Genomic DNA, 288,358 nt, shown 5'->3' with positions numbered 1-288,358 from the left:
CGCATAAAAAGATCCACTAGAATTGAGAACGTGGTCTTTTTGTTATGTTGGCTAATAATATAGGAACACAAGTTGTATGGGCATTTCAACATATCGACATAAAATATTGTAACTTATGTACAAATTATGTAGATATTTTATTTAGATTTTTTTTATATACTGAAATCTTCAGAATTCAATCATAAATACAGCTCTTTTCAGATAGATTGGGTAACAATAAATTAGTGGTCGTCATCACCTGTGCTCATGGTATTGGCGATGTTCATGAGCATCAGTGACTTACAACGGTGACTTACAATTAGCTGGGCCTGTCTGCAGTCTGCTGATTGAGGCAACAAAAGTTTTATGTTATTGTGACGAAATAATAAAATGTCGATTAAGCCCTATAAAGCATATGGTGATTTCTCATGAAAGTGTGGGATGTGTGTAGGCGCCTCCCTCCTACGAATTTCAGGATTGAGTTACGACTAATACTAAGCTTTCATTTTGTATTAGTCCTATCAATGAAACTAATTTTACTGTGTTTACTTATCCACTTTTCATTTGCTTAAAAAGTTGTTCACTCATTTTCTATCGAATCATTAAGATAAATTTGTTAAAATATGCATAAAGTCTGTCTGTATATTTTTGAAATCAAATCAAATAAAATCAAAAATTGTTTTGCGTGCTGTATGTAACTCAGGTTGAAATTGATTGAAAACCCTCTATACCATAGCGAGGTGGAACTACAAAACTGTCGCTAAGAGACCTCAAGAGTCAAGAAAAAGAGTAATATTTTTTTTATGAGAATTTGTGTGCTAAATTTAATTGTTAAATTAGTATATAACGTACGCAGTTCATCATGAGTTTAGCTTTAGATCTAGTTTTAGTCAAGCACGGACGTTGTGCGGAAACTGATCTCTCCAATATGAATACGAGTTTAGTGTTAATTATTTTTGTGTTCATTTTAAATATATGTATCTGCCGTAATGTGAGTACATATTTGTTTTTATTGTTTTTCTTCTTTATACTTAATTTCGTTTTTCGATTTCAGAAACTTATAAACTTTAGAGACTTTTAATTATTATTATTGTCATTGGGAATTTCCGTTGAAAATGTCCGTTTATTTGTATCTTAATATATACATTTTTTTATCGTGATTTATTACATGTAAGATGTTTTAACCTCACAGAAAAATAACTTTTAATAAATTATAAGAGCTAGGTTCACAGTTCGCGGTATCTATTGAATTGTACAATTTGTCTATCGCTTATTGCCTATCGATTTTAAGTAGATAATGTATTTAAATATTGTTTTAAAATAAAATTCATTTGTGAAGCTGACATTTTTTTTGGTAAATTTAATCACTAAACCAAATAAATGATCCGAGGCCCGTTATAAGGAAATCTGTAAAGTATCCGAAATGTCGGAAATAATATAATTACAATAAAAAAAAACTAAATTAAACCGATAAAGTAGTTTTATTAATATTAACATAAGCCTGTTACTATGACTATTATTTTACGCAATTTTTGTGTATAAAATTGCTCAAATCGAATTATCGACTTATGCGTTTAAATTTAACATTTCAAAAACTTAATTGAGCTTGAGATTTCCTTGCATTTCCACTAATGTCTAGTTTTTAAAGTAGGAGCTTCGCTGTGATTCGAATAAAACGGGCGAATGATCAATATCGTTATGTTTGGAATTAAATTTTTTTGTTGACCTTTATCATGCATTTAAACGGATTTTGACAGGCTAGAAACAGTAAGCATACGTCAGCAAACGTATTGTTGCGTAAAACCGAAACAGCTTTATGTTTAGGACACGGTCTTTTGAATGAGTAGCAGTAGACTTATTTGAACGCGACGGGGCAACGCAGCCGCCGTCGCGTCGCCCGAAACATGTCTTGTCGGATCCCCCGGATTCCTTCTCGGTGCTTTTAGGCCTCTCAAGCGCTGATTACCGTTCTCGTCGAACTGGTCGATTACAACGAAGAGTTCGACGAGCGACCTAACACATAGACACAGCCCACTGAGTTCTCGTCGGATGTTCTCAGTGGGTCGCGATTCCGATCCGGTGGTAGATTCTGCGAAGCACTGCTCTTGCTAGGGCTAGTCTTAGCAAATTCTCTCAGGTGGAGCCCGTGAGCTCAACTAGTCGTCCGGGCGCAGCTGGAATAGCCTCTTAGGCTACCAGCGAATAGGTAGGGAAAAAAAATGCATTAGACGTTCGCCGGTGGTAAGACCGTAATAAATATCTAATGAAATCGTCTATTTTTTTTTTTAAGTTTATGAAAATTATTACATCATGTCCAATATTTTGTCAGCATCAGAATTTAAAAAAATATATATCTAAAGAGAATTGTAGAAATAGATCACTCGATACGGAAATATAATGAGAAAACTAACCCTTTGCGGCATGTGTGAGCGTCACGCGACGTTTTTGCGATAACATTGAAGTAGGTTAAGAGGTTGTGACTCGCAATTTTCTGAATATTACACTTTTTTTATTCAATGTATGTACAAAACTTACAACATTCAGATCAGATCGTATTGCCAAAGCGTAATTATTATCAAATGGTTTCGTAAAATTTCTTAGTAATAAAGTTGATGTAATTCAGTAGGTACGTGGGCGTGCGAATTATTATGAAAAATAGTATTGTAAATGAATGTATTATTTTATATAGGTAGGTACTAGATCTTAATCATTTGGACTCAAACTAGGATTCCTTGTACAACGGGACCAAACTGATATACATAACGTTTTTTTATTTCAACAAATAAATATATATACAGACAGAGAAAACAAACCTGTCTCATGAATTTTTGCTTGAAATGGGAATCAAGTTTTCAACTTTGAATAATAAGGATTTACACATTTTTACTCTCGGATTTCAGTTCAGCCTTTGCATCTTACGCGAGAAATTAATAAAGAAGATTCGTTTTCGAAAATCTTAAAGTCCGTTTAAGCACGTAGCCCTATTTCTATCTATATGAATCGATTCTGTTTTTTGTACCCACAGTAATGAAAATGATTCGGTATTGTGTTTAAGCAAACGTAAAACGAAATAGTTCATTTCTTGGTTCCTTTATTTCATCTTTATTCGTCTTAAGCAAAGCATGTCCACTCCAAACGCAGCATTGGTGGCGCAAACTGTCTCTTATGTTAAATTTAGAAATTCACTTACTTCTAGCTGAGAATCAATCTATGCCCTATCTTACGTTAGTTAAATTCAAAACTGAATTTTAATAATTGTTACTAGAAATGTTGTACAATTAAAGAACATTTTGTAATTATAATGTAATGTTCTGGATGCGCTGTGTAGATTTTGTGGAAAAATATATTTTAAAGCATGAATCTTTTGCAATGTTGATTTATTTTGAATCAAATTGGACATTACTTTGGAACGTAGAGTGAATCGCTATGAGATATTAATATATTAGAGTAGTAGTAGTAGTAGTAGTGCCGAGTAGGGAGTAGACCCGATCTTATTTTCAACCAACAGCTTTGACGCCTTTAACATGTAGCTCTACAGACTGCTAGTATATTATGTGCTTAATAGCATATTTTATATGGCGACTGATCTGAAGAATTATCTTCATATGTCTACTACTCGTTCTCGCCGGATCTTCTCAGTGGGTCGTGTTTCCGATCCGGTGGTAGATTCTGCGAAGCACTGCTCTTGCTAGGGCTAGTGTTAGCAGCACTCCGGTTTGAGCCCGGGAGCTCACCTACTAGCTCGGTGAATCTAGAATAACTCCTCGAGGTTACTAGAATAGGTAGGAAATAAAAACCGGAGTAGGGCCCATATCTACGACTGGGCGACGCTGCTATCCACTTAAAGCGTCACCAAAGATAATTTTTGCCACGTACCATCCGGCCTCGGAATAGGCTCTTCTACCATTTACTTGATCCTTAAAGACCTGAGAACGAATGCTTTATTGCATCCGAATAACGGTTATTCTGTTCAAATATGATTACTTCACGGCATTAAATAGACAGAATGATGGTGCTGAAGCGCTTAGGCTCTATACCCTAACCACTGGTGACTGAATCTACCGAGTCTGGGTATCGAATTGAATTTATAAAGAGACAAGCTAAGGGTTCAGCTAAACTCAATCGAACTTGTAGATGTAGAGAAATAAATGGATAGGACATTTTTTCTCTTCGCCTTTTTCTCAATCACGCCAGTAACAGAGGGGTTGGAATTTTGTTTTATTGCTCTAGTAGGCAGACGAGCGTACGGCCCACCTGATGGTGAGTGGTTACCGTCACCCATGGACTTCAGCAATGCCAATGGGGCAGAGGCAAGCCGCTGCCTACCGTTAAGCCGTGATCGAATTGACGCTTCTCACGATGTCCCGCCATCTCTGCCTGCTTGAAGCCATCCTACTGGACTACATTTAGGGAATCCCCCCTGCAGTTTTAATTTGGTCGATCCACCGTATTGGCGACCTCCCGTGCGGTCATGTACCGTCTACCCTTTGTGTCATGTCCAGTTAATTTGATCATGGATTTAGAAGCTGCCTTTATAGTCTTCCGAAACTTTTTATTAGGTAAATTGAATTGTGAATTGGTTATTTCGTTTTCATTATAGGTAAAAACTTCGAGATTTGATCGAACCACGATTTATGATAAATATCTTTGTACATTATGTCATAGGCGTAAATACATAGTGTCATAAATGATAATACATCGATACATTGAAAATAGTTCTTACATCTCTTGAATAGAGTAGAAATTCTTCATGCGCACAGCCAATGGTCTTGTAACAGCCGTGACAATGTATAATTTATATTGTTCTCTCAATTCCACGTAAATCAATTCACATTAAACATGATGTAATGGAATTCTTCGATATGGTCATACTATGACAAAATTCAATGGTAGGTCAAGGTACACATTAGACACGCTTTTGGTTTGCCATTTTAATGTTTTACATATCTATATAGTAAAAAATGAAAACCACCTTTTGTTTATGATTATCTATAGATGTACGTGACGAATACCAAAGTGTGAAAAAATACGGCTGATTGTTAATAATACTACAAAATAAAGGAGATTATTCAATATAAAATGGTCTGTCTACATTCCCGCGAGAGTAAATCTGACTCGAGTCCTCACTTAAATTCAGTGGTTTCTGTTTTTGTATCGAAATGAACCTAAATTATAATCTGAATTAAAAAAATACGGTCATGTCGAAAACGGAAGTGTGATACTAGAATATTTTTAAACATTTATTTAGGCGAAACCTAATGATATTTGTATTATGACGCGTTTTAGCTGAACCCAGATAACATCGGGCGGTGTAAGTAGGTACGATTTAAAAAAAAGAAACTGTTCGAAAAAAGTGTGTGTGTCCGCTCCGACGCACGACTGGAGTTTACTGGATATAAAAAATTAAACGAAACAATACGAGAAATAGTTCTATATTACGACAACACGATACACTACAGATTATTAACAAATTAACGAGACACAAAACAAACGACTAACAAATATATGAAAATACAATAATGAGAGAAACGCGCGATCAGTACGAGGCTTTGTGGCGGACTGCCGGCGCATGTACTAGCATGTCACACGAAATGCGCATAACGCATTTCGTGTGACATGCTAGTACGATTTTGGTCCCCATAATTTTCATACCCCGGGCCTATATATGTAAATCGATTCTAAAGGAGTAAACTCCAATAATCTATATTGTATACATAAAAGTATTTAAAATTAGAACTGTTTGATTTTATTATCTATGTTTTTTTCTTTTTCACATAATCGCTGAAGACCAAAGACGTTAAAGGGTATTTCATATACTTAGGGCCATTATTTGAAGGTTATACTTTTAGCGCAGCATCGCCCGAAATTATGACCACGACCACTCTGCCAAGAGTGCAAACGACTGAGAAGAAGAATACCTTTACGTCATGACGGTCAGGGGTATCGTGGATTCGGCACGGTAGCAACTAATTAACTATAATAAGCTGGTCTGCTTGCCTAGGCTACTGAAAATGATAGCTAAAAGTTCCATTATGGTCCTGAGCAAATACTAAGTGTATAATATATGGTCCTGAGCTAGGTCAGACACTAGGTTATTCACTCGATCACTGAATTAAAGAAAAAAAAATGTGACGTGTACCAGAAATACATAGGCGACAAGGAATTAAGAACCAAAATAGGAACATATTTAACGATCATAATGACTTCGAATTCGATTACATCAGAAACCACTATAAATGCAAAGCGATTTAATAACGTAAATAAAATCTTAATGACATCTAAATATATAATAATAAGAATGATTTTCTTTTTGTATGTTTTCTGTGCGTTCCTAAAGTATTCATGATGTTGGCAACCGCGGGAAGATTAATAACATGGCGCCATCAACGTATTGATTTTTGCTTTTGGAAGCGGATCTCTAACATTTAGCAATAGATCAACTTAGTTACTTTACTTTGAATTTAAGTGATAGATGGGTTACGAATATTGAATAATTTAATGATTTTTTACGGCTTACATTCGCGTTTTTTTATTATCTATATCTATATCTATACTAATATTATAAAGAGGAAAGATTTGTTTGTTTGTTTGTTTCGAATAGACTCCGAAACTACTGGACCGATTTGAAAAATTCTTTTTCCATTAGAAGCCGACATTGTCCCTGATGAACATAGGCTACTTTTTTTTTACTTTTTTTTTATTTTATTTTTTTGGTTTCATGTGTGTTTTAATGTTTCCGAAGCGAAGCGAGGGCGGGTCGCTAGTCTTTATATATTGTTTTCGACGTCTAAGAATACTTAACAATTTTCGTAGTTACCACGGGCGACATTCGGAGGTTTGATTGATTTCATGAATGTTACAAGTTTTAATTATGGGTTATAAATGGTACCACCACCCAGCCTATTTCCGCCGTGAAGCAGTAATGCGTTTCGGTTCGAAGGGTGGGGTAGCCGTTGTAACTTGTAACTGTACTGAGACCTTAGAACTTATATCTCGAGGTGGGTGGCGCATTTACGTTGTAGATGTCTATGGGCTCCAGTAACCACTTAACACCAGGTGGGCTGTGAGCTCGTCCATCCATCTAAGCAATAAATAAAAAATATCAGTGCATAATTTTATTTTATTTATGGGTAACCAAAAAAAGATACTTAACGTAGCTAGACCTCTCACAAGGAGGACCAACTCCTTGTTGAAGGTTCCGTGGATACAGGCAGCGCAGAACCAGTCATTACGGTGGCCCTTGAGAGAGGCCTATGTCGAGCAATGGACGACTATGAGCAGATGATGATGGGCAAAGCTTCCGGCGCAAACCGGTCACAAAAACAAAAAACAAAAAAAAAAGCCAAACATTTTTGAAACGTGCTCCAATTTTTGTCTTAAAAATATATTATATATAAACATGTTACTAATATAAAATATATACGTAACTTATAAAATAAATTCTCACATTGTTCTTTTAATGTGTATGTGCTATAATTCTCATGTTGTATTTGTTATTTTAGTTATGTGTTATTTGTTCTACACACACTTATCACTTTTTATTATTATTCTCATTATCCTCTCGCAGGTCTGCTGGAAGAGATTTCTCAAAGAAATAAGCAGTGCCTTTGTACATAATTTTCCTATTACTCTGTACTGTGTCTTGTTTTCTGTGTGTACATAAATAAATAAATAAATAAATAAGTTTTTGTTTTATATTTTTATCAACAACTAAGACTTTAAGCATTGTAAAAAATATATATTAATATTTCAGCATAATGACGTTAGTGAGTCACCTTCGTTAAAATTGTGGTCTAAGGATTCAATAGAATACTATACGAAGCCCAAAAACGGTATCACAGTCCCGATCATGATTCATTTAGACAAGAATCTCTCTTCGAAGCTTCCGGTAAAAAACAAAATGAGAACGCAAAAATTCAAAATGGCCGCCCGAAGAGTACTCAGAGACGTCGAAGATATATTCGAACATTCTAGTCTGAATCTAACCATTTCTTTCCAATTGTTAGACGTTAAAATATTGAAAAATAAAATAGCTAAGATCGCAATGGACGGGGACGTCGTGAAATACTTGAAGACTTATTGTCGCTGGCAAGGGGAACAGAAGTTGAAACACGAGAATTGGTGGTTCTCGATTCTTTTTACGGGATTGGATTTGTTTTACTTCGATGATATGGGACATGCCGCTAAGCGAGTCACCAGTAAGTTTTAGTAGTCCTCTAATTACCTGTATAGATAGTTTCCGGAGTGAAGTTGATACTCTCTTGCGCGGTTTCGTTTCTTCTTCCACAAAATTTTGTCCATGGCCCGATCAAAGTTGAAGGATGACTATATATTACTTTTAAAAGTGAAGGAGCTCACGGTCTACTCGATATTAGCTGGTGACCGGAGCCCATGGACATCAGCTGCTCCGCTCTTCAAACCGAAACGTATTATTACTTCGTGGCATAAATAGGTCAGGTTCTGGTATCTACCCGTGGGGACTCACCGCCAGTATATTGTGTAAATGTTCATCTGACTTACAAAGCATTTAATTATACCTACATGTATCTACCTATGAGAACCTACATTGTAGGTATTCAGATGTCAATTTCACAAGTAAGTTCTTGCCTACCCTAGTCATTAAATGTAGTTTACATAATAAAGAGTTTAGACATTTCACTTATTACTTTCAGGTCGAAGCTACATGAAGGGCATGTGCAGTATAAACAACAGCTGCACTTTGACCGAATGGGGGAACAAGAATACAGCGTTTATGTTGGCACACGAAATCGCGCACAGGTTAATCTTTAATACACTGGTAATACTGGTGGTATGACTTCTTGTGAGTCCGCACGGGTAGGTACCACCGCCCCGCCTATTTCTGCCGTGAAGCAGTAATGCGTTTCGGCTTGAAGGGTGGGACAGCCGTTGTAACTATACTTGAGACCTTAGAGCTTATATCTCATGTGGCGCATTAACGTTGTAGATGTCTACGGGCTTCAGTAATCACTTAATACCAGGTGGGCTGTGAGCTCGTCCATCCATCTTAAGCAATAAAAAAATTATAATTAATTATCTCAGTTAAGGTTGTGATAAAAGTCTAGAGAGAACTGATTCGTCTGTAATTATTTTGATTTTTCTGGTCATTGACTGTGTAATATTTAGGTAAATTATATTAAAAAAATGAATGTTATCCCAGTAATAGTCATAAAGAATTGACAACTAATTATTTTAGATTTAAAATCATAGATGTTGGAGCTTATGCCTCTAATGTCTTTTTTCTACCTATATATTTCTTAGTTGCCTTGAGGTATTTTAAGACTTCACAGGGTGTCTAAGTGAGTCCACGGGGCCTAGCCTGAAAGAATTTGCTAACATCTGCTCTAGCCAGAGCAGTGCTTCGCCCAATTTTCTGCTAGTTTGGAATCGCGATCCACTGAGAAGATCCGGATAGAAACTCAGTTGGTTCTAATGTCTGTCAAACGTAACAAACACCATATACAGTTTATAATTGGGAGAAGGTGATGGGAGAAATGTGCTCCGCACTAAACGCTCCACTTTCCCCCCTTTACCTTTTCATGAGTTCTGTCTCATGCGAGGTTTGGATGCTGTTTGTTGAGCGACAGGAGGTTTTAGTCGGTTCGACTCCGACACGGAAGACCGGCGATTTCCTCCTGATCAAAAAAAAAATACAATTTACAATGAAATTAGGTTCTAAGTGTATTATATTTTAAGTAACTTTTCAGTTTGGGTGTTCCTCACGACGGCTATCCCAACAACGAGTGTCGCGGGCGGCACGTAATGAGCGCTGTGTTTAGTCCGTTATCGCACAATCAAGCTAAGAGCTGGTCTCCGTGCAGCAGACGAGCATTGAAACATTATCTATCGTAAGTTCATAAGGAATATCACAAATAAAATAAATAATAGTTTTAAAAAAAATACGCCTTTGCTCGTCCACCTGTCCTGATGGAACTGAAAGGGCCTCCGGTAAACCAAAAATCATAAAAAAATCAAAATATTTTTCTAATAATGGCCTCCTATGTAATGTATTAATGAGTAATATTTTCAGTATTAATAAGGAAAAATGCAGTTGGTGAAATTAAAATTTTCAATTTGATTTCAATTTTTCATTTCAGATTTCACTTGTTTATTCGACTTATTTGATAATGCTTTTTTTTCAGGAGCAAGCGAGCGTGGTGTTTGAAGCCGGAAGAAAATAACAAATATATTTTAGTGTAGGATTTATTTTAAGTAGTAAATTAAATTGTCTTATTAAATGTTTTATTTAATACGTGGTTTTCATTTACTGAATAGATCTTTATGATGACCTATCTACTACCTACCCATCGATGAATCTTAATATAAAGCGTTGGAAGCCTCCTTATAAAAAGCGACGCGGCACTTTCTCTCTCTTATCGTGGCCGCTGCAAATTACATATCCAGACGACCAAACGATAAAAAGTAGTCGTCGCCTTAAGCATGTAATTTCAGATACCTCCGATCCACTCTTGGTGCTTTTATGCATTCCAGGCACTGGTCATTGTCAACTGCAACTTAACTCACAGATATAACCCATTGAGTTTCTCGCCAAATCTTCTCAGAGGGTTACGATTCCCATCCGGTGGTAGATTCAGCGAAGCACTGCTCTTGGTAGGATAGAGGGGTAAAATTCCCTAAGTCGAGACCCGTGAGCTCGTTTACACTCGATGAAGATGGTATAACCCTTCGAGGCTAGCAGTAGGTAGGAATAAATAAATAAAATTGAGTAATAATAAAATCCATGGATCAGCCTAAACACATGTGTGTTGCTATTATAAAAATCCAGGCGTCTAAAATTGCTCTCGCCTTCCCTGTCGAGCTGCAATATTAAGAAGGGCCCTAAATAAAGTTTATTTTTATTTAGCTAACATAGACACAATAGTTATAAACACACCATGTCTTATTTTACCACTTTTCAAATCGAAACGTATTAATGACGTGAATTATATATGCAGTCCAATGTTCCACTTACCAAGAACTTTCAGTAAAAATAAATGTGTCTAAAACCAAAGGTTTTCGAACTAACTTCGCTTGCCTAACTACGAGGGCGGCACTGAAAATTTCGGGAATTAACGAAGTGACACAACATTACTATTTAAAAATGTATTTATTGCTTTTCGAAGTATTCTCCGCGAAATTTGACACATTTTTCCATACGATGGAACCAATCATTGAAGCAACCATTCCATTCGGAAGTTGGGGTCTCCAAAATGGCCGTTTTGTAAGCGTCCACAGCTTCTTCAGGTGATGAAAATCTCTGTCCACGCAATTTATTCTTTATTTTAGGGAAAGTATAGAAATCATTAGGGCTTAGGTCGGGGCTGTACGGCGGATGGTCTAATAGTTCTATGTTTTCTTACTCTAAAAACTCTTTTGTTCTGTGCGCGGTGTGAGAACTCGCATTCTCGTGATGGAGGATGATGCGGCGGTTGCAGTTCTCTTTACGGAGTTCAGAAACGACCTGTGGCAAACAAATGCTAGCATACCATTCTGCATTAACCGTTCTTTGTCCCTCAAGAGGAATAGTCGTAACATGTTTTGGAAACAAACGTGGCCACCATTTTTTTTGCAACACTCCGTGAACGAACAATTTTTGTTGGCTTTAACTCATTTTCGAACACCCAAACTCGTGACTGGTTTTTTGTTTCGGGTTCGTACGCGTATATTCAGGATTCGTCACCTGATACAATGTTGTATACAGCATTTGAGGATCCTGCGTGGAATCTTTCGAGAGTTCTGACGCACCAAGTAACGCGAGCCGCTTTTTGCTCTTCACAGAGCGAATGCGGTATCCATCGGGAAAACAACTTTTTTACACCTAATTGTTAATGCAAGATTATTTGTATTTGACTCATGCCAATGTCTAAAGTTGCCTGAATTTCGCGGTATGTCACATGTCGATCTTCCTCAATCAGCTTACGCACAGCATCAACGTTTTCTTGGGTGACTGCAGTTTTTGGACGACCTTGACGGGGATCATCACTGAGCTTGACACGTCCACGTTGAAATTCAGCAAACCAGCGATAAATTGTGGTTTTGGATGGGGCTTCATCACCAAATGCAGAAATCATCCGGTCAATACACTGTTTTGGTGTTAAACCACTTCGAAAGTCATAATAAATCATCGCTCTTGAATTTTCTCGAGTCAATTCCATTTTCTCAACGACTAAACAAGTTTGACAAAACCTCGTGACAAGACCGAGAATCTTTTTTTAATTATATAAATGGTATTCGATTTTTAAAACCAAGGAGTTTTCAATTAAAAAGATTTTAATATGACAGGAACAGTGGAAATATTCCATTCCGGATACTTTTAGTGCAGCCTAGTACAAATGCTATAGCTTTCCATATTTTGAGCGTTTGGAAAAGAACTAGGCAAAGTAAGTAAAAATTAAAAAGTAACCCACAAAATTATAATTTGCGTAATTACTGGTGGTAGGACCTCTTGTGAGTCCGCACGGGTAGGTACCACCGCCCCGCTTATTTCTGCCGTGAAGCAGTAATGCGTTTTGGTTTGAAGGATGGGGCAGCCGTTGTAATTAAACTGAGACCTTAGAACTTATATCTCAAGGTGTGTGGCGCATTTACGTTGTAGATGTCTATGGGTTCCAGTAACCACTTAACACCAGGTGGGCTGTGAGTTCCTCCACACATCTAGGCAATTAAAAAAAAAGTAAAAAAGTTTGGTACAGCACTACAAGTTGGTAATAAACATAAACTAACTGTTCTTAGTGAACTTCACATGGTGCCAAGATAAAGCGCACATCATTAACAAATTTTCCCATCATAATACAAACCGTCAATAATTCGGACTACCATTAAAGTTTAAACAATAGCAAATTAAATGAACTAAAGCACAGGAATCTGCTTTCGGTTAACAAAAGAAATACAGCATTAAATAGTAATTATTGTTATCTTGTTTTGGGCTATACGAAGAATTTTTGGAGTTTACTCCTTTAGAATCGATTTACATATATAGGCCCGGGGTATGAAAATTATGGGGACCAAAATCGTACTAGCATGTCACACGAAATGCGTTATGCGCCTAGCATGTCACACGAAATGCTTTATGCGCCTGATTGGCTCCTGATTGCGTGATGCGTGCGCGCGCCAATCAGGAGCCAACGCGCGGCCGCGTTATCGCAGGTGACGCCGGGCTGCTGCGCCGGCAGTCCGCCACAAAGCCTCGTACTGATCGCGCGTTTCTCTCATTATTGTATTTTCATATATTTGTTAGTCGTTTGTTTTGTGTCTCGTTAATTTGTTAATAATCTGTTGTGTATCGTGTTGTCGTAATATAGAACTATTTCTCGTATTGTTTCGTTTAATTTTTTATATCCAGTAAACTCCAGTCGTGCGTCGGAGCGGACACACACACTTTTTTTTATGATTTTAATTGTTAGTTATTTTGGTAACAATCACATATGTAAGCCACATTAGAAGCTAACAATATTCTTTGAGGGAGCTTTGAATTACAGAGACCGCACACAGTGAAGGATTTTTTCGATTACAAGATTGATATCGGATTGATAGTAATGCAAGATTAAGCTGTATTTTTATTTTTAATAAAGCTTTTATGTAAAACATTGCTTACATTTGTCGTATAATTTTTGAATTTTGCAGTGTATGATCCACGGTGGCTCCATTACCTACTTTTTATCGCTGTATTTTCTGCTATTTACATAGAGTCAGTAACGTAGCTGGAATAGTCCTTAGGCTACCAGCAAATAGGTAGGGAAAAAAAGGAGACTCAGCCAGATTTCATTATTCTTCACATATTTAATACATTATATTAATAATTTAATAATGCTGATAAGTTATAAAGGCGAAAATGGTATTTAATTATTATCGATACACCATTGTGATCACACACGTGATGCACAACCCAAAAAAACATACCACGTGATTTAAGTTCTAAATATGCAACCATACATACTAACATACCGATCCATAAAATCTACATTTAACAAGAGGAATGCAATAAACAACAATCACGCACGCAAGTCTCACGAGAAATTCTGTGCCTAGATATAAAGCCCTTTTTTATTTCCAACAATTATTATTTACTAATGATTTAATATCGGCTGATTATTTTGGGTACACAATTCAGCTTTCTTTAAGTGGTGTTCTGATTCACGTAAAACGAACTAAGATTAGTTATATTGTTTTGATTTGTTTCCTAAAATTTAACTATTCATGATATTAAAACGGTAGATTTGAAAAATTCCACCCATGAGCTAACGGCACGACTCGTGTTAAATGATTACCGTATTTTTTTCTTTGTCTACCTCTCTGCTAGGAACTACGAGGGCTTATATTGGTTTCAGTATGACGGACGGGCGAGCCCGCGGGACTCGAGGTGGACTGAGAGGATCTGAAAGGACATATCTAGAGCGAAGGCGGTTGTTCGTTGTCCCGTAATCTGTCCCGTAATCTGAGGATCTAATTCACGATGGCTACAATAAGAGGGCTATTGTGCCGCGCCGCTTATCCGAAGAAACGTTCTAATGCTCGCTTTAGATACTTATGGATCTATTCAAAATCCATGTCGTCGCCAATCCAAAAATTAGCCGCAGCCCACACAATCACTCCTGATTCCACGTGAATCCTGAAACCGATACTAATACTAATTTATAATTACGTGGGTTCATTATTTTTAGTACACGATATTGTTTTACCATCGTGAAGGTGTTAAGTACTCTTTTTTATAAAAAGAAGACAAAAAAATTAATAATATATGACAATGATGCTTAAGTGGGAGATTCGATCCTTGGGATAGTCGCATCGGATACTAAGCGTCTTAACTTTTAGGCCATGGACATTCCAAGTAAAGTTTAACCGGTGTAACGGCAATTCGTGAAATAAAATATAGTCGACTAGGAAATTATCGAACATCACACGTTATTAATTTAAAAAAGAAATACCTTCCAGTTGTACCACGTACATTCTGAATTTGTTTTCATGCATTACAAAATATATGAAATAATCTCAATAGCTTTAAGTGTTTGTATCATATTTACGATTTGTTAGACGCTGTAGGAAATATCTCAAATGCAATTTCAATTTCTTTAATTGTAATATTTGTTTAATTACTGCTACTTAATCTGATTTTATCTGAGTCGGTGAATTTATTTGGTTGTTTCGTACGGAACACAAAAAAAAAACGTAAATGAACATAAGAATGAATAAAAAACACTTTCACCCAAAACAATACTCTAAATCCATATAATGATATGTAAAGAGGCACGCGTGTCTCTACGTGCTTCATAAAATATTTTGCGGTAGTCGAGTCGCGCAAAGCGCAGGTTTTGTTCAGTTTAGTTTTTATGTTAATTAAAATCAATTAAAAAAGTTTATATATGTGTAACCCAAAATTTGGGATACATATGTATTATTATATCACGAGCTAGTGTTTAGTGGTTACTGGCGCCAATAGACGCTACAACAAAAAATAATTCAGGTCTTAGACGCCCAATTTAAAAAAAAAAATCTTGACACTTATATTTCGTGTCATCCAGAAAGTATTAACAGTATTATATGATTTTAAGGAACCTAAAGATTAAACTGCAAAATTAGTTTAAGCCGACGTCTCAGGAATATCGACGAAAAAACTACATAAAGAACTATTTGCAAAAATATACACTGAAAATGCGGACGGTAGAAGATTCAGAGGAAACCCAGGCCTTGTTGGGAATACTTGTGTAAAAGCTTAACTGTATTGTCGGTCGATCTTACTTCAGGGATTTTTTTAACAGACAATTAGTCGAGACCCTCGTCGGAGCTTCTCAGTGGGTTGCGATTCCAATCCGGTGGTATATTCTGCAAATGACTACTCTTGCTAGGGCTAGTGTTAGTAAATTCTCTCAGGTTGAACCAGTAAGCTCACCTAGCCGTTTGGGCGTAGCTAGAATGGCCCCTTAGGCTACCAGCGAATAGGTAGGAAAAAAGCCCTTATAATTCTATTAGTACTAATGTGTTGCTAGTATAAGAGTCTAGGTGAATTCTAAATACTAATAAATTCGTTCGTCGAACGTTCCAGAACAACAAATCAGGCAAGACGCAAAAGAACTATATCTAAATATTGCCTGCGACACACGAATAACAAATTCAAGTAACGCCAATCGGTATCTCTCGACGAAAACACCCATATTAGTATTCGGTTTGTTACACAAAACTGAAAGTCACTTACGGTTTTACAGTGAAAGTGTAATTTATTAAGAGAGATTTCGCAATGAAAGCTACCTCTGGTGATGTGTCGCGAAATTGTATTTTGATGTAACGTTAATTGGATTAGGTGTATATTGATGGTAGGACGTCTTGTGAGACCGCACAGGTAGGTACCGCCGCCATGCCTATTTCTGCCCTGAAGCAGTAATGGCTTTCGGTTTGAAGTGTGGGGTAGCTCTCGTACTGTAAAACTGAGACCTTAGAACTGAAGTTGGGTTGTGGCATTTACGTTGTAGATGTCTATGGGCTCCGGTAACCACTTAAGACCAGGTGGGTTTGTGAGCCCGTTCACACAAGAAAGCAATAAAAAAAAACCAGCTGTGTTTAACTAACCAAGCATGTTTGGAGTAGCAGAAGAATTCATTTTAGGAATTCTTTAATGCGGTTTGATTTGATCTCACAAAGAAAAAGGTAATTCTGATGTTGATAATTATCTCACGTATTTGGCTGCTCTGGATTTACAGAGATACTCGGATGCTCTCTGTTATGCGCCGTTGTTACAGGGGCTGTGCTTTGAGGGGTTGTTTGAGATGATTCCATCTTCATCGTATCGTCATCTTCTTTTTACCATCGCGCCACCCTCCATCAGGGACTACCTGGGACCATCATCTTCATCGACATTGCGCTTTAGAGTAACTTTTTTTATCACGTACGATTAGACGCAAAGTTAATAAGTATAAATATATGTATAAACTTGTGACTTCAATCACATATCTCAAAGAATCCAAGCATTTGCTTCAATATTCTATAACCCAGTTTTATTATACAGAAAGAATTCTAACAATCACATTAAAAAAAATCATTTTAAAAAAACTTAGCATCTTCACACTACTGACCCAGATACGCAAACAAAGGAGTGCTATATTTCTTGGTAATGAACTCTAGTTCTCTATGAACGATAATTTAATCATTAGACAGTCATTGTTGACATTATCAAGAACTATATAAAAAAAAAAGTGTGTGTGTCCGCTCCGACGCACGACTGGAGTTTACTGGATATAAAAAATTAAACGAAACAATACGAGAAATAGTTCTATATTACGACAACACGATACACAACAGATTATTAACAAATTAACGAGACACAAAACAAACGACTAACAAATATATGAAAATACAATAATGAGAGAAACGCGCGATCAGTACGAGGCTTTGTGGCGGACTGCCGGCGCAGCAGCCCGGCGTCACCTGCGATAACGCGGCCGCGCGTTGGCTCCTGATTGGCGCGCGCACGCATCACGCAATCAGGAGCCAATCAGGCGCATAAAGCATTTCGTGTGACATGCTAGGCGCATAACGCATTTCGTGTGACATGCTAGTACGATTTTGGTCCCCATAATTTTCATACCCCGGGCCTATATATGTAAATCGATTCTAAAGGAGTAAACTCCAATTAAACGAATATCAAGGTTATGGGTCAGGGGAATTTGAACCTTTTTGGTAAGATTTAGTTCGATAGGATTTGTTAGTTGATCCAGAAGTTTCCAGTTTTCGATTGCAATGTTATTTTTTTTGAAACTTTTGAAATTGCAGCGACGGTTTTGACTTTAATTTAATTTTTCCACCTAAAATGTGTTTGATAATTGATATTAAAAGCCAAATAATACGATTGAGGTTTCAAACTTATATTTAAAGTTGTAATATTTAAAGATTCCGTAGTCTTCAACTACACAGTGATCCATTGCAGATTATTGGGAATTATAAACCAAATTTTTGTGATAGTAGATTGGTATTTTTAACATTTTTATTGCTCAGTCAGCATCCCTTTGTATTTAATTTTCCACAAATTATTAATGTTTATACAATTATATTTTATATGTAAAAAGAAGTCTGTATGTCTTTAGTCGCGTCTAAACAAATGCAATAATAATATAACAAGTGCAATCGTTCCAATTATAGCTATCTTTTTTATTCACGCGCTTATCCCATCTTTTGTACTTTTCATTAATGCTACTTGTCAACATGTGTGTGCACTATATCGGTAGGTATATATGGCGCGATCAGATTTGAAGAGTCAGTTACTATGAAGATAACATATCTGTTGTATAAAAAATCATTGTGTTTATAGATATTTCAAATTCTTTCAGTACCTATGCAAGGGGGGAAGTGAAAATATAAAAAAAAAAACTAATTAAAACACTTGCATTACCACATCCAGTTTCAGTTTAACGAATACGGTTCAGTAAGCAGTTTTCCACACATCCCTTTCTCTTTTAGTTTCCGCGTGCGAGAGAACAATGCTTTGGTCCGACAGCGATATATCTTACAAGGAGAAAGGCTCCCTCAACAATGGCGGAGCGCGGCTGATGTGTCGTATCGAACGCTATCTTGCATTGATCGAACAGGGAATGTGTGGATGCGATTGTTACAAAATAAAAAGTTTTTTTTTTTAATTGGAACGAAGGATTAGTGGTCGACCGAAGGCCTTTCCAGTAAGGTGGGCGAAGATAATTAAATACTATTATTATTACTGGTAATATGGATTTTAGTAGTTATCTTAATTTTTTTAAATACGATTTTATGATCTTTTTAATTATATGTTTGATTCATAATTATAATAACAATAACAAAGTAATGTTGTTATTTTGGATCGTTAGTAAAGTTTAGTCTAACTGTTTTTATATTTTAATATAAAAAAAGTGTGTGTGTCCGCTCCGACGCACGACTGGAGTTTACTGGATATAAAAAATTAAACGAAACAATACGAGAAATAGTTCTATATTACGACAACACGATACACTACAGATTATTAACAAATTAACGAGACACAAAACAAACGACTAACAAATATATGAAAATACAATAATGAGAGAAACGCGCGATCAGTACGAGGCTTTGTGGCGGACTGCCGGCGCATGTACTAGCATGTCACACGAAATGCGCATAACGCATTTCGTGTGACATGCTAGTACGATTTTGGTCCCCATAATTTTCATACCCCGGGCCTATATATGTAAATCGATTCTAATGGAGTAAACTCCAAAAAAATATATTTAATATAATAATTTATATGTTCCCGGAAAAGAATACTACGAGGAACAATTGAAGTTTTTTTTACTGTCTAGATTCAGAGATACTTTTAAAGAACGAACATGGGATAAAATTAAATGAATTATGTACTTAGCGTGTGCAACGGTGCGCTCAAGGTCCGAATATAATTTTTAAATCACTCAACGCGCCTTCAAGATTACCTTTTGAAAATTCAAGGAAATATTCGTGTGTTTTATTGTTTGTTCAGGTTTCGTAATCACTATCGTAAGCTCGTAGTAAAACTGGTTTGCTTTGACTTTGTTCTCAACGTTTATTGTATCCCATTTCGTATTAAATTAGTTTCCTAAAAATTCAAAATGCAAGATAACAAGTGAATTTTAAGAAGTCAAAGAATGTTTAGTACCGAAACAAATTTCTTTTAGCCGTAAAAAACTTAGTAATGTGTCCGATCTAAGAAGTCCCTGTTCCGATAGGATGCATGCATCACGCCGAGCGGAAAGTAACGAACACAATGCTAGACGCATAATTTTTCTCCGAACGTTTTTCTTAAGATTCATAGGTGTTAAAGAGAAATGATTAAGGTTTGTGATACTGAACTGGATCAAATAAAGACCAGTGTATTTTATGGAATCACTATTGTTTACGTTTTTGCGAAATATCTTGTTTTTCTTCAAAATGTATTGTGATTAGAATCACAATACATTTTGTACATACATACACAATTCATTCGGTGGGTATTAGGTGAGGAGGCTTAATGCGAAACACCTTTTATTGAAAAAAAAAATTCCGAGAAAAATCCTTTGCAAAGGCATCACAACTATAACTTACCAAGCTTGCCTTACATTATATTAACGGGTCAGACGGACGATGACTTGTCTAAAAAACCTTAAATAAGTTTGTAGCGCCACCTACAGAATTCCATTTTAATTCATCAAGACAAATTCTCCTTTTATTTTAGTTCTTGGTTAATCTGAATCTAATCTGATTTTGATCCGGCACATTTTTCGACCCCGTAAAATTCACTAGATAATACGTAATACTTAACCATTATTATAATTAATGTGAACGAAAGTAAAATCGTACTCCGTGAACAGCTGACACAGTTTAGAGAATGGTTTTTTACGAGTTCGAATTGCAAAAGTAGAGGTGCGAATTACATGGAATCGACACTATTTATTTTTCTTTACCACGTAAATGTTTTTTTAATTAATACTAGAGATAAACGAATCAGTTCCCGGTCCCTTCGATTCTAGGTTTGATACGAATAAACTGAGCGTCTTATCCTTAAGGTACAATTGCAGAAGTTGGGGTCACTAACCTCTTGAGCAACGAGGCGATCAAGATATATTATAAAATAGTTGTTAGTATGCTGATATTATCAGCATACTAACAACTATTTTACCACAGAATTTCCCTTCGATTCAGATTCATTGGACATGAAACATCGAAATTAATCGTATGTTTATTTAATGTATGTATTTAATTAAAAGTCACAATTTACAGAAACAACTAGTTTTTTCTAAAAATATAGGTTAGGAATTTAGGAACTACGGTTGCAACTTGTCGATAGAGTCGCAACTCTAACCTTTCTATCAATTGTACCAAAACAGCTGCATCAAACCGCGCAGTCGCTATCCGCGATTGTAAACGTGCGAACCACGATACGTATGCCGCTGGCTCCAATAATTCAGTTACGACAATTTGAAAAAAAAAGTGGCCGAATCAATCAGTTACCGGCACCGTAAAGAAAACACAAAAATAAATGGCGCGAAGTATAAACGTCACTTTTAGAACTTTTTATTGTTTGCATTTAATTACATAGTTTAATTTATAGTTTTGTGAAATGTGACTTGATTGTTTTTAATTAATTGTAAATATGTTGCGGTGCTGGAGGACTGTGATTTTGGCAGTTGTATTGTTTTGGTGTTTTAAAACAAATGCAGAGCAGTTTGGGGATGATGTAAGTTTAAAAGCAATAGTTTTATGTACAATGCTATGAATCTGTTTTAATGTTGCCGTTGAGAATAAAAAAAAAATACATACTATTTATTTACATTCATTTTTGATTGCTAGGAGATAACCTAGATACGAGTTAATCGCGAATTTGTATAAAATACACTCATTGTCACAATTTTGGCTATGCGCATTTCCAATTAATAACAAAATTAAATAAATATTACAATTATATTATTTATGAATACAGAAATTTTCTTGGCGCGAAAAATCAGACGACCGGTGTACACTTGTAGACTATGTGATTATATTATTTTATTGTGGGTCGATCCTGGCGAGCGTCGAATATTTTACAAAATAATTGTAATTTGTAAACCTAACGAACGACATAAAGAATGAATTAACAGCATCCTGTATTAAAATTGAAACCAAAACAATATATTATGTAATATTTAAAAACATATATACATAATTCGTCTACTACAAACAGCACTATTTCTGCAATTAACAAAAATATATATATAAATGTTACGTTAAAGCTAAAAAAATCAGCAGGCTTCAGTTTAGGACAGTTTATACGATAAACAAAAATATAATTTTCATTTAATACTTATTTTATTTTCGATTTCGAACATTTGATAGGGCACAAATAGTAGTAAGAAGCCGTTATTACAATACAATTGAGATTATAACCGTATGTGTCAAGATGGTTGATAGCGATATAGTATCTACATAACACCAGTGTGCTTAGTTAGAATTTTTTAACGTTCTCGATAACGTAAAAGTTAACTCAAATTTGTATGCATTTGGAACAGCGCCCCTAGCGGCAAACGCAGGTAAACGTTCCAACTTCATACAAATTTGAGTTAACGTTTACGCTATCGATAACGTTAAAAAACTCGCACTAAGCCCACAGATGACTTACTGGTTACTCTAACTAAAGCTATAAAAATAAACATTGGTTTATACAATCCGTTTGCTTGTGGCACCAACCGTCTGCTCGTTAAAAAGTAATCGTGGTATTCATTTAAAAAAAGTTATAGACCTAGTTGGGTGACGTAATATGTGGGTTTTGGCGGATGTCCTCAAATATTAACCGAATTTCCGTCAAGGTTACAATGATCCAACGGCTATGTTGGGTTTGATTTAATAAATTCCTTTCATTGTTCAATTTACTTCGGGACCTTGACCCCGGCGGAATGAGCCAATTTATTCTACATATCTTATTTAAATATTTTGCAGCCTACATTAATTTAATGTGCAGAACAATACAGGATACATATGCTAAGCTTAAGATCCGAGGATCTTCCAAGAGAAACACCAATCAGACAAAAGATCTACGTCCCTAGCCATCTATTTAGCTGCTACTGCTATTTTGCCGACATCTTTTATAAGTTTCATTCCTAATAATCTTTAGTGCGTCCCCTGATTCCACTTTTGACCAACGCGTGTAAAATGTATTATAGTAAGCTCCACAGCTCCACGAGTGTTAAGATCGTCCGGTCACAAGGGCTTATAATCCGCAATGTTATTGACACTTTGTTTCCTTGTGACAAAGTCTCGAGTCTCACACATTAGGAAGGTTTACTGAAGGAAGGAATACGATTATTTTCATCCACTTTGTGACAGTCTCCATTGGTTTAGGAAAATGATTGTAGTTCATTTTCCAGCAAACACAAATAGATGGAACTATTGCGAATTGTTGGTACGGAACAGATTTTTTGTGATGACAATCAAAATTCGATGATACCTCTGATTTCGATCGTTTTTTCGTTGTTGAAAATTGTGTATTGCTCAACAACGCAGTTCTGTTTCTGCGCCTATCTAATCCTAGTTACAATATGTCTTATTCTTTTTACCAGTTTGTAATATGTATTATAGTTAATTATTTTTAATCATACATGATAATCATATATTTTATTCTATTTATTATCGTTAGTTACATTTATTTTCAATAAACGTTTAGATATTAGTAGGATTCATTTCGTCGAATCGTTGTCATTATATCGTCGTCATTATATTACTTTAGACATGTTAAATACTTTACAGTTTTACAGCTTGGTATTTTGTTATTACTTAAATGGGTGAACAAGCTCACGGCCCTGGTGTTAAGCGGTTACCGGAGACCATAGAAATCAGCAACGTAAATGCCGCCACCCATCTTGAGTTATAAGTTCTAAGTCTCATTTTGTTTACAATACAACGGCTGCCTCACCCTTCAAACCGAGATGCATTACTGCTTCACGGCAGAAATAGGCAGGGTGATGGTATCTACCCGTGCGGGCTCATAATACATCCATACCATTAAAATAGAAGCAGTTTTAATTAAGTTTACGACTTGCAAAAATTGAAGAAAATAATTGAATTGTACACGCATACAGGAATCTGTAGTTTTTGCCCAGACGCTGCGTTCCTAGAATATGTACTTGAAAACATCAAATAACAACTTTATTACAGGATGTAAGGTGAACTACTCTTACGATATAAGACTGGTTTAGTTGGATTTTATCTGATTTTTACAAAGTTTTTGTTGGGCTCCGGCGAGCTGTCCGGTTATGGAAAATCGTGTACTGAAGTTTTATTATTGTCATTTTATTCTTAAATGCAAAATTACAATGAACATATTACGAACGTTTATGTTAGCAATCTCATAGTTTTTTAATAATCAAAATTACAGCTGCCGAAAATCTCCCTCGTTATGTTTACGATGGTTATTTATGTAGAAGAATTTGAATGCTTTTGATTATTTCTATCGATGGTATAGATAATGCTATAGCCATAGTTAGGGAATCCATGACAAAAATATCACTCGGAACCTCTTAATCGTGTATTTTTTTTGAGCCTTTTAATTATTTGCAACTAAATTGCTGACGTCCATGAGCGACGGTGACCACTTTCCATCAGGTGGGCCGTATGCTCGTCCGCCTACAAAGGCAATAAAAAAAAACTAAACTGAAATGAAACATATTATGGATTAGATACTTACGTACATAATTGCTGACTATGATTTTACTAACTCATTCTCATCCTATGAAGGCTCTTGCAAAACTGCAATCTACTATTGCACAGAGATGCGTTTTCCCATCAAACCTACAGACGTGGAACAATGTTGAAAACATTATTACGTAAACAATTCAACCAGATATCAAATCTAAACCGCAAACTGATTAAGGTTCGCCAAGAATAATAATTTTTTTGATTGTTCAATCAAATTTCTCTTATTTATAGACATTGAAATGTCATTAAGCAATCATAGATCGGTAGCTCGTAAATTGTTTTTTTTTTTTTCATTTAAATTATCTCATTTACGTTGTGACCAAGTTAGTAATCAAAAGGTAAGTGATTGTGCAAAAGTGTGCTAAGGCTTTCAAGATAAAGACATAGAGATGATTTTCAGACAGCTTAGATATCGAAAACAGGTTTAAAGTAACTAACTAGGCTTGACGTGTTTTGTAGGAATTTGTCCGACTTTTGATATAATTTCGATCGAATTTAAAAACAAAATATTATGTCAAAGCGTTTTCGTGCATTACAACGAACATACATATGTATGTATATTTTTGTCTGGCTGTCTGTTCAAGAAAATATAGCTATTGTAGTTCCCGCTTTTATTTTAAATTTCTACGTGAAGATTGACGGTTATTACCCTTTAAATTTTTTAAAGAATTCAAGTCATTAATAAATTTGAATTATTTGAACTGATAGAGAACCGAGATACTGTTTATGTTAATACTTTACTGAGTTTTAACGAAATCTATCTATATATATATAAAAATGAATTGCTGTTCGTTAGTCTCGCTAAAACTCGAGAACGGCGGGACCGTTTTGGCTAATTTTGGTCTTGAATTATTTGTGGAAGTCCAGAGAAGGTTTAAAAGTTAGATAAATATGAAAATGCTTTGATGTGTCTCCCGTCGGACGGATTACTTTTGATTGTTTTATGTTTATTTTATACAAAAGTATACAAAAGGTCTTTTGTTTATCAATTGAGGCACTACGAAATCTGCCAGGTCAGCTAGTTTGAGATAAATGTCAATTGTTTCCTTCAATGTGTTTGTTCATTTAACCAGTTCACTGACGATTGAAGGAAATCGCTACGATAAATTAATAATGCTTCAATGCTATGTAAAAGGAGTTGCATTCCTATCGGTAAACAAAACACGATCATTTAGATTTATGCCGACTGTCATCGTCACTGAATGTAGGACAATTGTTTTATAGTTCATAGTTGAAGGATATTTGGAGTCTAGCTTTCGTTGTAAATATGATTTTGGACACTAAATCCATAATGTTGCACGTGCTAGGTGATTTATCGCTATTCTGCTGCGAAGCCGTCAAGAATACCATTTAATGGATTTGAAACTAACTCCTACTTGAATAAAAATAATATGTAGTAGCTACAAAACCGCACTTTCTGTTTTGGGGACTATTGATTTGATTATTGTAGGTATTTTCGCAAATTTCAACCTCTTTTGCTTGACGCGTGAACGAGCTCACTGCTCATCTGATGTTAAGTTTGCCGTAACCAATAGACATGGTAACGTGCATGCGGCCACCCGTCTGATAGACTTGAGGTCTATGAGACGAATATTTAAGCAATCTATGGATTCACTATGCAGGTGCAGGATTCATCGTATTGCTGAGAGAGAAATTGAAGAATGCCAGTGGACTTACAACCCTAGCGTAGGTACCCCTCTTTATAAATGCGCATTACGCTCGCTTCCATTCTCATACCCGATCCTGTAGACCGAATGGTAAACAGTCGACGTCGCCCAAAGCACGTCATTATAGATCCTCCCGATCCATTAACGGTGCTTTTAGGCACCACAAGCACCGGTCACCGTCCTCGTCGAACCCGTCGCTGCGACGAAGGGCTCGACGAGCGCATTAACCCATAGACACAACCCACTGAGTTTCTCGCCGGATCTTCTCAGTGGGTCGCGTTTCCGATCCGGTGGTAGATTCTGCGAAGCACTGCTCTTGTTAGGGTCAGTGTTAGCAACACTCCGGTTTGAGCCCCGTAAGCTCACTTACACACGTTAGGGTGAAGCTGAAATAGCCTCTCAAGGCTATCAGCATAGGTAGGGAAAAAAAAAGAAAAAAAACTCCATTCTTCGCATTCCTCTCCCTGCCTAGTAAAATTCGATAAGAACCTACTAGTGTAAATTTAGATGTTCTTTAAAGTATAGAATTTACGTTATTTCTTGACAGGCCAAGGACATTTAGTAGCTTATAGAGCGGTTTCGCTGGTATAACTCAATACTCTTAATTGAATAGTAATTACGAAAATTTCGATTTTTACGGGTTTCATTTTTACTCTCGATATTATTCCTATTGTACGTAAGATTTTCGTATCTAAATAACGTTTTTTATGTTGTATTATTACTTAAATATAAGAGTTCAATATTAAGTAAAATTAACATGGTGTGTCTAATTAATTACGGTCTATGTTCATTTAATGTGGCGTTAAAATTATGTAAATACAATTTTTATGTTAATTGAAGTAATCTTTTATATAGTTTTATAACTATAAATATCAGGGTATATCATTTCGCCAAGTTGTCGGGGCCGAATAAGGTGGAAGAGTCTATTTTCGGTTTTAATAATTCCTCTGCGATGCTTACTGTATTATTTTAAGGCGTTACCTGTTGTTCTCGCTGTGTAGTGATTATTTATTAGTATCTAAACAGAAAACAGTGTTTTGTTTACCAACTATTGCCAAAGCTGTTAGTTATAAAGGCTGTGAGCCCGTACGCGCCAGTACAATCCTTCTTTCTATCACAAAGGAATCAAAGATGTCGATTTCAAATGTAGGAAAAAGGCTTAATCAGAGCCCCACAGTCAATCTGCTGCCTACTAAGTATAAGGCAAAAAGGCGTCCTTCAGCGCTCCCGCAGTTCTTAGCAAATCTTTTCCGGACTCACCCATGCATTTTGTTGAAGTTATTAGTGATCGAAATAATTCTGTATACCAAAAAAAGCGTGCACTTGTTTCCTCACAGTCATCAATACTAAACAGTCGCGTGGGGTAAATATCCCACCGATCCACCATCATGGGCACAGTGATCAAATTTTAATGTAGTATTTAGGCTATGTTGTCAAAAAATATGCTTACACTAGGCTGTGTTGCCTAACAAGAAAGCGATTGTATTGAGCAATTTATCTATGCTGTTGGGAACTTCGTTTGGACTGATGACTTCTTTAGAACGGGCGGTTAATGGAAATTAAGAAATTAATTTTTAAATAGCAGGTAAATTCTTTCACTTCAAAAAGTGCGGCAATATCGGTAGCACGACCCATAGAAAATAGCTTGAGCAGAAGAAAATTTTGAAAGCTGTCAAAACCAACTTTTTAATCCATTATGAAGTTGCTACCTACCACATGCGTTTAAAAGTGAGTTCTTGGCCGTGTAAGAATTACGTATGAATAATATTGCAGGGCGCAAAGTAAGTTATCAATTCTGAACTTATTTTTTTTTTTTGGTAACGGTAACTCTTCTATTGTTCGCAGCAGTTCTAATTTACTGTTATTCGTAGTGAAATCAACTTTTCTTGTCACATTGAAACTCAAAGAAATTACAGAACGGTACATAAATGATGAGCACCGTTCAAAATTAATTCTCTCCGAGCCGTCTCGTCGCGGTGGAACCACGATGATTATGTGACAAAGGAATTATCCAAAATTGCTGTTTCTTGACGAAAAGATGGCAAGATAAAGTTGTTAAGTGTAATTGTAGAAACAGTTTGAAAGCAACGATTCGTATAAGTTTGCTTTGGAGATTTTTTAGCTTCATTGTTTTCCTCCAAATCAGTTTTTTTTTAATTCCTACCTAAGCTGATGGTCTTGAGAGACCATATCAGCGTCACCGGTGAGTAGATGAGTCCCCGGGGCTCAAACCTGACGTTGTTGCTAACACGAATCCTAGCAAGGGCCGTGCTTCGCAGAATTTTCCACCGAATCGGACATGCGACCGATTGAGAAGATCTGGCGAGAAACTCAGTGGGCTGTATCTGTGGATTAATTTACTCGCGGAGCCCTTCGTCGCAAGCGACGGATTCGACGAGAACGATGACCGGTGCTTGGCGTACCTACTTAAAAGCACCGTTAGCGGATCGGTAGGATCCGAAATTACGTGTTTTGGGCGACGTCGACTGTTTACCATTCGGTCCGCAGGATCGGGAATGTAGTTATCAGCGACCGCGATAAGATAGTTCTCGTATCGTGCCGCTTTATCGAAATGGTGCATTGATGCCGTCTATTTACTTACTGATGGACTCTAGGTCTAGGTCGTCGTGGAGGTTGATGTTCCTGACGAACCACGTGGCATAAATCAGTAAAATCTAGCCTCACTGTTAATTTCACGAAAAGAAGAATAATTTGAAAACATTCATTCGTTTAATAAAAATGTCATAATTACAAATGAATCTGAGGCGATGAGATAGATTTTTTATTTATTAATAAAGATAAAAAAAAGGTGTTCGTGATAGTTCGTTTGAAAATTCCTCCAACAGAAGAAATATGTAAAACAGACCCGAATTTACAGACACTGTTTTGTTGGTAATTTCGTTTTGTTTCACCCACATGCCTAGTAGGGCATTGTAACGTACAAATTGTCGCGTTGAATACGAACAATGGCTAGATTTAGCACCTGATATATCTCAACATATTGACATATTTGTTTGTGTGAACGCGGCCAGTACAGTTAAACTATACTTTCATTTATGGTTTCTTATATTAATTCTTACAATTATATCACCGCTCAATTAGAAACATAAGGGATAACCCCTTTTTTTGTATTTGGGCGCGCAGGGTTTGTGGGACTTGACAAACTGCAAATGTTGGGAGCAGACCGCGGGCCCTAGGGTATTTTTAGGGCCCTACCGCACCAAACGACTCCCCTGCACTCTTACACCCGACGTCCAATCTCTGTCCGGGGTTAGGACCCGGTCAGAGTAGGGGGGTTCCCGCGATCAACCCTACAACCATACTATATGGGATAACGGCTGTCCTAACAATCTAATATATATATTTTTCGGTGGGTAGACCGTATTCTGAACGGGTAGGAACCACCGCACTGCTTATTATTGCCGCGAAGCAGTCATACGTTTGAATCATTGAGCCAGCCGTTATACACACTTGAGTGACAAACCTCATCTCTTATGGTGCGTGGCTACATAGGCATTTTAATCTGTACTGTTTCCTGTAACAATTCACCATTAAGTGGGCCATGAGTTTATGTCATAACAAAATCTAAATATCAGTTAGGTCACCTTTAAAACTTCGAGTATTTTAATCATCAGTGACAACAACTTTAATATTATATAACCCAAGAACTAAAATATAGAAAAACGGTTTCAAATGACGATTTTCGTTAAATAAATTGCTCAAGGATTTTTCCAAAATCCTCTTTCATTTACTGTTTTCAAACGTCGAAGTATAATTTATCACAATTATTAGTGGAACATTATTTTTATTACATTTCTCTTTCGCTTTGTGTGTCTTAAATCTTAAAGGTGAATTCATGTGTCTTCTATATATAACTTATTAAAAGACTTACTCATTGTGAATTTGTTCTACCCATCTAAAGCCACAAAAAGGAATACGAGCACCGATTTTGCATATAAATTAATGAAAAACAAAACTCATTATATTTTTGAGTCACGTATGCATTATTGTACAAACAGTCGAAAAAAAGGCAAATTTTACATGAAATAGTCATCGTTTAGTTTCGTAGAGAGTTGAGCCGTTACTAATGGCGTTTCAAAGGTCGCATGGTGCGGGTGTCAACGCACGCTATGTACCAATTGGGCCCATTATTATGTTCCCATGTTCTAATACTGTGATTACCGGATCGAAGCAATACAATTACAACGTGTTAGCATTATTTTAAGCGCGCTGTGAAGTAACACAAGCAGAGCCGAGCTAATAACGTGTTTTGTTAAAACTCATTGCCAAACTTCACTTCTTAAGATCCAATTGATCTGTAAGGGTTATTTTAGTATATAGCTATCAAAAACAATGTTTTCAGTTTCACAAATCATACGGTCGTTACTATGGCTTTCTGATTTCAAAGACGTTTTCGGGGTACATAAAAACACTTTAATAATTATTACATATTATGTGCGTTAATAAATTGAAATCGTTCTGAGGTTAACCTATTAAGAGCTCTTCAAAAATAATTGAAGTTCAGAAAATACAAAATTACATTTGTGTATTTCTTTCATGAACTGCAAATAAGACGCTACAAGACACGTTCACATTTAAGTACAATGCAAATATTTAAAACGATGTATCATAATAGAAAGTCTACAAATAAATCTAACCGCAACTCAAACTTTTCGACACTAATATTCTAAGAACAGACATCATCACAAAAATAACAATGTAGATCTAATTAAAAAACATACTTCTGTTAACAATAAGAAAGTGCATTTTACGTGTGGAAAATGCATTACTTTCAACGAAACGCAACGACTGAGATGTGAATGTAAGATTAAATACATTTAGTTTGGTTCCTTGTTTATATGTGTAGAAAGTCGCGTTATCACGGATTTATGGTGTTGAGAGGGAAAGTTTAATCGAGACAGGCTAGCTTCGCCTTATAAAATGTAACATGCATCGATGAAAATGTGGAAATTCCACATTTCAAATTGGAAGTGAAGCATGAAAGCTAATCTGTATTGTTGGAATACTATACAAACGAACTTCAACATTCAAAAGAAATCGTTGCCAATGATAAAAATATTAAGATGGCGTTGAAAATTTTAAATAAGGTTTTCGAAGAGTAATTAAATTTGGGTAGTCTTAGCTATCCATATCTATGACACTGACGTTTTTCATAAACGATGTAAATCACAGCTTTACATTCATACATAAAAAATATTTTATTTGGTTTATAGAAAAATGAAAACAATTGTTTTGTATTCTCTGAATAATTTGCGCTAGCCAAGATAGTTTATCTGTGTCTGTGCACAAGTTTATATGTATGTACATACAGTATGGCTCGTCTACTTATAAGATTATAAAATCCAAATTGCTAATTCTAAAAATAAGAAACCTAAACCTTATTTATTTAATATACGATCTGTAAATATGACCACGAAATTATAGAACTTAAACCTCTAAATTGTTATTTGCTTTGAAATTTACAGAAGGCTTGTTGACCGCGTCGCTCTGAATAATTAAAATCTCTTACTCTTTCCCTCGGTGGAAATCCGAACAGTTTGAAATAGACTTCATCGATGCTTAATGGATGGAGACCGAGTTTTAAAGTATATCGTAATCGTTTTAAATAGGTAATGATTTACGAATTTCGAATGATTTGCTTTCACAATTAGCGTACTGAGGCCTCAAGCCTTTTTAACCGACTGCAAAAAAGGAGGAGGTTCTCAATTCGACTGTAAGTTTTTTTTTATGTTTGTTACCTCATAACTTTTGATTTGATGTTTTTTTTATTTATTATAAAGCTGATATGACACTTACCGTGTGGTCCCATTTCAATCTAGTCCAGTTCTGATAATGGTGTCCATGAGGAAACCATATAAGTCTTAAATTTGCATTAAGTACGTGCGCGACATATACATGAATAACTCAATAACTGAATATCACGCCAACCGATTTTGATGATTATTGTTATTAGTGTATATAAATTTTTTTTGGAATATCTTTTTTTTCTATTTGAAGTCGGTTTTTGTTAAAGCATGTCTATTTACAATTATTGAGTCATATCGTTTGTCGCGCCATGCTTGTGCGTGTGGATACGTAGTTTCAGAAAGTATTATATTCGAACCAACAAATCGAAATTTAAAAAAAAGTACAAAATTTCGCAATACAGAAATTTAAAGATAACTTACAAAAGCGCAAAAAGCATTTTTAACAACCAAATAAAAATAGCTGGGGAAAAAAAGACGTAAAATCGCATTGACGTGTTTTTTGAGCGCTACTGCGTTTTAAATACATATAAATGAGTTTTTGCAGTACTACTTGCAGTTGACCGCTTCCGAAGTGTTTTTATTTTATTTTATTTCAAACAAAGTTTATTGAACTCTTCAATACTAGTTAGTGCTAGTTTTTTAACACGTTTTTATTAGCTTGACCTATATGTATCTATTTACGATTTATGCTACGAAATTTGTAACGTAATCTAAATCAAGCTTAAGACGTCCGATTAACGTGTAAAATTTGCACATGCATCAAGGACTGTTCATAATGCAATATTTCTAAAACTTTGACCTCATTAATTTCGACAATAAATTTATAATTACTATTTTTTTTGTTCGCTTTGTTATCGCATTTTTTTAAACAAAAGTGTGGTTTATTATTAGTTTTTAAAGTATAAGGGTCGACCACGGGAGAGTAAAGGCGCAACAAAGTTAATGCCTTATTAAGTTATTGTCTTGTTGAAGTCGATCAAAATCTCTGTAGGTTTAATAATTGAATTATTTCTTAATGCCGTTTCGTTTTTAAGGCTGTGTTGACAAACATAATTTTAACGGTAGCCATCTGGCTGTGAAAATAGCTCTTTTATATAATTATTAATTATACACGCAGAGAAAGCAAAATTTAAATAAAAAATTTAAATTGTAAACAAAATATTTATGTGGAATAAAATAACTGTTTAGATATATTTATGTCTTATTTTACACTAAAATTGAATATAAGTAGATATGAATAATTATAAAGTTAATCTTCTTTAAAAATTAGTCCCTAGTTGGATTCTTGGAGTTATTTGATATTTACATATACATCATATTTCAACTCATCGTGTATATATATTTAATAAAGAATATAAATAAAAATTAGTTTACTAAATGTACGATAAGTTGCTAGTCTTGAACGCATGACCTGAAATCAAAGGCCTATGATTACTAGTTTGCTAATTAACGACTAGTTTGAAATTTATTTACGCAGGCGTGCTTTCAATTGTTCTTCTATTCTCTCAAATTAAACCAAGCTTAGGATCATTGCATAACTATACAAACCAAGAAACAAGTTCCTAGCGATCAGCAATGTTATGTAAATGTGCTCTCGTTACGGATAATGGTAATGGGTGTAATACATCTTGCTATACCTAAGTGCGGTGAACTTGTGACTCGTAAATAAAAGTAACATTAACTAACCATGTGATTATGTGGAGTTTGTCAAGCATGGAAAATTTTATAATATATTTATTTAAATTGATATAAAAATTAATTTCAAGTTTTCCAGAATCTTGGGACACTCTTATCGTCAAATTGAAAACACAAGTTAAACAACCCTGACCACAAAATGTGGTCAGTATTATGTGCTCTGTGTGGTATGAAATGTAATTGTCAATAAATACTTTTTAAGCTATTGTATGTTAGTAGGTTAACACGATATCCAAGTGTTAACGAATAAAAATATTAGTCGTCATGTCTCGGTGGAGAGTAGGTAATTATTATATTATATTTTGGTGGTCCATGAATGGTCCGTGAATCTATGGAGATAATAAATACGCTTAATGTTTAAATATGATAGTACATAAATCGTAAAAAATATTTTGGAAAATTCGAGAAATAATAATTTTTTTTAAATTAAACACTGGATTGAACAGCAGCGGTTTTCTGATAATGTGACTTAGGATTCCATTAATTTAATTTTTATTTCTGTCACTTAAAATTATTAATTTGTTTAAATTTTTATTATGAAAATAACCGGAATTTTCAAGTTCGAATATCACAAATATGTTCAGTAAAATACAATAAAGTTTACGAATAAAAGTGATAAAATAGAGAGCAAGCAAAAAAAAACAAATAGATGACTAACTCACTAAGTGAGTTGATTGAAAAAAAAGTTTTCCACGCTCGTGACATTGCGTGCCATGTCCAGTTAAAGATGGCATGTCGCGTCTCCGAAGCGTGTCCACTGATCTCGTGGGGGAGTGCGGAACTTGGAGGAAACGTGGCATTACTGGTATTCAGAAACCCGTTACCGAGGGCGTTCAACTTGGGAAAACTGTTTATACAGATATTAAGGGAACGGTACTTACGTAATCGAAAATTGATGCATCTTATCAAAATTAATATAGATGATTTTTATTGATTCCTACCAAACAGACATTCAAATGAGTGAGAAATAGATAAATTGTTGTGCACTTGAATTTACTTCATATTAAATGATATATATTAAAATAATAGCTAGTCAAATACGGTATATACATTAATGTGGAAATAATGCAATTAGGCGACTATTTTCATTTTTTTCATTGAAATTTCCACAAACAATTTAAAAAAAAATCACCGTTTTTTCCCCTTCCTTTTCGCCGATAGCCTAAGGGGCTGTTCCACCTTTGCGCAGACGATTTGGTCAGCCCTAGCAAGAGCAGTGCTTCGCAAAGTCTACCACACAATCGGTGTAAGGTGCAGTGTGAGATTGTTATTAAAGGGTCTGTTGTTTAAAAAGGTTTATTGTTAAGATATTTATCTTAAATAATTAATTAAATCAATGAAATGCTAATGCTATGAATGAACCCGGGTGAGGTGCATTCATAATATTAGCATAACATTCATAGCATAGAGGGGGAAGAGGTCGACCGAAGAATACATGGATGGAGTGTGTGAATGACGATCTGAGGGAGAGAGGAGTGAGTATTGAAATGACGGCTAATAGAAGAGAATGGAATAGAAGAAAACGCTATGCCGACCCCATCTAGTGAAATAAGGTGGAGAAAAAGAAGAAGATGACTGTACCACGGTAGGACCACTTGTGAGTCCGCGCGGGTAGGCACCACCACCCCGCCTATTTCTGCCGTGAAGCAGCAATGAGTTTCGGTTTGAAGGGTGGGGCAGCCGTTGTAACTATACTTGAGACCTTAGAACTTATATCTCAAGGTGGGTGGCGCATTTAAGTTGTAGATGTCTATGGGCTCCAGTAACCACTTAACACCAGGTGGGCTGTGAACTCGTCCACCCATCAAAGCAAAAAAAAGAAAAAAAAAGATGAATTCACTCGGGTGACGCGGCTGTTGATCGTGCACTAACGATTTGTGGAAATAAAGTTAATGCGTCACGAGAATTATGCTGATAAAGGTGTTTGGTAATATATCACCGAACAATCGGAATCACGACCCACTGAGAAGATCCAGCGAGAAACTCATTCGTTTGTGTCGATGGATTACTTAAGGTACAGTAATAACGCGATGTCCTGGCGAAGTTAACTCAACATATTTGTCTTTAAAGTCTTTACTCACTAAGTTCTATCAAGTTTCGTACAAAACTGAACAATAGATTCCATTCGAAATTATTTTTCCGCAATATCCTCGATCTGCACACGGTATTATTTCAATCTGTCACACCTACTCTGTACGGCATTAGGTATTGCATAGACAAAGCGCAAGATCACAAAACCGGTTCGAAAATAATAAATGTCATAATATTACTATCGATATCGTGACTGAGTCTGCATGCCTCATGAATCCACCGACATTCTTGATAGGTCTACACTTGGCACCGCGTTGCTCTGTGCCTCTTATTAAAGAACTTAAATTTTGTTGTGGAGGTCGTTTTTTTCACGTTTAGGTATATGAAAATCGGTTTGAAGTCTCTTCCTTGTTACTTGACTTTATAGTAGGAAAATGTATTAATTTTATATGAATTTTTACAATAAAAATCGTTTTGAAATATAATTAAATTTATTATGTAAGTTATTTTATTTCTTCGTGTTCAAGTTTTGGACAAATTTGAGCTCCTTAAATTACGCTTTTCAATTCGAAGCAAGAAGTCAAGGAATCGAAAAAGCGTGAGGTGCTTTTCAAGATATTATCAAAATAACCCTTCTAACCATATCTGTTCATAAAATATTATGAACATATTTATAACTACTGATACCATACACCTCACGCTTCTTTTTGCAATAAAATCATTTTTTCTTACACCATTTTTAATTCAAATTTATTAAAAAACAAATTCTATTTTTTAGTTGGGTTTTCTATAAAAGCGTATTTTGTTAGTTTTTTTTTAAACTATTATTAATTTTTTATTTTTTAGAAGTATTTAAATTTTTTCAGTTTTTTTCATTTTTTTTTATATTGAATTTTTATCGGTCCTTAACATACCAAAGTATACCAAAGGACAATGCCCATTTTCTTAGGGCGTTTGGGCCCCTAAAAAAAGTTGTCGGGTCATGATGGTTTTAACTTAATTTGATAGACAAAGAAATATCGTTTCATATTCAGAAAACGATTTTCATATTCTCACCCAGGTTTAAGAGAAATCTGTTTGTTTCTGCAGCCAAAATTAAGTTGTTAATTGTTTTCTTCGAAATCAATATTTGCTCTCATCATTATTTATAGTATTAAATAAGTTAATTGTGGTTAATGTTGCTAGAAATAAGCCCTTGTGTACATTTTATTATTATTATATCCTCATAATAATAATAAAATTATTATTATTATATCCTCATAATAATAATAAAATTAAATGAAAATCCGGAAGCCGGCAACGATATTGTTGTTGTTGTTTTTAAATTCGCCAATAAGCAGGCAAAGAGCGTAGCTTATACAGCGTAGTCTGTCGTAGTAAAATTTTTTTTTTTCAATAAAAAGCTGTTGTATCTCTTTTTATTGCTTTTTGGGAGTTTTGACGTCAACTCGATGAAATAGCACATTGAGTGAGCGTGAATTTCCGCAGACCTTTTATCTTGGATAAAAAAAAAAGTCACTGCTATGTTAGCCACAGTTTTATTCCACTGCCTCAATAATCGTGAACAACGATTATTGACGTTTAATACACAAAACAACACCCAAGTTATATATTATACATCACAATAAACTATTAAAAAAAACATTAAAATAAAACTTGAAGTGACGCTTCACTCGGGTTGCTGCCAAAACTCTCTGATCATATATAATAAGAATAGAGTAATGGTTTTTTTTTTTTTTTTTGGTCAGGAGGAAATCGCCGGACTTCCGCCCTTTTCTGGGGATACTGGGCGGGGTATGTCAGAGTCGAACTGACTAAAACCTCCTGTCGCTCAACAACCAACGTCCAAACCTCGCATGAGACAGAACTCATGACAAGGCAAAGGGGGGAAAGTGAAGCGTTTAGTGCGGAGCACATCTCTCCCATCACCCTCCCCCTCGGGACGCCGGAATGGCGGTCGTCGGCGCCACGACCACCAGCCCTCTCGGTTGGCAGACTGTCCGAAGCCCGCCTAGATGGCGCCGGTTAGAGTGAGTTACCCTACGGAATACCCCGCTGGGCCAGAACCAGCGTGGGTCGAGGATAGCCGGCCTTCCATCACCCGGATGCTCTTGCGTAAAACGCGCGCAGAGCAGCTTGCACGTCGTCTTCTTAGGCCCCCCTCGCCGGTCCCCAGACCGACATGTGAGGGGGACCCGAAACACTTAGAGGGCCAGGGCTTGGGCGAGATCCGCCTCCCTGGCCCCCGCTCGACGGCGGCGGGATTGTGCGTCTCTCACGCGCCCCGCCGCCTCCTTCTGCGAGTCGAGCATCGCCTTCCACGACTCGTCGTCGCCGAGCATCGATGCCACAACACTCGGCAACGACAAGTCGGTTCCTATTTTTGCGACGAGGACACGGCGCCACCCCTCCCATGCGGGGCAGGCGACGAGCGTATGCTCTGCCGTGTCCAAGTCGCAACCACAATGGTGGCACTCTGCCGTCGGCTCGGCTGTGATCCGGTGCAGGAACTCACCGAAACAACCATGCCCAGTGAGCACCTGCGTGAGCCGGAAAGTGAGGCGTCCTCTGTCACGATTCACCCAATCCACAAGGACCGGGCGAATCGCCTCGACGGTCCTACGACCAGCCGAAGGATCAGCCAGCCGTCTGGACCATGACTCCAGAGGCCATTGAGATTTTTACTAATGGAATCAATAATGTCTAAAAATATTAAATACTTCATGGTTTTAAGTAATAATTATTATTACAATATTACAATATACAATTGAACAAAAATAAACTAAAAAGTCTGTGAATTATAACCATTAGCTTTTTTTTTTGTTCTTCAAGTCACAGACAACTCTTTCGTTTGGCAGCTTAAAGGTTTACTATAAGGCTTTATAGGCTAAGAAGCCCTTTGCCTATTGGCGAATTTAAAAACGATGGCACTCAGTTTTGGGATGTTATCAAATAAGTTTTTTTTTTTTTGTAAAACAATTCCAGGTTGAAAGAAATGTTGATACATAAACTAAACAACGTGAAAAAATAAGGCATAGTTTTTCAAGTACAAATAGTTTTGACATAAAGTTGGCCCACTTTTGGGCATTGTCCTTTCGAATTCATCCGACGTTTTGAAGGAGGTCAAAATCATGTTCAAAGATTCCGTTACAAACATACATACATACGTCTGAAGCTAATAAAAGCGTATTAATAAGAATATAACCCATTTATTTTTATAGCACGAATGAAATAGTGACCTAACTACACTGCTCGCGTGCAAATTATTTATCATAAATATTAAAACGGAGCGTCGTTTTTCGTGTGTAACGAGCTATTTTATCTTCAATCGTACACTGCCATCTTCAATTATACTTAACCAAGCGATGGAAGTGCGTATGTCGCAACGTATTTCTACATAGTTTGAGCATAACGTATTTTAATTGTTAAATGCACTTAATTACGGCCGATATGAGTGAAATGCGGGTTGAGTTCGACCTCCTTTTAAGGTCGGCTTGCCGTTGAAGCTTTGATTTGTTTAAAAATTTACTACTTGTAATGGTTTCTAATTGCTAAACAACAATTAGTATTTGCGTTCATTACTATCACTTAAAAACGGATTGAATTCTAAAATATCAGGTACCGATAATTCTAATTGAGACAGTTTAGCAATTGTTTCGACTCGATCTGAAAAAAATCAAATTTGAACAGCTTATTATTAACTTCGCCGATTATGGCTTGTATGAGTCATATTTTCGTTTGTGGTCTAGTCCTAGCTTTAGCGAGAAAGTGGTCACTAGTCAGATTAAGGACGTCAACATTAGTATTATAATTTCAGTGTATTTTCATCAATTTGATGTTGTGCTTAACGGAGTAGACAGACTTAACGCGATTATTGTTGTATTATGTCTAATGATGTCTATTGTACCTGTGCATGACCTCTTAGAATTTAAATTAGGTAAATTATGATTTGTGGCTTTCACTCTTACTAGACGATGCTCTTCCTTCATTATTGAAAACGTTTCTAAACCTGAAGATAAAAGAAAAGACAACAGCATTTGAAAAGCGGTATACCAATTAGCTTATTGACGCTTCGAATGCTAATAAAAATCAGTTGAAAACACAAATCTGCTTTAATACTTGTATGTGTTATAAATACATGTCTAAATACGGGAGCTAATTACGAATAGACCATTGAACTGTTTATTGCACAGAGTGTCGGAAATAATGGTATCTTAGATGTCTAGTTAAAACTTTTAATATCCATGTGACCATGGCGAAGTGAACGTGTGATATGAATATATAATTTACAATGATTGATGTAGATTCATGTGGCGTACGTAAGTCTTACAAATAAAAGTTTTATTTTTGAAAAGGCTGCTTATCTAAAAGTGTAGCAATTATTATATTATGTGGTACTTAATAATAAATTAAGTATATATATATACTGAAAAACATAGCTAAAGTCTTAAATTCTTGAACGTATATATAAGTTTTACGTTATACTTTTTAGTAACAAATAGACAAGCATATTCTGAAATCAGGTTAATAAAGGAAAGTATAGTCTTCGTTACGTTACAAATAACATTAGAGTGGCATTCACAGCGTGTAACTAACTATGGGTTGAACGTAATAAAACCTGTTCATTATGCATGATTCTCTAGATCCTCGAGGCATGTCTTCTGTTTGCATGATAAGCTGCGACAATGGCTAAGATACCGTGTGATCTACACCGCTTTATTTTGCCTAATATAATGAAACTTCAATCGCCAATCGAACAAGATTTTTTATTTAATCCTATAATTATTGGTACTGATAAAGTGATCACTAATTTAGAGCGTTTGTGAATAGTATAGTTTTATAAGCATCTTCAATTGGAAAACTTAAAGCGTACTTAATAAATCTCAACCAGACATCCTTTCTGAATGGAATTATAATAGTATAAAATTGAATCTTTTTCTATTGTCTGTTTTTGTTATCAAACCGTAAATTAGGAACATAAGAGGCGATTTTTCTAGATCTAAATTTTTTTTTTTTTTATTGCCCTTGTAGGCGACGATCATGGTGAGTGGTTACCGTCGCCCATGGACTTCAGCAATGCGAGGGGCAGAGCCAAGCCGCTGCCTATTTGCACGGAAACGCAAGACTCTAAGTAGCCAATTAAAATTAACTATAAAAATCAACAATTAAAAAGCATACGTACGTGTAAAAATGTCGAAAAACACAAAAATAACAAACTAATAACATAGCGTGTCAGGTGCAACCAACGTTGAACTGGTTTCGATTTGGCAACGTTTTAATTTTGCTACAGGAAATTGGCAAAATGTTGTTTGGGCTCGTGATCCAGTGTAGCCGTTAGATCTAGAGCACTTTAGCAAGTGCATGCTTTTGTATTCTTAATGTGTTACAGGTTAATTTCGCGTGGCCGGTTTGATTTTGCCTTTATAAGATGTTAAGAAGAACGATGTAGAAAGGCATTCTTTACAGAATTTGTCGTCTTCCTAAAATTTCGGGGTTCGATCATCAATATTACCCAAGGCAAGTCGCATCGCCCACCGTTCGGTTAGGTTTTTTTTAAAGTTTTATAAATATCTACCCCGATTATTTTCTATTATATGTATATACATCATCACTAGGAAAAAAGTCTTGATTTAATACTAAATTCCATTTCATACCTTGTAGCATTGTCCCAGTGCTGCTAACACAGAAAGCTAATTATGTTTATTTAGATTTCTGCTAGGCTTATTCGCCGGATATCATAATAAGGATCATTATCTTGTTTATCCATTGCTACTAGTACTCGCACACGTTTTTTATATATTTTAGATTAAAAAAATAATTATACAGTATGAACTGGTGGTAGGACCTCTTGTGAGTCCGCACGGGTAGGTACCTATTTCTGCCGTGAAGCAGTAATGCGTTTCGGTTTGAAGGGTGCGGCAGCCGTTGTAAATATACTGAGACTTTAGAACTTATATCTCAAGATGAGGGCGCATTTACGTTGTAGATGTCTATGGGCTCCAGTAACCACTTAACACCAGGTGGGCTGTGAGCTCGTCCACCCATCTAAGCAATAAATAAAAAAAGAACAGCGGGAATAGGTTTGTATTTTTATAGCATTTACTGTGGTATATGAAATGAATTCTTACGAAATTGCTTCAAAGCTTTACTTCAATTAAATTGGTATTTCGCGTAATGTTTTAAAATATAGTTTCGAGACAGCAACAGATTTAGAGCCTAATATATACTATGAGAACGGGCTTGGTTTGACCCAAATACTTACATGTCTGAAGCATAGGTTGAAATAACGTTCAATAAAAGACCATTTTAGGCTTCACCATTGTAGTAACTTTTAATATATCTTTTCAATCAGACGCTTAGTGTTTCTGAGCTTGTTTAATATTGAAACCAATTAATGTAAGACGTGAGCAAAATTTTAGATTTTTATAATTGTAAAATCGATTTATTGTATAGCAAATGAACTAAGCTTAATTGAGATACACCATATTTGTGTAGGATTGTCTGAAGACCTCCAACAAAATTTTATTTCGCTATCAATGATCTCACTTTTTTCAACTTCCTTCGTTTACCATCGTTATGAAGACAATACGTTACCCGGAATCGACAAAAATTATGTATGCATTATCTAAATGTCGTAAAAAATATAATAATTTTAATTGTGTGTAGAGTTCACGGCCCGTCCGTGTTGAGATTTATTGTTTGTGCCGTGTTTACAACATTACTTTCATTGAATAACTCTAATTGAATTTAACATAAAGAAGCGGTTTTATGCGAGTTATAATATATAGTTACTAAAATAGTATGTATTTACACATAGCTACAGCAGTACGCTTTAGATATTTCATTAATATTTTTGTTTAAGTGTATTCTTAAGTTTAGTTATGTTTAGCTGCGGAAAGTTTCACTTCAGTTCGTTTGCAAATGAGTGTTTGTACTTTTTTTTTCGGACAGGGGGCCGTACCTCCTGGGCTCAGAGAGTATGTGGGAATTGACAGTCTGCAGATGTTGGGAGCAGAACGCGGGCCCAAGGATGTTTTTAGAACTCTAACCGCCCAACGACTCTCTTAGCGCTCTCTCACCCAACATCTGATCCCAGCTCAGGGTCAGACTAGGTGGGTTCTCGCAGTCAACAGAAGACTGTTTATATTATACCTGACATGTTTCGGTTGCACATTGATTGCCGTTGTATTTACCGCACGCTGTATAGAGTGGTAATAAAGGGTGTCTATCGGAATATAAGGAGCTATTATAATAATAATTATTGATGACATCAAATAGGCATCACTCTCATGTGTGCATTCTTCTTAGTCGTGTAGGTAGTCATCATTCTAGCAAGCATACATTCTCTGCATTACCCTGAGTTGATACAAAAAATAAAATGATTTAAAACGGATTAGTTATATCTATCTTGCATAGTATTGTTCGTTGTTTCAATTCAAGTCTGTTCAAATAATGATCTTTACTACTGCACTACGGAATACCGCTTGCATTCTCGGAGTCCAGGTTATTGGTAAACGACACTGGCGTTTCTATATTCTACTCTAACACATAGCATATACATATGTTTGAAGTTGGATCCAAATAAAATAATTGTACTAACATTATAAATGCCAAAGTTTGCTAGCATGGATTGATATTTATTTCCCTTTAATGTGAAAAATACCGGATGGATTTTGATGGAGCTTTGAACAAAAATAGATTATAAATTGTATTGGCATAGGATAATTTTTATCATGGCAAATGACATGTCCTATCGTATGTAATATATTAGCTATCTGTTATCGACCAGAGAGTTACATTAGCAACTATTTACTATAACCGGAAAATTCTCTGAATGTGACTTACAAAAAAATAAAGCGCGTGAATCCGCAGATCATGTCTAGTTTATAATCTCAGGATATTTTTTTTTGCGAGTTCTTTTGTATTCGTTTCCTAAAGGCGATAAAGATGTTGCATTTTTCGTTTCGCATCGTCTCCCTGATGTTTTAATTGTTGTAAACACATCGAACAAAGGCTGGGTATTAAGATCGGTTATCTCAATACTAGTATACTGCGTTTTGTTCACGAATCTTAAGTCTTTAGTTAGTCTTGAACGTAATTTTCTTTATGATTTTTATGTGTTTGTACAGTAATCGAAATTCGACCACTCCTTACGGACACTTCAAGATTCAAATCACTTTTTAATGTTAACATGACACGTCCTTACGAATCCATCAGATCCAATAACTCTAATGCAAGATACCTTCAGCTCTAACACTAGGAGCAGGTTGAGGAACCCCGGTAAGTGTACTCGTCGAACTCGACAAAGAGGTCGACGTGTAACCTAACCCATGCATCAGCCCGCTGAGTTTCTCGCCGGATCTTGTCAGTGGGTTGCGATTCCGATCCGGTAGTAGATTCGTTCGCGAAGCAATTGCTCTTGAGTTGCTAGGTCTCCTTCGGAGGCGCTCGGGCAGTTGTTAGCATATCCCACCCCTCCTGGCTGAGCCTTTGCTCGCCCACCTGTCCTAGTGAAACTGGAAAGGCCTCCGGGCCAACAGTAATCTTTCAATCACAAAAAAAGTGTTAACATTACGTTATTGTTTTTTATATTATGACAATGAAGTTCATTAATAGCAAGTAAATATAAAAAAAAAAAAAATTCTAAGAGAAATCGAGAAAGATTTCGAATCTGAGATTTATTCTTCCCGACGAAATGCTTTTCTAAAGGAAAGCTTACAATGGCCTTGAATATATCCGAATGAAACTATTGTTTTTGTCCGTCATTGGATTATGAGAAGCGACCTCGGCATTAATTTGACAATAGCTTGTTTTCGCACGAACCTCTGATTAATCGAAAGTAATATAAACAACAATCCCAGGAAGTACTCGTTTAGTGCTGATGGTGACGTATGGCTTATGGCGTATTGATTAGACAGTCTTCAATTTTGGTGGTCTGCTCGACTTGATTTTTGTAATGCGGAAGTATTTCGTGAATACGTCTAAGCTGTTAACGATGTTTCCCGAGCCCTATAACATTTCCTTCTTCAAACGAGGCTTGTGGAGAGTACTTAACGGTAGGCAGCAGCCGCCCGGTTACGCTGACATAGCCTCTCAAGGCTATCAGCTTAGCTAGGAAGTGGCTTGGCTCTGCCCCTGGGACTGCTGAAGTCCATGGGCGACGGTAACCATTCACCATCAGGTGGGCCGTACGTTCGTCTGTCTACAAGAGCAATAAAAAAAAAAGGAAAAAAAAGGCAGCAGTTTGGCTCTGCTCCTGGCATTGCTGAAGTCTATGAGCGACGGTGACTAGTCACCATCAGGTTGGTCATATGATTATCTGCCTACAAGGGCAATAACTATGTATTTATTTGCTATAATAAATTTGTAACTACAAGCTTCAAGAACTGAAACTAACAGTTGAGTCTCATCGGAGATATTTCTGTATTCATTAAACTAGTGTAGCTAGTTTGTGTCTAATGCCATAATCTCAAATCATTAAATGGTAAATTTGTGTTAAATTCACCAAATTCCTAACTAAGTTTCTCTACTATACTTTTATTACGAGGTTGCACTAATCAAGATCGATTTGGCTTATCGGTTACAGATAATCTAGATTTGAATTGGGAAAGGTTCGTTGGCAACGTTTGCGCTTATTATAATAACGTAATAAACAGTCCACCCGTGACGACTCCTATTGTGTATTCGGAGATCCTAGCGTTCCGACGACTTCTTGCACTTTCGCTTTAAAATTACGCAATTAGAAAAATATTTATCATCAGCTATTTTACTGGTGATACGGGGTTGTTGGATGGTTGTTGGATGATGGATTTTTATGTTGCGAACAAGTTAGCTTGGCCCGGCGAATAATAAAAGTGTAATGGTGTAGGTAAACATAAATAAAAATGTTAACATTGCTCATTAGAATTTATTAGGCGTTAACAGGGGTCTTGGGAGTGCAGACACTATTACTGCCCTGAATCAATAATGCGTTTCAGTTTGAAGGGCTTGGAAGCCGTGAATTATAAAACTGAGATTTAGAACTCGTCCCGGTCTAATGACTCCATTAATGGTGTTGATGGTTATGGGCGCTAGTAACCACTTAACACCAGCTGGGCCGTGAAGCTCGTCCGTTGATCTAAGCAGTAAAAAATGTTCAATGCAAATCATTAATCAAATTGATCGAAGGTTCTTCTTTCGTTTCAGATCTATTCAAAAGAACTCTTAAAATATTTGACAGAAGCCGAGAAGACCTTTTTACTAGGAAGTCGACCACATGGTAATTATGATTGTTTATTAGCTATAAAATCTTTTTTTTTTTAAATTACGCTCACTAGAGTTTTTAAAGTATTTTCTTCGGGTTACACGATTCACCAGACATAATTAAAACTTCTTTTACGGTTTCGGCCGTCTGGTGTAGTGGTAAGTGACATGGTCACTACACAAGGGGGTCGCGGGTTCGAATCCCGCCAAGGGAAGATATTTGTATGATAAATATAAAATGTCTTTTTCAGGGCTATGGATGTATATTATATATATGTAAGTGTATAATAAAAATCTTACATTGATTTCCGTTATCTGGTACCTGTAACACAAGTTCTTTACGAACTTAGCACGGGACCAGTTAACGTGGCGTGATCGTTAGTAAATATATATTTATTTATTATAACTTATTTATTTTATATATAAAAATCTAAAATAAAAAAGTTTTTTTTTAATTAATTAGATCCTTTAAACTGATTTTATACTATTATTTGATTTAATTTCGATATCAATGGTGATAACATCTAAAATAATTGTTATAGCTTCACTTGCAATTATTTTAAGAATTTAATTTTAATCGAATTACCATTACACAATAACTTATTTGAAGTCGCATAACGCACTAATTATGTAATGGCTTTAATTTAATTCAGCGTACGCAATAATAACGGTCAGGCTTATAACGATACCTTAGTTGCAATTAATTTCATGATAGTCTTCCATATAGCTAATGGGTCAATGAAACACGAAATATAAACAGATTTTTTTTTAATGCTTAGATGGATGGATGAGCTCATAGCACGCTTAGTGTTAAGCGGTTGCTGGAGCCCATAGACATCTACAAAGTAAATACGCCAGCCTACCTTGAGATATAAGTTCTAAGGTCTCAGTATAATTACAACGGCTGCCCCACCCTTCAAACCGAAACGCATTACTGCTTCACGGCAGAAATAGGCGGGGTGGTAGTACCTACTCGTGCGAACTCACAAGAGGTCCTACCAGTAGTAATTCTTTATAGTACCGCTTTTGAACTATAGGTACCTATTATTTTTGGAGCCGTTATACCATACTCAAGGTAGCAATCAGATTGCAATATCTTCTATAGACTCCAGTATTCATGTAATTACTAGTTAAGCTGTGAGCTTTTTCATGTGCCTATGCAAATTATTACAGTATTAAACGGTAGGCAGCGGCTTGGCTCTGCCCCTGGCATTGATGACGTCCATGAGCGACGGTAACCACTCACCATCAGGTGGGCCGTATGCTCGTCTGCCTATACAGCAATAAAAAAAATTGAAATCATTATTTGTTTTTTTACAGAAGCACATTTCGAAGTTGCGCATTTAAACCGACCACGTCGATACAAAAGGTCACTCGGTAATAACGACAATAGCATTGCCGAACTGAAAGGGCATTTAGATATTAAGCTTAAGCTCAGAAACAGTTTCCTAGACCCGCACTTCCTCATGCTGCGAAGATGGTCGAACAATACTGATCTAGTCGTTGACGCGCATGCTGACGATGAGTTGGACATGTGTTACTACGGTAGCGATAACGCTGCTTTGTTTATTTGTGAAAATATTGTGAGTTTTTACATGTACTTTTATATTTAAATAGCTTACGCTAAAGGTAGGTTTGTTAACAAACGAGCTAAATGCTTCAATAATGCAAAAGAGATGGGCGTCGATATTGCGCGGAGTGCGTGAAAGTGACAACAGTCTTCTGAACATCATATCGAGCAAGATCGAGGAACTGCTAATTAATAGCCATTCCAGTAGGCATTTGGGAAAAAAATATGTAATGAATAGTCAAATAGTTATGTGTTAGGTTTTTAAGGTACTAACATAGATATGGATATAGATAATAAGTAATATTTACTAACAAAAGTATGGTTCCTTTATTGAAATAAAGATACATAATAATAAATCGTTGTTATTTAGTTAGTAGCCCAGAGCATTCGTGAATACAATATGTAGTACGTACATATGATCATCAGAACAAATCCTAAGCAGAGCGTTATACGGCCAGTCTCCGATTGCTATGAGTTTGATTTATTGGCAGTAATAAGAATAAATAAATACTAATTTTTCAGAGAGGCGTAGTCAAATCTAATGATAGTTACTATTTAATACATCCGTTACCAGAAAGGTTCCACACGGATGATACAAAAGCACATATTATAATCAAAAGACGTATGGTCGATACCAATAACCACCTAGAAGAAAACGTTTCATGCGTAGAGAAAGATAAAATAAATACAACTTTGGTAGATCAAAAATTATGGACCAAGCACAGAAGAAAAAGGAATATTATAACTGAAAATAAACCGGATAATACAAGATTAAAAGAATTCAAGCTGAATTTAGCTCACAGAAATAGGACAATAGGAAAGTTTATTGAGAAACTAGCGACCCAACCTATAAGAGAGAAACGGGCAATTCAACCAGCGATTTTCGTCGAAACAGCCGTCTTTGTAGATAGGGACTTATACAAACATATGACATTGAATTTTCCTAAAGACACAGAAAGAGAATTAGTTAGATTTGTATTAGCTATGATAAATGCAGTCCAATTGTTATACCATGACCCATCTCTAGGAAGGCCGGTCAATTTTATACTGAAAAGACTTGAAATATTACATGAAGATCCTGCGAATTTGAAAAGACCACACGATATAGATAGGTTTTTAAGTAATTTCTGCACATGGCAACGATTGGAAAACCCACCTGGAGACAACGATCCGCTGCATTGGGACCATGCTTTGATACTGACCGGTCTGGATTTGTATGTTGTGAATAAAAATGGCAAAGTTAGCAGTCAAGTCGTTGGTGAGTAAAAAACATTATCTAATGATCTTGAATAAATCGTTTTAAAAAAATATGCCGAAACGCATGTTTCAAACATTAAGGTTCAAACAAGAGAATATTGAAACCGCGTAGTGTAAAAAAAAATTGATTCATTCTGCAACCATAAGGCACCTAGAGGTGGTACTTTGGATCCAAAGCTCACAGAGAGACAGTACTGCACTCAAAGCTGGCCTCTATAATGTAACTGGGTGAGCTCACGGAGTTCAGCCTGAGAGGACTTGCTAATATCTGCTCTAGCAAGAGCAGTGGTTCGCTCAATACACCACCAGATAAGAATACAGAGAAGATCCAGTAATAATTTTAGTGGTTTAAACTTAATACCACACTGTACGAAAGTAATTATGGGCTATGAGAATTGGTGAATTAGGCAAGTTTCCTCAGATTAATCTCCTTTTTTTCAGGCTTAGCTCCAGTGGCTGGTATGTGTACTGTAACAAGCAGTTGCACCGTGAACGAAGGAAGGCATTTCGAAAGCGTTTATGTCGTGGCACATGAAATTGGACACAAGTTCGTATTTTCAATCTCAACGCGGAGTCTAGATCATTTGTAGCTAGAGTTTTAAAGGAAGTAGTTAGTTATACAATAAACGTCGCCCAAAATACGTCATTTCGGATCCTCAAGATCCACTAACGGTATTTTTAGGTACCCCAAGCGTACGTCGTTCTCGTCGAACCTTTCGCTTGCGACGAAGGACTTGGCGAATAAATTAATCCACAGAAACAGTCCACTGAGTTTCTCGCCAGATCTTCTCAGTCGATCGCGTTTCCGATCCGGTGATAGATCCTGCGAAGCACGGCTCTTGCTAGGTTTCGTGATAGCAAAACGTCAGGTTTGAACCCCGCAAGCACACCTACTAGTTCGATGAATCTAGAATAACCCCTCGAAGTTACTAGAATTGTTAGGGAAAAAAAAGTAAACCATCATTGTCACTTTTAAAACCGAAACGCATTATTGCTTCACAGCAGAAATTTCTAGCTAAGATAGCCCTGTGGACTGACAAGACTGACGTCATACCACCATTAATTACGAAAATTACATTTTTTGTGTGTTTGATTTTTATTACACGATGTTATTCCTTCGCCGTGGAAATCAATAGTAAACATTTGTCCAGAGCGTATTTCATTAGAAAAATTAGTACTTGCCAGCGGGATTCGAACATCGATACAGTCGCATCACTTGATACAAATGCACCGGGCGTCTTATCTTTTAGGCCCCTACGATCACTACTTATCCAAGCATAGTCAAATTTTATTAAAGATCAGTTGAAATTTTGTTTTGCTTTTGCTCATTTATCGAGGGGTGGAGAGCTATTTAAGCTCCATTTCGCTTTTTAATTAAAGGTGCGTTTAATTTGGTATTAGTATCAACGATTCAATGTTTTTAATTGAACTTCAATTAAGTTTACTCCATTCGAATAACTGAAGAAATTTTTTTTTATACATATTTTTCCAATTTTTGAACTTTTGAACTTTAAATAGGTCTCCTGTGAAGTTGCAAAAATGTTGTTCTACCAAATATCCTTTCACCCCACACCACAGATTCAGTTAAAATAAAAATAAAAGAAATTATGCCCCCATTTCTATTTTGAACTTCTATATTGGTTTTCAGTTTGGGCATGAGGCACGATGGACCGTCTGCCGACAATGGGTGTGATCCCAGCGCGTTCCTCATGAGCCCGACTCTTGGGAGCGGGAAGATTACCTGGTCGCAGTGCAGCAAGAACTACCTACAGAAGTTTCTGGAGTGAGTCTTATCACGATGTTACGCGGTGAGCGGTTTTGTAGTTTTAAAAAAAAAACTTTATTTTAATATACACTGAATTTATTTATCCTTTACAAAAATCTGATGTTACACGGACAGAGTTACGATGTTATGAGCTTGAAGATTGATGACGAACTTCTTAGTTTCAAGGAGAAAGAGAATTTATACATGAATAGTATTTACTAAACAATTAGTAAATGAGTCATTTAGACTATGAACCTTATTGGTAAACATATTTAGAATCCGTAAGGACACAATTAGTAAATGACGGAATTTTACCGATGTGAAAGGAATACAATATTAAATAATGTTCTAATTCCAACTGAAGATCTGATGTAAAGTAAACAATATACATATGATTTAGTAACATGAGGAAATAAGTATGTTATATAGTAACATGATTTAGAACTTAAGAACTAAGAGTTAGAGTACATTATGTGTTTATGAGAATTGATATATGACTTAGGTACTAGTGTGAGGGGCATAACATAACACCTCCCCCCTTAAAACAAAGGTTGAGCGTTGGTGCTCGAACTTTGAGAATTTTCTGGATTTTCGATGTCATCTTCGTCGTCGGAGATGCATGATGCAGGATGACCTATATTGGCCATTGGAATTGAAATTTGTGTATTTCTTCTTCTTGAAGAATTATCAAAGCAATTGTTGAAAATCTGGATACATCCACTATTTGACTTTCTTCGGGTCGCAAATGAACATGGAAAATTCTTGAAGACTTTGTATAAGATGTATGTAAGCATTGTGATTCCGATCGAGAAATAGATCCATGAAAAACTTGATTCATGTTTCTTCATGAAATTTTGTGTTTTGATTTTCTTAATTTCCTCTGAATATTTGTCAATATGGTGCTTGATTTGTTGTAATGAGTCCAACGGGATCTCATTGATTGGAATTGGAATTAGATGTGGTATTTCAACATTTTTTAATTCTTGGAAACAATCGTCAGTTGTTATATCCGGTGTGACGATTGGATATGTGATGTTTTCATTTGATGATTTAAATGCTGTGAGCGTGCTGTAGCCAGTATGGAGCTTGCAAGATGCTGGCAGCGTTATGATTCCTGATCCATAGAGTTTGTGGTTCGACACTTCACCATTACATTGAAGTACACATTGAGTTTCCGTGCTTAATACGTAGAGCCATTTATCACTTTCTAACTGCTGAAACGTTGCTATTTCCGCAGGAAATGATGTGACAGTGCATGATTTAGGAATTGATTTTGATTTTGTTAGCAGAACTTCAAGTTCACATATTGGTCTTGAGGTAGACTCATAGACGACCATATTTTTGCATAATCGTTGTCTCGATGCGAAATTGTTGCAGTTTTCCAACGAACTTGTAGAAATATACTTTTCCTGATTTTGATTAGTGGCTAAGAATATATGCTCTGGTAGGATGGTGGAGTGATATGAGGAATTAGGATGTTGTACAGGGATTGAATAAATATGATATAATTTAAAATTATCGATTGTAACTAAGGGAAATTCTAAGATGTATACGAGGCGATTTGAGTAAACATAAGCTGATAAGGTAGAAGAATCTAATAAGGTATGAATATTATCTAATGTTACGGATGTGACTAAGCGTTTATTTGTTCTAACATGATTTGACAATAGAAGCTCTTCGTAGAGACGCCTGAGAGAAATTATCGATGGGTGAACAGTATTTGATTTAGCAAAAAGAATACTAGTTAGACAATCGTTTATATCGTTTTCTAAGTTAGTTACTAATTCTAGAATTTGCAGGGAAATTGTGGAAATTTCTTCACTTATTTTAATATCGAATACAGTATTCTTTGTAGTGTTAATATATTCGTTTAGACGATTAATATTTTCATTGATAATTTGTTCGTCGTATGTGATTTTGAATATAGATTCATTAAAGTTTTTAATTGTAGAAGATGTAATTTGTAATTGTTTTTGCATTAGATTCATTACATCTAATTCTCGTTTTTCTAAAGAATTGATGCATTCATTATAATGTTCAGCATCCTGTGCATCAGGTGTACCGATTAACCATTTCAGAACAGAGCTAAGGCCATCAAACAATTCTCGTTTGATTCGTGAATTTTTGCCTAAGTAAAGGTTTAATTCCGAAAGTCGGTTTTCGATTATAACGATTTTGTATAGAATGTTGAATAAATTTGTAAATTTTGTAAATGTGTAGGTATATAAACATTTTAAAAATCGAACTAATAATAAAACTAATATAAGGATTTGGTAGGGATTGTATAAAATAATTTGTATTTTGGATGGCTGTAAATTGGCCTATCCTGTAAAGAAATATTTCTAACTTAAAAAAAGAATATGAAATATAGTAGATTATAATTTTAACGTAAATTTTTAATTTTTAAAATATTAGAATTTAGGATGAATTATCGTTTATTAGAATAAGGTCTAAGACGATTTGAGTGAACTAATTGGGTTTTTCCACCCTTTTTAATTAGGAAATTTTCATTGAAGCCAACGCGAACTATTTCGTATGGGCCTTCCCATTTAGGATCTACATTGTTAGGATTAGGAACTTTTAGCATAACTTTATAACCTATTTTATATTCTACAGAATTCTTAATTTGATTGTCATAGCGTTCTTTCGCTTTTTCTTTCATCTTTTCTAAATTTTGTAAAGCAGTTTCTCTAGAGACCTTTAAACGTTCATTTAAATCTTTTAAATAATCGCAAGCTGTGTAATCAGAGATTGGTTTTAGCGAGTAGAACGGACGAGGCTTAAAACCAAATAAGAGTTCGTGAGGAGTATAACCCGTGGAAGAGTTAACTGAGGTATTATGACATAAAATAGCGAGAGGGATGATTTGGTCCCAATTTTTATGACGACGATTGCAATACATGCGTATATGATCTCGAAGAGTCGCATGGAATCGTTCGAGAGCGCCATTTGTTTGAGGATGATATGCTGTGTTGAATGTATGATTACATCCGAGAAATTTTGTTAATTGCTTAAGAATGTTATTGGTAAATTCGGTACCTTGATCCGAATGAAAACGCTTTGGAACACCGAAGTGTTGGCAAAAATGTAAGATTTGTTTAGCAATAGTGACTGCTTCTTTGTCAGGAATAGGATATGCTTGAACAAATCTTGTGAGATCGTCTTGCAACGTTATGACATATTTGTTATTATTGTCACTAATTTCTGAATATGATACTAAATCCATTGATATACGTTCAAATGGTTCAGTAGATTGAGAGGTTATGACCATAGGTGCTTTAAAGGATTTACGTTGAATTTTATTTCTTTGGCAAACGACGCATGATTCTATGTATTCTTTAATGTCGTTTGTCATTCCTTTCCAGAAATATTCATCACGAATTTTTCTAGTTGTTTCTGAGACTCCACGATGTCCTGATAGAGGTTCATCGTGATAGGTTTTTAGAATATTAGGAATTTCTTCGGGCTTAGGATAACATATTTTATTTTCACAAATTATAATTTTACAATTGTATGATTCAGCGATGTATGAAGATATATAAAATTGTTCGTTGATTTCTAGTTTACACGTATTATCATTTTTAAGATCTGGAACGTACAATGTATCGATTTCATGTTTTTGGAGACATGAGAGAAGAGATTTAAAATAACTTTCAGAATCCCAAGGATCGAAGTGTCTGGGTCTAGTGCATGTAAAGAATAAATTTTGATTATGATTTGAATTTAACAAATATACTTCGTATAGAGATTTTTGATTTTCTAAAAATGATTCAGTTTGTGAACATAAACTGATAGCTTCATGAAATAGATTATTTTGTGAAGGAGGTTCACATGACATAGGAATAAATATATTTTTGTGCTTAACATCTAACAATTGATCTGGAGACATTTTAGTAAAAGAAGTATTTATATTGGTACGATCTAAGGATTTGTAATGTTCAAAATTTATTTGTAGATAATCGTCTTGATCATCTTGACTTAAATCTATTACGTTAGAGTTCATAATAGCTGGACGAGACAGAGCGTCCGCATTAGTATTCATTTTTCCTGCTTTATAAACTATCTCGTACTCGTATTCTTCGAGCTTGAGACGCCATCTTACGAGACGACTGCCTGGATCTTTGATTGAAAATAACCACGTCAGAGGTTTGTGGTCAGTAACGATTTTGAATCTTCTTCCGAAGAGATAAGGTCTGAAATGCTTAACTGCCCACACTATGGCAAGCAACTCTCTTTCGATAGTTGAATAATTAGACTCGGCTTTATTTAAAGTACGTGAGGCATACGCGATTGGCAAATCTTTGCCAATATCTCCCTGTGAGAGGATAGCACCAATAGCATGTAACGATGCATCGGTAGTTAATACGAAATCTTTGTTGAAATCGGGATATTGAAGAATTGGAGTCATGGTTAAAATTTCTTTACATTTATCGAATGCTGACTGCTGATCTTTACTCCATATAAATGGAACATCTTTCTTGAGTAAGCTCGTTAAAGGTTTAGTGATTTTGCTAAAGTTAGGTATAAATCTACGATAGTATCCTGCGAGACCTAGGAATGATTTTATATCTTTACACGATTTGGGGATAGGAAAGTTTTTAACTGCTGAAACCTTTTCAGGATTTGGTTTCACGCCTTGATTTGTGATGATATGGCCTAGATAGGCAACTTCTTTGCGCATAAATTCACACTTGTCGGGTTGAATTTTGAGACCATATTTACGGAGTCGTTCTAAGACTTCAGTTAGTTTTTGTTCATGTTCCTGAAGACTAGAAGCAAAAACGACTATATCATCTAAGTACACAAAACAACGCTCTCCCTGCAATCCGTACAGAACGCTATCCATAGCGCGTTGGAAAGTAGCTGGAGCATTTTTGAGTCCAAAGGGCATTCTTAAAAATTCATAGTGACCATAAGGAGTACTGAATGCTGTCTTAGGAATATCCTTTTCATCAAGTTCAATTTGGTGAAAACCTGATGCTAAATCTAGGGTAGTAAAATAAATAGAATGACCTAACTTGTCTAGGATATCGGTGATGTTTGGCAAAGGGTAACTATCTCCAATAGTGATTTCGTTTAATTTCCTGTAGTCTATAACTACACGCCATTTCTGTTTACCAGAAGCGTCAGACTTTTTAGGGACAACCCAAATGGGGCTGCTCCATGGAGATGAACTAGGTTGAATAATTTTTTGGTCTAGCATTTTTTCAACTTGAGATTTTACCTCTTTTTGATGAACAAAAGGAAACCTATACGTTTTGGTATTAATCGGAATGTCAGAAGTAGTAGGAATTGAATGTTTTGTATTGTTACTAAAAGACAGAGGTTCGTCTTCTAAATAAAAGATATCTGAAAATTTTGAAATAATTTTGTCTAGAGATTTTAGTTCTTCGTTATTTAGATGGTCAGTTCTCACGAGTTGACGAACTTTATCTCGTTTATCGTGGACGCCATTATTTAATGAGTTTGTAAAGTTTATTTGTGAATTAGCATTATTTGAGTTATTAATTAATGATAACGATTTAGTTTCTACTAATGGTAATGATGTGATCGTCTTATCACGGTCGCTTGAGTTGACACAAGTTATGAGGAATCTTCCATTGGAAACTGAGATAAGTGCATTCGGTATGGTCAACTCTTTGTCTAGGGATTGTTTTTCGACGAACGCGTTACCATTACATATGTCTTTTGTAAAACAAGCGATCACCGTTTCAGATCGCTTTCCTAGAACTTGTTTACAATCGGACGGTGACTCATCTTTATCACCGAGAGTTGTTAACTTATAATTTTTGTCTTTAAGACGCATGGTCTTAGATTGAACATAAATTGTAGCATTGAATTTGTTCATAAAATCGTTACCTAAAATACCATCTACACTGATATTTAAGTTAGCAACGTGAAATTTGAATTTTGATAGATTATCGAGGGACAGTTGTGCTGTACCAAAACTACGAATGGTAGAGTTAGTTCCAGATATTCCCACAATAGACACGATGTTCGATTCATCTAGAGGGGCTGTACCTATTTTGTTTCTATTAATAACAGAAATAGCAGCGCCTGTGTCGATAAGAAGGGTTACTGGTTGTCCTTCGATGTGAAACTTACAATAAAGTAGATTTTCTGGTGGTACATTGAATGATGATATTTTGTAAGTTTCTATATTAGATTGTTTTTCAGAGCTAGAAGTCGATTTTGACTGCGAATTCAAATTAATGATTTCGTTAGATTTAGGATTCGATTTAGAATTAGATTTAGTTTTTGATTTAGGGTTAGATTTAGTTTTTGATTTAGAATTAGAATTTGATTTTCGTTTAGAACTCGATTTAGAATTTGATTTTGTGATTTTGTCAAGAGGTTCTGATGATTTTTGTGTTGAAAAAGCTTTAGGGCTTACAAAGATCTCGAAGTCACTGTCTTCGGTTTGAGTCGCAACGTCACTAAGTTGTCTCCGATAGACTGCTGAACTATGTGAGTTACTGTTCTCGAACTGAGGGGTGAAAATAGCTGTTTGTTCCCGATGAACTGAATTAACAACATTATTTTCTGTGACCTGAATTTGATTTTTATAGTTTAAAGCTTTTTGCTCATTGTGTTTGTTAGATTGATTTAGAACGTCGTTAGATCTAATATTGGGCTTTAGATATTCGCGGTTTCCGAAGCATTGCCCGTGAGCTCGGCCGCCTGCGAGTTTAAATTATTAATTTTGATTGAATTGGGATTTTGTTTATTTCTTTCGTTGTATTGTCTCTTACGACATTCTTGAATTAAATGACCTGGCTTCTTGCAATAGTTACATGATTTTAAGGGAGTTGAAACATTATGGTTGCCAGAGTTTGGTTGTGGAGTTCGAATATGTCTGGATTGACCATGATTTTGATATGGAATTGTGCTAGAGTTCATATTAAAAAGTTTTTGTCTAGCACTGTTCATATTTCGAATTTTCTCTTCCTGTATAGCAAAATTTCCGGCGTCAGTTAGATTGTTGAAATCTCTGGTTCTAAGCATTACGCCTATGTCAGAGTTTAAGCCGTTAATAAAAACATTGAGAGCTGTTTCCTCAGCAGTAATTTTACGTCCTTCTAGGGTGTTATCGTTATATTCGATACACAGTTTTTCTATTATTTTACTTCGACAAAGATTCACGCGAAGAAAATAGTCAGTTACAGTTTCTTTTGATTGTTGAAACATAGATTGTAGTTCTAACATAAGATGTCCTAACGTTTTGGTTTGAGAAAACTTTTGTATTAGGAAGCATTTTAAGTCAGACCACGTTGAAAACTGTTTGGCATGAACGTCTGATGAACTTGGCCCTGTGATTTTATTTAACGCGTATATTAAAAGAACCATCTGTTGTTGAACAGAAGCTAAACTAAACGCGGAGTCGCACGATCTGATGAATCGATACACTTGGCTAGGAGATGATGTATTGAATTCTGGTATTAATTGTAAGAGTGTAGCAATCGTAATTTCTAAAGCCATATTTTTGTTTTCTGCGCTAAACATTTTGAATGGCTTGATTTAAGAAAATGTATAATTTAAGAAATAATGAAAAAATTCTACCAAAAGTCGCGAATTTGATTTGATTTATGATGATTTAAGATGATTAAAGATTTAAGATTTGATTTAAGATTTTGTTCAATATATATGATTTAGGAAAGAGATTTAGGAATGTGTAACAGATTAAGGATTAAGGATGAATTCAGAGCATATAAAAACCACTTACCACAGTACAATAAAAATTAGATTCTGCATGTGGGCTCTCGTCTGTTCGGCGAAGTTATTTCAAAAGCCTTCAGCTACCGTGCTTGATTCACGTCGTCTTGCGGTTGCTGGCTGCTGCTGGGCGATGTGTGTCCCGTAGTTGCTGCTGCTGCTGTTGCTTGGCGATGTGAGTCCCGTCGCGATGCGGTGATGCACGTTAAAACCTCGTCTTGGCGATATTTCTATGCGGAATCCTACCGTCTGCGCCAAATTTGTTACGCGGTGAGCGGTTTTGTAGTTTTAAAAAAAAAACTTTATTTTAATATACACTGAATTTATTTATCCTTTACAAAAATCTGATGTTACACGGACAGAGTTACGATGTTATGAGCTTGAAGATTGATGACGAACTTCTTAGTTTCAAGGAGAAAGAGAATTTATACATGAATAGTATTTACTAAACAATTAGTAAATGAGTCATTTAGACTATGAACCTTATTGGTAAACATATTTAGAATCCGTAAGGACACAATTAGTAAATGACGGAATTTTACCGATGTGAAAGGAATACAATATTAAATAATGTTCTAATTCCAACTGAAGATCTGATGTAAAGTAAACAATATACATATGATTTAGTAACATGAGGAAATAAGTATGTTATATAGTAACATGATTTAGAACTTAAGAACTAAGAGTTAGAGTACATTATGTGTTTATGAGAATTGATATATGACTTAGGTACTAGTGTGAGGGGCATAACATAACAACGAGACATTTTGTTAATTTTTCAGATCACACAAAACGAAAGAAGTTTTAAAAGAATTTGATAGCTATGAAAAAAGGTTTTCATCATTGAGGAATCTTTTTTTTTTCTGCTGGCACGGAGGCTTTCCCAGTTTCACTACGAGAGGTGAGGGAGCAAGGGTTCAGCCAAGAGGGGTGACTGGGAGGGGTGTGAGGAATCTCTTGTGAATTCATATAGATCATCTATCGGCGTTAGACAAGATCTCATACATCCACGAATGCCACGTATAGTTCGATCTGTTTGTTTGTTGAAACTGGTCTTGCAATGAGATTGAATGTTTCAGCACTGTCCAGTCTCGGTGTCTGCTGGACCACGGGAACTCAGCTGGCCAGCTGGACCACAGCGCAGAGGGAATCCTGCCAGGGGAGAGATTTGACGCCGATCAACAATGTAAGACATACTATTATTAATATTGAAAAGTTTAAAGATCTTCAATTCAATTGCAAGCTTATTATGAATTACAATTTGTTGTTCTACTATTATTATTGTAAATTGTTAATATTGTTAGTAGCAGTATAGCGCAACATACCTGTTGTATCTTTTTAAAATTTTCTGTAAATAAAACAATTGTCTAGAAGAGATCACTTTTAGCGACAAGAGAACGCCTATTCTTTAATTATAGCTATCTATTGACTATTTTCAATGTTAACTGCGTTTCAATGTGCAATAAAATATATTTTTTCCATCTAGTATTATACTCTAAAAACTATAAAACACTTAAAGATAAGATTGAAATGATTCAGTTTTTAATTCAATATTTCACGCTTCCTCTTTTTAGCCGACTTTGAAAAAGGAGGAGGTTCTCAATTCGACTGTGTTGTATTGCGTATTTCAAAACTTATTTCTAGATGAACCGAATTTCATCATGAAATTTTGTTTAAATCTGATCAGCAGTAGTTTTTGAATTATCCTTAATTTTCCATAACTTTAGTGTTTTTCTTTCTTAAAATTTTCTTTTATTTCTAAATTTTATGACATCCGCGTGGTAACAAGAGAATGAGTATTTGACGTATTGTCCATTTAACTTTCTAAGGTATGCTAAAATACGGTCGAGGCAGCAGGCACTCGGCAGCGCAGAACTTAGAGGACATCTGCCGGGACCTCCACTGTCAGAGGGAGAGGTACACGTGGACCTCCCATCCAGCCCTAGAAGGAACTAAGTGTGGCGACGATATGGTGAGTAGAAGGTATTCGTTGAAGAGCTTTAGCGGTAGGTTTTTCGGCAAGTAGCACATAGACTTAGGAGTCGCGATTGCGGAATATCGAAAGGAAGCCATTGCAGTTTATGACGTCACCGCCATTGATGAGGGAGTGCGAGCGAGATAGCGATACGATACATATTATGTTAGCTGCTATGAAATTTTAATTTTATTATTTAAAGTCATCACTGCATATTAGGTATATTTAATAGACGGAACACAATAAATAGTAAAGTAGGTACTACTACCCTGCCTATTTCTGCCGTGAAGCAGTAATGCGTTTCGGTTTGAAGGGCGGCGCAACTGTTGTACTATAAAAACTGAGACCTTCGAACTCAGATCTCGAAGTGGGTGGTTCTATTTACGTTGTTGATGTCTATGGGCACTGATAACCCCAACAAATACATAATTTAATGGCAATGAGTTCGGTAATGCAAAAGGTTCATTGAATTTTTTTTCCTACCCGTTCTAATGATCTATAGGGGTCACACTAGATTCACCGAAAGAGTTGTTGAGCTCACGAGGCTCTAACCTGGTGACCGTTCATTGAACTTCACTGTGTCATATCTATGTATAGTATTGTCGCGGCGGGGAGTGCGCGGAGCGGGGCGGGCGTGGCGCGCGGGGCGGTGCGGGGCGTTGGGGGCGGTGGGGCGCGTGGTCCGAGTGCGCGTCCGCCTGCTTGCTGGACGACGCGCTGGCGCCCGCCGCGGCCGGCGTCTCCGTGGCCACTCGGCGCTGCAACTGGCACAGGTGACGAACCTTCTCGGTAGAACAGTTATTTGTTACGGTAACTGACTTGACTTCCACGGCGAAGGAATAATTCCGTGTAATAAAAATCAAACCCGCAAAATTATAATTTGCGTAATTACTAGGACCTCTTGTGAGTTCGCACGGGTAGGTACCACCACCCAGCATATTTTTGCCGTGAAGCAGTAATGCTGAAACCGTAGAACTCATATCTCAAGGTGGCTGGCGTATTTACGTTGTAGATGTCTATGGGCTCCGGTAACCGCTTAAAATTAGGTGCTCGTCCGTGAGCTCGTCCACCCATCTAAGCAATAAAAAAAAGTCTAGACTGGTTTACCTGTGGCATTCACGAATGACATTGTAATAAGCATGTGTATATGACACGTGCGTGTATGACATTGTAAATTTACTATTAGAGCACTTGTTCGTGTATCTTAGATGCGAAGTCCTTGACATTATTTTCTACATTTTGGTTCCCTGGGTTCTTCTTCTTCTAGCTCTTATCCCACATTATGTGGTGTCGAAGCTCTTATACATGCATTTGGCATGACGCTTCGCTTGACGTCGATCCTCCTTCGGATACACCTCCATGAACTCATCCATAGAGGAAAGGATTTTTTGTTTTTTTTTTGCTTCATCTATTTTTGCTTATATACTTCGCAATTTTGTTATTATGAACATTTTACATAAGAATTTAGGTTTTCAATTGTAAAACAACGGTTCCCTGAGCCCATGGACATCATGACGTGAATGCCGTCAACCCATCTCGAGATACGAGACCGAAGCTTCAATTGCGTCAACGGTAGATGCTCCGAAACCTTATACGCCAATAGCAACAGCCCGGTCAAAGATCGTGTTAATTTTGCAGACACGACGACGACAACTTTTGTCCCGGACACGACAAGAAGTATCAGTCCTGTCACGCGGAACAGGTAAATTAATCTAACCAGTCATAAGGTCGGATCTATTTTGTCCGTAAACATTTTTTTGGTTATGATTAGATAGCTATGTTGAAGTCGTGAGCTATAGGCCATAACTAGTTGTGACCGTGACCTCGCTCGTATGGATATTACAAATAGTACATTCCCGATCCTGCGGACAGAATGGAAAGCAGTCGACGTCGCCCAAAACACGTCATCTCGGATCCTCCCGATCCACTAACGGTGCTTTTAGGTACTTCAAGCACCGGTCACCGTTCTTGTCGAACCCGTCGCTTGCGACGAAGGGCTCGACGAGTAAATTAACCCACAGACACAGCTCACTGAGTTTCTCGCCGGATCTTCTCAGTGGGTCGCGTTTCCGATCCGGTGGTAGATTCTGCGAAGCACGGCTCTTGCTAGGGTTCGTGTTAGCAACGTCATCAGGTTTGAGCCCCGTGAGCTCACTTACCAGCCACGGTTACGCTGAAATAGCCTCTCAAGGCTATCAGCTTAGGTAGGAAAAAAAAAACAATATTATTGTGTATAGTGGCATACTCGTACTGGTGCTGGTATACTGGTACCACCACCCTGCCCATTTCTGCCGTGAAGCAGTAATGCGTTTCGGTTTGAAGGGCGGGGCAGCCGTTGTAACTATACTGAGATCTTAGAATTCATATCTCAAGGTAGGCGGCGGCTTTACGCTGTAGATGTCTACGGGCTCTGGTAAACATTTAGCACCAGGTGGCCGTGAGCTGATCCACCCATATATGCAATAAATAAATAAAAAACTGATGTATATGCATAGACATGGTATGATATCACATCTGATGTAAAATAGTATCGAATATTATAACAAGTAACTTGCGGGCCGCGTCAATTTCTGTGGATGTCATCTTGAGAGAACGCTAATAATAAGGTTTTGTTAAAGACTGAAGATAAAGGAACTTTGTTACTGTGTTCAATGTAATCAATTTTTCGTCTCCAAAACGATTCCTTCACCAACACCAGTCTGACTATACTCTATTCTGCCTATTTCTGCCGTGAAGCAGTATTGCGTTTCAGTTTGAAGGGTGGGGCAGCCGTTGTAACTATACTGAGATATTAGAACTTATATCTCAAGGTGGGTGGCGCATTTACGTTGTAGATGTCTATGGGCTCCAGTAACCACTTAGCACCAGGTGGGCTGTGAGCTCGTCCATCCATCTAAGCAATAAAAAAAAACCAATTACGAAGTCCCTTTTGACAGTTCTTAGAACGTAACTCTTCACGTTTCGGATAATTTGAAATAACAATAATTTTTTTGTTGATGATCGTAAATCATCATTTAAAAATACACAATAAATCTAAATCATTGTACAATTAATTAACACACACACACACACACACACACAATAATACAATCTATACTAATATATAAATCTATAGTGGTTTTTACGGATGTTCCGTTATAACTACTGAACCATGCATCCGATTGACTTGAAACTTGGTATCCATGTAGAAAATACATGTACTTAATGGATAGGCTAATATTAATATGAGTGTTGGACTCCCTACACCAGTTGCGGGAGCGTTAATGATGAGAATCTTTGTGGAGGTGAGAAATAATTATGTTATCTTTAAATGCCCAGCGAAGCGCGCGAGTACAGCTAGTATTAATATAATGTCAAATGGGACTTCGTAATTGGAATAGAGTTGGAATATAGTTTGTGGGTAATGGTTTTCGCAATATTTCACTTTCTTGTAGTGTGACAACGTGCCCCGAATGACAGTCCGAGAATTCGCCGATCAGATCTGCACGCGGGCCAGGGACGTGGATCCGGACCTCATCGGAACCGGACTACAGAGGATCGATTCTGACGGTATTTCCGTTTTAATATAATTACTACTAGCGGCCATTTGCTCGGTGGGGACGTGTCACGAGAAGCTTCCCGACATCCTTACGGATTCATCAGATCCAATAGCTCTTGCATTAGACGCCTTCAGCTCTAACACTAGGAGCAGGTTTAGGGATCCCGGTAAACGTATACCCATGCATTAGTCCGTTGAGTTTCTCGCCGGATCTTCTCAGCGAGTCGCGATTCCGATCCGGTAGTAGATTTATTCGCAAAGCAGCTGTTCTTGAGTTGTTAGGCGCCCTTCGTGCCCTCGTAAGGTGGACGACCCACAAAGAAGAAGGGTCACAGCTAAGTCGCTGCCTACCATTGAGTAGGTACCGTAAAATGGGGCGATTAGGGACAAATTCCAACTTTATGAGCAATTCTAAGGTAGTTGTTGATGTAGGTATATAATGCTATATCAGGATCAAAATGATTGAGTCTTGGGGGCATCTTTGTTGTCTAATTTAAAATTATGCAACTAGCATTCCAGTTTAAGCAAAAAATGCAAAAATAGGTGTAATCCCTATTTACCCGAAAATTGCGGTTAATTGGGACGAAATGAGAAATTTGCTAGGGTTGGCACTACTTTTATTTTTATATATAGTTTTAATTTATTTATTTATTTAGTTGCACCAACAAAGTGATCATCAATAAAAAAAATTGAAAAACTGGCATAAGTACATGGCAGACATCACCTCAATTATAGGTGCAATCGACAGTGCATTAACAACAAAAAATATAAATATATATATTTATACATATATAGTGGGCTTTCTTAGAAACGGTTTATATTTCTCCGTTCTTGGTAAGTACTTAGGGGCTGATATTTCTATCTGGGTTAAGAGATTAGGTGTGTCCGTTATTCTATGGATTAATCAGATGAATACCCCCACTCTGAACAAATATTAAATATTTTATTATGTATTACTTAGACATTTTTGTCCACCTTGAGATTTCATTGATCTTGTTACATGTCTTACTTATATTACTTATACTACTATATGACTTACTTATATTAAATTGCTTATCTATTTCAACTAAAGACTTATTCCCAATTTCGCTTCGAATAAACCAGATTTTTACCAACAAATTTAAAAAATATTGTTATAACTACATAGACAACCCTACAAACCTGTACCTATTTATACTTAGGTCGTTTCCATTTCACGTATTCTCATCCCAATTGACCCCTTTTTCGTTGTTATTTGTACCTAAGACGTCCCCAATATCCCCAAAAACAACAGATTTTTACATGTATTTTTATTTAATCAAATACATTAAAACCAATAACAACTGAGACTTACCTTTAATATATATGCTGGTTCAAACACTAAATAACGTTTATAAATCATAGTCGTCTTCTATTATTATCAAATAAATAAAAGAGAGCAAAGTTTCTAGCACTAAAATAATTACCACCACAGGAAGTTAATTTGAAACGCGATTTTTTATAAGTTAGCAGCTATTATCATGCATATTCAGAGTTGTTTTGTGAACTTTCAACATTCTACTATTAAACTACAAAAAATGGAAGATTTTGCAACGAATATAAAACTTATATTGAGCGTCGAAAGATTTTCCCGGTTTTTTCCCGATTCGCCTCTCAATCCCTAATCGCCCCATTTTACCGGTACTCTCCGCAATCCTCTTTTGAAGAAGGTCATGTCTTAGCGCTCTTGCAACACCTTGGAGGGGAATTCATTCCAGTAAGTGGCAGAAAAGATCTCTGGAAACACAATGTCTATAAAGGCAGCGGTTCTAGACAGTATGGCTGAACTGCTCTGCTAGCGGGAGGTGCGATAGTATACAGGAGACAGTAAGGTCACCTCGCACAATGCTATGTCTATGGACATTGTGGTGTGCGCCGTCTGTTCTGTAATAATAACGGCTTGTTTGTGCGTTAGACGTGAGCAGCGCATGCGCAGTGTGGTGCGACACGCGCGGCGGCGGCTACAAGTCCCGGGGCTGGAGTCTCCCCGACGGAACCGCGTGTTCCAGGGTGTCTCCGATGTTCTGTATCAGTGGAATATGTCAGGTATCTGGTCAACGGCATTACATTGTACGATAGTATTGGCACGCTTTTGTAAACTTCCCCGGTCACCGTCCTCGTCAAACCCGTCGCTTGTGACGAAGGGCCCGGTAAATTAACCCATAGACACAGCTCACTAAGTTTCTCGCCGGATCTTCTCAGTGGGCCGCGTTTCCGATCCGGTGGTAGATTCTACGAAGCACGGCTCTTGCTAGGGCCAGTGTTAGCAACACTTTCGGTTTGAGCCCCGTGAGCTCACCTACACACGTTAGGGTGAAGCTGAAATAGCCTCTCAAGGCTATCAGCATAGGCAGGAAAAAAAAGTGAACTTCGTGTTTGTTTGTAATTTACTTAAATAATATGATAAAAAAATGTATGCCGACTTGGATATCACTTTGGTAACACAAAAAAGTTTGAATTACACAGATAAGCTTCTCGATGAAAACTAAGAGTATTTTCTATTCTAGTTCTGAGATTTACTGATTAGAAATTAATAGAACTTTTTGATGTCGACAAAATTAAAATTGCACGTTTTCCGATACAAAACGAGAAAGACTATTTCGAAAACAGTTGTGCTCAACAACGTAATTATTACATTTTATTTTACAGAAATTTACGTGCTCTTCGACCATTGATTCGGAGTTCTCGCTAAAACCGAGCGACTGTGAATGGGAAGCTTTACAGACAGCGCCTACCGAGTCGACGTGAGTATTCATTCATTTTTAAACAAAAGAATAATCGTTGTTTTTTTATATTTTATGACTCAGTAACAAGACCTTTAAGGCAAGTAAATTTTCTACTTACGTTATGTTAAAATATGAAACGTGGTATGAAGCGAAATGAGGCTAAGATGATTAATTTAAGACTTTAATCATTTGGGGTGAAATTAAATGAAATAAGGTGTAATAGGTGAAATAGGATGAAATATAGTCTCAATAAAATGGTGATTTCTTTTAATTTTTTTTATTGCATAAATGTGTGGACGAGCTCACAGCCCACCTGGTATTAAGTGGTTACTGGAACCCATAGACATCTACAACGTAAATGCGCCATATACCTTGAGATATAAGTTTTAAGGTTTCAGTATAGTTACAACGGCTGCCCCACCCTTCAAACCGAAACGCATTACTGCTTCACGGCAGAAATAGGCAGGGTGGTGGTACCCACCCACGCGGACTCACAAGAGGTCCTACCACCAGTAATTACGCAAATTACAATTTTGCGGGTTTGATTTTTATTAGACGATGTTATTCCTTCACCGTGGCAGCCAATCGTGAACATTTATTTAAGTACGTATTTCATTAGAAAAATTGGTACCCGCCTGTGGGATTCGATCACCGGTGCATCGCTACACACGAATGTACCGGACGTCTTATCCTTTAGGCCACGACATATACACAATGTTCACATTTGAAGTTTGAAGAAATGCTAAAACACGATTTCGTTGGGTTGGCAGCGCGCGCGGCAAGTCGTCGGGTCCGTGGCGGCGCGCGGCCGAGTGGGTGGCGGCGAGCGGCTGCCACTACCACTGCATCGCGCCCGGCGCCGGCCTGCGCCTCGTGCGCGCCGCCGCCTCCCCGCGCACCTCCCCGCGCACCTCCATACAGCTGTGCGCGCCCGCCGCCGCACACCCACACCGGGTACGTCACCACTACCAAGGGTGGGATTTTTGGACTGGGGCTGAATCTACTCACAAGAGCTCAGACAGATAGGGGGGCTATTGCGATCAAGAGCAGCCAGATCGGCTACCAACGCTGTATGGTCCTACCGTTGCGCCGAGTGGTATCTTTGGGTTGAATCCCCTCACGAGAGCTCCGTGCAGTAAAAGATCGTGTACCTAACGGTGTACAGTCCTACCACTACCAAGGGTGATATCCTTGGACTGGGGCTGAATCTCCTCACGAGAGCTCCATGCCGAGGCGTTCATAGTATATGATACGGCTGCATGAATTATCGCGGTCAACATTACAACTAAACACGCGAGTCGTCCAGCCGAATTAGTACACACCATAGATAAAACACATTAGTTAAAGATAAGCAACTCAACAAAAATGTTTACGGGCGTCGGCCACTAGATGGCTTCGATTCGATTAGTTTCTCATGGCTCCTGTAGATGGCAGTAACATATTACCTATCGTATATTTTATTTTTAATGAAGGATTTTGTAAATTTTCAGAAACTATCAATTGATACACTGTTATCCATTTTTCTATAACAAATAAAGACTTGTATGATTTTTTTTCTTTGTTTAGTTATACAAAAATTAAATTCCTTAACTTTAACAACATATAAAGTTTAGGTGCATCCGCTACAAGATGTCGCTAGTTTTCATAAAAAAAAAAAAAACGTCTTAAAGTATCGCAGTTTCCAGCCCTGGTACAGACTTTAGATTAAATTTGTATTCAGTAAATTAATGCTTTAAAATATTATTTGTCCAGGGTTGCACGCGAAGGAAGTCACCGTACCAGTACGCAACAATGGTCTGCAGCAAATACAAAGAACGCGTCAGAAGACTATCAGGCCTCGGCATGCAGATATCGCCGGCTCTAGGTACCGACTGCTGGAATTATTATCTTAATTCATTATAGATTTGATTTTTTTTTTATTGCCTTTGTAGGCAGACGGGCATACGGCCCACCTGATGGTGAGTGGTTACCGTCGCCCATGGACTTCAGCAATGCCAGGGGCAGAGCCAAGCCGCTGCCTACCGCTATTTGCCCAAGAGTGAGACAATACAAGAGAGAGAGACTATGCTTTATTATACACAAAATAAATAAATAAATATCAAAACTTTAAATACCAAGAAATATAATTGACAGTCTTATCGCTAAGAACGAACTCTTCCAGACAACCATTAGGTGGGCAAGAATGTTTCTATCGATTGAAATATATATATACACATACAACAAATATGAATATATTTTTATATATATGGACAGTCTAATAATAATTTTGCTTTGCAAATAAAAAAGAATTAGTTTACTTTAATAAAAACATACATACCTACAATACCTGGTGTTAAGTGGTTACTGGAACCCATTACAACGGCTGCCCCACCCTTCAAACCCAAACGCATTATTGTTTCACGGCAGAATGCGGTGGGGTGGTGGTAGTAATGATGGATCCACCAATAATTGATTTTTATTACACGATGTTATCCCTTCAACGTGGAAGTCAATCGTGAACATTTGTCAAGTACGTATTTTTATTAAAAAAATTGGTACCTCTCAGGAAAATTCGAACACCGTTGCATCGCTGCTATATACGAATGCACCGGACGTCTTATCCTTTAGGCCACGACGACTTCGATATACATAGTGCTCCTTAATCAAGTTACAAGTTCAGAATCATTACGAAAATGAGGCTTTAGTAACATTTGGTTGGGTTCTTCAATAAAATACTGATGATATATTAGGCATTTATTGCACACCTTGCTTAGCGGCGGTAGGCGAATAACTGCCCTCGCGGGAGCGTCGCCCGACATCATACATACACGTCATATTGCAATATGCAACATTGCTATCTACACTACAAGGCCTAGTTTGTTTGGATAATGTCAGTAATATCGTGTGGTTGTTGGTGTCGTGGCTACAGAGGACCCGGACCGGCCGTGCCGCATCGCGTGCCAGGACGAGCGCGTCGCGCACCGCTTCTACTTGGTCAACGGGCACGAGGGCTGGTTCCCGCTGGGCACGGCCTGCGGGCACAACAACGCCTCCTACTGCGTCAGCGGGAAGTGCTTGGTGAGATTATTATTTTTATAGAAGTTAAACTTCTAATGCGACTTCTAACAAGGTTGCGTTTTTTTGTTCTACCTATACTGATAGCCTTGAGAGGCTATTTCAGCTTCATCCTAACGTGTGTAGATGAGCTCACGGGGCTCAAACCTGACGTCACTAACACTAGTCCTAGCAAGAGCCGTGCTTCGCAGAATCTACCACTGGATCGAAAACGCGACCCACTGAGAAGATCCGGCGAGAAACTCAGTGGGTTCTGCTGTAAAAACTGAGACCTTGCAACTTATATCTCAAAGTGTTCCGGCAACCACTTAACACCAGGTGGACCGTGAGCTCGTCCACCTATCTCCTTTCCTATCAATATCGTTTACAAAATTCGACTACAACAGGAGTTCGGCGGAGACAACACCCCGGTCCCGGAGACCGTGTACGCGCTGCCGCTGCTGCCGCGCCGCGTCACCCGCAGCCTCACCGCGCGGATCGACGCCTCGCACCTCGACCACCTCATCACCGCGCTCAACCTCACACGTGCGTATCTATCCCATTGCCTATCTTTAAAAAAAATACTACTACTACTATGACTATATAATATTATACTAATAGCTACCATTATATATACCGGTTATGTGATAACACTTAGAACTCATGTCTCAATACGGGCAAGTAATTTAATATTATTTCTGCGTTGAATAAAATTTGAAGAATTATGAAGAAACATTGAATAAAAAAAAAATGCGTGCAATTCACACGTGGTAGAAGTGAAACCTTCCAAAATTAAAATACAATTATCCTAAACGTCTTAAGTATATGTAAAATTTTGTCATTAGTAAATAATTGTAAGGTAGCGCCCTCTGTGAATTGATATTTTAATTTCACGTATAATCCTAAATTAAAATTCACTACAAGAGCTTTCATACACACGTTAGTATTAAAAAATCTCACAGATGGCGCTGTATTAAATAGTATGTATATTTCTGTCTCATTCTTTGCTGGCTTCATCCTACACATTTTTGTATTTGTGTTTCTTACCTGTCGTTTTTTTCCGTTGCATCCGGTTTGAAATCACAACGATTCTAAAGAAGTTTTCACTTAAAAACTACTTGCACTGGTGGTAGAACCTCTTCTGAGTCCGCGCGGGTGGGTACCACCACGCTGCCTATTTCTGCCGTGAAGCAGTAATGCGTTTCGGTTTGAAGGGTGGGGCAGCCGTTGTAACTATACTTCAGACCTTAGAACTTATATCTCAAGGGGGGTGGCGCATTTACGTTGTGGATGCCTACGGGCTCCAGTAACCACTTAACACCAGGTGGGCTGTGAGCTCGTCCACACATCGAGTTCATTCCAGAGCTGGATGGTACGTGGCGTGATATCTATGGGCTCCAGTAAGCACTTAACACCAAGTGGGCTGTGAGCTCGTCCACCCGTTTAAGCAATAAAAAAAAACATAGATACATGAATTAAAAATTTAAGTGAACATTCTAAACTCTAAACTGTTTCTACACTTCAATTATTCATAAATTTCATGTAAATTTGAAGGTATAAAGTGAATATTTTACTAATAAAAACTAATTGAATTCAACAAACAGATACCCCGGAGGCTCACATAACGTATTACGACAGTATACCAGACAACGTCGAAGTGGACTTCAACAATCCCATACACATATCTCCGGAGGACACGTTATTGAGGAAAAAACAGAGACCGACGTGGGACTGAATAAATCATCTCAACTGAATATTTTGTCATTAAAATTATACGGGACCATGATTATATCAATGTCCAATCTGAGGTGGTCTGTTGCAAAAATAATGAAAAACTTTACCACCTGCCTCTCTCTGTCTCTTTCACACACCCGCCCTTTATAGTTTCAGATCACATCTCCTAAGTAATGCAAACTATATTGAAATAGAAGAAAAAATACACAGTTCACCAAATAAAGTTCACCTTCGGTTAAAAAATTTACAATATTTAATCATGTTTTTTATTATTTCTTAAATAACAACTTTGAGGGGAGCAACAATTAAAATACACTTAATAAGACTTAATAAATAATAGTCCCAAACAGAACAAGACCATTTCATTTTGTAATGTTTTTTTGATTAGGAATGTTATATAACTCGAGTCAATGTATGACAATTATTGTGATAATTTTTTTTTGTAAATTATAACTTTGTTTTATATTGTTTTTGTTAAGTAAGTTAGTGAAAATATACAATTTTCTACAAACAACAGAGTTTTCATTATATTTTCATGATTAATGGCCCGTGGTAGATTCAGCAAAGCACTGCTCTTGCTAGTGCTAATTTTAGCAATTCTCTAAGGTTGAGCCCGCGAGCTCTCTCACCTGTCCGAGCATAGATAGAATAAACAGCTCCTGAGGCTACCAGCGATAAGGTAGGAAAAGATTAGATTAATTTTTATAATGTTACCAGTACCGGTAACTACTAAAGATAATTTACATTATGGTTATAAACTACCTAAGAGTGCCTTTAAATTCTGTTTAGGAAAATATATGTGATAAAAATATTAGACGTGGTCATTCAGTCATGTGTACTTTCCGCTTTGTACGCCTTTAATGACGGACATTAGTTTTGACGGATCGGTCAGGAACCACTGCCACAGTTTCCGTAGCTGGTTGTCGCTGTTCTGAAAATTAAAAATTATTGTTTTAAAACGAGTACGAGCCTGCGCATTTAGATGCACGTTTCATTTTGTTGATGTATTTCAGTAAAATACACACAATATATCTGACTTTTTTGGATTTTTGTGACGGGGCAAACATTAGCTAACCTTTATAGATGAGAGCCTACAAACTCTGCCGTTGCTGGTTGGCAACACTCACCAAGTATGGTATAAATATGCACCACTTATTTTATTATTATTGACACACATTGTAGACAGACTGAGGTGTGTGGTCATTGGAAATCATAGTCATATTTAGGGCACAGCTGTCTATTGTGATATTTCTTTCTTTTCCAACATAAATGTACCTTGATCGAGTTAAACTTCGCGCTGGCAGCCAGTATCCTGGCGTCGGTCTTGCTCATCTCCTGTTCGAGTTGGTGTGCGAGGGCAGCTACGGTTTTGTCCGTACTGCTGGGTTGTTTGGTGCAGCCGTCCCAGATGTAATCCACTAGTGGTCGCATTGATTGTTCGCTGTGAACAATAAGAGAGCTTCATAACAATAGCATTGTTTCTACAAAAAGGTTTTTGTGGAAAAATTATATTATGTATGCGAATGGAATAAGTTGAAATTATCTTTTATTAATAATACTAAAAACTATTGATGACGTTTATACTGAAGAAGCACTTGACATAATTGTGTTAACAGTGATTATTAAAATATGGATTTAGATATGTTTTTTCAAAATTGAAGAACGATATAATTAATTATATTCTTGTTGCTTATACATTATATATATATTATATTATATTATATTTATTATGTGCTTTGTTATATATAAAATAATTTAGGTGAAGTAAAATTAAATTGATTTTGGGGTGAAACGAAATTAAGATTCAATAAAATAATGTCCCAGTAAAACTGTGGGAATTTCCTGTAGCTTTAATGAACTTCTTGGGAGAATCCAAGAAGGCATGTCTATAGTCGGATTTTTAATTAGACGAAGCCAGCTGACAGTAGCTAATGTCACTTTGTGAAATAATGTTGCTATATTTAAAGTAATAGTGATGCGTTCAGTTCTCGTTCAATCACATGAATGAACAATGAGTGTGAAGAGTTAATCATTAATTTCAAACTATAAAAGAATATTATTTATATTTTACAATAAAATTGTATTAAAGTGCTCCAATATATGTTACTAGTAGTATGTAACTACAATCAGTTTTTTTTATTTTTTATTCATTACCTACCCATAATTGTTATATTTTATACGTCTATAATCTATAATTTCAACTATTGTGTTATTTTTGTATAATTTCAACTGTATTGCAAATAGGACAGTCTTACAAGCTTCCTCGCAATGTTTTTCTTAATGTTTAAAACACTCGGTATTCAGTACAGGTAGATACTATAGGAACATAATATTTCGTCGAAAACTCGTTGGTATGTACAAAGCACGCCTAAAATTCGAACCCCGTACCCGATATCGGCAATTCGGCACACCAACTATTCACTAGACAATCGAGGCAATTTCATTAATTCAGGAGTTTTTTCAATCATTCACTTTGTCACAACACTATTTTTATTTCATCAAAAACTGACAACACAGTAAACGTCAGTTAACTTCGTCTAATAAAAAATCCGACTATAGTGACTTCGTTAATATTTCTGCACGGTTTTGTACTTTCACAGATGCTAAATGGTAACAAGGTAATACTTATTACATTTTTAAATACGACGAAATATTAAACTAACAAAATAAGTCACACAACTAAACTGCTTGGTTCCATTTAAAAAAATCCTTCTTAAAAAAGTGTTGCCAATACAAAAGTGGCGGAAAGAAAAACTTATTTTTAGCAACGTCGTTAACAATATAAACAAAAAAATATTACAAATCTTTATGAATTAATGACGATATTGAAAAAAAAAAATAGGTTAATCAAATTGCCACTATTTTAATACAATTGAGAATCCTGCTCTTGTTTTAATACAGGCAGTGAGTTTCACCTCTGGAACTTTTGTCTTGTAATGCTGCTCTAATCTAAGCGACGCCAATAAAAAAATGCCAATTAAAAAAAACCATACTCACATTTCTTTTAATTTTTCTTCTCTTACTCTGAAACCATCTTCGATACCTTCTTTAACTTCCTTGATGTCCCTTTCAAGATCGTTATAGCTTTTCACAAGCATCATTACATTCGTCGTGGGTTCGATACCCAGTACAGTGCATAGTGATGTTAATAAAACATCTGAATGTTCTAGTTTCTGCTCGCACGAGGCTTGTTCTCTGCATATTTCGTTCATTGAACACTAAAAAATAATACATACATATAAATTAATATAATTTTTTCACATTAATATCATCATTGGTGGAATAACAGTCTGCGATCTATAAATAATAGAGAATTGTTAAAGTCGTTCATTAATACTTGCTAGTTATTAGTGATCACTAAGACTGTATAATTTCCGTTACAATTTTTGAAGTCAAACTTCTTTAGACGCGTTGAGAGTAAAATTTTAACGGCTAGAGACAAAAGATAAAGTTTAGGAAGAGCGAGTGTGCGAAAATAGACCGAACGTCTCGCGAACCACTCGATCGTTTCTCTTACGCACAGTATTCCCTATTACAAGAGAAATTTTATTTAAGGATGAAAAATAAACCACAACACCGCAAAAGAAGTTACACTTCTTTCACGTGCACCAAGTTGCATGTGCACCATTTTTTAAGCTATTGCATACCTTTAATCGCGGGCTTTGAGCGCGGCGAATCAAGAAATTCCGTAACGTAAATAAAACCTAACACCCCCACTCCGTCTACCATGTAGCTCGCGTTCAATATGAATCACGTTGTGACGTCGCACTTCATGCGCATCATGAAAAGTCTGCCCATCTCTCTCTCGCGCGATCTAGCTTATGAGTGTGAAGGGCACAGTTAATGTTTTGCTTTTGTTAATATTTATAAATATACAGCACGTGTTACCTTAGTACAACAACAAGTACTCACGATCCTGCTGGTGACCGCATCGTTTTCATCGAGCACGTATTGCTTGAGTTGAGCGGCGAAGAGCAGAAACTCTTCGATGTTGTGCAATTCGTGTCGGAGGGCGCTGTACAGTACTTTATCCAGGACCAGTGCGTGCTGCGTCGTGTCCAGCAAGTACGCGAGATCGTTGCTGACTTCTCTGAAATATCGTTTTTTTTTTATTTATTGCTTAGATGGGTGGACGAACTCACAGGCCACCTGGTGTTAAGTGGTTACTGGAACCCATAGACATCTACAACGTAAATGCGCCACCCACCTTGAGATATGAGTTCTAAGGTCTCAGTTACAACGGCTGCCCCACCCTTCAAACCGAAACTCATTACTTACTGCTTCACGGCAGAAATAGGCGGGGTGGTGGTGGTACATACCCGTGCGGACTTATAAGAGGTCCTACCACCAGTTTCCTATCGTCTTTTCGCATTAAAAGTGTACAATTTCATACATAATTTTATCTTACTTTAAAAGACAGATAATGTAACTAGTAAAAAATAAAAATAAACGTTGCAAAGATGATTAATATTAAAAATATCACATTGTAATAATCCTTTAAAACAATCTTCTGTAAAATTAGAAAGTTTTGAAATTATACAGTTTTAATGCGAATAGACGATATGTCCGATAAGAAAACATTCTATATCCGAAAAAAATTAATAAATAATGTTGATTATTGTTATGGACTCCTCCGGGATTGACCGGTGGGTGATAGGTCTATTGAATGAAAAAGTGAACTGTCATACAGTAGATATATTATTTGTTCATTTAACGAGTTACAAGTAACAACATAAGCTTTGATGCTTACTGCTTACAACATGAATTTCCAAAGAAAATGTTAGTGATGTCCCTTCTTTTCTTTTAACGGCCGTCTGGTGTGACATGGTCACTACACAAGGGGGTCGCGGGTTCGAATCCCGCCAAAGGAAGATACTTGTATGATAAATATAAAATGTCTTTTACAGGGTTATTATGGGTGTATATTAAATATGTGTATGTGTATAATAAAAATCTTACATTTATTTCCGTTATCTGGTACCTGTAATACAAGTTCTTTACGAACTTACCACGGGACCAGTTAACGTGGCGTGATTGTTAGTAAATATTTATTATTATTATTTATTTATTTTAAACATGGCTTGAAAGAAATCGAACGAAAGCACTAAAACTACTACGGATTAGTTGCTTACTAAGGCAGTGGGTTCGTTCGGTCCCTTTGAGAGCTGATATCCATGAAGGACCGTGTCAACTCACTACCAAGACGAATGTGGTAAGGCAATCAGAATTTTCTAGCATAGTTAAAAATCTTTACTTACTCTCTTATAGCTAACGCAGTGTTAAGCACAGTTTCCTCAACAATACGGGTGCGGTCTTCGACAAATTCTTTGATAGCGTTCTCTATTTGGAGATTTATGATTCCTTCTTCTTGTTCTAGAAGTTGGACTGCTGTTTGTGCCTCCAGTATGTTCATGCTAAAATATAACATTTACAATTAGTCTGACGGTTAGATTTAGTTCGCGCACACAATCCCGCCGAGTTTTATGTATTCGACGGTTATTTAAGATTTGTATAGGATCAAAACGGCGCCATCTAGGAACAGCAGTCGAAAGCGAGTCGCTTGGATTTTTCAGTGTTTTTCATGCAAAAGAGCCCAGTGAGTTTCTCGCCGGATCTTCTCAGTGGGTCGCGATTCCGATCCGGTGATAGATCCTGCGAAGCACTGCTGTTGCTATGGCCAGTGTTAGCAACAATTCCGGTTTGAGCCCCATGAGCTCATCTACACGTTAAGGTGAAGCTGAAATAGCTTCTCAAGGCTATCAGCATAGGTAAAAAAATGCAAAAGAAATTTACTAGATTAATGCGTTGTTAAAGTCATACGATTTTGAGGAGCTCATAATAACATATGACATAATAACAATAAACAAAAATTCATAGATATAAAATTTTTATGTACCTGAGTTGACTTGAAAGTGGGTTGTTGTAGTTTGCCACTAATTCCAATTTTGCTTGTTCACCACACAATTCTGCTTTTGAATCAATATATTCAGACAGAGCTTCCGAAAGTCTGAAAGATTACTAAAGTAGTTAATTGAATAGATTTGGAATGAACTCCCCTCCACGGTGTTTCCCTAGCACTATGACATGTCCTTCTTCAAACTAAAGCTTGCGGAGAGAACTTAACGGTAGGCAGCTGCTTGGTTCTGTCCCTGGCATTGCTGACGTCCATAAGCGACGATAACCACTTGCCGTCAGGTAACACTTGCCGTATGCTCGTCTGCCTACAAAGGCAATAATAAAAATAAAAAAGATTAAATGAAAAGTATAAGGGGACTCTGTTACATTTATACCAAGTCAGAAAAGCATACCCGTAACATTTCACCTGACATGTAATAGTTCGATTTCAGTGAAATTTACAGGTATTGGAGTATTCAACTACTGTAGTTGCAAATACAACTTCATGGCACAAGATTTATCTCAAAATACAATTTTGAGAAGAGATTTCATTTACGCTACAGGCCCTTATCTTGTATGTTAGTTTTTAGGAAAACTTTGAAAGCTTTCAAATCAGTTATTTTTTGTAATTATGCAAAACCTGCTAAGAAGATGTTCCAGATATAGACTGTCACTGAAAATCTGAACTGCTCTAATGACAATGTCAAGAGAATCAAAAAATACATTAAGATCATTGATCTAGCCTTTTTTCAGTATCGGTGAGCATTTATTTATTTATTTATTTATTTATTAAGTCGCACCAACAAAGTGATCATCAATACAAAACATTGACAAATTGACAAAAGTTCATGGCAGATGTCACCTCAATTATAGGTGCAATCGACAGTGCATTAACATCAAAAATAAAAAAAATATACAGCTAAGATTTGAATACATTTCATTCATTGCTTAAGATTAATTTAATTGGGAGATGATCCGCGACAGATTTTTCCTGTAAGTAGTGAGACAATCAGAAAAAACATCTATTTCACTTACAATAAGTTCAGCGCAATCGGACAACTCCGAAGGAACATTGACTGAGACCGCGCTACCGTGGACATTATTGTAGTCCCAAAGGATTCTGTTTAAGGGAGAGTAAGCACCTAAATTCGAACGAGCGGGCTTTCTTATAAACGGTTTATATTTCTTCGTTCTTGGTAGGTACTTAGGTGCTGATATTTTTATCTGGGTTAATAGATTAGGTGTGTCGGTTATTCCATGAATTAATTTGTACAGAAATATACCCCCCATTAGTTTTCTCCGGTTTAGAAGAGAGTCTAAATGAAAGTGGCAAAGTCTATCTTCATAGCATTAAACATAATTAAAACTATAATAATTTTACAATTTACAGCGGCATCTGCATTCATGAAAACTGTAAAGAAATTGACACATGGGAAATATTATCATGACAATAGAAAATTTTTGTAGTTTCCATTACCATTGATGTAGTTAGTAAAAGCACCTACTTAATGGAAGATCTTCATTTTGTAGTGATCCTAATGTTCCTATAGCTTGTTAAATTTACATTCGAAGAATGCAGCAATTGTCCTTTAAGGAAATAGTTAATTGATTCGTGAAAATTTTACATACCGCCTCTCCATGTTCTTAGCTTGACTAAGTACTTCGTTATCAATATTTTTGCTTTCATTCTGTTTAAGATCAAATTTCTTACTGACATACAAATCAAAGTGAGATAGGTAAAGCTCTTGCAATTGTTTGTATTGATCGAACGGACCAAAAGTAAAGAAATTTGGTGCTGTATCCTGCAAAGCATGCACAAAATAATACATTTTAAGATGTATGTATATTTTTATGTCCAAAAGTTCAGCTTGCGTTAGTGTTGTTTGTAGTAATGGCTGTTCTATCCTTCAAGAAAATATGAATATGGTATTTCAATTTAAGAAATTGAATGATGTTATTCAACAAGTATGATTAAGAATATTTCTTGGTTTTATAAGAAATTTAAGAAATATCCCAAGACATAGACATATGGTACCATAGGGAGAGGTAGGAAAACTGCTAAACATTTGGTGTTTTAAATACTTTAAAGCTATACCTTTTCACCACAGTTCCCATAAACATCCATTGTGTTGCCAACCACTTCAATAACTGCGCTGGTCAGATCTTCCACTTCATCAGCGAGCTTAATGCATTCTTGAGCTAGAGACTTCTCTTCATCGGAGATCTGCTGCTGTGCCGCATTTAGCTTTGTAATTTCCAAATTAAGCTGTTCATTTATACCTCTAAAAACAATAATAAGCTGTTGTAGTCATAGATACAGAGAGCAAACTGTGTGATATAATACCAATAATGCAATATAATATATGAGTCGACTATTATCAAAGCCGGCAATGTGACTTTTGGACAATTATTGGTAAATCAGAAAAACGAATTATTGACTTTGTATTCCATTGGCAGTCACAAAACTCTTCTGAACGACATCTTAGATAAATAACAGGTTAAGTATTAACTTTTCTTTAATGCAGGTTTTGAACCGTATTCTTTGAAGGAGACAATTATATTCAAATCAATCTGTATTGACATATCAATAACATTTTTTTGTCCAAATGCACAGATTGCCACCTCTGATAATAGACGACTCATATAGACCTCTATCTAAGTCAATAAGTTATTTAAAAAAACATTGAGTGTAGGTACATGTTGTCTTTTACATTACTTCAGAATTTAATATAGTACTAATTATTCTCTTTAACATCTATGACTTTTGAAAAGCTTCAGTTAGTCACACATTATAAATTTGATAAAAAAATATCCACAAACAGTACTTTACATACTCTTTTTGCTTTATTAGATCTTTGACAATTCTCTCGTGTTTGGTTAGTAAGTTAAATTTTTCCCTTTGCATTTCTATATCCTGCTTCATCTCTGCTAAAGCATCTACATCTCCTGGAAGACATATTCCAGGATACTGACTTTGGATCAAAGAGATGCTTTCATCAACTTCATTTTGTGAAAGAACATTATCTTGGTGTACATTCCGCTTTTGAATTTCTTCGAATCTGTAAATGTGATATTTTAATTTGAAAACACCGATTCAGGCAAAGTAGAAATATTGCCTCTTTTATTTTTATATATATATTTTTTTGTGAACGTTGAATGTTTTGAACATAAATAAATAATATTTGATAATTAAGTACCTTCGTTTCTCTGTTTCACTTAATACATTATTATAGTCTAAATGGTAGTACATCCATTCTAAAGCTGAAGCAAATTCAGAATTGTTTAGCATCCATTCAAATGACTGGTTTCGAGTATCCACCCCAAGTGTACGGAGAAATGGTATGAATTCCTTGTCACTAAGCTTATCTAACGCGTTCATTTTTGTCTGAAATTTCTTAAATATATGTAACTAATTATGGAGAGAACCGAAAATCTCTACAAGTTCAGAGCAGACGTTTATTTTGAATTTAAATTTTCGGGACCTGTCATGGGCTATCATGTTGCCAAACTATTTGTTACTTGGATCGTCCATTGAACAGGCAAAAGGAACATTGCCTGCACAGCCAAATATTTTTTGACAACGGTTGAAAACTGATTGATGTTGTATGAGAAGTAGAGTAGTTTTGAAGTCGTCGTGGCTTAGAGGATAAAACGTCCTTTACATTCGTGTTGAGCGATGCACTGGTACTCGAATCCCAGGCGGGTACCAATTTTTCTAATGAAATACGTACTCAACAAATGTTCTCGATTGGATTCCACGGTGAAGGAATAACATCGTGTAATAAAAATCAAACCCGCAAGTTTTATTTTGCGTAATTACTAGTGGTAGGACCTCTTATGAGTCCGCGCGGGTAGGTACCACCACCCAATCTATTTCTGCCGTGAAGCAGTAATGCGTTTCGGTTTGAAGGGTGGGGCAGCCGTTGTAACTATACTTGAGACCCTAGAACTTGTATCTCAAGGTGGGTGACGCATTTACGTTGTGGATGTCTATGGGCTCTAGTAACCACTTAACACGAGGTGGGCTGTGAGCTCGTCCAACCATCTAAGCAATAAAAAAAAAAAAACGCCTCTGCGACTTCGTCGCGTCCAATAAAATATTGATCGACGAGCAGTTAGGTTATATATAATCTTACTCTATGACGAGCAGTTTGGGTTCAGCGCCAGACACTCGTGCGTCCATCAAGTGCACCGCCTCACGGAGCACATCTTACTAGGGTTGAATAGGCGGAAACCCATCCCGACAGGAGCCCTATTCATCGATATAGCGAAGGCGTTCGACAAAGTCTGGCACAACGGTTTGATATACAAACTGTATAATATGGGAGTGCCAGGCAGACTTGTGCTCATCATACGAGACTACTTGTCGAACCTTTCGTTCCGATATCGAGTCGAGGGAACGCGTTCCCGCCCCCGTCACGTCACAGCCGGAGTCCCGCAAGGCTCCGCCCTCTCCCCGTTACTATTCAGTTTGTATATCAATGATATACCCCGGTCTCCGGAGACCCATCTGGCGCTCTTCACCGATGACATCGCCATCTACTACTCGTGTAGGAAGAAGGCGTTGCTTTCATCGACGACTTCAGACCGCAGCTACCACCATGGGACAGTGGTTCCGGAAGTGGCGCATCGACATCAACCCCACGAAAAGCACAGCGGTGCTCTTCAAAAGGGGTCGCCCTCCGAACACCACGTTGAGCATCCCTCTCCCGTCTAGGCGCGTCGACACCTCCGCCTCCGCCATTCGCCCAATCACGATGTTCGACCAGCCCATACCGTGGGCCCCGAAGGTCAAATATTTAGGTGTCACCCTCGACCGAAGGATGACATTCCGCCCTCATATTAAGACGGTACGCGATCGTGCCGCCTTCGTTCTAGGACTTCTCTACCCGATGATATGCAGGCGAAGTAAAATGTCCCTTAGAAATAAGGTGACACTCTACAAAGCTTGCATACGCCCCGTCATGACCTATGCAAGTGTAGTGTTCGCTCACGCGGCCCGCACTCACCTATAATCCTTCCAAGTTATTCAATCACGTTTTTGCAGGATAGCCGTCGGAGCCCCGTGGTTCGTCAGGAACGTCGACTTCCATGACGACCTGGACTTAGAGTCCACCAGTAAGTATATGCAGTCGGCGTCGATGCGCCACTTCGATAAAGCGGCACGACACGAGAACCCTCTCATCGTGGCCGCCGGTAACTACATTCCCGATCCTGCGGACAGAATGGAAAGCAGTCGACGTCGCCCAAAACACGTCATCTCGGATCTTCCCGATCCACTAACGGTGCTTCTAGGTACTTCAAGCATCAGTCACCGTTCTCGTTGAACCCGTCGCTTGCGACGAAGGGCTCGCCGAGTAAAGTAACTCTCAGACACAGCCCACTGAGTTTCTCGCCGGATCTTCTCAGTGGGTGGCGATTCCGATCCGGTGGTAGATTCTGCGAAGCACGACTCTTGCTAGGGTTCGTGTTAGCATCGTCGTCAGGTTTGAGCCCGGTGAGCTCACCTACTAGTTACGGTTACGCTGGAATAGTCGCTCCAGGCTACCAGCTTAGGTAGGAAAAAAAAAATAGTAACTATACTTGAGACCTTAGAACTTATATCTCAAGGTGGGTGGCGCATTTACGTCGTAGATGTCTATTGGCTCCAGTAACCACTTAACACCAGGTGGTCTATGAGCTCGTCTACCAATCTAAGAAATAATAAAAAAATTAAATGAGATATCATGGAATTAAGTTCCATTAAAATGGTGGGTATTTGCTGAAAATACAGCTGATTATTGGAAGATATCAACGAAACCACTCTCGAAGCTGTTGTGACCTAAAAGGATAAGACCCGGTGCAAAGATCTTAAATTTGACGTACCTATAGACTAACAACATCTATGAAGTAAGAAACAGAAGAGTGCAAGGGTTACCTTCCGTCAGACAGGAAACTTATTGAACATCGCGCTTTGAGCCAATACCACGCTGTATAGACCTTCGTAAACCTTAGCCAAACCAGAAACAACAAGATTGGAAATAAAGCGCTAATCAGATAACCAACCGGCCGAATTGCCAACTCGAAGAAAACGAAATGGAGAGATCAGAGAGATGGGCACAAAAAAATCGGAAAATTGTCAGAACCTCCCTTTTCCCGATCGATGAATTTGAATACTGAATATTTTAAATATATAGACGACTCGTTGACGCTTTTGTGATGTGGTGTTTTGGTGGACTGTGATGCGCATTCCTTGAATTCCTTCTTTCGGGCTGAAAGTAGTCCCAACGCTAATGCAAAGGCTACTCGTATTTTTTTCGTTCGGTTAGAGTTGCGAAGAGAAGGTAGTGTAAGTTATTGAGTAACTAAAAATCTGCGTTTAAAAAGTCCTTGATATTGCAAAAAAAGAAAAAAAAAGACGGTAAAAGAGTCCGTATCTCGCATATAGGTAGCAATTTCTCAGAACAGAGAATATGACTGGTTGACGTAGATGTTTCACAGGAGATCGCTCATCGTGAAAATAGGTTAAATTATTCACATTTCTACCGACGAAATTCGTCATTAAAGCCGCATCGCCAAGAGAGACGGCGTCATCGTAATATAGCATAACAGCCCGTTTTTTTTAAAGCAAAACTTCATTGGCTCTTTATGATTATTACTTATGCACAATACACAAGGCAATCGACTTCTGACGAGTCTATTGTCGCCAGAGTCGGGTTAAAAGTACACGAAGTTTTTAAGGTAAATTTCGAGAGTTGACCTTTTTCCTCTCTTTGGACTTCGGGTATCAGAAAGCCGTCAACATTTTAAATTAATTCTCATCGTCCTTTCAGTAAAATAGCAGAATTTTACTCATCCCGAACTGGTGAAGCGAACCGGCGACACTTCCACACATTACATACGTAATAAGTTACTACTATAACACGTTCATATTAAACACCAGTGTGCTTGGTGCGAGTTTTTTAACGTTTTCGATAGCGTAAAAGTTAACCCAAAGTATGCAGTTGGAACAGCGCCCCTAGCGGCAAACGTAGGCAAACGTTCCAATTCCATACAAATTTGAGTTAACTTTTACGCTATCGAGAACGTTAAGAAACTCGCACTAAGCACACTGGTATTATGTAGATACTACATCGCTACGTTAGAAAACTAAGCATACAGATTTGTCAAATAAAACGAAGCACACCACGTGGTCATCACTTTCCCGCCAAAAGAATGCATTCGCTTGTGAGGAAATTGTATTTGAAAAATTCAACACGATAATTTTGTTTTTGTGTTATAAAGGCAGGCCTGTAGTCGCTCGTACCGTTTTAGAAGAGGCGTGGCCACTTTTTAACTTCAACGTGAATGTGCCTGCAAATCCCACGACGGAGATTAATTCCCCCTTGCAAGAAGCTTGATGGTGGCATCGACCCGCCCAGGCTATAATACATCCTGCCAACACTAAAACTTCCAAGTGCACTTTTTCTTGAAATTTTTATCAGCGCGAGTCAGGTTTTGTTAGATTTTCTATACGCCGATAGATGTCGCTATAAAATTTTCATTTCTACCCTTTCTGAACTCAAAAAAAAACCAACGGTTGGCTAAACGCATTCGGCCTTATGTTTGCATTAAACAGCTCATTTTGAGAATACAGTTTTCCTATTTTACTATTCCAATTTTTATTATTTTATTGCTTAGATGGGTGGACGAGCTCACAGCCCACCTGGTGTTAAGTGGTTACTGGAGCCCATATACATCCACAATACAAATGCGCCATCCACCTTGAGATACAAGTTCTAAAGTCTCAGATATAGTTACAACGGCTGCCACACCCTTTAAACCGAAACGCATTTCTGCTTCACGGCAAAAATAGGCAGGGTGGTGGTACCCACCCGCGCGGACTTAAAAGAGGTTCTACCACCAGTTTTTTTTTGTTTACTATCCTAGTTATATATTCCCTGTGTTATGGGTACCAGAGACATACATACTTATATACGTTTAAATATATACTAGATCATAAACATCCAGATAAAGTTCAAACAAACCTGTTCATGACACGAATGTTTGCCCGATGTGGGAATCGAACCGGGACTAACTTTCACAATACCGAGTCAGTCGATAAATCATATCTCAAATATCTGGTGGTAGAGCCTCTTGTGAGTCTGCGCGGGTGGGTACCACCGCCCTGCCTGTTTCTGCCGTGAAGCAGTAATGCGTTTCGGTTTGAAGGGTGGGGCAGCCGTTGTAACTATACTAAGATCTTAGAACTTATATCTCAAGGTGGGTGGCGCATTTACGTTGTAGATGTCTATAGGCTCCAGTAACGACTTAACACCAGGTGGGCTGTGAGCTCGTCCACCCATTTAAGCAATAAAAAAATAATCTTCACGAACGTTTTTTTCTTCTCTCTTTTAACACCATCGATCCTTCTCCGCAGTTCTTTTTCGTAGTGCGTCATTATGAAGACACGACGGTAAATCATTTCATTTAATATGACAGAAATTACGAAGGAAGAGCCGACAGGACAATTTGGGCCATTAGCCAATTCACTGCCCCCCGTTTTGGCACATCCTCGCTCTTGAACGTTTCGCAAGTTCAAGGTCAAGTGTCGGGACACGGCGTGACACGAACAAACAGTGTCAACATTGTGAACACTTATAATGCTGCTTAAGACTCGATCCCAGTGGAAATAGTAACAGTAACTATACTTGAGACCTTAGAACGTATATCTTAAGATGAGTGGCGCATTTACGTTGTAGATGTCTATGGGCTCCAGTAACCACTTAACACCAGGTGGGCTGTGAGCTCGTCCACCCATCTAAGCAATAAAAAAATAAAAAATAAAAAAATTGAATTGATAATATTAAATCAATTTCGATTTGCTTTGATTGTACCCACGATTGTAACCACACGTTCTGACATTAAAATAATTGAATGAACGAAGGTAGCGTCTGTAGTGGCTTTTGAAGCTCTCGATATCGAACATAGCTTCCGTTTCCTCTTCAGGAATTTCTAGTCCATAGATGATGTGGCTCGTGTCCATTGATGTACGATTAGTTTTTATCCAAAAACCGTACCGTTGCGGTAAGGAGTACAGATCATACGGGTTGTTGACACTAATCTAACTATTTATATGCGTGGATGGGCGAGCATGGGCTCGTTTAGGAGGGCAAAGCCTATCTATAGCCCTAGTGTGCTTAAATATATTTTGTTTATGTTGACCATTTAGATATGAGAGCTTTAGTAGTCGTCCGATCTTCGAACAATTGTGTTACGACCATAGTGAAGCTACGACTAAATACTCCTCAACCTATAAGTCCACAGAGTTTCTTGCCGGATCTTTTCAGTGAGTCGCGATTCGGATACAGCGGTAGATTCAGTGAAGCTCTGATCTTGCTAGGTCTAGTGTTAGCAAATTCTCACAGGTTGAGACTGTGAGCTCATCTAACCTTCCACGCAATACCTGAGAAGCCCCTTAAGCTACCATAGAATAGGTAGGGATATACAAATCTATAATTATTCAAACCATTAATTTGTAAGATTACTTAAATAAATGGTAGAAATAAAAATATGATTCTTGCTAAATGGAAACGTGCCGTAAAATCGCCCACATAGAGCCGTCATCAAGAACACTCGATAGCATGTCACAAAGAAAAACAATAGGCCCTTGCGTTTATACCAAGGTATACTGAAATGGACCTTAAATCTCTGTATTGAAGGTTAGTATCGAATGACTACATCAAAGAGCGCAAGCACCCCTCAACAGTGAATGCTCTTAAAAATTTGCTTTATGTAAGCGTTGAAGGAATAGTTGGAGGGATTTTTTTCTCTACCTACCATTAAATTAAATGAAATGATGAACATGCAAATATAAGCAATAATTATTTCGGTAGCCGATTTTCGCTTAGATTGAAGGTTGGATATTTATTACCTACATCATAAATTTATTATAGGGTGTGTTTATTTATCCCACCTGTCCTGGGAAAACTGAAAAGGCCTCGGGGCCACCAGTAATCTCTTAATCATAAAAAAGTGTATTTATATTAAATAATTGTATAGTAATTTATATTTGAAATGTGTGAATATGTGCACGTTGATGACACTTTAGACAAAAAGCTTCCCGGAAGTGCCATCAACACCCCCACAGACTTTCACGATAATAAAACAAAAGACGCATAAATCATTAACAAATGCATACATTCGTTTTGTATATTTGGAGGTTAGAAGCGTAAGTGTGAATATTTCTAGATATAATAGATCCATACTACCATTTTTAGGGTCATATCTATATTCTAGATAAATAGGTAAAGGCCTAAAAAAATTTAGTACCTTTTTTCAAGTAGCAATTTACGAGCATTAACGTCATCAATAAAACAGGTATAGGTACTCGGTATTTTTTTAAATGTTAATTACAAAAGTCATAAATCAGAGAATGCTATAAAGAAAATTAAATTTAAATTTAGAGTTGCCTTTCCATGATTATGGTTGAATTTCGATCATCGGGAGATTAACATTTAAATGACCATTTAATTGACCTAAAAATTATTTCATCTAGAGATCGCAACATCAAACAAAATACCAAAGACAACATGAATGATTTTTAATCAATTTTAACAGAAACGTTATGTTTCTGATGTTTGATATTAAAAAAAATATTTCTCAACTAAACAGACAAGCAAAAAAAAGATCAACTTGTTATTTTTTTTATTGCTTAGACAGGTGGACGAGCTCACAGCCCACCTGGTGTTAAGTGGTTACTGGAGCCCATAGATATCTGCGACGTAAATGCGCCACCCACCTAGAGATATCAGTTTTAAGGTCTCAGTATAGTTACAATGGCTGCTCCACCTTTCAAACCGAAACGCATTCTGCTTCACCACGGCAGAGATAGGCGGGGTGGTGGTACCTTCCTAGTGCGGACTCACAAGAGGTCCTACCACCAGTAATTACGCAAATTATAATTTTGCGGGTTTGATTTTTATTACACTATGTTTTTCCTTCACCGTGGAAGTCAATCGTGAACATTTGTTGAGTACGTATTTCATTAGGAAAATTGGTGCCCGCCTGCGGGATTCGAACACCGGTGCATCGCTCAACACGAATGCGCCGGACGTCTTATCCTTTAGGCCACGATGACTTCCAAAATGTTAAAATTGTATGTGTATTTTTATACTTTTTAATAAGAGTATATTTTTGTTGCTGAAAATCGTTGAAAGCGCGCGATCACCCTGTGCTCCTTAATACAGACGCAATTGATATTAATCTAATTTATCAAAATCTAAACTAAGATTGGATGCGTGGTGAGGTGTCTACTGAAACACGAGTTTCGATTTTATGTTTTATTTTAAACTCATAACTCAAACAAACTCATTAGTTTGGTTCGCTTCTAATTGAGCGGCATGGAAATAATTTATCGTGGGGCGTCGTAGTAAATTATTTTAGTTACCACTTTGTGGTGCTGATTTGATTTGTTTTATTGTGATAGATATATCGATGATTTGACGATAATATCTATGTTTTCGAAATGTTCAGTCGGGATGTACAATAGTATTATTATTATATACTAGTATTCTTATATTGTAATGCACTTTAACAGTCTGGTTGTGGATTCAACAAAGCCTTAGCAGCAGCCTGGAAATGGAATATGTCTTCAAATATGACATGTCCTTCTTAAAACGAGGCTTTTATTGTTGCTTAGATGGGTGGACGAGCTCACAGCCCACCTGGTGTTAAGTGGTTACTGGAGCCTATAGAAATCTACAACGTAAATGCGCCACCCACCTTGACCGTACCGTATGTACGTGTGTGCATTCTTATTGTGGCTTCGTGTTAGAAATGTCTCATTATTTTCAACTGTAGCATACATGTAGCGTGTCACGTGCGATGCAAACATACGCCTGGCAGGTAAATTGCAACTCACCCTGCGTGACTCACTAACTACATAGGGTTTCCCTTTTTGTATCTCTACCAATTATGTGTTAGGGCTACCCTATGAAACACTACTTACGGGTTTTTGAAAACGTCTTTTTATTGGGCAAACAAATAATGGACAAAAGGATAACAAAATTAAAATATGTTCAGAATCAAAGGAGATTCGATTTGTTGTTCGACAAACTGTGCATATTTCTTGCACAGTGACGTCAATGTTTAAAGCACAAACAAAGTTAGATTTTTTTCCGTTTAATGAGTTCTTGACATTTCGGCGCTGTTGCGTCATCATGGATAGACTGATCATCAGTGTGCTTAGTGCGAGCTTTTTAACGTTAAAAAGCTCGCACTAAGCACACAGAACTAATTTAACATGAAAATCGTGATAACAACCCGTCAAATTATGTTGTACGTAATCTCCGATACCTTATTGCGGCAACTGGATATTTCGTGATGTGATAATTTGGGACCAGCCCTAACAACTTATTGTTTTCGTTGGGGTTTGATTAAAGGATAATGTTACATCTGCCCTAAGTAAATGTTTTGACGCCAAATGAACATTACGTTTTCACTCTCGTCGATTCGCTGAGTTTCTAACCGAAATCTGAAGATTATTTGACTTGGAGATCTGTTTATATCGATCGATCTTTCAAAATGGAGATGAGCTGAAGCTTTTATGTGATAGTGTTTTGTTAGGAATTAAATTTCGTACAATTATTTTAATTCAATTTATTTCTCCTTCCTGCCTATTTCTCTCGTGCAGCAGTAATGCCTTTCGGTTTGAAGGGCAGTCGTTGTAATCTAGTAAAATGTCTGCGCGGGTAGGTACCGCCACCCCAGCTATTCCTGCCGTGAAGCAGTAATGCGTTTCGGTTTGAAGGGTGGGGCAGCCGTTGTAATAATTGTTAATAATTTTTAAGAGGATAGGCTTTATCAGCAATTAACACGTATGGTAAATTGAGATTTGAACCTAGTAATCTCTGTGAAGGTTGAATCTATTAATAATCTATTTATCGGGATAGTTCTTATATTCCTAATATTCCTAATATAATAATAAATAGGGTGAAATTCGCCAAGTTCTCTCTTTTTCTAACTGGGTGCGCTCCTATTCTTGATTGAATAATATCTTCAGCTAAGAACGCACTTATTTCAAGGTAATATCGTGCCACTTTTGAAAGGGAAATTTGATAGGGCTTTCTAAATACATGCACCTCTGACGCCACCGCCGTCGCAACTAGTCTAGCTGTGGCATACCCCGCAAATCACACCGCCCGCCGCGCCTCGCAACGCACCGCAAAACGCACCGCCAGTAGCTGTGGCATACTTCATAGATTGTCTACCATTTGTTTTCGCCGCTCCCGCTTGCCGCGCCTCACGACGCACCGCAATTCGCACCGCTCTCGGCTGTGGCCAAGGGGTAACTATACTTGAGACCTTAGAACTTACCTGGTCAGGTCATAAGTATTGTCACACAGTAAAAACTTTTCTTTTAGAATGCTGGCCACAAAAAAGTTTATTGAATTCGAATTTCGAATTGTTTATGAAAATAAAAATGTATAATTTTAGAATTTTACTCATTTTTAAATATGGAGTGGACGCTTAAAGAAGACCGTGTTGCAGTTATTGCGTTGCATCGTTGCGGTTACGCGCCAATTCAAATTTTTAACATACTGAAAAATTTGAATATAACCAAAAGATTCGTTTATCGTACCATCAAACGATACAATGAAGACTCTAGTGTAGATGACAGGTCAAAAAGTGGTCGCCCTCGGTCTGTTAGGATTCCAGGAGTGATAAAAGCTGTGAAGGCGCGAATTCAAAGAAATCCCAAACGTAAGCAGAAACTGTTGGCCCTTCAGATGGGGTTAAGCAGAACCACGGTGAAAAGGGTGTTAAATGAAGACTTAGGGCTTCGGGCATATCGAAGAAAAACAGGAAATCGTTTGAATGCTCGTCTAATGGACCTGAGACTGAAGAGATGCCGCGCTTTGTTGAAGCGGTATGCGGGAAAAAAATATCGGGAAATATTTTTTTCGGATGAAAAAAATTTTACCGTAGAAGAGAGCTACAACAAACAAAATGATAAGGTGTACGCACACAGTAGTGAAGAAGCGAGCAACCGTATTCCGCGTGTCCAACGAGGTCATTTTCCGTCCTCGCTCATGGTATGGTTGGGAGTTTCTTATTGGTGCTTAACAGAGGTACATTTTTGTGAGAAAGGTGTAAAAACGAATGCAGTTGTGTATCAAAATACAGTCCTGACGAACCTTGTGGTACCTGTTTCTCATACCATGTTCAATAACAGGCACTGGGTATTCCAACAAGATTCGGCGCCAGTTCATAGAGCGAAGAGCACACAAGACTGGCTGGCGGCGCGTGAAATCGACTTCATCCGGCACGAAGACTGGCCCTCCTCCAGTCCAGATTTGAATCCGTTAGATTACAAGATATGGCAACACTTGGAGGAAAAGGCGTGCTCAAAGCCTCATCCCTATTTGGAGTCACTCAAGACATCCTTGATGAAGGCAGCCGCCGATATTGACATGGACCTCGTTCGTACTGCGATAGACGACTGGCCGCGCAGATTGAAGGCCTGTGTTCAAAATCACGGAGGTCATTTTGAATAAACTTTAGTGTCATAAGAATCTATGTTTTGTTAAGTTCATTTTGGTATATGAATGGTTACATAATGAATAAACTTGTTTCAATTATTTTACATTAAACATGTGACAGAATTTATGACCTGACTATGTATATCTCAAGGTGGGTGGCACACTTAGGTTGTATATGTCTATGGGCTCCAGTAACCACTTACCACCAGGTGGGCTGTGAGATCGTCCACCCATCTAAACAAAAAAAAAAAACTGTGATCTGTCCTCGGCTACTGCTGTCTTGATCTTGGTGATGATTAGTTTTGTTCAGACCAGTGTTATATGGGCAATTAACAGTATAACAGTACAACTAACAGTTATTTTTGATGACAACAAAATTTTTTCGCCGAATGTTTCGAAGATTTGACGTCCAATTTAGCCCATAGATATAACCCACTGAGTATCTCGCTGGATCTTCTCAGTGGGTCGCGTTTCCGATCCGGCGGTAGATTCAGCGAAGCACTGCTCTAGCTAGGGCTAGGGTTAGCCAGTTCAGGTTGAGTCCCGTGAGTTCACTTACCAGTCCGCGCGTAGTTGGAGCAGTGAAACAGTCTTTAGGCTAAAAAGAAAAGGGAATTTTTCATTCCAGATTCTAGAAAAGCAATCCATATTGCACAGCCCTTAGCGTTAAAATGTTACGCCATCACTCACGCCATGGGAATGTCCTGCAGTATTTTATGGTGATTAATCGCGTTTTCCCGTCTAGGGGAGCTTTAATAGCCGCCTGAAAAAATATACTGCCCTTTATCGAGTCTTCGCATCGATAGAGGTAATTTGTTCGAACGTTTAATGATTTATCTTATGAACGGTAATCTTGTATGAGATTGGTTGAGACCGGAGACACGGCGCGGAAGTACCTAAGTCGTTCGAATAACGTAGATAACTAGTTAGTATTTGTTGTTCTTTATAAAATGATATTTGATAGCGTAATTCTTTCAAACACGACGACAGCGAAAGCCCTCTTTCGCTCCTTGCTCCCTATTGAATGTTTAAGAAATTAGTTCGCTTAGTACGGCATCCATTAGATTTGTTGGCACTTGTTTACTTATCTTTTTTAAGGCGTAATGTAGCAACGATTTCTTTTCAACATTGGCATTTCTCTTTAAAATTTCATTAGAGATTTTAATGAGATTCAAACTTTTCGCCCCAGTGGTGCGTCCCGTAAGCCGAAGATGGGTAATTAATTTACATTGAATATTTTAAATTTTTTACTTTAATAATTTATCTTATGTAATTTATAATACAATATATTGATACCTTTTTTTCCTATTTTATTTTTTAGATGTCCTTTGTGCTGTACGCAATGTAATAGTTGAGAATCAGTTGCAGCAGTAGAGTTCAATGACCTCGTGTGACGCGCTAGGGTTTTATTTCGATTACCGCTCAAACAAATTTAATTTTAAAATCTATATTTGTCAATGATTTTATGTCTCTTTCGTTTCGCTTGTTTTTATTGCGTAGATGGATGAATGATGTTGTCCAATCCATGGACGCCACGTGTTGCCCTCATCAAAGCTTGTGTCTTAAGGGCCGACCGTATTGGAAAACAACCGTCTCATTCTTCAAAATGGCAAGTATGGCTGCTTTGCCGTAGAAACAGCCTAGACAGGGGTACTCCGTGAATGCTCATAGTAGTCACTGGTACCGTAATATTAGATTTTAGCTTCGGGAATTGTTCTTTCCATTTTAAATAGGGTTTTTGTTTTAATTGCTTTTCCTCCTAGTCACTTAAAATATTAAATTGATTACACGTCGATATAATTCATTATCGTTTAAGTTTCAGTTCGTGGTAAATAATGAACTACCTATATAGAGGTTAAAGAGACACACAGTACGACAGAGAGATATCTATCTAATCTATACTAATATTATAAAAAGGAAAGATTTGTTTGTCTTGAATAGGCTCCGAAACTACTGAACCGATTTAAAAAATCCTTCACTGTTGGAAAGCTACGCTATCCCCGGGTGACATAGGCTATATTTATTATATTTTCAAAAAAATTAAGGGTACTTACTGGAACTCCAATAATGTAACCCAATGTGTAAAAAAATTACCTAAAATCTTTACATCGCGCTACTTCCCAAGCGAAGCCGGGGCGGGCCGCTAGTCAATAAATAAAATGAGCCTTTTGAAACTAAATTTCGAAGCATTCGTCAATGTTACATTGTAATCAAATCGTGTCAATTCAATTAATGTTGTATCAAAATCAATGTAATTATCTCGACACTAATTAAACAAAATAAACATGGGCATCTGACGTTCTGCACTCGGTGCTCTGAGGAATCAAAGTTTTATCTCGAATAAACAGCTTGTCATGCGCAAATGTTAAAAGTTTATCTGCTAACTGTTATTGTTAATTAGCGAAGATTAATTTGTATGTTGAGATGATCATTATGTTAATAAGTGGAAGGAATAAATTGGTGGAAGGAAGGTATTAGGTATTATGAATATTTAAAAAAAAAAAAAAAAAACTAATATGAAAAAAACAAAGACATGCCCGCTGAGTTTCTTGCCAGTTGTTCTCAGAACGGAGGCTAGTTTTTGTGAGTTGGCGGTAGTTCTTTTTGACGTTCAACAAGTATGTACTTTAATTTATGTTGAATAATTTTTTTTTGATTTGATTTGATTACCTATATCTTGAAGGTACCTCATACTACGTAACAAGTAAAATACAAAATAATGTTCTATCCTTTGTACTTATCAACTAGCTGTATGATTAAAGAAGAGTACGCAGCGAATAATACAGAATTAAAGAAAAAAACACCGACTTCAACAAAATACAATAAGATTAACATCAATTTATTCGAAGTTAAATATGCAATATTAAAGATAACCCAAAAACTATTGGTCAGATAATGATAAAATTTAAACTCCTCCTTTTTTGAATGTTTTTTTTTCGTTTGTTGTTTTATTACTAAACTTTAAAATTTGTTTTACGATTTTCGAAAATCGAAACAAATACAGTTCTAAAACGCTAAACTATTCTGTTTGTTTATATTCACGCATAGGTGTATAAGTCCCTCGGCAAGGTGAAGTAGTTAGTATAAATATTATACTTACTAATTAGTATTATTTTTTTATACCTATCTTACTGATGGTAGTGCCAGACGCTTTGGTATCACCATTCGGTCGATTTCTGCGGCAGACTGTACACTAACTTCCAAATAAATATGATTTAAGTGTTAGTTAATACATTTTATGATACGGAATATACTGAAGTCGATTTTTGAAAAAAAAACACACAATTTTTAACTGAACTTATTTTAACTTGTCAAAATTCCCTTGAACCCTGCATGCATTCAAATAAACTCTACATCAAATTGTTTAGTACAAAGGGCGGGTCACACGAGAATGGAAATCACCGCATCCTTATTTTTCTAATGGTCCGTAATGGGCCCTAGCGTTACGAAATATGTATCATCATGTTCCATATTTCATTTCTAGGGGACAATTGTAGTAAATAGAATGTACTCTTAGTAGTGGAATTTTTTCATAATCCTAATTGTACAAGTGAGGTGAAGTGTGTTTACTATTGTTTTATACGTTTTTAAATTAGCTTCCGGAAACTATTGAAAAGTTTAAGAAATAAAGAATTTTCGAAATCTTCATGATCATACAGTTGAATTAGTATTAGTTATAGATATGTGGTTTACGTCCTTTTTAAATAGCTCATAGAACTCGTGGCTTGACTGCGGGATGTCCGACTATTATAAAATATTTAATTGGCTTTCGTATTTTAATTTTTACGATTTAATGATTTTATTTAATTGTCGTTGTATGATTATTTATCGTGATTACGTGATTAAGTTTATTTATTATTAGTGTATGTATTGATTTTAAGTGGTTGTCGAAGCCTATGGACATTTCAAAGCGATTTCTTGCCAACCACCTTGTGGTGGGCCACCTGTAGTGTAGTATAGTATAAGTCATGTAATTTGTAATAATAAAGGAGTATTAAACCAACACTCGGACAAGACAGTTGTTTTCATTCGAACAAGAAACACCCATCATGGCGACCCTGCCAACGTCTCCATGAAGCTCCATGAAACACTCCATGTCTCCAAGAAACTCCCACTAAGCACACTTACAACTCATAAGTACCTACCATCAGCCGCCGGGATTCGAACGTCGGCACATTAACATGGCGTTATACAGTAATAACGATGGCATCTTATTCTTTAGGCCACGACATCCTGTATAATATCATTGAAGTAAATAAAACGAACAAGCAATGTCATTTATATTTTTATTTACAAAAAATACTATAGCTATAGCTAAATACAAACAACACAAACTTCATATGACTTTATCCATTTAAAATCACTAAAAATACTACGAGTAGAAAGAACTGTCCGTACACAAAAACGTCACACAAAGATGCCTTTTAAAATAACTGTCAAATTTATAAATAGCAGTCGAAAACGAACTCATGCTTTGACATATGTAAATTGTTAATTGTATTTGACGTTGAGAGACATATTATGAAATTAAAACACAAGATGGATACCCTTATAACGAACGTCGAGCTTTTTAAGGTTGCTATTCTAATTCAATACTGTGGTATGAATTCTCGATATCGGAGGATTATGTCGCGTGTCAATGATCTCGATCGATGCTGTAATCGGACGCTGCGTGGCGTAAAACTAGCGGAGATTTTAAAATTATTGATTTCTTAATTGTATTCGAAATTTCGAGATCAATTACTGGTGGTAGGACGTCTTGTGAGTCCGCACGGGTAGGTACCACCGCCCTGCCTATTTCTGCCGTGAAGCAGTAATGCGTTTCGGTTTGAAGGGCAGGGCACACGTTGTACTATTAAAACAGCGTAGGCAGCGGCTTGGCTCTGCCCCTGGCATTGCTAAAGTCCATGGGCAACGGTAACCACTCACCATCAGGTGGGCCGTGATTTTTGCTTAAAACTAGATTCAGTCTTTGACTGATAATTTTGTTAAAATACAAATCGAATACAGCCTATTAATGAAATCGAATCAGATTTAAGATTCGTATCGATTTAAGTGACGTCATCGTTAAAACACGAGGCAAATTTCATCATACCCGCGTTTCTCGAGAAAGAGATAGAGCGTATCTTTTACTCTCTCATAGCACTTTTATTTCAAAGACTTAATTAATATTATTTGTCTTCGTGTTAATAGGTTGACAACCCATCTATATAAAAATAAGTAATAAATCATCTATAATTATTTATTCGTTCAATAATTATTGTTACTATTGTGGCGGGTAGCCATCATACAACGCAAGATAATTGACAGATGCCTGAATCTCGCTTACGACATTTTCAAGATAAAGCGCATATTATTATATACAAGTTCCGAACAACAACATTCGGACCGTCGGTCTACCGAGCAATGTCATCCGCTCGGCGGAAGATCTTCCGTCTATCTACAAACTATAAAACTATTGTCAATTAAATTTTAGTAATAATATTTCAAGGATGTCAAAGGAGACGGAAAATCATGGGCCAAAAATGTAATAACTTGGAATGTAGTCTAAAAAATTTGTCATATTTTTTTATATAAGAGTATAAAAAATCACCTCAATCCTCTTTCTGGGACCGGAGAAAAATGAGAAAGTTAGTTTTTGTCGGTATAACGGTGTGATCGATTTAATTAATCGATTACAGGATTATAAAAAGAAAAACATTGCACTAGGTAATTAAGGCAAAGTAATTAAATGAGCGATTTATACTTGTTGTATACAAGTGCGGTATACGCCGGATTTAATAGCGATTATATACATAAATGAAGAAAAGTCTATTATTACTTAACAAAGTAATATGATTATCGATTTCAAATCGATTAAAATCGATTGTATTTTTGATGACAGCTCTGACAGTAAGCTGACATGACGTTTGTTCATAGATTAAACAATTATTTTTTGGCGCTTGTTGGTTTTTTTGCTCTACTCGTTTTGTATCTTCGACGCATTTTGAGTGTGTATCTATCGGGCTGTTTTTATATTTTCAACGATCACTGCTTTATTATTACGGATTCCAACTCTGCCATCCTTGTACGACAATTGCTTCTACACTGGACACCGAAGTTCGCTCACACGTTTGACTTGAAATTGTTGCATTGGATACTGTTGAAATTATGGATCGCTGTGTGAATTGTGGGATAGCAATTCCATATTCCATACCTGATATATATCATTGATATTCATTCATAATATGACATTTAAAAGATTATCCAGTGGATATAATAAACATTTACTTATGCTTAAATAAGTTATTATTCAACTCTTTTAAAGAGATTGTAACATAACCTAACTTTTACTAAATCTTTATTAACTCGGCTCTCAGATTGAGAAAACTTTTATAATTTTCAGCAAGGTACTGATAAATCTGAATCTATTAATTCATATTAGTTTCATCACGTTACATTCGGGCCCAAAAATGTATGTAATCGTTTCAGTCTCCTTTGATAAACTTTTATATTGAACTAGTTAATATTTCGTTTACAAATGGACGGATCTGTACTATAGTTTTTTTGTAACGCGTTTTCGTACATTCTAAACAATAGTTAATATATTTACGACTAATTGCAACTCAAAACGCTTCGCACGGATATTTTTTACTGTCACCGGCAGTCGACCGGTGGCAATGTCACCGATAATGTCCACGTATTAATAATTACAAGACTGAACACATCGCGCATACGGTGTGATAACGTCACTTATGCAAATTGTGTAATTTTTCATGAGTAACGTTGGAAAATTCAACATCTTATTTATATAATGCTTATATTGTTAGAAATAAAAAAAAAGATTTAAACTAAAACATTAAAATTCATCAATAAAAGTAAACATATCTCTCGTCTCGTAAATAACTATTAAAAATGTATTTTCTCATACATATTTTTGTTAACACTGAACTGAGTATGAAAAAATACATTTCTCAGTTATTAGTCATAGTGAGACGAGAGAGGTGTTTGCTTTTTTTTTATTGCTTAGATGGATGGACGAGCTCACAGCCCACCTGATGTTAAGTGGTTACTGGAGCCCATAGACATCTACATCGTAAATGCGCCACCCACCTCGAGATATAAGTTCTAAGGTCTTTACAACGGCTATCCCATCCTTCGAACCGAAACGCATTACTGCTTCACGGCGGAAATAGGCGGGGTGGTGGTACCTACCCGTGCGGACTCCCAAGAGGTCCTACCACCAGTGATTACGCAAATTATAATTTTGCGGGTTTGATTTTTATAACACGATGTTATTCCTTCACCGTGGAAGTCAATCGTGAACATTTGTTGAGTACGTATTTCATTATAAAAATTGGTACCCGCCTGCGGGATTCGAACACCGGTGCATCGCTTCATACGAATGCACCGGACGTCTTATCCTTTAGGCCACGACGACTTCTTTACTGATGAAGTTTGTAATTTAAGTATTATAATTTTATTTCTATAGTCTAGCAGAACTATATAAGAATTATATAATAAGATGATGAATTTTCCAAAGTTTCTCCTGAAAAATTACATAATTTGCATAAGTGACGTTATCGCATCGTATGTGCGAATTATTGTACTTGACCAACATAGAACCTGCGACTTTAACTTATCTGTATAAAAACAATCGTATAAATAAATATCTCCTAATGATAACTTACATACAACCTAATACTATACAACGTTTCACTTAAAACAAAATCTTAATTGTATGGCAACCTCAACATATTATTATGTAAGGTAATTCAAATATATACATATATGTATATTAAATCATCAGTCTTTGATGAAGAACCTTTCGATTGTGAAGTAAGGAATTTAAAAAAAAAATCGATCTTTCATTCACTCATTTTGTCATTTTCAAGAAATTCAATCAGTTTCACTGGAGCGTCTCAAATTTTATCACAATAAAAGATTGGCGTTTCATTATCCAACAAATGTACTTCTTAAGTTCTTACTCGTGAACAGAAACATAACAAAGCTTATAGCTCATTCAGAAGTGACACGAACAAATATTAAAAAATAACAATTATATTAATCATAGGTAACCCTATTATAACACGGTAGCTACATTTCTACAAAGACCCGTGTTCTGCGAAACCGTGTTATATGAGAATAGAAGCCAATAGAAAAAGGAGTAATTTTTCTGAACGAAACACCTCAACTATGCCTGTATTTTTTTTATCTATTAAACATAAAACAATAAGCAGGAAAATATCGGTTACTTCCATATATGAGTCGACTATTATCAAAGCCGGCAATCTGACTCTTGGACAATGATTGGTAAATCAGAAAAACGAATTATTGACTTTGTATTCCATTGGCAGTCACAAAACTCTTCAGAACGACATCTTAGATAAATAACAGGTTAACTATTAACCTTTATTTAATGCAGGTTTTGAACCGTATTCTTTGAAGGAGACGATTATATTCAAATCAATCTGTATTGACATATCAATAATTTTTTTTTGTCCAATTGCACAGATTGCCACCTTTGATAATAGACGACTCATATTACGCGTTGAAAGTGTTAAATGTAATTATCTAAATAATTTTAAACAAAAATCACGTTATCTTGTTGTACAAGTACCGTTTTATAAAGAGGGTTTTGGTAAATTTTTCTTTTCGTGTTATAGTGGAACCGTGTTGTAAAATACCGTGTTATAATGAGGGTTACGTGTAATTCACTATTAAAATATTAGCTAAATTTAGCTATCTCTTCTTTCATCGAATAATACTGTTCTCGTGGGCGCGGTACCCCCCTCCTCCCCTGAGTCGCTCGTGTTGAAGTACGAGAAGTTGTCGTTTAAAAATATCACCTGCGAAATTAATGTTCTTCAATGGAATGGTAGTATTGTGGTTTGTTATTTGTCCTTCGCATTCGCGGGATATTATACTCCGAACATAATATAAAAGTCAAACACACCAATTCAACAATATATACATATAGATCTAATGTGTACAATGTTATAATATAAATTAAAAAGAGTAAACAACGCCTAGGCACTACAAGATACGAATTGAAACTAAAATTACGTTTTACAAATAACTTAAACCGACGCGACGCGCGCGAATCTCGTCGCGTGACGTCACGGGACACCTGCGCGTTCGGGAACTCCGATCGCATCCGATGACGCGCGAGTGCGACCGAGTGTTGCACGCATCGATATATTACCACCGCTACAGTATTGTCGTTGTTTTTTTTCCTACCACTGAGAAGATCCGGCGTGAAACTCAGTGGGCTGTGTCTGTGGGTTAATTCGCTCGTCGAGCCCTTCGTCGCAAGCAACGGGTTCGGCGGGGACGGTGACCATACGATACTTAAAAGCACCGTTAATGGATCGTGTCGTTGTTTTGTAATAGTAATCGTTTGGAGCCTCTGGGTCTGCGGAGGGACTTCGCTTCTCTCAGTATTTTGTACCGTATTCCATGGCGAGTGCTCTGAGAAATCGTTTGAGATGATTCCATCATCTCGTTTTTACCATCGCACCGCCCGCAACCGGAGTAGAGTTCATCCATACTACCTGGAGCCACTGCGTTCAACCACAATGCGTTTCCAGAGATCTTTTTTGCCATGTACCACCCGACTTTACAATGAGCTCCCCTCCACGGGCGCTATGGCATGTCCTTATTCAAACGCGGCTTGTGGAGAGTACTTAACGTTAGGCATTGGCATGGTAGAGCCCCTGGCATTGCTGAAGCCCATGGGCGACGGTAACCATTCACCATCAGGTGGGCTGTATACTTGTCTGCCTACAAGGGCAATAAAAGCAAAAAAATCTTTCCATCTTTACTGGTGGTAGGATCTCTTGTGAGTCCGCATGGGTAGGTACCACCGCCCTGCCTATTTCAACCGTGAAGCTGTAATGTCTTTCGGCTTGAAGGGTGGGGCAGCCGTTGTAACTATACTGAGACCTTAGAACTCATAATTATCTCAAGGTGGGTGACCGCATTTACGTTGTAGACGTCTATGGGCTCCGGTAACCACTTAACATCAGGTGGGCCATGAGCTCGTCGACAAAACGTCCACGTCGCATAACTATAGCTTACAACTTGGATGAACACATAAGATATTTTATACATCGTACTAAAATAATTACGACAAAACGTTTGGCCATTGTTTACGTCCGATTTACCACATTGACTGGTCTTTTAACCCAAAAGTGATCTAAGCAACTCTTTAACCTGAAAATAACAACGTGTTATATTCTTTTAGAGCTATAAAGCTTACTTACGGCGTACAACAAAGTGATCAGTCCAATGGCGGATCCGATCAGGACGTCCCACCAGTGGTGCATGCGGTCCGTGATCCTGGTGAGCGAGCACAGCGCGGAGTACGACACGCAGAGGAGCTGGACCACCGGGACCACCAGCTCGGAGCGGTAGGACCAGTTGAAGGCCCGCTTTTGAAGATACCACTAAACAGTACCAAAATTTATGACGAATGAAAACTCTTTTCCGAATTGCCCAAGTCAGTGGCGGATTAAAGGTCCAGAGCGCCCTAGGCAATCACTTTATCGGCGCCCCTGTACCGGCCATAAATAATACTAAAAATTTTAACTACATAGTTGTTTTTGCAATTACGATGACGTTGTATCATCAAATCCTAGACTTTAGTAGACCAGGATCCTTTTTTTTTATTGCTTAGATAGCCGTAGACATCTACGACGTAAATGCGCCACTCACCTTGAGATTTAAGTTCTAAGGTTTCAGTATGGTTACAACGGCTGCCCCACCCTTCAAACCGAAACGCATTACTGCTTCACAGCAGAAATAGGCGGGGTGGTGGTACCTACCCGTGTAGACTCACAAGTGGTCCCACCAGTAAAAGTACTTACGCTAATGCGCGAACGAAATACAAACAAACCCGCAATATTGCTTAATACGAGTATATCGATGCTTGTGCAATATAATCTATTATAGATTTAGATTATAGATCAGCATTTAGTTCTTAGTCGTCGTTAAGTTATTTTCTTTATTTATTTAAAAATTCTGAGCTCGCGCGCCCCTTGTAATTACACGCACCTAGGCACGTGCCTAGTTTGCCTTACGAATAATCCGCCTCTGGCCCAAGTTCATATCGCAATAATTTTTACACTTCTTCTCTAGAGATTTTGAAATACGTGCTCAAAGCTTTAGTTGTATTGTGCTATGGCCCCCGTCTTTTAAAGCGGTTAACATGTCACGTTTTTTTTTTTTTTTTTAAGTATTTTTGAGAGAGCCTTTAGAGGCTATATCAGCTTCACCCTTACGTGTAGGTGCCCTAAATAGCCTTTCACCGCTCGATTTAGAGCTTTTCCTTGTCCCTATCTTCATATTCAATATTCTAGAGAAAAATGACGGTAGTTAGCAGATTAATCCAATATCGAGGAATAAAACTTAACACTTTAATCGTTCGTGACCACGAAAAATCTAAAGTGTAATTTAGATTGAAATTGGAAATAATATTATAATAACAATAAATAAACGGTAAAATTATTTTTAATTATACTCTAATCGTGTAGGAGAACATGTTTATTGCCTTCAAAAGAATCTATGTCATGTATCGTTAAATACGCTATGAATGTTTTACTATGTTTGAATTTCCTCAAGATAATTAAAAAAAAGACCACAAAAAGACAGAATCACTTCCCAGTGGAGTGTACACGTCGACCCGTACTAACGTTTACAGTTTAGAAATAAATTAATAAAATCTCGATAATACTAATTGAACTTGCGTCAGCTCCTGTAAAACAACGTCATCGAATTCGTTTCCAATTATAAACAATAGAAAATGATTAAGAGTCAAATACAGAATATAGTAAAACTCGCGCACAACTCACCGCCAGGAAAAACCCGCAGTATACGGACAGCGACGTGTGCCCCGACGGAAAACTTCGATACGAATCCATCCGGTACCAACGCGAGTACGATGACGTGCACTCGAAAGTACTCACGAAATCCGTGCTGCGAACAAACAAATAAATCTCAAACGGGATAAAGTCGTTTCGTTTTTTTACTGCGAATTTATTCGTGATCGAGTTCCGATGGTAGTAGTGGTGGAGACCGTTTTACTGATGGTAGGACCTCTTGTGAGTCCGCACGGGTAGGTACCACCACCCTGCCTATTTCTGTGAATTCTTTTCGGTTTGAAGGGTGGGGCAGTCGTTGTAACTATACTGAGACCTTAGGTGGCGGCATTTACGTTGTAGATGTCTATGGGCTCCGGCAACCAAGTGGGCGGTGAGCTCGTTAATCCATCCCTCCTCTACCGATTATTTTCCAGATTCGACAGGATCTATAACCCCGTGTCGATGTCATTGCAAAACTGTAGCCCGAATGACACTATTGGTGATGAAACATTCTTTGAGGATATCGTTTGTATAAACGAAGTTGATCTAGAATGATCCATAACATTTTTTTGTTTTGTTTTTAGCAAAACCGCTTCGTTATTTGGAAATAGAATGCTTCTTACCCGTTACACGTCTTAGCAGTGTCTGGTTGGCACAGCGCGAAGAACACAGGTCTTGGATTACCAACGATACCCTTCATAACTTCCACGATGCAAAGGTTCATCATGAAGCCGTATAAGTACGTTTTGAACAACCACGAGCTCTTCAGGAAGGCCCTTAACGTTCTATCCGCCAGTGGTATTTCGTTAGGTGTGAAAATATATTCTGTTATCATGAACTGAAATAAAAAGTTCAATTGTATTTTATGGTTGCATGGAATTTTCATTGATATTTTAAAAGTTCATAGCATTGTTACCATACTCATATTTTTTACAGAATGCTTGATATGTAAAATCCCATTGTTGCTTTTGACGTGAATTGAAAATCTTTGTACAAGATTTTCAAAATTCAAAGTACAATTCAGTTTTTTTTTTTTGTTTTGGCGGGCTTTGTCACTGCGACACAGATTATAATTTCCTGTCTACCCGTGCAAACAAAAAACCGCAAACGTATATTTTTTCTTACCAGTCCCTTAATAAAGGCAAGAAAGTCGTAAATGCATTAAGGTACTGGTAGTAGGACCTCTTGTGAGTCCGCACTGGTAGGTACCACCACCCCGCCCATTTCTGCCGTGAAGCAGTAATGCGTTTCGGTTTGAAGGGTGGGGCAGCCGTTGTAACTATACTGAGACCTTAGAACTTATATCTCAAGGTGTGCGGCGCCTTTACGTTGTAGATGTCTATGGGCTCCAGTAACCACTTAACACTAGGTGGGCTGTGAGCTCGTCCACAGGTCAAAGCAATAAAAAAAAAGATCCTTGATAAGCATTTATCATTAGAAGGGTGGTGAATTCCTTTGCCTAAAGTTTCCAGTAAAGAAAGAACTACAGTAAATCAATATTATACACAGAGTGCTAGTAAACTTTTTGGCGGGAACGCGAGGAGCAAAGTTGTGTGAATTGTTTTATTTTGTCTATTTAGTGTTTCTTCAGGTTAAAATGTGTAATAACGGTGGTTTAGTAACTGTTTAATATCTGTGAAAGTGCACTAAAGTGGGAAAATGAAATAAAGTCGCTGGACGTAGCTTCTCGGGATCCTCCAAAAAGTCAACTGAAAAAGTCTCAGTAAATAACCACCGTTTTACTGAGATTATATTTCATCCCATATCATCTCAACTCATTTAATTTTATCTCAGTTGCATAATTTGGGTTTCCTTCGTTTTTTATTATTCATAAACTGTATAATAACGGCGAATTATAAAATCTTATTACTTGACGTTGGGCTAATGCACAAACCGTGCCGGATCCAAAAAATAAAAAAGAATAAGAACATAGACTATACACTGACTACTAACATAGACTATAGACTACACATGAATTTAGAAGAAAGTGCTGGTAAACTACTTACAACTCCGATAGGTATTATGAATATAGTTGTCATAAGGATGAGGCTGGTCACCGTCTCTCCTGTGTAGTCGAAGGATATAGCAGCATCGTTACAGAAGAAACCCGCTTTTCTGTTCGGTATGATGCCCAACTCGAACAAACCGATGAGAGCAAGCACTGTTTGACAATGAAATTTGTTTTCAGTATAAATCATAATAAATTTTTTGAAGTTATACTTCTTTCGGCGCGTTATAAAAAATTGATGAGAGTGAAATTTTACGATGCGCGCGCACCGTGACACAAAATTAACAGAATGAAGTTGCCCACAATACGACCGACGTAACTAGGCGAGTCTGAATATAGCCGCAGGTGAACTTTCGCGCATGTACACTCGTAAAAAAAAGTGTTATTAGCATTCATTTTTTAGTAATATAAATGACAAAATTATTATTTAATATAATTCATACTAAATATTATTAAATTATTAACGTTAAATATTAATTATTAATTATTTAATATTTAAAAAAAAGAAATAAATTTAATAAAAATAAAGTATCTTCTTACGCGCACCCTTTTTTATTTTTTATTGCTTAGATAGCCACCAAGAGTTGAAGAGTGGTGGTTTTTTTTATTGCTTAGTTTTGTGAACGAACTCACAGCCCACCTGATGTTAAGTGATTACTGGAGCCCATAGACATCTACAACGTAAATGCGCCACCCACATTTAGTTAAGAATTCTAAGGTCTCAAGTATAGTTACAACGGCTGCCCCACCCTTCAAACCGAAACGCATTAATGCTTCATAGCAGAAATAGGCGGGGTGGTGGTACCTACCCGCGCGGACTCACAGGAGGTCCTGCCACCAGTAATTACGCAAATTATAATTTTGCGGGTTTCACTTTTTTTTTTTTTTATTGACTTTGTAGGCAGACGAGCATACGGCCCACATGATGGTAAGTGGTCACCGTCGCTCATGGACGTCAGCAATGCCAGGGGCAGAGCCAAGCCGCTGCCTACGATTACTTTATTACACGATTTTATTCCTTCACCGTGGAAGTCAATCGTGAACATTTGTTGAGTACGTAATTCATTAGAAAAATTGGTGCCCGCCCGGGATTCGAACACAGGTGCATCGCTATATACGAATGCACCGAACGTCTTATCTCTTCGCCACGACGACTTACGACGACGAACGTAAAATTAATTCTATTCTTTTTAATTCTTCACGTTTTTGTCCGTATAATTTGTAGTACATAAGTGTTCTTTTTATTTTAGCAGCTTTCAGCTTTATAGAGAAGAATTAAATTTGACAAAGTTACATATATTCTAGAATCCATTTCAATTTTCAATAAGTGAACCCACAAGGGAAGCCATACCATGTTTGATTACTCCGGTTACATATTAGTTATTAGCAGTGGTTCAGTATGCTAATAAGTATCCTCAAATTTATTTACTATTTATTATTATTATGTACAAAGCTTTTAATCTCGAATTTTTATGAATTTCGGTAAGTGCTGAAAACCACGGGTCTAAGCCAAGTGGAGTTAATTTTCAGTTTTAATTTCGTCTGATGTTTCGTCCTTCAGAAACTTTCGAACAATCCGGCACGTATTTAAAACAGTAGATTTTTTCACGGGGAAATATATATTTTTGGGTAAATCTAATAGCTTTTTTTTTATTTATTGCTTAGATGGGTGCACGAACTCACAGCCCACTTGGTGCTAAGTGGTTACTGGAGCCCATAGACATCCACAACGTAAATGCGCCACCCACCTAAGGTCTCAAGTATAGTTACAACGGCTGCCCCACCCTTCAAATCGAAACGCATTACTGCTTCACGGCAGAAATAGGCAGGGTGGTGGTACCCACCAGCGCGGACTCACAAGAGGTCCTACCACCAGTAGCTTGATATAATATTAATATTAGCTTATTATATTTTATTATTTACTAGATGATATTTTTTTTTTGATAACGCCATCTTGTTGTGTCCTTAAAGCGGTCAGTTGCCCTCAATTAAGAAAAATAGTATTTTTATTCGCCAATAGATGTCGGGAAGAGTCATAAAGTGAAAACACGAATAAAACAACATTTTCTGAAATTAAATCGTAGCTAGATCGATTTATCGCCCCCGAAATCCCCTGTACACTAAATTTTACGAAAATCGTTGGAGCCGTTTCCGAGATTCAGATTATATATATACAAGAATTACTCGTTAAAGCCTTCGTCAAATAGAATGCGTAATTAGCGCGCGTCAGAGCGCTAAACTGACGCCGCGCTATGACGCCGAGATGTGTTGTACTACTATGTTAACATAACGTCAATCAGAGCCCTAGCGCTATAAGTACGCAACGCTCCGTCGCGCGTTAGGACGCTTTGACGTCAGGCGGTGTAATTTTTTACAAATTTTATTTTAGCGTCCGAGTGAATGTGTATTAAAATACCAGATAATGCCCGAAAAAATGATATAAATAGAAAATACCCATGCTTATACAATGCCACATCTGAATCACTTGATTTCTTAATACTTTTAATCACACTGCTATCGAAAGGCACTATGATTTGGCCAATACGTTGCGTCAAGGTGCGTTAGACTCGTCTAGTCAATTTGAAGAGCGCGACGTTAAGTACACGGCGCTAAGTACGCGTTCTGTTTGACGAAGGCTTTAAAGCTATAAGATTAATATATTTTGTAGGATACGTTTTGTAATGCAAGTTTTAATTCGCAGTTAATTGACGTTTGCTACGTAATTCGCCTCAGTGTTCAAATGGTTAATAGTCAAAACAGGAAAACAATATCCGATTAAGAACAACTTACGTAATACGTACATTTTAAAAGAAGAACTGTAGTGGCTTGATTGGAAATCTAACAAAATTTACTCTATCATGTTTAAGTTTTGACTAACAAACAGAGATTTATTTACGTTTATCAGTTTTTAATTTTCCATTTAATTGCAAAAATGCAATTAAATGGAAAATTAGGTATTGTAACTTGCGGAAGCTAAAGTAAAAATACCAAACTTATTATAATTTAGTTTAAAATGTCTAAATTCACGCAAACATAAGATCAGTCATTGGCGATCGTTGTCATAATGGATAAATTTTTTTTCTACCTTCGATGATATTTTTTTTTTTTATAGCTTAGATGTGTGGTCGAGCTTACAGCCCACCTGGTGTTATGCGGTTACTGGAGCCCATAGACATCTACAACGTAAATGCGCCACCCACCTTGAGATATAAGTTCTAAAGTCTATACTTACAACGGCTGCCCCACCCTTCGAAACGAAAACCATTACTGCTTCCCCACCGAAACGCATTACTGCTTCACAGCAGAAATAAGCAGGACGGTGGTACCTACCCGTGCGGACTCACAAGAGGTCCTACCACCAGTAAAAAATAGGCTTATGTCAGCGTAACCGTGCGAGTACTGAATACAATCTAGACATCTTGGCTGAGCCTTTGCTCGCCCACCTGTCCTGGTGAAACTGGAAAGGCCTTCGGGCCACCAGTAAACTTTCAATCATAAAAAAAAAAAAAAACAATCTATATTAACTTTTATATAACAACGCACGTTACTCGTGTTACGACACACGTGTTACTTTGGGGGCCAATTCACGAGCCCCTTCCATTTCCATTGGGTTCAAAGTCAATGTCGGCTCACAGCCCGGCGTGCGCGCGGCGGATGTGCGTTGTCATCTAACTACCCGCGGTGATTTCGTGTGATGTAATAATAGCGTCTTTTTTATTTATTACCAATCCTAGTAGCCTCGATAGGTTATACTAGATTCGCAGAACGAGAAGGCGAGCTCATGAGGCTCTAACTTGAAGAAATATGTAATAGCGTCTGCGTAGAAAATGTTGTAATTCGTTCATCTAACTTATTCAAATTTTCGTAGTTCCTTCGATTTTTGCGAGTGGTCGATATAAAACTAACTGACTCAGTGGTGTGGTAGTTAGCTTTAGTTTGTTATTTTAGCTGTTCTTCTACCCGATGATATGTAGGCGAAGTAAAATGTCCCTTAGAAATAAGGTGACACTCTACAAAACTTGCATACGCCCCGTCATGACCTATGCAAGTGTAGTGTTCGCTCACGCGGCCCGCATACACCTAAAAACATTTCAAATTATTCAATCCCGTTTTTGCAGGATAGCCGTCGGAGCCCCGTGGTTCGTCAGGAACGTCGACCTCCATGACGACCTGGACTTAGAGTCCATCAGTAAGTATCTTCAGTCGGCGTCCATGCGCCACTTCGATAAAGCGGCACGACACGAGAACCCTCTCATCGTGGCCGCCGGTAACTACATTCCCGATCCTGCGGACAGAATGGAAAGCAGTCGACGTCGCCCAAAACACGTTATCTCGGATCCTCCCGATCCACTAACGGTGCTTTTAGGTACTTCAAGCACCGGTCACCGTTCTCGTCGAACCCGTCGCTTGCGACGAAGGGCTCGACGAGTAAATTAACTCTCAGACACAGCCCACTGAGTTTCTCGCCGGATCTTCTCAGTGGGTCGCGTTTCCGATCCGGTGGTAGATTCTGCGAAGCACGACTCTTGCTAGGGTTCGTGTTAGCAACATCGTCAGGTTTGAGCCCCGTGAGCTCACCTACTAAAGTTAGGGTTACGCTGACATAGCCTCTCAAGGCTCTCAGCTTAGGTAGGAAAAAAAAAAAAAAAAAAAAAAGCTGTTCTACACACACTCATCACTTTTAATTATTATTCTCATAAAATCCTCTTGCAGGTCTGCTGGAAGAGATTTCTTAAAGAAATAAGCAGTGCCTTTGTACATATAATTTTCCTATTACTCTGTACTATGTATTCTTTTTTGTGTGTACATAAAAAAAAAAGTAATGTGTTTGCATTTGAAATTAATGAATTGCAGAGTTTAACATGAATACGTTGAAACAAGCTTGCAGTCGACGGTGGTTTTATTTATAAACAAAGGATTGGTGATTTATTCCACTGTTAACTGCGTAGTATATATTTGTTTTCATAAATGCAATTCGCAAAACGTAAAAGATCTTGATAAAACAGGTAGTTTCGCTATTCGATAACAGATGGCGCTGTATTATAAACAAGAAACTAATAATTTTATGTTTGAAATCTAACTTGCTTAAAAAGAAAGTAAAACAGTGATTAACTGTGTTTACGGAAACCTTGTGTGTAGCGTCTCGTAATATGTTTTAGTCAATCCGATAAATTAACAAATTTCTCGACTTACATTTTCAGAATTGGATTTTTGGAGGAAAATTTGGGACGCGCGACATTTAACATTGTTTTTTAGTTTCTAGTTTCTATTCGGGCTTAATGGATTAATGGTAAAGGTTTATAATAAGCTTATTTTCCTGATGCTTTTGAAAACCTATGTGCAAGATATTATATTGTTTGTTTTCTTTACTGCAACATTATTCCAAGTGGACGGGAATAAAGTAATGGACAAGAAGATAAAAAATTATTATGCAGTTTTTGTCGACGTAAGGTTTTGTTTTCCTAATTCAGTCACCAGACTTTCAAGTGTTATGAAATAAAATTTATGCAAACGAAAACAGGGAAAGCAACATGGGCCGATACTCTGGGATCTTCGATAGCTTAATATTTTTAGTCAACAAGCGAAGGATCTAAAACGAATAAAGGTCACTCATTAAAACAACTCAAAAAATCATTAAAAATCGAACACTCTTTCTATGAGATTTTTCATAAACTCAAATAAATAAGCATCAATATAGTAATCGATACAATTGTGAAATTGTATAATCGATTTTTTAAATTAAAAACAAAATTTCGTCTTAGATTATTCAATATAGGAGCTTCTTTTATAAACTTTATATAACTGTTTCCGTTGAGCCATTACAAAGCTATATAATTACGGATTCTACGGTGAGTAATTTACGAGAATCGATTAAATCGTAGCGTTCGATGCGGGCATGAAATCGATTTGTCATTAATAGTTGTTAAGTATCGGGTAGAGCTGAGCGGTTGATTTAAAATATGATTCTATTAAATGAGTTAAGGTTTTCATAATATATACCTCAGGTTATTGAACAATAACTGATAAAAAACACAGATTGCTAAATATTTTTAAGAAACACCTGCGTGATACATTAGTGATTGTAGGCAGCGGCTTGGCTCTGCCTCTGGCATTGCTGACGTCCATGGGCGACGGTAACCACTTACCATTAAATAGGCCGTATGATCGTCTGCCTATAAAGGCAATAAAAAAAATTAGTCTGGGTCATTTACCACAAAAACAACGGGGTCATAAAAACATATTGGGCTTAAGATGGGCATACGAGTACTCAACCTTGATGTTAAGCTAGCAAAGCCCGTCGACAACATAAAGTTGTTGTTGCTCGTCACGAGATTCCAGACTATATTCTCAATCACATAGGTCACATAATCACGCAATCACTGATTGCCCTTTGAAACATTCTCGATCGCAAAGGTAGAACGGCTGATCGCCCTTTCAAACCGAAGTTATTAATTCGCAGCAGTACAGACTCGTACTGCCTTTTTGAAGTTATTGAAGTTATACTTCTTTAGGCGCGTTATGAAAAATTGATGAGAGTGAAAGGAGAAACCCCATTTTGGGCCTAAGCGTTACACGAATGGGATATGTACCAAAAAATTCGTCTATCTTGCTTGATTAACCTATTGAAATCTTAGCTTCATTGACAATGGCCAAGTGTAGAAAATAAGTTGAATTCAATTTTTTGTTTTAAACAATCTTTGTAAACATCTGCAACACTTATTTCAATATACGTAACTAGCTCCACAAACGTGCGGATTAGAATTAGAGCATCCATAAAATAGGATCGATTTAGTGGAAATAGAGTGTAAAAAATAATTAATACTCTTTTGCTTTAGGAGAAATGACTGTTTTTATAGGTATTTTAATCAATGTAAATAGAGTATGGCCATCGAATCGTGACACAACTACTTACAATGGCGGCAATTCAAAATATCTACAACTGACAACATTAAATATAGCATGAAAGGGTAGTTTTGCATTTTTATATTAATGTGACTATGCCATAGAAAAACACAAATGTATCAAATCGTGTTATGTTATCTTTAATGTTGGCAACTGAAGATATTTTGGATTGCCGCTATTTAGTTGTGCCATGATTCGCTGGCCAGACTATAAACTTAATCTCATTGAATAACGTAACGTAAAGCACCAAAATCTACTAACAAAAATCATTAAAAGAAATAAATAACTGTGCCATTTAGTTATGACACGAAATCATGTCGGCAACTGCGGCAATTCAAAATATTTTCAACTGGCAATCTTAAATATAACATGAAAAAGTCGATTTGGTACTTTGAGTTTTTCTATGGTGTAGTTACATTAATAATTTTACTGGTGGTAGGATCTCTTGTGAGTCCGCGCCTCCCGCCCGCCTATTTTTGCCGTAAAGCAGTAATGCGTTTCGGTTTGAAGGGCGGGGCAGCCGTTGTAACTATACTGAGACCTTAGAACTTATATTTCAAGGTGGGTGGCGCATTTACGTCGTAGATGTCTATGAGCTCCAGTAACCACTTAACATCAGGTGGGCTGTGAGCTCGTCGATGGGTATCTAAGCAATAAAAAATAAAAATAAAAAAGGCATGAAATAAAATGAAATGAAATGTGATGAGATAATATGGGAGCACGTAATGATTTATATTTTATATAAAAAAGTTATCATATAAATATAGTTTTTCATATAAAAAAGTTTTCATTAAAATTAAAATAAGACTGACCTAAAGGTCTTAGTTACCAGGTCATAAAATCCCTTAAATAAATCATTTCGTGCGCAGCGCGTTTCGCATTACGTTGTTTTTAATTTTTGGCTTTCTTCGTTTTCGTAAACAACCTAACGCGCGATTTCTCGTAATAGGTTCCATTTTTATTTTAAAGCAACCTGTTGCTGCAACAGGTTTCGTAAAAAATTACTCATCTTTAGTAGGAAACAGGCTCAAAAATATCGTTTTTATTAAAATATCTCGAACAATAAACATAACCTAAAATGTAAACATTGTCTGATTTTACCAATTTGGCCATTGCTGGGAGACCTGAAAATTGGGCTCATGAAACCTTCTTAGGTATTGTAACTTATGCCCAAATTCTAGCACTGTAACGCCAGGCCCAAGTTTGTATGGATTTCGGGTTTGTCCTTTACGATGCGCGCGCACCGTGACACAAAATTAACAGAATGAAGTTGCCCACTAAATCGCTCATTACAATACGACCGACGTAACTTGGCGAATCTGAATATAGCCGCAGGTGAACTTTCCGAACCGTACCGAGAATTACCGAATTTATACGATGTCAAGAAACCGGATGTCCAATATGCGTATTTGAGGATGTTGTTTAATCGATTTTTTTCAAATTGATTAAAATTTAAATAAAAAAAAAGAAATAAATTTAATAAAAATAAAGTATAACTTCTTACGCGCGTACATAAGTACACTAGACATGTGTAAGTAATGCGAGTGATATTACTCCGGTAATATTACTCTACGATGTAATGCAACATCACACATTACGCGAAGGAAACAAACATCACACTATCACCCAACATGTTTCTTTCTTTGTCGTGTAATGTTGCATATTACACGAACGGAACCGAGCGAGCGAGACAGACCGATCGACCAAAATAATTGAGCAAGCGACACGGAATAATTCCTAGTGATTTTGAACCGTATGCCCTGGCCGCTAGGTACATTTTTATACCTATGGTACGTCTGAATTTTAATATAGGTATTTGTGTTTATATTTTTCATGCGGCCAGCCAGTAGTTCCCCGCAAGTAGTTACTTAATTTTTAATTCGCAACTTTTGTAAAATCGCTAGTCGCTCGTAATTGTTTAGTAATATTTCATATTAATTTTTGTGTTTGAATTACTTAAGCACTTGTTTGAAAATAGTTTTATTATTTGTTTTAATGCGTGTTTAATAAGTGAAAGAAAGAACGGCGTCTAAATGAAAGTACAGTCCTCTTTGGATGCACTTTGAGGAGACCGAGCCGAAACAATGCATCTACTGCTCTCGTATATTAACATTATTGTCGAGTTCAATTTGCAGTCTAAGTCGCCATATGAAATCCGTTCATCCCGCAATAAATTATATTAAGTAAAAAATAAAATTATTATATTATTAAGTAAGTCAATCTCTGTCAAGTAATTTAACAGTGTATTACAATACAAAGTTCATACTTTGTATTGTAATACATTAAAGTTCATACTTTGTATTGTAATACATTAAAGTATTTACATTAAAGTTCATACTTTGTATTGTAATACATTACCTAAGTGATGTGTATGAACACATCACTTAAGTAATGATTCGGGTGTATAGATACAATGTATTCGTCACAGTATCTATTGAACGCACCGAGTAATGTTAAGAGTGATGTGTAATGTTTTCGAGTAATATCACCTGTCTGTAAAAGTGATGTCATATCACATTACATTGGCAAGTGATGTTTTGCGCAAGTCTAAAGTACACGCACCCTTTTTTTTATTGCTTAGATGTGTGGACGAGCTCACAGCCCGCCTAGTGTTAAGTGGTTACTGGAGCCCATAGACATCTACAACGTAAGTGCGCCACCCATCTTGAGATATAAGTTCTCAGGTCTCAAGTATAGTTACAACGGCTGCCCCACCCTTCAAACCGAAACGCATTACTGCTTCACGGCAGTAATGCGTATAAGGTACCTACCCATGCGGACTCACAGAGGTCCTCCCACCAGTAATTACGCAAATTATAATTTTGTGGGTTTTTGTTAAGTAATAGTAGTTAGATATCATTGTCTATGTTTTTGTTTCAAAGTTTGTGTTCGTAACAAAATGTATTAATGATTAGTCTTACTTTTTACTCGCGTCTCCGATTTCTGTACTAACCATTTTAAAACATATCTTAAAGCGCTTTGATAGCGATCGCGTGCACTCGGCCATATGTCGAGCTTCACGTGTGTAACATTCGATGCGTATTTTAGATTCTTTTTAGTTTTTTTTTTTTGTGTCCGTAAATGATGGAGAAGGGTGAAGATGAGGTTATTTTGGTACTTTAATGACGCTTTTAAAGGTTAAGGGTAATGATCTTAGTGTGTGTGTGTAAAATTTATAGCCTATTTTTAATCGACCTTAAACAAAATTGGGATAAAATTTGCGCAATGCGGGTAAGTAGCAAAGTCCTATCTTTTTCTACCGCGAAGCAGTCTTGCCACTTAAAGGGTTGGGATAGCCGCCGTGCAATACAATTAAGACGTCTATCTTATTTTCTAGGTCATGGCATTCAGAGTTGGATGTACATTGGTTCCTGCAACTACGGTGGGCCGTGAGCTTGTTACCTCAACGATAGCTAATGGAAAACCGACTGACAATATCTTCATTACGGTAACGCTATCTAGTCACGATATTGGAAAAGGTTACTAACCTATAAATCCTCATTTAGACAACTGCATTAGAATGTATTAAGTAATTATATTATCTGTGCTACTTATTAATTTACCGCCAAAAGATGAAGCGAAAAAAGTGTAACCGCTTAAATTCTTGATTAATCAATGCTTAGACTTAAGTTTTTTAATTTCCAAACCATAAATCACCGATGATTAATGATAACAGTTAAATAATTAATCAATTGTACAATAAAATTTACCTACGTGGCCTTTGGAAAGCAATTCTATGGACACGCCGTAAATTATATTAAAATATGTTCGTGGGTTAGTTGTACGGGGAATCGTTAAAGATTCCCTTTCAGAGGGTCAAAAATTAATGTATTTTTATTTTTCTTTGGAATTCAACGCTAATCCGGCGTAAACAAGGTTTAAAATCGTATGCATTTCGCTGTGGTTGGTTTCAATAAGAAATTTCATGATTGTATCTCATTTCATTCTTTGGATACAATTTATTTTTAAAAACGATAAGATTCGATGTGTAGCTTTAGTACCATTGTCCCGCAGCGGCTTCAGTGAAATAACTTCGTTTTGTGTTATCTAAATAAAAGAGTTCATCTAAATAATATTTGAAGGATAATTGAGCCTCATAGTGGACGGAAGAAGACCACGAGGTAGAGGCCTGATACGTTGGACTGACCAGATCCGCACTACCCTCGACACCACAGTTCACGATGCTCTGCACTCGGCGACAGATAAAGGCAAATAGCGTGGAATGATCCAGAATATGCTCTTGTTGCGAAGAGGTGGTCACGATCCTCAGTATTGAGGAAGCCGAAGCAAGAAGAAAAAGGAGGAGTGCTTGTTACTACATATAATATTTACGCCACGAAAGAAACGGTTTAATCATTAGACTCTAATGTTAGTGACTTCGAGGTTTGGACGTTGGTTGTTGAGCGACAGGAGGTTTTAGTCAGTTCGACTCTGACATACCCCGCCCAGTATCCCCAGAAAAGGGCGGAAGTCCGGCGATTTCCTCCTGACCAAAAAGCCATTGAGTTGGCCCTGTAAGTTTATTTTATGAATGTGAATTTTTGTTTTTAAAAACGCAGTGTCCGTGTTTGTCTAGGAAATTCCGTACAAACATAATAGGGATAATCGGGATGAATCTATAGGAAACGTACCAAAGAATCTGCTAATCGACAAGCGATATTTGTTTCGGGAAAATGTAATATATTTCATTCCTCTTACAAATATAACCCGACCGAAACCGCAGAGCAAGTTTATACGAATAATAGAACCAATACAGATCTATTTTTGGACACACGTGAAATCCAACCATTGTTTTTAATATTGTGAAACTTATTTTACGTAAGAGTGAATTCGTGATTGATTTTTCCTGAAATGGTAATATGTTAACTATAATTTGTACGTATGTATACGGTAAAAAGAGCTTTTGATTTACATAAATGTAGAATTTATTCTAGATTGGACGATAAGATATCCCGTGACGGGTCGTCTATTCGAAGAAACAACAAAAAATCCGGTTATAAAAATCATCTATTAACAATACAACGAAACTGAACTGATGCGACTATGTCTTCTTGTTTGGATTTATCTTGGGATTTCTGGAAAGAGCCCCTTTGTACCAGATAGACAGTGAGTCTCATCTAAGCAGATGATGAAGCAAGATGCAAGATGCAATAATCTAAGCTTAGAGAAAAAAAAAATTTCAAATCTTGGAAATCTTGGTTTTCTCAACGGAACGCGAGACGCGTTTTATATCTTGGCGTTGCGTGCGAAATATAAAACTTACCAGAAGGACATTTATTGATGCTCAGCTAAATAATTTAATATTGTTTCCTGTTAACGTTGTAACAATAGTCTTATTTGAAACGACAACAAATTTACCGCTTTTTTTTATTTTTTTTATTGCCTTTGTAGGCAGACGAGCATACGGCCCACCTGATGTTAAGTGGTCACCTTCGCTTATGGACGTCAGCAATGCCAGGGGCAGAGCCAAGCCGCTGCCTATCGGTGTTCTTTTTTTTTGCAGTCTGCATAATATATTAATAACATAGAATCGAATTAAAATAAATTATTTTAACACAGAGTCTGGTTTGAAAAAGAAAAAAAAAAGAGAATGCTACGGATAATTTTAAGTTTGTAATGTGTATTTTCGTGAATTTCAACAGAACCGATTACCTATATACTATACGAGCATTTATCGAAAATTTAAAAGATTATGAAATAAATATGTACATGTTTAAATTTATATACTTGCTTGCTGTTACTAGACTAAGCATTTCAGACAGAGCCAACAAACTCGTAACGAAGGGTGCGATGCTCTAGAATGTGCAGTCGTGAATAAATTTGTTTACGTAAATTGGTTATTCTGTTTCTAAGTGACTTTGTAAATCGTCGTGGCGTAAAAGATAAGACTCCCGGTTTACTCGTATCGAGCGATGCTGCTGCGCCGGTGTTCAAATTCGCGGGTAGGTACTCATTTTTCTTTTCAGTGCGCATTGCGGTACCGTAAGTTTCTTGTAGTTGGTGTGGTGAAGCTCGGTAGGGCTTAATCGGTAGTCGGTTCTGCGGGGCAAGTGCCTAGCGCGCCGTTTTCAAGGCGTAATCTCCTGTGAGAATTGGGGGAGGTCGAGGATCTCGGTCCTTCTCTTCTCCCCTTCTTCCTCTCAGGAGGCACCGGATTCCGACATAACCCGGTCCGTTACCCCCCTCGACCGGGTATCCGTAAATGGATTACCCAGCGTTAAAGGTACCCATTTTTCTATTGAAATACGTAATATTTGCTGACGAATAATTAGCACGATGAAGGAACAAAATTGTGTTAATAAGAACCAAACCCTCATAAATCTATATATAAATGTCTCGAACAAAAAAGCGGAAAGCTAATTTTAAATAATACAGTCCTTGGGGTCGTCCGATAATCCTAAAAAAGTATGTTCCATGGTTTCCACGAATAGTCAAAACAATTCAAATTAATTCTCAACGAAAACTATACAAAGTATTGAAAACGTCGGAAATAATTTAATGACAATAAAAAACGATTTAAGATTAAGCTGAAATAGATATTCGACGCTTGAAAGGCAAACGTGACTAAGCGACAATAACTGTTTTATACATAAATGATAGGCAATAACCATATTCGATCCGCAAAAAATATATATTTCTAGGTCTATTAAAATCATTTCAATCCTACAGCTAGATTCGTTAAAATAGAATTTTTTTCAGGTATTTCAACTTTAAATTAGTCTACTATAAAGTTCACGCATTGTCGCTTAGTCACGTTTGCCTTGCAAGCGTCGAATTATGGATTTTTACCGAAAAAAACAAAACAATATCGAATTCAATTTACCTATCAATAGCAGTGGCAGATCGACACCCAATAGCCAACGTAAGTTGAATCTTGTTCTGCACGCTCTCGACTTTGTTGTGTGAGACTCTATATCTCTTGTCTGAAACAAAATATAGTAGGGTAAGCACATAATATCGAGCAACCAATTATGTTTAGACATAACTTTCTTCTACTTCGTTTCCTAACTTGCCAATCTCAGGCTTGAAATTACAAATAAGACGGTTGTCAGATCCTATCTTATATACTGGACAATGTATGTGGACAATGTCATATTGTCTTTTAATTTTCTAGCCCATTTAAAAGATTCTAAGATATGTATACCGAACTAACCCGCAAGCTACAGAACCAGTGAATAAAGTACTAACGTATTAATAAAAATAGGATTTATTTCATAATACATCGTTGTAACGATACGCGGTATGAGTGGAAAATAAGAACTTTATTTGCTAAAAAATTATGAAAACTTTTGCGCCGCCAATCATAGTAGGAATTACCTATTTTCAACACCGATTCGCTTGATGTTTCAGTGTGTTGGCATCAATCAATAAATGGAAATAAATAAATGTTCCACAAAGGTTCCAATGAAAGAACTCTCAAACACTCCAAAAACAAAGCGTACTTGGATCTATCAAACAATGTTTACAAAACACCAGCGTGAATCCATCTTCCTGTGTCCAGCATGTGTCCACATCATACTGTGCCCCAGGACTGTACTAATAAACCAAGAATCGTCCAAAAATCGTTGGGGTGTTTTTTCACAAATACCGTCAAGAAAAAATAAAATAATGCGCGACTTACGGAAACAATAACCACTAAGTTTTCCGAGATATGTCAAATGACAGACACACGTTGTCTGTCGCGAACCGATGGGCTAAGCATAGTTTCTAGCCTGGCATTCAACGTGTTAATTACAATATTATTATCTGCATTGAGACACTAGTTCTTATGCCAACCTGTCGCGAACCGATGGGCTAAGCATAGTTTCTAGCCTGGCATTCAACGTGTTAATTACAATATTATTATCTGCATTGAGACACTAGTTCTTATGCCAACCTGTCGCGAACCGATGGGCTAAGCATAGTTTCTAGGCTGGTATTCAACGTGTTAATTACAATATTATTGTCTGCATTAAGGCACTAGTTCTTATGCCAACCTGTCGCGAACCGATGGGCTAAGCGTAGTTTCTAGCCTGGCATTCAACGTGTTAATTACAATATTATTATCTGCATTGAGACACTAGTTCTTATGCCAACCTGTCGCGAACCGATGGGCTAAGCATAGTTTCTAGGCTGGTATTCAACGTGTTAATTACAATATTATTGTCTGCATTAAGGCACTAGTTCTTATGCCAACCTGTCGCGAACCGATGGGCTAAGCGTAGTTTCTAGCCTGGCATTCAACGTGTTAATTACAATATTATTATCTGCATTAAGGCACTAGTTCTTATGCCAATCTGTCGCGAACCGATGGGCTAAGCATAGTTTCTAGGCTGGTATTCAACGTTTTAATTACAATATTATTGTCTGCATTAAGGCACTAGTTCTTATGCCAACCTGTCGCGAACCGATGGGCTAAGCATAGTTTCTAGGCTGGCATTCAACGTGTTAATTACAATATTATTATCTGCATTAAGGCACTAGCTCTTATGTCAACCTGTCGCGACCCGATGGGCTAAGCATAGTGTCCTAGTATTCAACTTGTTAACAATAATATTATTATCTGCATTAAGGCACTAGTTCTTCTGTCAACCTGAACTCATAATGCAACAATACATGCAAACTAAATAATATAAAGTTATTCAAATTTGTTATTCAATATGTACATTTGAAAAGTAATTTCTTAGATTCGATCAAACGACGACACGACATTATTACGTCCATTACAAAAACATTATTTCTAAAGCGAAGAGAACGGAAAAGTCGTTATAAAACTTTCTGTAAGCCGGATAAATAATCCAAGTCTTCAGGTTAGGGCTGCTATAAAATATCATGTAGGAATTGTAAAGTGATATTTATCGTAGATCATTCAAAATATCGTGAATATCGATACGTAGCGATAATAATAGTGCATGGGCTTATTTTCTAGATCATATTTTAAGACTAAGCTATTAGTCTAGTATAACGCTACTTCGCCAGGCTTCACACAATTCCTGTAGATTTTTGTTTATTTATTTTGCTTAAATGGATGGATGAGCTCACGACCCGTCTGGTATTTAATAGTTACCCACCTTGACAAATTATAATTTTCGTAATTACCTCTTGTGAGTCCGCACGGGTAGGTGCCAGCGCCTATGTCTGCCGTGAAGCAGTAATGCGTTTCGGTTTGAAGGGTGGGGCAGTCGTTGTAACTACACTGAGACCTTAGAACTTATATCTCAGGGTGGGTGGTGCATTTGCGTTGTGGATGTCTTTGAGCTCCAGTAGCCACTTAACACCAGGTGGGCTGTGAGCTCGTCCACCCATCTAAGCAATAAAAAAAAAACACATTGAAATGCGTAATCACCAATTCGATCAGAAATGCATTACTGCTTTGCGGCCGAAATGGGCAGGATACTAGTACATACCCATGCGAGCTCACAAGACGCCCTATCACTATAACTGCTTGATAATAATTATGGTGAGCTACGTTTTGTACTAGGTACTACGCGTATCGGCATTAAAATTGAATTTTCGGAATCACAATGTTACGCATTTGTTTATTTGTTTGTTATTATCTGGAATATTTGGAAACTTTGGAATCCGTCAATTATATGTTTGAATAATACTTTCTTCAGCTAATCTTCTTTATATATAAAAATGAATTGCTGTTCGTTAGTCTCGCTAAAACTGGAGAACGGCTGGATCGATTTGGCTAATTCTGGTCTTGAATTATTTGTGGAAGTCCAGAGAAAGTTTAAAATGTAGATAAATATGAAAATGCTCGGAATTAAATAAAAATAACAATTTTGTTTTTCCTTTAATGTGTTCCCCGTCGGACGGATTCCTTTTGTTTGTTTTAAGTTTATTTTATACAAATGTTTAGGTCTTTTATTTGTCGATTGAGGCACTACGAAGTCTGCCGGGTCAGCTAGTTTATAATAAGACTGAAAAATAGTTCGCATATAAGTCGTTATTACGTCAATCTTATTTATAATTTAATAATAAATTTATTAAATGAATTATGTAACAGACGAAGGAGTGAGTAATCTATCCTAAATCATCGTATTTAAGCCTTTTTTTTTAAATTAGTAGCGCTTCGCCGTAGCTTTACCGAATGCGTAAAAGAAATACATATATAACAATTTTTGAAAACGATTCTCCCGCCAATTCTTTTGTTGATGCATTCGGGCCAATGACATCTGTGCGAAGTTTCAACTCAAGCGTATAGGTGACGGGCGCATAAAATCGAATAAACATGCAAACTCTCCAACTATAAGTATACTTATTTTATACGTCACATTTAATGATATACCTAGTAGCTAATCAAAGACACTATAAACTAGAGCTTAAATAAAAAAATCAATAAGTATATTTTCATTCGCAAGTCCTAGAAATAATTAAAAGAACGCTTTAATGCGTTTCGGTTAGAAAGGCGGGGGGCAGCCGTTGTATTGTAAAAAATGAGACCTAAGAACTCATGTCTCGAGGTGGAGGTAGGGGTCTATGGGCTGCGGTAACCACTTAAAACCGGTGGGCCGTGAGCTCGTCCACAATTAAAAAAATAATCGCAACTAACTATTTTAAACGTCGGAAGTAATACATATAATCACAATAAAACAGGCGAAATTAAACCGTAAAAGTTATTTTAAGCAATTGAAAAACAAATTTAATGTTCTTAAGGTTACAGTTGTTTTTACGGGTGCAGCCACCCCTGAGAGCCCGCGAGAACGAAGGTCACCCTGACCTTGTCTGCTCGTGACCTTTGCGTGACGCCCTTTATATAACGAGACAGGAACGTTGCCCTTCAGCTTATCAAGAGCACCCGACTTCGAACACGTAACAATATAAAATGTTTCACTGCGAAGAGTTTTCAAAGTTTTTGAATTTGAAATTTTTCTTGTCAAATGCATAGCGTAGTTTCCATGTAGTTTCTAAAATATTATCTGTGGTATTTATTCTTCGTATAGGAATCTAAGGAGTAGCTTCGACACGTCATTTCGGATCCTCCCGATCCACTAACGGTGCTTTTAGGTACTTCAAGCACCGGTCATCGTTCTCGTCGAACCCGTCGCTTGCGACGAAGGGCTCGACGAGTAAATTAACCCACAGACACAGCCCACTGAGTTTCTCGCCGGATCTTCTCAGTGGGTCGCGTTTCCGATCCGGTAGTAGATTCTTCGAAGCACGGCTCTCGCTAGGGTTCGTGTTAGCACCGTCGTCAGGTTTGAGCCCCGTGAGCTCAATTACTAGTAAGGTTACGCTGAAATAGCCTCTCAAGGCTACCAGCATAGGTAGAAATAAAAAAAAGAATAGTTTCGAATTGTTTTTGAACCCGTACTGTTTTGTTGGGAGTGATAATTATCACAAGTCGAAGGACGTCTATTGTAGCACCTCCTCTAAGGCTCTCCGTAATGGCCTATCCTACGCTACCCGCCCCCAAAGGGCTCCTTCTGGATTATGAATATTAGAAGCCGCTCTGGCCTATTCAATATGATGCCGAATGTACTTATATTTTTTCTTCTTTTGTTGTGTTTATATCGAGTTACTCGCTCATACATTGATTCTAATTTTGCCAGCCGTTACCAACATTAAGATAATTTCATTAGCTTGATATTTTTGTTTATCTTTTTCATCGACTTGGTGTCTCCGGGTAAGTACGTAATCGCTTCACGTCTGTGTGCTACAGTTGGAACGTTCGCCTTCGTTTGTCGCTAGGGGCACTGTTCCATCTTCTCCCCTTCTTCCTCTCAGGAGGCGCCGGAGTCCGACATAACCCGGTCCGTTACCCCCCTCGACCGGGTATCCGTAAATGGATTCCCCAGCGTTAAAAAAAAAAAAAAAAAAAAAAGGGGCACTGTTCCAACTCCATACAAATTTGAGTTAACTTTTACGCTATCGAGAACGTTAATAAACTCGCACTAGCACACAGATCGACTGAGATCTCCTATACCCAATTTGTACGTAAAAGGTAGTTTTCCTAATCATTTTTTATTGTAGTGACTGTCCGATATTTATCATTTTACTGCATTAATTAAATTTTATAGCCATATAATCTTTATCATTTATTTATTGCCTAAATTGATGAACGAGCTGACGGTCCATCTAGTTTTAAGTGGTTACCGGAGTCCATGGATGCCCATTACCACTTTGACACAATTGTATTTCACAACTGCTCTATGATTGAAGGATTACTGTTGGCCCGGATGCCTTTCCAGTTTCGACAGGACAGCTGGGCGAGCAAAGGTTCAGCCAGGGGTGGGATTAGCTAACAGCTGCCCGAACGCCTCCGAAGGAGACCTAACAACTAGAAAGCAGCTGCTTCGCAAATGAATATACTACCGGATCGGAATCGCGACCCGCTGAGAAGATCCGGCAAGAAATTCAGCGAGCTGATGCATGGGTTAGGTAGTCTAGAAACGGAGCGACATAAATCGTTCGCGTCAGATGTTTGTACCATGCCCGATCTCAATGCGGCTCGCCAAGAGTAGGTATTGTTTGGGCATCGCAGTATACTTCATAGGCCGCAAACGCTGTTGTCCTTTTTCCGGTAAATCCCTTAGTAGCCCTTTACAACACCCACGGGAAGAGATTTCTTTTTAATTTTTTATTTTTTATATTGCCTTTGTAGGCAGACGAGCATACGGCCCACCTGATGGTAAGTGGTCACCGTCGCTCATGGACGTCAGCAATGCCAGGGGCAGAGCCAAGCCGCTGCCTACCAGCCAAGATATGGCGGAGACCGGTTCTATTGTAGGCAGACACCGCACATCCAGATGTTTATAGCTAAATTTATATTGTGATAAATAGAAACTATAAATATTTAACTAAAGTAGTAGGTAGCTGTTTATCAATGTGGGTAAAATTTTAGTTCAATGTTTTACGAAATGAATGTTGAAATACTTACTTGACAAATGTTGATTGTCACGATTGACTTCCACGGTGAAGGAATAACATCGTGTAGTAAAAATCAAACCCGTAAGATTATAATTTGCGTAATTTTACTAGCGGTTAGACGTCTTGTGAGTCCGCACGGGTAGGCACCACCAGCCTACCTATTTCTGCCGTGAAGCAGTAATGCGTTTCGGTTTCAAGGGTTGGACAGTCGTTGTACTGTAAAACTGAGACTTAGAACTCATGTCTCGAGGTAGGTGGCGGCATTTAAGTTGTTGATGTCTATGGGCATCGGTGACTGCTAAACTCTAGGTGGGCCGCGAGTTCGTCCACTAATTTAAGCAATAAAAAATGGAAATCACCTTCGTTAGTTAAATCACATGGTAAGCGTCGAGATGTCTTAAAATTAGAAAATATTTATTAGTGTCTTGATGACAGTGGAAAACGCGGGAGGAATTGACTCAAAAATAGTTATAGGTTATTTACCAGTGGGGCTTCATGATACGTTATAATTAAAAATTCCGCGACCCTTTTTTTCATTACACGATGTTATTCCCTTGATCGTGGTAGTCATGAAGGTTAAGGGCGTATGAAGTTACCATGTATCGAGGGTGAAAAGCTATTTGGTCCGGTTATCGTTCTCGACGAACCCGTCGCTTACGACGAAGGGCTCGGCGAGCAAATTAACCCACAGGCACAGCCCACTGAGTTTCTAGCCGGATCTTCTCAGTGGATCGCGTTTCCTATTCGGTGGTAGATTCTGAGAAGCACTGCTCTCGCTAGGGACAGTGTTAGCAACACTCCCGATTTGAGCCCCGTGAGCTCACCTACTAGTTCGGTGAATCTAGAAAAACCCCTCGTGGTTACTAGAATAGGTAGGAAACAAAGCTGTATGGTTTAATCGATATTTTTGCAACTTAACAGAGGACCCATTTAAAGTTTAATATTTGGAAAAAATATCAATAGTTAAAACAAAAAACTTCTTCTGCTATTGCAATGCGGTAAACTTAATTAAAGATTTATTTAAACCATTGAATAAAACGGATCTTTAATTAATTACAAAGATAAATGTCGCGTAAGAATTGAAATGCTGTTTAAACCAAATAGTGTTTCGATCCTCGATATGTTATGTTCAAACGTGTAAATATAATCGCGAGACGGCACTAGAAAAACGTAAATAATTTATATCAATAACATTTAAAAGATTTAATGTATTAATATAATTACAAAAAAAACGTTTATACTTCGTCAGTTAGTTGTAGGTCAGATAGCTATGCTCTCAATATGTGAAGTTATTTAGTATTTATTAATCTTTATGCAAATTATATAAACAGGAAAAGGCTGAACCATTCAATACATATTTGAATTTAATTTTTTATTTACAAAATAACAATGGGATTTTTCCCGCCTTTACAATGAAGTGTCAAAAAAGCAAAATCTGTTTTTTTTTAAACTAAGACGAAAGTGTTTACTGACGATTTTTTTATAAGCACTATTTTTTTTTTTAAATCTAAGAATAGCCTTCATACCTATGGAGTTTAAGGCGTGAATGTGAATTTGAAAATATCACCTGAACAGTTCCGTACGTAGTCAGATGCTGCATTTCGGTTTCTTCCCTCATCTACGCACAAAATGATGGAAACACACGATCAGACGCAACGTTGAATAGCAACTAGACGTTATTATAATCGATTTACGAAATAATCTATCGATAAAGTCCTCTTATCACTATCGGATACAAAAATTGTCAAGTCTGCGAAAATATTTTGTTTATTCTATATTGCGATTAGAAAATGACTAAGTTCAGGAACTGATTATTTTTCGAGGTTAAATTCGTTTTGGGTTCTTCTGCAGGAAGTGCTTGCTATGAGTAATTACGTTCGGAATTCGATAATATAAAATAGGTGATAAAGTGAAAATCATTTGGATTTAAAAAAATACGTACAACTAATCCCAGAGTCGAGTTATGAAGTTACAAGATCAGAATGTAAAAGCATTTTTTTACATCAAATGCTTAATATAGAATATCCATGATTTAAACCATACAAATTAAGCATTGAAACTATAGTTATAAAATACAAAATCATAATATTATGAATCCACCTAAAAAAATTTTTACAAAAAGCAAATCCGGTCTTTACCCTCTGCAATAAAAGTTCGAGATTTAAATGCATCGATTTTGTTCCTTTCGCTCTTACAGATACTAAGTATTACCAAGAGTATCAACGTAAATAAGTACTTAATACTTACGTTTGCACCAATCTTGAAACTGCGACTGAAAGACGCAATCCTCTTTATCCCTTCTAAACTAGTGCGTACTGCTGAATTTGCCACCATTTTTACAAATCACTACTACACCAGTTCCAATTAAAAAATTTTTTTTTAACGTATTCCTTAAAAAAGTTTTAACACCGCGTTAAACATTAACGCAAAACTGTTATAACAATTCAATGTTCTACGCAAAGTGGGTCGAAGTTATTCACGTCAGATACCTTTATGTGAACAATTTATGAGTAATAAGGAAAATCGGAACACCACGTTCGTCAAACGTCATTAAGCGAATCGGTATGTAGATAAGAAAATAAACGTCATTGTACATATCTGAGTACGTTTAAAAAATAACCTTATTTCGATCGTTGACATTGGCGAAATCTAAAAGGAAACGCCATAAACCTAAGAGATAGATCGATATTTCGATCGTCAATCGCGTATGAGAAATTTAAAAAGTAATAAAAAAAAATCCTACTTATGCTGATAGCCTTGAGAGGCTATTTCAGCTTCACCCTAACATGAGCTCACGGGGCTCAAACCGAAAGTGTTGCTAACACTGACCCTAGCAAGAGCAGTGCCTCGCAGAATCTACCACCGGAACGGGAACGCGACCCACTGAGATGATCCGGCGAGAAACTCAGTGGGCTGTGTCTATGGGTTAATTCGCTCGTGGAGCCCTTCGTCGCAAGCGACGGGTTCGGGTTCTCAGTGGGTCGCGTTTCCGATCCGGTGGTAGATTCTGCGAAGCACTGCTCTTGCTAGGGTCAGTGTTAGCAACACTCCGGTTTGAGCCCCGTGAGTGAGCTCACGTTAGGGTGAAACTGAAATAGCCTCTCAAGGCTATCAGCAGTAGGAAAATAATAATAATAATAAACCTTTAAATATATACGTATACAAATAACAAACACCCAGACAAAGATCAAACAAACGTTCAATGTTCATCACACGAATATCTCAAAGTGGGTGGCGCATTTACGCTGTAGATGTCTATGAGCTCTAGTAACCACTTAACACTGGGTGGGCTGTGAGCTCGTCCTATAAAAATTTTTTTAATATTGTGTAAACTAGATTAAACCGTAATAGTAATTTGAATTATACTAGTGATCTCCTGGTAGTCGAAATTCGACTATAATTAATTGAGATTATCAGTTTGCATACTATTATGATTCTATCATCGACTACATTTAAAAAAAAAAAAAAAAACATACAATATTTAATTTATTCTCAATTTCAGCACAGATTATAATAAGCAATAAGAAAAGTTTGACAATAAGCAAATGGTAGGCATGCGTGTGTGTGTCAAATACATTATAGTGTGTGTAATGTTTTGATTTATTGATTTAATGTATTTTTTACACAAAATTAAAAAAAAATATTAACATTCGTCACTCCTTCTCTGTACTCTCTATAAGTGTGGGAAATTTCATACTCCTCCGTCCGCGCAATTTTAGTAAAAAGTTTTTGCTTCACGTATTTAGTATATAGATCAACGATTCACGAAAGTGGAAGAAAAAAAATCTATGGTATAATGGTATTATAATTTCATGTAATATATTTAGTATCGAATGTGAGACAAATGATATCCAATATATCACAGCGTAATAGTTGACGCGCTAAATAATGAGCTAACAATAAAATAAATATAGCCCTGCAACGCGGGCGCGAACGGTCAGAGGTGAATCGGTTATCAGCTCTGTCTGCGGAAGGTGTGGTCCAATAAAGAAACAAGCAAGGTATGCACAAGTCATTTTCAAACGCGGACAAGTTTTGCTTTTGCGTTTAGCCCTTTGACTGCCACGTAGGTCACCGGTGTCATACGTGGCGCACTGAAGTAATTACGTCGATTTCTGTTACTAAGGCACCTGTATTTAGTATACATTGGGAAAGACCTCCTGATCCTGCGGACAGAATGGAAAGCAGTCGACGTCGCCCCAAACACGTCATCTCGGATCCTCTCGATCCACTAACGATGCTTTTAGGTACCTCAAGCATCGGTCATCATTCTGGTCGAAGCCGTAGCTTGCGACGAAGGGCTCGGCGAGTTAATTAACCCACAGACACAGCCCACTGAGTTTCTCGCCGGATCTTCTTAGTGGGTCGCGTTTCCGATCCGGTGGTAGATTCTGCGAAGCACGGCTCTTGCTAGGGTTCGTGTTAGCAACGTCGTAAGGTTTGAGCCCCGTGAGCTCAGCTACTAATTAAGGCTACGCTGAAATAGCCTCTCAAGGCTCTCAGTTTAGGTAGGAAAAAAATTAATGGAAAAGCGTATCCAAATGTACTGAGAGTGAATCTATTTCTAATCTATTTATAAGGCTAAAACATATATAGATTAGAATAAAGGAAAGCAAAGTTAGGCAACCCAGGCGCTTAGTAACAGAAATCTACATATTTGCTTTGATTGCCATGTAAGCCCCAAAAATAAAACTGAGATTTCGATTTTGAATTTCAAATACGGATAGCGGCTAACGGCGACTACCGTGTTTGATTGCAATGAACTCCGTCAAACACTGAGTATGCCTTGAGCTCTTCCACACATCCAGGCATTGAAAAAATTCCTGTCTGCATTCTCGAAAATTTGAAGCGTCGTCACAATATTAACTGATTGACTATGGTTTGTAGATACCAATACATTAGACAGAATAATTAAAACCAGCGGTTTCATCACCAAAAGCGATATCTTCTAGACAGCCATCAGGGGGACAAGAATCACTGGAGGAAAGATACTAAGGATATTGTGTTTACCTCTTTAAAAACACTATCTCCCATGTACTAAGCAAAGTCCTTTTATTTATTTATTTGACGTGTTAATTATACATAAAATTGTCTACTCACGAACGTAGCATGAATAGAAAATATGAATATTGTTAATATACCTATATTTTGTTTGCCAATTGAAGGAAGGAATAATGTTATTTTAGTTTAGTTTGGGGAATACCAAGTGATAAAGTGTTATGTACATAGATGAAATCGAATTCAGAACAAACGTAAATAGTATATAAAAGTCTTTTAATCGGACTTTTTTTTTGATACTTTTTTTAACATTACAGATGGTATGGCAATGCCTTTAGCGTTGTGAAGTCTGTTTGCCACTAAATAGTCCATATACACCTTAGCCTATAAAGTTTAAAAACTTATTTCCTATTTTTAGCAAGTGGTAAGAATGAATCATAAAGTGTTGCATTAACTCATTCAATGCATGATGGGTCACAATAATTCAAAATGGCTATAGGATAATCGAGGCGTCCCGCCAAGAGTTATGGCTTTAACTGGAATGGGTGGTTCATGTTAGTTTCTTACCCGTATTTGTCCGCATCTATTATTATTTTATATATCTAAACATAAAAATGATTGCGTTTGTTAATTTAAGTTATAGCTATTGCTAAAGTGTACTTTAGCTATTGCTAAAGAGAAATGTAAAACTAATCTGGGCCTTGAGGTGTCAGTGATTAGGTGGAACTTCAAATAATAGCCGATAACTAAAATTTTAATTGGTCAAAGGTGTCGGATATTTCTCAATATATTGAAAAAAACTACCTCTTGTTATTCTAAGGTCACTCTCACATCAACTATGAATTTAAATAAACATATTTGGAGACAAAACATACTTTTAACCGTAATAATAATTGTAAGTAATTTTTATTTACACTCACAGGTCACAGACACTCTTCCACTATTTGTTCGATCAGAAATACGGACGGTTGATTAATTATACACCTATTTCATTACAATAGTTTGTAATCGAGAATATCAGGCGAGGAATTATTAACTTTCTCTGATTTATATTGCATTTAATTTATAGGTTCTCATTGTAACAGTATATTTCAATAGATGTAAAATTTATTGATAATCTATGGCTCTAGGGCAATGAACTTTTGACTTATGTCGTATTGTAATAATTGATTCCGTAATGATTAATCCGTTTGTCCAAAATTAATTTCTCATAAATTGTTTAGGTAGAGAGAGAGAGAGAGAGAGTATTATTTATTGTACACCAAAAAACAAATAAACAGTGCGATACATTAAAAACAAAAAAGTACAATTGGCGGTATTGGCGGTTTACTTCTGCAGTAGAGGCAATTTTTTTTAATATCGTCATTTTTCCAAACACACGTATCCAGATACTCCAACTAGGTTAACATTGTTAGAGAGAGCCGGTTTATTGAGACCCGTATGCACTGTTAGACTGGATTCTATTTTTAACATAGAGACTGCATGCTTATCTATATAATTACCGTACGTTATAAAAGCAGCAATTCCTTGTGAATAAGTCAGTTCCCATTCTGGCCATTAATATATCTAGGTACTAGAATAATCTATTTTCCACGGATTCTATAACTGGTTTCATAATTCCTACATACCCAGATGTACTACGGTCGGTAATCCCTATGGAATAGGTAGACTTTTTTATTTTTTTATTGCCCTTTTAGGCAGACGAACACACGGCCTACCTGATGGTGAGTGGTTACCGTCGCCCATGGACTTCAGCAATGCCAGGGGCAGAGCCAAGCCGCTGCCTACCGCTAAAACTGATTGACTGATTGGGTCTTATCACTATCGGTACTATATCTAATATCAATATTATGGTTTCAATCGAATTGTAATTGTCTAGTTTAGCGCAAGTAATTACTAGGCTTCTTGTGAGCTTGCACCGGATAAGTGGAATATAAAATGCATATTGGCGTTCCTTAAGGCAGACTATAGTCGCTGAACTCACCCGCTTTGGTGAGCTCGGCGTCATTTAAGGCTCCGTTTAACTCAGGTACCCTTTCCAAAACGTAGTGGTAAACGTAGCGGTAAGTCCAATTTAAAATCTCCTTCAGACCCAATTTTTTTTTTGCTTGGATGGATAGACGAGCTCACAGCCCACCTGGTGTTAAGTTTTTACTGGAGCCCATAGACATCTACAACGTAAATGCGCCACCCACCTTGAGATATAAGTTCTAAGGTCTCAAGTATAGTTACAACGGCTGCCCCACCCTTTAAACCGAAACGCATTACTGCTTCACGGCAGAAATAGGCGGGGTGGTGGTACCTACCCGCGCGGACTCACAAGAGAACCTACCGCCAGTAATTACGCAGATTATAATTTTGCGAGTTTGATTTTTATTACACGATGTGATTCCTTCACCGTGGAAGTAAATCGTGAACATTTCTTGAGTACGTATTTCATTAGAAAAATTGGTACCCGCCTGAGATTCGAACACCGGTGCATCACTCGACACGATTGCATCGGACGTCTTATCCTTTAAATACTGAGTGATTAGGGTTACCAATGAACGTCTGCAATGCCTTGAGCACAGCCAGACCGTGGCCTTCCGCTAAGGACTCCGCCTACCTCGTTTGAAGAAGCACGGGGTATCTAAACACAGCCTATTATCCTCCTAGCTTCCACTTAAATTGCTATATGACGCGGTCTAAATTTCATTAGGCTTTCCATTGCAATGGTCGGAATTGTCGTAAAAGCACACCCGACAGCTGCAGGCTAGTTTTTAAGCTGACGATTAAAATTAAAATTAAAATAAAATTATGAACAATGTGTTCATTGTTAATTGATATCTGAATTGTAATTGGTTTTCGAATAACAACGCGTTTTATGTGTAAAACGTTTAAGTTTTTAATATAATAACTACTCATTGTAATGCTTATCAAGTCCACGAAATGCTTACAGAGTAACATTGTCATAAGTTACAATGTTTTTTAAGTGTTTGTGTTACATATTTCTCAAAGGGTAGTTCATCAATATATTTGTTAAATACAATATTGTACTTATATAATATCGCAAGTAAGAAAGATCCTGGAGTGGCGACCACGAACTGGCAAGCGCAGTGTGGGACGGCCACCTACTAGATGGACCGACGACCTAGTAAAAAGCGCTGGGTCTCGTTGGATGCAGGTGGCAATGGACCGGTCGCACTGGAAATCTATTCCTATGATGATGCCTGAGAGGCCTATGTTCAGCAGTGGACGGCGATAGGCTGAAATGATGATGATGATGATGATAATATCGTAAACCTTATGTGCTACCTACTTAATATACTGATACACCACCATTTAAAATAAAACTTAATCGTCCACGACATCTGTGAAGTATCCGAAACACCGGCAATAGTATTTATTGACAATAAAAAAATTAGAGATTAAACTATACCAATAGTATTCATTATTATTTCATAATTCGCGAAAACTAAAAAAAATATTAAATTTAAATAAAAAGCTTTTAATTATGTACTTGAACTACACACATTCTATTTAGATTTATGAATGTTGAAAATCAACTGAAGTTAAATTTTAATGTCAAATCATTTTCACAAACAACCTGTAAAAGCGCCATCTATCGTCTAGTAGCCGTACTTCTAGAATAACATTCGATCAAATCATATTAATAAGTTATTATGAAGAATCATAATAATTAATTATTTATTTATTATAATAATTAATTATTATGATTAATTAATTGCCAGAGCAAAATGTCTTTTAACGTTTAAAATTATTTTTTAAAAATCATAGATATTTGGATAGTCCCGTTAATATGTTATAATAATATACAAGGAATTGTTAACTTAAAAGCTATATTAATAGAAGCCAGTTTTATTTGAACAAAAGAGACAAAGAATAGAGTTCACGTTCTACTGGAGTTTTTGGTAGAGTTCGCATACACCAATCACAACATGAGAGCTGTCAGCCGCCTCTAGGCTCGAGATCAAAGGTTCAATTTAATTGTTCTAAAACGACCTAGCCAAACTGGTCAACTTACCAACCAATGTTTGCCAGATGTGGGAATGAACCCACGGTTTTCGGCCCAGTAGTCAAAGCCCTTACTACCGCACTGTTGAGTCAGCAATGCCCGAGGAACAACCAACCATCGCTTAAAATGCATTAAAATACTTAGTAATTAAGATTATATTCAGCTTAAGCCGGAGATTACTTAAGAAAAAAGATAAAAAAGATATAAACCATTGTTTACAAATACCTACTTGCTATAATACTAACTACTTACTGTAATACTAACACAATATGAGACAGATGTCTTGAAATAAAAGATTTTTATTTTAATTTTTTATTTTAATACAATTCACGCCACGTGATAAATGAATCCTTGTTCTATAATAATTTTATTGCGTAAACAAACGTAGGCAGTTGCCTTCTAAGTGCAATTGTATTTGCGCATTGTAAATGCAATCGGATATCGTCAGTACCAGGTAGATGAAACATAATATGCATTAGTAATCGTTTGACTTATGAATATTTTCTTTTATAGAGACAAAACAATGAATCTTTATATTTCTTTACATTTGATACCCCCTACGCGCCCAGTCATGCAAAGACTGGACTACATTCTTTGGGAATATTTTATCTACCTCTTCTACGCAAAAATACCTGTTCTTGAAGACTTGTGTTGTCCAATGCACAAAAGTCAAACAAGACTGAACCGGAAACAAATATCAATTTGCCTTCATGACTTAAATTGTCTCGTGATGAATCCACTAAAGCTGTTAGTTTATTGCTACCAACACTAAAATCAATTGTATTTAGTACTAGCTGACCCGGCAGACTTTGTAGTGCCTCAATCGATAAATAAAAGACCTAAACTTTTTTATAAAATAAACTTAAAACAAACAAAAGGAATCCGAACATCAAAGGAAAAACAAAATTGTTATGTTTATTTAATTCCGAGCATTTTCATATTTAGCTACCTTTTAAACCTTCTCCCACAAATAATTCAAGACCAAAATTAGCCAAATCGGTCCAGCCGTTCTCGAGTTTTAGCGAGTCTAACGAACAGCAATTCATTTATATATATATATACTAATTTTGGTCTTGAATTATTTGTGGGAGAAGGTTTAAAAGGCCATCTATATATATATATGTCGCATCCGGGTCAATAGTTCGGAATATCAACGATACACAAACGTCAAAGTGACAGAATGACCGTGTCATGGTTGACGACCTTTAGTAATATTAAGACGGTGGTTTTGATTATTATTTTAAATGATGAAATGTTGTTTTGATAAATATCACAAAATGAAGGGTAGACTCCGTAACGCCACAGTTATAAAATGGCGGTACGTGGACAGAGTCGTGGCATTCGTGTCAGACAGTGATTCCGTCCGTTTCAGTCAGTCAGTCAGTCAGTCGGTCTGTCGGTATGTGCAACGAAACTGTCGGTTTATCCTGTCATTGTGAAAGTTGTGTGTGTTGAGTTTCAATAATTATTATTCAAAAGGTTTTATTGACTTTTTATTAACTGTGTTCAACCAAATACGAGTGATAACGGAAACTACCGCTTAGCCAACCCTGGCGCCGCCTACGACATCAGAAGTGAGATCAGGACTCTACTCTCACTGGCGTGACGTGTTTGAACATGTTCGAAGTACAGCGGAAAAACATGATGCAGATCAGAATACCAGTAACGGTATCTACGATCACGGGTCAGAAATTCATCGGGAACAGACAGATGCCGATCCATGTGCTTGGTGCGCTACGGTTGATATGTACCTCGATGAACGTCTACTGGATGGTGCATAGTTCATTGTAGTCTTCAGTGGGGCTCTGAAAGGCGGTGCCTTATCATGTTGTCGCGGATTTCACACGTAGGTGTCACATGGAGGCATTTGCGACTTATTTCTCGCTCGTTATGCAAAATTCTTGCTGCGACGCTTATCAATTTAAGCAATGGTAAGCCACAAAAGCGTGAATGCAGCATACGCAAGTCGTGTAATAACGTCTGCTACCTCGATGGAAGATCTGAGCCACGAAGAAATCGTCACATCTTACGTTCTGGCTCATGTTGACCAGTTGACGCTCGACTTATCACATGGCATTTACTAGCGGAAATACGACACGTAACAAGCTATTGCAAGAAATTAAGGCAAGTGCAAGTCTCAGGTGAAACTTCGATCGCAATAATGGATCTGTCATGACGAGTGGGTAGTTCCGACACGAATAGTTTTTAAGCCAATGACTACTGCTAGAGTTACATGGCACTAGTGCAGTAAACCAAGACATGAGACGGTGAATTGTCGCTGAAACTTTAGAATCTATTAGATTCAATACCAATAACACTACACGTTCGATGACTTCGGGCTCCAGCAAGCAAACAAGAAAGCAAGCAAGTTTCCGTGGGGAAGAAAAATTGACACATCTGAAGTCGTCGTGACCTGTAAGATAAGACGCCCGGTGCGTTCGTGTCTGGCGATGCGGCGGTGTTCGGGTTCCGCTGGCGGATGCAAGTTTTTTCGGTGAAGTGCGTGCTTGTGCGTGCTTGACAAGTGTTCGCGGTTGGCTTCCTCAGTGTGGGAGTAACATCATGTAGGAAAGGTAGCCGGAGGTGAGACTTCCGCGGTCGCGGCCCACCCAGTCCGCGAGAACCGGGCAGATCGCCTCGACGGTACGGAGGCTGGCCGACGGGTCCGCCAAACGACGAGACCACGCCTCTAGCACGGACTGCCGAGATTGGAGCCTCCGCGCTCCGGCCGCACTTGCGCTAGGGCGCGCCGCCTCGTAGGAGACTGTGAGGTATCATTGAATGACTCTGACTGCGATCGCGCGCTACCGGCGTCGCAGCGCGGCGACGTTCTCGTGGGTAAGGACGTGGCACCAGACGGGTGCTCCGTATAGTGCCATCGACCGCACGGGTACCATCACCCTGCCTATTTCTGCCGTGAAGCAGTGGTGTATTTCGGTTCGAAGGGTGGGGCAGCGGTTGTAACTATACTGAGACCTTAGAACTTCTATCTCAAGGTAATCGGTGCGTTTACGTTGTGGATGTCTATGGGTTCCAGTAACCACTTAACACCAGGTGGGCTGTGAGCTCGTCCACACATTAAAACGAAGAGCGTAATCAAACGAAATTAGATCCGAAGTTTAAAGGGCCGTTTAAAGTAGTTGAATTATTGGATGGTGACCGTTACACATTGAAAGCTTTAAATTCAAAACGTACTTACAAATACCCACATGATAGGCTAAGAAAAATGCCAGCATGACACATACCAGTCGAGGTTGATGTAAATGATGATGATGAAGAGCAAGCTTAAATTGTGGTGAAAACTCGAGTAAGGATAGTCTATCGGCCGTATTGTGTTCGACCGTACCAGTAGCTATTACGTAGTCGTAGCCGGGTAGAAATCGGTTGTCTCTTGAGGCAACTCAAGTAGTCCGTGGGTGCGCGGTGCGCGTTTGGCTCTGGCGGAGGTCTGGGTCTGTAAAGACCATCGTGTGTAGTCAGCGGGTGATGCACACGGGCGATCCACGCTGTGGATGCGCATCATGAGGGCAATTGCGATTGCTGGTCGGCTGGAGAGCCGTGGCGTTAGATATTTTTACTCGGAAGTTTTCTTTGATCTGAGTTCCTGTAAGCTATGCCTGATTTGTACAAAGTAAATTTGAAATTTGATGAACGACTGTGGTACGTGCTCTGGCTGCTAAATAGTGAACTTTGTATACCCTATTGTTTGATATGGTTAAAATGGTATTAAAACAGTTTAAAGCTTTGATGACTTTAAATTTTCCGATAAGTCGTAAAGTGTAGTCAGGAGTGATCGAGCGGAACAAGTGTTCTCGTGGATGTTTTTGATTGTAGGTTAACCATCACACGAGGACGTGTACAGTCAGGAAGACCGTGTCGCAATCAACACGTGATTGCTGCAGCCAATACGAGATATGGGACGCAAGCGCCGTCTGTCGGCGCTCAATGGGTCAACTATTCACCGGCCGAGCGGAGCGCCATGCCGGTAGCTGTGTAATATCGAGTATTTTTGGTAAATGAGAACAATCTGGTGAGTCGTATTATTTTTATTTGGATTTTGGTGCCGAATGTTCTCTTGTCGAGAAATCTATATGCGATGGTTCTCATAAAAGGTCTATTGATTAGAGTCACAGGGATGACTGTTGATTAGAGTCACAGGGATGACTGTTGATTAGAGTCACAGGGATGACTGTTGATTAGAGTCACAGGGATGACTGTTGATTAGAGTCACAGGGATGACTGTTGATTAGAGTCACAGGGATGACTGTTGATTAGAGTCACAGGGATGACTGTTGATTAGAGTCACAGGGATGACTGTTGATTAGAGTCACAGGGATGACTGTTGATTAGAGTCACAGGGATGACTGTTGATTAGAGTCACAGGGATGACTGTTGATTAGAGTCACAGGGATGACTGTTGATTAGAGTCACAGGGATGACTGTTGATTAGAGTCACAGGGATGACTGTTGATTAGAGTCACAGGGATGACTGTTGATTAGAGTCACAGGGATGACTGTTGATTAGAGTCACAGGGATGACTATCATTGAACACTTGTAGTCACAGGGATGACTATCATTGAACACTTGTAGTCACAGGGATGACTATCATTGAACACTTGTAGTCACAGGGATGACTATCATTGAACACTTGTAGTCACAGGGATGACTATCATTGAACACTTGTAGTCACAGGGATGACTATCATTGAACACTTGTAGTCACAGGGATGACTATCATTGAACACTTGTAGTCACAGGGATGACTATCATTGAACACTTGTAGTCACAGGGATGACTATCATTGAACACTTGTAGTCACAGGGATGACTATCATTGAACACTTGTAGTCACAGGGATGACTTAGTTACTGTGTACATGAATTGTACGGGGAGAACTTGCAGCAGTAGTAAATCACTTATTTTCGTTTCTGTAATCTTACAATGTCGTTATAGAATTTGTGATGACACAAGACTTTTATTTTAGTAGAGTGGTCAGATATGGCCAAGCGTGAATGATACTGTGCGGTATTGGCTTTTGTTTCAGATTAACACACGAGGACGTGTGTAACACAGGATGGCCGTGTCGCATCCGGGTCAATAGTTCGGAATATCAACGATACACAAACGTCAAAGTGACAGAATGACCGTGTCATGGTTGACGACCTTTAGTAATATTAAGACGGTGGTTTTGATTATTATTTTAAATGATGAAATGTTGTTTTGATAAATATCACAAAATGAAGGGTAGACTCCGTAACGCCACAGTTATAAAATGGCGGTACGTGGACAGAGTCGTGGCATTCGTGTCAGACAGTGATTCCGTCCGTTTCAGTCAGTCAGTCAGTCAGTCGGTCTGTCGGTATGTGCAACGAAACTGTCGGTTTATCCTGTCATTGTGAAAGTTGTGTGTGTTGAGTTTCAATAATTATTATTCAAAAGGTTTTATTGACTTTTTATTAACTGTGTTCAACCAAATACGAGTGATAACGGAAACTACCGCTTAGCCAACCCTGGCGCCGCCTATATATATATATATATATAGAGATATATATATATATATATATATATATAGATGGCTCTCGTATGAAGGTTCCGTGGTGTGCTATATTAGATTATCCTTTCAACAGACGCCCGTGAGCTCGATCCAGATTAGTGAGGTTTAATCCGCAACCCCCAGAGCAGTGCAGGTCGAATTGGAGGCGTCTCAATACCAATCCTGGCCAATTTATCCGTGGATACTTGGATCCGCGTCCAACAGAGGCCCGGATTGGTTATCAAGAAACCGTAACAAAGTAGGTCGTCGTGGCCAAAAGGATAAGGCGTCCGTTGCATTCGTATGTAGCGATGCAACGGTGTTCGAATCCCGCAGGCGGGTACCAATTTTTGTAATGAAATACGTATCTGACAAATGTTCACGATTGACTTCCGCGGTGAAGGAATAACAATGTTTAATAAAAATCAAACCCGCAAAATTATAATTTGCGTAATTACTGGTGGTAGGACGTCGTGTGAGTCCGCACGGGTAGGTACCACCACTCTGCCTATTTATGCCGTGAAGGAGTAATGCGTTTCGGTTTGAAGGGTGAGGCCGCGGTTGTACTGTAAAAATTGAGACCTTAGAACTCATATCACAAGGTATGTGGCGGCATTTATGTTGTAGATGTCTATAGGCTCCGGTAACCACTCAATATCAGGTGAGACGAGAGCTCGTCCACACACTTAACTAATAAATAAAAAATAGAAAAAGAAGCCGTGCCAGTTTTTTGACGTATCTAATGCCGGTCACTCACATGCGCGCAAATATTCGTACATACATTGTACGAATGTTTGCGCGCATGTGAAGGGCCGCCCTACATTCATTCGCAAACTTAGCGGCTGTGCAAATGGGTTCGGTACTCAATTTGCGAACCCGTTTGCGCTTCCTCCTACACTTGTTTACGAATGTCTCACGAATTTCTCTTCTTTTTTAATTCACCAATAGAACAAGAAAGGGAGTTTTTAATTCTTTCCCAGGCGTCCCTTGGCCGTTAGCCATTCTGTTTTCATAGGATTTCTATTGAGGGTCCCATATGGTCGATTCATTTTGCAGGAGCTCAATGAACTCCATCACCTTAGTGTTGTTCCAATCCATGATTAAGGTACGCTACACAGTAGACGTCACGAATTATGAAAATGGCGAAACGTCCGTTACCTTCGCAATCGTGGGCGCAACTGGTCACACGAATGTGTGGGAGACTACACGAATAATCGCGGTTCGCGTGCTTTGATGTCCGTTGAAAAACCGACACAGCTTGGAAAACCACGAATGCAGCAAAAACTTTGCATAATCATTTGCAAATGTTGTCCTACACTTGCGGGATTGCGTATTCGTGCGAATGTGAGTGACCGGTTTAAGCATCGCCACATTATAGTTTGCGCGGTAAAACTTTCTAAAATATATAGATTGCAAATAAATAAGGCGTTGAGATTACGCGAGATACCTTGTTGTATTTTTCAATTTTACGTTGAAAAATGTTACCAGGCCATTTAATTTTCATTCAACAAAAAACGAATCATATTAAATCGTTGATAACAATGTGTATTGTATCAAACGTGAGTATTTTTAAACAGTCTTCAACTTGGTTAAATAATTTTATTATGACATTTTAGTAATACGAGCGCGGTACATTTGAAATTTCCTCAGCAACGCAAAATTTGTTCATACCGGTTTTGTTTCATTACCCATTTTTGTTTCATTACATTAATCTATACATATAAATAAAATTAGAGTGTCTGTTTGTAGTATTGAAATAAATGCATATGAATTGTACGGTACATATACCAAAATAACATTTTTTACAATTTTGTCTGTATATGCTCTCCTGTGCTATTTTTACATGATTTACTAATTGTGTATGAAGATGAAGAAAATATAGATATTTAAAGAAGTATGTGTGTTTTTTATACCTTAATAACTACAATTGGATAAAAATACATGAGGAACATCTTAAACATTAAAAAAAGAAAAGTTCTTGAAGTATATGTATAGAAAATTAACCTCAAAACGAGTTTTTATTTTTATTATATTTTTTATAATAGTGGCGTCAATATCAATATATTCTTTAGATATCTAATACATTTAAGAATTTGAATCAGACCATTTTTATAGTAATATTTGATGTCCACCTTGGGCCTAGCACACTATGGAGAGTGGGCATTCCCATTTAATGCTTCCGAAGCGAAGCGAGGGCGGGTCGCTAATCAATTTATATAAGAAGCGTCCTGAGTGAATGTTTGTGATCCCGTCATCGTATCAACAGTCAATTCATAATTACTTCATAATTACTATTATTTATTTATTTATTGGTTAGATGTGTGAACGAGCTTACGGTGTAAATGCCGCCATCCATCTTGAGACATAAATTCTCGGGTCTCAGTTTTTACAGTACAACGGCTGTCCCATCCTTCAAAGAAAAACGCATTACTGCTTCACGGCAGAAATAGGAACGGTGGTAGACTCACAAGACGTCCTACCACCAGTGTGTCCAGTGCGAGTTTTTTAATGTTCTCGATAGCGTAAAAGTTAGCTCACAGTACTCCCTGCGACCGTAAGCCGTTTTGTGTTTCACGTACTGTCTTTGGAACGAGCTCCCTCCCTTTCACATAGCTTCTTGAGTGTAGTTACGATACATATCTTTTCTCAAAGGAAGATTTAAAAGATGTTGAATCCCGAAAAGAGTGATTTCGATTCGGGGTCAATTAAAAAAAAAACGTATATTATTAATTAAATTTTTATCGAAATATCGCATTGTGTAAGTTTTTTTTTAATATTTCATTATTAAACTAACCTGGACTCATTAAATATTAGTAGGTCTCTTAAAACTGTGTTAGTATCAGTAGCAATTATGTAGGTAAATAATTAAAGTACACAAATAAACAAATCGCATTCACTTGTTTTATCAGACGCGTAAATATTTTAATAAATCATTACGGAATTCACAAATGAATAAATAATACTTACTAAATAATACCTATGAAGGTAATATTATTATTACGTATTTACAATCGAGTTATTTCTGTTTTTGTGTTGTGTTCCAAAATAATTTAAATAATGCAATTTTCTTCGTAACATACACACTCTCTCTCTCTCTCTCTCTCACTCACTCTAAAGGCTCTACACGGCCTACATCTTTACGAAGTAAACTTTCACATGCCGCAAAGACGTTTGTTATAGACTAATAAATAAGTGACGTTTTCAAATAAAAAACATAAAACAGAATCCGTAGCTATTTGATATAACAATGAAATGCAATTTCAAAACAATCTGTGCAAAAATATACACCAAAGATAAAAAAACATAAACTGAACATACAAATTGCAACTAGCGAATTAACTAAAAATAAAGACGTATTTACCATATTAAATAAAAATACTTTTACAGTACAGAATTTTAGCTTTTCGAAAAAACTTTACATATCCTTGGTCACGGATAAATAAAAAATTCAAGATGAAACCTTTTAATTTAGACTGACGTAAACTGAAGTGAATACCGTATATAATTAGTTACGATTAACGATAATGGAGAATAATAATTGAATTAAATAATTAATATGTGAATAATTGATTTAAAAATTTTACTCGGGTGGATAAAGTTTCAGTTACAGAACTACTAAAGGCAGATAATATTATGATCCAGGTAACAGTAATTTTGGCAAACAAAAAACTGACTTTTCAGTTGTCAGATAGTGATTTATAGGATTTATCCAGCCTTGCTTTGCAATGCCACTAAAGGAAATAAGAGTTGAAGTTATTTTCTTTTCCTGCAATCACCGAAATTTCTCAATGCTTTAAAAAAATATTTACTTCATTAAAGGACTATATGCTACAACACTTACCGATACATTTAAAGTAGTATTCGATGAAATATTAATTGTAAAGGCTTCAGTGCTACCGGTTGCAGCCATTTTTGTATTAACACAATCAAGGGCACCCATTTTTCATGTAAACTTCCAACGGTTCACTAAATCACACACATCACCATTGAACAGTAATCCGTCTTGAACTAAAATATTTCTAAAACATGAATTATTTGATTTAAATCCTTATAACAACGTAGTTACAATTCATTTAATGAATTACACACGCGTGTGTGTGGTGTGGCGCGATGACGGACGTCGTGTGTGTGAAGATAAGTGCTCAACCAAGATATAGCATTCACTGGAAAAGGTCACCAGGTAAATAACCGGTTTTGCAACATTTTTATTTGCTTTTACATGGCTATTAACTAAGTTTTTTTTTTAACTGCTTAGATGGGTGGATGAGCTCACAGCCCACTTGGTGTTAAGTGGTTACTGGAGCCCATAGACATCTACAACGTAAATGCGCTACCCACCTTGAGATATAAGCTCTAAGACCTCAGTATAGTTACAACGGCTGCCCCACCCTTCAAACCGAAACGCATTACTGCTTCACGGCAGAAATAGGCAAGGCGGTGGTACCTACCCGCGCGGACTCACAAGAGGTCCTACCACCGGTAAAAAATTAACTAAGTATTTTATACGTGTATCCATTTATATGTATGTTTGGTTTGCTTTTTTCCTACCTATTCGCTGGTAGCCTAAGGGCTATTTCAGCTATGCCCGGACGGGTAGGTGAGCTCACGGGCTCAACCCGAGAGAATTTGCTAACACTAGCCCTAGCAAGAGCAGCGCTTCGTAGAATCTACCACCGGATCGGAATCACGACCCACCGAAAAGATCCGGCCAAAAACTCAGCTGGGCTGCGTCTATGGGTTAGCTCGTGGAACTCTTCGTCGTAATCGACGATTAAATAAGTAGTCAGCAGTATTTCTTTCGGTTTAGTTTGCATCCATTATCGTTCGTTATTTTATTTTACACAAATTCAAAAAAATGTGAAATAATGTGACGTTTCGGTTTATTAAGTAATATTATGTACTTATTATTAGTAATATTTTACGACGGGTTGATGTTGTAATTGTAGTCCTAGCAACTGTGTTAGCAGAAGGTACAGCCCTCAGTCTAGGTCCGGTGAACTCGCTCACCAACCAAGGTGAAGCCAGAACAGCCCCACGAGGCTGCTAGCGGTTACGTAGGCCAAAAAAAGAGATTAATGCATATCAAGCTAGATTACATAAAGATGACATCCCTATTTCTGAGGAAATACAGTTTATAAAATTAAAAGTAATGTTTACTTTCGGGCCAGCTGCGATCCAGAGTGGCTTGTTTGCGCGCATTGCTGTTAGCGTGGACCTATAGGTTTCTTATGACGACGTTTGTAGCTGAAAGTAAGTATTGTACTTATTGACGAAGCATGTTACTGATAACTCTGTTTCTATAATCTGACGAAGCGTGTTGCGGATAATAATATTATGTACTTTTAATAATTGAATAAAATTACGAAATTTTATATAAGAAATATTAAACGAGACTTCTAGTACAGTTAATTCTTTTGGTCGCACAATTCTAGTTACATTTCACATGATTCACGTGCCACGTTAGAAGGCTGAATGTCTACTGACCATGTGTGGGTCGGTCGCGGTATATACGACGGATTACGTTTGCGGAAGAGAAGCGCGGATCGCGGGCTGACGATAAGCCTTGGAAGACGAAGAAGATGATTTTTATAAGTAACTAGCGGCCCGCTCCAGCTCCACTCGTGTTTTTAACAAAAATTTCTACGATATTTGACGTTGTTTGATTTTTTTAAATAAAAGAACACTTATTGCGGCACAACTACAATAGTGAGACATATGCTGTCGGGACACTTTTTGTAAATAATAATGTGTTCTACAAAATCCTATTACATTATTTTATTCTATCATCAGTACTTTTCGCAGGGCACGCGATGTGAAAAATATTTTAGGTCATTTTTTTATACCTTGGGTTACATTATGGGAGTGTTGGTGAGGACCCCAACTTTTTTGAAAAAAGATTATACCCTATGTCACTCGGGAATAGTGTAGCTTCCAAGCAGTGAAATCATTTTTCAAATCGATTCAGTAGTTTCGGAGCCTATTCAATACAAACAAACAAACAAATCTTTCCTCTTTATAATATTAGTATAGAATAGTATAGACAAAAACAAGTTATGTAAGATTACGAGATTTATTTTAACGTGAGCATCTTGTGTGTTGATTCACACGAATACGTATCACACTATCACGGAGACAGACAGATAAATGTTAAGATGCTGATAAAGAAAAATTGAGTGTATTAGAAGTTGGTCTCAAAGGCTAAAAAGAGACTACACTTCCATCCAATAGTGAACGCCATCTTAGCAATAATAAAGCAATAAAAAGAAATAAGCAATAAAAAAATAAAAGGAAAAAGTATTTACAAGTGTTCGTTGATTTTAAGCATTGTGTGTGTGTATTTTTATTGTTTTATCACAACTACGATAAAATATTACCCATATAGATAGTAACGTGATTCTTATTCTCTGTTGGTAGGAAGCAAATAATTTTGTAATCACAACAAATAAACGCGTATTTTTAAATGCGTATATCATGGCTTTTAAAGCTAACGAACTTTAAACAATACTAGATGATTTTTTTTGATAACGCCATCTTGTTGTGTCTCTAAAGCGGTTAGTTGCCCTCAATTAACAAAAATAGTATTATTATTCGCCAATAGATGTCGGGAAGAGTTGATTATTGAAAACACGAATAAAACAACATTTTCCTGAAAATAAATCGTAGCTAGATAGATTTATCGCCCCCGAAATCCCCTGTATACTAAATTTTATGAAAATCGTTGGAGCCGTTTCCGAGATTCAGATTATATATATACAACAATTGCTCGTTTAAAGGTATAAGATTAATTTCATTCTCAACATTCTTTTGCCTCATCGCCCGTGTCTGAGCTATGTGTGTAAATTCGTAATCAGATAGCATAAAATGAATTCAACACTTCACCTGAACAAACATTTAAGACGTTTACGTCTCTCGCTACATTTATTAAAAAGAAAAAAACAAATTACTTTACCTTATATTGGGTAACCTTAACTTACATTACCTTACTTACCGTTATTACCTTAATAAATCTTAGGTAAGAAAGACCCTTACCTTACGGTAAGGGTAAGTAAGGTAAATGTCATTTTACTCACCAGGTATATTAAAGTAGTTTTAGAAGAAGGCCCAGAGTTCTAGAAGAACAAATGCATTGGTCGGACCAAATACGCTCTACTCATAACACCTCGGTCTACTATGCCATTCACGCAGTCGAGGATAAGCTGCTTAAATCTCGCAACGACATAACCGAGAAAAGTTTGTTTATATATAGCATTTGGTCCATTCCGACTGCATCGCTAGCTGAATGTGAAGTAAGTATTCCAAAATCTTGATACTGACGGTGAATATCATATTAGGAGAATCTGAATACAATGTCAACGAAATCTATTATCATAATGATTAATGATTTAATCTATATGTAATTTAGGCTGTCCCTCTCTACTTTAAGTCTATTTTTTTAATTATTGCTTAGGTGGGTGGACGAGCTCATGACCCACCTGGTGTTAAGTAGTTACCGGAGCCCATACACATCTACAGCGTAAATACCGCCACCCACCTTGAGATATGAGTTCTAAGATCTCAGTATAGTTCCAACGGCTGCCCCGCCCTTCAAACCGAAACGCATTACTGCTTCACGGCAGAAAGGGGCAGGGTGGTGGTACCTATCCGTGCGGACTCACAAGAGATCCTACCACCAGTAATTAAACTTAATTCTAATGACCCTTCATTCCGAAGAATCACGAAAACGCACAACCCTATTTAAATTCTGATATACATAATATATATATTTTTTATCATATCTTTATTAGATCGAACCTTGTGTGTGCTTGTTGATAATAAAAACGTGATTTATGTTTTGTGTCGATTGAGTATCTCGCCGAATCTTCTAAGCGGATTAGATGCATTTGCGAAACCGTTGGACTTGTTAAGTTCTCCTTTGAATGAGCTTGGGACCTCTGTTAGCAAAGCCAACCTCTCCCGGCTGAGCTCATCCACTTACCTACCGAAGCTGGAACGGCTTTCGAGTCACCAGTATTCCTTCAACCGTAAAAAACCTTGGGACGTGCTCAACAAGGAATGTTTGATTGATGGACACATGACAATGTATTTGTTGACCACTTTGCCGGGAATCATTTAGTTAGAACATTTTTTTTTTTACTTTATTGATGCACAAAACAAATTACAGTACATATTAGCTAAATCGTACAAGTAGTACCTAGATCTAATCTAGATTGCAATCTAAATAGTGTGTGCACTCAGCAAAACCATATTAATGTGCACAGCTTTGGCTATTGAAAACACAATTGAAATAACAAATATTGATAAGTAGCCATTGTTAAATAGGATATCTTTCACACATCCGACAAATCCCCTGCGTCTAGGTTCAAAGATATCAAGGTTACCGTGACATTTAGCTAAATCATTATAGTGCAACAGTGTTTTTGCCTCAGCAGTTGCAGAGGTTCAAGGACAGCATTTCATTTTCTTCGTTCAGATCGTAACAGTTTCCTATCAGTTCTCGCTCAGTAAAGCGATAAGTTGAATTAAAGTTATCAATGGTCTTTATACAGCAAATATCTATGCAACGAATGCGTCACGTCTTGGCTATTTACTTTCGCGATGACTCACCTGGCGCTTCCAGTGAGTGACGTATGGAGGTCGTCGACTGACAGCCATTACATGCTTCCATACATGCGTATATTTCGTATCATCACGCTTTCTCCAATCACGGTTACATATAGGTACCTAATTGTATTTTTAATTTTCATTAAATAAATCTACTTGAGACTGCAATCAAATTGGATTAAAGTAAATGAAACTAGATGAGATAAAATTATGTTTGTTTTGGTTGAGAAACTCAAATTGACTTATTACATTTGTAACCAAAAAAGTTTGGTTTATTATTTTAGTACCCGTTATTGTCACATATGCCCCGCATAGATTTTCATCATTAACGCCCCCGTAACTGGTGTAGGGAGTCCAACACTCATATAAATATTAACCTACCCAGTAAGGATACGTATTTTCTACATGGATACCAAGTTTCAAGTCAATCGGATGCACGGTTCAGTAGTTATAACGGAACATCCGTAAAAACCACTGTAGATTTATATATTAGTATAGATTATACATATATTTTTAAAACTATCAATTATCTATACTGTCAATGCCTTGACACGTTAAATGAAGTTTGTATTATTTAAAACGAAATTATTTAAATAGCAAAAACAAAATGAATTTACCAGAAATAAAGGCTTATGAGGAACAAGCAATAGATACAGTTGTGTCCGTGATAAACAGGGCAACAGAGAAGATAGGAACAAGACTCAATTTGTTCCAACTTGCACGTTAGTGTTATAGACGACAATACGTAGTAGAACAATCTTTGCTTAGTATTTGGCTTTAAATGCGAGTCTGTGGCTTTTTGGCGGGAACGCATTGGAATTGTGGCTTATTAATCTATGTGTGAGAAAATGAAAAATATTCTAAATTGAGTTAATATGCGGAATCATTTGGTTATCACCAGTATTTTTCTCATAAATACTGTCAAAAGAGCGTAGTTTAGCTAAGGTTTTTTTGGGTAAACCTATATTTTGACTACTATTAACAAAATTAGTACATAATTTTATCTTACTTTAAAAGACTGATATGTAAAAGACTGGTAAAAAATAAAAAATAAATGTTGCAAAGATGATTAATATTAAAAATATCACATGTTAAACCTTTAAAACACTCTCCTGTAAAATTAGTAAGTTATGAGATTATACAGTTTTAATGCGAGAAGACGATATGTAATTGTCAGTGAGCCGAAAAAACCTCGCTTCGCATGTGAAGGTGTCACTGGGCAGCATCGGAACTCCTTTGCCGATAACGAGCGAGAGATTCATCGGCAAGACAATCGAAAGAGTATGGAAGTTGACCGACGCGTTCATGTACACGTTGAAGTATTTGGGCGGCTCGCAAGACGAATGCTCGCAGTTTTATTATTTCGAGGTTGGTTCTTATTATTATAATTTTGAAGGTCATTGACTTAATATACTGTCATTAACACTCTGCTGAGATTCTCACTTGAAGAATTCAAGTTATAAAAACTTTCTTAGAATTTTACAAATGGTAGACTTAAGACTGTAGATTAAAAAATACGTTAACGGTAAAACGCCGCTATTATTACTGTCGATATTTCCAATACTTCACAGTTAATATCACGCCACATTGAGAAGCCGAGAAGGCTGCACGACATGAGAACCCTCTTGTCGTGGCCGCCAGTAATTCGCTCTACGTCGCCCAATACACGGCATTACGGATTCTCCCGATCCATTAACGGTGCTTTTAGGTACCACAAGCACCGGTCACCGTCCTCGTCACTGCTCTTATTAGGGCCAGTGTTTGCAACATTCCGGTTTGAGCTCGGTGTGCTCACCTACATGTTAGGGTGAAGCTGAAATAGCCTCTCAAGGCTATCAGCATAGGTAGGAAAAAAAGAAAAAAAAAGTTGTCACTGACGATTGTACTGACTTTTTATTATATAAAGTCCGCCTCGTCCGTCTTTGGTGACACATGTAATAGTACAATTCAATTTTAATTTAATATCCTGCTTATTTTATTTTAAATGTTTTTCAGAATTTTCTATCTTTTGTGTATGCGATATTAAGAATTGTTAAAATGTTTGTGTTACCGTACAATTGTATTGAAATTGCGAACGGATTTTAATAGATAAAATGGTCTTAACAGTACCGTCAATGGACAGGAATCTGGTGGAGGTGCTACATTGCGGGCTCGTAATGCGTAGTACTATCAAAATCCAAGAGTTCTTTCACAGGCGATCTTCAGTCAGCCATGTACAGCGTACCCGATCCCGCAAGCAACCGTATCCGTGTTCTTCAGGATTGAGGACAAACACATTGAGCCTCTGGAAATACGTGGAGTACCGCGGGTAATTCATACGTTAAGACTTAAAAAAAAACATTCCAAACACGTTTGCTGTAAATTGACAGCGATTATCGCTTTTTTTTCTCTTTTTGTTCTTATTCATAGATGAAGATCACAATCTATACTATAATATTATAAAGAGGAAATATTTGTTTGTTTGTTTGTTTCGAATAGGCTCCGAAACTACTGGACCGATTTGAAAAATTCTTTTCCATTAGAAGCCGACATTGTCCCTGATGAACATAGGCTACTTTTTTAAAAAAAAAATATATTTTATTTTTTTGGTTTCATGTGTGTTTTAATGTCTCCGAAGCGAAGCGAGGGCGGGTCGCTAGTAAAGTAATAAATAGCTGTTTTTCTAAAAGTAGTGCACCTCATTGTGGTATACTTTAATTGTGTAATTTACTTCGATACAATGCCCACTGAGTTTCTCGCCGGTTCTTCTCAGTGGGTCGCGTTTCCGATCCAGTGGTAGATTCTGCGAAGCACGGCTCCTGCTAGGGTTCGTGTTAGCAACATCGTCTGATAGATCCTATAAATGGCAACTAATTACCTAATCAATTTACTTGACGTCTATATAACTCAATAATACCTCATTCACACCCAACAGATGTGGTTCCGCATCGAGGGTCAACAGGTAGACCACGACGTGCAGTTTGTAGCCCTAACTGCAGACTGGATCTTGGCCGTACTCCAGATGAAGATGAAGTTGTTCCAGAGAATTGAGAAGATTCAACTGTTTTGATTGAAATATAAATGATACGTGCATGATGGAGCACGCAATAAAAAAAGGTTTTTCATTTTTCGATCCATTTGGATTTATGATAGTCATAGTCATTATAGTCATAGTCTTACTCCAGAAGCTTGATATTCTCAACTATTTAATTAATAAGTAATAAAGTAAAATAAAGCTAAGTATAAAGACCCAGCCTATTTTTCTGTCCGATCTTTGATTTGACTTTGATGCGAGCGTCATGGAACGTACCACAGGATTACCCTAGGCCAATCTGAGGATTCTCTGAGTATTAACTCGTCGTGGCCTAAAGGATAAGACGTCCGGTGCATTCGTGTTGAGCGATGCACCGGTGTTCGAATCTCAGGCGGGTACCAATTTTTTTTCCCAGTCACCGTCCTCGTCGAACCCGTCGCTTACGACGAAGGGCTCGACGAGCGAACTAACACATAGACACAGCCCACTGAGTTTCTCGCCGGATCTTCTCAGTGGGTCGCGTTTCCGATCCGGTGGTAGATTCTGCGAAGCACTGCTCTTGCTAGGGTCAGTGTTAGCAACACCCCGGTTTGAGCCCCGTGAACTCACCTACAAACGTTAGGGTGAAGCTGAAATAGCCTCTCAAGGCAATCAGCGTAAGCAGGAAAAAAAAATCATTTTTCTAATGAAATATGTCAAATTCAGTTACGTAGTTCCTGAGCCTATAGCAGATATAAGTATAATAACGTACATATTGTAAATATATTAACAAAAGGTATTGCAAACAATAGTGATGATATATTTTTGATTTTATCGATGAGAACATGTAATTTATCAAAACGTTTATCATACACTTTTGACAAAAGACGAGCAGACTAAGTGATTTGAGCTCATGTACACTAAAAGCCATACCATAGTTTTTGTAAATATTTTTAATATACATTCATTCTAAATACAGAAACAGGGTTAGAACTTGTATTATTATGTAGGCCCAAAAATGCAATGCTTTCAGGAAATCCAGTTTGGGAAATTTCAAATTCCACAAACGCTTCCCTTTGTTAGTCATAAGAGAATTCTAATCCTAAAACTCCTTTGACGTAGTTTCAAAGGAATTCCTGAATATCACGTGAACTATCTTTGTTATTTGTTTTATAAACGGAATCCTGTGTATATTTTAACTAAAATTAGTTTTGGAAACGCGTCACTACTTAACGTTTCGTCTAAATAGTTTAACAAATTGTTCTTAGAATATAAATAAATTAGATCGAGATTACGCAGAGCTTCTGCATGTTGTGATAGAACAAAAATATCTTTGTAAATTGGGGATTTCGCGTTAATATTTATTTTTAAATATCAAATTTGATTAACAGACGAACTCGCGATCTAACTAGTTTTGAAGTGGTCATCGAAGTAGTCATCAGATACCAAGACTCCATTTCGTTAGGATTAGTGGTTTTCAGTATTTATATATTAATACGTGAAGCAAAAACTTTGTATCCCTTTTTACGAAAATTGCGCGGACGGAGGAGTATGAAATTTTCAACACTTATAGAGAATATAGAGAAGAAGTGCACAATGCTAATATTTTTTTTAAATAACACATTACACACACTACATACCATGTATTTGACGCACACACGCATGCATACTATTTATTGTCAAATTTTTGCTCTTGACCTCTGTGGTCAAATTGAGAATAGATTAAATATTGTTTGTCTTTATTAATATTTTTTTATAGTGTAGCCTTGGCGAAATTTGTGATTATAGAAGTATAAAATACAATCATAATAGTGTACAAACTTACAATTCCAATTAATTATAGTCGAATTTCGACTACTGAGGGACCATTAATTAAATGTACCAAACAACATGTACTGTATATGTGTGCTACTGAATAATAAGTAAAAAGACGAGAGGCATTTTCTTCAAACGAAAGTTCTTTTGAAGTCGTCGTGGCCTGAAGGATAAGACCGATGCATTCGTATCTAGCGATGCAACGGTGTTCGAATCCCACAGGCAGGCACCAATTTTTCTGATGAAGTATGTACTTAACGAACGAATAATTTACACGATGAAGGAATAAGATCGTGTAATAAAAATCAAACACGCAAAAATATATTTTGCGTAACTCCTGGTGGTAGGAGTTTGGTAACCGCGTACGAGTAGGTACCACCACCCAGCTTATTTATAATTTCCTCTTATTTCTATGGGGCAAACGTTGTATTATAAAACTGAGACTTAGAACTCATGTCACAAGGTGGGCTGTGAGGTCGTCCACTTATCTAAGCTATAAATAATAAATCTATATATTATATAAAAATGAATTGCTGTTCGTTAGTCTCGCTAAAACTCGAGAACGGCTGGACCGATTGGGCTTATTTTGGTCTTGAATTGTTTGTGGAAGTCCAGAGAAGGTTTAAAAGGTAGATAAATATGAAAAATGCTCGGAATTAAATAAAAATAACAATTTTGTTTTCCCTTTGATGTGTCCCCCGGCGGACGGATTCCTTTTGTTTGTTTTAAGTTTATTTTATAAAAAAGTTTAGGTCTTGTATTTATCGATTGAAGCACTACGACGTCTACCGAGTCAGCTAGTAAATAAATAAAAACCATCGGGTGTAGCATAAATCAAATTGTCTGCTACATTAATAATGATAATGTGGTTAAACATTTGGTCGTCATGCGCATGCGCGACCGAAAATCTAGGAGGCCATGATACCCGGGGCTTTAACAAAAAGCATTGTACATTTTTATTTATGCATCCTAAAATAATAACAATCAGATATCTTCACAATTGAAGCAAGACTTAGGAGTCGGATTCAAATAAGTAATTTTTAATATCGTTTGTTCCTATTTTAATGAGAGTCGAGTCGCGAGAAGAATTTAGTCTCGTATTATTAAAACATCATATCTTTGAGAAAATCCTAATAAAAGTTTTGATCCTCCAATCTTATTTGTTCCTTAGAAGCCCCCAAAGCTATTTCAAACGTAAATAAAATCACTATAAAATTCATTATTTAGGCTGAGGAAAAAAAACAGTATTAAACATTTTTCGTTTGGCGCTCACAAAACTTAACAATAGCTTCAATTATAATAAATTTGTATGACGTAATAGCCGTCATGAAATTGGATTGCCATGGATTAAAAAAAAGCACAGATTTACATAAGATAATTGTGGATGATAACAGAATGAGTCATGCGCCTGATTCGTTGAATTTCGAACGCGGATGTTGAAATATACCGGGAAATTGTTTCGAATTCGATCGCCGCCATATTGTTGTATATCTATTGTAGGACTCCACTTCCAACAGTCAAGAAATAATACACAGACTGCAGTAGTTTACTTAATTCTGTATTGCTTTATTTGTAACTCCACTTTTACAATCTTTATACATCTGCTCCCTACCGAATACACTGATTTCTGTCCCGTTTTTTGAGACTACCACCTTTTTTATTATGTCACGTCCCCACTACTGCCATTGCTCCCACCAACAGTGTTCCTATTTGGCAATCCGGTAATTTCCTTAACTTTAACATGATACATTTTTTATTTTTTTATTTTACAATAAACCTTACACTATTGTAATTTTAAAATACCTTTTTGAACCAGAATTCAATATTGAAAGGCTTATGCATAAAACTCAAACATCTGTAAGGATTAAAACAAATCAATAAATAAAAGGTTTTCTCTCGAGTGGCGGTTTTAATTTAACAGTTGTACATAGGCTAGGAATGACAATTTCTTGACTAATACCTATACTAAAAGCAATAACGTAATACATATGTATCTACATGATTTATGACCACTTTTGAGTTTATAAGACTAGAATAGTCTTAATAAACTACAATGGGGTAAAAGCTGATGATAATGACCATGGTTTCCAAGCCAATAAAGTATTTGGTCAGTATTTGAAAGTTTTATAATTTGCGAAAAAGAAGACACAAGTCTACACCAAGCCCTTAGGTAATCTTTCCTTTATCACTTTCCTTTGCTTCTTCATTCCGCACTCTGAGATGGCGTAACTACACGACTCCTCTTCACTCTCGCCCAAGCGTTCGATCCCCCGGTCAGAGTCCAGGCGTGGGAAAGGGGTTATCGCGGTCAACACTGCAACCAGACGCGTGGCTCACCCCAAGAACGCCCAGCCGACGCAGCCTTTGAGTGCCGTACTACAACCTAAATAAAGTCCATTATTACTGCATTAGTTGACTATTAGTACACGTCTGTTGTCTAGCCACGCAGCGGAAATAACTGGTAACCTGCCAGCAGAATCTGAAACCGGACTTTTTTTATTGCTTAGATAGGTAGACGAGCTCACCAGTACCTGGTATTGAGTGGCTACCGGAGCCAACATAGACATCGACAACAGTTCTAAGTCTCAGTTTTTCAATACAACTGCTGCCCCACCCTTCAAATCGAGACACATTATTGGTTCACGGCAGTAACAGCCTACGTGTACCTATAAGTTATCTCCAACCCTACGAATATATATATGACTTATAAGCCTCCACGTATTCGTGCGGGCTCACAAATCGCTGTACCACTGGAAGAGTGAAATGGTCCAACCTTTTTTTTTAGGTACGAAGGATTACTGGTGGCCCAAGGGCCTTTCCAGTTTCACCAGGAGAGGTGTGCGAGTCAATGCTCAGCCAGGAGAGTAGCCAATCATTTCCTTAAAGAACACCTCAGTATGATTGCGACCGAGCAAGCTATAAGGTTTATTTGCTTCGCTTATACGTGAATCATATTCAGCGTTAGTACTCGTAGACGTCCTTGCGACGTTAACAGTTACTTTCACTCTTTCGTTTGACATTTAAATCTTTTTGATGTAAGCGTTTGTCAATCAATCAATTTAGGCAATAAATAAATGATAAAGATTATATGGCTATAAAATTTAATTAATGCAGTAAAATGATAAATATCGGACAGTCACTACAATAAAAAATGATTAGGAAAACTGCCTTTTACGTACAAATTAGTATAGGTAGGGTATAGGAGATCTCATAGGGTATGGGAGATCTCAGTCGATCTGTGTGCTTAGTGTGAGTTTTTTAACGTTTTCGATAGCGTAAAAGTTACCTGATATTTGTATGGAGCTGGACAGTGTCTCTAGCGGCAAACATAGGCAAACGTTCCAACTCCATATAAATTTGACTTAACTTTTACGCTATCGAGAACGTTAAAAAACTCACACTAGGCACACTGATAGTTGCAGTGCAGCGTAACCAGTTTTACTTCTGCAAAGAGTACTGATTCGCAGTGTTGATGGGATCATCAATTTAATTCATTACTTCATTTTCATCCAAATCATTATTCAGCTATTTCAGAGCATTTATTTCGAAATCAATGATAAACACTTTTAATGCAGTTTGTATATAGTTTATTTATTACAAGGAGAACCAACAGCCAACTCAACGTAATATAATAATATAAGAAATATGTAATATAAACAAAAAATTAATGAAGTTATGTAATTAAAGTTATATTTATGACCCAATATTTATGATATTTTATTATGTGTTATATCATAATTAGATAGTATTGTCGTATCTTTTTTTCGAGTTTACGATTTACTAGTTTTACGATTTATTTTCTAAAATGCTCGAAATTAAATAAAAATAACAATTTTGCTTTTCCTTTGATGTTCGGATGGATTCCTTTTGTTTGTTTTAAGTTTATTTTATACAAAATTTTAGGTCTTTTATTTATCGATTGAGGTACTACGAAGTCTGCCGGGTCAGCTAGTATTAAATAAAATGTTGAATTACAAGTCAGTTTGTAGTCCGGGAGCCAGTGACAGATTTTCATGACCAAGTCCCTCCCAATCGAAAATTCGTGAAATGCATTAGGGACTTATACTATGAATACTCGCGACCGTCAGCTGCGACTCCGTGGGTGGGGCGGGCGGTGGCAGCCTCCCACGCATGAAGAAAAAAAAAGTTTTTTCATTCATTTCCTCCCATTTGAAATTTTATCAGATTATAGTTAACCTAGTATTTTGAAGGAAAAAAAAAGTCAGTTGGCCATAACATGGTGGATTATAGTCAGCTGGCTGCTTGAACATGAAAAAAAAATTATATTTTCAATGATTTCCTCTCAACTAAAAATTTACCTGGTGATCGTTTATATTCTACTGTGAATGAAAATTAATTTCAGCTTGCTGTATCAGTGGAAAGTTTGTCAGCTGGTACCTTGAAAAGTGTAACGCAGCAGCATCTATCACCTTATCACTGAATCTTATCAGCTGACGACTTATCCCTTGACTGACAGCTAGCTGATTTCTTTCATTATTTACTAGAGTATGTTAACACTCCTCTTATAAATTTTCGTCCGGGAGGAAATAACATTTCTTAAGTTATTTGTCAATATGCTTGATTTGACTGTTTTGATAACAAATATGAAAGTTTGATAATGGAAGAAATGTTGGTAAGAGTAATTTGATTAATGAATAATTTATTGTAGCATATTTTTTTAACCAATTAACTTTTATTTTCATGAGTTGTTCAACAATAACAATGAAAATCAATCATTTTCATTCTCGCTTTGGCTTGAGTCGCTTTCATCTCTTTCTGATTCACTGTCAGAGTCGCTGTCAGAGTTAGATGCGATCATGTCTTCATTCCGTTCGCTCACGATTAGACTTGCGAAGTTGTAGGTACCCTTTGTTTATATTGAGTTTTTGTTACGAATTGTTATTATTGTTTTAACTTTAGTTTTGGTTAAGAGTGTTATTGTTTTAAATTTGTTTGCAATGCCAGGACCAAATACCAATGACCATATAGTCGATTCAGTCACTGAGTGTTTTATTATTTACGCCAGTCACGACAGCGACCCTTCCAGCTACGAGAGTTATGTCGAGGATCAGGAGCCAACTCCTTCCACCAGCTCAGGTACTACCATAAATTTAATGCAAGGGGTAGCACTATTAGAAAACGATAGTGACGACGGCGACACATAAGTTTTAATATTAAGTATATTTTTTTAAATAAACTCTTTAACTTTTAATTGTATTTTATTTATAACACCTAATACACTTCACGAATTCCTTCCTCTCTTTTCTTTAACTTTCTTCTAAACACACATGCTTAAAAACAAAATTATGGCAAATAAAAGATCTAATTAAATCATATGCGGGCAATAAAAGTGACCATTTTTTTGTTGCAATGTGCACTATGCGCGACCTTACCCCACTACGCCAAAACCTTGCCAACTTACATGCCGCTTACTATACGCAGTTATGGTATCCCCTCCAAGTGTACCTTTTGCTATAACTTAAGAAACGTTATTTCCTCCCGGACGACCATTTAAAAGAGGAGTGTTAACATACTCTAGTAAATAATGAAAGAAATCAGCTAGCTGTCAGTCAAGGGATAAGTCGTCAGCTGATTAGATTCAGTAGGTGATAGATGCTGCTGCATTACACCTTTCAAGGTACCAGCTGACAAACTTTCCACTGAGATACAGCAAGTTGACATTAATTTTCATTCATAGTAGTATATAAACGATCACCAGGTAAATTTTTAGTTGAGAGAAAATCACTGAAAATATATATTTTTTTCATATTCAAGCAGCCAGCTGACGTATAATCCACCATGTTATGGCCAGCTGACTTTTTTTTTCCTTCAAAATACTAGGTTAACTATAATCTGACAAAATTTCAAATGGGAGGGAATGACTGAAAAACCTTTTTTTTCACCATGCGTGGGAGGCTGCCACCGCCCGCCCCACCCACGGAGTCGCAGCTGACGGTCACGAGTATTCATAGTATAGGTCCCTAATGCATTTTACGAAGTTTCGCTCGAGAGGAAATAATTGAGCGAAATTGTACTTGGCTCCTGGACCATTGGGAACAGGTATAGACGCCTGTGATATTGATTAATTAGTAATTTTGCGCACAGAACTTTTTTTTATTGCTTATATGGGTGGACGAGCTCACAGCCCACCTGGTGTTAAGTGTTTACTGGGGCCCATAGACATCTACAACGTAGACGCGCCACCCACCTTGAGATACAAGTTCTAAAGTCTCAGTATAGTTACAACGGCTGCCCCACCCTTCAAACCGAAACGCATTACTGCTTCACGGCAGAAATAAGTGGGGTGGTGGTACCTCACAAGTAGTCCTAAAATCAGTAATTACGCAAGTTATAATTTTGCGGGTTTGATTTTTATTACACGATGTTATTCCTTCACCGTGGAAGTCAATCGTAAACATTTGTTGAGTACGTATTTCATCAGAAAAATTGGTACCCGCCTGCGGGATTCGAGCACCGGTGCTTCGCTCAACACGAATGCGCCGGACGTCTTATCCTTTAGACCACGACGACTTCAAACCTGTGCTGATAGCCTTGAGAGGCTATTTCAGCTTCGCCCTAACGTGTTGGTGAGCTTACGGGGCTCAAACCGGAGTGTTGCTAACACTGGCGTGTTTCGGGCGACGTCGACTATTTACCATTCGGTCTATAGGATCGGGTATGTAATTTCCAACGGCCACGACAAGCGGGTTCTCATGTCGTACCGCCTTCTCAAAGTGGTGTAATGATGCCGACTGTAGATACTTACTGAGTCTAGCTCCAGGTCATCATGAAGGCACTCTTTTGAATAGTAAGCATAAGGTAAGAATTTTTTGTTGTTACTAAAAGTGGCACCTTCAGAATCACTTGACTGGGAACAGCACACGTCGGCCATAGACATTGACAATATCTGGATAACAACCGTTCATCACAATCCGTCAAACGTTGATGCCTATAGTATTAAAACGCCTTCTCTAAGACTCGATTAGTAGAGCGTCTCATCATAGAGGCAAAAGTTCATACAAATAACATCTTTGAGGCCTTGAAATTCCAGTATTTTATAGCAAAGTTTTACCACAGCCTATCATTTTTTAATATCGCGTCGTAAAACCATCAAAATTCTCGGAACCGTCCTTTATACCTAGTCAGGTCATAAGTATTGTCACACAGTAAAAACTGTTCTTTTAGAATGCTGGCCACAAAAAAGTTTATTGAATTCGAATCTCGAATTGTTCGTGAAAATAAAAATGTATACTTTTAGAATTTTTACTCATTTTTAAATATGGAGTGGACGCTTAAAGAAGACCGTGTTGCAGTTATTGCGTTGCATCGTTGCGGTTACGCGCCAATTCAAATTTTTAACATACTGAAAATTTTGAATATAACCAAAAGATTCGTTTATCGTACCATCAAACGATACAATGAAGACTCTAGTGTAGATGAGAGGTCAAGAAGTGGTCGCCCTCGGTCTGTTAGGACTCCAGCAGTGATAAAAGCTGTGAAGGCGCGAATTCAAAGAAATCCCAAACGTAAGCAGAAACTGTTGGCCCTTCAGATGGGGTTAAGCAGAACCACGGTGAAAAGGGTGTTAAATGAAGACTTAGGGCTTCGGGCATATGGAAGAAAAACAAGACATCGTTTGAATGCTCGTCTAATGGACCTGAGACTGAAGAGATGCCGCGCTTTGTTGAAGCGGTACGCGGGAAAAAAATATCGGGAAATTCTTTTTTCGGATGAAAAAATTTTTACCGTAGAAGAGAGCTACAACAAACAAAATGATAAGGTGTACGCACACAGTAGTGAAGAAGCGAGCAACCGTATTCCGCGTGTCCAACGAGGTCATTTTCCATCCTCGCTCATGGTATGGTTGGGAGTTTCTTATTGGGGCTTAACAGAGGTACATTTTTATGAGAAAGGTGTAAAAACGAATGCAGTTGTGTATCAAAATACAGTCCTGACGAACCTTGTGGAACCTGTTTCTCATACCATGTTCAATAACAGGCACTGGGTATTCCAACAAGATTCGGAGCCAGCTCATAGAGCGAAGAGCACACAAGACTGGCTGGCGGCGCGTGAAATCGACTTCATCCGGCACGAAGACTGGCCCTCCTCCAGTCCAGATTTGAATCCGTTAGATTACAAGATATGGCAACACTTGGAGGCAAAGGCGTGCTCAAAGCCTCATCCCAATTTGGAGTCACTCAAGACATCCTTGATTAAGGCAGATTATTGACATGGACCTCGTTCGTGCTGCGATAGACGACTGGCCGCGCAGATTGAAGGCCTGTATTCCAAATCACGGAGGTCATTTTGAATAAACTTTAGTGTCATAAGAATCTATGTTTTGTTAAGTTCATTTTGGTATATGAATGGTTACATAATGAATAAACTTGTTTCAATTATTTTACATTAAACATGTGACAGAATTTATGACCTGACTAGGTATACTTGACGCTCTGCTGCGTCGTTGAAAAAAAAAAGGCATACTTTGCAGAAACCATAACTAATAACAGTTACCGCGCGAAGGTAGTCTATGGGAATAGTAAAGCTTCGAACAATAGTAAAACTACCTGTGTCTGAGTCAACTCCACGCTCGAATGACCAATTGTTGAATAAAAGCCTGAGTGCTCATTCGTTCGCGTCACCTGAGCGCGCGCGCACGTCTCAAAATACGTGTAAAACAAATTCAACATCAATAAATCGCAAAACGATTAGTGGATTGTAATATTTGTAATAAAAGTTCATTAAAAACGATTCTTTTTGTGTGTGTGTGTGTGTTGCGTTTGCGCGAGTGTAAAATGGTGCGCACGTTGAAAGTGGTCGGGTGTTTCAGAATGCCCAAACGTGCCAAAGTTGAACCGGCTCCAAGCGGCGAAGGAATATTCACTATTGATATGTCATCAACGAGCACTTTGGATGTAGCCGTGAGTTCTTAAATCGTATAAAAACTCGAATCGATCAGGCTGTTTTGGCGAAACGTTTTTAAGTAGGGTGACCATGCTGTGGTGTGTTAATTTCGAATGTAAACAAACGTTGAATGTAAACATGCAAAAGTAGTTAAGGCATTGGTTTGCATTTCTTTGTCGAGGTCAAGGTCGAAAACTGTGCGGAAAAGGGTCGAAAAGATTACCTACAAACCTTCTTTGATCATAATATTATGTAGAATTATGTCATTAACGCAAATTATCGTGTAAACTGGAATAGTGGAGCTAAGGGAGATGATGAATAAATATATTTAATTCACCCAATAAGATTATAGGTACATATGTATATTATGTTCTTAATCGCAGCAATGGATTGGTTTTGACCTTTATAATGTAGATGTCTATATAGCAATACCTATCTCATTTGAGGTCGTCTGCAAGGCTGTCATAAACTAGTGGTATTAACAAAAATTGCAATAAGAATTATTGTAGTTTGATTGCAAATACCTTTAAGGCATTCCAAAATATAAACATAACATTTAGTTGTTATAAAATTTCAAACGGAGAAACAAATTAATAAAAAATGATATCTCAAATGAGCAATATTTAAAATTCCCACGGGATTTCCTGTTCGACGAATGACAAACGAAACCTAAGTAAGCTGACACATAGATTTTAAGTGTCCAAAGTAAGAATAAACAGAAAATCCAAGTTTCCTTAAGTGTGGGCATTAAAAATCATTTGCGATTGTTAGACGTTGACCAGAAGTGTAGAGATGTTTGTCTAAAATATATTATACTATTTGATTCAATTATATTAAAATCGGGCCATGGGTCGAACCTTCTACGTGTTTCCCACGCCTAGGGGGCGTTCGGGGCATGTGGGACTGGTCCGCGACTGCGAAACCCCGGGCCCAAGGATGTTTTCAGGACCTCCGAACGGAGCCTCCGAGGCGAGTCGAAGGTTCTTAAATATCAGCCGTCTCAGTACGGCAGACCGTCGGGCCGCCCAGACGGTGCCGTTGGTATCCCGGAATACCCCGCTCGACCAGAACTAGCCGGTCGGATCAGAACGCGATACATCGCCAACCGGTTGCTCTTTTTTATGTTGAAAATATTATTCCTTGGCAGCGTGCCGCGTGGCCTCGACCCCCTCAGATCGGGTAGCACGGGTATTTGCAAGTCTTTTTAGCAAAAGCCTTTTTTTTCATTAAGGATTACTGGTGCCCCGGAGTCCTTTCCAGTTTCACCAGGACAGGTGGGCGAACGAAGGCTCAGCCAGAAGGGGTGGAATTTGCTAAAAGCTGCATATAAAAACCTTGTGCTTAGTGGTGGTAGGGCGTATTGTACGATCGCTCAGGTAAATACCACCTCCTATCTATTTCCAACGCAATGCAAAATTTGTATGGAGTTGGAGAGCGTCCCTCCTACGTTCAAATGTAGGTTTGACTTAATTTCACGTGATCGAGAAGTTAAAAAACTCTCACTAAGCACAATGAAGTCTCAATGCGGGTGGCGGAATCCACTTGTGTTACCACTCAAAGCCAGATGGGCCTCAAATACGATCCCTCATCTACGTTATAAAAAATACAAAACTCACTCAATGTCGGAAAAAAACGAATTTGATTCCCACGTGCATTCTAAAACAAATCCTTACGATTGATATTCTAAGTGCTATGAGCATATTTTAATACGAATTATAAGTGACTTGAAGTAGATTTACAAAGATACAGTAAATGTTCATACAGTATGATTCAATGTATGATTATACTGTTGACTCCATTCGATTAATTATAGGTAGGTGTTACCGATCATAATAATGTATCATCATCGTATTGCAGAATTGCACGCATTTCTGATTAGCTGTATGCTCGATTTTTTTTCCTACCTATTCTAGTAACCTCGTGGGGTTATTCTAGATTCATCGAGCTAGTAGGTGACCTCACGGGGCTCAAACCGGTAGTGTTGCTTACACTGACCCTAGCAAGAGCAGTACTTCGCAGAATCTACCACCGGATCGGAAACGCGACCCACTGAGATCCGGTGAGAAACTCAGTGGGCTGTGCTATGGGTTAATTTACTTGACGAGTCTTTCGTCGCAAGCGACGGGTTCGGCAAGGACGGCGACCGGGCTTGTTCGAAGCTTCGCTAGCGTGGACTATATTTATTATTATCAAATATAACCTACATTTGTCCCATGCTTCAAATAACCTTCGGAGTTCCGTAAAAATCTGTTCAATGTTTTGGAAGTGAAAACGTAGCAAATTGACACATTGGCTTTCGTATCAATAAGATTATTAGTTATGCAACTTTGTTATGTAACTAAATATGCAACAGTAAAGAATAAATTAAAGAAATATTTAAAAGACGATTATGTTAACCCCCGCGATCAGCGTATTGTTACAGAAGACGGGTAACCAAACAGACAAAAAACATCGCTGTTTTATGGTCCATTATTGATCTTTAGTGACCTCCAGTCTACTTATTTTACTCTTAACTACTTCTTCTATCTATAGACTCTTCGGATTCTACAGTTTTATTTTATGTATCGTTTAGAAAACACTACATTAATATTCGTTTCTTTTATTCAATTAAAAGTATGTAAAACTTTAGGTCATTTTGAATATTCATATTGCATAGATTTTACTGTATTCATAATTAAATTATCGACCCAGGCAACGGAGCAACGTAAAGTCCCCGTCGTTCTAAGCACCTCATATCGGATCCTCCTGATCGTTTCTTAGTGCTTTTAGGCTCTCCAAGACCCAGTCCAGACCCAGACCGTCTAACCCAAAGATACAACTCACCGAGTTTCTCGCCGGATCTTCGCAGCCTCTTGCCGGTGGTAGGACATCTTGAGTCCGCACGGGTAGGTATCACCACCCTGCCTATTTCTACCGTGAATCAGTAATACGTTTCGGTTTGAAAGGCAGGGCAGCCGTTGTACTGTTAAAACTGAGAACTTAGAACTTACTTCTCGAGGTAGGTGGCGGTATTTACGTCTAATTATTACGTCTATGGGCTCCGGTAGCCACTTAACACCAGGTGGGCTATGAGCTCGCCCACCCGCCTAAGCAATAAAAAAAAAGTGAGTCTCAATTCCGATGCGCTAGTAGATTCAGTGAAGCACTGTTCTTGCTAGGGTCAGTATTAGTAATTTATCTCAGGTTGAGCCCCGTGAGCTTACCTACCGGTCCGCGTAGTTGGAATAGTCCCTTAGGCTACCAACGAATAGGTAAGGGAAAAAAAATCGGACTGCATCGAATCAAAACGTCAGAGTATTTAATTAATAGTTAATTAATGAAAGCGTGAAACTAATAATTGTGATGTATTTATAATAGGTTTTATATAATTATCAATGTTAACTGGTGTAAAATGATTAATTAGGCAACATTGTCAATTTAGTATAGTTAGCTGTGGTGTATAGTTATATTTGTTAACCTCAGCATTCTGGTTAACAATTACAAAATATGATTCTAAGCAAAAAAAGAAGGTAAGGTAAGTAGAAAACGATTTCTTCAAAAGAGTAATAACAATGATGGTATGTTCAGTGCTAACATTCATGAAATTCTTATGAGAAGCCTTTGTTGTGTCACGTGTAGCCTAGATAAAATGGAGCGGAAATTTTCTGTGACCAAATACCATTGTAAGTATCAGAAAAAAAACTCATAAAATTTGTACAGATGGTACAGTATACTAGCGACTTTCTGGGTTTTATGTGCTGGCAACACCGAAATCTACTAATTTATAACAAGTGTTTTATTACACCTGTTGTATTACGTTAAATTTTCTGGAAGATAATTTGTAAAGTTCTCATCGTCAACAAAATCTCGCGAACTTATTTCTTCTAAAGATCAAAAGACGAGTGAATTTTTCTAATTATGAATACTGCAATTAATCAAAGTTCCTTCGTCTTTAGTGTACGCTTAATACTAAACTTAATACCTAGTAATACCTAATACGCTTAATACCAAAATATTATCTACACTGATATTGTAAATCTGAAACTTTGGATGTATGTTATTCAAACACGACAAAAAAGGACACCAATTTCAATGAAAATTGGCACGAAGATGGTTTGTGCGAAAGAACTAAAGACTCATATAGTATCGTATCGTGTAAAACAACGTATTGTACCATTAGCATTTTTTTTTAATTATTACTTTTTATCTACATAATTAATTATTTAATAAAATTAAGTATTAATGAGTGAGATATAAAAGTGCCAAATATTTTCTAAAATTCATGTTGTGAATTTATTAAAGACTAGCTGAGTCCCGCGATGTTGCCCGCGGTTATTGTCGTACCGCTGGTGACGCCGCAAGGCGAAGCTAGTCTAAAAAAAGTAGCTTTGTTTTGGTGTATGTACCGTATATATATTCATATTATGCATGTAATAAAAAGCGGTTATATTTCAATATTACAAACAGGCACTTTACACAGGCCAATTTTATTTATATGTAGGTATAGATTGTACGATTGCGATTAAAAATTCCAACGCTGGGTTTTGTATGAACGGGATTGACCATAAAGTTTCGATGAGTACGTAACCTTTCGTTGTTCATAACAATGAACCGATACGGAGCATTGTTAAATGAACAAAAATCGAAACAGTTATTTCGATATTTAAATTTTTGCTTCACAAATGCTTCACCTTCGCTGCAAATGCTGCAATATCAACTCTTAATTAGTGGCGTTAATTACATATTACCTTTATTCGCTTTGGTTCGCCTATATTTTGTTTTTTATACCGGATCTTACTACATTTACGATTTATGGTGTACTTTAAATAAGGATGTTATGATTTCATTGGAGATAAATTTGTTCGTTCCTTGAACTCCTTTAAATGTACTGTTATCCCGGAATCAACAGGAGGGGCCAAATTAAAAAAAAAAAAAACGAGACTCAAGAATTTTATTTTCAGCCTAATCATAATTAATTAATCAGGTCTCCGAACGTCCTGAAGACATGGTCACACTACATGTTTTTTGGTATGCGGGAACTTAATGATTAGTTTTATTTATTTCGTTCTTAAGTGAGGTTAAGTTTTATATTGCATTAACTAGGTTACGTAATTTGCGTGGTTAAGTTTGGAAGGTCCTCAGTGTACTCGCATCAAATGATTCAAATATAAACAGATTAAAATCGTGAGGGAGATGCATTTTTTAAATCAGCAAACACGTCTTCAAGAACCAATTTCACGATTTTTCATCGTCATTTGCATAAGCCGTACTGGTACTTATCGCCTTCAAAGACAGACTAGCATACGACCTTGTGTAGTGAAGTGTGCAGATATAGCATGATGGTGGGCGGTATTTATATTGTTATGTCCATGGACTAACGTAACCATTTAACAGCAGATGAGCCGAAAGTCAGTCTGCCCATATACAGCAAGAAATGTTTATTGTTATAGACGAGTGGGCGAGTTCAATTTGCTACCTAGTGTTAAGTGGTTACCGGAGCCCATGGTCATGTAAATACCGTGACCGAGCTTGAGACATGTCTCAGTTGTTATAGTACAAGGGCTGTACCCGCCCTTCAAACCGAAATTCATTACAACTTCACCGCAGAGATAGGCAGGATGGTGGCACCAATCATGTGGGCTTACCTACCAGTGAATGATTGAGCTACTGGTCACCCTTGATATCACAGATATATTGTTTTTCTGAATTTCATACAGTATGTACATTCGTGAATTACGTTAATGAGTGCATCGTCATAAAGAGTTCCCGGTCAGTTGCCAGTAAGCAGTTTGCGACCATTGTAGTCGAGCTAAAAACATTGTTAATATCTGTATTGGTACGTGCCCAATCCTCGAGCCGGTGATAACAAGGCACGCGTGATAACGCTAAGCCAAGAACGTTATTGTGCATTTTTCATTTGTCTTCTTAGTTTATTGTAGTCTATAATATTTAATATACTATTAATTTAATGCTATTAACGTTATTAATTCAATTAATAGCAACATAGGTAACTAATTATTTAGGTTATACGAGTAATTACAATTACTTTTACGATTTAATCTTGCATTATTCATTTTACATTATATGTATATTCTTTCTAAGGTTTCGAATATTTTACAATTTTCGTAGTTATGGACGTCCAAGTGAGATTAAGCCGTAAGAGTAATTTTAATTATGTCTAATAATCGCGAGAGACGAAAATACTTATTAGGCTATTTATTATTAGCGTTGAGTCAAGTGGGCTCTTACTGGAATACAATTGTCCTGCCCATTGTTGACGTGAAACGACAGATACGCAGGGTAGGAACGATGTTCACTATAACCCGCTGAGTTTCTCGCCGGAACTTCTATGGGTCGCGATTTCGGTCCGGTAGTACCTAGATTCTGTGAAGCACTGCTATAGCTAGGGCTCCTCCTCCTCCTTCAGTCGATCGCTGATTACTGAGCATCGTGATGCGCCCGCCTGTGACCTTTTTTTGTAATTTCTAGCCACTTATGTCGGTCAGTGGCACAGTGAAGTGCGTGGCTCAGTCTCATGTCCAGATGCTAATAATGATGCTAAGATCATCTAGGGCTAGTGTTAGCAAATTCTCTCAGGTTGAGCCCGTGAGCTCACCTACCCGGACAAGCATAGCTGGAATAGCCCCTTAGACTACCAGCGAATAGGTAGAAAAAAAAAAACTTAATGTCTATGCGCTCTGGGTGGACCTCGCTCTTTCGATTAAGAGCAATAAAAAATTACTATTAGTATTTAGTAGCATTATTTTAAGTAATCTAAAAACACTAACAACCAAACTAAATACGCAAAGTCCGACCGATGCGTGAATGGACATATTGTTACATAACTAAAAAATAATTCGAGTCACGTTTCGAATTAATTCATTATTAGACATTACTTTTAATGTGTACGCAATTATTTTATTGTAAATTAATAATCTATATGTGAATTGGTAAACTACACTTTTTTATTGCTTAATTGGGGGGACGAGCTCACAGCCCATCGGGTGTTAACTGTTTACTGGAGCCCATAGACATCTACAACGTAAATGCGCCACCCACTTTGAGGTAGAAGTTCTAAGGTCTCAAGTATAGTTACAACGGCTGCCCCACCCTTCAAACCGAAACGCATTATTGCTTCATTGCAGAAATAGGCAAGGTGATGGTACCTACCCGTGCGGACTCACATATTTACCGTCGCCCATGGACTTCAGCAATGCCAGGGGCAGAGCCAAGCCGCTGCCTACCGCTTAATACTCTCCACAAGCCTCGTTTGAAGAAGGACATGTCATAGCGCTCGGGAAACACCGTGGAGGGGAGCTCATTCCATAGCCGGATGGTACGTGGCAAAAAAGACCTCTGGAAACGCACTGTGGATGACCGCAGTGGCTCCAGGTAGTATGGATGAACTCTACTCCGGTGGCGGTATTCGGATAGATTATTTTTCTGTGTTGATAAACAATTTTTTTTTTGTATTTGTTGTACCGATATTCGAGCTTTATTGTTGTTAATCTAAAGTTTGCAAACATAACTTACAAGAAAACAATTCCAACGATGAAACAGCATCGAAATGTGTAAAAGAATGATTGCTGGGCTTATTGATATTAACGAAACCAGAAACGGGTATTATTCAAACAAAAAATTTAATATTTCAGATAGTCAGTGATTTTAAATTCGGAACTCAATTTAATTTTAGTTAAATTTAATTATTTTTACTAATTTTTAGTTAATTTAGTTAATAGTTAGTTTCAATTAGTTATTTGCCAATATGCTAATTGTATAATCGGTAAATTTTCGTGACCAATTCAAAGGTCTTTAAACTTGACTTCTAAAATGTTCTTGTTTGTATCATAACTAAAAGTTAGGATATTTATATGAATTATATGATGTTGCAATAATTTTTTGAAATAAATATACTCAATATTACCACTTAAAAGAATCGGCATAATACTCAGAGAATGCTCATTCCAATATTTATATCGAGAGGTGAAAGGGTATGTGATTTAAGCAACATTTTTTACAGGAGACCTATTTCAAGTTTAAAATTTAGAAAAAAATATCATAACAAAAGAAATCTTTCAGCTATTTCAATGGAGTAAACTTAATTGAAGTTCAATTAAAAACATCGAACTGTTGATGCTGATACCAAATAAAACGGACCTTTGCCACTCAGAACCTTTTTTTTTTTTTTAAATCTGCATAAACGGATAATGTTACGAAAATCAAATGCTGTAGTGCTGTGTGTGTACAATTACGTGTATGTATACACAGCACTACAGCATTGTATGAATGTGTGCATTATCGCTGTGCCAATATAAGCGTTGTTGCAATAGAGCTTTGTTGATACTTGAACTAAACAAAACGGTCTGGTAATTCTGTGGGTAATTCACTATCTTATCACGAATGTGTGCAGTACAATTTACGATAAAGCTTAATTAAAATGTTGGGCATTTGTAATCTTTTTTATTAAGCGACTGGACAGTTTCGGGCCCTCATGAGCTTGTACCGTCGTCCTACCAATGACGCAAATCTAGGTTCGGTTAATCGCTTTTATTGTCTAAAAATATCTTAGTTAATCAGTCAGGACACAGGCTTTTTAGAAAAGACATCATCGGATATCGATTGAGACACTTCTACGGTTTCATACTGTCTATTTTTAAGTCGTTAGTCAGATAATTTGGAAATTTGGGTCAGTCGGAATAAATCGTTTCCTATTTGGTATTTTCCTATGCGGCGGTATAAGGCAGCTTAGGCAGCTTATACGACTGCACATCATTTTTTTAACACGAAGCAATTGGGCTTTCCGGGTTGAAGGGTGCGGAAGCCTTTATCCAAACAATTGAGTTTTCGACCTCACGTATCGAGCTAGGTAACAGATTTTACGTTTTAAAGTACTAAGTTGCTCACACAAAAATTATGAGTAAACATTCCTTCCAACAAATCCTAACCGATGACGTTCTATGTGGGCAAATCGTTTTTTTTATAATTTACATCTACGCTTGTAGTTTTGTTAAAGTTTCACCCAAAACGACATAGAAAAGATCTTCTGTCGAGCGAGTGAACTTGCTTGATAGAACAGAAGTCCTAATGTCCAAATTCTGAACTAGATAAAAACTGTCGTTAGCGAGATTCATGTATCAATCAAATATTCTTCAATTTTTTGTTTTAATGATAGCTACCGTCTACAAATTGTATAACTAAAACTAATTTTTTGGCAATATCAATGCCAAAGGCGTTGGAGCCAAATTCTTTTAAAAAAACTAAATTTACGGCTTAATTCTCATTTACTATTTTCACTTTCTTATTGCACGACGTGCATGGGTTAGGCCTCCCACAAGATAGACCGACGACCTATTGAGGTTGAGATGCAGGTAGCGCAGGACCGATCTTTGTGGCGAGGCTTAGAGGAGGACTATGTCCAGTAGTGGCTGTCTGTAAGCTGATAGAATAGAATTCGTTACGAAATTTTTAAAACAGGAGCCACCGTAACAATAAAAAAGCACCATCAAAATGAAATAAAACACGTGGATTTACTAGAAGCCCAACTATTGAATGTTAAAGACTTAAATGACTATAAATTCTCGATTAGACATCGTCAATGGCCGGTCGTTAGTAAAATTACTTGCCCAACGGAATCCAATTAAGATTGGATAAAAATGAGGAAGTTAAATGTTTTATTATTTATTTCGTACAATAAATCGATTTTAAATAGCCCTACATTAACATTGAATAATAAAGACTTGTTTTTAGTTGGAATCTCAGGGTTTTTACTAATTTTGGGAACGGGTTTTTTATTTGATCCTCCGACAAAGCTGCGGGGTAGAAGTGTGAAGTTCACAAAGCATTTTCTTGTTCAATCGTCCACTGAAATGTCCGTCCCCTATGCCAAAGAACTAGCCATTCTTGGAAGATTCAGTAATGTCATTATTATTATTTTTCCCAGTAATTGCTGTAGGAACTCACGGCCCACGTGGTGGTAGCTACCAATTCCCATTGACATCGCAACGTGAGTGGACTAGCATCAGGAAGTTTAAGTCACAAGTGTATATTTTAGCCGATATCGCACCTTTCACTGCGAAATACTTTGCTCCAGAAATGGACAAGGTGGTTGGTCATTGACAGGATAGTAATTTCACAAATTATAAGTGTTGCGGGTTTGATTTGTATTACACGATGCTATTCTATCATCGCAGAAGTGTTTCGTGGGCATGTTCTAAATGTTTCAGTAGAAAGATTGATATCTTACTGGGGGGTTTGTATGAGTGACTTATTGTATATGTTACAAGGACTTCAACGGAAATCGGAACGTCGCGACGGTCGCATGTCTTTGTGTTTTCGAGCTGCTGATTGTTTTCAACCCAAAATTACATAAGTTCTAAGGTCTATTCTCACGAATTAAACGAAGTTAATCCAAATATATATTTTTTATTGCTTAAATGGGTGGACGAGCTCACATCCCACCTGGTTGTTAAGTGGTTACCGGACCCTATAGACATCTAGAACGTAAATGCGCCACCCACCTTGAGATATAAGTTCTAAGGTCTCAGTATAGTTACAACGGCTGCCCCACCCGGTTACGTAATTACGCATATTATAATTTTGCGGGTTTTGATTTTTATTACACGATGTTATTCCTTCGCCGTGGAACTCAACAGTGAACAATTGCTTAGTACGTATTTCATTAGAAAAATTGGTACCCGCCTGCGGGATTTGAAAACTGTTGCATCACTCAACACGAATCCACCGGACGTCTTATCCTTTAGGCGACGACGGCTTAAGTTTAATGCTTAAATTAAACTCAGCGTTTTGGACTATGACTACGTTATCCTTGATGATTGCTTAGAAGGAAATAAAGTGGCTTTATCGGAAATACCTGATCCGAGAGAGCTCTGGGATTCCTTTGTGCTTCGAGGCTTGAGAAATGTTTTGAATCGTGACTTATGCGAACGTTTTGTTTATGGTAGTCACGTGCTGCCATAGAGTACATTAAAATTAGACACGCAGCTAAGTTAAAAGTAGCCAAAAATCTTATGTTTTTTTTTCGTTCGTAAGTTTTTCGGTTAATAACAACTTATATTTTTACTTTTGTGTAATGGTTTTTTTTTTTTTTTTTTGGTCAGGAGGAAATCGCCGGACTTCCGCCCTCCACTGGGGACGGCGGGCGGAGCATGTCGGAGTCGAACCGACTAAAACCTCCTGTCGCTCAACAACCAACGTCCAAACCTCACATGAGACAGAACTCATGAAAAGGCAAAGGGGGGAAAGTGAAGTGTTTAGTGCGGAGCACATCTCTCCCATCACCCTCCCCCTCGGGACGCCGGACTGGCGGTCGTCGGCGCCACGACCACCAGCCCTCTCGGTCGGCAGGCTATCCGGAGCCCGCCTAGATGGCGCCGGTTAGAGTGAGCTATCCTACGGAATACCCCGCTGGGTCAGAACCAGCGTGGGTCGAGGATAGCCGGCCTTCCATCACCCGGATGCTCTTGCGTAAAACGCGTGCAGAGCAGCTTGCACGACGTCTTCTTAGGTCCCCCTCGCCGGTCCCCAGACCGACATATGAGGGGGACCCGAAACACTTAGAGGGCCAGGGCTTGGGCGAGATCCGCCTCCCTGGCCCCCGCTCGACGGCGGCGGGCTTGCGCGTCTCTAACGCGCCCCGCCGCCTCCTTCTGCGAGATGGTGCACTCGCAGAAGTCGAGCATCGCCTTCCACGACTCGTCGTCGCCGAGCATCGATGCCACAACACTCAGCAACGACAAGTCGTTTCCTATTTTTGCGACGAGGACACGGCGCCACCCCTCCCATGCGGGGCAGGCGACGAGCGTATGCTCTGCCGTGTCCAAGTCGCAATCACAATGGTGGCACTCTGCCGTCGGCTCGGCTCTGATCCGGTGCAGGAACTCACCGAAGCAACCATGCCCAGTGAGAACCTGCGTGAGCCGGAAAGTGAGGCGTCCTCTGTCACGATTCACCCAATCCACAAGGACTGGGCGAATCGCCTCGACGGTCCTACGACCAGCCGAAGGATCGGCCAGCCGCCTGGACCATGATTCCAGCACGGACCGCCGAGATTGGGCCCTCCGCGCTCTGACCACACTGGGGCAGGGACGCGCCACGCCCCGGGCACGAAGGTCAGCCCGCCACTGATAGTCAGCGGCGAGCGCCTCCGCTTCCAGAACCCAAGGCGGCGTCCCAGCCAGTACACACGCCGCCTCGAAGGAGATGGTGCGATAACCACGAATGACCCTGACCGCGATGGTGCGTTGCGGCTTTTGCAGCAGCCTCGCCACCCCCACGGCCAGGGACTGGCCCCACACGGGCGCCCCATATAGGGCCATTGATCGCACCACTCCCGTATAGAGACGGCGCGTCACCTGGTCAGGCCCCCCGATGTTGGGCAGAAGCCGGCTTAACGCGCCGGCCACCCCCAACAAACGAGGGACCAGGTTCTGAAAGTGAGCACAGAAGGTCCAACGACTGTCCAGAATGAGGCCGAGATACTTCAGCTGCACCCCGACCCCGATACGGACGCCTCCAACCACGATATGGGCATCGACAGGTGGCACTCTCCGGGGCCTGTGAAACCACATGGCCTCGGATTTACTGAGCGCCACGTCGAGGCCCAATCTCCTGATTTTGCCGACGACATGCGCCACCCCAGCGGTGGCAAGATGGGCAGACTCAGCAAAACTCCCTCCCCGGGCCACGACCAACGTGTCGTCTGCGTAACAGATTACGCTTAGGCCCGGGAGGAGGGCACCCCTCAGCACCCAGTCATACCCGATATTCCACAAAAGAGGGCCGAGCACCGACCCCTGTGGAACACCGCGCACGACCGGGAACCGGTGCACGATCCCACCGTGTCCGGTACATGTGACCGATCTGTCTTCCAAGTAGGAACCCACCAGCCGGCGAAGGTAGGGGGGCACTCCGTGTCTTTCTAGCGCCGCCCCTATCACGGACCAGGGCAGGGTGTTAAATGCATTGGCGATATCGAGTGACACCGCCAAAGCCACCCCGCCCCTGGAGACGGCCTCCTCCGAGAGGGCCCGCACGCGAAGGATCGCGTCCACCGTTGAGCGGCCCTCTCGGAAGCCATACTGTTCCGCCGACAGATCGGGTCCCACCCCGACCAGATGCTGGATGATGCGGGCCGCCAGAATGCGTTCCAGCAGCTTGCCCACCTCATCCAGCAACACGATGGGACGGTACCCGGCGGCAGTATCCGCCGGGCGCCCCTCCTTTCTCAACAGCACGAGTCTGCCCGTCCTCCACGATGAAGGAAACCGTCCCGACTCGAGGCAAGAGCTGTAAAGCCTCAAGAGTCGGTCCCCTAGGGCACCAAGAGCCAAGGCCCAAACCCGGCCATGGACGCCGTCCGGGCCGGGTGCAGTGTCCTTCGCGCACATTTTGCGCACGGCCACACGGAGCTCCGCCCCCGTTATATGGGGCACCTCAGCAGGGACTTCACCGTCGTATTCCGGCGGCGCGTCCATAGCGGGAGCGACAAATCCCTCCCGCTCCTGCGGGAACAGCGCCGAGACGATGTCTCGCAGCTGCTGAGGCTGGAGACGCTCCGTGATCGGGGGGGCCCATGGGCGCATTTTATTGCGCACCATATGATAGGGCCGCCCCCACTTGTGTAATGGTGGACGAGCATGGGCCATATGATATTTAAGTACATGAATGTCGCCACCACCGTGACACTTGTATTGCTACAGAGCTATCAAACCTTTAAAACTAGAATGGTGGGACAGTATAAATAAGTAGGATAACGGTTTCCCACACGCGATCTTATAAGTTATTGGCTGTACACGTCCGTTTCGCTGGGAATATAAAATTAACATTATTATTTCTCACCTCCACAAATACTCTTATCCCACTCATATAAATATTAGCCTATCCATTAAGTACATCTATTTTCTGCATGGATACCAAGTTTCAAGTCAATCGGATGCACGGTTCAGTAGTTATAACGGAACTTCCGTAAAAACCACTGTAGATTTATATATTAGTATAGATCAGGGGTGGGCAAATACTTTAAAGCGCGGGCCAAAATGAAATTTTCAAAATGTCTCCCGGGCCGGAGGACTATACCGCATATGCTTTGCACAAGCGGATGTTTTGGATGGAGTTTTTTCCCTGCCAATTTTTTTTTGACAAAAACACTAAGTATCATTTCAATTTGAATAAAATATGTCACGTAATTTTTAAAGAAATATTTTTATAAATAAATGCCTATTAGATAAACCAGTCAATGAAACATTTTATTTTGTTACTTATTTATGTCTTAATGATACAAATTATTTTATATTGACACATAGTTATTACAATTTAACATTTATATTGCATTTCGTAAATATAATAGTAAATAGAATTCAAAAAAGAAAAGAAAAACATCGATGATACGCTATATCACCACTAAATGCCTGTTGACGATCGCAGTGTGCTGGTATCTTAATTTATTTATTTAAATTGTATTTGGTATTCTACGACGCCCACAGGAAAAGATGGGGTGGTGATATCCTATACCAACCCACCATAGATTAAGATCTATCATTTATGTTTAATGTTCCATGTTAATTATTAAGTCTTGTTTCGTGGTTACTAGAAGTGTGCTACTAGAAAATATTTTATTGCTGTTCAAGACAGACGAACTTGCGTCCTAGCTGACGATTACGAGCTACCGCTGTCCATGGACAACAGTCTATGAAAATCAATCTGTCGCTTATTAATAGTCCATCTAATCCTTCTTTGATTCGAACACCATCGTGCTTTTTTTTACCACAATATTTCTGGGCATGATAATAATTCTTTAACGCTTCTGTTTGTATATCAACTAATTTTTTTTGTAATAAACATAAATAAAAAAATACCCTCTGTCATATTAAGTATTCTATGTTAGTTACGTCATTAATAAGCTAGTAACTTAGACATAACAGGAATATCATCAAGGTATATATCAGAGATAGTTATTAATTTAGTAATGATTTACGATATAATAACCTACAGTAATTTATCATTTTATGTAATAATATGTATATGTATAATGGGAACCATTTTCTGCTTGTCAAAGTCTGTGGATCACTCTTTTTTTTCCTACTTAAGCTGATAGCCTTGAGACTGTTTCGGCGTAACCTTAACCTTAATCCTATCTGTATAAGCCGCGAGGGGGATATCCATTCTAGCTTGAGGCTTGAGACAGCTGAGCTTAATACATTTGAGACTACGACCTCAAGACTCATAGACACCCATGCGCTACATTAATTCACGCTTAAGTTGCTGGTTTGATAACTTAAGCTAGTAAAGTGTTTTGTAAAACAAATTTTGGAGTTTCCGAATGTGCCAGGTCTACTTTCGGTTTCAAGGTCATGGTCAAAGTTCAAAGACACGAACGAAAGTCAAAAGACCTTTTTCGTAGCGTTTTCCGCAGTTACATCCTGGCCATTAATCAAGAGAGCCCCGGGGTTCGAGGAAACAACGCAACGGGAATATTTTGAGTTATTGAACGCAACTTTCCGAATTTATTACCTAGTATTAAGTACTACTTATTTATCTATATATCGTCGGCTTATTGCAAGAACTCATTAACTGCAAAAAATCACTAAATGCGTTTTTATCTAAAATGGGCTCATTTTTGCATATTCTACAAAATCCAAAAACACACTAATTTCTAGCTGGCCAATTTTAGCCGTTACGTCTTTGGTAGAAAATTGATAATTGCAACTTTGGAAGTCAGGCATTTACAAAGATTCACTAAGCAGCACTAGTTATTTTTATTAAATGGATAATTATTTGAAAACAGCATACATTACATTACAGAACTCATTTTCAGCATCTAATTAATTTTATCAAAACAGTGTAGTATAATATAGCTTAAAATTGCATTTCGATAAAATTCATTATTTACATTTAGTTAGTTTCTGTAATGAATCATTTCATCACAAATGCACAATAAGTAATCTTAATGATTTTTATCGATATTAATATAATATAAATCATAATATTAAGATTTCCATAAAATCATTTATTCTTTTTCCTTATTTTTTCCATTTTGTTGATGGCATGATTTTAATAAGTTAACATCGATTAAAAGAACATAGTAAATTCTTGCAGGCTATGTGGTTCCTCGATTGTAGTTTAGTGAGTTATATAGGGTTTGGTGAAATGCGACAAAACAGCTTGTCTAGGAAACACGGGGCATAAGACGAAACCGACGAACACGGGTGAGGGTGGGTTTGCGCGGGACGAAAGAGTACTGCCTCGCTCGCTCAGTTTGCGGCGAGATACATTGATTACCACGCCTGTTATAGAAGTTAATGATTTCTGACAAAATGCAACGAAATAAATGTTTCAAACAAGGACGAGGAAGCAAGATGTTGGAGAATTGAAGCAATTGAAGTTTTGAACAACTTTCGCACAACCTAGCAAGCAAACACCTGACCTACAATAGCATCATTCTTTCCACGGGTGTAGAAGATGTTAAATGATACACTGGAGAACGGGCAACATCGTTATCTGAGAATCATACCAGTGGACTACGATTGCCAACTTGTATTTACTGATAGGATGGTTGGTATGGCGTATGGCAAGCCCGTACGAGTTGGTACCACCATCGAAGCGAAGCAGTATACGGAACAATTTAGATTTAGATTTCGGGTCTCAAGATGGGTGGTGGCTTTCACGTTGGATCTCTATGAGCTGCAGTAATCACTGTAACACCAGACAGGCTTTTTTATATTTTTTTAGGATTGAAGGATTACTGGTGGCCCGGAGGCCTTTCCAGATTCACCAGGACATGTGGGCTAGCAAAGGCTCAGCCAAGAGGGGTGGGATTTGCTAACAGCTGTCCGTGCGCCTCCGAAGAAGACCTAACAACTCAAGAACAGCTGCTTCGTGAATGAATGTACTACCGGATCGGAATCGCAACCCACTGAGAAGACCCGGCGAGAAACTCAGCGAGCTGATGCAAGAACGTAATCAGTTTCTGTTATTCTTAATGCTATACTTAGTTCAAGTTACCCACCTTGAGGTGGTTGAACGTAAGTATTTAGAATTGGGCCACACACATAATATGGAGGTCGATAATATGCATAGTTCTATCGAGAATCAAATGTGTCTTATGCCAATTTTTTCTATGATAGACCTCTGTAATGTTTTAAGATTGGCTAGATCGAACAGAAAGCTAAAAAAGAAAAAAAACAGCAAAGACGCCGTATGAACCTATAGTAATGAGCCACTCTGATATCTTGAGCCTAAAAGAGTTGAGAAACAAATTAATGTTTAATAAGTCAATTGACACTGTAGGACTACAGTGTTTGAAGGTTAAATGCTTCAAGCTTGGAAAAACCGACTTAAAATTGTTCAATACAGGTATGACTACGTTTCCAATTTTAAAGACCTAGCCTGCAGAGCTACACCATTGGTATAATAATATACCTGATAAAGAATTATCTTCCTGAAGAAAAAACCTCTGATACATATTTTTTTAACCTAGATATTTTTTTATTTGTTTTATGTTTTTGTATGGTGTTTAAGCTCAATTCCTAATTTTCATAAAAAAATACATGATTGAATGAATACATGAGTGATTGACTAACAGGGAGAAGAAAATTATTTTTAGTTTATTATTTAAGTCGTCGTGGCCTAAAAGATAAGACGTCCGGTGCATTCGTATCTAGCGATGCACCGGGGTTCGAATCCCGCAGGCGGGTACCAATTTTTCTGATGAAATACGTACTTAACAAAATATGTTCACGATCTACTTCCACGGTGAAGGAATAATATCGTGTAATAAACTCGCATAATTATAATTTGCGTAATTACTGGTGGTAGGACTTCTTGTGAGTCCGTACGGGTGGGTACCACAACCCCGCCTATTTCTGCCGCGAAGCAGAAATGCGTTTCGGCTTCAAGGGTTTTTTTTTTATTGCCCTTGTAGGCAGACGTGCATACGGTCCACCTGATGGTGAGTGTTTTCCGTCGCCCATGGACTTCAGCAATGAGGCAGAGCCAAGCCGCTGCCTACCGTTTAATACTCTCCACAAGCCTCGTTTGAAGAAGGACATGTCATAGCGCTCGGAAAACACCGTGGAGGGGAGCTCATTCCATAGCCGGATGGTACGTGGCAAAAAAGATCTCTGGAAACGCACTGCAGATTACCGTAGTGGCTCCAGATAGTATGGATGAACTCTACTCCGGTGGCGGGCGGTGCGATGGTAAAAACGAGATGCCGGTATCATCTCGAACAATTCCTCAGAGCACTCCCCATGGAACATACGGTACAAAATACAGAGGGAACCGAAGTCCTCCGCAGACCCAGAGGTTCCAAACGATACGTGAGGATGGGATTATCAACAATCCAAATGGCCCTCCTCTATATAGGTGGGGCAGCGTTGTGACCATACTGATACCTTAGAACTTATATCTCAAGGTGGGTGGCGCATTTACATTGTAGATGTCAATGGGCTCCAGTAACCACTTAATACCAGGTGAGCTGTGAACTCGTACACCCATCTAAGCAATAAAATAAAAATAAAATTATGTACAACTTTTGAGACTGCGAAGTTGTCGTGAGTACTTGGCAATATTAGCTATTGCAAGTTCTTACGTCAACTGTTATGAAAAAAATGTTTTTGATTATTATGTTAATATTCGTTTTTGTTTATTTCAATAAGATTTGATAAGTATTTTGTTGGTTTATTTTAATTTAAGAAATAATTAATTCACATATAAAACCGACTTACAGTAGCAAGAAGTCATTAACTTTTAGTTTTAGTTTATAAATAATATATAATGTTATATGATTACCGACTCTCACTTGTTTTAATTAATATACATATTAAGCAATCCAAAACATTCAGTTTTTCTCACTGTAGTTATGTATGAAGGATAATATGGGCTAATCAACATAATCACTAACTAATTCCAACTAAAATGCCGTTTTCCCAAAATAATGAATATGTCACTTAATGACTTCTTGCAATAAGCCGACGATATATAAAAATTTTTTGCTGTATTTTTTTTTTATTGCCTTTGTAGGCAGACGATCATACGGCCCACCTGATGGTGAGTGGTTACCGTCGCCCATGGACTTCAGCAATGCCAGGGGCAGAGCCAAGCCGCTGCCTACCGCTGTTCGTTAGTCTCGCTAAAACTCGAGAACGGCTGGACCGATTTGGCTAATTTTGGTCTTGAATTATTTGTGGAAGTCCAGAGAAGTTTAAAAGATTAGATAAATATGAAAATGTTCGGAATTAAATAAAAATAACAATTTTGTTTTTCCTTTGATGTCTCCTCCGTCGGACAAAAATTTAGGTCTTTTATTTAACGATGAGACACTACGAAGTCTACCGGGTCAGTTCGTTTTTAATAAAACAAGAAAAATAATTTAAAAAAAAACGCACTCGACAATTTATATGTGAATATAATGAAGTCGAAGAAGCTGTGAGAATGTAGTCAAAATCAATTAAATATGCATTAATAACTCAGAAACAACTAATGGTCAGATCTTGATAAAATATCAAATAAACAAGAATCATCTAATACGGTTTAAGGGAGTTCATATAGAGTCCCTTCTTTATTTCGCCGTAAAGTCGTGTTTTATATAATTAACACCACAGTTGGAACAATATAAATTTTATTGTTGTAGCGGCATAAATAATTCTAAGTAATTACATTATCTTAGTTATTTAACACATTATAAATTATTTTTACGTTTTAAATATTTGGCGGTAAAAAGGTCCCGTGTCACAGACTATATTCTGTTTCCCACATCTCGTGCGTTCCGGCTTACGCATCATAAAAAGGTGCGTACTTAAACGCCACAGGTTCATCTAGAAAAAAGTTCTGAAGCAGAACATAAAAAAATACATTCAAATTCCTTCCTACTTTTTGAAGTCGGCTAAAAATACAAATCACTTTCTATTGTTACGGTCTCAAATCACAGAGCGTGAACGAAAACAATTTTTGATACGATTTCTTTAATTTCACGTTAATGTGTTTCATTTTATTGTTTCTATATATCGAATATAGCACCTACAGCTTTCGCGATCACAGTAGACTAGGGGTTACCAAATGGCGGACCGCAGACCCATGTTGTGCGGACCACGAGAATACAGCTTTTTTTTCTTACCTATGCTGATACCCTTGAGAGGCTATTTCAGCTTCGCCTTGACGTGTAGGTGAGCTCACGGGGCTCAAACCGGAGTACTGCTAACACTGGCTCTAGCAAGAGCAGTGCTTCGCAGAATCTACCACCGGATCGGAATCGCGACCCACTGAGAACATCCGGCAAGAAACTCAGCGGGCTGTGTCTTTCTTCGCAAGCGACGGGTTCGGCGAGGACGGTAACCAGTGCTCGAAGTACCTAAAAGCACCGTTAATGGAGGATCCGTAATGACCTGTAAGAGCGACTTGCAATATAGAGTACCTACTGAAGTTTCCAGTGAAGAATTCTGGATAAAATTTGTGTGTGGTAGTAAATATACAAAAATACAAAAGTTAACTTTGAAACCTCTTCCTTTTTTTGCGTCAACGTATAATTTTCAAAGATGCATTTTCGAAAATGAACTGCGTTAAGAATAAATTTCAATCTCGACTTACCGACGAACATATAGCGTGAACTTTTTCAAGATGTTAATACTTTCAAGAGGATATCACGAAAAGTATTTCTGTAAATCGAAAAAAAATTATAGAGAACGCCGTCTCGTCTTCTCGTACTTTTTTTTCTTTTTCTGAGTCGAGTTTCATCTAGAAATATCTTTAACTTGTGACATTCGACCAGAGAAGATAACAGAGCAGTGGCACGCACCAAACACCTAGAGAATTTTCTTTGAATTTAATTATTCGTTATTGTGGATGCCAGCTGTGAACACATTGACGGTTACTTACCATTTTTTTTCTAAGGAAATACGCACTTAACACGTGTTTATGTAAGACTTCCGCGGCGAAGAAAAAACGTCGTGTGAACCCAAAATCGAACCAGAAAACTTATAAATTGGGTCGGGCGTAAACAACGCAGTGAGTTACAAACCATACTCAAAAGTGGTTGATGGCTTTTATGATGTGATGTCTCTTGAGGATCCGTAACCACTTAACAGTTGTTAAATAATAATTTAATATACGCAATTTTTTATGGTGAGCCCATAAAATGGGTCCTCAAAGTTACATTGAATTCTCAAGTCGTTTTTTATTTATAATGTATTATATACTGTAGGAATAGCCGTAGTTAAGCTGCTGCAACTTTTTTTTTTATTGCCCTTGTAGGCAGACGAGCATACGGCCCACCTGATGGTGAGTGGTTACCGTCGCCCATGGACTTCAGCAATGCCAGGGGCAGAGCCAAGGCGCTGCCTACCGTTTAATACTCTCCACAAGCCTCGTTTGAAGAAGGACATGTCATAGCGCTCGGGAAACACCGTGGAGGGGAGCTCATTCCATAGCCGGATGGTAGGTACGTGGCAAAAAAGACCTCTGGAAACGCACTGTGGATGACCGCAGTGGCTCCAAGTAGTATCGATGAACTCTACCCCGGTGGCGGGCGGTGCGATGGTAAAAACGAGATGCCGGTATCATCTCGAACAATTCCTCAGAGCACTCCCCATGGAACATACGGTATAAAATACAGAGGGAAGCGAAGTCCCTCCGCAGACCCAGAGATTCCAAACGATCTGTGAGAATAGGATTATCGTATAGTAACTAGCTAGATTATCTAGGTACTGACACGAAGGATTGGTAGCACAGAGATAAATAATACCGTCATGTCGTTTACGTAACGTATATTGTATATAAGATAGGATTTATGTACTATATAGATATATTAGCACTTAAGTAACTCATTTTAAAAGTAAGTGAACAATAGCGCACAGCACGGCAGATGTATCAAATGTACTGCCCACAGTCTCCAAGATTGCCGATGCGCAGCCGAAGTATTAGTGAATGATTGTCCTAAAATCATAAGCGACAGCGATTTTGCCGGGATTGTAAGGCGGCGCGGCTGCCCAAGTCGTGGTATGTTTGTAATGTAATGACGGATAAGTGAGTCACCACAATATCTACATGGTATGGGTGAAACGTCATTAGCTATGTAATAAAATCTCTAACTAATTAATTGACCTTAAATGAAGGCAAGAAAAGCCGCGGTACGCGAGGCATCCTTGAGGCGAGGTGGTAGTGCGCTTCACACACTAGCCATTGCATGTGAAGCGTACTACCACCTGAACTGATGACCACGACAACTCTGCCAAGAGTGGAAACGACTAGGAAGAACTGACCTGTCACTCACCTTGAGACCATAAGATCAGATACCCAATAACATTGAAATAACAGCTTTGCTATAATTCAGTCGGAAAAGCATAAGCGCCTTGCAGCATAAATAACTAGGATAGTGTATCGAAATATCGAATAGAATTGAATATTTAATTGAGTCAGAACCTTAAAAAAACCCAAGATAAAAACCCAGCTGTAGTTTATTAATAAAAAATATTTTTGTGCGTCCCAAACGAATTATTTTGGCCTTGAATTCAGGTATTATGAATATTAATCCGTTCGTGGATTCGAGACAAATTAAAACGCGTCTTATGTACTTATACAAAAAAAAAACCGCTAATTTAATTAACGGTTATCGCACTCTGCAATTGAAACGGTCTGTTTGAATTGACGTTCATTAAATATATTTTAGTTAATCGCTCTGAATGCGTGTCACGTTTTAATCCTGTAAAATGTTTTTATTGGGTGAGCCATATACATATCGGACGTTGCACTTTTATAAACATTAAATATGAACAACCGTTAGGTACTTACATACGAGCACTCAAATTATAAACATTAAATCGTATTCACAATGCTGTGGTTGAAGATGTACTACCGCCATCTATCGTCCAATAGAAATAGTAATGTTTATTGCCATCTGTTGACGGATAGAATAAACGAATTAAACATTTTTATTCATCTTCATTGCTTTTAATAAAAATCGAAGTACCTAATAATTATGTTAAAAACTACTAAATTAATTTATCGTGATTAACAATAATCTTGAGAAAACAATGGCCGTTAGCAGTGTTCGTTTGGTTTGTTGTTAAAATTTTCGGTTACGCTTCCAGCTATTTTTCGGTGTTATTGCCTAAATTGTAATAACAAACGGTCCGTATGCGTCAAGAAGTGGCTTGCTGTATGCGTTGGTCCCGGCAATTTAGATTCCCATTTAGTTTGGCTCCCGAGTTACATTATTTCGTCGCGAGTCGCGAGCCGGCACTCGAAACAGCCGCCTTTTTCAACAGTCAGTCGGCGGTTGCACGGTGCGGTTGGTGAACGCGTACCGGTTCCCGCGCTTTTCGAAATCCGAAGACGATCGAACGTAAAGACGATACAAAATTTTAATTTTCAATTTTCGAACTGTGTTTGTGGAGTGTAATTAAAATTAAAAAAAAATGTGTCTGCTCACACCTTCGGCGTTTTAGATTAAAGACAACTATAATGTAAGTTAATTAGTTTATTTGAATTGTTTGATTTATGCTTTTTTATTTTCACCGTGGTTTAATATTTATTAAGTGATTATTATCATTTCTTAGAGATGTACATAAAAATTACAATCGAAGCAAAGCGCAGTCTTTCCGTTATAAGTGTTTAATATTGTTGTGATCAAAATAAAACCTTATTCTATGTGTTTTTTTGACTGCCATTACAGAGTACCTTTTGCCTACATTTTTGTTTTTATTTCTGATTTGACGTTTTTATTTCTGAGCTGTGGAACTTGTGCGCGTTACTTTTCTTACTTTTAAAATTTCTTATCGTCGCCTTGACCTTTGCTAACACTTGCTCGGTCATTTTTCACTGATAACAGGCGCAATAAACGGTTCCGTGTGCATTCGTCATAAGCGTGAACAAAAAATAATATTAGGCAATCATAAAAAAAAAGATATATATGTATGTATTTTTTTTTTATTTTTTATTTTTTTTTTAATTTGGCAAGCTCAAGTCGTAGTTATATTAAACCTACCTAGTATTTTTAGTCTACGGTCACGGAATACCGATATTAAATCGTAAAAGTAGTTTAAGTCCAATTGAATAGAACTACTTACATACCTACTATACCTATTATATTCTATTCTCTATCTGTAGTTGTTCATCCATAACACAATTTGGAAAATTTAAAAAAAATACTTTAAAATTAAACAAAACTCATCCCTTTTCAATTTTATTCCTTTTTCCCGTAAACTGTCGTAAGACAAATTTTTTTGTCTCACATAACACCTTAACATAAATAACCTTTTATGTTTATTTTTTATTTCTGTCGCGGCAACAAATTAAGAGCGTTGGTGAAGACACTACTTGTTAATTACATAACTGCTTTATGTACATACACATAATTACTTATTAAGTAATCGTCGTGAGATTACACTTACGCCCGAATACAATGGAATAATTTAAACCAAATAAATGTAAGATTTTTGTGACTATGTTGAGATAATTGGAGATCGGTCCTCTCCCTTTTGCTTCAGCAATCTATCCACTTGTGCCGGTGTAAGTATTAGGGTAACCGATAATCTAGTCCAATTGAAGCTACGGTCTCGTGTTTCGATGTAGGAAACGGCATTTATGTCGCGATGTCTATATATTAATATTGAGTTAGTATCGTTATTATTAAATAACGATACTAACTCAACCAAAGAAGGGCTTTGAGATTAACTTCCCTTCCTTTCACGTTTTAAAATGCTTGTTGTGTGCCGCGAAAATTTACCTAAGTTATTGAAAGAAAAAGCAGTTTAAATACTAAATAAACATGCTTAAATAGCAAACCGAAATAGCATTGAATTTAATTTTTTTTTTATTCCATTGATATTGGATTTTTAGAGCGAATTTATGAACTTATCGTCTTTGATGCGTGTGAAATATTTCCAAGTTAATCGATAGGAGGAAATCGTTGTCTAACTAAAGTTAAAAGATTTAATTACGCACAAATAAACTTACATACACATTATGTACATCGTTCATTCCCGATCCTGCGGAAAGAATGGAAAGCAGTCGACGTCGCCCAAAACACGTCATCTCGGATCCTCCCGATCCACTAACGGTGCTTCTAGGTATTTCAAGCACCGGTCACCGTTCTCGTCGAACCCGTCGCTTGCGACGAAGGGCTCGACGAGTAAATTAACTCTCAGACACAGCCCACTGAGTTTCTCGCCGGATCTTCTCAGTGGGTCGCGTTTCCGATCCGGTGGTAGATTCTGCGAAGCACGGCTCTTGCTAGGGTTCGTGTTAGCAACGTCATCAGGTTTGAGCCCCGTGAGCTCACCTACTAGTTAGGGCTACGCTGGAATAGCCGCTCTAGGCTACCTGCTTAGGTAGAAAAAAAAAAAAGGTGTTCTTAGTATGGATTTTTTAACGTTCTCTATAGCGTAAAAGTTAACCCAATTTTGTATGAAGTTGGAACAGCGCCCCTAACGGCAAAAAGTAGGCAAACGATCTCATTCCATATAAATATGAGTTAACTTTTACGCTATCGAGAACGTTAAAATACTCACACTAAGCACACTGGTAGCTGTTAGCAAATCCCACTCCTCGAGGCAGCTCGTGCTCGCCCACCTGTCCTGGTGAAACTGGAAAGGCCTCCGGGCCAACAGTAAACCTTCAAACATAAAAAAAAAACACACACACACGAAGTTAGTAAAATTTAAGCATTTTAAAAAAACAAAGAAACAGTTCGTTCACAACACTATCGGTGTCGCGTACAAACAAAACAAAAAGATAAAATATTATATAAATATTTTATGACACAGATCTACTTAGTTTTTTTTTTACATCTCATTGACTTAAGGTAGTTGCATACGAGCACTCAAATTATAAGGTCGTGTTACATTCAAGTCACTTACGTGAAGCGTAAGTAGGTATGGATTGTTAGTGAAGTATTGTTTTGGAGATTGTGAAAGATCTCGGCTAAAATTACCTTTGAAAAACGAATAAGAGTCGTCACAATTAAATGTTCAAGACTTCGTGATGTACTTAGTTCCCATCTTAGCATACGCGCTTGTGTCATTAGCATCTTTAATCCTACTATAAAATTTGTTTAGAATATCTCCACGAAAGCTCGGACGTTTCTCACGAATTAAACGAAGTTAATTCAAATATAAATGTAAATTTTAGTTGTTTAATTAATTGTAGTTAGCGTAATTGTAAAATCATTTATTAGATTACTTAAATAGTCCTTGTGGTTCGGTGGGAGCACGCGCGATTTCGAAGCGATTCGATGGGTGGACATGCTCGCTGCCTATCATAGCCACCTTGAGACATGAGGCCGAATGTTCAACCGTGTTGCCTAACGGCTGTTCTACTGTTATATAGTACCGCCATCCTGCCTATTTTCTAGCTAACCTACCCGCGCGGCTCAAAATATAGCTGCATACTGATGCCTCTGCGTACTCACATACTAACGTACTGTAAGGAATAATGAGGAACAATAACTATTCTTCTTCCTAGTACCAGAGTATTTCAGAGTTGTGATTCTAAATGAGAATAATTTAATATTTAATTTTGTCACTTGCCTCTAGGCATTGTTTCGGGCATAGTACCACGAACGTGCGATAGATGGCGTGATTTTCAACACAAGCTTGTATCTTTGTATATTCAGATGATCACAATTAATTATATGCCGTAGACAACGGTTTGACTACTGCGAGCACTTAAGTTAGGAAAATTTGAGAAGAGAACTTTTTTACTGGTGGTACGACCTCTTGTGAGTCCGCACAGGTAGATACCACCACCCTGCCTATTTCTGCCGTGAAGCAGTAATGCGTTTCGGTTTGAAGGGTGGGGCTGCCGTTGTAAATATACTGAGACCTTAGAACTTATCTCAAGGTGGGTGGCGCATTTACGTTGTAGATGTCTTTGGGCTCCAGTAACCACAACACCAGGTGGGCTGTGAGCTCGTACAGCGATCTAAAAAAAAATAGTTTATTTCAAAGTCAGGCGTAATCAGACCCTTTCACTCATATATCTGTGGTTTGGTTCGACTAAAAATAGCTATTATCGTGCCCATGAAATCCCATCGCCTTTATTAGTATAAAATCACGTACAATGCGTTTTCAGAGATATCACCCACGCACCTACGGACCGGAACGATCTCCCCTATGTTTTTTTCATTAGCGGTATGACAGTATTTCCGTCACGGTGTCGCAACAATACCAAATGTTTCGTAAGTGCAATACTAAAAAAAAATGCAGCGTATAACTTACACGTAGAAAATGAGATATGCTAATTTCTATTTTGAAATTAACTTAGTTTTATACTAGTTAGCAATTGGAACAACCGTCCTGGGAGAAGCCGAAACGAAATAGAAGATGATGGTACATAGAGCCACGTGGTATTTTTTAAGGACACGACCTTCAGTAATGAAGTATGCGACTAAGACGAAGAAGAAGCAATATAAAGAGATAGACTATAAAAAATCGGGAAATCCGAGACATGATCACGGATCGTTTGGAACCTCTGGGTCAGCGGAGGGACTTCGGTTCCCTCTGTATTTTGTACCGTTTGTTCCATGGGGAGTGCTCTGAGGAATTGTTTGAGATGATACCGACATCTCGTTTTTACCATCGCACCGCCCGCCACCGGAGTAGAGTTCATCCATACTACCTGGAGCCACTGCGGTCATCCACAGTGCGTTTCCAGAGGTCGTTTTTGCCACGTACCATCCGGCTATGGAATGAGCTCCCTCCACGGTGTTTCCCGAGCGCTATGACATGTCCTTCTTGACACGAGGCTTGTGGAGAGTATTAAGCGGTAGGCAGCGGCTTGGCTCTGCCCCTGGCATTGCTGAAGTCCATGGGCGACGATAACCACTCACCATCAGGTGGGCCGTATGCTCGTCTGCCTACAAGGGCAATAAAAAAAAAATTAAACCTGGCAACCCTGTTCTATGGGAATGTCACATATGAACATGTGAAGAGCTAAACAGACGCTGCAAAATGACCTAATTAGTGTTAATTTTGATGTGCTATCGCATTACACTGGACTTACATTTCAAACAATTTCAACTAACTCAATCATTAGAAGCATCTAGCAAAAAAAAAACGACGTAGAATTGTTGTATGCAATTTTAATTCTATGTTCTGAAGGTTGTTGACCCGAAAACTGGCGTACCTGGTTATATATACCGCCATATTTGTCTCGCACCATTTTTGATGGCTTTACTTGACCTGACCTTTAACGAGCCCAAATATAGATTTAAAAAAAAACATGACCTTGAGTAAATCTAATTTAAATAACTAGTGTTCGCCCAATCATCATTGGCATCATCACAAACATTGGCATCTAACGCAACACCGATTTTCTCTTTGGTTATGTTTATGAAATTGAGAATAAAAAAGTATTTTAAATTTTTCGTCAGACAAAAATAGAATCGGTTGATAAATGGAGAAGAAAATATTGTTTTTAGTGGTGTCAACCTACAACAACGTACATGTAAATTTTTAATTAAACCATGATATTATTATGTTAGTTGTACATATTTAAAGTGCATTATGAATACAAGATTTTACTGTTAGAATATACGCAGTGTAACAGTAATCCCGCCAAAAACTAAAATAGGTTTTATATGTTCTGTTTTGCATAGATTATATAAAAAAACTGCCAGTGACTGTAAGTGCTTCTACAGTCTGCAACATACTAAATATTTTTGCGTATTTTTCCTTTTTCAATTTCTCTCTGATGTTTTTATCGTCAGTGTAGAGTTTGTAAAAAAAGTAATTTATTAAATATATGCATATTCCGTTATCTGAAAATTTATTGGAGCGAAATGAGATGAACTTGATCTATTTGAGACTGTTGACGATAGAGATGAACTTTTTAAAATGAGATGAGATGAGATGGGATAAAATAAAGTCTTAGTACAATGTTGGCAATTTTTACTTCAGTGGATTAAAAGAACCTCAGAAGCCACACGTACAGCGGCTTGTGTTTCGGCTTCCCACATTTGTGCATTTTCACGGATGCTAAACAGTTAATAAACCACCGTTATCACACGTTTAAACCTGAAGAAATACGAAAATTTACAAAATAAAACAATATGTACACATATCTTCGTAAAAATACATAACATCGACATAAAGCAAATACTTATCGAATATCCCTCAGGTAAGAGCACCGTGAGCTTACCTACTCGCCCGGTTAGGCTGGCATAAAATTACGAGCTTAGAAAATAAAATAATCAAAGTTTATAATTCAATACTTCAAAGTTTTCGTAAATCACAACTGTGATCTAAGTGATTTTTTTGTGCCGGGATAAAAACAATACTTGTTTCATGAAAGATCAAATTTGTGCGAGAAGAGAATTCGACTTATGTCCTTTTTCATTTGATTAAATAATCGAGTGCACTTTGTACAACAAACAAAAAAAAAAAACAATCTGCATCATCTCAGACCAAGGTAACATTCCGAAAGCCATCCTCCCAATTCACCTTTTACTTTAATTATGTGACTTGTCCTTCGAAATCCGTGTTCCATTTATTTTGTTTCGTAAAAACGGATCTCCCGCTGTTACTCATGCGATTTTATATACTATTACTAAGAAATTTAAGGATTTTTTTTAGCTTTGAGCGTTAACGTTAATCCCCGTCGTTGATAACGAGATACGGAAAAAAGGCATAAACCAACCATTTTTTACTAATGGTAGAACCTCTTGTGAGTCCGCGTGGGTAGGTACCACCACCCTGCCTATTTCTGCCGTGAAGCAGTAATGCGTTTCGGTTTGAAGGGTAGGGCAGCTGTTGTAACTAGACTGAGATCTTAGAACTTATATCTCAAGGTGGGTGGCGCATTTACGTTGTAGATGTCTATGGGCTTCAGTAACCACTTAACACCAGGTGGGCTTTTTATTTTTATTTTTATTGCTTAGATCTGGCTTAGGGCTGTGAGCTCGTCCAACCATCTAAGCAATAAAAAAAACAAGGTATATTGTATAATATTTCTGACTTCTAAAAAAAATACGCAGGTTTAATTTTGTTTTTTAACTTAGAAACAATAGTTTGTGATGTAACATATGTATTTCGAGACGTAAAACGTGTATGCATAGTCATCGGGGTCTGGGAGCCGCAAGAGGGCTTTCGTCCAGCTCTGGCTCCCAATGAGGAAGCAGTCTTCTCCCGGTCTAATCGACTCGATGTGTCTCATAACTGGCGGCGGCATTCACGTTGCTCATATCTCTAAGCTTCAGTAATAACTAAGCAAGGTAGACCATTCAGGCAGCCTAATAAAAAAAGATTGAGAAAATGTTAACCCCGGTCCACATACTAAAGTCTTTTAAACGCCTCCCATAAACGATTTACGAGTGTTCTAGGTGAATTATATTTATAAGGTCAAAGACCTACGGGCGCAATTGCGTTCCATTTCCCCATAACAATTGAAATAAAGAACCCACCCGAGTATCGAACACGGACCCTCACGTGACAAGTGAACATTAAATTTTATTACAATCGTAAAGGTAGGTGCTCTGTATTGGTTTATCTTTGTTGACGATCAAAATCGTATTCTAAACGAAAAGATATCAAAGTTATGGCCTTGTAGGTTTTTTTAATTAATTGAGCGATGTTTTTTCCGTCTCCGCCAAGAACGCTCTTTCCGATTCGGGGATTAACGAATCATGTATTGGACACCATGCTTAAGAGCGGACGGCGGCATTATCGTGTAGACTAAACTTCCAAAGCTAAGATATAAAAACACAGATTGCAATAGTTCACTTAATTCTGTATTGCTTTATTTGTAACTCCACTTGTACAATCTTTAAATATCTGCTCACTATGAAATACCTTCGGTTCCCTCTGTATTTTGTACCGTATGTTCCATGGGGAGTGCTCTGAGGAATTGTTCGAGATGATACCGGCATCTCGTTTTTACCATCGCACCGCCCGCCACCGGAGTAGAGTTCATCCATACTACCTGGAGCCACTGCGGTCATCCACAGTGCGTTTCCAGAGGTATTTTTTGCCACGTACCATCCGGCTATGGAATGAGCTCCCCTCCACGGTGTTTCCCGAGCGCTATGACATGTCCTTCTTCAAACGAGGCTTGTGGAGAGTATTAAACGGTAGGCAGCGGCTTGGCTCTGCCCCTGGCATTGCTGAAGTCCATGGGCGACGGTAACCACTCACCATCAGGTGGGCCGTATGCTCGTCTGCCTACAAGGGCAATAAAAAAAAAAAAAAAAAAACCTTTTAAGAGATTTTATGACCTGGTATCTGAGACCTTTAAGTCATGTCTTATTTTAATCTATATTCTTAATTTTATGAAAAATGATATTATGGAGTGAAATGAAATGAAAATGATTAATTTGAGACATTAATCAACTAGGATGAAATTAAATGAGATGATATGAGATGAAATCTAATCTCAGTAAAAACCCTGCTTTCTGTACCGTTTTTTCAGACTACCCCCTTTTTTATTATGTCACGTCCCTACTACTACCATTGCTCCCACCAACAGTGTTGTTATTTGGCAATCCGAAAATTGCCTTATCTAATTAACATGATAAATTTTATTTTAATTATTTTACAACAAACCTTACAATCGCTTCAGTATTCTCGGGCTCTTGTAAAGTTAGATGATTGACCCATTCATATAATATATATGTTTTTACTGCTTTCACGACTGCTTCTTCGTCAGTGAACGTAAAGAAAAGTCTAGAACTCATCAACGCCTGTATAGATTCAGGTGAATGTTTATTAGTTTTCGTATCACTTACCATTGTTCAATATACGTTGCCTGTGATAGATACAATGAACCATTTTTTCGCGCATAAGTGTGTAGCATTTAGAACGTCGCTAGTGGGTACCTCCACTTTGACATACAATCGAATTCTAAAGTAGATGTGAAAGAGTAGCTTCGATGTATGTTCATTTTGCTGTTGCTCAACACTTTACAAATCACGTAGGTAATTTTCTAGATCCTTTCGAACATTATAAGAAATCGAAAGATCAAGTTCATTATGTGAACGTTTTTCTAAGTCCGTTTTTGTAACTGTCCAAAGTGACTTTGATCAGTTTAACCCTAATCAAAGTATCCATAGACATAATATCTACTTTGTTTAAGGTATTGACTATGTTGCATGGCTTTAATTTTTTTGCACTTATCTAATCGTTGGCAGCCTAAGCGGCTATTCCAACTAAGCATGGACCTATAGGTGAGCTCATGGGTTTACTCTGAGAGAATTACTAATATTAGCAGTGCTTCGCGAATCTACCACCGGATCGGAATCGCGACCCACTGAGAAGATCCTGCGAAAAACTCAGTGTGCCGTGTCTATGGGTTAGTTCACTCGTCAAATTTTTGGTCGTGATCGACGAGTTCGACCTGGACTGTGACCGGCGGCTTGTATGGCCACTAGACATAAAATACTACTGGTAATTACTGGTGGTAGGACCTCTTGTGAGTCCGCACGGATAGGTACCACCACTCTGCCTATTTCTGTCGTGAAGCAGTAATGCGTTTCGGTGTGAAGGATGTGGCAGCCGTTGTAACTATACTGAGACCTTAGAACTTATATCTCAAGGTGGGTGGCGCATTTACCTTAATGTCTATGGGCTCCAGTAACTACTTAACACCAGGTGGGCTGTCAGCTCGTCCACCCATTTAAGCAATAAAAATAAAATAAAAAAAGGTATGAGTCGACGCTCTCTTTGTATTATTGTTATTAATCTGATAACACATATTAAACCCGCGACACCCCTAAACCACGACCATATTACGTATACAGAATAAATTAAAAAAAATATTATGAGAGCATTAGAGATTCATATAGCTGAATGAAATTGATGAATTTCGAAATTTCATTAGCTCACGCTGTGACTTATCGCGTTGTAAAATAAAATCAATCTCCAATAGAACATAATTAACACATATTAAAAAGTTAAATATTCAAATAGTAGAAATTTTATATTGTTATTAACTAACTATTACGGAGTGTGTTATTTATTGAGCAATTAAGATAGCCGTTTGATGCCTTTATACCTTTGTCAGTTGCTGCGTTTTTGTCGTCATTTATCCATCTTTATCCTCCGGCTATTTGTCAATTTAGGACTTCCTTCCTATTAATACGCTTTTATTAGCTTCAGACGTATGTATGTATGTATGTTTCTAACGGAATCTTTGAACATGATTTTGACCCCCTTCAAAACGTCGGATTAACTCGAAACTTCCGATGACAATTCAATATTAAAAAAAAAAATTTTTAGTGGGATTTTCTATAAAAGCGTATTTTGTTAGTTATTTTAAACTATTATTTATATTTAATTTTTTAGTTGAATTTCAATTTTTTCAATTTTGTTGTTTTTCAATTTTTTTTTAAATATTGAATTGTCATCGGAAGTTTTGAGTTAATGTTTTTTGATGTTAAAGAAACAGCTAGTCGTCAACCTGTAGGCCTATACGACGTAATGAGTTTGAAGCTTCATGTTATATTTGCTGCCCAATCTTCGGATTAGGATAAATGCCGGATTCGTCGCAAAAATAAGACGGACCGATGATACGAATTCGTGCGGTCATAATACATATTATTATGTCCTACACCACTCTTAATGCAAGTTTATATACTGAAAAAAAAAAAACTTTTTTATTGCTTAGATGGGTGGACGAGCTCACAGCCCACCTGGTGTTAAGTGGTTACTGGAGCCCATAGACATCTACAACGTAAATGCGTCACACACATTGAGATATAGTTCTAAGGTCTCAGTATAGTCACAACGGCTGCCCCACCCTTCAAACCGAAACGCATTACTGCTTCACGGCAGAAATAGGTGGGGCGGTGGTACCTACCAGTGCGAACTCACAAGAGGTCCTACCACCAGTAATTACGCAAATTATAATTTTGCGGGTTTGATTTTTATTTCACGATGTTATTCCTTCACCGTGGAAGTCAATCGTGAACATTTGTTAAGTACGTATTTCATTAGAAAAATTGGTACCCGCCTGCGGGATTCGAACACCGGTGCATCGCTAGATACAAATGCACTGGACGTCTTATCCTTTAGGCCACGACGACTTCAAATTACGTTTTAATCACACGTTTCATTTAACATTTATACTTTATGCAGTAAAGCTGCAATAAAAGCAGGGAATTGAGAGTCCTAGCGCCAAAATTCTAAAACACAAGCACAATAGTCAATTATCACAACCATCTATATTAAACTTACATGTGATTGTAGATAAATGATAAAGTTGAATAACCTCAAATCCTTGTACAAAGACTGAAGTGATTTTTATCTTAGTAATGTCCTACTTATAGTTTTCCTTAAAACTTTTTTCCGTATACTAATGTTGGGTAACGTATCTACTTCAATAAAGATAGTACAATGTGTGAAGGGCATTATGGGTCTGCGAGGTGGAATTATTGGTCTCCGACAAGATGTCTTTATCTTATTTTCACGCAACTCCTTACCTCCCTTGATGATGTCCTTCATAGTCAGTGACCTCTTTAATAAATGGTTAGGTTTCTAAGTTACCTGTCTTCAGCAGAAAAAAACTACACGTCATTTCGGATCCTCATGATCCACTAACGGTGCTTTTAGATACCTCAAACACCGGTGATCGTTCTCGTCGAACCCGTCGTTAGCGACGAAGGGCTCGGCGAGTAAATTAACCAACAGACCAGCTAACGAGTTTCTCGCCGGATCTTCTTAGTCGGTCGCGTTTCCGACCCGGTGGTAGATTCTGGGAAGCACTGCTCTTGCTAGGGTTAGTGTTAGCAACATCGTCAATTTTAAGCCCCGTGAGCTCACCCACTAGTCGCGTGAATCTTGTATAAGCCCTCGAGGTTATAGAATAAGTAAGAAAATATATTTAAATGCGGATGATAATGCAAGCGCAATGACAATTCTTGCACCAGAAATGGGTACATGCCCTTAACAATGTCAGAAAACCGTGAGTAATCGTGATGACCCATCCCGAGAGCTACTTGTTTTGGAGCATTTGATACATACAATGTGGTTTTCTCTCTCGCCGCGCAAATGCGCAGAGTACGTATCGGATGGTCGAGTTAATAAGAAATTTAGGGTTGTACTAAAAAAATTGTTAGATCCTTAAATTAAATTTATTTTGTTTCACGTTATTGTGGGATTAGTTGGAGTCACGTTTTGAGTCTTCAACATCTTCGATCCTTAGCCCAAAAAAGAAAAGCATAATAAGGATTAGTTATAAAATTATTGTATAGGCCTCGGTTCTTTATGCATGTGCAAATTTTCGTCACTGAAAATAACGTTAAAGATCCGCTACATGCAAATAAATATACAGAGCTAATAAAAACGTATTAAAATGAATTGTATAATAATCATAATAATAATAATTCCAATAATATTCCAGAATCCAATACACTAGCACAATTAGGTGCACTCTTTTGTATGCACATTATGCCTATCAATATATTTTCGGCACGTAATTACGTAGGTTCATATTAAAGCATCAAAACATGAGCAAATACCATACCTAGTCATAGTCATTATGTACGTGGTCGATGAATGAACAAGTAATCTGGTAAATTCCATTGACACCGCGACGTAAATACTGCTGCATCAAAGATAGTATAGTGACGCAATCTGCAGGGTGTAGTCATATTATATTACCCTTGAAAACATAATGCGTTTTCATATATAGCACAATGCCCAACTATCATGGTTAGCAGTGGTGCTATGGAAATTGCTACAGATGGCCAGAGAATCTAACGGCTTGTTGTAGTGAATGGTAACCGGAATCTCACACCACATGAGATGAGAAATCTTAATCTTTGACGACTGTTCTGTACCCTTCAAACTGGAGCGCATTTTGGCGGTAGGTATCATACAACACAAGATAGTTAACATATACCTGAATCTCCGTTACGACACTTTCAAGATAAGCTTGCTTATATACAAGTTCCGAACGATAACATTCGGACCGTCGGTCTACCGAGCAACTTCACCAGCTCGGTGAAAGATCTTCCCTTTGTTATTAACCATACCATTTAATGTATTTATTTTTGACATGTGTATATATTTTTATGTCAGCTTATTAAGATATAACACCGTCCATGCTAGTTTTCTTATTCCTCTCCCTGCAAGGTTGCCTGGAAGAGATCGCTTCCAACGATAAGGCCGCCGATTTATGTCACCGTCTATCTTTGTGTTATCTGCTTACTCTGTACATGTGGTGTCAAATAAAGAGCTATATTATTATACCCAAAGCATCACATCGCAGATTTAGGCAAGATGATTTTTTTCTACCTGTTGCTATTTTTCCAGCGCGAAACTCGTTCGATACGTCTTAGGTAGATACTTAATTATATGCATAAAAAGAATTTGTACTCTTCATAGATTTAGCTATCAAATAAGAAATAAATTATTTAGATGGTTCCGTGAATTTTAATTAAAAAAATTCCATTATTTATGTCGTTTAATAAACACGCAAAACAACTGCCAATCAAATTACAAATAAACATTTATGTAAAATGCCAGTTTCTCCTATGCATGCGCTGTTATGTTAGATTATATAGCTTGTTATTGTACCTATTCTAATATTCTAATATTTTTTTAGTATTTTTTTTTTATTGCCCTTGTAGGCAGATGAGCATTCGGTCCACCTAATGGTGAGTGGTTACCGTCGCCCATGGACTTCAGCAATGCCAGGGGCAGAGCCAAGCCGCTGCCTACCAAATACTTAATACACCATTGACATACTGTATTAATAAACATGATAAAGTTGTTTTATTGTTATTCGTAACCAAAACTGACTGTCAATACAAAAAGATAATGTATACCCAAATTACATATTGATAATTAATTAAATAATTAAAAACAGTAACAGGGCTTAATCTCTCATTCATTATGTTTATATAACAATTTCCGACAGTCACACAAATCTAATATATAAAATTCTCGTGTCACAATGTTCGTTCCCATTATCCTCCGAAACCGCTTGACCGATTCTCATGAAATTTTTTATGCATATTCAGTAAGCCTGAGAATCGGCTACTATCTATTTTTCATACCCCTAAGTTTATAGGGTTGTCCACCCCTAACATTTTTTTTTTATTTGGACTTTTTTTTTGTTATAATGTGGTATTATGTGGTTGATTGAGGTTTTGTTATTTTTATTATATATTCCCTCATCGTTCACAGCCCTACATACCTCTTTCACTCATTTACCACTTCCTTACCCACTTACAATAAGTTAGTTTTTTTTTTCTACACTAGAAATTCCCTAGAAATCTTATATATGGCAAAACAATGTTTGCCGGGTCAGCTAGTATATTATAATATTATTATCATCTACGGTCAATAAGGATAAAGGACATTACGCAACGGAAGCTACCAACGATATTTACGTCCAAATTAATTGAAGCTTGATGGATTGATTGCATATTATACGACCATATATAAAGAAGTAAAATTAAAGTAAAATAGTCTTCCAAAATTCACTGCTGACCTATTTTTTGTTTATTTTTAAACTAAAATGAAAGTTAGCTATGAAACATCAAACAAGCCTTAGTTCTCGTAAGGAAATGTATTGTCTCTTCACAGTGCATTAAACATAGGGTTGTCAAATTTTAAAAAAAAATAAAAATTATTCATGATTATTTCGAGTTGTATTATTTATTTCATTGTAAAAATAGTCGAAGTTAATTAATTAATTTTATTTACTCAATACTATGAAATCTTCGTATTTTACATCGACAAGGTGCTTGCTATAAGCATAGCATAAGTATTTTTCAAGATGGCCGTACTTACGCGTAATTTGATGTTTTGAATCATTATTAAGTAATTAAACATAATAGATACTTTCAAAATTCGTGATTTCAATTAGGAACTAATTTGGAAGACACATTTATATTTTTTTTTTCCTTGGAAATCTATATATGAATACGTGAAGCAAAACTTTGTACCTACCCCTTTTTACGAAATCTGCGCGGACAGAAGAGTACGAAATTTCCCACACTTATAGAGAATATAGGACAGAAGTGCAGAATGCCAATTTTTATATTATTCTTAAAAAATACATTAAATCAATAAAAAAAAACATTACACACACTACCATGTATTTGACACACACACGCATATATACTTTTGTTTATTGATAAAGTCTGTGGTCAAATTGAGAATAGATTAATACTCGTGTTTGTCTATCGTGTAGCGAAATCTGTGATTATAGAAGTAAAGTCTTTGACAATAGAATCTTAATAATGTTCAAACTTATAATTTAAATTAATATTTATGGTCGTATTTCGACTACTCGGCGACCATTTGTATTTTTAATTTAACTACAAGGTTTGAATTTCCTTTCAGTCAGTGACGTGGTAAAGAAAGAGTTTATGGCGGCCATTGACGAAATATTTACGATCGCGGACTACGGTTACGCTGTTCTGTAAATATACACGAGTATACATCGTTTTAGGGAATACTATAACGGTGAATAAAATTTACTTTTATCGCTAATCAAATGTCTATCTGGATTGAAAGAGCCTTGCATTATCTATATATTAATACGTGAAGCAAAAACTTTGTATCCCTTTTTACGAAAATTGCGCGGACGGAGGAGTATGAAATTTTCCACACTTATAGAGAATATAGAGAAGAAGTGCACAATGCTAATATGTTTTTAAAATAATGCATAAAAGATACATTAACGGCCGTCTGGTGTAGTGGTAAGTGACATGGTCACTACACAAGGGGGTCGCGGGTTCGAATCCCGCCAAGGGAAGATATTTGTATGATAAATATAAATGTCTTTTCCAAGGTTATGGATGTATATTAAATATATGTATGTGTATAATAAAAATCTTACATTTATATCCGTTATCTGGTACCTGTAACACAAGTTCTTTACGAACTTATCACGGGACCAGTTAACGTAGAGTGATTGTTAGTAAATATTTATTTATTTATTTATTTATTTATTAAATCAATAAAGAAAACATTGCACACACTACCATTTATTTGACACACACACATATACTCTTTGTTTATTGTCAAACTATTGTTATTGCTTAAAGTCTGTAGTCAAATTGAGAATAGGCTAGTATTGTTTATCTTTAATATTACGAGTATTTGTGTATAGTGTAGTCTTGGCGAAATCTGTAACAATAAGACCATAATAATGTTGAAACTTATAATTTCAATTAATTATAGTCGAATTTCGACTACCGGGGACCACTAGTAGATTTAATTTGACCGTCAGTGGTCAATTGGTTAATCTCTCTGACAACTAAGCTGCGGGATACAAGTTTCGGTTCTCGGGAAAGTTTATTTTTGTATTCTGAGTTAGGTGTTTCTTGTGTCGTATATTTTTTCCGTAATCACAACACGAGAGCAAAATCCTAGCTTGGTGCCGTTGAATTTTGTGATAAATTATAAAATAAAAGTTTGGAAATTATCTTTGGTGAGTATCTATGCATTTTTATTGCGCTAAATGAGTACAGAAACATACTGTGTATGATACCTGGTGTTATGTGGCTCTTAACCCATAGACATATCATAACGTCAATATCGCAACTCACTTTGAGACATGAGGTCCCAGACTCACTTGCTTAATGACTGCGTTACTCATCAAATCAGAACACATGTGTGCTCTGCGGAAGCAGTCTCAAGATGATACTTCTTTAGTAAGTTATTCATAAGCCGTACCACCTGATGTACAACTGATGATAATGGTGTTTGAATTAACAGCTACTAACCTACTTACATAAGTGACATTGTCTCTTAGAAATAAATCGTCTACTAAAAAAAAACTGTAAATATTTTTTGCTCATTTTATAAACATTCCTTTGTTACATGATTCCAATTGGTTCATAAGAAATAATGTCACACAAAAAAAAAACAACATAATATTGTTATCTTCTTGTTTACGTAACTTCCGTCTATACTCGTAATTATCACGGAACCACAAGTTTGAGATAGACGTCAAGAATCCATCATAATTAATCATAATAAATTCAAATTTCAAAGTCCCATTCTATCGAATTTTAACATCATAAATGGCTGAATGGAGAAAGCATTGAATGTCAGAATAGAAAAAATCAATAGTTACACTGGACTTACAAGTTGGATATGTCTTAACACAATAAGCGGCCCTCCCTCTGTGCACTCGATTTGCAGTGGCGCACTCAGAAAAAAACCGCGGGGGGTCATACGGTTGGGACAATTAATCAAAATGAACTTTGCAATTGAATGTTTACTGTTTTTTGGGTTAAGGAAAATAGTAAAGGAATGAATACCGCGAAAAAATTTTTTTTTAGTGATTATGACCTGGTAACTACATGACTTATTTTAATTTATGTTCTTATTTTTATGAAACATGATAATATTGAGTGAAATGAAATGAAATGAAGATGATTAATTTGAGACATGAATCAACTGGGATGAAATTAAACGAAATGAAATGAGATGATATGAGATGAAATATAATCTCAATAAAATGGTGGTCATTTACTAAGATTTTTTCAGTGGACTTTTTGGAGGATCCCGAGAAGTTACGTTCAGCGGCTTTGTTTCATTTTCCCACATTTGTGCACTTTCACAGATACTAAACAGTTAAGACACCACCGTTATTACACATTTAAACCTGAAGAAACACTAAATAGACAAAATAAAACAAATCACGCAACTTCACTCCTCGCGTTCTCGCCAAAAAGTCCAATACCGCGAAAAGAAAAGATTTCGCGTTCGGACACTTAACAGTTAAATAAACAGGATTATATTATTGTTTTTTTTTTCCTACTTATTCGCTAGAAGACTCAGGAAATATTCCAGCTACGCGCAGACGGGTAGGTGAGTTCACGGACTTAATCTGAGCGACTTTGCTAACACAGGCTCTAACAAGAGCAGTTCTTTGCAGAACTACCACCGGATCGGAACCCACTGAGAAGGTCTGGTGATAAACTTAGTAAGTTCGCTCGTCAAACTCTTCGTCGTAATCGACGAAAATAAAAGCTTTTTTATATTAGATTGAACGGCTAGTCGATGTTGAAAAACTTTTATAAATGGTATTAGAAATACATGTTTAGATTCAAAACTACCACGGCGGTCAATGTTTATTTGTTGGTCTATCTAAAGGAACACGAGTGTCTTCATTCAAGGCCGTTGTTTGTTTTGACAAAAGAACGAGTATAAACGGAGTCTTCTTGTCGATCCTAAATAAATAATAAAGTATATCAACGTTCATAAGTGTGTTTGTTATCAAGTCGACCAACTATAGGACGACAAGTTGATTTGAAATTAATAATAATACACATTTTGAACTTAATTCGTAAACAAAGCTTATACTTTGGTAAGCTAAGTTTTTTTTGTATTGCTCTACTCACCTGGTGTTAAGTGGTCTCTGGAGCCCATAGACGTGAACAACGCCGCCAGCCATATTCAGACGTGAGTTCTAAGATCTCAGTTTTTGCAGTACATAGGCTGCCCCAAACTAAGACACCAAAGCTGTTTATAGTTTTAGCATCTAAATTGATGTAATAATTCGTAAAGCCGTATTTTTACCCCTACCTATTCGCTGGTAGCCTATTTCAGCTACGCGCGGACGGGTAGGGGAAGTTACGGACTCAATCTAAGATAATTTGCTAATACTGGCCCTAGCAAGGGCAGTGCAGTCCGTAATGTAAGGTGATAATTTCAAATAATTCTAGATCATGTGTGATTGCTAGAAATTTCGAGAAATTATTATTTTTGACTTGATTTTTTTCCTAACTATGCTGATCCTTGAGAAGCTATATTAGCGTTACCGGACGAATTTTTTATTACTAATTGCCTTTAAAAAGAAAGACGATTCACTTTCAAACTAAAATTATAATTATCGTGAATACACTACGAGCAATTAAATTCATAGGTAAATTGAAAATAATAATAATAAATTTCTTAAAAAAACAAAACAATTTTATAGTACTTGGTTAATTTGTTAAATACGCAAGTTGGTATAATTGTTTGATTTTATTTTTCGACAAAATCATATCGCATACGCAGATTAGTATAAAAAGGGCATTACTTAAAAAACTAAACATCTAAATTTCATCATAAACCAATATTATTATACTGCTAACACACCTTTATTTCATCAGTCGAACAGAAATAATAAATGCAATACATAAAGCTGTTTAGATTGATCATATTTAACATCAAATAATATTGAATCTACAATCAACATGTAAGATCACATCATGTGCTGAACAGTTTTAGTCAATCTATTACTTTCTAATCTAAATATGTGCCCTGGTTTTACGAGTTATAATATCTTCGGATGATGCGTAGATAAACGTCAGTTTAGTATGAAATAAACTGCTTTAACATTTAAGGATGACATACTATTAGCGAGGTGTGTATCTTGATTTAAATTATTATTCTTAGAGACTCGTATGTGTATTTTAGAATAATTTGAATATGTGGAGTTGATTGTAGATACTTTTAAGATGTAAAAACGTTTAAAAATACTTGATTGGCATTTAAAAAGATTATTGTAAGATGTAAAATTGTTTAAAAATACTTAATTGACGCTTAGAAAGATTATACATTTAATTTTGTTTCAACAGCCAGACATTATACAGTTACTGGACCAATTTTTCTAAAATCATAATTACAAACAAACGTTTTTCTCTCTATCCTAAGTCGATAATCAATTTTATTTTAGTTTGCTGCAATACTTTAATGTTAAAAATAGGATCTTGTTTGAATTTGTAGCTGTGCAAGCATGCTCCGTTTTTTTTTTTTGAAAGAAAATGTTTGAATTGTTTAAAATTAAGCTGTATTCATTTTTATCATAACTTGTTGTTCAGAAAATTTGTTTCTCAGAATAACTTCACCTAAAATAGACCTCTTCGCCATACTTGACCTCGTTAGGTCAAATGTCAAGTTGGGAAACCGGGTTAAACGATCAATAGTGGATCGACACGGTGGCACGGAAATAGAAAAAAAATTAAACAGTATTATTACGTATTAAAAACTGGCCTAAAGTTTTTATATACACATTTTTAACACACAGCGGACGTAGTTATAGGTATTTGTTTTTATACTTATTAATGTACGTGTATTATTTAAGATTTAGATTCTTCAAAACATTCTCTTATTTCGGTATCTGCACTTGTTTTAGTATACTTTTAAAAATCATCGTGGTCCGATTATTTTTCTCTGCCTAATTTATCATTGGTAGCCTAAGGGGCTATTCCAAATACACGTGAACGGATAGGTGAGGACACGGGGCTGAGAGAGCTTGCTAACACTAGCCCTAGCAAGATCAGTGCTTTGTTGAATCTACCACTAGATCGGAATTGCGGTCCACTGAGAATATTCGGTGAGAAACTATGGGCTGGAGATCCGGATATTAAGACGTATTGGACATATTGAGCGATGTTATTATGCCATTGTTAAAATGGGTCACAAATCCCTATATTTCTAAGCAAATACGCAGCAATCACAAATTCGAAGATTACTCACTTAAGGCAATGAAAAAATAAGTCTCGCAATATTAAAGGAGTAACAAACGAAAAAAAAAAAAAGAAAAACTGTCATGTTCTATTCGGAAAGATAGCAGGGGAGGATTTAAAAAAAGTTGTCCACATATGCTGTGTGAAATTGTTCGAGATGATACCGGCATCTCGTTTTTACCATCGCGCCGCCCGCCACCGGAGTAGAGTTCATCCATACTACCTGGAGCCACTGCGGTCATTCACAGTGCGTTTCCAGAGGTCTTGTTTGCCACGTACCATCCGGCTATGGAATGAGCCCCCCTCCACGGTGTTTCCCGAGCGCTATCACATGTCCTTCAAACGAGGCTTGTGGAGAGTATTAAGCGGTAGGCAGCGGCTTGGCTCTGCCCCTGGCATTACTGAAGTCCATGGGCGACGATAACCACTCACCATCAGGTGGGCCGCATGCTCGTCTGCTTACAAGGGCAATAAAAAAAAAAATATTTCTGGCGTCCTAATTTTTCTTTATTAAATTTCAAAATCCAACCTCCGTGAGTCAGTCCCACATTGAGCCTGAGTCCGCTCCCTGTTTTCTCCCCATAACATCTTCATAGACACGTTTATACAGCTGTACATGTACCAACGTTCGAATACCATAAGTGCAACGGCGTCCTTTAAATGGGTTTTTGATTATTGATTTACGACCAAGAACTGGAATGATAATTTGTTTAGAACGACGGCTTAGAGGGCTAATGGCTTCGGATGTTAACGAACTGAGATATTTGAGGCTTAAAGTAATATTTACGTGTTAGCAGCTTCTTAAATGGGAGTGGTTTTTGGTGTATTTAACTGCATGCCTATTGCTAACGAATAAGAATTAATGTACATAGAACGTATTTAGAATAAGAAGGGCATATGTCCTAATAATTCGCAATAATCGAACTTATTGACGTGTAAATATATTTATAGTTTCCAATCTTAAAGACTGATCATGAACTTCCAATTGCACCAGTAACGCCCATCCAAAACCCATCTAATAGTTTTTGCGTGAAAAAGTAAAACATCCATACACTTTTATTTTACTAGTGGTAGGACCTCTTGTGAGTCCGCGCGGGTAGGTACCAGCACCCTGTCTATTTCTGCCGTGAAGCAGTAATGCGTTTCGGTTTAAAGGGTGGGGCAGCCGTTGTAACTATACTTGAGACCTTAGAACTTATATCCCAAGATGGGTGGCGCATTTAAGTTGTAAATGTCTACGGGCACAAATAACCACATAATATCAGGTGGGCTGTGAGCTCGTCCACCCATCTGAGCAATAAAAAAAAACGTACAAGCTTTCGCGTTTATAATGTTAGTAGGATTATACCTAGGAATCGACTATGGAATTTGAATAGTGTTCATAGCTAGGAATAAATCAGGCGATTTTGTTTTACGGTCCACGAGGATTTGTTTTTAAGTTTGACCAGAAATCACCAATAAGTATTTCCACCTGTTCTTCTAACGGAAACAGTTTTCTTTAGCTCGGCAATGTCTTTTATTTATTGCTTAGATGGGTGGACGAGCTCACAGCCCACCTGGTGTTAAGTGGTTACTGGAGCCCATAGACATCTCCAACGTAAATGCGCCACCCACCTTGAGATATAAGTTTTAAGGTCTCAAGTATAGTTACAACGGCTGCCCCACCCTTCAAACCGAAACGCATTACCGCTTCACGGCAGAAATAGGCAGGGTGGTGTTGCCTACCTGCACCGACTCTCAAGAGGTCCTACCACCAGTAGCAGCGTAGCAGCATAGATAATAAAAACTGTTGGTACACTCACAAGATCGAGCCACGCCATAAATAACTAAAGTACGCATTCACAAAACATACATCATATGCTTCAATTCTTTTCTTATCTTAACTATGTAGTTCTAAGTTTAGAGTAACACTTTCACGAAAACAATTAAATATCTTATTTACATATACAAAGTTCACGTTCTGAATTACGTTGAAAGATTAAAAATGTTCATTCAATTTATTCGGACCGTGACGAAAACATTGCGACCGCATTATTTAATCTTTTAATTACACACGTAATCACACGTAGCTGTGTGTGCTCTGCCTATTTCTTTTTTTTTTTATTACTTAGATGGGTGGAAGAGCTCACAGCCCACCTGGTGTTAAGTGGTTACTGGAACCCATAGATATCTACAACGTAAATGCGCCACCCACCTTGAGATATAAGTTCTAAGATCTCAGTATAGTTACAACGGCTGCCCTAAGCTTCAAACCGAAACGCATTATTGCTTCACGGCAGAAATAGGTGGGGTGGTGGTACTTACCCATGCGGACTCACAAGAAGTCCTACCATTAGTTTTAAAATCCTTTTCATTTTAATTATTCTGAGGTGAAGCAGTAATGCGTTTCGGTTTGAAGCGTGGCGTAGCTGTTGCACTATAGAACGGTGACTTAGAACTTATGTCTGAAGGTTGTGTCATTTGCTTTGTTGATGTAACCCGCTAATCACTGAACGCCAGGTGGGCCGCGATCTCAACCACCCATCTAATAAATAAAAATTGTTTCGTACACTATTAAGCAAATAGTAGTTTGTACAAAGTGTTTTTTTTTTATTACATAGATGCGTGTTAAGTGGTCACTGGAGCCCATATACATCTACAACGTAAATGCCGCCACACACCTTAAGATCTGAGTTCTAAGGTCTCAGTATAGTTACAACGGCTGCTTCACCCTTCAAACCGCAACGCATTACTGCTTCACGGCAGAAATAGGCAGGGCGGTGGTACCTTACCCGTGCGGACACGACTCATGTTTGTAAAAAGGTCCCTTCAGTGTCATCATCATATTCGGTTACTTTGGGCAGAGTCGTCGTGGTCATACGAAATCCTTGTTTATTATTAACAGCTGTTCTCCATAACTCGCGAATTGAAGCTTGGCGCACGCACTAATTAAGTGGGGTTTTGGTAATTTTTGTCACTTGATCAGTCCAGTCTTCAGTGTAACTGTTTGATAATGTAGATATATTAACTTCATTCTTATATCTGTAATAGCCTAGAGTCTGGTTCCTCTATTTCCTACTAGGTAAACTTAAATAGGAATATGAATAGGAATATATTGTCAGACATTCCGGCCTCGTGCCCTGACGAGAAATGGAGCCCTAAGAAACAATGATAATATTTGGACTATTAATGGACAATGTTTTGGTTTGAGGACTAAGTTGTGATTTTTTGAAACTTCAATTTGGGCTGTCAAATTTCCGGCTCCTGCATCCCAGGGACTCGCTCGCGCAGTAATCCTTGGAAGAATCTTTATTAAATTTGTTAGAGCAATAAGTATATTTATTAAAAATACGAGTATAACGCTGGATTGGATTGGGCGGATATGGAGGAGAATAACCTTACCCAGACGGATAACGGAGACCAGGCAATGCGGAGGAATTTTAGGAAAGCGAATCCTGGCACTAGACCGAGAAAACTGTAAGAAGAAGAAGATAAACAAAAGTGATTTTAAAGGCTTAGCCTCCCAGTAGTTTCTGTCTGTTGTCAATGACAACTCGGACTTCGAACTTCGACTGCAATATTTATTCCATGAGCTCATTGGGATGTCGTACAAATGGTATCTATGACGTTCTTAAGCCTGCCACTGCTTACTATTAAATGAATCTTATAATAATACGATAAGCATCGCCCACGAAACGCCGCGGTCAACGCTCTAAGTAAGGTGTGCCTTAGGTGCGATATTTGTTATTTGAATAATTAATAACCGGTTATTTCATAATGATAATTTATTTAACTAAATATTTAATACATATCCATATAATTCTATATACAATGTAGTATATCTTATACCTTTGAACGGGCAATTCTTGTATATATATGATCTGAATCTCGGAAACGGCTCCAACGATTTTTATAAAATTTAGTATACAGGGGATTCTGAGCGGGAGCTACGATTTATTTTCAGAAAATGTGGTGTTGGTGGTGTTTTCAATAATCTACTCTTCTCGACTTCTATTGGCGAATAATAAAACAATTTTTTTTTTTTAATTGAGGGCTTTAAAGACACAAGATGGCGTTATCAAAAAAAAAACGAGCACGGCTCGGTCATCATCTATTTCATATTATAAGTGTGAGAGCGTGTTAGTTTGTTTTATTAAGTCAGAAGGGTAAAACAGACCTTTTATCCTGAAAAATAATTTCATTCTCACAGGAAACTACACTGACATTTTCTCTTAACCACGCGGGAGAAGACGCCGGTAACAGCTAGTTAAATCATGAATAGAGTTACGTATGATTGAGCCACTTTGGTTGCAGTGCTGGATTTAGGGTTGGGCTAATTTAAGCGTTTTAACGTTAGCGTTTTGCATCCACTACTTTTTTTTGTTAAATTTTGAAATTAATGGCTATATTTTTTTTATTTTGTTCAACTCGAATTACTTTAATAGAATTTAGTTATAAAATCATATGTACCTAAATTAAATGGTATTGCTGCAATATGCCATTAAAAATATAGGATGTGTGAATGCAATTTTATGGCTCGTTAAATAAAGAACACGCCTCGATAATTTCATTGGAACCTCTTAATTTAGAAGTTTAAAGTTTACAGCTGAGGTTACTTGTCACTTTGTTTTCAGTTTTTATTTATTACTAGCTGACCCGGCAGACTTCGTAGTGCCTCAATCGATAAATAAAAGACCTAAACATTTGTATAAAATAAACTTAAAACAATCAGAAATAATCGGCCTGACAAAGGAAAAACAAAATTGTTATTTTTATTTGATTCCGAGCATTTTCATATTTATCTACCTTTTAAACCTTCTCTGGACTTCCACAAATAATTCAAGATCAAAATTAGCCAAATCGGATCAGCCGTTCTCGAGTTTTATTTATTGGATACCTGTCAATGTATTGGATACATCAGTCAGGATCAAGGAAATACTCAAATATTTTATTCCGGTTTTCGCCACTCGTGGACATAATCAAAACCACTTTTGAGGTTGAATTTCGTCAAAAATAATAATAATAATAATAAATACAAAATTAAACTTTAAATTCAGTTATTAATTTCTATAAACAATGACAAGGGAATAACGATTGTAGGTACGTACAATAGCATTGACATTCTTAAATATTAAGACCATTCAACTTGGCGCCAAGCTAATTTCCGCTGTAACTTAGTATTTCGAAACTCCTTATTCTTTGGACCATAGAGTTCAAAACCACTGACCTGTTCGTTCTCTGATTTTCCATGACAATTCTGCCTTTTCCTATAGTGTGAGTAAACGCAGACCTTAAAGAAACATACATTAAGGTTTATTTTAGATTTTTTCGTGTGCATTTCAAGTATTGTCTTGGTTAATTGCAATCCTAGTAATAAATAATGTTAGTGTAATGCTAAATGCATTTTTACCGTTGCCATAGCAACGCATTGCACGCTACTCCCGTTTTTATACAATGGATTCGTTAATAAAGTTTCAATTCAAAAAAAAAAACATAAAAAACTGTTATTAAGCACGAATAAGCCGTTATAATTAATAATGAGAAATGCTACCAAGATTATTGGCATTTTTATGTCGTAATAATTTGTCTCCTTTGTAACAAGACAGATAACAAAACATATCGTATGTCTTGCGGTGGCGTCACTCGCGTCGTCATGTCTGTAAGCTTCAATACCCATTTATCACCTAGCGAGCCGTGAGCTCACCTAAGACAGACTATAGATAAACTCCGACTTCAAATGACTGCTCTTTTTTTTTCAAGTTTAGTTATCATGTTTATGGTGTATACGAGCTGTTTTTGAGTTTATTTAAAAATACACGTGAAATACTTAATTGAAAAGAAACAAGGAATCAAACCTGATACCGCCTACGCATCACCCACGTCACATCCGGACTGCAACTGCATTTGGGACGCATTAATTATGCCATTAACACGACGGTCTGGCGTTTTAATATTATCCACAGCATACTTTGATGCTACGTTTAATTAGCTGACTGTATGATCAGATGTCGAAATTTTTAGCGTATCTTTAGCAAATGTAAGGGAAATTAGTTCTAAGAAACTAAGACTGCGACGGGAGTGATTACTAACACGATAATATATTGATCGAAACATCATATAAAACAACAACACAATTATAATCAGATAGCATCGGGTCAACGGCCTCTTGTGCCACGAAGATGCTATCACAGTCACAAAACGCGAAATTCATAAACCAGAAAATATTATGCGCTTAGAACCAAATATTAAGTGTATAATCTATGTTTAGAACCAAAAGGCTGATTTTATGATTTTAAAAGGGATTTTATGACCTGGTAACTAAGACCTTTAAGTCATGTCTTATTTTAGTTTTTATTCTAATTTTTATGAAAAAATGATGAAATGAAATGAAGATGATTAAATTGAAACATTATTCAACTGGGATGAAATCAAATGAGATGAGATGATATGGGATGAAATATAATCTCAGTAAAATGGTGGTCATCTACTGAGACTTTTTCATTGGACTTTTTTGGAGGATCCCGGGAAGTGAAGTCCAGCGACTTTGGTTCATTTTCCCACATTTGTGCACTTTCACAGATATTAAACAGTTAATAAACCACCCATAGTACACATTTAAACCTGAAGAAACACAGATAGACACAATAAAACAAATCACACAACTTCACTTCTCGCGTTCCCGCCAAAAAAGTCACTGATTTTATGAAATTTTATCGTACCAAAGATGCAATAAATTTAAAACTGATTCAGAATTTTGTCAACTATTAAAGGAAAAACGTGTGACGCGGCTTGACACATAAACCTCCTTTTTAATTATAATAGAAAACTCAAGTCTTTCATGTAGTAATTTATGTTATTTTATAGGTATTTATTTAAAATCAGAATGCTATGTAACTAATGTTTAAAAATAATATCTAACAATAATTCCGAGAATATATTGGTTTCGTACGTGCAAGGTGGCGGGAAAATTTAGTACTTTACAAATTGTGGAGGTTATGCGCCTGTCAAAGTGACCGCGTGAAGTGAAAGCAAAGGGATTTGAAAGCGCAAATGGATCGTAATTTAAAGCCAGGCTTAGGCTCGATTATGTTGCGTTGCAAGTCAGGTTTATGGGATTACCATGTCGTTGTTACGGTCGTGTTATTACTGTAAATTAATATTGTTTTAATAATACTTAACGGAAAATGTTATATCTTTGTTATAAACATCGTTCCTATACTACATATTATTATGTCAGATTTCATTATATAGGTACCAATATTACAATTTGTAGGCAGCAATTAGCCTGCACTTACAAAACGCAATTTAATAACTCGCGCCAAAAACGTTATGATTTCGTATTTATGACTTATTAATCCAAAAAAATAGGCAGCGAAAGACAATATTTAAAACCATAGACGAGCGAATGAGGACGTCATTAACTTTTTATATTGAATAAGCTAACGGTTCCACCACAATGTGCATGAAGAGGAAGCGTAAAAACATGCATGTACCGCATCAAGATTTATAGTATGGCCGACCCGTGTAAGAGTACGCGTGGGCTATATTTGTATAATAAACTTGAATTTTCAATTGACACTTTTGATAGTCAGTATATTAGCATTAGGCCTTTTGTGCATGAGAATCCCGTGGAACCAACTTCCGTAGCCTCAAAGTGACTAAGCATTTTAAAAATGCATAATTTGACAGGCTTTAAAAGTTGTAAGTGTATAATAAATGAGTACATGGTAAAACTTAAGTGATCTGATAGACTTACATCATTGTAAGATTCTCTTCACTGGCGGTTAAAGGATAGGATTACTGTTATTCGAACATCGTTAACAATGCCGCAAATACCTTTAGGTTTTCTCGTATTCATACCATCACTGAAGCGTCACAATAAGTTGTTTTATTCTTTAATTTTCATCGGAAGATCACATCATACCTGACCCCACAAGTTGGGTCGGTGTTGATTGCACCTAAAAAACCATTGCGCTGTCCTAACCTAACAAAACAGTCCGCGCGGGTAGGTACCACCACCCTGCCTATTTCTGCCGTGAAGCAGTAATACGTTTCGGTTTGAAGGGTAGGGCAGCCGTTGTAACTATACTGAGACCTTAGAACTTACATCTCAAGGTGGGTGGCGCATTTACGTTGTAGATGTTTATGGGCTCCAGTAATCACTCAACACCAGATGAGCTGTGAGCTCGACCATCGACCTAAGTAATTAAAAAAAAAATCTCCACTTCCATGTCGAGATAGGACCCGGATAGGACTTCGGGCATAAATAGCGCTAGCTTGTGCAAAGTGAAACACTACCCTACATGACACGGTACCGTTTGCCGTCGGAAACATGACCATCGATCCTCTTGGTCAACCCATTGTCCGGAGCCCGTATAAACGGCTTTAGCCTACTGAATTTCTCGCCGGATCTTCTCAGTGGGTCGCGATTTAGATCCGGTGATATTCTGCGATGCACTGCTCTTGCTAGGGCTAGTGTTAGCAAATTCTCACAGGTTGAGCCCGTGAGCTCACCTACCCGTCCGGGCGTAGCTGGAATAGACCCTTAAGCTACCAGCGTATAGGTAGGATTAAAAAAAAATGGCGCTGCTGATTCATACCCATAGGATATCCACTGGGACAGAACCAGCGTAGATCGAGGAGTATAGGCCCACAGCCGCTGCTGCCCTTTAACAGCGCGACAACGCCTTGGCTTCCTATTCAATACACAATATCACCACTAAATAAATAATCGTTTAAAAAAACTAACAAAATAGGGTTTTATAGAAAATCCAAATAAAAAAAAGCGTGTGGTGCTTTTCAGGATATTATCAAAATAACCCATCTACTCATATCTGTTCATAAAATATTTATAACTACTGATACCATGCACCCGACGCTTTTCTAAAATATTTTTTTCTTACACTATTTTTAATTCAAATTTATTAAAATTTATTTTCTATTTTTTAGTTGAATTTTGTATAACAGCGTATTTTGTTAGTTTTTTTAAACTATTATTTATTTTTCATTTTTTAGTTGAATTTCAAATTTTTCCATTTTTTATATTGAATTGTCATCGGTCCTTAATAAGTATACGAAATTTCGAGTTAATCTGACGTTTTGGAGGGGGTCAAAATCATGTTCAAAGATTCCGTTACATACTAACGTACATACGTCTGAAGCTAATAAAAGCTTATTAAAAATATGTGTAGTTAAATAAGCTATTAAAGAATCATTCACAATCAGAAGATCAATGAACCAGTAATTGTCATTTTCACTCATAAAAAGCCTTTCGAGCATGCCTTCGTTACGATAGAATTAAAAAAAAAGAAACGAATTCCCATAATAATTTCCTCTACTAATTGTATTGGAAATAATGATTCACATGCTTTCACCGTATAAAGCCAGCGCCATAGACAATTCTTTATATTTTTTGTTCGATTGTTTTTATTTTAGTTCGCTATCCGTGCTGATCTGCACAGCTACAATAGGATTGCAGAATAGGGTTGCTAATGTCAGTGTAAATTTTAGATTTGTATTTTTTTACTGGTGATAGCACCTCTTGTGAGTCCGCGCAGATAGGTACCAACATCCTGCCTATTTCTGCCGTGAAGCAGTAATGCGTTTCGGTTTGAAGGGTGTGGCAGCCGTTGTAACGATACTTGAGACCTTAGAACTTACATCTCAAGGTGCGTGGCGCATTTATGTCGTAGATACCTATGGGCTCCAGTAACCACTTAACACCAGGTGGGCTGTGAGCTCGTCCACCCATTTAAGCAATAAAAAAAAGATTTTTTTCTACTATTTCACTTCACATTACAGATATTGGTAGTAGTTAAATACCTTTGCTCCTGTAAATGGACACGCGACCCCAAATTCCGGCTGATGTTAAATGAATACCAGATACCAAAATGATGCAATGCCTTAATGCTGCCACCAATTTCAAACCGAAGTGAGGAAGTGCTTCGTGGCAGAATAGTCGTACTTTCTCGTACTGGCGTACAATGGCAATAAAAAAAATGCGAGCTCGTAACTACAGTACCTTTGATACAACATTGATTAAAACTTAAACCTTCACACGAAACCGGCAGCCCTATAACTGACAGCTGACAGTTATTCATGCGTTATTCATGCATGGCGTCGCGTGCCATGCTCTATGAAACTCTTCGCTGTTGAAATTACAATTACGGTTGCGAGTGTAACGACATTTTGTAATTGTTTATTAATTACAACAAGCTTGTAGTACAGCGGGTATTGTTCGTGATTCTCGTGATACGAAACCGATGTGTGCCCGTCCTATCTTTAGTGAGGCGATATATCGATCTGATTCAAAAGAGAATATTAGTCCTACAAAAACAAAGTAAATCGATCATCATTAAAAATCATCTGATATTACTAAATTAATATTAATCAGCAGACATTATTTTTTAAATAATTAAATACATACGAGTATTTTAACCAAGAACAGCGATAAAATATATTTTTATTTACTTATTTTAAAAACTGTAAACTTTAGTTAAAATTTACATAAATTTTAGTTACTTGAAATTTTCAATCTGTACTTAAGTGGAATATCGCTCAAAAATACAGATATGTCGAACTAAAACTATTGAATACATGGACATTTTTGTGCCAGTGTCAATTAATAAGATTTTCAATACTTTACAGTTTTGAATAATAAAAAACTAAGGATACCCAAATTAATCAACTGAGATGAAATTAAATGAGATGAGATGAGATTATATGGGATGAAATATAATCTCAGTAAAATGGTGGTTATTTACTGAGACTTTTTCAGTGGACTTTTTGGAGGATCCCGAGAAGCTACGCATAGCGTCTTTGTTTCATTTTCCCACATTTGTGCACTTTCACAGACACTAAACAGTTAATAAACTACCGAAGAAACTCTAAATAGACAAAATAAAACGAATCACACAACTTCACTACTCGCGTTCCCGCCAAAAAGTTTAAGTATACTTATACATACTATAATCTGTGACAAATATAATGAGTAGTTAAGGAATTAGTAACGGGAACATGAAGACTGATATGTTGTTTTGTTTTATTCTAAACTACTTGACTTGTGAGCAACAAGTTGGCAAACTTAATAAGAATTTAATATGTACATAATAATATATGTACCTAAAAGTACGCGCCAATACATTTATGTCCTTAAATTTGAAGCAATTGTAAGTTTGAGGAATCTTAATAATATAATAAAAATTGCAGATAAAATAAAATATAAATGCATTGGAAAATGAGGAAACATGTACAAATCACATCTACAAAAAAAAAATTATGAACTCAGAGTGCCTGTGCCTACCCCAAAGGTCCGATTTTGAATCCGACATAGTTTAAAAACAAATGAATTTGTCCTTGAAACACATGTCACGTCTAACAATAATTCGTTTCGTAATTGTCTGCACAGTGGGCACTGCGAGTGACTGGTCTATATTAAGACTTTACTAATAGGGTGCTTCCTAAAGAAAAATACCTTTAAAACTTAAAAAAATGTTTAAGGAAGGTAACATTAAATTTTGATAGTGAACTTGAAAATTGTTAATAAAACTAACAGATTTGAATACATCATAAATCAAAAGGTGCAAACCAATCAAGTGAAATAAAATAATTATGAAAATTAAATTGAAATTATATAATTAAATGACGCACATAATAATCAGTGTAAGAGCTCAGAAAAAAACATTTAACCGCTGGTTAACTCTTAAGGAACAGCATTTGCTTTAACTAGTACGTTCATTCATCGCTGTGTCCCACATTAAAGTTACAAATTAAAAGCGTTTATTACGGTATCTTAATGGCTAAGTACAAATTGTCGCACGTTACAAATATACTAATGATGCGATTAACGGTACGAGAGCGATCGCTGACCCGAAGCGTCTTGTAATTCTTCTAATTCAATTGAATGACATAGTTAAGACTAGTTCAGAGTAACCTTAATATATCCTCACTGTATAGTTCAAGTATTATATAAATGTTTTAAACTAAGAACATTAGTTTTTAAACGAAGTTCCATAAGGGACGATGCGGAGGGGTACCCTAACCGGGAAAAATCGTCCGTAACGTAGGATTTTTATTATTTATGTATAGTCTTAGTATGATGGCTACACAGTGTCTAATGTATAGTCTACATGATAACGTTTATTATTATTATTATTAATATAAATAGCCGTTTCTTTGTATATTATTATTATTATAATTATTATTTTTTATAAATCATTGTGAATAAAAATAAAGTAAACAACTTTTATTTATTTTTTTATTGCTTAGTTGGGTGGACGAGCTCACAGCCCACCTGGTGTTAAGTGGTTACTGGAGCCCATAGACATCTAGAACGTAAATGCGCCACCCACCTTGAGATATAAGTTCTAAGGTCTCAAGTATAGTTACAACGGCTTGTAAAGTAGTTTTTTTTTATCAATAAAAAATGTATACCCGAATAATTATTTTCTTTATACCTCGAATAGAACTTAAAATTAATATTTTTATAATAAGGAACTTCGTTCCTATCCGGTGTCCCACGACACCACACATCTTTTTTTTTCCTACCTATGCTGGTAACTTAAGGGGTTATGGTAGCGTAACAAGGCGAGTAGATGAGCTCTCGGGGCTTAATCTGATGACATTGCTAACACTAGCACTAGAAAGAGCAGTGCTTCGCAGAATCTACCATCAGATCGGAAACGCGACCCACTGAGAAGATCCGACGAGAAACTTAGTTGGCTGTGTCTGTGGGTTAATTTGCTCGCCGAACCCTTCGTCGCAAGCGACAGGTTCGAGGGAGACGGTGACCGGTGCTTGTGATACCTAAAAGTATCGATAGTATCGAACTGCGAAAATTACTGCACGACCGACTCAGTCATTTAATTAATTTCTTTTTTCACGATTCCCTTAAGTCGTTACTTTTACGGCTCAAGCCGCGTATATTATTGGCATTGGCATATTATATGCGACGTGCCGGATGATTTACACTTTTCGTGGGCTATACTATATATTATTATGTGGACTTAATAATAATATTAATATCTTGCTTAATAATAAAATAAGACATGACTTAAAGGTCTCAGTTACCAGGTCATAAAATCCCTTAAAAAAATATTACAATAGCAAATACGCACGACTTTGCCTGAATCACTTCATTTACGACGGCACATCAAAATAAAACTCAAATCAGTTCAGTCAGCCATTTTCGTGTTTGCGCAACAATAATACGAACACGCAAACTTTCACTTTTTACGTTATACATTTAATATGTTATATATAATAAGAAATTATTATTATTATAAATATTTTCACAATCACAATGGAAAGTAAATACCAAGGGCCCGAATCAAAACGTCTCTCATTCGTTCAAAGTCTTGAGTGGTTCACCTCATTCGACCTCAGTTATTTATGCGCCCAACGATGCCAGATAACAACGCTTTGAACCAACCAACATTTGTATCATACAAATGACTGTTATTTCTTATTATTGCTCAATTTGTTATGTAAAATATTGATGTCGCTGCATGTGCATAGTAAGTGCTTCAAAAGTTTTTTTTTTATCACAACGGAAGCGGCCTATTATTATGTTTGTACACTTGCACTGTTATTATGTGGGCATTCTTGATATTTATATTAGATTGGTGGTGTAAAATTCGCGTTAGATTATAGTCAAAGTCCAATGTAATTATCACTTTAAAACACAGGCTATAAAGATGTCTTTTCCAAGATCGAAACTGGAACAACAAACCTGAAATGTGAATAAAGCAGCATTTATTTAAAAGCGCTAAAGCTCTAGCGGTTTTTAAAGATTGATAGAATTTTGGAGCTTCGTATTTGACTCGTTGAGGTATTGAAGTCGATGAACTTTCCGCTGAAAGATTCCTTTATTTGAAATTACGTATAGGACAGAAAAATAATTTTAATGAAATTCTCTTAAATATGTAATATCTCTGTATTAAATTGACTTCTAGTTTCTTAAGCGGTATTTGACCAACAATAAGGATAGTAAGAGACTGATTTCCAATCAAGGGAGTTAGAATCGGTAGGCAGCGGCTTGGCTCTGCCTCTGGCATTGCTGAAGTCCATGGGCGACGGTAACCAACCCAGGTGGGCCGCATGCTCGTCTGCCTACACAGGGCAATAAAGAAATAAATAAAAAATAATTACCAGGCGATCAGCAGGTCGAAAGAATGAAATATGATTTCAACGTATTGATTTCGATAAAGTGTAAAAAAAAACTCTACTGACCCCTTGCACCAAAGTTAGATTGTACAATTGGCTTTTAATCAAAAACATGTAATTTTAGTTTGAAAATGTTCCTATACACAAGTTGTTTTATCTTATTTGGTATGGCAATTAAATTTACGCTGTACACATACTTTTGGTTGGCTTTTAACCTTTTACAGAAGTCGAAGGAAAGCAACAAGGGACAAATATCGGCGAGCTACCACACCTTAAGATTTCTAATTTGAAGGCACTACCCAGGTTTTGATATAAATATTTCTATTTAATTAAGCATCGATCGTGTATATGAATATCTATATATTAATACGTGAAGCAAAAACTTTGTATCCCTTTTTACGAAAATTGCGCGGACGGAGGAGAATGAAATTTTCCACACTTATGAGAATATAGAGAAGAAGTGCACAATGCTAATATTTTTTTAAATAAATGCATAAAAGATACATTAAATCAATAAAGAAAACATTACACACACTACATACCACGTATTTGACGCACACACGCATGCACACTATTTATTGTCAAACTTTTGTTCTTGACGTCTGTGGTCAAATTGAGAATAGATTAAATATTGTTTGCCTTTTTAAATATTTTTTATAATGTAGTCTTGGTGAAATTTGTGATTATAGAAGTATAAAATACAATCATAATAGTGTACAAGCTTACAATTCCAATTAATTATAGTCGAATTTCGACTACTGCGGGACCTCTAGTTTAAATTAAAACAAAAACGAAGGAGTACTCTTCAATAAGAATAGAATGCGTTGCGGCAGACCGTAATACGTAATATGCGCTCAATGTGCATTTGGGGGTTTTACTCGCACTAAAAAATTAAAGTTTTAATTTTGATACTATTTAACTCCAGTAATATTAGTTCGGTCGTCAAATCACCGTCTTGTTAAGTCTTTGAACTTATCAAGATAATAGAATTGTCGGCAGACTCATTGCCGGCAGCGCAGAGATAGAGAATATGTAGCACTTTACGGCGGAAATTCCTTGCAACGTGTTCTCACTCATTCCTTACGAATGGTATCGAATTTGTGCAAAAAGGCATTATAATGTTAATTAAAAAAAGCATTATAGGCATTATAATTAATTTACTATATAGACCTACCTGACATATCCTTCTTCAAACGAGGCTTGTGGAGAGTACTTAATGGTAGGCAGCGGCTTGGCTCTGCACCTGGCATTGCTGAAGTCCATGGGCGATGTTAACCACTCACCATCAGGTGAGCCGTATGCTCGTCTGTCTACAAGGGCAATAAAATAAATAAAAAACCAACATATTATTATTAAAATATTTATTACGCAAATATATAAAAGTCAAACTCTCTGGGTTAGTTTCGATGATCCTTTGAAGACTTTTTCACTTGAACAAGTACTTCACAAAATGGACCATATTGTATTAGTGCTGTTGTTAATGTTTATTTTTACTTTTAGTTTTCACATTAAATTAATTCAGGTCGAAATGTTTTTTAATAATCATTTTGTTACAAAATAACACTACGTACTTCTAAAATAAGTTCTCTGTTAAACAACCTATAAAGAGTTTAATATATGTGTGACAGCGACAACTATATTTAGTTAAACAACTAAACTCTATAAAAAATATCTTTTATGAACTCCGTGTTTGGATTAAGACACGGAATTCGGATTCACCAAGAATATTTCAATGTAATTTTATCTCAATTAAGTTTTCTATTTCGTATCAGTTGGCCCACGCGAGTTTACGTTCACAGAAAGAACCGTTAATGTAACATATCCACCGGAACCCTCAAAAGAATAGTATAATATTGATTAGACTTTATCTGAGTACATCAACGTCCGCCCACGCGAATAACGCTATTTTATGCTTTCAATAAAATAACAAATTATGTTACTTTACATAACCATTACCGTTCGCTAACCGGTTCGTGTCCCTGCACTATTGGGCGTTTTATTTATTGGACTATTGAAAGTTTTCAAAAAGAAAACCCTGATAAATAAGATAAGCGCCTGGTGGACCGATGACTTGAGGCGAAATGCGGCGGAGGCGGAGGATCTTTCATTGTGATGGATTATGGGAAAAGCCTACATCCAGCAGTGGCGAGATACAGGTTGATGATGATGGCAAAGGCCGTGGTGGAAAATGAGGCTTAGTTCTGCCTTCACGCTAATCGGTTTTCGTTTTTGAACGAATTCAATTTAGCTGGTTCCGTGAAAACTGAAGTTATGCGATTTTAAAACACTTGGCCGCCTTAAATCATTTCTATATCGTCGCAATAATTTTAAGGTCAAAATTCTTTGTTTCCAAATATTTTGATACAAAATTTGAATTCCTCGTGGGCTAAAGGATAATACGTCCGGTGCATTCGTATCTAACGATGCACCGGAGTTCGAATCCCGCCGGCAAGTACCAATTTTTCCAATGAAATACGTACTTAACAAATGTTTGCAATTGACTTCCACGGTGAAGGAATAACATCGTGTAATAAAAATCAAACCCGCAAAATTATAATTTACGTAATTAGGTACTGGTGGTAGGACCTCTTGTGAGTCCGCGCGGGTAGGTACCACCACCCCGCCTATTTCTGCCGTAAAGCAGTAATGCGTTCGGTTTGAAGGGCGGGGCAGCCGTTATAATGTAAAAACTGCGACCTAGAACTCATGTCTCAAGGTGGGTGGGTGGCGGCATTTACATTATAGATGTCTATGGTATCCGGTAACCACTTAACACCCGGTGGGCCGTGAGCTTGTCCACCCATCGAAGCAATAAAAAAAAACACAGATTATGACGTCAATGCTATCTTCGGGTGCGTTCAGAGATGTTCCGTGCATGGAGTAGGTGCATGGTAGGGAAAAGAAAACGAGCTGTTGCAAATACCTAGTTTCAGAGATATTAAAATGCACATTAAAATGTCTATTATATGGTTAGATTTCCCTTGATTAATAAGGTTGTCAACAGTTTGGTTGTGAATTACTCGATTTGCTGCATTCTTCATCGATAGCTTAAAACTGTTAAGTTATAATTTATGTATAAGATAAAAGTATCAAAGTATTTTATTTACACAGATTATATTCGTAGAGAAAAAAAAACTATCATAGACACACGTTTTTTTGACAATGCAATGTTACCATCACAAAAAAAGCTATAGCTACCTACGTATGTACTGGATATTGTTATACAGTAGCATCGCGCACAAACAAACGTTTTGTTTAATATGTAGCAACGTCAAACAGAATGTCGATAACACAAAGCAAACTCAAAACGCAAAAGTCAACAAAGTAGTTGACTTATTAACGATCATTATAACGCACAAAAAACAATTAAGCTCGAATATAAATGTACCGTAATCGTAATTGATACGATAGTCGTGTAGTCTACAATAGTAATGATAATGTCTATTTTATAAATTTATTCTGCATGCGACGTTGTGATTGAATAACAATGGTTACTGATCGATTTTCGTATCTACAATATCAATGGGTTGTTTGTCAATGAAGCAGTTTGAATAAAGGTAGACTAGGTTTTTTACTGGTGGTAGGACCTCTTGTGAGTCCGCGCGGGTGGGTACCACCGCCCTGTCTATTTCTGCCGTGAAGCAGTAATGCGTTTCGGTTTGAAGGGCGGGGCAGCCGTTGTAACTATACTTGAGACCTTAGAACTTATATCTTAAGGTGGGTGGCGCATTTACGTTGTGGATGTCTATGGGCTCCAGTAACCACTTAACACCAGGTGGTCTGTGAGCTCGTCCACCCATCTAAGCAATAAAAAAAAACTATTGTTGCTTTTTTTTATTTTTTGTAGATATACAAAACAATATTCAATGTCATCATATATATTTAAACTTACACTGTTTTTTATTATTTTTTAGACAACTATATAAAATACCATATTTTAGGATAGAATTCTATACGAACACGGCGCTGTTAAAAAATATTTTATATAGTTGTCCTTATTGATATCCGGAATCCGCCATTGATTTGTATTTGTTACTAATGCATAAAAGAAAAGAAAGAAAAAAATGATATTTTTTTTTTTAAATATGAACATAGGTAACATTTTGAAAACTTACTTTAAGAAATATAAGATATGTAATATTAGACTGTGATTCTATGATACACGTAGTAGTAAGAATTATCCAATGATAGCTTATTGGCCAAGATATAATGATATGATAGCTCAGAAGTTACATATCTACGAATCAAAAGTAAAAAATTTAGACTTAAACACTAATTGTAATCGGTGGGAAATTCCAAAAAAGTAAAACAAAAACATCACTCGTGTCATTATTATCTGACGTTTGGCACTACAATTGCTGACACTGTGGGACTGTACAAAGGATTCACGTCAATTTGCACTTAGCGCCAGTTATGGCGTTTGAGGCGGTCGACAGTAGCTGTCAAACCATTTATGGCACACTGTCAATCTGTCAATGGACTTTGAGTTATACGTAAACGTCATTTGCTTCGTCTTATTTTAGTCATGCTATTATTAGATTAGTGTGAACCAATGAAACGTCAGCCACAAAATCGGTAGAAATAATTTCAAACTATTTAAAAAAAAACCTAGTTGCATTTAACTTTTTTTTGTTCTTTTTTGATTCATTTATTTATAAGATGACCTAAAGAGACGCTGAAGACGTAAAGCCGAATGTACCTTTTGTATTAATTATGCATTAATTAAAAAAAATAGTTTTGTTTTTAATTGTACTAGTTGTACTATTAGTACATAATATTTTTAGACGTATTACCATATTAATGAAGTTTATGTGAAAATAGTTCGGTATCTGTACATATACAATTACATTGTTCAATTTGAAAATTTGAATTCCTAAATATTTGTAGGCAGATTTAGCTGATAGCCTTGAGATTGAGAGGCTATTTCAGCGTAACTTTAACTAGTAGGTGAGCTCACGGGGCTCAAACCTGACGACGTTGCTAACACGAACCCTAGCAAGAGCCGTGCTTCGCAGAATCTACCACCGGATCGGAAACGCGACCCAGTGAGAAGATCTGCCGAGAAACTCAGTGGGCGTAGGCAGCGACTTGGCTGTACCCCTAGCATTACTGACATCCATAAGCGATGGTAATCAGTTACCATCAGTTAGGCCGTATGCTCGTCGGCTTAGAACACAATAAAAAAAAACGCTACATCTAATGTTGAGTGCTATATTAGCTAACCCGTAATACGTAATATTTAATTAAAAAAAAGAAAGATATGATGTCAAATCTACCAACTGTACCATTCTATCGAGATACTTTAAAAAACTACCAATTGGTATTCTACTAAACGAGCTACTAAACTCAGTTATTACCAACATGTTAGTAAAAAACCTCATTTAAGTACGTTCCCTTGCTTGCCCTCCGACTGTAGGCGTAGCCTTCACAGTAATGAGCAGTTAACATTCCTCATACAAGATTCAATGTAATTTTCTCCAAGGGTACGTATAATACTTATTACGGTTGACGGTAAGCCAAACGGATCTTACTCGCTCCCAATATTGATGTCGCCTGATTTATTCTTCTGTCTGTATTATTCGAAAAGTTGAAGGATGAGCTAGTGATTTCGTAGTCAATGACATTTTGACATATGTCAGTAAAAAAAATATGGCTTGTGATACAGTACATGGAAATGTCTACCACGATGAAAATGAACAATAAATTCATTAATGTGGCTCTCGGGTCTATGGCCCAAGTTGAGGTGAGAGCGAAACGTGTGGATTTTATGTATATAAACGTCTAGATAAATCCTATCATAAATGTAATGGTAATTATTATTCTGTTGTACATCATCAATCCGCATTGAAAATATAGCGACAATTAGTTGAATATGTGGCTTCGACATTAATATAAAACCTAAAATATAAACACGTAGATCAAATCGATGCCTCCAATGAACACTAACTACTCTAACTCAAAATTTTGAAATTTTCGTCATTCACACAAATCGCTTCACTATGCTAAAAGTATTATAATTAATCATTATTGATGGGGTTCGAAGCAAAAGTAAATCAGCTAGTTACACAAGAAAAAACCATAAATATATTTGCAATAATAAAGATTTTATCAACTTTTTTCGTTTAAACGCTCCTCCTGTAAATCTACGAATTTGGAGCTAGAGTAGTGTTCATTGGAGGCATCGAAATTATGTTGCCCAACACACGTTGCATTACAAGAAAATTCGCAACCTTATAATCTGAATACCATCGGATTCAAATAATTGTATGTAGGCGCTTGCATGCCTATGCAAATGTAAATACTTGTAGGTACGAAAATAACTGTTTGGGTGATTGTTAAACACCACCTAGATGCGGAATGAATGGGTAATTATTTGGTAAATTCCGATATAAGATGTGCAATAGGTCGATTGTGAAGAGAACAAAGTGAGACTATTCATCACTTGAGTTTTAGCATTTGGCCAGGCTAGAAGAAAATTGATGTCTAAAAACTCAGTAACCAACAAATTTTAGTGCCATAACGTCGCGTGATTTGGGACACAAATGGTGGTAGGACCTCTTGTGAGTCCGCGAGGGTAGATACCACCACCCCGCCCATTTCTGCCGTGAAGCAGTAAATGCATTTTGGTTTGAAGGTTGGAGCAGTCGTTGTAACTATACTGAGACCTTTTTTTTTTTTTCAAAGTGGGTGGCACATTTACGTTGCAGATGTCTATGGGCTCCAGTAACCACTTAACACCAGGTGGGCTGTAAGCTCGTCCAACCATCTAAGCAATAAGAAAACAAAAGTTTTTTTATACAGCTACGAAATCAAAGATCTTTGTTTGTTTTATTATACTCGTCAGTGATATACACAAATTTCACTATGTTTATCTCACGATCAAAAAATCTGATGCGAAATGTCTAATTGATTCTGGGAACAATTAAAACACTCTCTCGTACTCTTGATGACTCTGCAACAATTACACGATGAAATTTCTTATTGAATCCGAACGTATACAAGTTATAGAGACAACAGTTTTTAATAGACTAACGCAATAGCTTTATTATTATTATTGATGTTATTATGATTGTTGAGATGGTTGAATGAGCATACGGCCCACCTGGTGTTAGGCGACTACCGAAACCCATAGACATCAATGTGAATGCCGCCATTCACGTAGAGATTATAAGGTCTAAATTTCCATTGCATAAACCCAACAAGCCGGATCGCATTACTGCTTCACGGCAGGAATAGACACCGGGCGTTTTGACTTTTAGGCCAGACGACTTCATAAATATCAGATATTTCAGATTCTTTTTTTTATTTTTTATTTTTTAGCTTGTGGACGATCTCGTAGCCAACCTGGTGTTAAGTGGTTACCGGAGCCCGTAGACATCTACAACGTAAATTCCGCTCGGGAGATATGATTACTCGTATTTATTTACCTTTCGTCTTACGCGCAGAACAGATCTATCCTAATTCCTAGTCTACACTTAGGTTAACATTTAATTTTAACTCAACGCTTAAAGTACGCTACAGTTAAATTTTACTAACTAGAATCTGTGTTAACGTTGCTTTTCACGGATTTACGATTTCTTGAATGACCAAATAAATTGTTACATAAAAATTTGCGGGGTATTTAAATGGTTATTCGTGTTGTTACCCTTTAAAAAAACCAATGGGAATGATTAGATATTTTAATACAATATTTTAAATACGGAAGGATTTGTTTTCATTTCACGCAGTAAAGCAAGCAATCGATTGTAATTTTTTGAGATGACCTAGAAATACAAAATAATATTTAAGAAGTAGTTCCGAGAACTTAACATTTAAAACATACTGTTGTTCATTCCTTAGATATTTCGCGTTAAACCGACGTTTGCATATGCCATTTGACTGTGCAAAAAAATCACAGTGGGTAGAAGTAATTATCATCTACCCTATCTTGCTTAATATGTAGTATTTGCCGAGAGAACGGTCGTAAGCAAAATCCAGAATCCCGTTCTCAGGAATCATTTGGAACCTCTGGGTTCGATTTTCTTAAAGCTTTTCGATTCTCTCTCTGTTTCTTACCCTATATCACATGATGAGTACCTTAAGGAATTATTGAAGAAGCTCCCGTGAGTTAATGCATAATAAATACATAGAACCTCTGTGTTCATCCACAGTACCGTTCCTTCTTTTTCGGATCTTTTTTGTCACGTAACCTCTGGCTTTGGAATAAAAATCCCTTACGATGTTTCATTTGATCACCGTCCTCGCCGAACCCGTCGCTTGCGACGAAGGGCTCGACGAGTAAATTAACTCACAGACACAGCCCACTGAATTTATCTTCTCAGTGGGTCTCGTTTCCGATCCGGTGGTAGATTCTGCGAAGCACTGCTCTTGCTAGAGCCGGTGTTAGCTACACCTCTGGTTTGAGCCCCGAGAGCTCACCTACACGCTAAGGTAATGCTGATATAGCCTCTGAAGGCTATCAGCATAGGTAGAGAAAAAAAAGATGTTGCAACCTGCTAACAATCTATAAATTAAAGGCACTTTGTCTCATTAATACCACCAATGGCAAAGTTCGTTTTGCGGTAGTCGGGCTACCTCACCTTATTTAGTTGGTTTTTATTGAGTCAGTAGCTAAAGGTAGGGTTTATACTTAACTGTTCTCTCTATATAGTCTAAGTTAATCAAACAAATTCCAAGCCAACCGTTTTTAAGTAGGATTATCGTCAACTATGGGTTAAATATTTATGTATGTTCTGCTGACCCTACCTTGGATAAAATTGATAAAAGCGAGAAGGAAAATATGTAGTGTACATTTATTGAATTATTGTTACAGACAGCATCCCAGCCAGCTCTTTCGGGAGTTCCAGCAGTAGAAATGCAAGCGAAACACAGCGTGTTATGGCATTTGCTCATCGACCTGCCAATAGTCCTGCTCGGTAAGTAACTTATGTATTAAACACACTAAGATCATGTATATCCTTTAAAAGTAATCGTTTAAATAAATAAATAAACGTACCAGACATGATTGATTGATTGCCAATGAAAAGTTTTTCATTGCTGAAAAATAATAAAGGCAACATTGTAACCAAACAACAAATGTAATCTGGAAACTCAATTGTTGATATGTAGTTGGAAAGTAAACTTTTTGGGAACGGTTTATTAATCACGTTTTATCATTTTATTGATTCGGAAGTTTTGAATTGTGGTTTTCGTAATCGGAGACGACTAAAATGTTATTCGTCGACATTTATATTATGTTCTTCTGACTACCGTCCAATTTTGTAGTTAGTTGTTTTTGACTTCGAAAACACGACTGACGGCTCAACCGGTGAATGGTTGATTCAGTATCGCCTATTCGATGGCAGCCTAAGGGGCTATTTAAGCTGCGCCCGGACGGGTGCTGGGTAGGTGAGCTCACGGGCGTAACCTGAGTGAATTTGCTAGCACTGGCCCTAGCAAGAGCAGAATCCACCAGCGGACCAGGTACAAACACCCTGCCTTTTTCTGCCGTGTAACAGTAATGCGGTTCGGTCTGAAGGGTGGGGCAGCCGTTGTTGTGGAGATTAATGGTAGGCATCGGCTTGGCCCTGCCTCTGGCATTGCTGAAGTCCATGGGCGACGGTAACCACTCACCATCAGGTGGGCCGTATGTCTACAAGGGCAATAAAAAAAATCTATTTCAAATAAATAAATCCGATTTCGAACAACTGCCGCTAATGTGCTAATGACGTTTTTATTGGTAATTATTGTGGTGTTACGTAAAAGCGTTATCGAGTGCAACTTAAGTACACAACGTAGGTCCATTGATCAGTTTATTTATAGCATTTGCGTGACTTATTCATTGTGTTTTCGTTCTAACGGTTCACGCTTCGACGCCCGTGAACTCGCTTCTAATGTCTGTGTTTCATTTAAAAGGCACGAGGTACTTTTATATTTTTATTCGTTCGAATGTATACTAAGTATTGTGAAAGCTTGTATGTTTGGATGTTTGTTGTTCAATCTCGAAAAAACGGTGCAATATCGGATTTGAATGGAATTTCGCACATAGATTACCTGAACAAACATAGCGTAGTTTTATCATAGTTAATGACATGCTCAGGCTCATCAGGCTTTGGAATGAGCTCCCATCCACGGTGTTTCCCAAGCGCTATGACATAACCTTCTTCAAACGAGGCTGATGGAGAGTACTTAAGGGTAGGCAGCGGCTTGGCTCTGCTCCTGGCATTGCTGAAGTCCATGGGCGACGGTAACCACTTACCATCAGGTGGGCCGTACGCTCGACTGCCTACAAAGGCAATAAAAAAAACGCTCCGGACAATACCAAGTATGTTTGTTATATTCGAATAGTGATTTTACGATTCTACAAAACGACTGGTGATAGACCAGAAACACTACCTTATAGCGGGAACCTTTATCATGCTTAATTATTTAGGGATTGCAAATTTAAAACGAATGAAATGGCTCTGCATTTCTAGCAGAATAATAACACACCCCGATCTCATAGAAGAGTCACGGATATCCGATTCTGAGCGGATTCTGGTCCGGCGCAAGTCGAAACTCGCTTCCATATTTGTCAGCCACATATAAGTTGAAATTTATTTTAATGGAATTGTAATAAACATGTGTGCAACTGACTAGTTTTACACTGAGCCAGATTAAATTACAATTCACATCGCGTGTCTACAAGCTCATGCTCAAATGGGGGATGAAAGATAGCTTATATTATAAGCCGAGTTCAAACGAAATCCATATGAATTACATACAAATCGTCTTAGTTGCTTGGACGTCAAAACGTAACAGCCGGACAGAGCTACTTTCGTATTATTAATATTACTAGTCGTGCCTCGGTAGTCGAAATTCGACGATAATTAATTGGAATTGTAAGTTTGTACACTATTATGATTCTATTTTATACTTCTATAATCTCAAATTTCGCCAAGGCGAATATATAAATATAAAAAAATATTAATAAACACAAACAATATTTAATCTATTCTCAATTTGACCACAGACGTCAAGAACAAAAGTTTGACAATAAATAGTATGCATGCGTGTGTGCGTCAAATACATGGTATGTAGTGTGTTGTGTAATGTTTTCTTTATTGATTTAATGTATTTTTTAGCCATTATTTTTAAAAAAAATTAGCATTGTGCACTTCTCTATATTCTCTATAAGTGTGGAAAATTTCATACTTCTCCGTCCGCGCAATTTTCGTAAAAAGGGATACAAAGTTTTTGCTTCACGTATTAATATATAGATTGCTAGTGGTGCCCCAGTAGTCGAAATTCGACAATAATTAATTAAAATTATAAGTTTGAAAATTATTATGGTTCTATTTTCAAAGACTATTCTACTTCACTAATAGTCACAGATTTCGCTAAGACTACACTACGGGTATAGACAAATAATATTAAAGGCAAACAATATTAATCTATCTTCAATGTAATTTGATTCATTGGATGCGCACTGTTAGTCCAACATAGGCTCGGGCCGCTACCTATTAGCCGATTGCATATACGGAACAGAGAAAATAAAACGCACATCAGTAAAAAAAAACGTAGTTAACATTATTTGTACACGTGGAAAATGTCCCTAATATTGTATCGTGGTATTAGGCAACAAGGAAACTAGTTCAGTTGGACAAAGCAGAGTCGATGTTCGTTTGTGTACGCTCGTAAAGATAAAATAATTTTGGTCAAACTTAATCATACCTACCGCAAAAATGCTTTCGAAATGTGGTGCTGGATGATTATTGCAGATTCCATGAAATTTCGCATCAATATGTCAATACTAAAGGAACTTACCATTATAATTAGACTTTCCACAATATGCATCCGTAGAGTATTGGATTTTGGTTAACCTTAACCATACCGCAAAAATGCCTTCGAAATGTGGTGCTGGAAGTAATAGCTGCAGATTCCATGGACTGCCTTTCCTCAATATGCGTTCGTAAAGTAGTGAAGTTCTTTGAACACATTGCTCGAAAGGAGGGTCACAATCTTGAACAGCTGATGGTGACGAATATAGATAGAGGGCAAACGTCCCAGAGGATGCAGTCCCATAGGATGGTCGGACCAAATTTGGTCTTGTCTGGATATCAAGCTCCACGATGTCCTCCACGAGGCCAAGGATCGCAGCAGATTGAGAACAATTATACAAGAGAGATCGATGCACCGGGGGAGTCAAGACCCTCAGTAATGAGCAGAACGAAGCAAAGAGGAGGGGAGGAATCATACTTAGAACCCATTATAAGTCTTTATATTACCTTAAGAATCTTTCAGATTGATCTGATATAATAACTAAAAAAATTTGAACAGTAATGTAATGGCCGAAAAAACTTATGTCACAAACAGAATTCTCGTTCATCAAACGTAATTAAAAATATCAAAACTTTTTAAATTCTATATTGATTTGTTCGTTTTTTGTATCGATTTAATTACCTTCGCAATTATATTTAAAGTGATAAGCGAATAATTGCAATTAATAACAGCTTATATAACCTATTTATCAGTTTTATCAGCGACATTGAACTTGAACCAAATGGTAACTCAGATTAAGTCTTGGTTTGTATAAACATACTTGTCTTGAATTTACTTGACAAAAATTTGTCATTATAATATTATGGATACTGTGGTTCGCCCTTATAAAGTACTGCAAGTACAAACGGTGAGAAAATTCTTACAAATTAGTTTCAAAATAGCTTACAATAAATTATTTTGAATAAATCCATACTACCATATCCATATATATTATCCATACTACCTGGAGCCACTGTGGCGGTCATCCATAGTGCGTTTCCAGAGGTTTTTTTTACCACCTACCATCCGGCTATGGAATGAGCTCCCCTCCATGGTGTTTCCCGAGCGCTATGACATGTCCTTCTTCAAACGAGGCTTGTGGAGAGTATTAAACCGTAGACAGCTGTTTGGCTCTGCCCCTGGCATTGCTGAAGACCATGGGCGATGGTAACCACTCAACATAACGTGGGCCGTATGCTCGTCTGCCTATAAGGGCAATAAAAAAAAAATCAAACACTACCAATTACGACGAGTATTTGAAAGAAATGAGTTTGAAGATGTTGTTATTATCATTTTTTATACAACGCCTTCAAAATCTGAAAAATTGAAATCTGAATGTTATACATACATGTTTATGTAGTTGTAGACGTAGATACGTCGAGAACTAGAAAGAGAAAAACTGTGTTCAGCTTGATAGAGCTTTGTCTCTTTCATTCATTCATTGTCTCGTTTTGCGACCGGCATTGTCGAATAAACTTAACTAGATAATGACCGAGCTTTGCTTGGTTTCTTTTTTTTTTGATAACGCCATCTTGTTGTGTCTTTAAAACGGTTAGTTGCCCTTAATTAAGAAAAATAGTATTATTATTCGCCAATAGATGTCGGGAAGAGCTGATTATTGAAAGCACGAATAAAACAACATTTTCTGAAAATAAATCGTAGCTAGATCGATTTATCGCCCCCGAAATCCCCTGTTTACTAAATTTTATGAAAATCGTTGGAGCCGTTTCTGAGATTCAGATTATATACATATTATATATTAATATACAAGAATTGCTCGTTTAAAGGTATAAGATTTTGTTTGATAATCATAAGCCTGATGTTGATTTGAAAGAAATCACTACAAACTTTCAACGCGCAAACCATTTTAAATTGCAAAATTAATCAATTACATTGTAAATAACATCACGCATTGAATATTACGTACTTACGTGGTTAATCATGTAATAAATATTCCATTAAAATGTAGATAAAGGCAACTCTGTAATGATTAATAACATGATTAATGTACAATGTTAATAACTTACGTTTATTCATATTATTGATGCCTATGTGTTACAATAAATGCGAATATACTGTATTTTTACGTATTATTATAATAAATGCTGTAAAAAAAATTTCACTGTAATTATTATAAAGGATAAACTAAAAACGCATTTTAATAGTAAACCTGGTGGTAGGTTGGTAGATGGTGGTAGATTTCACGTGTGGTTGAGACCTCTTGTGAGTTCGCGCGGGTAGGTACCACCACCCTGCCTATATCTGCCGTGAAGCAGTAATGCGTTTCGGTTTGAAGGGTGGGGCAGCCGTTGTAACTATACTTAAGACCTTAGAACTTATATCTTACGGTGGGTGGCGCATATATGTCTATGGGCTCCAGTAACCACTTAACAATAGGTGGGCTGTGAGCGCGTCCACCCATATAAGCAATAAAAAAAACCAAATTAAAATTTATAAAAAAACATTTTTGTTTAAATAGGTTATTAGGCTTAATTAATAAAATTGTTGTATTGTCATCGGCTCTTGATGCGTGCAATCCTAGATATCTCTTGATTTTGGTTAAAATTACGATGAAAGTTTCCGTTACATATACAATCAAGCTAATGAAAGCGTCGTAAAAATAGATTATTAATTATTTTCTCGTATCAATTATCGTATTTTACATACAAAATTTAAAATAGTTGCATACAAAAATAGTCATTAATCATTATTTAAATCAAGTTCGCTTTTGCGTCCATTAATTGGATGTATTGTTGTGGAGTTATTAATAATTTCGATATTAATAATTCGATAAAATACGACAACATTTTCACATATTTTCATTTTCATAATTAGAACTGAACGTTAAATGAAAGTAAAATACACATTACAAGCTAAAAAAAGATAGGTACACAATAAATAACAACAAGTAAAAAATTTGGCTCGTAACGTGAGCCATGCACGCACAACTAATCAGGACAAATGTGCTAAGTACACAATGTTCCTTGGAACTATAGGAAATGAATGGTAACAGAAAAAATCTTGGTAAAATATAAAGTTTTAGCAACGCTGCTACATACAATGCATTATCTTCCCCGAATCCTGATCACACAGGACCTGTCACCGTCGACGCCATAGACACGTCCTTACGGATCCATCAGATCCAATAACCTTTGCATTAGACGCCTTCAGCTCTAACACTAGGAGCCGGCTTAGAGACCCCAGTAACCGTGCACGTCGAACTCAACAAAGAGTTCGACGTGCAACCTAACCGATGAATCAGCTCGCTGGGTTTCTTGCCGGATATTCTCAGCGGGTCGCGATTCCGATCCGGTAGTAGATTCATTCGCGAAGCAGCTGCTCTTGAGTTGTTAGGTTTCCTTCGGAAGCGCTTGGGCAGCTGTTAGCAAATCTCACCCCTCCTGTCTTGCTCGCCCACCTGTCCTGGTGAAACTGGAAAGGCCTACGGGCCACCAGTAATCCATCAATCATAAAAAAAAACAATGCAATTTTGTGATTCTTAATTCATGTTAATTATAAAGACTTGTGTGGGCGACGGTACTTCGTGAGCTAGTGTCGCGGTGGTGTCAGCGTTATGTCAACAATGTCACAGTGACAGATGTCAGTGCAAGTGACCACCCACCGACTGGAATGCGAAGAATGCACATTAAATACATACACGAGCTATAATACTAAAACTTTGTGCGTAGTTTTATATTCCTATTGCGGTCAGGGTACGGAAATTGCCGCATAACTTTAGAGTACATGGTTCAGTTTTGTATTTTAATAATATATAAAATACATACTAGAACGTTTTGTTTCTACTGATATCATCTAGCTTAAAAAGCGTTTCCAGTCAAATGTAACATCGTTGATTAAAATTATATACGAACTTATACCGCAATAAATATTGCAATGAATTTTAAATTCGATGTTATTGTCATTTAAAGGTAATTCATTATACTAGAGGTCCCGCAGTAGTCGAAATTCGACTATAATTAATTGGAATTGTATGTTTGTACACTATTATGATTGTATTTTATACTTCTATAATCACAAATTTCGCCAAGACTACACTATAAAAAATATTAACAAAGAGAAACAATATTTAATCTATTCTCAATTTGACAACAGACGTCAAAAACAAAAGTTTGACAATAAATAGTATGCATGCGTGTGTGCGTCAAACACATGGTATGTAGTGTGTGTAATGTTTTCTTTATTGATTTAATGTATCTTTTATGCATTATCTTTAAAAAATATTAGCATTGTGCACTTCTTCTCTATATTCTCTATAAGTGTGGAAAATTTCATACTCCTCCGTCCGCGCAATTTTCATAAAAAGGGATACAAAGTTTTTGCTTCACGTATTAATATATAGATATTCAATTACCATCACACATGTTACAGTATTTATTGATAATTCATTAAAAAACGAAATTGTCATTTTTTAATGAAGAGTGACAATTTGAATTTAAAAAAAAACACATTTTCGAAGTACATAACATTTTAAGTTCCTGTAATATGCGCTGATGAACCAAGGGTTTCAAGTAGAAATCATAACTAAGAAAACTCCAGTTCTAGACCAGTTATCTGTATCAGAGTCACTGGAACAGTGGTGGATACATTAAGCAATGCATTTAAAATCGCGGTTCGACACACATCAGAACGTAAATAGCTGCGTCCGCTTTACAGTTCGTTTTCAGTCTCAATTAAATACAACTACACTAATTACGATGTCAAATAAGTAAATAAAAAGTTTTATTTTTGCGGCACTGACTTATCAATTATAATTGTTTATCAATTTATATCGATAGTTTAGTAAATGCTCTGAGGAATTGCGTTTTTACCATCGCACCGCCCGCCATCGGAGTAGAGTTCATCCATACTACCTGGAGCCACTACGTTCATCTACAGTGCCTTTCCAGAAATCTTTTTTGTCACGTACAATCCTGCTATGGAATGAGCTCCCCTCCACGGTGTTTCCCGAGCGCTATGACGTGTCCTTCTTCAAACGAGGCTTGTGGAGTAATTAAGCGGTAAGCAGCGGCTTGGCTCTGCCCCTGGCATTGATGACATCCATGAGCGACGGTAACCACTCACTATCAGGTGGGCCGTATGCTCGTCTGCCAATACGACCGTAAAGAGATGTGTGGTGTCGTTGGACATCGAATAGGACCGAAGTTCCTTATTATAAAAATATTAAGTATAAGTTCTATTCGAGGTATAAAGACAATAAAACTGGAGGTTTCGCAACAGCCCACGGTCATTCGGTAACGTGCGAACTTATTGTGGTACACTTCATTCACGGTTGCTTGCATAAGAGTTATATTAGTGTATTGCGCAAACGAACGCTCTGAGATCGTGGTCAATGAATGATAAAAAATATGTAATTTTTTGTACGTTATTACAAAGTTAAGTCGTACACTGTGTGTGTTACTAATAAAAATCTTACGTTACGGACGTTTTTTCCCGGTTAGGGTACCCCTCCGCATCGTCCCATAAGGAACTTCGTTCCAAAAAAAGCAAACATTACAATTTGACATGTTTGATTTGATCCAAAACGTGATTATCCGAATACAAATATCCAAGAACGGCAAATCATTCCGTGTGAGATAAACACGTGATAATTATGCGGCAGTACCTAACGACAATGAAAATATTTATAATGTGACAGTTTTTCGAAAGAATACGTAATTGAATACGAGACGGCAGTGTCAGTTACTCAATGAACGAAGCGCTCGCACAAAAACATCATTGTCATCGTGGCACGTAAGTTGATATATGAGATGTTAGCATTCCGCACGTGATAGCAGTGTTAAGTTTTATAAAATAAGGAAGAACATAAGCTAATTAAAGTTTGCATAATATTCTGCTCGAATGATGATGTCAGGGTAAACTGATTTAACTAAAGAAAACGTGAACAAAGTTTTTTTTATGATTAAAGAATTACTGGTGGCCTGGATGCCTTCCCAGTTGCACCAGAATAGGTGGGCGAGCATGGGCTCAGTCAGGTGGGGTGGGATTTGCCGAGCGCCGCCAAAGGAGACCTAACAACTCAAGAGCAGCTGCTTCGCGAATTAATCTATTACCGGATCGGATCGCGCGACACGCTCAGGAGATCACACATTTTCAAAACTAACTTCCACGATGAAGAAATAGTATCATGTAATAAAAATCGAATCTGTAAAAAATATGATTTGCGTAATTACTGTATGGCGTATTCAAAGCAGAAGCAGTGATTTGAAGATCGAGGCACCATTTTACCACAAAAATGAGTCTTAAAACTCATGTATCAGAATGTGTGGCGGCACTAACATTGTTGATGTCTATGAGCTCTCCACTTAACACCATGTGGGCCGTGAGCTCGCCCACCCATCTCTGAGCAGTAAAGAAAATAATCTGTTTGTCACGTCACGACCAACCCGTTTTTTGTAAACGTGTCTCCTAAACAATCGTTTTCGTTTTTGCATACAAAACAAGGCACACGTAAAAAAACTGTAATACAGCAGTCATTGAACCCAATTGTGAAAGAGATTAAACGGGTCATTTTTTCCGCGTTTTTAAACCTTACATCCGGCCGTAATCAAAACATTTCGCCGTGCTGGTCATCTTTAACTGCTGCGCTGCGACATATTTAGCCATACCGCGACGTTGTGTAATATGTAACATTATTTCCAGATATCTGTGTTGCCAGCCCTTCTGTGTGCTTAGTGCAAGTTTTTTAAACATTCCCCTATTTTTTTAAATAAACTCTTCAACTGGCGATTTTTCAAACAGTTGACCATAACACAATCACCAATAACAGTCAAAAGTTAGAACTCGTAATTTATATTGATTTGGCTCAAAGGATAACTGATAACATCTGCAAATATACATTAAAACAAAATTAATACAAATTTGTATATTTATAATAATAATTATAAAAATAAAAACCCAATATAATTATTGATATGATATCATTCTAAAAATATGTTCTCTCACATAGCCCAATCACTGCAATGCTCGCTAACTATAACTAAACTAGATTTTGTGTAAATATTTCGAAAATGGCTGGTTTACACGTTTTGTATAAGAATATAATATTAGTTAACCTAGTTGACAAGCCCCTAACACAGCACGCAGGTCACGTAAGGCCTCAAATTCATTTTGTACATCAGTGCAAAATTTGTATGGAGCTGGAACGTTTGCGTACGTTTGCCGCTAGGGGCGCTGATCTAACTCCATACAAATTTGAGTTAACTTATACGCGATTGAGAAGTTAAAAAGCTCGTACTAAGCACACTGATTCACTTTACTGGCGCGTCTTGCTTATAGCTTCTTCTAAACAATCGTACTTTGCTATTTGATATTTACGTTTTTGGAATGAAGTTCCTTATGGGACGATGCGGAGGGGCACCCTAACCAGGAAAAAAACGTCCGTAACGTAAGATTTTTATTAGTAATGCACACATTGTACGACTTAACTTTGTAATAACGTACAAAAAATAACATATTTTTATTATATATTTTTTTATAAATCATTGTGAATAAAATAAAGTTGATAACTTTGTAAAGTAGTTTTTTTTATCAATAAAAAAATCATAATGAAGAATGTATACCCGAATAATTATTTTCTTTATACCTCGAATAGAACTTAAAATTAATATTTTTATAAGAAGGAACTTCGTTCCTATCCGGTGTACCACGACACCACACATCTTTTTTTTTTTCTTTTTGCGCTTATCTATCTACGCTGCATCCGCGTTTTCCATTCAAGCCTGTCACACGTCATCTATGCACTCATGACCTTCTCTCGGATATCCTCTTGCACATAGTCCAGCCAAGTCCAGTCGTCTTAGTGCACCCTCTCACATTACAGTGTCCTCGCGTCATTAATCCTCAGCCGTGGCCCCCCATAAGGACTGTCTCCTGGACGCCAACGCAGCCTATCCTTAGCTGCGCGGATGGCATCGTGGAGTCAAGTGTATCATTACAGGGCGTTTTAGTCTGTGTGGTGGATCCTAGTGAGTTTCGTCTTGACAAACTAACTCAGAAGGTTCATTTCTAAAGAGATAATGATTCTTCAAGCACTTTCTACGTATAGTATACTTATATATACACGATTAAAGTTCTAAAACATTGTGTGCGCTCTATGAAATCGTTAATCGACGATATAATGAAATGAATTATGGAAACCGTTGTTCGTAACAATAATGTTTTTATGTTTATTAAGTACTAGCGACCCGCCCTCGCTTCGCTTCGGAAACATTAAAACACACATGAAACCAAAAAAATAAATAAAAAAAAAATTAAAAAAAAGTAGCCTATGTTCATCAGGGACAATGTCGGCTTCTAATGGAAAAAGAATTTTTCAAATCGGTCCAGTAGTTTCGGAGCCTATTCGAAACAAACAAACAAACAAATCTTTCCTCTTTATAATATTAGTATAGATATAGAAAAGCATTGAATGTCATAAGTAATAATAGATGGCGGTCTAAAACTATTAAATTGTTTCTCTGTTGCTCAATTTCTAGTTATGTAGTCAAAGCCTAGAGGCTTTTATGGTGTACTAATCTTATTGAAATAGAATACGTTTTATGTTTATGCGTATATTATGTATTATTATTGGCGATAGAACAACGACAGGGAAACGATTATAAATTGCGCAAAACATTTTTGCACTGAATTTAATTACAACATGCCAAAATAAAATAGAGCAAGAGCCCGCGACAGCCAGACCTTCGTTATTTTATAAAAGCTGAAAGTTTCTCTGTGTATGTCTCCAACACAGGTAAGAACGACCCGCGATTATAGAGTTCCGATTGTGGTTACTTGGGCAGGTAACAGGCAGTAAAGGTATATAAAATAGTACCTTAAATTCGTTAAAGTATAAAGGTTTTTTTTTTAATATTTAGTCCAGAATATCTTTAGAAATCATGATATCCGTTGCCGGACACTTTTTCCAGTTGTTACCCCCTGCCAGACACCCTTAAACTTTAATAAATTTTAATTATACTTTCGTTATACTATAAAAGCTAAATTTTATATATGTTACTTAGGGACTTATAAAAATATGTTACCCCAAGAGTCGGACAGTTTTAATGGTTCTTACATCTTGCCAGACACATTGACAGCCCGCTGTAGGTGCGAGCGCGAGGTAGCAACTGTTCAAGCGGGTGTGAGCGAGATAGAGTGCTTAGTCTATTGTGATCTTTTACTGCACATCAGCTGTCGTTTATAGGATTTATCCGTTCTAAGCAGTGATATCGAGGCGCTACTCGGCATGGGAAGCTCTGTCATTCTGGCGGGCGACCTAAATTGTAAACACATCAGGTGGAACTCACACACCACAACCCCTAATGGCAGGCGGCTCGACGCGTTAGTCGATGATCTCGCCTTCGATATCATCGCTCCGCTAACCCCGACTCACTACCCGCTAAATATCGCGCATCGCCCGGATATACTCGACATAGCGTTATTAAAAAACGTAACTCTGCGCTTACACTCGATCGAAGTAGTTTTAGAGTTAGATTCAGACCACCGCCCCGTCATTATGAAGCTCGGTCGCGCTCCCGATTCCGTTCCCGTCACGAGGACTGTGGTGGATTGGCACACGCTGGGCATTAGCCTGGCTGAATCTGATCCACCATCGCTCCCGTTTAGCCCGGACTCTACCCCGTCTCCTCAGGATACCGCTGAAGCCATAGACATCTTAACGTCACACATCACCTCGACATTAGATAGGTCATCGAAGCAAGTTGTGGCGGAGGACTTCCTTCACCGCTTCAAATTGCCCGACGATATTAGGGAACTCCTTAGAGCTAAGAACGCTTCGATCCGTGCCTACGACAGGTATCCTACCGCGGAAAATCGTACTCGAATGCGTGCCCTACAACGCGACGTAAAGTCTCGCATCGCCGAAGTCCGAGATGCCAGATGGTCTGATTTCTTAGAAGGACTCGCGCCCTCTCAAAGGTCTTACTACCGCTTAGCTCGTACTCTCAAATCGGATACGGTAGTAGCTATGCCCCCCCTCGTAGGCCCCTCAGGCCGACTCGATAGTTCAATATCGACGACAATGAGGAAAATTATAAGAACGATTAAATATTTTTCTTTGACATGTAATATTTTGTTTGTACTTTATAATATTAAAATAACCTTTTTTATTTTCTATAATATTGCTATGAACGTAATAAAATATTTTTTTTATTGGATATCTTAAAAGATCACAATAGACTAAGCACTCTATCTCGCTCACACCCACTTGAACAGTTGCTACCTCGCGCTCGCACCTACAGCGGGCTGTCAATGTGTCTGGCAAGATGTAAGAACCATTAAAACTGTCCGGCTCTTGGGGTAACATATTTTTATAAGTCCCTAAGTAACATATATAAAATTTAGCTTTTATAGTATAACGAAAGTATAATTAAAATTTATTAAAGTTTAAGGGTGTCTGGCAGGGGGTAACAACTGGAAAAAGTGTCCGGCAACGGATATCATGATTTCTAAAGATATTCTGGACTAAATATTAAAAAAAAAACCTTTATACTTTAACGAATTTAAGGTACTATTTTATATACCTTTACTGCCTGTTACCTGCCCAAGTAACCACAATCGGAACTCTATAATCGCGGGTCGTTCTTACCTGTGTTGGAGACATACACAGAGAAACTTTCAGCTTTTATAAAATAACGAAGGTCTGGCTGTCGCGGGCTCTTGGGCCAAAAAGTCCTATCGGTATTGTACTCTTAAATGATTAAGCATGTTGTTGTATTGAATTTAAGTTCACAAGCTATTTTCATTGAAGGTAGGCGGAATATACGAACCGTCTTTTTTTTTTATTGCTTAGATGGTTGGTCGAGCTCACAGCCCACCTGGTGTTAAGTGATTACTGGAGAGATACAACGTAAATGCGCCACCCACCTTGAGATATAAGTTCTAAGGTATCAGTATAGTTACAACGGCTGCCCCACCCTTCAACCCGAAACGCATTCACTGCAGTAACAGGCAGGGTGGTGATACCTACCTACGCGGACTCACAAGAGGTCCCACCACCGGTAATTACGCAAATTATAATTTTGCAGGTTTGATTTTTATTACACGATGTTATTCCTTCACCGTGGAAGTCAAGTTTCAAATGAAGACCTGTCTATTGCATCGTTCTTCGTCTAATCAAAATCCATTCTGCTTATCTAAATTACGCACATAAACTTTGATTCTACCACCGCGTTCCGCGCGAAGCGCTCCTCCAGAATGCGTCGGTGGTGTCCGATAAATAATCAACTCTGGTTATTATTAGTTAAACCGTTGAGCTTTCAACTTTATGTCGACCATGTGGCGACCTTATTCAATACTCATCACCCATGGAGTTCATGTCAATTTAGCGTTGCACACACGCCACAGAGTGCGCGAATAGAGATCGGATTTTAAGTAATGTGTTTCGGTTTGAAGGGCGGGGCAGCCGTTGTAACTATACTGAGACCTTAGAACTCATATCTCAAGGTGGGTGGTGGCATTTACGTTGTAGATGTCGATGGGTTCCGGTAACCACTTAACACCAGGTGGGCTGTGAGCTAGTCCAGCCACTAAGCAATAATAAAATAAAAAACTAGATGGACTGATGATTGTCCTACCACCAGTAAAAAGTTAAGCGATTACCGCTTTACTGCTTCACGGCAGAAATAAGCCGGGTCATGGTACTTACCAGTGCGTGCTGACCAGGTGCTCTACCAACAATAAGCACTAGTAAGACAAATAAGTAAAAAAAACAGTTATTCGAATAACATCAGTGATGTAGTCATTAGTGATTTCGTTCGATCCCTAATCGTAGCCATAGAATGGTGTCCACGTCGCCCTAAACTCGTCATTTCGGATCCTCCTGATCCACTGATGGTGTCCTTAGGTACCTCAAGCACCGGTCATCGTCCTCGACGAACCCGTCGCTTTCGACGAAGGACTTAGCGAGTAAATTAACCCACAGACACAGCCCAGTGATTTTCTCGCCGGATCTTCTCAGTGGGTTGCGTTTCCGATTGGATTGTAGATTCTGCGAAGCACTGCCCTTGCTAGGGGTAGCGTTATCAACATCACCAGGCTAGAGCCCCGTGAGCTCACCTATTCGCTCTGTGAATCTATATTAGTATAACCCATCGACGTTACTATTTAAATAAATTATTTAACTGAAATAAAAAAAAAATAAAGAGTTGTAGTCAAGTCTCTGCTAAGCATCAGGAAGTATGTATTACCAACATCCATTACGAACACATTTCCTATTTTATATAAAAATTTCATTCCCGAACTCGTATCAATTCTATATTTAGAATGCAGCTGGGTTCGTTTCGTTTATTGAAGGTAATTAACACTCTGTGAGGTCTTTGTACATTACGAATGCGGTTTCTATGTTTGTGTGGTGACCTGTCGAATCTTCTATTTAAAAAGAACTGAATATAAATCGGTAATAGATTTTTTTTCCTACCTAAGCTGATGGCCTAGAGAGACCTTTTTTTTTATTGCCCTTGTAGGCTGATGAGCATACGGCCCACCTGATGGTGAGTGGTTACCGTCGCCCATGGACTTCAGCAATGCCAGGGGCAGAACCAAGCCGCTGCCTACCGCTTAATACTTTCCACAAGCCTCGTTTGAAGAAGGACATGTCATAGCGCTCGGGAAACACCGTGGAGGGGAGCTCATTCCATAGCCGGATGGTACGTGGCAAATATCAGCGTAACCTTAACTGTTAGGTGAGCTCACGGGGCTCAAACCTGACGATGTTGCTAACACGAACCCTAGCAAGAGCCGTGCTTTGCAGAATCTGCCACCGGATCGGAAACGCGACCCACTGAGAAGATCCGGCAAGAAACTCAGTGGGCTGTGTCTATGGGTTAATTCACTCGCCGAGCCCTTCGTCGCAAGCGACAGGTTCGGCGAGAACGATGACCGGTGCTTGGGGTACCTAAAAGCACCGTTAGTGTATCGGGAGGATTTGAAATGACGTGCGGTAATAGATAAGTAGGGACTTCAAGACCTAAAGTGACACAGCACTTATAGTATTAGGTACCAAATGCATGGAGTTTTAAAATTGCCAAATTAAGAATTACATGGGAATATCGATCGTCGGTACTTCTAAATGACAATGAACAATAAAGACCCAGTTTCTACATTTGTTCTTAACAGGATAAAGATCCACTCATCATCATTAATCAAGTTCAGTGCTTTGACCAGAGTCGCGAAACCGAATGTGACGATAGATAATGAACAGTTTCCTAAAACATCGACAACGGGACATAGGGAGCGTTATTTTGATCCGAGAAGCGAATACGGAAATTCGCCGGATATACTCAGTGGGTCGCGATTCCGATCCGGTGGTAGATTCTACGAAGCACTGCTCTTGTTAGGATTAGTATTACCAAGCCCTCCCAGGCTGAGTCCGTGAGCTCACCTCCCGTACAGAGCGTAGCTGGAATAGCCCCTTAGGCTACCAGCGAATAGGTAGGGGAAAAAAAGGAATCAACGAAATCACATAAGTATATTACAGCACAGATTAATATAGAGACATCTACACATCTACAACGTAAATGCGCCACCCACCTTGAGATATAAGTTCTAAGGTCTCAGTATAGTTACAACGGCTGTTCCACCCTTTAAACCGAAACGCATTACTGCTTCACGGCAGAAATAGGCAGCGTGGCGGTACCTATCCGTGCGGACTCACAAAAGGTCCTACCACCAGTAATTACGCAAATTGTAATTTTGCGGGTTTGATTTTTTATTACACGATGTTATTCCTTCACCGTGGAAGTCAATCGTGAATATTTCATAAGTACGTATTACATTGGAAAAATTGGTGCCCGCCTGCGGGATTCGAACACCAGTGCATCGCTAGATACGAATGCACGTGACGTCTTATCCTTTAAGCCACGACGACTTCATAATATTTAAGTAGTTTTTGATGTCAAATAAACTAGAATTCATCTAAAATAATTAAGCACCTACCAGGTAGGGTAGATTATAGAAGGAAATGATTCATTTGGATTGAAAGGATTCATTTGCCGCTGTTTTTTTTTCCTACCTAAGCTGATAGCCTTAAGAGGCTATATCAGCGTAACCTTAACACCTTAGTAGGTGAGCTCACGGGGCTCAAACCTGACGAAGTTGCTAACACGAACCCTAGCAAGAGCCGTGCTTCGCAGAATCTGCCACCGGATCGGAAACGCGACTCACTGAGAAGATCCGGCGAGAAACTCAGTGGGCTGTGTCTGAGGGTTAATTTGCTCGTCGAGCCCTTCGTCGCAAGCGACAGGTTCGGCGAGAACGATGACCGGTGCTTGGGGTACCTAAAAGCACCGTTAGTGTATCGGGAGGATTTGAAATGACGTGCGGTAATAGATAAGTAGGGACTTCAAGACCTAAAGTGACACAGCACTTATAGTATTAGGTACCAAATGCATGGAGTTTTAAAATTGCCAAATTAAGAATTACATGGGAATATCGATCGTCGGTACTTCTAAATGACAATGAACAATAAAGACCCAGTTTCTACATTTGTTCTTAACAGGATAAAGATCCACTCATCATCATTAATCAAGTTCAGTGCTTTGACCAGAGTCGCGAAACCGAATGTGACGATAGATAATGAACAGTTTCCTAAAACATCGACAACGGGACATAGGGAGCGTTATTTTGATCCGAGAAGCGAATACGGAAATTCGCCGGATATACTCAGTGGGTCGCGATTCCGATCCGGTGGTAGATTCTACGAAGCACTGCTCTTGTTAGGATTAGTATTACCAAGCCCTCCCAGGCTGAGTCCGTGAGCTCACCTCCCGTACAGAGCGTAGCTGCAATAGCCCCTTAGGCTACCAGCGAATAGGTAGGGGAAAAAAGGAATCAACGAAATCACATAAGTATATTACAGCACAGATTAATATAGAGACATCTACACATCTACAACGTAAATGCGCCACCCACCTTGAGATATAAGTTCTAAGGTCTCAGTATAGTTACAACGGCTGTTCCACCCTTTAAACCGAAACGCATTACTGCTTCACGGCAGAAATAGGCAGCGTGGCGGTACCTATCCGTGCGGACTCACAAAAGGTCCTACCACCAGTAATTACGCAAATTGTAATTTTGCGGGTTTGATTTTTTATTACACGATGTTATTCCTTCACCGTGGAAGTCAATCGTGAATATTTCATAAGTACGTATTACATTGGAAAAATTGGTGCCCGCCTGCGGGATTCGAACACCAGTGCATCGCTAGATACGAATGCACGTGACGTCTTATCCTTTAAGCCACGACGACTTCATAATATTTAAGTAGTTTTTGATGTCAAATAAACTAGAATTCATCTAAAATAATTAAGCACCTACCAGGTAGGGTAGATTATAGAAGGAAATGATTCATTTGGATTGAAAGGATTCATTTGCCGCTGTTTTTTTTTCCTACCTAAGCTGATAGCCTTAAGAGGCTATATCAGCGTAACCTTAACACCTTAGTAGGTGAGCTCACGGGGCTCAAACCTGACGAAGTTGCTAACACGAACCCTAGCAAGAGCCGTGCTTCGCAGAATCTACCACCGGATCGGAAACGCGACTCACTGAGAAGATCCGGCGAGAAACTCAGTGGGCTGTGTCTGAGGGTTAATTTGCTCGTCGAGCCCTTAGTCGCAAGCGACGGGTTCGACGAGAACGATGACCGGTGCTTGAAGTACCTAAAAGCACCGTTAGTGGCTCGGGAGGATCCGAGATGACGTGTTTGGGGCGACGTCGACTGCTTTCCATTCTTTCCGCAGGATCGGGAATGGTTGCCGGTATAACAACGCTTCAGTCCTACCAATCTGAAGTCAGGTAATAAATCTGTTTCGCGTATTTTCCGAATATAAACCAAAACTTCAAGCACGTTATTCCAAGAATTTTTCGTTGATTTTATCAAACTATCGGCGTCACGACACAGTCTATCTGTCAATTTCCATTAAGTTCCGATCTTTTTATTGGCTATAAAGATCGAACATAAAATTAATATTATGTACACAGTAAATATTTATGCGCGGCACTATCACATTCGTTTTAATGACTTGTAAATTTCGTTTAGTAGCATGTTATATTTCGGCTACTTGATGTTTGACGTTTCAATATTTTTTTGTTTCGTTTTTTATTTATAGTCAGTGATATTCAACCTCAAATTCGGAACCCTATATTACCACTTAAAAAGAATCGGCATAATACTCTGAGAATGCTGATTTCAATATATATTGAGGGGTGAAAGGTTATTTGGCTTAAGCGACATTTTTGCAACTTTACAGGAGAGCCATTTAAAGATTATAGTTTTTAAAAATATATCTTAACAAAAAAACTTCTTTAGCTAAATATTTGAATGGAGTAAACTTAATTACTATATATTATAATAATTATACTGGTGGTAGGACTTCTTGTGAGTCCGCACGGGTACGTACCACCACCCCGCCTATTTCTGCCGTGAAGCACTAATGCGTTTCGGTTTGAAGGGTGGGGTAGCCGTTGTAACTACACTGAGACCTTAGAACTTATATCTCAAGGTGGGTGGCGCATTTACGTTGTAGATGTCTATGGGCTCCAGTAACCACTTAACACCAGGTGGGCTGTGAGCTCGTCCACCCATCTAAGCAATAAAAAAAAAAAAAATTGAAGTTCAATTAAAAAGATCGAATCGTTGATTATTATTGTATTATAAAATACCAAATACAGCGCACCTATACCTAATTATAAAGACTAGTGGCCCCGCAGTAGTCGAAATTCGACTTTATTTAATTGAAATTATAAGTTTAAACATTATTATGATTCTATTGTCAAAAACTATTATAATTCGATAGTATAATCATAGTATTCACCTAAACTGCACTATCTATATCTATACTATAATATTATAAAGAGGAAAGATTTGTTTGTTTGTTTGTTTCGAATAGGCTCCGAAACTACTGGACCGATTTGAAAAATTCTTTTTCCATTAGAAGCCGACATTGTCCCTGATGAACATAGGCTACTTTTTTAATAAAAAAAAAATATTTTATTTTTTTGGTTTCATGTGTGTTTTAATGTTTCCGAAGCGAAGCGAGGGCGGGTCGCTAGTAGATCAATAACATTAAAGACAAACAATATTAATCTATTTTCAATTCGACCACAGACTATAAGCAATAACAAAAGTTTCCCAATTGACAGTAAACAAAAGAGTATATTTTTATGTATGTGTTGTGTCAAATACAAGGTACACACTACATTGTATTGGTAACTATGTATATGCTTGTAATGTTTTCTTAATATATAGATAAATGTCGTGTATTAAACGAGATATCGCTTAACCCAAATAGCCTTTCACACCTTGACAATATGTAGTGTACACTAAAATATCGCCTAAATATATTGTCATACGTATGATTTTTATGTGGTGTACATCAATTGCATAAATATTGTTAGGAATACAAGGAATATTTATGAAGAAAATACTAGCGATTCCAATAAAATTTTATTTATCACTTAAGTCACCGCTGTTTTTTTTTAAATATCAGGTTAGATTTTCATTGGTAGAAAACTTACAATCGTTATCATACATACTATTATCAACTTTATTAAAATACTAGCTGACCCGGCAGACTTCGTAGTGCCTCAATCGATAAACAAAAGACCTAAACTTTTGTATAAAATAAACTTAAAAAAAAACAAAAGGAATCCGTCCGACGGTGGACGCATCAAACGAAACATTCCGAGCATTTTCATATTTATTCACCTTTTAAACCTTCTCTGAACTTTCCCGAATAATTCAAGACTAAAATTAGCCAAATCGGTCCAGCCGTTCTCGAGTTTTAGCGAGACTAACGAACAGCAATTCATTTTTATATAATATATAGAAGAAGAAGATTTGAAAATTACATTAAATCATACAAAATTTATTTCGGAAATAATTATACCGTTGGCTTCTAATATTGCATTCCGAAACCTAACAACCTCTTTCTAAGTTTTCAACTCATTAACATTAAATTTAATGTTTCGACCAAGAGAACGAGATAAAATTAATACATTCGATTGATGATAATCAGTAACATCATGCTACTGCGCTTCAAACTGTTTAATTGCGCATTTTTTTATTTTAGTTTTATTGCTCAGATGAGTGGACGAGCTCACAGCCCGCCTGGTGTTAAGTGGTTGCTGGAGCCCATAGACATCTACAACGTAAATGCGCCACCCACCTCGAGATATAAGTTCTAAGATCTCAGTATAGTTACAACGGCTGTCCCACCCTTCAAACCGAAACGCATTACTGCTTCACGGCAGAAATAGGCAGGGCGGTGGTACCTACCCGCGCGGACTCACAAGAGGTCCTACCACCAGTAATAAAATTAATTAAATTCAAATTCAATGGTAACACATTCGCAATTATATCTTAACTTAGAGCCCTCAATTATTAATGCCTAATTGTAATCTAACGAAATAATATACGAACTCTAAACCTTCGTACTACATATTATAATGTCTACAGAATGAAGCCTAAAACAAATCTGAAAGAAATTTTACTCGTGGTAGGACCTCTTGTGAGTCCGCACGGGTAGGTACCACCACCCTGCCTATATCTGTCGTGAAGCAGTAATAGGTTTGGGTTTGAAGGGTGGGGCAGCCGTTGTAACTATACTGAGACCTTAGAACTTATATCTCGAGGTGGGTGGTGCATTTACGTTGTAGATGTCTATGGGCTCCAGTAACCACTTAACACCAGGTGCACTGTGAGCTCGTCCACCCATATAAGCAATAAATAAAAAAAAGAATCGTGTTAGGCGATTTTGATACCGAGAGGGCTGGTGGTCGTGGCGCCGACGACCGCCAGTCCGGCGTCCCGAGGGGGAGGGTGATGGGAGAGATGTGCTCCGCACTAAACGCTTCACTTTCCCCCCTTTGCCTTTTCATGAGTTTTGTCTCATGCGAGGTTTGGACGTTGGTTGTTGAGAGACAGGAGGTTTTAGTCGGTTCGACTCCGACATGCCCCGCCCTCCATCCCCAGTGAAGGGCGGAAGTCCGGCGATTTCCTCCTGACAAAAAAAAAAAAAAAAAAGGCGATTTTGATTATGATGACTCTTATTCATTCCTAAGTATCAATTATGTTTTTTTGTGACATAAATTGAACAGCATTCTTTCTAGACCGTTCTGACTAACTACAGGTTGTTTGCACTGCATTCTTCGTTTGGACACAAAAAACTGTTGCTATTTCGAAATTTTCGAATGTATCTATATATATAAAAATGAATTGCTGTTCGTTAGTCTCGCTAAAACTCGAGAACGGCTGGACCGTTTTGGCTAATTTTGGTCTTGAACTATTTGTGGAAGTCCAGAGAAGGTTTAAAAGGTAGATAAAAATATGAAAATACTCGGAATTAAATAAAAATAACAATTTTGTTTTTCCTTTGATGTTCCACCGTCGGACGGATTCCTTTTGTTTGTTTCAGGTTTATTTTATACAAAAGTTTAGGTCTTTTATTTATCTATTGAGGGACTACAAAGTCTGCTGGGTCCGCTAGTTCAAAATAAATTGTGTTGTGGCTTCACAATTATTACTCACGCAGGTCCATGCGGCTATTCGGACCAAGTGCTCATGATAGTGACGAGATGAAATTGCCATACATGACGAAAAGTTCTAGCTTCCAGACCAAACGTCTTTGTAAAAAATTTTTCATAGTGTCCAATTAAGTGAATAATAAACGGTCCATTATTCATTTATTAATATGTACCGATGCAATAAAAAATTAAATAATATAACATTTAAAGGTTTTTAATAGAAATCTCCAAACGCTTGAAGGAGGTTACACATGATGCTAAGGCTGGCTGGTACTTTGCACAGAGAGTGAGTCTGGCTGTCCAACGAGGCAACGTAGCCAGTATCTTGGGGACTGTGCCTCCTTCAAGCGCGTTGGAAGATCTGTTCTACTGTGTGGGTTGAGTTATGTTAAATTATTTTGATTTGACGTTTTGTTAATAAAAAAAAAAAAAAACATTTAAAGGTTGTTTCTATTAGTATTTAAACCACATCTACGGCTTAGAGACCTCAAATAATTATAATTATTTAGATTCGTCAATTTCTTCAACAAATATTTCTTCAACAAAATGATAGATTGATTACATTTAGTTAAACTTTAGATTACACTTAAAGTTCAGGTGTTGATATTAGTATTATTATTGTTATAATTATGATAAATTTCAATTGATTTACCTATTCATGAGTTGCAAATGGACAAGTCGATAATATTATTATGATGATAAATGGTAATGCTTTTAAGCATTCCCAACCACTCTCCACCTTAATCTTCGGTCCGGTGAGAATATGTTAATTTTATTTAAATTAAATTTAACTGCCAAATAACGGACTATTTAATTGCAATTTAGCCTAAAGCATATCTTAATAGATAATTAGGATTTTTTTTTCTTAAAATATCCATATTAGTTCACGATCGGTTAGGTGCTTACTTATATATATCACAGATCAATTCCGGCGCCCACCTTTAGACTGAAAAGGAATTCTCATAGGATTATAATACAGATGTCCTATTATTCAGGCCGTAAGGTTTTGTCAGGAATACATAAGATCTACCTCTTACCCCGTACCACCAGCTAAGTTAGCGGGCAATTTGGGTGTTGGGTCGGGAAAAATTAGGAAGAGGAAACTAGTTAAGGAGAGAACACTGCTACTGTGAAACTTTAAAGGGAATGCAGTAGCAACAGCTAGAATAAAGTGGCATACGTAGGTACCCCATATACTGCATACGTGGACAGTTAGGATCCTATAAGATTTGATGAAAAGCGTCAAAGTACAGGAATTTTTATTTAATATTTTCAAACATGTCACAATAAAATGATGACGTAAATATTAAAGAATCTTATATTTTTCGTCTTCGGGTAATACATATGTTTGAACACCCTGTATATACGATGTGTTGGTTTAATAGAAAAACACACGATAAACATGACATATGTATAGCGCTCAATAGCGCCAAGGCAGGATCCTCTCTTATAATGTGATTTCCGGAATCATACAATCAATTTAAAGCTCGAACGCTAAATTTCAAGAGATTGTATATAAATATACAGTAATTAGGATTAAAGCCACAAGACCAACGAGGCCATATCTAATAAGACACTGCGTATTAATTCACAATAACGACTCGTGTATTTCAGATTCTCGTCTGCATTGCAGTCATTGCAGCGCTGGCCTAGATACGTTCATTCATGTTCCTTCGAGACACGCTCAAGGATGTGTTCACTATAAACAGCCAACATTTTTTCCTTTACCATATTAAATGTATTTGTACCCATCGTGCGTGCATGAATGAAATAAATTGTGCAACCGTATATATTATAACGTCTTAAAGGCGGACGGTTCTCTTAAAAGGATCATTACCATTCGCACGTCATTACGGATCCTCCCGTTCCATTAACGGTGTTTTTAGGTACCACAAGCACCGGTCGCCGTTCTCGTCGAACCCGTCGCTTGCGGACTCGACGAGTGAATTAACCCATATAGACACAGGCCACTAAGTTTCTCGCCGGATCTTCTCAGTTCCGCGTTTCCGATCCGGTGGCAGATTCAGCGTAGCACTGCTGATGCTTCTAGGGCCAGTATTAGCAACACTCGCGGTTAGAGCACCGTGAGCTCACCTACACGTCATGGAGAAGCTGAAATAGCCTCTCAAGGCTATTAACATAGGTAGGGAAAACAATACCATACAAATACCGAATGACCCTTACATCTCGAAGCGTCCAAACGATAATGGGAAGATACCTAATGCACTCGTATTTGTACTGATGTGACTATGCCTGGATACACTTAAATTCTGTGGCATTAGATGTGTTCCCTAACGACTTCCACGATTCAGCCGTGAAGTGATGTTACCACCCAGTTCCACAGATGGATTAGGCTTTTCTAAGCTGTAGGGATGCACTTCAATCGGCTGACATATGGTGCGATGAAGAAAATGATTCAGAGCGACGAGTCAATCATCTCAAGTGCGTTAGGGGAGTGCTCTGAGGAATTGTTCTGTATGATACCGTCATCTCGTTTTTACCATCGCACCGCCTGCCACCGGAGTAGAGTTCATCCATACTACTTGGAGCCACTGCGGTCATCCATAGTGCGTTTCCAGAGGTATTTTTTGCCACGTACCATCAGGCTATGGAATGAGCTGCTCTCCACGGTGTTTCCCGAGCGCTATGACATGTTCTTCTTCAAACGAGGCTTGTGGAGAGTATTAAGCGGTAGGCAGCGGCTTGACTCTGCCCCTGGCATTGCTGAAATCTATGGGCGACGGTAACCACTCACCATCAGGTGGGCCGTGTGCTCATCTGTCTATATGGGCAATATATAAAAAAAGTGCCTTCTTAAATTGATAACTTTATATTATTCAACGGTTTTTTTTATACGTTTGTAATAGAGCATTCATTGGAGCACTACACTGGAGAGTATTCGTAATTATTTTGGAAATATCGAACGAGTTCTATGTCAACAAAGTCTTATTACGGTTTTGCGTTTTAAAGTTTTGTAAAACAAACTAAAGTTTGTTATTGCGAGGAAATGGATAACATAACATATTCGATTTAGAATTGTTTGTTTCTGAACATTTAGCTGTAGATTCCTGTGGTTTCTGGCTTCATACGCACGACCCTGATCCGATTTTCTGTCAAAGATCGTATTACGCTATGTTTTACGAATGCTTTTAGGCAGTCGTTGTGGCCTAAGAGGTAAGACGTCCGGTGCATTCGTGTTGAGCGATGCACCTGTGTTCGAATCCCAGGCGGGGTACCAATTTTTCTAATGAATTACGTACTCAACAAATATTCACGATTGACTTCCACGGTGAAGGAATAATATCGTGTAATAAAAGTGAAACCCGCAAAATTATAATTTGCGTAATTAATTACTGGTGGTAGGACCTCTTGTGAGTCCGCGCGGGTAGGTACCACCGCCCTGCCTATTTCTGCCGTGAAGCAGTAAATGCGTTTCGGTTTGAAGGGTGGGGCAGCCGTTGTAACTATACTGAGATTTTAGAACTTATATCTCAGGTGGGTAGCGCATTTACGTTGTAGATGTCCATGGGCTCCATTGACCACTGAACACCAGGTGGGCTGTGAGCTCGTCCACCCATCTAAGCAATAAAAACAATAAAAACAGCGGTATGTTTTTTACCAATGCCCATATATGATATCTGAGTCTGAGTGAGTCGCAGATTCGTCTACCTTCGTTGGATAAAAATAGGACCACTTTTAAATTGCGTTTACTAGCTTCACTTAAAACTTATTTTATGGATATAGTACATTCTTTCCCGAGTCTTATAAGCCGATTACATATAAAGCGGTCACCTTAGTATAGAAATCTATATTCTATTGCTATCACATAACAAAGTCCATAGTAGTAGTAGGTAGTTCGGAAGAGATGGTGGCAAATTATCAGATAATTCAGATATCAGGAACGAAGACGAAAACTGCATGAAATATATACACCCATACCTGGAATTGTTGGTATAATTTTCGGAGACTATGAGACATTACAATGCCTGTATGCTACCACATCGACCTCATGACCTCATGGTTGGGGTCAATGTAGTTGACGATATTCACGTTGTGTGGTCAATGGCTACAGAGAATGAATGGACACAAATATTTCATCACTAATAAGTATTTTTACGGGATAATTTATTTTCATTAAAATACCACTGATACCAAAAACAGCCATCGATTGCTGTGCATCAACAATTCACAGCTAGTAAAATCCTCGTAAAACGTAAACATTCAATTGAAAACACCCACAGCGTTATATTTTTTATTCAAATATTCCACAAAACATAAATAAAATATTTACATACTCACATTGTTTGCGACCCACACTTTACGACACTGCTGTAGTAAATGCTAGAAGCTAAGATTTATGCCTTGAGATATCACATTGAAAACATTTGGAAACGATCTCTTATCTCTTTTGCTTGATCACATGAAATACTACTTTTTATTTTTTATTTATTGCTTAGATGGGTGGACGAGCTCATAGCCCACCTGGTTTTATATGGTTACTGGAGCCCATAGACATCTACAACACAAATGCGCAACCCACCTTTACTTACTAACCGCTACTTAATTAGTATGTACATTTTTTTTGTTGCGTAAATAGGCAACCCACTTCTCGGACCATTCGATGTTCAACGCCTATCGATGACCGTCTGATTAGAAGTAAAGGCTTTGTGATAGTAACAGTGATGGCCAGCCCACTGAGTTTGTCGCCTCATCTTCTCAGTGAGTCGCGTTTCCGATCCGGTGGTAGTATGCTGATAGCTTTGAGAGGCTATATCAGCGTTACCCTAGCTTGTAGGTAAGCTCACGCGGCTCTCGCCTGAGGACGTTGCTAACACAAGCCCAAGCAAGAGCAGTGCTTCGCAGAATCTACCACCGGACCGGAAACGCGACCCACTGAGAAGATCCGGCGAGAAATTAAGAAGGCTGTGTCTGTGGGTATATATACTCGCCGAGCCCTTCGTTGCAAGCGACGGGTTCGGCGAGGACGGTGACCGGTGCTTGAGGTACCTAAATGCACCGTTAATGGATCGGGAGGATCCGTAATGACGTGTTTAGGGCGACGTCGGCTGTTTACCATTCGGTCCACAGGGTCGGGTATGACCTGCTGTCACCCGCTGAACACCGGCACGGTCGCATCGCGCGATACGAGTACACCGCCCGTGTTATCCTTTAGATCGCGACGACTGAGTTTTTCCGTAAATCTAAATGTAGTCAGTCGTCTTTAAAAATTATCATCGCTTTTATTGCAATCGCGGACAGTACGACTCGAGCTAAAACTAACATGTGTCGCCCACACTGCATTTCTTCCACGTGCTTTCTCCCCAAATTAGGTTTCACGACCAAAGTATTATAAACACCGTTGTTTTGTTCGCGTTTTAATTATTTTAGATGAATTCTAGCTTATTTGACATCAGAAGCTACTGTAATATATTTTCGTTAAATTAATATCTAGAGTATGTTTTTTTTGTACAAAACTTATTAACGTTATTGTATTTATTATTACCATATTTAGTAGTTTCATCGCTCAATCCGTTCTCTTCCAGACTTCCTACAGTTAAGAGACCTTAATTTTAATATATCAATGAAAAATTCAAAAAAATTATATTTAGAAGTGCCGTACATAAATAAATATCTTATAATGTTATTCTAAAATTATTCTTACGGCTTAAACTCACGTTCGTTACATTCGTTATATTATTTCGGACTTTTAGAATACTGTACAGTTTTAGTATAAACAAAAAAACAAAAAAAATGAACGCGAGATCAAACCGTAAAAATAGCTTTAATTACGTCTACTACTAACTACGGCTTTCGAAAATCGAATCTTATAGTGGCTTAAAAAGTAGTTGCGGTCATTTACTCTTTTCTTCCCTACCTATTCACTGGTAGCCTAAGGTGGTATTTCAACAACACTGTGACTGGTAGGTGAGCTCACGGGGCTCAACCTGAGCGAATGTGTTAACACTGGCTCTAGCAAGAGCAGTGCTGACCTACTGAGAAGATTCGGCGAGAAACTTTGCGTGTCTATGGGTTAGTTCGTTCGTCGAACTCTCTCGTCGTGATCGACGAGGACGGTCACCGGTGCTTGAAGAGCCTAAATGCATGAGCATTCGCAATCTTCTAAAGGCATTAAAAATGTGATTTTCACCATTAGTTCAGAACAAGTGTGCTTAACAAATTATTTACATTTCGTAATCATAGTAAATAATCGAACGACATGACTATTTTGCGGAAAAAAAAAAGCGAAACCGAAATGTTGTTCGTTGATAAACTTTTTTTTATTGTCGTCGTTAAATATCTGATCGAAAAGTGTACTTGGTGGCCTGAAGATACAGTAATCAGATCGGTCTAATAATATTCGAATAAACGTAATTTCTACGCTAAAAATCATAACGTGTTGGGCGTTGGGCAGAAATGTCACATTAGCACATTATCGCTTGCGTATCTCCAACAACAATAAACTTAACATGATCGGAATTGAATTCAGTTAACGTTTACGCTATCGAGAAAACGCTATCGAGAAAACTCGCACCCAGCACACTGAACTTCTGATTTATACCCAACGACGTCATAACTGCGTTACAATACTTACAAAATACAAGCGCATTGTTATCACAGTTCGTGACGTTTGTGCACGTGTCGAATCGGTTCTACGTAACTCGTGCATCGTCACGTGTTCAAATTCTGTAGCACATCGCAGATTTGCGGTCAGATATCTTCATTATACGTACTTAAAGGAATAATTAAATAGGCCTCTCCCACGGCCCGATGGATGGTACAATGTGGCGTCCCATTTGTGAAATGTAAACATTGACAACGGATAAATAAATTTTGTTAATCCCGCGGTATACATTAATGCTGTTTTTTTAGTAATACAAAAGTGTGCTTAATTCGTGTTTAAATTACACCAGAAGTTTAGTGAAGATGATGAAATTAAACTAATAAAATGATTTGAGATGTCATTTATAGAGGGTAATAATACAAAATAATAATTATGAACTAGAGGTCCCGCAGTAGTCGAAATTCGACTATAATTAATTAGAATTGTAAGTTTGTACACTATTATGATTGTATTTTATACTTCTATAATCACAAATATCGCCAAGGCTACACTATAAAAAAATATTAATAAAGACAAACAATATTTAATCTATTCTCAATTTGACAACAGACGTCAAGAACAAAAGTTTGACAATAAATAAATAGTATGCATGCATGTGTGCGTCAAATACATGGTATGTAGTGTGTGTAATGTTTTCTTTATTGATTTAATGTATCTTTTGTGCATTATTTAAAAAACATATTAGCATTGTACACTCTTCTCTATATTCTCTATAAGTGTGCAAAATTTCATACTCCTCCGTCCCCGCAATTTTCGTAAAAAGGGATACAAAGTTTTTGCTTCACGTATTAATATATAGATTATGTGACAAATATGAAATAGGGGAAATAGAATAAAGTTTTGTAAATGGATTTTTTTTTTCGACGAGAAAGTCAATAAATACATAATGTTTTGTGTATGAACTTGGACACGTTTTGTTAGGTAGTTAAAGCATTATCCAGCGTGCAGAATGAGTTATTAAAGTATATTCCGTCGTCTCTTCCATCCATTTTAATACTAGTAATAGGATGTTTTGAGTCCGCGCGGGTTAGGTACCACCATCCCGCCTATTTCTGCCGTGAAGCAGTAATCCGCTTAGGTTTGAAGGTCGGGGCAGTCATTGTACTGTTACAAGTGAGACCTTAGAACTCATGTCTCAAGGTGGGTGGCGGCATTTACGTTGTAGATGTCTATGGGCTCCGGTAACCACTCAACACCAGATAAAAAAAAAGAAGACCTTATCGATAGAACCGCTGCGTTAACATTATTATACACAGCGCGTTTCCAGACAACTATTTTGCTATGTACCATCCGGCCTTCAATGAACTCCCCTCCACGATGTTTCCTGAACGCTATGACATGTTCTTCTTTAAGCGGGGGCTTGAGATAACTTTCTAGCAATATGCCGTAACTTGGCAGTGCTGGCATTGCTGACTTCTAAGAGCCACGGTGATCGCTCACCTGGCTGTAAGTCAGATGAATCTAACTTCGAAGGCAACAAAGACAACATTATCCAAATCATGACGATAGCGTTACTTTAACGCTATCCTAGTGATAAAGAAAGTGCATTAAAATAATACAGAACAAAGATCGAGAATGAATAAAATTTTCATTAAAAAAAAACTGACTTCAACAAACAAAAACATATGTGAAAGGAAAATTTCAAGACATAAAAAAATGCAAAAAAGAAAATATCATCAATTTAGTCGAAGTTGATTAAATATGCATTTTTAAGTGAAACTCAAAAACTGTCGCCATGTCGGTCAGATCTTGATAAAATTCAAATGTGGTCTACATGAGAAGCAACAGGTGTCAAATAAAAAATACTATCAAAACGAAATCGGTTAATATAGAAAACAAAAAATTTACACTCGAATTGAGCAACTCCTTTTTTGATAAAAAAAAAAGCCATCAAAATGTAAACTATAACAACAAACTGCGTCACAAGAAATCACAAATCGTTAACCTACTATATATCGGCCTGCCACGTTATGTCACAGCAAAGCGATAAGCGATCGACTTTCAATAACATAATTACGTGCGTTCCACTGTCCCTACACTAATTAATTTAACTGTGCCATCACACTTTCTTTATCTGTTGACGTTTTCCGGGTGTCAATTTGTTTTTTTTTTTTTTTTTTTGTAGTTTATGGCCTGGTATCTAGACCTTTAGGCCAAGTCTTAAGTATTTTTATTCGGTTTATTATAATTTCCCCAATGTATTTTTGATGAATTTATATAGAGGCACGTAATAGGATCTATTTTTTAACATATCACTCAGGCGGCGGGAGGGATCTTGCACTGTCACTTGATTTTGCACTAAGTCACTAATTTCACTCACAAATGAAGATCGTCGACTGTGCGCACACTGAACGATTGATCGTGGATTTATTTTAATTTACACAATACACTTCGTGCACTTTAATGTGGAGGTACATTAGCGGTTTTAATGCCTAAGACTTTCTCTACTAGTCGATAAAGGGTAATGCAGAAAAGAAGGTACTTATTGGCTGAATAATACAATATACAGGTCAGGTAGGCAGCAGCTTGGCTCTGCCCCTGGCATTGCTGAAGTCCATGGGCGACGGTAACCACTCACCATCAGGTGGGCCGCATGCTCATCTGCCTACAAGGGCAATAAAAAAAAAATATACTGTGTATTAATCATCATCATCATAGCAGCATATAGATGTCCACTGTTGGACATAGGCCTCTCCAATCTATATCCAGTGCGGCCGGTCCGTTGCCATCTGCATCCAAAGTGACCTAACGATGCCTTAGACACGTCCTAGCGGATCCATTAGATCCAATAACCCTTGCATTAGACGCCTTCAGCTCTAACGCTAGGAGCAGGCCTCGGACCTCAGTAACCCTACAACCTAACCTATGCAATAGCCCGCTGAGTTTCTCGCCGGATCTTCTCAGCGGGTCGCGATTCCGACCCGGTAGTAGATTCATTTGCGAAGCAGTTGCTCTGGAGTTGTTAGGTCTCCATTGGAGGCGCTCGGGCAGCTGTTAGCAAATCCCACCCCTCCTGGCTTAGCCCATGCTCGCCCACCAGTTCTGGTGAAACCAGAAAGGCCTCTGGGCCACCAGTAATCCGTCATCCATAAAAATAAAATAAAAGACCTAGCGATTTGCATTAAATAAAAAACCTAGCGATTTCCATCTGGTAGAAGGCCGTGTCACACTGCGCTTGTCGGTACGTGGTCTCCACGCAAAAATCTTTTTGCCCCATCGGCCGTCCGATTTCTGCCCTATATGGCCTGGCATAGGAAGTGGAATATTTTATTAATAGAGCATATAAATACATCAAGTGTGTTATAAATTGAAATACATCCGTAGATACCTAAATCTTATCCAATTATATTATACATTCTATACTTAGATACTAATTTTGAACATTTTGTAAATATACCTAAAAGCATTTGCCGAACTCTTAATTTGAACACTAAATAAACTACATAATTATAGTGTCATTAGATATAAATAATAGTGCCATTTTATGTTCTGAAGACGGTGCTATCATTTGCGAGATTTTTAAGATTTAAAAAAAATTGGGAAGGAATGAAAACATTTTGGACACACCCTATGTCCCAATCGTGAAACTTATCTAAATTTATTGAATACCAAAGTGTAATGCAGTATGCCGTATGCAATATCCGCTGCGATAGCACTGATGGTACACCAAAAAAAACGTGTGCCATTTCTGAAGCTCTTGAATAAAAAAACATTTGTATTTTTGAATACGCTATACGGCCATGAAATATAGATGAAGCATACGGTTGACACATCGGACATAGCTATGTTTTCTATTGTATACTGTAGCCCAGAAAATACACATGTGAGATTTAGTGATGTATTATTGTTTTAGCCCATATTTTTATTGGCTCGCTTTGAACATTGTCTGTTCGGGCGGGATTTTATGGTGGCTCTTTAAATAGCTTTTGCTAAGCTAGAGACTTATTATATTAAATACATGTGGAACAAAATTTCAAGAAATAAGTAAGTCGAGTGAAACAGTAGGTACAATATAGCAATTGCATACCTTTTTATTGTTGTTATAAACACGGTTAATGTAAGAAAAGTTAATGAATCTATCCTTAAAATTCCGAAGCTTTTTGTTCAACTTCTGCGTTAATTTTCGTTAGCGTTTTTAACTACAAAACTCAAGTTATTAAAAATATAATTCGATAGCTTAATTAGGCATACCAAAATCATTCCAAGCTACATTGTGTATGGCAGGCATCACCAAGTAACAAATGTTTTTTGAAAATTTTACATACTCTCTTAAGCTCCCACAAATATCGTTCAAATCCTTGAATAACTCGTCTAAAGTCAGATTCTTCAGAACCCACAATCCAGGACACTCCTCAATAGAGCAGGATCAAGATGTCGTTTAGCGCGTAATATACCTATTAGTGTAGATGATATTCAAAATTTACATTTAAAGCAGAAACCAACTTTACATTTACTGCTATAGCTGTTGGGATTAGCGCAATTCGCTAAATATTTCAACATTTGTGGCTTGAATTAAGCCGATTGCAGGTGTAGAACCGCATTACAGATACTGTTACGCTTTATTAATTAGGACAAGATGGTTGCTCATTAATTTAATACTCTACTATAAACAGTACCGCGAATAGTCGTTATGTAGATACACGTCATTAAGGATCATCCTGATCCATTAACGGTGTTTTAGTTAATACAAGCACCGGTCACCATTCTCGTCGAAGCCGTCGCTTGCAACGAAGGGCTCGGCGAGTAAATTAACTCATAGACACAGCCCACTGAGTTTCTCGCCGGATCTTCTCAGTGGGTCGCGTTTCCGATGTATTGGGAGATTCTGCGAAGCACTGCTCTTGCTAGGACCAGGTTTAGCAACACTCCCGGTTTGAGCCCCGTGAGCTCACCTACTCGCCCGGTTACGCTAACATAGCCTCTCAAGACTATCCAGCTTAGGTAGGAAAAAAGTAGATTTACACTATACGTTGTGTACTTGAGCTGGATGTATTATTCTGAAACCTTGGTAAAATGTCTAGCTTGAATATTAATCTAGCGCATTAGATTGTAATATTACCTTAGGAATTTAAATCAAACATAAAGATCATACTCATCATTTGGACCGCAGTCGGCTTTCCTGCTTCCCATAAGCACAATCCCGTAGTAAGGTAGGATGCCTGGCTGGAAATTGCCACCTTCACCCTTCGGTGAACTTTACTCCGTAGTAAAACAAACCAAACCATGCCCTAAAACAATACAGTTTTTTAAGGTTTAACATTTTGAATCCTTTCTAACCTTAGGTCATAATCTGTGCGCGGGTAGTCATCATACAACAGAAGATATATGACAGATGCCCGAATCTTGCTTGCGACATTTTCAAGATAAGCTTGCATATAATATATACAAGTTCCGAACAACAACATTCGGACCGTCGGTCTACCGAGCAATATCACTTGTTCGGTGGAAGATCTTCCCTTCGTCGTTATTTCCACCTCTATAATAAGGAAAGTTACAAGATCATTTATTATTGGTCTACCGAACAATAATACTCTTTTTGTGGACGACCTCCCCTACCTGGTTATAACCTTGAACAGATGATTTTCCACTTAACAAATGCAGTCTTTACACTACACCATCGCGCATCGTCACTGTCAATCAAATTATAAATTGCTTCAGATAACTAGTTTGGATAAAAACAATTGCGTATCCCGACAATATTCCCGCCCACAATTGAGCCCATTATAAAACAAATCCGGACTGCATTCCCGCAATAACGGCCCACAATGTCAACGAAATGTCAAAGATCAGTTCTGTTGATACCTTATCTGTGCTTTCACCACTTAAGCTATGTACTGTGAGTTGTGAGTCCACTTCGCCGATTAGGGCGAGGCGTTATCTGCCACCGAGTTAGGTTCCGCCCAATGATTGATAGATCTGGATATCGAGCAATTAAGCCTTAGTGATATGCAAAGCTTTCACGAAACTCGACTATGTAATGTTGGTTACGTTGGATGGAAATTTCCGGGTTCGGTCATTTGGTTTGTTACAATAAAAATTGGATGTATTTGAAACGGTCGGCTTGCGATATCAATTGCACGATCTGTACACTTACTTCCATAGTAAGGGATAATATAAGCTGACTTTTTTATTTCTTGTTAAATTGTCACCGCAGCTCATGGGCATCGGATAGTGAACCAATGAAATAAGCGCGGTCCTTTTTAATTTGCTTTTCAAACAGCTTTGCAGCAGAAATAAGTATCTTTTTACTATCGAGATATTTAAAGGTAAAATAGCATTTACTCATAATGACAACTCTGAAGCTACAATTTACCAAAATTTTTGCAATGTATGCTCACTAACACTAAATTTTACGTAAATAGTAAACAATAATGTAAAATAACAAATTTGACACGACTGCGTTAGGAAAGCATTAAATGAAAATTGAATTTCAATATATACATACAGTATATACATGTATTCTTCAAAAATATCCATTTATTGAGCCTCATCTAAAATTTCTTTATAATATACATGCATGCATTTCAATTAATGTTATATTTTATGATATCTTCTTAACAGCATCAATAAGTCATATTTGAATATAATGTCAGTGATGGTTAAGCCATCTTTGTAGCCGTAACGATGATGTTATCCAGACTATTGGTTAAAATATCATTTGACTGAATGCAGATGATTTTAATAATGTTGCCTTCAATCATTATTATTTATGCAAGCTTTTCTTATTGCCATCAAAAATGTTAATGGATTAACAATGAGCACAATTTTGCTATTTATACTGCTTACCTTTTAATTCCCATCTTAAGTTCTAGAACGTCTATTTACGACTCATATTTGTTCCAAGTATCAAAGACACCTATACTGTGTTCCCGACGACAAGACACTGGTAAAACCCCCAAGGCGAAAAAGGCTAGCATGAAGCCACCATCAAAATGAAGAAAAAAAAAACAGTCGAAACTCAAAACGAACTGTGCGGGTGTACTCGAAGATTTATGTACAAAGATAAATTGAAAGTAAAAGATTTATTAGTGTTATTGAACTTTTGTCATTATTTAAAACTACTTCTATTAAAATACCGAAGCCTTAATCCCGATCGGCTCAAGATTATCATCGAATGGTCACTCTATGTATATTTTTAATCCCTAAGTAACATTGAAGTCAGATTAATAATTTCTCCGACAAATTGAAAATGACTTTCTGTTGGCCATCCACATAGGTATATATGATTTTAAATTTATGTTTTTTTTAAATATTGTATTCTTTGTAGGTACTTGAAAAATTATTCGTGTTTTTTTTCATTTAGCTGTTTTATCGGACGCTACTCCCAAATATGAGGCGTTCGTATTTTCCTCGATCCACACCTTTCCCTTTCATCAACACCCATGCCATACTTATACAATTAGTGCAGTCAGGTACTTTTGGAGGTAGGAGCAGGGGGCAGGAACCCAACGAGCATGTATCTAAAGAATCTAAAGAGGTCTATGGGTAAAAAGGCCTATTATTACTTAGCACAATTTCAAAATAATCACGTCATCTATATATTAATACGTGAAGCAAAAACTTTGTATCCCTTTTTACGAAAATTGCGCGGACGGAGGAGTATGAAATTTTCCACACTTATAGAAAATATAGAGAAGAAGTGCACAATGCTAATACTTTTTTTAAATAATGCATAAAAGATACATTAAATCAATAAAGAAAACATTACACACACTACATACCATGTATTTGACGCACACACGCATGCATACTATTTATTGTCAAACTTTTGTTCTTGATGTCTGTTGTCAAATTGAGAATAGATTAAATATTGTTTGTCTTTGTTAATATTTTTTATAGTGTAGTCTATGTAAAGCATTCAGAACTCTTTCCAATCAATTGCAAGCCACACAACATTTTAATCTTTAGATATTTTTAAATATCAATACAAATCGGACACGTGATATTATGTAAATTAAAATACAATTACATAAATATTAAAAAATGTATTACTATTTCGACTACATATTTCCGCTCTCATTCAGTTTTAAAGAAACGTATCCATTGGCCCAGTTTTAAATTTATATAAGTGCATTCTGATGTAAATGTTGGTATAATAAATCTATGTTTTTTTTCTTTCGTGCATTCGAAAAAAAAAAAATGGAATTTGAAAATTATAATGTTTAGGTTATAAATTCTGTTTACATAATTTATTGGTGTGGTGTCTCTTGTTTATTTCGGTTTTGTGGAATAGCATGTCCAATTTATTGCTTTTCTTGGGTGGTAAAGATTATTTGATATCCGGATAAAACTTAAATTGAATCTAATTTTTAATAAATAATGATTGAATATAAATTGAGTAATTAAGAATACGTGAAGATACGTGAAGCAAAATTTTTTACTTTTAAGCTCTGAGATTTTGACCAGTTCAATTATATCTACTAGACTTTACTAGTAGTATATCAAATTTTTTTTATCTTGGCAATACAAACCGTAGAAATAATCTTAAAATTTAATACTAAGTCGTCGTGGTCTAAAATGTATTCGTGTTGAGCGATGCGCCGGCTGGTGTTCGAATCCCGCAGGCGGGTATCAATTTTTCTAATGAAATACGTACTCAACAAATGTTCACGATTGACTTCCACGGTGAAGAATAACATCGTGTAATAAAAATCAAACCCGCAAAATTATAATTTGCGTAATTAGACCTCTTGTGAGTTCGCGCGGGTAGGTACCAGTGTACCACCACCCTGTCTATTTCTGTCGTGAAGCAGTAATGCGTTTCGGTTTGAAGGACGGGGCAGCCGTTGTACCTATACTGAGACCTTAAAACTGATATCTCAAGGTGGGTGGCGCATTTACGTTGTAGATGTTTATGGGCTCCAGTAATCACTCAACACCAGGTGAGCTGTGAGCTCGACCATCGACCAAAGTAATTAAAAAAAAAATCTCCACTTCCATGTCGAGATAGGACCCGGATAGGACTTCGGGCATAAATAGCGCTAGCTTGTGCAAAGTGAAACACTACCCTACATGACACGGTACCGTTTGCCGTCGGAAACATGACCATCGATCCTCTTGGTCAACCCATTGTCCGGAGCCCGTATAAACGGCTTTAGCCTACTGAATTTCTCGCCGGATCTTCTCAGTGGGTCGCGATTTAGATCCGGTGATATTCTGCGATGCACTGCTCTTGCTAGGGCTAGTGTTAGCAAATTCTCACAGGTTGAGCCCGTGAGCTCACCTACCCGTCCGGGCGTCGTAGATGTCTATGGGCTCCAGTAACCACTTAACGCCAGGTGGGCTGTGAGGTCGTCCACCCATCTAAGCAATAAAAAAAATCTTGACAGTACGAAAAATAAATATAAATCACACATTTTCCTAATTTGAATTTGGAATTATCTTCTTTAAAATTTAAACTTTTAATGATATCAAAACCAGCCAGATACAAATAGAATAGCCAAATAGATTTTATTACAAGTTCATACATACTACAATGCGAAAAGACTTTTTCCCCAACCTATGATTTGATTAAAAATCTCTGAAGAATTTTGATTAGAAGGTCTCAAGTATAGTTACAACGGCTGCCCCACCCTTCAAACCGAAACGCATTACTGCTTCACGGCAGAAATAGGCAGGGTGGTGGTACATACCCGTGCGGACTCATAAGAGGTCCTACCCTCAAGCAATACTAGTACATAATTTAAAAAAAAATTACCCTTTTTTATCAATTATTATTGTTAACCATTATATGAAACATCGCTCGTAGAGGCCCCGATAACTTGGAGAAGCTGGTGGTAGTTGGTCAGGTTGACGGTAGAAGATCACGCGGACGCTCACCTACCAACTGGTCTGATCTGGTTAAGACGCTCACCGGCCTGCCAATAACCGAGGCTATAAAGACCGCCGAGGACAGGAAGACGTGGGGAAGCATTGTGCATCGAGTGGTCCACATTTTAGATTAGACACGACCTTCAGTAATGAAGAGACCGACTCAGAAGAAGATATGAAACAAAATTGTAAAGCAATTTGAAACCTCAAACAATTCGTTTTAGACAGAGAAAATTTTAATCTTTTTAGGGCACAGTAATGAGATGTTTGTACAATGAAATCTTACTGTTATTGGTTTAAACATTAAACTTGTATTAGTAAGTATTAACTAATAATGAGCGAGGTGCGTCGGTTGTGAGATATTAAGAACGAATTTTAAAGTAGGTAGGAGATACCTGTGTCCGATAATTTTATTTACATAATCACTGTTTACGTCTGGTAAAATTTATAATACGTTCTTTGGTTAAATATGTGTAGTTCTTGTTTAAACATTGTTATCTTAAGAGCGTGTTATTTTGAATGCGCGTTATCTGTAGGAGTATTTCAATCTATACTAATATTATAAAGAGGAAAGATTTGTTTGTTTGTTCGTTGAATAGGCTCCGAAACTACTGATCCGATTTGAAAAATTCTTTTACTGTTTGAAAGCTACACTATTCCCGAGTGACATAGGCTTATAATATTTTTGGAAAAAAATTAGGGATCCTTACTAGAACTCTAATAATGTAACCCAAGGTGTAAATTCCCTAAAATATTCTTTATCTCGCGTGCCCTGCGAAAACTATTCATGATAGAATAAAATAATGTACTACAACTTTGTAGAGCACATTATTATTTACAAAAATTGTCACGACAGTAACTATTATAGTTGTGCCGCAATAAGTGTTCTTTTATTTAAAAAAATAAAACAACGTCAAATATCGTTGAAATTTTTGTTAAAGACCCGGGCGGAGCCGGAGCGGACCGCTAGTGTTTAATATCGAGAGATGAAAAGCTATTTGGTTTAAACGACATTATTGCAACTTTACAGGAGAGCAATTTGAAGTTTAAATTTTCGAAAAAAATATCATAAAGGAGTAGACTTATAAGTTCAATTAAAAACATCGTAGTAGTCAATTAAAAACAAAAGTAGACTTAGAAGTTCAATTAAAACATGGAACCGGTGATGCTAATCTATCTTCCTATTCGTACACTCTTGACAGAGTGGTCGTGGTCATGCATCAGTCGGATCCTGCGATACCGATGCTCTCGCGATGCGACGCCATGTGGCACGATGTTTCGCAGAGTGAGAGCAAACATTTATGTTGGAGTGAGTAACAGATTTTATGAGGTCGGTCCATCGTGTTGGAGATCGTCCGCGAGATCTTTTGCCCTCGACTTTCCCTTGCACCACCAACCGCTCAATGGAGTCCTCATTACGAGTGATGTGCCCGAAGAACTTGAGGATTCGTAATTGGACTGTTGACGATAGTCTCTCCTTGATGTTGAGCTCTTTCAGGATCGAAATGTTGGTACGGTGCGCGGTCCACGGAATTCTGAGGAGACGTCTCCAACACCACATTTCTAGTGCGTCGATCTTACGACGGTCTTGCATCCTCAGCGTCCACGTCTCAGCCCCATACAGAAAGATTGGAAAGACCAGGCATCTCATTAACCGAACTTTTGTAGTTTTGGTTATTCTGCGGTCTCTCCAAATCTTTGTTAGCCTCTCAACTGAGGATCTTGTCACGGCGCAACGTCTTCGGATGCTAATCTATACCTACATTTTATTAAATAAAATTGGAGTGTCTGTTTGTAATATTAAAATAACCGCTTTTTACTACATGCATGTACGGTACATACACCAAAATAACATTTTTTATAATTTTTGTCTGTCTGTCTGCTTGTTCCGGCTAATCTCTGGAACGGCTGGACCGATTTTGACAAAACTTTCACCGATAGGTAGCTGATGATATAAGGAGTAACTTAGACTGCTTTTTTTAGACCAGCTTCGTCCCGCGGCGTTACCTGCGGTACGACAATAACCGCGGGTAACATCGCGGGACTCAGCTAGTCAATAATAAAATTTAATGTTTCTGCTAGGGAACGCTAATGTGTCGCTAGTACCAAATAAAACGCCTCTTAAATTACAAAGATAAATGTCGCGTATTAAACGAGATGTCGCTTAAGCCTAAATTCACCTCTCGATATCTTTTTAAATTCACGTGATCTCCCTTGATCCTCAATTGAAAAACCGCAGTTCGTTAACACTACACCGTGAGCGTTGACGCCTACTTTGACACAAGATGTTAAGCTCTCGAGTCTCGAGTGCATTAGACTAACGGTTATATTCGACCTTTACAGCGAAGAAGGCAGGATTCAACGCGTAAATACCTTCATACGTTTGGCCGCTTCGTTGTGATAGAACGGAATAGTTTTAAAACGTTTGTGACCGCATACGTGATTTAATAATAAATAATTAAAATTTGCATCTGAATCTTTTTTCGATGTTCCATATTAAAACGTCACAAGCTCGGATTTTCTAGGTTATTAGACAATAAAAATTAAAGCATTTCACAAAACTTAACTGACTCCGATTAGGAATCTAATAATGAATAAAAAAATCCACCAGCCAGTCGAAAAAGCTATTTTTATGTTTATCTAAAAAAAAACAAAACAAATATAACAAAAATAATAAGATAGTTTTTATTAATTTACTGCTCGTGCTAGTTCAGAAAGTATGATACAATTTGCATTTTCCCGATTCACAGGTCTGCTTGTGTTGCAATATAAACAACTAGTCGGTTTGTAGATCCATATGTAAGTTAAATCACGTATAAGGGACCATGCTGCCCTATTTATATCTAGCATATCCTGCGATGCTTGAGTCATGGCATTTATTACTGGTGGTAGGACCTCTTGTGAGTCCGCACGGGTAGGTACCACCGCCCCGCCTATTTCTGCCGTGAAGCAGTAATGCGTTTCGGTTTGAAGGGTGGGGCAGCCGTTGTGACTATACTGAGACCTTAGAACTATATCTCAAGGTGTGTGGCGCATTTACGTTGTAGATGACTATGGGCTCCAGTAACCACTTAAGATCAGGTGGGCTGTGAGCTCGTCCACACAGGTAAGCAATAAAAAAATAATAAAAAAAAATATTATGATTTAAAAAAAAACATGTTAATCTAGATTATGAAAGGTGGAACGTCCTTGGGGTGAGCTGCGCTGTCTGGTTCAAGTGTTGACCGCGATAACCTCTTCTGACGTGTCGAGGTCAGATCCCAGGTGAGGTACGTACGTCCCCCAACGGTCTCCTCGGGGGATCGTACGCTTGGACGAGAGTGCAGGGGAGTCATTTAGTGGCTAGGGTCTTAAATTCCATCTCTTGGGCCCGCGGTCCGCACCCAATATCTGCGAACCGGTCCCATATGCACCAAGCACACCGTAGGCGCGGGGACCTAGCGGAGGTTGGGTCCCCATCCCGAATTTTTTTTTATCAATGATTGTCAAACGAAATTTCATATATATAGTTTCAGTCATGCTTAGCGTGATTGAATCATAAACATCCAAACTTATATATAACCTACATGTTTATAGTATTCGTATAGGTCATTGAGGCTTAAGTTGCCAGGCGACATGACGACCCACCAGGCAGTATTAGGCTGCTGGACCTCAGATAAATCGCAACGTAAATACTTCCACCCAACTAAATACACGGACAAATTTCAATTAAATTGTACTTATATATTCTTTTTTTTTCCTACCTATTCTACTACTACTACTAATAAGGTTAATCTAGATTCACCGAACAAGTAGGTGAGCTCACGGGGCTCAAACCGGAGGTGTTGCTAACACTGGCCCTAGCAAGAGCAGTGCTTCGCAGAATCTACCACCGGATCGGAAACGCGACCCACTGAGAAGATCCAGCGAGAAACTCTGTGGGCTGTGTCTATGGGTTAATTTACTCGTTATATTTAATATTGAGTCGAAACTACATAGTTATCAGTGGGTGGAATGTTATTACCGTTCGCTAAGAAGCTATCTACCATAACTTTTTAGCGTAAGTATTTTGTTAAATCGACGCCAATAAAATTATAATGAAGCTTACAAACAACATAAAGATTTATCATAAAGATTATTTGAGCCTGTACTATTATGGAACGCGATATTTAAGTGAGCGCTTATGTTTAAAGTGGTAGGTAATATTAACTAAACTAAACAAAAAAAAATGAAATTGAATTTAATATTTACCGGTGTTAGGGCGTCTTGTGAGGCAGCACGATTTTTCAATTTTTTATTGCTTAAATGGCTGGACGAGCTCACGGCCCACCTGGTGGTAAGTGGTTACCGTAGCCCATAGACAACTACAACGTAAATGCCGCCACTCACCTTGAGAGAAGAGTTTTAGTCTTAGTTGTAACAGTACAACGGCTACCCCACCCTTCAAACGGGACGCATTACAGCTCCACGGTAGAAATGGCAGGGTGGTGGTACCTACACGTGCGGAACCACAAAACATCCTACCACCAGTAATTACGCAAATTATAAATTTGCGGGTTTGATTTTTATTACACGATGATTATTCCTTCACTGTGAACGTTTGTCAAATACGTATTTCATTAGAAAAATTGGTACCCGCCTGTGGGATTCGAACACGGTTGCATCGCTTGATACGAAGGCACCTTATCCTTTAGGCGACGACGACTACATAAGCTCCGGTAACTTAAAAGCAAATCAAATTAACTTCATTGAAAACTCAAACATCGAACGACAAAGTATTTTTAACCGACTTCAAAAAAGGTTCTCAATTCGACTGTATGGTTTTTTATGTTTGTTACCTCATAGCTTTTAACTGGGTGAATCGATTTTGATCATTCATTTTTTATTAGAAAGCTGACGCTTTCCTTGTGATCCTATTTCAGTTTAGTCCAGTTTTGATAATGGTATCCATGAGAAAACCGTATAAGTCTGAAATTCGCATTAAGTACGTGCACAACAAAAATAGATGAATAACTCAATAACTCAATATCACGCCAACCAATTTCGATGAATATTGTTTTTAGTGTATATTCATTTGTTATGAAATATCTTTTCTTTTCTATTTGAAGTCGGTTTTTGTTAAAGCATGTCTATTTACAATTATTATTTTTAAAAGTGTTCTTAAAAATTGAGTTGTGTTTCTCAACCTTTTTTTGTTTGTCCCCAGTTGCGGCAGTATGCATTTGCTTGGAAGTCGGGGCGCTGCCAAGCCGACGCAGCGGCTTCACGTGCAACGATCCAGCTCTCTCTTTCCCGCATACGGGAGACATGTTTTCCATCTCGCTTGTCGCAGCCATCACGGTTATCGTGCCTTTTTTCGTTGTGAGTACAGCACTACGTTTCGTTTTTAAAAATCGATTTTTCAAGATCAAAATTTATAAGAAAATTAATAATAAGAGCTAGTTAAAAATTGCGATTAATCTATTATGGATCTAAAGAATGCTGGAACAATTATTGTATTCGACCATCTAAGATTCTACCTTGAAAAATTTTAGTTTATAAACTGAAAAATAACATTGGGCAAAGTGTTCCTTACTTCAGACTAAAGAAGTATACTCTCCGTAAAGTTTACATGTAACAAAAATGTTTAATTCCAAGGTCAGATTTACCATAATAATATTAAGTTTATGATGTAAGACTTAGAAGTGGCCCAATAATTGAACATTTTGTTTATACCGAGAACTATGACTTCAAGCTAATAAAATGTTAAAACAAAAATCAGTATTTATAGCTTACAATTGTACGACCGGCTGGCTGCCAGTCTCACATCCAACACTTGATTATTCTACAACTATGAAAGATTATTAAGTCTGAATGAGTTTAAAGTAAGCGATATGTGATGAATTCAAGTTAAACATTAAAACGCCCTAAGAAAATAATTCTAAATAACACAAGCCGCGCAGTGAAACGTCGAAGAGATTTAAGATAATATTGTTTATTCGATGCGTTCTAGCAGTTTGTTTGTGAACTTGCGTGTTGACCCGACATTGTTTAGTGAATGTCAACAGCAAGTAGGATGTTTGTATAATAGTGTTTACAGGCGGTCAAGTGCATTTATAAAAGCGAACGTGCGCTCTCAAAGTTGTAGGGAGGCGTTGTTTGTGGCATAATTCGTAGAGCGGGTCAAGAAATGCTTCAGGGGGACAGTACATGTAGTAATTACAAAACTTAAAACAAGTGAATATTGTTTAGATCAATTGACGGGCTTATTCCTCAGAGCAAGACTATTTACAAAAAAAATTTTGCTTACTAAAATTGTAGAAGTCATGGATAATATTCTAAAATAAAATAAATGTAAAATCTGTGACTAAATCTAGTCAAATGTACAAATAGCACCACTCCATCTCTTCGATAATTGGACAGAAACATTATCAGAGTCTTAAATCAGCGTCTAAGATACGCCCAACCCGTACTTAGTGTTGTCCTAACCTAAACATCAGCCCGCTGAGTTTCTCGCCGGATCTTCTCAGCGGGTCACGATTCCGATCCGGTAATAGATTCATTCGCGAAGCAGCTACTCTTGAGTTATTAAGTCTTCTTTGGAGGCGCTCGGGTAGCTGTTAGCAAATTTCATTCCTCCTGGCTGAGCCAGAAAAAAAAAGTGTTGTAGTGTGTTGTAAGCCCAAAGCGACGCCACGATGCAGTCAGCATTCTAGTTTGATGGACGTGGACAGCTGGTGTACATTGTAAATACAATTGACACTTTGACCTTTTGTGCCAAAGTGGGTGGTGACATTCACATTGTCGTATCATAGTTCTATTAATCACTCTGCACTAGTTAGGTAGGCCCTGAGTTCGTTCACCCACATATACAAAAGTAAATACAATATATAAAAACTAGGTACCATGACGTATTTAAAAATACATAATTGATATACTAATATTTTATGTACGTTAATAATGGGACAAGGCACACAAGATAATTAAATTATATAATATAATAAGCACATGGCACACATTAGTAAACGTTCAAAACACTTAAGTAGAATGACTAGCTACCAAAGCTATTGGAAGTCAGTACAGTAAAACCTTAATTTAACTACATCTATCCTTGCGTGTTATTAAGTCGCTAAAATCGAACGTGATTAGTAATGAAATAATATAAGTGTTATGTATTAGTTGCTATTTTGTAATTTATGTTTTATCCAAGGCAAGAAAAAAATGACATATACTATATATATATCCAATTTAAGTCTGGAAGGAGAAAAAAAATCAGCACACGAAAATTATGAAAATCACTGACTATGAGTAGACATGAAATATATAAATTATTTCGGCTAATCGCTGCTTAACTACAAAATTGGTTATGGCTAATTTTAAATAAATTGATGCCTACCCAAGGATTGAACCGTGGTAACACATCAGGAGACTAATGTATTACGGTCATTAACACTTCTAAGGCCGCGATTTTAATATTAAGCAATACAAAATACCAAGTATATATAATTAATAATGCTTGTGATATGTGACACTTCAAATGCTAATATATTATAATAAGGTCTTGAAGGGATCTTGTTCAGCCATATTTAAAATTAAATTGTTCAACAATATTTATATTGAATCGTGAATTTCAACTTTCACCTCTACTACGTTAGGTATGAAAAAACCTTTGTGCATATTCTATGAGGCATTTGCCCGGTTTTATAATTTAAACACAAAAGAAGGTCGACTTTAACTTTGAGAGCCGTCGACCACGCTAACATCATGGTTGGAACGCGTAAATATTAAACTGGGTTGCGCCCGAGGGTTAGGTACTATCGACCCTTCAACTAAAAGTAGCTTTGTAAAATAAAGCTTCCACGTCATTACTAATTAATTTTCATGTTAAATTATTTAGTAAGTTGTAATATTGTTCAGGCACCCCTTTCTGTTATATAACAAAGAAATATTTTGTGATTAACTTCGTTGTGTTGGTACCTACTTTGAGGGTGGAGGTGAAGATGGAAGACTGAAGAAATCTTTCCAGTCATGCTTTCCGGTTTGAGGATTGGGACAGTCGTTAAGCAATACGATTGAGACTTCAATTGACGTCTCAAGGGTGGTGGGTGGCGGTAATCACTTACGACCGTATGGCCTGTGACCTAGTTCCGCCATCTACGCAATAAATAAAATGAAGAATGAAATTTCATGCGAATTAAATTACAAATTAGGAAAACTCAATTTAAAAAAAAAAACATCTCTCATTGTGACAATGCAATTTACTTCAAAAACATTGTAGCCGTATTCTGAGCGTATGTAACAAAATTTTCCGCGATTACAAGTGTATTAACTTTAACACGAGAACAAACAAAAATCAGAATTGCAAATCCTTATTGTAAATGCTTGAGCTTGTAATGATTTTAAGTGTAATTGTTAAGGCTATGATGCCACCAAGCGTATTTGTTCAACGGTTGACGAGCAATCCAAGGTATGATGAGTGAACAATAAATTCCGAATATAACCCTCATACACAGCCCATTGAGTTTCTCGCCGGATCTTCTCTGTGGATCTCTTTCTCTCACGATTCTAATCCGGTGGTAGATTCTGCGAAGCATAGCTCTTGCTAGGTCTTACCACCAGTTACAGATTTAGATAGATAATAGATAATTAATAGATAATAGATAATTTGATCGTCTGATAGCGTTATCTGACCCTGACTGCGTTGGTCGACGTTTCACCTTATATATTATATGACATTTACAATGTTGACTTTGTATTTTGCAAAGTCTATGTCTGCTGTGATATGCAGATATTACATACTTAAACATTACAATATAATCAGTAAAGTGTAATCTTCTCGTGTCTTTAACATTATTTGAACACTAGTGTTTTGTCATACAAATTAGAAATTTAGTGAACAGTGCTCAAAATATGCCTTGATAGCTATATAACAATAGGTGAAGCAAAAACTTTGTACCCCTTTTTACGAAGAAAATTTCGCGGATGGAGGACTATGAATGTTCCCACACTTATAGAGAATATAGAGAAGGAGTGCAGAATGCTATTTTTTTTTTAAATTATGCACAAAAAATACAATAAATCAATAAAAAAACATTACATACACTACCGTGTGTTTGACACAACACATACACATAAATATACCTACTCTTTGTTTATTGTTAATTGTCTAACTTTAGTTATTGTTTAAAGTCTGTGGTCAAATTGAGAATAGATTAATATTGTTTGTCTTTAATATTATTTAGCTATAGTGTAGTAATGGCGAAATCTGTTATATTAATATAGAAGTATAATAGTCTTTGACAATAGAATCATAATAATGTTTAAACTTATAATGGCAATGAATTATAGTCGAATTTTGACTACTGGGGAAGTTGATATAAATACACTTCAGTACATATTTGATTTTTATTTTTTTCTTTCATGCTGATTCTCATTATTCAAAGTTTATGATGGTATCTACATTACATGCTGACAGATCCGGTGGTGCAATAGTTAGCGCCCCTAACTATTGCGCTGAGGGTCGTGGGTTCGATTCCCACACCGAGCAAGCTTTGGGTGATTAATATACAAGTTTATTTGCTCTTTGTCTGGGTGCTTATTACCTATGTATGTATATATTTGAACTTATACTGGGTGTTAAGAGACCGCTTCCGAAAGCAAAGACAGACGATAGTACTAATAACACCTTTGATGATGGGAAAAAATCGATTCTGATTTTTTTTAAACATTTTTAAAACGTTTTATTAGCATTATTTACGCTCCACCATGTTAGTACAGCTAATTGAAACGATACTTTCATAAAAAATACATTACTTTACTTAAAAAAAACCAGCAATGAAACACAAAATCAAAAACAGCTGATGCCCGGATCAACGAACGCCCGGACGCGGCGTTTCTTTGACACACACACCGGTGCGGCGCTAATACCGCGTTCCCTAAAATTATCAACTATGTAGGTACAAAATTATCAACTTTGTAGGTACAAAATTATCGTTTTCGGAAGCGGTCTCTTAATACCCAGTATAACCATGTTTATCAATCTCTGGTACAAATAACACAAGAAATCCTAAATGCTTTGCTAAAAATGCTTTTTTTTAAGTTCACAATCTGTACCCAAATACGGTTTACTTTCAGCTCTGGGCCGTAGAAGCGATGCTATATCAAGACGACGAATACAACATGAAGAAAAGAAAGATGCTGGCCAGCGCTAAAACCGCCGGTCTCATCTACAGAGATTATATATACGGGGCGGTCGTTAATCTCACCATCCTTGAGGTGGTCAAGTGTGTGGTCGGCACTCCGAGGCCCACGTTCTTTGACCTCTGCCAACCAGACAAAGCGTTGACTTGCAATGAGTGAGTATAGATACATTTATTGTGCATTTTTTTATTGCATTTGAGACATGAGTTGTAAGGTCTCAGTTCAGTACAACAGCTGCTCCGCCCTTCAAACCGAAACACATTACTGCTTCACGGCAGACTCACTAGACGTCGTCCTGCCACCAGTAAGCACCACCACACGACCAGCATGTATTTGAATATAGACATTTTTGAAGCGTAATTCTTAATTTCCACATCCCTGTTTAGCGCTGTATTATAACCTCAGGGAACAAGTCATAGAGTTAGGTTATAGGTAAACATTCCAGCGAGGAACTTTCCAAGCCACTTGGAGAAGTGACGCGGGATTATCCTTCACAAAATGGTCCCACAACCCATGGTATGTTTGGTACAACAAGCAACTGTGCTTCCTTTAGTCGCATGCGCGATGTCAACTCACCTTGGATTTTGCCTGTGGATCGTCAATCAGAATAGAAGTGCGAACGTGACAGTTAGGAAGAAGCTTTATTATCCCTACCTCTTCGCTGGTAGCCTGAGAGGCCATTCCAGCTACGCCCAGACGGGTAGGTCAGCTCGCGGGCTCACCCTGAGTGAATTTGCTAACACTAGCCCTAGCAAGAGCAGTGCTTCATAAAATCTATCATCGGATCGGAATCGCGACCCACTGAGAAGATCCGGCGAGAAACTCATTGAGTTAAAAACAATGCTTTTATTTCAAAATGATTCCTCTAACGCAGCCTTTGCCAAAGTGGGCGATTACGCCCCCTTGTGGGCGCTGCAAGCCTAAAGGGGGGCGGTAAGAGATCCAGAAAAAAATGGGGGCGTTGTGTAAAGGCTTGGGAGGTGATTTGTAATTTCATCTAGAAGGACTTATACACCGACTGAGCTCTCGCTATAGTGATTTTTGAAGTAGGTGAAAAGACGGGGGCGCTAAAAAATAATTTAATCTCAAAGTGGGCAGCAGACAAAATAAGTTTGGGAGCCCCTACTCTAATGTAATTCTCAAAGCTAAATATACTTTAATTCCTACCCCTCATAGTTCCGAATACGTGAGCAGCTACAAGTGCACTTCGACTCAGTACTCCAGGTACTTGCAGATCGATTCCAGCAGAAGTTTTCCTTCGGCGCACGCTTCTCTCTCCGTCTACTGTGGTTTGTTCTTGGCGGTAAGTTCTTAAAGAATGTTCTAGAAACAGTTTTACGTTTATGTTAGTGAAGCTATTTACTATCAAGACTTTTTGAGACCCGATATAGAATTCTAAAGCAACTTAAGGCATCATCTATGTATCGAAGGCCAAAGAGATGTAGCCTCTTTGTGTTTAATTATATTTAATCGATACAATACCGGAACCGATGTAGGCTAACAGTCGACAAGCTAAAACGGAGTCATGATCCTCAGCAATGAGGGAGCGATGGAGAAGAAGAAGAAGAATCGATACAAAATATCCTTTTTTTATTATTACAATTGCTCTTTATCAAAACTGCAAAAGCTATAGAGCTGTTTCATATATTGTTGTATTTTCTTTTGTTCTTACCTCTGCAAGGTAGTGCATACGGCTCATTTGATTGAAAGTGGGTACCGTCACTTATGGATGTCAGCAATACCAGAGGTACAACCAATTCAGTGCCTACTGAAATGTTTATTAGAATACAGTAAAGCCCAAGCAAGCGTAATCTAAATAACCAATTTACTGATGATTAGTATTCTAATGTGACATTGGTTTATTAATAACCAAACAGAAAACTTGTATATAAAATTTATATCCTCGTTGGTCTCTGGTCTTTAGTAAATGTGACAACTATACCACAACGTTTAGGGTCGATTTCCTATAGGAATCTTCGATAAAGTTCGAAGATTGGAATGTGAATATTAAGGCACTCAGAATACTACAGAATTTTCTATCTTGCAATCATTATCATATACCTAAGATACGGCAACAGCATGCAACCACATGTCATTTTGGATCCTCCTGATCCACTTACCGTGCTTTTAGGGACCTCAAGCACCGGTCATCGTTCTCGTCGAACCCGTCGCTTGCGACGAAGGGCTCCACGAGTAAATTAACCCACAGACACAGCCCACTGAATTTCTCGCCGGATCTTCTCAGTGGGTTGCCTTTCCGATCCGGAGGTAGATTCTGCGAAGCACGACTCTTGCTAGGGTTCGTGTCGTCGTCAGGTTGGAGCCCCGTGAGCTCACCTACTAGTTAAGGTTACGCTGAAATATCCTCTCAAGGCTATCAGCTTAGGTAGGAAAAAAAAAGCATTTGACCGAGCGAAGAACTAAAGTATAGCGTAAATTAATTACATCAACAGTGGTACCTCCAGCGTCGGGCTTTCAGCTGGCACAACCGCTCAGTGCTGCTGATCCCGCTGGCCCAGGTCCTGGCTCTGGTGTACGCGGCTGTGTGCTCGCTGAGCCGACTCACCGACCACCGGCATCACTGGTGGGACGTGCTCGTTGGCGGACTGATGGGTGTGCTTAGTGTCATGTACACGGTAAGTCCTTCGAAGATCCTATGTCTATGGGCTCCAGTAACCATTTAACATCAGGTGAGCTGTGAGCTCGTCCACCCATCTAAGCAATAAAAAAAACCGATACTGAGACCTTAGAACTTATATCTCAAGGTGGGTGGCGCATTTACGTTGTAGATGTCTATAGGCTCCAGTAACCATTTAACACCAGGTGAGCCTTGGGCTCGTCCACCAATCTAAGCTATAAAAAAAAAACGCCAGATCAAACCGACTCTAAAAGGGTAATAAACGAAATTGTTTTCTAATAAATTATATTGTGCCGAAAATTAGTACTAAAATGGCATTAGGACGTAATTTCATCATACTTATTGGGTATTGAATTATGTGTTATTTTGTCTAATCGATAAAATTATATTCAATACCTAACAAATGGATTTCTTATTCGGATGTCCTTTGGTCACAGTTTGAATATTAATTCTGAATAGACTGAGTCAGTTTCCCCTTTCGAAAACAATGTATGTACATCCGTTAATTCCAACTCATAAAATTTATGTTCAGAGCTAGATTACAACGAAATATTTTAGGAGGTCTCATAGCAGTATAGTGATCCAATTAAATCTGAAATTCTCTCAAGCGTGGAAGTGCGAATCGATTTAAAAATTACATTCTAAGAAGACCTTTGCTGTCCTAATAAAATATTTACTTGAAAGTAGAAGTTGATAATCTTTGTTATGCTAGTGTGGGGTCAAATAGAATTAATTCATATAAATTGTTTTCTATGTCACAGGGACAAAGATAGACGGGAACCCATTTTCAGCACGCAACAATTATTGTAATAGATAATAAATAATATTTTAACAAACTTCTATTATTCATTATCATAATTAGTAATGCGCGTCCCATATTCCGTATTACTCAGTTTAGCAAAATATTAATGATTTAATATTTCATTTTCAGTTATCTCAATTTGACTTTGAACTATGCAATTCCTTTGTCTAAAATTAGTGCAGTAGTTTATTTTGACAGCTAAATGTCAAAATAAAATGTTATTAGATTAGATATCTTTAGACATGTCGGCACAGGGAAACTGGTTATACGTACTCATTATAAAACAGTCTCGTAAGTTTTACTTATCAAATCAAGCTTCCGAGAACGATAGTCGACGCAGATGTTTTGGATGTTTAGTTTTTTTTTTTTTTAATTAATGTTTCCCTCATTGAAAAGCATTAAGCTAGGATTTTCTACTTCATTATGAGTTCCGGAAACACATATACAAATCGAGAACTAGTCTAATCAAAACCAGTAGTTAAGGTCAACATTAAAGTGACCTCAATTGAAACTTACCTCACTGTTTCTATGATGTTTTTAGAAATAATTTTGTTTTTTATTGCTTAGATGGGTGGACGAGCTCACAGCCCACCTGGTGTTAAATGGTTACTGGAGCCCATAGACATCCACAACGTAAATGCGCCACCCATCTTGAGATATAAGTTCTAAGGTCTCAAGTATAGTTACAACGTCTGCCCCACCCTTCGAACCGAAACGCATTACTGCTTCACGGCAGAAATAGGCGGGGTGGTGGTACCTATCCGTGCGGACTCACAAGAGGTCCTACCACCAGTAAATACATTTTATAATATATATAAATTTTAAGATGTATACCCACATATTCACACAGTAGAAAATGTTTGATAACGCATCGTCAAATAACAAAATTAATATGAACAGCTACTTTTGCTTTACCGGTGGCGGGGGTGGAATTTTAAGCCTAAGCCATAAGTCGTGTTAGGATAAGTCCTAAAAAAATGTAATTGCGACTTCGTAACGATCTCTTTTCTCCGGGCGGGTAGTCGTTATAATGCGATCCTGAAACCATTTCGAATTTATAAAAAAAAATATTTTATTATAAAAAAGCGTGGGGTGCTTTTCAGGATATTATCAAAATAATCCTTCTACTCATATCTGTTCATCAAATATTTATAACTACTGATGATACCATGCACCCCATGCTTTTTTTTACAATAAAATAATTTTTTCTTACACTTTTTTTAATTCAAATTTATTAAAATTTATTTTCAATTTTTTTTAGTTAGATTTTCTATAAAAGCGTACATATTTTGTTAGTTTTTTTAAAATATTATTTATTTTTCATTTTTTAGTGCCTTTTCAATGTTTTTTTCAATATATTTTTTTATATTGAATAGTCATCGGTCCTTAATAAGTATACCAAATTTCGAGTTTATCCGACGTTTCGAAGTGGGTCAAAATCATGTTCAAAGATTCCGTTACAAACATACATCTATACTAATATTATAAAGCTGAAGAGTTTGTTTGTTTGAACGCGCTAATCTCAAGAACTACTGGTCCGATTTGAAAAATTCTTTCAGTGTTAGCCCATAGCCCATTTATTGAGGAAGGCTATAGGCTTTTTTTTTTTATGGCTTAGGTGGGCGGACGAGCTCACAGCCCACCTGATGTTAAGTGGTTACAGGAGCCCATGGACATCTACAATGTAAATGCGCCACCTACCTTGAGATAGAAGTTCTAAGATCTCAGTATAGTTACAACGGCTGCCCCACCCTTCAAACCGAAACGCATTATTGCTTCACGGCAGAAATAGGCGGGGCGGTGGTACCTACCCGCGCGGACTCACAAGCGGTCCTACCACCAATAAATCACGGTAAGACCAATACAAGTGGAGCACCAATAAAGAATGTTTCAAAATAGGGGCTTAAATAGCTCCAAGCATTCTATATTTCAAAAATATTCTCACTTTCTACGTAAATGAAGTGGGGGGTAAAATTTAGCGTGCAAAAGCTAGTACTAACATAAATACGTTTGACGCTAATAAAAGCGTATTAAAATATACCGTAATACTGAAGAAGACATTTCTTTGTAGATCGTAGTCCTCTGCAAGAACTTCTCACAGCCGGCCGTGGTCAGCACCAGTGACATATCGAGCAGCGACGGCAACAACCACCAGGCCGTCCAGAGGCTTCTCTCGAGCGCACCGAGGGTCGTGGTGCCCTAGCCACAAGCGGTGTAAGCTGAACGCTTACCGGAACTGGCAGGGGATAATAGACCCAAGTGCGGTGATTATGTGAGTGAATTTACACTGCAGCCGGGTGACGTAGGAGACGGTCGATATAAAAAAAAAATCTAATAATTCTAGATTACGATTCTAGATTAAGCAGAGAACGAGAACTGAGGTATGATGAGTGAAAAGTTTGTTGACGACAATGATTTGTCGCGTCAATACGGAATGAATAGATGTCTTTCGGAAATCGATTATCATTAATAATTCGATGTAAACGATTAAAAGATACTTTACAAAAATATCGATTCAGATTGTCTCGATTCTGTAGTTATCGTGATTCGGGTTTTGAATCTATGCAATGAATCGTTACAATCGTATATAATATGTGCTATATGGTAATAAAGCTTAAGTGAAATTTATTATCTTTAGCGACGTTTCGTTCGGATTCTACATATTTAGTTTTAAAGATTTTATGAGACTTGACAACTAGAAGGCAGCTTAGTTTCTTAGAGCCATTAGAAGCGGTAGGCGCGAGTCAAATGTTAGTTGTAGTTTTAAATCATTTGACTAGATGTAATATTATGTTAAGTTTGTCAATATAGATGGTGTGTATTTTGTAAATATTGTCGCTATGGAATAGAACAGATCTTGTTTTCCGAAATTGCCGCAAAACGAGGCAACATCATCGCGTGTGACGTCATTTGTGGCCAAATTAAGCGACGCGCTAGCCACAGAATATATATCAAGAAATTATTAGCCACATATGACATCACCCGTTATGATTGATCTTCGAACAAATAGATTAGTCACCTTTCAAACGAGCAGCTTAAAGTTTGACAAGTAACTCTTTGATTTCGCGTGTCGTAAAAGAAATTAAAAGTATTTTTACGGCTTAATCTTTACACTTTACAGTTCACAGTTTTCGTAGTCACGGACGACTATATCGAGGGGTGAAAGGCTGTCTGGTTGAAGGGATATTTTTTCAACTTTATAGGAGAGCTATTTAAAGATTAAAATTAGGAAAAAATATCATAACAAAAATAAACTTCTTCAGCTATTTGAATGGGGTAAACTTAATTGAAGTTCAATTGAAAACATCGATTGTTGATGCTAATACCAAATTTTAACCAAGTTTTAAGGGACCTTTAGTTACAAAGATAAAATGTCGCGTATTAAGGGAAATGTTGCTTAAACAAAATATCCTTTCACCACTCGATATAAACGTTAGGAAGAAACCGTAAAAAATATTTTAATAAAGTTCGACACAAGCCTTTGTTGTCATTGCAATTATTGTAGAATTTAAATAATCTTTGAATTTTTTAATGTGACGAACAAAATGTCATGACACAATTGATGACGATCGTTCAAAAACAATTATATTCCATTTGCGACATGTTTCGAATTCGCTCGTGTTGTAAGCGCAGTGATTTATTTACATCTCTAAGAGTCGTTGTGTTTCAAAAATAATTTATTGTCAACGAATTAGTAATATTGTGGGAGGTTGACTAATATTTATATTTAGTTCGCCTTAAGACTCTGTCAGAGCTGATGAAGGGTATTGCTGGAGGGAAGCCGATGATTCAAGGGCGCGGGCTGAATCCCTTCTTATGCAAGTTCAAGAATGGCTTTTGTTTCTTGGACGTGTGTATTTTCTTGATTACTGCTTAGCACAGAAGTTTCGGGTTTTTTATTCTTGGAGAAAGAGTTTTTTTTTTTAATAAACTATCAAACGATTTTGTGTTTTAAACGTCATGTTCTTTTTTTTTCTTGATCTTAGTAGGCAGCGAATATTTACGGCGTAGGTATATTCGTAGCTTAAAGTCTTAAAGGCAATCTTTTAAGTTCTCGTTTGGAAATTAGTCCCTATTTTAAGTAATAAGTTCTTTGATTTCCGAAATAATAGGTCCATTGTCGTTTACAACAGACTGCGCGTTTTCTGTCGATGTCGTCACATTGACCCTGTGGTACAATGTGCAAAGAACGGTAAATACAATATTTATCTTTTGAATTTGAGCTTAATAAACAAAAGAATGAATTACAACATGCAAATCAAACAATTTGTCATTCGTACAAAGTAAATAAAAGCCATAAGACTGTTAAAATAGAAAAAAAAACTTTCTTTATTTAACAGGATTTTTAAATATGTAGATACAACTTGGCTGGTGTTTATTAAACTAGAATTTCCAAGTTATTACTGTGCGTTCATAATATTTATTAAGATATTTAAATAGCCGTTTGGCTCAGTTTTTTCAAACCAGGATTGAGAGCAACAAAACTTTGACGAGATTAAAATAGGAAGACAAACTTCATAGTATAGGAAACTAGATAATACTAATTGATTGAATGTGAACTGGAATGTTTAATTCACACATTTATAAGTAAGTTTGATTGTAATTGGAAACAGTATTCGTTGTACAGTACCTGTATGCTAGTCTTAAGTTAGTTTATTAATAATTTATTGAAATGTCCGCCATCTTTGACAGATAATTAATTGCCCACCTCACGCTTCAAGCATTATAGAGTTTTTAATCGTGTACACAGTCGGTGCTGATGACAGAATATTCTAGAAATTAATTTTGTGTTCTTCTATCGAACCGTTTCCTTTTTTTGTGTATTTCGAATAGCAAATTGTGTAACCTTTTTCGTTAACAAGATTTGGCTGGTTTCTGTCGCTGTCGCTCCCGTATTTACAGAAATAAGGAAGAAAGAGACAAATTAACTAAATTTTGAATGTACATATTTTAGTAGTGAGTAAATCGAGTTAAATTTCTTTAAAGAAAAAAAAGGAACTTTTATATTAATCAAATATGTTGTTGTAGATTAAAATAAAATAAGATTTAAAAAAAAAATTGAATTGGACAGCACCGACTGGATTTTCAACGAGAAGACTCTTTGTAACAAAAACCTTATTATAAAAAAAAGATTAAAAAAATGTAAATTTATGTGTCTATTTATTGTTTATAGAATTGACATTCCCGCGTATTTAGTTCTAAGCTTTGATTCTGTAAATATATAGTTATTAGATACTTAGATAGTGATTTGTGTTCAATAAACCTTTAGAACAGAAAAACAAATGGCAGATGCGTTTTATTTTCATCGTTTTATCCCCTAACGTGTAAGCAACATAGACAAGGCGCCCGTCGTCATTTCAACAAACGGTCGCTACTATACAACAAAAGAGTAAATTTTAAGGTTATGTTTCACATATATTATCATTTTACTATAATTATTATAAGTGGCGATTTCGTCTATAAATATAGTCAGCAATATCTACAGTCAAAAGTATACTCTCTTTCGCCAATAACCTAAGGTGCTATTCCGACTGCGCGCGGATTGGCGGATGAGCTCACGGGGCTCAACCTGGCAGGATTTGCTAACAATGGCCCTAGCAAGAGCATCGCTCGCTGTATCTACCATCGGATGGGAAACGCGACCTATTGGGAAGATTCGGTGAGAAACTCAATCGCCTGTGTCTAAGGTTGCACGTCGAACTCTTGCGAGGAGTTCGACGAGAACAGTTCGGTAGGATCCGAAAGGACTTGTTTAGGGCGACGGCGGCTTTGCGTTGCCCCGTCGCTCGGGTCGGAGATTTAATGCGAAGCTTTTTTTTCCTACCTAAACTGGATAGCCTTGAGAGGCTATTTCAGCGTAACCTTAACTAGTAGGTGAGCTCACGGGGCTCAAACCTGACGACGTTATTAACACGAACCCGAGCAAGAGCCGTGCTTCGCAGAATCTACCGCCGGTTCGGAAACGTGACCCACTGAGAAGATCCGGCGAGAAACTCAGTGGGCTGTGTCTGAGGGTTAATTTACTCTTCGAGCCCTTCGTCGCAAGCGACAGGTTCGACGAGAACGGTCACCGGTGCTTGAAGTACCTAAAAGCACCGTTCATGGATCGAGAGGCTCCGAAATGATGTGTTCTGGGCAACGTCGACTGCTTTCCATTCTGTCCGCAGGATCGGAAATGGCGAGGTGGTCACGGTTAAAGGTATATATAGTTTCGCGCCGATTTCTCGAAGAAGAAAGAAACGGGAGGCCGAGACTAGCTAACCTTTTTCAGACACTTACCATTCCTAAGTATCCTAACCGCACAGTTGAATTCAGAACATAAAAAATCCGACAATCGCACTTCGCACAAATCAAGCACAACAAAAAATGCCTACTCATGATAATTTAATAAAACTCTCGTAAATCACGTTAATAGATATTAATTGCATTTCCCGTTCGTTCGGTCAATAAAAGGTTTCGGTGGCTATTTGATTAACACAATTAATGAGTTATGAACGCGCGCCGTATAGGCCTCATGCTTGAATCAAGTATTTTAATCTGTTTTCTGTACATCAGGGTCGTACGGACCTTTTACGTTATGTACATATAGCCGAATACCAATTTTGTGTCTCCCAGTATTAGTTGTTACCTTTGTGAAAGCTTTTTTCGAGGTCTACCCGTCGTCCCCTTTCTTAAAATAACCTAGGTATTACAATATTACCAAAGTCTCAGAATCACTGAGTTTTGAAGATAACGTTTCTTTTGTTGACTTACAAGATATTATTTTGGAGGTTTTGGTTAAAAAATGTATTGCTTAAATGTTTCACCTTGAGACATGAATTTTAAGTCACAATTCTACAGTACAACGGCTGCCCCACCCTTCAAGCCGAAACGCATTACTGCTTCACTACAGGCGAAATAGGCAAAGTGACTCACAAGATAATCTGTCACCAGTAGCTACGCAAATTATAATTTTTGCTTATTTTGCTTTATTTTGCACGATGTAATTTCTTCGTCGCGGAAGTCATTCGTGAATTCGTAATAAGTCCGTACCTGCCTACGGCATTATAATAATAAAATCCAAATCATAGAAACAAACGGATGAAGGAAAATAAAAACACCAAAACAAGCAACAAAAAAGTCCTTGCTTATGGTTACGTTGCAATGGATATTCTCCTAGAGATTTATCCCAAGGAGGGTTGACGTCAAACAAGCGGTCGGCCGTAAAACTCAGGCCAAATCCCTATGCAGCATGATAAAAGGACCCTCTGCTCCGACCCCACATAGTATGAGATAAAGGAAAAAGCATATGAAGCAATAACACGGTGCAATATGCATACAAGCCGCAAAAATTGTGTTTTGCATAATCACTATACAATTCAAGTGGTGCGTCGCGGTACTCATGTGGTGATACCTGGTCCAGTAACCATTTAACACCAAATGGGCTGTGCGCTCGTTTACCAGTCTACGCAATAAAAAAACAGCATTTGGAGGTTGATAAGTAGTCTAAAATTTTCTTTTTTTTTCACTTGAAGCAAATTTAAACAATTTCAAATGATGGGCCAAAATAGCGGTCTTGTTCAGAAAATAACTGCTAACGCAATATTTTAAAAACAAAAATACCGTAACCTTCTATGTAGTATATATCTAGTACTATAATATTATCTAGTATTACACTCATGAATACCTATTCGGTATTAAGTATCCGAAACATTAAGTATGTGTGACGATCTTT

General features: G+C 37.5%; 9 protein-coding genes across 13 annotated transcripts in view; 5 read left to right on the top strand and 4 right to left on the bottom strand.

Annotated features, from left to right (window-relative positions):
• The window catches only part of LOC114239479 (PX domain-containing protein kinase-like protein), a 146,776-nt gene extending 58,962 nt beyond the window's left edge, over positions 1-87,814 (top strand). The window contains exon 12 of the transcript XR_016324695.1: positions 87,668-87,814. The gene's annotated coding sequence lies outside the window, so the exon portion shown is untranslated. The remainder of the gene's footprint in view (positions 1-87,667) is intronic.
• LOC114239511 (A disintegrin and metalloproteinase with thrombospondin motifs 17) lies at positions 629-10,247 on the top strand. The gene is made up of 5 exons (XM_028169734.2): positions 629-970; positions 7,733-8,177; positions 8,652-8,757; positions 9,705-9,845; positions 10,140-10,247. Exons 1-5 carry the CDS (start codon positions 842-844, stop codon positions 10,195-10,197), a joined length of 879 nt encoding a protein of 292 aa, XP_028025535.2. The 5' UTR covers positions 629-841; the 3' UTR covers positions 10,198-10,247.
• On the top strand, positions 20,857-71,405 carry stl (ADAMTS metallopeptidase stall). Its single transcript, XM_028169518.2, has 18 exons — positions 20,857-21,175; positions 45,512-45,584; positions 46,889-47,151; positions 47,661-48,396; positions 48,837-48,942; positions 50,044-50,178; positions 58,953-59,059; positions 59,703-59,845; positions 60,446-60,621; positions 61,487-61,550; positions 63,283-63,397; positions 65,320-65,450; positions 66,054-66,148; positions 66,901-67,084; positions 67,883-67,994; positions 69,039-69,187; positions 69,571-69,709; positions 70,768-71,405. Exons 1-18 carry the CDS (start codon positions 21,092-21,094, stop codon positions 70,896-70,898), a joined length of 2,943 nt encoding a protein of 980 aa, XP_028025319.2. The 5' UTR covers positions 20,857-21,091; the 3' UTR covers positions 70,899-71,405.
• On the bottom strand, positions 50,235-52,372 carry LOC149500816 (uncharacterized). Its single transcript, XM_089735156.1, has one exon. The coding sequence runs from the start codon at positions 52,146-52,148 to the stop codon at positions 50,700-50,702; it is 1,449 nt and encodes a 482-aa protein (XP_089591282.1). The 5' UTR covers positions 52,149-52,372; the 3' UTR covers positions 50,235-50,699.
• On the bottom strand, positions 50,235-57,663 carry LOC149500815 (uncharacterized). Its single transcript, XM_089735157.1, has one exon. It carries the CDS (start codon positions 57,661-57,663, stop codon positions 56,797-56,799), a length of 867 nt encoding a protein of 288 aa, XP_089591283.1. The 3' UTR covers positions 50,235-56,796.
• On the bottom strand, positions 71,131-80,329 carry LOC114239400 (augmin complex subunit dgt3). Its single transcript, XM_028169569.2, has 10 exons — positions 79,990-80,329; positions 79,627-79,851; positions 78,888-79,074; positions 78,422-78,594; positions 76,794-76,904; positions 76,156-76,311; positions 74,810-74,987; positions 73,895-74,115; positions 72,173-72,338; positions 71,131-71,828 (listed from the first exon to the last, which is right to left on the bottom strand). Exons 1-10 carry the CDS (start codon positions 80,169-80,171, stop codon positions 71,727-71,729), a joined length of 1,701 nt encoding a protein of 566 aa, XP_028025370.2. The 5' UTR covers positions 80,172-80,329; the 3' UTR covers positions 71,131-71,726.
• Positions 87,815-95,562: 7,748 nt separating the features above from the next.
• Positions 95,563-143,555, bottom strand: LOC149500814 (phospholipid phosphatase 2). Of its 3 annotated transcripts, XM_089735071.1 has the most exons (8): positions 127,147-127,362; positions 126,467-126,517; positions 118,868-118,967; positions 105,140-105,294; positions 103,757-103,971; positions 103,125-103,248; positions 101,538-101,720; positions 95,563-100,121 (listed from the first exon to the last, which is right to left on the bottom strand). In XM_089735071.1, the coding sequence occupies exons 1-8, from the start codon at positions 127,231-127,233 to the stop codon at positions 100,011-100,013; spliced, it is 1,026 nt and encodes a 341-aa protein (XP_089591197.1). In that variant the 5' UTR covers positions 127,234-127,362; the 3' UTR covers positions 95,563-100,010. The 3 variants fall into 3 exon arrangements, with proteins under 3 accessions (XP_089591197.1, XP_089591198.1, XP_089591199.1); XM_089735072.1 differs by lacking the exons at positions 126,467-126,517; positions 127,147-127,362 and adding an exon at positions 143,286-143,555; XM_089735073.1 differs by lacking the exon at positions 126,467-126,517 and having other exon boundaries at positions 127,147-127,359.
• On the top strand, positions 143,486-151,120 carry LOC114239441 (uncharacterized). 2 transcript variants are annotated; one of them, XM_028169633.2, is made up of 4 exons: positions 143,486-143,624; positions 149,223-149,413; positions 150,240-150,353; positions 150,960-151,120. In XM_028169633.2, exons 1-4 carry the CDS (start codon positions 143,555-143,557, stop codon positions 151,092-151,094), a joined length of 510 nt encoding a protein of 169 aa, XP_028025434.1. In that variant the 5' UTR covers positions 143,486-143,554; the 3' UTR covers positions 151,095-151,120. The 2 variants fall into 2 exon arrangements, with proteins under 2 accessions (XP_028025434.1, XP_089591200.1); XM_089735074.1 differs by lacking the exon at positions 143,486-143,624 and adding an exon at positions 148,346-148,767.
• A 10,350-nt stretch (positions 151,121-161,470) lies between these two features.
• On the top strand, positions 161,471-285,927 carry LOC114239297 (phospholipid phosphatase 2). 2 transcript variants are annotated; one of them, XM_028169441.2, is made up of 7 exons: positions 161,471-161,773; positions 228,110-228,212; positions 272,232-272,386; positions 277,139-277,359; positions 278,381-278,507; positions 279,658-279,840; positions 282,716-285,927. In XM_028169441.2, the coding sequence occupies exons 1-7, from the start codon at positions 161,648-161,650 to the stop codon at positions 282,845-282,847; spliced, it is 1,047 nt and encodes a 348-aa protein (XP_028025242.2). In that variant the 5' UTR covers positions 161,471-161,647; the 3' UTR covers positions 282,848-285,927. The 2 variants fall into 2 exon arrangements, with proteins under 2 accessions (XP_028025242.2, XP_028025243.2); XM_028169442.2 differs by lacking the exon at positions 161,471-161,773 and adding an exon at positions 184,953-185,209.
• Positions 285,928-288,358: the final 2,431 nt, after the last annotated feature.

Source organism: Bombyx mandarina, chromosome 19, assembly GCF_030267445.1.
Source record: "Bombyx mandarina strain Sakado chromosome 19, ASM3026744v2".
NCBI classification, from domain to species: Eukaryota; Metazoa; Arthropoda; class Insecta; order Lepidoptera; family Bombycidae; genus Bombyx; species Bombyx mandarina.
The sequence above is the reverse complement of the archived record's forward strand: the minus strand, read 5'-3'. Positions and strand labels throughout refer to the sequence as shown.

Coding starts and splice junctions, on each gene's coding strand:
- LOC149500816 (XM_089735156.1), bottom strand. CDS start 52,148: ATGAATCTAATGCAAAAACAATTACAAATTACATCTTCTACAATTAAA.
- LOC114239297 (XM_028169441.2), top strand. CDS start 161,648: ATGGTGCGCACGTTGAAAGTGGTCGGGTGTTTCAGAATGCCCAAACGT. Junction 228,213..272,231: donor CCTGCCAATAGTCCTGCTCG/GTAAGTAACTTA, acceptor GTTTGTCCCCAG/TTGCGGCAGTATGCATTTGC. Junction 278,508..279,657: donor ACTGTGGTTTGTTCTTGGCG/GTAAGTTCTTAA, acceptor TTACATCAACAG/TGGTACCTCCAGCGTCGGGC.
- stl (XM_028169518.2), top strand. CDS start 21,092: ATGTTGCGGTGCTGGAGGACTGTGATTTTGGCAGTTGTATTGTTTTGG. Junction 50,179..58,952: donor TACCTACAGAAGTTTCTGGA/GTGAGTCTTATC, acceptor TGAATGTTTCAG/CACTGTCCAGTCTCGGTGTC. Junction 67,085..67,882: donor CCGCCGCACACCCACACCGG/GTACGTCACCAC, acceptor TTATTTGTCCAG/GGTTGCACGCGAAGGAAGTC.
- LOC149500814 (XM_089735071.1), bottom strand. CDS start 127,233: ATGGTGGCAAATTCAGCAGTACGCACTAGTTTAGAAGGGATAAAGAGG. Junction 126,518..127,146: donor GTTTCAAGATTGGTGCAAAC/GTAAGTATTAAG, acceptor TTTTGTGCGTAG/ATGAGGGAAGAAACCGAAAT. Junction 100,122..101,537: donor TGATCACTTTGTTGTACGCC/GTAAGTAAGCTT, acceptor TTAATTTCGCAG/GTGATATTTTTAAACGACAA.
- LOC114239511 (XM_028169734.2), top strand. CDS start 842: ATGAGTTTAGCTTTAGATCTAGTTTTAGTCAAGCACGGACGTTGTGCG. Junction 971..7,732: donor ATATATGTATCTGCCGTAAT/GTGAGTACATAT, acceptor TTAATATTTCAG/CATAATGACGTTAGTGAGTC. Junction 8,178..8,651: donor TGCCGCTAAGCGAGTCACCA/GTAAGTTTTAGT, acceptor TATTACTTTCAG/GTCGAAGCTACATGAAGGGC.
- LOC114239441 (XM_089735074.1), top strand. CDS start 148,653: ATGAATTTACCAGAAATAAAGGCTTATGAGGAACAAGCAATAGATACA. Junction 149,414..150,239: donor CGCAGTTTTATTATTTCGAG/GTTGGTTCTTAT, acceptor GTTCTTTCACAG/GCGATCTTCAGTCAGCCATG. Junction 150,354..150,959: donor AAATACGTGGAGTACCGCGG/GTAATTCATACG, acceptor CACACCCAACAG/ATGTGGTTCCGCATCGAGGG.
- LOC114239400 (XM_028169569.2), bottom strand. CDS start 80,171: ATGAACGCGTTAGATAAGCTTAGTGACAAGGAATTCATACCATTTCTC. Junction 78,595..78,887: donor ATGGGAACTGTGGTGAAAAG/GTATAGCTTTAA, acceptor CATGCTTTGCAG/GATACAGCACCAAATTTCTT. Junction 74,988..76,155: donor ACTGCGTTAGCTATAAGAGA/GTAAGTAAAGAT, acceptor ACGATATTTCAG/AGAAGTCAGCAACGATCTCG.
- LOC149500815 (XM_089735157.1), bottom strand. CDS start 57,663: ATGTTTAGCGCAGAAAACAAAAATATGGCTTTAGAAATTACGATTGCT.